We start from the raw sequence: 205,473 nt of genomic DNA on the forward strand, positions 1-205,473 counted from the left end.
AGGTTTGTTGCTAAACAAAATGTGTGTGTTTTGTTCGTGGAAACAAATTATCTGGTTGGCTATATTGCAGACTTCACAGAAATAGTCCCCTCATTTTAAAAGTACTGAACAATAAAGCACTAAAACGCATGTTTAAACTCATTTCAGATGCCATATTACATTTTCTGTGTCTTTTTAGCTCTTCTTAGTAGCTGAGCTGTGGTTTGACATTTGTCAAAGCTCATTCTCTTTGAAGATAAGAAAAAGAATGATGCACTCTGAAATGGAGAAAGGACTGATTGCTGAAACAGAAAACTAGAAGTGGCCTTTAATAGGCTATTTTAACATTATTATCGTGTACAGATAGCCAGGAGGAAGAATTTCTTAGTGTGTAAAATCCATCAGCGACAATTTCATACAGCTTGCATCCGTCATGTAGCTCAAAGCTTTTAAAGCCATTATCTCAACAGTGCAGCACACCAATTTAAGTGTTTTTGATGGGTTGCCTTTCAAAACTTGCTCAAGATTAACTTCCAGATTTTTCTGTGGTGAACATGTGCACCACCTTAATCTCTTTATTTTGTGAGAGAGATTTGATACACTTGGTTAAGGTTTTTACTGTGTGTAAATAGCTGAAATTCTCCCTTGTGAATAAAAACTGAGGTCAATGAATGTAAATGAATTTCGCAGATGTCTGTTCCTGAGAAGAAAAACCTCCCTGCTTAACTTCTGATAATGGAAGACAAGATTGTATTTTACTTTAGAGAAAGATAGGAGATCCCTCTTTGTGTCCATACCATTACTATATAGAGTTAGATAGATGGACAAAACTGCAGTCGACTTCTGCAGTGCATAATCCAGACCGTTATCAGTTGGATTAGTGCTTTAAATAAATCTGTCTGGGTCTGTCATCAAGCCGAATTCATTACCTCCTGCCATGCTGGATAAAGCAGGTTTGGGGTGGTTTGAACAAAACCAGAACACAATCCACCTCTTTGCTGCTGATACACTGATTATACAAGTGAAACCATTCATATGGAAACCCATAAATCATTTAGTTTAAAGACAGCGGGTAATATTATATAATAAAACTGATGGTTAATTTATTTCTCTATGCTTACCAAATATCCACTCCATCACTGTCCCATACCCAGTTTCAACATTTATTTTATTTAGAAACACTAAGGATGTGGCTAACTCAGAAATTTACACATTTTTTACAAGTGAACATTACGACAAATAGATTTTAAAGCCTTAGCTACTTCACAGTTAAGCCTCCCATAACAACTCTTTCTGAATTCAGCAAGCAACTTAATTCAAACCATGTGTCTTTCATCGTCTATACAATTTCATAAAGCTCTACACAGTTTCCAACACTGGTATGTCATCATCTGTACTAATATAAAGCAACGGATGTAACATAAAAGTATGACAGATCTATTAATGGAGAATTGAAACCTGCAATGTTGTAACTTTGGATTCAGATCTATGAAGTCAGCAGTGTCTAGTGTCAGTTAATGTATGGCAAAACATGGACTGCAGACAAATAAACCTGAAACTGTAGACAGTGATGTTGACTTTGCAGAGAACTCCGTCAACACTCCCATATAGTTTTCATGCGGTGGCTTTGTAAATGTTAAACACCTTGGTGTCAGATTTATTAAAGTGCAGCATTTTGTGAAATAAGAAGAAACCTGTTGTTGCATAACTAGTAACAAGAAACTCAGATGGTTTATATAGGACCTAATTGATTTTACTGTCAGAAAACTACGAGCAAAAACCTGTTCTGTTTACGATACAGTTTTAGAAGGCAGTGTTGACTCTCATACCCAGTCAATTTACAGACAAAAGCTATGACAAACACTTTAATATACTGTAATGAACAATAAAATTAGTGCATCAATACTGCCAAAAAAAATGGGATCAGGCTAAAGGGAAAGGGAGATTTGTCTCATGACATTCAGCCACACTTTGAAAAACACTAATGCCCCATCAACATAAAATTGAAACTTTTAGTGCCTGCAGATTACCAACCACAATTCTTCTATAAAGATAAACATGTACACAAAAAGACTACTTTATTTTGTCTGCCTGTAACTGTGCTATAGTTTATTAATTTCTAAACAAAGGTTTACTTTCTTTTTTTTTTTTTTAACCATTGTCCAATATACTTGACATGACATTGCTATTAAATAGGTATGGGAACATACCCAGGGCAGTAAAGCGTTAAACCCTGCAGTAGTGCTGTTATAATTGTATCATTAAAACTTTGGTTGAAAAAGCCAGCATAGCTTGTCAGTTGCCCAAGACACCCATAGTATAAAAACTATAACACTATACTGTGACATCCTAAAACATTAAACATATCTTGTTATTACCTCAGTGAAGACAAGAAGAGTTCAGTTCTCTTTGGTCAACCTTGACCTTTCACCTCTGAAACTAGCATATTAAATATTAAGTAGCAACAATTACTTGTAGTCCCCCAACCCTCCACTCAATTTCAGGGGGAAATGTGTCAAGGGACTGTTTTCCTGTGGGTATTTTCCCTCTGTCAATGTTGAGATAATGTGAACTTAAACCCCTGTTATTTTTAATCTCAGTATCTCATAGCTCTCTTACCAAATAATCTCTAATGGTTTTGTATTAGAGGACAACTGCAGCTACTACAATTGTATTAGCAGTTGATAGAATGGTACTAAAGTGCCATTTTTTGACATTCCAATACGCACTGGTTATCCATTACCATACCATGATATTATATCAGTTCCCCTGTGCTGCCGCATCAGGACAATAATTCAATTTGTTCAAAATCTATTGATGGTAATGCTGTAGTCTGCTAAGGTTTCTTCCAGAGAATAAGCTTGTGTTATAATGGTGTCCCAATGACAGTCTGTAAGTCGTACAGAGGCTGACAGCATGCAAAACGTATTCCAATACTCCACAACAAGAATAAGGAATCCACACTGTATAGATCATATTCAATCAAATGTTTCCAGTAATTCCTGAAACAATCAAATATTGGAGCAGTACACAGCGCTCTCTCAAGTCAGCAATAATTAATTACAGAATGTAAACAGCCGTGCTAAATGTTTAATCTGACAAAGTGTGAGCTGAGATGTATCCCGCCACCAAGGGAAATTAATATCTGACTGTCAGCCATCTGGGTGCTAGCTGTGCACACTGCACATTGATACGAAGGGTACCATCTGAACTCTGTGCCATGGCTCACTCTTTCCTCATGAATCATTCTTAAAACGCTAACATGGATTAGTAAGACTGGCATTCCGTTAGTTAACTTAAACCATTCAACAGTCTTATCAGCAGTCACTTTATGAAGGTCTGCATGCAGCCATACCAAAGAAGAGACGCTTAAACCTGGGAAGATTGTATACCCGTTCCAGTCTATATATGGGTGTCAATCACATAAGGTTTTCCACTTTCATTTCATAGGCCACTACTGCCATCTAGTGGTAAAACAGTGGGACATGTTATATAAGCTTCTTGCATTACATCATACTGTAAGGTGATTCAATGAATACAGAACATGCAGCGAATGAAAGATCAGTACCACAGCCTCATGTAGGCTGTATCAGGAAGATAAGGTTGCACCTGCTGCTGAATTCATAATACATAACCATTTTATTTTAGTCTTGATTAACCTTTGTCAAGTTAAAATTACCAGTACATATACAGTACATATTTATAATTATAAGAAGCATGCCTCTGCATTTCACACAATACAGTTTGATACTATATATATATATATATATATATATATATATATATATATATATATATATATATATAGAGAGAGAGAGAGAGAGAGAGAGAGAGAATTAATTTTTAATTTACTTAATTAAAAGAAAGATGTAGTCCAGGCCTACTTAAATCTTTCTATGAACCCTTATGCATTTATTGTACCAGTACTAAAACTAAAACCCAATTATCTTACTCTCTGGATACATTTTCAGAAACATACTGTAAATGATCACATATTGATTTTAAAATGTATTATTCTAAAATAACTATCCTTTAAATTTGCCCAGCTATCTTCTCATTTACAGTTATTTTTGGGTCACACAGGCTAATAGTGTGATTATTCTTGCTTGCTAATAAACATACAGTACATGCCAAAGGTCCCTATATGGTTGGGACAGTCCCGATTTCCTAGCAAATGTCCCGCGTCCCGATGAACAGGAAGAAAATCCCGATAGTTACTCATAGAAAAAATATATATTCTTCACAGCAGAGTTAATGAAAAGCACACGCTGTGCTCTTCGTGTGGCTGACACATCTGCTGATAACTAACTTATACAAAGGTAAGAACGCTTCATTATGTCTATTTTTATTGTCATGATGGTCGTGTTGAGTTGGGGGAAGGATATGTATTATTTTATTATTATATTAGATAGGATTGCCTTCTTCTGGCTTCCTTCAGACCTTTCAGATTGCATCTGGACATTATGCAATCTTGACTTTCATACAAAGTTTACAAATATTTACAATGAGGACTCACCATATGTGCATGCACTGGTTTGAACTGGGTAGACCTTATTCAGCTTGAAATATACAGTACCAACTTCTAGAAGCCTAGCAGTAGGAATAACTATAATTCAAAAGTATCCTACATTAAATAACTTCTATTTTATTTAGCATATCTGTCATTAGTATGAATTCCTTTAATTCTGTATCAATCCCAAGGTGTTCTCCCACAGAAGAGTTATTCACCTTCTTATTGACGTTACTAAATGCAATAAGAAATATACAGTGGAAAAAAGTTTGCTCTAGCGGGTTTATGAGTTTAAAGGCTGTTACTAAGATCTGCTTAGATATTTTAAATATTCCCCATTATCTATTTATTTAATGTAATAATTCAGACGTTTCGTTTAACTTTTAAAAGGTCAGTAGAAGTCTGCTTTTAATAATTAAGCTCCCTGCTTCAGTCAGATAAGGTGTAGCAATGCCCTGCTTGCCCTTTTTTAATGAAACGTCCTGTATGTGACAGAAACACCAGGTTTTAAACACCGAATGATATCACTGGTTAAATCCTGTTAAAAACGAGTGCAGTGCAAAACATTTTATACAGTCATGCTTTGTAAGGTTTCTAATATTCAGGATAAGATTTATGCTAAGTTACAGGATAATGGAATTTAAATGTTGTCCAATAAATATAATAATCAGCAAATGTATTTTCTTTCTTCTGCAGACAGTATCTCACAATGCAAAACAAAAATATTGTCCAAGTTTCAGAAACGCAGCCTGTGGAGCTGAGCAAGGGATAAGTGCTCCTCAGCTTTATTAAACAAGCAAATGAGAATGTTTAGGACTAAAACTGAGTAGAAATATTTGCCTCCAATAACATATTTCAGGCTTTCCACAATTGCAGATGTTTTTTGTGTATTTAAAATGTCTACATATTGAAATCTTGGTTGGCACAGACAATACATTTTACAATGCCACTATCAGCTAACATTACAAAATAATTCACTTTAAAAATATATATGTTTTTTAAAACCACTCTAAAACTATTACATTGAAAATGATAGCACTGTAAATAAAATGTGCATTTTTTTTGTTACTACATACTGGTTGACGGTATTGTAATTTCTTCTGGTTTTTACTCTTTGATATTCTTATTTATAAGATGTTTATACAGTATACAATACAAAGGTAAACTTACCATTTAACCAGAAGCACACACCTAAATATAACTGTCATTAATTTTTCTAATGCTGATTTCTATAAATATCTGGATTATCCAAACACATTTTATATCACCCTATATCAGTAAAATAACGCATATACAATGTAATATATCATATAAAGACATCTTGTTGATTTTTTTTAGTACTATTATATATTTTATACGATTGAGTGTCTTAAAGTTGTGGATGAACCTGCATTACCACAAGATCCACTCAATACAAAAAGAAACATATACAATATTTAATTCATCCTTGATTATCTGCAACACTAAATTATAAAAAAAAATATATATATAAAATGTGTGTTAACAAAGTGTTACCGTAGATGCAACTGGAGTGTTTTATTATTATTATTATTATTATTATTATTATTATTATTATTATAGATTATGATCTGGCTAAATGGGGTATGTTTAAACATATGCCCAAATAAAAACATTACAAATACAAGAGAGTCAGAGATTGTATGCTTTAGTATCTTGTTTCAGCTGAAGCCAAGCACAACTTAAAACAAGAATACAGAGGAACAATCACAGATACATTCTAAAGAACACAATGATCCCTTACCATTGTCAGGGGGGATGTTTGAAGCGATTTCATCTTTATTCTGTTTCACTTTTACCGGTTTCCCATGATGAACAGCATCATTCGTTGCTGACAACTGCTCCTCCTTCCCTTTCATCTTCGGGAGTTGAGGCTGAGGAGAAGCCAGTGGATCCCCTGTATCGCTCGAACCACCAGTGGATTTGCTCTGACGATCTCCCACCTGGTAATGTTAAATTGCAATGAATCAGTGGTGACCTAGCTTACTCAATCATGAGCAAGTTGTTTATTTTTGTTGGATGTAGCTGTGGAGTGTTAGACTGTACATGTTCATCCTCTTCTTATGTCCTAAATTGGACATGCATTTGTAACAATGTAGCAATAAGGCTTCCTCAAAAAAGGGTTATTACAGTTTACAGTCATCACTTACTAGATTAGAGGTAAGCTTTAAAAATGCTTACATCACATATTGATTATTGATTAAATGCACACCCTCAGACACTGCAGAACAACATTAACCATTTCTTACTGTATGCAACAAAATAATAATAATAATAACAATGAGAAAGCAAGTGCAGTGGTACCCTATAATTCTATCTATTTTAAAGTAGTGCAGAACAACTGGTGGTCTGACATGTATTGCTTTTCCAGTTCACTCAAACCCCTTCTAACTAAAACTCTGTGTATACATGGATAGATAACCGTCTCCTCTACAACTGAATACATGTGTTCTTCAATTTGGGTTTCTAGTACTACTACAAAATTGCATTCAAGGATAGAGGGTGTCAAACAATACTAATGGACATGAACAGCTACTTGTTCAAATGGACCTGACACTTTTGTAAGTGGCTGAAGTGCTGGTTTGGAGAACTTAAGGTAGCTAGATACATTCTTTGTGATTATGCAGTGTGACGGAAAGATGAGTTCTGGTGATGAATCTTCCTCCCGACCTGTGAGGGCGCTAAAGAACGAGAGGAGAAGTATCTGGAAGGGCTGGCCTGACAGTTCGTTTCCAGGTCAGGGAAGTGGGTCAGCCTGGAAAGAAGAGCGACTCTGTTGTAACACCGTATTGATTTGAAAGGTAAACGAGAGGCAGCTGCAAGTAATAAGGCAGCTGCAACCGTTTACCTAGATATCATGCGGGATTACATATAGGGGCCAGGGTAACGCTGATCTTTTCCTTCGTTTGGGTAACGTGAGGAGAGAAGGACTGAGAGAGGAGCTCTCAGAGTGTATTACGTGTTGTATGTTGTCTTTGTTTGTTTATAATTGTCTGTCTTTTTCGCACCACTAGACAGTTAACGCACACTTCCAGAGCTGTCGCCACGTAAAGCACTATCCGGAGCACCACTGCACAGAGCACCTGCACGTTTGAATATCACCCAGGACTGGTGACCGTGCCTTTGTTTGTGTGTGAGACTGTACTGTGTTCGCCATCCCCGCGCTTTACACATTGTTGTGTACGGCCGGGGATTTATTATTTGACGGTCGCCAGACCTGGAAACAGCACAAATAAACACTTGTTCACTGAATCACTGTTGTCTGTTCATCACTCCTGCATCGCATCACCGCTACACCTGTTCCCCTTACCAACCTCTTTGCCACATGCAGTTACAGTAGTTACTAGCCCATATGCTATTTGAACAGCTATACAGTAACTCGGGCAAGATCTTCAGCTAATTGCTCAGTGATTGAGCACGTTTACACTATCAAATGTGATACCCATTTCTGTTTTCAATTTAAAATGGTAATAACACAATCTGACAAAAACAAGAAAGTGTAAATTATGAAAAACAGCAAATAGGCTAATTATTGTTTTTTTTTTCTTCATCGGAAAGCTTGCAGCCTTATAAGATAACTTTGAGGTATTTGTGGCAAGTCCTAATGCTCCTTTTTGTCTGCGGTTAAATTAATCTTTCTGTGAATTTAAGCGTTAAGAGAATGTCACTTTACATATTCATATCACCTGATATAGTGGCAGTCTCACTGATCCAGAAGTGTAAGGTAAGACTTATGTCAACGGCATGCAATATCAGCGAGGTCAGTTGCCCATGAACACTGGTACAGACTACTAATTTTGACAAATAAAAACCTGGTATGTTCTGAACTGATACTTCAGAAAGGAGACATCCACCAAAGATTGATTTGACCAAATCTTTATTGTGTTTGACAGAAGGACCAAAAGAACGTAATATACTTTTTGGCCCGTGGCCTTGCACATTAAGCTGTAGAGCTGCCCGAGTGCTTGCTGACTGAGATGAATAATTATTGCTTGCTGACAGCTATTGCCAGAGAACAGGACACATGGCACTCTGGGCCACGTTCTCCTGCCCCATGTACTGGCTGATTGTGATGTAATGGTTATTGATTAATGACAGTCATGCCAGTGGCAGGACCAGTGGCACTCTGGGCCACCTTCCTCATGTGGTGCTGAAGTGTTTTGTAATGATTATTAGCAGTTATTCCCAGCGGCAGGGCAAGTGGCACTCTGGGCAATGTTACCCCCCTCTCCTGAGCTGGCTTAACTGTGATGTAATGATTTATGACAGCTATAGTGAGGGGGCAGCAAAAGGCATCCTGGACAAGGCATGCTGTAAGGTGGAGGCAGGGGGTAGGCATATGCAAAGGGTGGATCCTCCATTCAGAAACATAACATAGTTTGGAGCAAAATGCTTCAGCTGTATTACAGCAAAATTAGCAATGCCATCAGGCCTAAATTGGCATACAGTAGTAAAACACTACTGAGGTGGGATTTTTCCTTACTGCTAATGTGTTACATGAAGTACTGCTGAGCCAAGTACTGAGTGTGTAAATTATGTGCAAAACTCTAGAATATCTGGTCAGGCAACTCAAACTAACCATCTTTTATCAGCACACACATGTACAAGATATTCATGGATCAGCGATACATTAAATAACTCTTTCTACCCATGGCTGTGCCATCTTTGGCAATGCAAAAAAGACTCCACAACATTGCAGCATGACTATGACCATATTTTTGAAGGGGAAAGGTTGTAATGGAAATAATTAAAACATTTAATGTTTTTTTATGCAAAAATGTTGGGTAATGTTAGTGCCAGATCTGTTCCTTAGCTAGACTATGGGTGGGTGAATTGAGCCTTTTGTATAGCATTGCACATATACTTTTTTTTTTTGGACTGAACTTATATTAACATTTTTGTGATATACAGTGCCTATAGAAAATCTACACCCCCTTGAACTTTTTTCACATTTTGTTGTGTCATTGCCTCAGAGTTTCATGCATTTAAATGAGGATTTTTTTTTCACTTATCTACACACCATACTCCACACTGTTAAGGGGAAAAAAGTCTCCACCACCTTAAGTTAATACTTGGTGGAAGCACCTTTGGCAGCAATTACAGCTGTAAGTCTGTTGGGATAGGTCTCTACCAACTTTGCACACCTAAATTTGGCAATATTTGACTATTCTTCTTTACAAAACTGTTCAAGCTCTGTCAAGTTCCTTGGGGAGTGTTGATGGACAGCAATCTTCAAGTCATGCCACAAATTTTCGATTGGATTTAGGTCGGAGCTCTGACTGGGCCACTTAAGTACATTTACCTTTTTGTTCGTTAGCCACTCCAGTGTAGCTTTGGCTGTGTGCTTTGGGTCGCTGTCATGCTGAAAGGTGAACTTCTGCCCCAGTTTCAGCTTTCTTGCAGAGGGCAGCAGGTTTTCTTCAAGGACTTCTCTGTAATTTGTTCCATTCATTTTCCCTCCTATCATGTCAAGTGCCCCAGTCCCTGCCGATAAGAAACATCCCCATAACATGATTCTGCCAACACCATGCTTCACACTAGGGATGGTGTTCTTTGGGTGATGCACTGTGTTGGGTTTGCACTAAACATAACACTTTGCATTTAGGCCAAAAAGTTCCATTTTAGTTTTGTCAGACCACAAAACTTTTTGCCACATGGCTACAGAATCTCCTGAGTGGTTTTTTTTTTGCGTACTTAAAACGGGATTCAAGATAGGCTTTCTTGAGTAATGGCTTCCTTCTTGCCACCCTACAATACAGGACAGATTTGTGGAGTGCTTGGGATATTGTTGTCACATGCACACATTGACCAGTCTTGGCCATAAAAGCCTGTAGCTCTTCCAAAGTTGCCATTGGCCTCTTGGTAGCCTCTCTGATCAGTCTCCTTCTTGCTCGCTCATCCAATTTGGAGGGACGGCCTGACCTAGGCAGGGTCTTGGTGGTGCCATACACCTTCCACTTCTTAATAATCGTCTTGACTGTGCTCCAAGGGATATTCAAGGCCTTTGATATTTTTTTATACCCATCCCCTGATCTGTGCCTTTCAACAACTTTGTCTTAGAGTTCTTTTGAAATTGCCTTGGTGTTCATGGTTGAGTCTTTGCTTTGAAATGCACTACCCAGCAGAGGGAACCTACAGGAACTGTTGAATTTATCCTGAAATCATGTGAATCACTACAATTTAACACAGGTGGAGGCCACTTAACTTGGTGTGTGATTTTGAAGACGATTGGTTAAATGTCTTCAGCTAATTTAGGATTGCTATTACAAGGGAGGTGGACACTTATCCAACCAAGCTATTTCAGTTTTCACTTTTAATTAATTTTCTACGAATTTCTAGAATATTTTTTTCACTTGGAAGTTGTGGAGTAGGATGTGTAGATAAATGAAAAAAAAAACAATTCTAATGCATTTTAGTTCCAGGCTATAAGGCAAGAAAAGGTGAAAATTGTAAGTAGGCTGTAAGTAGGCTGAAAAAGTGTAATTATTTTTATAGTACAGCTGTACGTACTGTATTCATTATTTATTAAAAAAAAAAATTATTTTACCCTGGTTTTCTCCCCAAGTTGGAATGCCCATGTGATGAGTCAAAGGGGTTTCGGTCTGCAATTCAGCCTCCCAACAGTAGAAGGCATCAAATCAACTCGGGACTTCCCTTACCAAGGTCTTGTGACCATGACAAAAGTCATCTTTTTGAGGGGCGGCACCTTGATGAGGGGCGGAAGTACGAGTATGTAAATTCCAGCCACTGGAGTCAAGTGAAATTAAGGATACCTGTCAGTTTGGGATTGGTGATCCACTGACTACCGGGGCGGGGTTTGCATACTAAAGGGAACGTGCTACTGTGTTCGGGGTTGGTCCTAAGGAATAGAGGCGGGGGAAAAAAGGCTGGAGGGAAGTACGTGGGAGTTTGGACTGTGTCACGAACGGAGGCCTTACTAACTTGGCTCTTTTCTGTTTTTATTCCTTTTTGTTTTATTTTTGGATTTAAGCAGAGCGCGAAGAGGACTAAGAGGCTTCCGTTCCTTTATTTTTGATTACTCCAGCACTCCCTCCCTCACATCCTTCTTTATTATTTTTCTTTTTTTTTTCCGTGTAATATTAAATAAAATTTTAATTTTTACACATAAATCACTGTCTGGAAAATCCATTTTTACTCAAACGCCTCACACGTGGTGTCAGTAGTGGGATATGGATCCAGCTACAGTTTTGGCGATGTTTCGGGAGCAGGAGGAGAAGCGAGAGGAGAGGGAAGCACGGCGCCAGGAACAGCTCGCCCAGTTCTTTGGTCAGCTGGTAGAGAAAATCTCGACACCAGCGGCGGAAACAGCGGTTGCCCGGTTGTTTTCTTCACAACCAAAGCTACAGAAGATGACTCCAGAAGATGATCCTGAGGCGTTCTTGGTCACCTTTGAGAGAGTGGCAGAAGCAGCAGGGTGGCCCAAGGAACACTGGGCCATGAAATTGGCACCCTGTTTGACAGGACAAGCGCAAGCAGCGTATAGAGCCTTGATGGCCTCGGAGGCCGCGGATTATATAAAAGTAAAAGAAGCCATTCTCTCACGCCTCGGGATCACGGAAGAAACATACCGGCGCCGTTTCCGGGAATACCAGCTGTCCAAGGGGGTGCGGCCCCGGGTTGCGGGACAGTATCTCCTGGATCAGTGCACCCGGTGGCTGCAACCGGAAGAACACACACCCCAAGAACTGGTGCAGAAGATCGCTATAGAGCAGTTCGCATCCATACTACCGCCAGGAAATCGGGAGTGGGTTAAAAGGAATCAACCTACCACTCTCGAGAAGGCCATCATCCTGGCGGAGGCTTATGAGGATGCGAATGAAGGCACCGCCTCTGACCCCACTCCTGCACCTAAACTAACCAGGACCAACCCATCAGTGAAGCCCAGAGGAGGTAACCAGACCTTCAGACCATGGAGGTCGAGGTTAGCCCCATCTTGGGCGAGAGAAAAACCCCCTAACCTGTCAGTCACCGACTCACAGGACAAGCAAACCCCGTTGGTGCCTTCTACCCCAGTTTGTTACCGATGCAATGAGCCCGGACATATAGCCAGGGATTGTCCGATGATGGAGGTAGACCTGGCAAGAAGATCCTGGTCGGCAGTAACAGGTAAGAACACTGGGGAATGTTGGGAGGGCCCTTATCAATTAAGAGTACAGGTCGGGGATAAGAGTACTAATGCATTTGCAGACTCTGGGTGTGCACAAACATTGATTCGACAAGCTCTTTTGGAGGGGGTAACCTGGGAGCCACAGGGTAAAGTGGCTATCTCATGTATTCATGGAGAAACTCGGGTTTATCCCACCACTAAAGTTAGACTTACTGTTGATGGTTACTCAGCTTACGTTAAAGTGGCTGTAGCGCAATGTTTACCATACCCTGTTCTCCTGGGAAGAGACTGGCCGTTTTTTGATCGTATTTTAGGTCGGGAAATGGTCTTAGTTTCTACCAGGGGACAATCTAAGCAACGGGAGAAAACAATTGGCGAGATTTTCCCGTTACAATCCGACCTGTTTAACCCTAAAATCCGCCCGAGAAAAACAAAGAGAGAGCGCAGGGTGGAAAAATATGAGGGAACTCTGAGACGACAAGGGGAGGGGTCTGACTCAAAGGTAAACCAATCTTGTAAACGGCAGGGTAAAGGAGTAGGTGTTCAGTGTGACCGGGGCTGCGAGGTTACTGATGTGGAAGGTCACATAATAAAAGACACTCCTCTCAGCGTACCTAATCATTGGGACCGAGATATTGACCTGGGCTATGAACAACAAAATGATCCCACATTACAGTATGCTTGGAAACAGGTTAGATATGTTGAGGGGAAGGATATGCAGGAAGGACAACCAGTGGTATTTCCGCATTTTTCTGTATCTGGGCACTTATTATATAGAATAACCCGGGCTCCCGGGACGGGACAGCTCGTAAAACAGTTATTGGTTCCTAGGCCTTTTCAGTCAGAAGTCATGAGATTGGCGCATGACATTCCATTTTCAGGTCATTTAGGAACTGAAAAGACTCAGGAACGAATTCTGGCCCGGTTTTTTTGGCCAGGGGTTTATGGTCTTGTGCGGAAGTATGTATCTGAGTGTCCGGAATGTCAATTAGCTGCCCCTAAGTTAGTTCGCCCCGCACCTCTGGTCTCACTGCCAATTATTGGAGTACCGTTTGAGAGGATTGGTGTAGATTTAGTAGGCCCTCTGGAGGGAACAGAGTCAGGATATCGGTATATTTTAGTAGTAGTGGACTACGCAACACGATATCCAGAAGCTGTTCCCTTACGCTCTATGAGTGCAGAAGTAGTAGCAAATGAATTGGTTAAAATATTTTCTAGGGTGGGAATCCCGAAAGAAATTCTCACTGATCAGGGCACTAATTTTATGTCAGACTGTATTCAGCAACTATATAAATTATTGAAAATCCGTTCAATTAGAACCTCAGTTTTTCATCCTCAAACGGATGGGCTTGTTGAACGATTTAATCAGACTTTAAAAAGTATGTTGCGCCGCTTTGTAGATCAGGAGAAACGTAATTGGGCTAAACTGCTTCCCTACTTGCTCTTTGCAGTTCGTGAGGTACCACAATCCTCAACGGGGTTCTCTCCGTTTGAGCTCTTGTACGGTCGGCAGCCGCGGGGTATCTTGGATCTCATAAGAGAAGGCTGGGAAGAACAGTCAAAAGACTCTAAAAATATAGTGAAATATGTATTACAGCTACGCGATCGCTTAGAATTAGTCGGTCGATTGGCACATGACAATCTCAAAGTGGCACAGCAGAAGCAGCAGCAAAGCTACAATAAAAATGCAAGAATTAGGAACTTTCGACCTGGAGACAAAGTGTTGTTGTTGCTTCCCTCATCAGAATCTAAGTTGTTTGCTAAATGGCAGGGTCCCTTTGAGGTCATTCGAGCAATTGGAAAAGTTAATTATGAGATCCGACAGCCTGGGCGTCGGAAGGAAAATCAAATTTATCATGTTAATCTCCTCAAACCGTGGAAAGAACGGGAGGTCCATTTTATATCTCCCGAACAGGAGGGAGAGGACTATGGACCCTCAATTGAGCCAGTATCAGCAGCTGGGGTTCCGATGGGGGAACAATTAACTCCTGATCAACGCAAAGAGGTAAGCAATTTAATCAAAATGTTTGGTGATGTGTTTTCTAACGTGCCCGGAAGAACGCATTTGATTGAACATGCTATTATCACTCCGCCAGGTCTGAGAGTTAGACAGAGACCGTATCGCATTCCAGAAAGTCGGAGAGATTCTGTCCGGAGGGAGGTGGAGTGTATGTTGAAACTTGGGATAATTGAACCTTCCCGAAGTGAGTGGTGTAGCCCAATTGTACCAATAGACAAACCAGATGGGTCACTACGGTTATGTATAGACTTTAGGAGGGTGAATGCTATCTCTAAGTTTGATGCATATCCCATGCCTCGGGTAGATGAACTCTTAGACAGGCTGGGGCGAGCTCGGTTTATTTCAACTTTGGATCTGACGAAAGGATACTGGCAAATTCCATTAGCAAAAGCCTCTCGTGAGAAAACGGCATTCTCAACCCCAGATGGTCTTTTTCAATTTTGTACTATGCCGTTCGGACTTCATGGAGCTCCCGCAACTTTCCAGAGACTGATGGACAGGGTATTACAACCTCATCGAGAGTATGCAGCTGCATATATCGATGATGTAGTCATATACAGTTCTTCCTGGAAAGAACATTTGAGTAGATTAAAAGCCGTCCTACAGTCTCTGAGGAAGGCGGGACTCACAGCGAACATGGCAAAGTGCGCTATTGGAAAAGAAGAAACAAAATATTTAGGTTTCATAATGGGTAAGGGTAGAGTGAAACCGTTGGTTTCAAAAGTCCAGGCTTTGTTGGATTCACCGGTACCTACCACAAAAACCCAGGTGAGATCATTGTTGGGATTGGCTGGTTATTACCGCCGCTTTATTCCACACTTTTCCACTATAGCCGCCCCTCTCACTGATCTCACTAAAAAGAACGCTCCAAATAAAATTAAGTGGAGTGCAGAGTGTCAGACAGCCTTTGAATCTATTAAAACTAATTTGAGTCAGGCCCCAGCATTAGTAAGCCCGGATTTCAGCCGAGACTTCATCCTTCAGACTGACGCATCACAGACTGGTCTGGGTGCGGTTCTGTCCCAGGAAAAAAATGGTATAGAACACCCGATATTATATATTAGTCGGAAGTTACTGCCGAGAGAACAAAGGTACTCTGTGGTAGAGAAAGAATGCCTGGCAGTAAAATGGGCGGTGGAGTCCTTAAAATACTATCTTCTGGGACGACCCTTTGTACTCATCACAGATCATGCCCCTTTAAAGTGGTTAGACACAATGAAGGATTCAAACGCTAGGATTACGCGGTGGTACCTGGCGCTCCAACCCTTCGCCTTTCAAATAAGGCATCGTGCAGGTAAGTTACATCAAAACACTTTTTTCCTGGGAGGGAGGGGAAAAGGAGGGGTTAGAGGTTTCCGAGTGTTCCTTCGGCTCCACTCTGAGGGGTGGGATATGTGATGAGTCAAAGGGGTTTCGGTCTGCAATTCAGCCTCCCAACAGTAGAAGGCATCAAATCAACTCGGGACTTCCCTTACCAAGGTCTTGTGACCATGACAAAAGTCATCTTTTTGAGGGGCGGCACCTTGATGAGGGGCGGAAGTACGAGTATGTAAATTCCAGCCACTGGAGTCAAGTGAAATTAAGGATACCTGTCAGTTTGGGATTGGTGATCCACTGACTACCGGGGCGGGGTTTGCATACTAAAGGGAACGTGCTACTGTGTTCGGGGTTGGTCCTAAGGAATAGAGGCGGGGGAAAAAAGGCTGGAGGGAAGTACGTGGGAGTTTGGACTGTGTCACGAACGGAGGCCTTACTAACTTGGCTCTTTTCTGTTTTTATTCCTTTTTGTTTTATTTTTGGATTTAAGCAGAGCGCGAAGAGGACTAAGAGGCTTCCGTTCCTTTATTTTTGATTACTCCAGCACTCCCTCCCTCACATCCTTCTTTATTATTTTTCTTTTTTTTTCCGTGTAATATTAAATAAAATTTTAATTTTTACACATAAATCACTGTCTGGAAAATCCATTTTTGCTCACACGCCTCACAGCCCAATTATTATTTTTATCCCAGTTCACCGCTGCAACCCCCTGACGACTCGTGGAATGGAGGCTGAAACATGCGTCCTCCGAAACGTGTTCCTGCCAGTCATTTTTTGCTGCGGATCCACAGTGAAGCCACCAGATCTGTAGTGCCGGAGGACAACGCAGATCTGAATGGATCCACTGCAGACCCACAGGCGTCCTATCAGCCACAGGGGTCGCTGGTGCAATTTGAACCATGGATTGCTCTGCCAGCCTAAGCCCTCCCTACCCAGGCGGCGCTCAGCCAATTGTGCGGCGCCCCCTAGGAACCCACGGTCACGGTCGGCAATGACATAGCCTATATTCGAACCTGCGATCTCCAGGGGCCGGTTTTTCAAAACTTTTGATTTGTTTAACGTTATCTGGATTTTGTAATCCTATATTTTGTGCTCGAGATTACTTTTACCTGGATTATTTTGATCCGTTTCTTTTTTTTTCAGAAAATGTCACTACTGGATTACATTTATCCAGATAACAAATAACCACGATTACGAAATCCAGTTTTTTGAAGTATGCTGTAGTTCTTAATATTTTTTTTTAAGAGGCCTTATATGATCAAAGTAATAATGATTAATACACAACTTTATTAATTTTGTTTTATATTATTTATTTTAACAACATTTATATTAAAAAGAAATTAAAAAACTAAATCTAAATTGAATAAAAATAAAACTTTTGAAAAAGGATGTGTTTTTGATATCTTCATCGTCTTCCTCGTCAGTCATGAGTCCAGCATCTCCCAGACAAGCTTTAAGGAGGTGTGTGTGAAGGCTTATGCATATGTTTTTTTTTATTAAAGCTATACCAATAAATACGTTTTCCTTTTTGCTTGCATGGATACAAAACTGAAATAAATATGTAAATATTATAGTCTAACACTCTATTTGGACATATAGCGTGTTTTTGCTATAACAATTCAAACACACTATCAACATTCTATGATCATTTAAAAGCTAAATCCACCTCTGCTGTAGGATCATAATAATTCTGGTATTTTGGATCTAAGTAAACCTGATCTCTTTAAATTCTGAAAAACCTAATTGCAACATTTAATCGTGATTAAAAGTCTGATTGGATTACCAAAACAAAATCTAGATCACAGTAATCCAGATCGCATTTCCATGTTTTGGAAAACCCAATTGCAAAATATAATCCAGATCAAACGTGTTAATCCAATTACCAAAATTTTGAAAAACCAAGCGGAGTGCCTTTACTGGATGCGCCATTTGGGAGCCCCCATATTCATCATTTTTATGATCACTGTAGTAGTGATTTTTACTTTGCATTAGTGATATAGTAGTGATATTTGGATTAAGAAAAATATAAATACTTACACTCTCCTTATGCTTTCTAAACCTAAAAATAGGAGGTAGTGAAAACGCCTTGGACCTAGGAATTAAGAAAAACATACTTGTTTACTCTTCGGTGTGAATATTGCATAACATGCTTGATTATATTTCAGTTTGATTACGTTATACAAACCTTATCTAATTTATTTAACATAAATAAAGACACATCTCAGGAACTCTGGTCTTTTTGTGGAGTGGGGTTTCACAAGTCTTTGGTCAGACCCACATTAATGAATGCTTACATGGAGCGTCTGTATTTTATTTTATTTCTTTTGACAGAGGTACAATTTCCCAAATAAGTAGCATTGGTTGAAAGGCTTGTAGCTTAATTTTAAACACTGCAGAAAAAATGGGCCATTGTTCATTCATGGACTGTTTTTTTTTTAAGTCTGTTTTGATGAATTATACAAAGTTAGATATTAATAAAATGTTTTTTAATGATTCCAACAACAGACTTGTGTAATGATTGTATTATACAGTGGCATTGCTGTGGTCAAATTAAAACATTTAAAGGTTTAGAGCATCATAGAGTTTATTACCATGCAATCCCAGGTTGAAAATACCAACATGTTTCTGGCAAAAATACTTAAAATGGTTTAATTTAAATGGATTCCTTTACAATTAATTATACCCTCGTATTCCTGGCCGGTAGCATCAGAAAAGGGAGCTCATAAACAGGTCGTGGCTGGTTTACAATGATTTCCATCTAAAAAGCAAACATTGTTGTTCAAAACTTTTCATTTAAGAAAGAAAACAGGTCTTACCCATTGTATCTTCTTGTTGGTGCTGGTTTAGTAAAAATGAGGTCACCATAAGGAAGATTTTTAAACTTTTCTCGCCCAACTGCCACATAAAACTGTCCATTTTCAAGTTCTTTTGTGTCACTGACAAGGTTTCCATCCAAAGTGTAAAGGCTGTCAGTCAAAACAAAGGCATATTTTGGTGACATAATATGTGGACAGAAGTAAAGATAGCAATACTATCGCTCTTTGTTTGTAACATTTGTAGGTTTATGTTGTCCGTGTCTGATAAGGTAAGGTATATTTATGGTAGCAGTCTTGTTGGAAATAGAAATATAAGTTGTGATACAGGTCTCAAGACAGCACATGTTACAGATGTTTTCTGAAGGGATTGGTGCAGGTATTGAGCAATGATCTTCCAGTCAAATTGAGTCAGTGCACTCCTGGCCTCCTGTGGAGGCCATACCCTCTACTGACAGCGTCATGTTCTTCCACATGTAAATACACACTTTATAACACAATCACTCCATTTGGTGGGTTATATGAGGCCTTTATTTTATAGTGACAGATATCAGGCTTTAGTACAGATTTTTTCCAAGGTGAAGCAAAAATAAATGTTGCCAGGATTACATACAACATTGTTGACACAAGAGGGCGCTAAATTATTGATGTTTTTAAATGCTTGTACTTGTATGATCAATTAATAGTTAAGTGCATATTCTTATGAAAATATTAGGCATTCTGCTATATTCTTTATAATGTGACTTAAATAAGATTTGACCTCTGATAAATGTTTTGGACATCTCTATGTCAACACCTTTACGACTGAATTAAGACAAAAATGTATTATAGATTTTTTTTTTTATTTCTTCAATTAAATATTTCAGTAAAGGGTTTATACATAATACAAGAAAGTCTGATAATTACATACACTTTTTATACGTAATATATGAAAGTGTGATAATTACATACACTTCCCATTTCATGAAAACATTGCTGGTGTGTCTTATTTCTAACAGTAGTGTCAAGAATATCTTGTTTGACTGCTCTTGAAACCTCACAATTATTGCTGTCACCACCTCCAGAGCAACTTAACTAACAACAGAGTCAATATAGCAAAGATTTATGTGAAGAAACATGATTATCCTAACCCTTTATTGTTATGACAAACGAGTGTCTTGTAAACTAAGCTTTGTTCCTTAAATCATTTCTTTATCCTCTTATAAATGTTTAGCACAGTAAATCTGCATGGTAATTTTGCAGTTTTCCCATGCTTTTACCATAGTGGTTATACCATACCATGGTATGCCACTTGTTTTAATTTGCTTTACCATGTTTCTCTGTGCTTTACCATGTTTCTCTGTGCTTTACAATGCTTTCCTATGCTTTACAGAGCTTTCACTATTTTTATTACATTTGTTATGCTTTTACTATGGGAAACTTTTATAAGGGTTTAGCCCTAAAAGACTAAGGAAGACTGTCACACATACTTGCAATGAGAAGAACAACTGCAGAAGAGCCAGTATAATTGCATTATAATTCCAGCACATTGCCCAGAAGAAATAGTTCACATTATTAGCAGCCGTGGAATACTACGCATTTGGATAAATGTTTCGCAATGGCCCGGAATCCCCCAATGAATTACTAGTGTGCTTGTGATACCACTAGTATGTTAAAATATAAAAATGATACCACTATGGTACTATTCTAACAAAACCTAATCCCACTGCAGCTGTTTTAATGTCTCTTACTGTCGAACAAATTCATTGCCACTGTCATGGCTCAGTAATGTAACTGAAGACCATTTGGTAAGGGGAAGCCCATCCCTACCTTCGTACAGCACCTAGAATTCTGAAGCGCATTTTCTCAGTAATCATTTCCAGGACAGGATCCCATTGTGAAAGAATTCTCCTTGGTATTAACAGCCGGACTGCTGGATTTAAGATGTCTCCATTTACAATCACACTGTAAAAAAAAGATAAATAAATAATAATAATAATAATAATAATAATAATAATAATAATAATACACTATGTAACACAATTTTTGTTCCTGGGTAGTAAGTGTTATTTCCTAACTGCTTATGCCTCAAAAGTATAGAAAATGGCTATTATTCCCCACAAACTTTGCTTTTGTGACCAGGACAGTGATATTTTGAAATTTACCTACTTCCAATGAGAAAACGGTCTTTTCGTTCAAATAAAGTCAGAAAAAAACAACATATGAACCCAAATTAACATGTATTTATACTAAAGTAATACAAAAATGACTACAAAAGATTTAGAAGTGAGTAGTTTTTCGGGATTTACGATTATACTGTAAATCACTTTCACGAATCAGCCCCCAAATGTAGTCTCCCATCATGTTCTCGTTATACTGTCCTTGGTAGCGGTGTTCAAAGTCCAGTATATCCTGGTAGAAGCGCTCGCCTTGCTCCTCCGAGTACGCTCCCATGTTCTCCTTGAATTTATCAAGATGAGCATCAAGGATATGGACTTTGAGGGACATCCTACAGCCCATTGTGCCGTAGTTCTTCACCAGAGTCTCAACCAGCTCCACATAGTTTTCGGCCTTGTGATTGCCCAGGAAGCCCCGAACCACTGCGACAAAGCTGTTCCAAGCCGCTTTCTCCTTACTAGTGAGCTTCTTGGGGAATTCATTGCACTCCAGTATCTTCTTTATCTGTGGTCCTACGAAGACACCGGCTTTGACCTTTGCCTCAGACAGCTTAGGGAAGAAGTCTTGAAGGTACTTGAAGGCTGCCGACTCCTTATCTCGAGCTCTGACAAATTGTTTCATAAGGCCCAATTTGATGTGCAGTGGTGGCATCAGCACCTTCTGGGGGACCACCAGTGGCTCTCACTTGATGTTGTTCCTCCCCACAGAGAACTCGGTCTGCTGTGGCCAGTCCTGCCTGTGGTAGTGCGCATTGGTGTAGCTGCTGTCCCAAAGGCAAAGATAGCAGGGAAACTTGGTAAAACCGCCTTGGAGACCCATCAGGAATGCCACCATTGCAGCCTCTTGATGCCATCTCAGAAAAATGCAGACATGTATCCACTTAGGCAGCTGGAACTAAACTGAACTGGTGGGCTTAAGGCCCCTGTATTTATACTACTATTTATATTACTGGAAAGTTCTAGAAGTTACTCCAAGTTTACTCAGCACTGAATCTATCTGGAATGTTCTAGAAAATAGTAAATTTCAAAATATCACTGTCCTGGTCACAAAAGCAAAGTTTGTGGGGAATAATAGCCATTTTCTATACTTTTGAGGCATAAGCAATTAGGAAATAACACTTACTACCCAGGAACCAAAAAATAAAAAAAAAGTTGTTGCATGGTGTAATAATAATAATAATAATAATAATAATAATAATAATAATAATAATAATAATAATAATAATAAATAAATAAAAGAAGAGAAAAGTAACAACTTGTTTATATTTTCTTTTTACTTTCTCTATTTTTCAAACTTAATACTTGTAACAGTATGTAACATGTAAACTTACAAAATAGCACATGGCTCTTGAATCGGTCTCAGAAATCTTGCAGATACAACTATCCTACTGTGGGCCACTGGCTTTATCTGTGGAAATATAAACAAGTCAACTGTAAACTCAAAGCTGTAACCAATATTAATTGATATCGAGATAGTGATATTCAGGGTACAGTAAACAACTTCAACAAGATGTTTTGCTGTCATTACTGGTATTATGGTCATTATGTGCTTGCTAGAAACTGCTTTGTAAAACTTTGTATATTGATGAGACTTATTTTTGTTAGAGTTGTCTGATGGCTGTTGTTTTGCCAGGACCCCACTGTAAATGGGATGTTGATGTTGAACAAATGTGGTGAGATCATTTTCAAGTATATCCTTATGTAAGGTTTTTGCCAGAGTAATAGTGTAGGAAAGATTCCTTAAGTGAATACACACAAGTCCAGACTTAACCCATCCTCACAATCAGGTACACAAACCACAGATAGCCAATATATGAATATTATCGTAAGAATTCCCATATCCCTGCACAACTATTAACTGCCATGCTGTGCTTGGTCAACTCTCTCCATCATACACACACACCCACACTGTATCTCCTACATCAGTCTCTCAAGAGCTCCAAACCTTAAAGGTACAATGCTAGTATTAATATATAAGGGATCATTACACTTAGCGTTTGATGTTAAATAAAGAGCAACACAAGATCATTTTTTTCTGGTTAAAACTAAAAACATATACATACTGTACTATAATTTCTGTAATTACTAAATTTTAATCTAATGTGACTCAGATAAGGCCAAAATAGTATAACTGTATCACAGCATATAGTTTTGAAGTGGGAAACAGCAGGGTAGAATATAATGCCTTTCCAGAACAGTGCTCTTGGGGCAAGACCCAGAATATAGTGGAGTGGCACAGCGTATGTTGCCCTACAATTTATTTTAATGAACCAGCCTGTTACTGTATAGATACTTCATAGTATCACTTTCTCAACGCAGCTATTATATCCTAGCAACCATTATGAACACTTGAATTTATGCAGTCATCGTGCCCAGAGGTTACAGTTAGGGCACCTATATTTTCTCAGCCAACACTTCAAGAGCAACTCTAATTGAAACAATTAGCAGGATGGTGCCCAAGGAGTACAGCAACACTCGTAAATAGTTTGCTTATTAAATTGTCCTTGGCAACCCTTACATCTGTGCCATATTGCCCAGGAAACAGTCCTCTGCAGTGGTGATTACACATATTTTGAATTGGACCCAGAGCTTGCATACGCCGCCATGCCTTACTAAATTAGGGAAACATGATGGTTTGAGCCCTTGGCATTAGCTCAGCTTATCTTGCCTCAGCTACACTGATATAAATTGACACTGCATTTAATTATCTGTTTCAGTTCAAGCTGCATTGTTTGATACACTCAACCTTAACAGATGTGTCTGTCACTGGTTTGTTTTGTTATACAAATATCACTCAGACCTACGGCGTAAGAACTCATTTTCAGAGTTACAAACAGTAATTACACTCTTAAAAGTCAGAAAACACCACTGGTCACCTCTATTGTTTTACTGTCTTTGCAATCATCCTGTGTGGTTCTCCCACTCCCACATTGAGTAATCTTTGTTTTCTATGCTTTATTATGATTTTCTAGAAAAACCATATACTGTAAACGCAGATTTAGAGAAAAAAAAAGGGAGAATTAATTATTAGACCAACACTGTAAATTCCACAGACCATTGCAGAACTGTACAAATATGCTGAATTATTCAGTTATGTAAGAAATAACCCACGACAGGGTGTGCGGTAAGACAGGAAATGCGGTAAGAATTGTCTTGGAAATAATTAAACAAACTGGCTTTTTTAAGGAAAAAATAAGAAATATATTATGTATCCTTCCACTGAGAAAAAATAGTCCCTGAAGACTGTTTGATTGTAACATATATTTTGTACTTTTTTTATTTGCCATAAACATTACATTGAACATTGCAATTTATAGTAAATTTTTTGGAGATGAAATGACATTTGTGAATTGAAAGCAGACTGATTTCCCTCTTCTGAGGGAGGATTCAAGGAGCAGCCCAACACCGCACTGCATTGGCACTCGAGGGAGGGGCTTCCGAGTGGTTTTTTGGGGGTTTTTTTTGTAAGAAATGATCCTATTCAGGCTTTGCAGTCTTCAACAGAAGCTGACGAATAATTTATGAGGCTTTCGCACCGATGCCAGTAACCGGCATAATTTCCCTAGATTGTAAACCAGCATTAGATGATATGTGGACTAAATGACTTCCGTGTCAGTTTGTGCAGTGCTGCAGTCCTCGGCGAACACAACAGAATTCTATACTGAACCCGACCTTGTTTAAAAGCCCAACGGCTGTGCAAGCAGAGAGCAGGAGAGATTTTAATTTTGTTTTAAATGTTTCTGAAATCGGAGGGTAGTGATGAGATGTATATGTTGTTTCGAGTCTAAATATTGCATACTCGCTAGTCAATTTTATAAGGCGCTATTTAGTTTAATAAGTAGATGCAGGTGCTGCATATACAGTACATGCTGAGTGAGACTTGCATGGTGATTTCTCAGATGATTTTGGAATAATGTTACTGCTACTGCTTGCCTCAGTTTTCTTTGTTCTGTTCTTTGACTAAAATCACACCACAGTATATTTGCCAATTTTTCTGTAATTCTTAGTAACAGAGATGAAAAAAACACAGATTGTTGAGTGATTTAAATGCTGTTTCAATTGTATGTTGACATTTTGACCTACAGAAACACTGTTTAGATAATTGTTACTATTAAGGCGTAGTAATATTAATAGATCAGGTAAGTAAGTTGGTCTATTATGTCATAGCCGTGCGGTAAGACAATTGTCATGTGATCTTGTTCAGCCAATCACAGTACTTAATTTATCCACAATGTATGTATTAAATTGTTAATATTTTTTATATTAATTGTTAATATTTTTAATATTAATTGTTAATATTTTAGTCATAGCCCCAACATTTAAAATAGGTATGGTAATACAGTAGTCTCAGTTTTGTGGTGAAACTGATTTATCCCATTGTAAATGCTCCGGCTAAAGGGACAGGAACTTCGATTAAAAGAACACCTTCTTGGCATCGATAGTGATTTGTTCACAACAGATACAGTGCTGTTTTTTTAACCTGATAACTCATCATCAACAAACTTAAATGAAAATGGTTTATTCCATCTTTTCAAAAGCAACTTCTCATTGCAATAGTGTCTTGAGGCACACTGATTGGTTTATTAAATCTTTCCAGAACCACCCTGTGATGGGGTAAACCCCCACCCTGTGTGTATTTCTGTTATTTTGTATGTATTCTATTATTATTTTAAATGTATTTAGTTATTATTTATTGATGTTTTGTTTGGCAGGGAAGGAGTTAAATACCTTCCCTAGCAGAAAATACTTAGAATGTAGAATGTGGCTGTCTTCAAATTGGCTAATTGATTGTCAGTTTGAGGACAGCCACAACAATAGAAAAACCTGCAGCTTTTGGCTGATCGAGGAGACTGTGTTCAGAGGTGGAACGAGATGTGAGTGAAGGAGAAACTAAAAACTTAAACTTAACAATTGCTACGCGTGCTCGTTATACACCAACTCAATACTTGTTTTGTTTCGTTTCGTGTCTGTTTTCTTTGTCTATTTGTTTTGGCCACCATGCCTTTTTGTTTCTGTGAAGTGTTTTGTTTTGTTCAACTGTTTTATTAGCTTATTTATTCATTTTGTATCCTGATTTCCATGATCATCGCTACAAAATGGCATGTAAACAAATCCGCGCTGGTTTTTCTTTGTGACAAGAAGTTGGAAATTGTTCGAGCTCTTGTGAAAAGCCTGAATCAGACACAAGTCGGCAAACAATTAGCAACAATAATTTTAAATAATGTGCATGTCTTAAATAAGGTAATATGCATAAATTAGTACTATATTTACATATTGTCCGGCAGATTGATTTGGAACAGTGAGTAAACATAGTTTGAAAGATAACATTCACGATCTTTTACCAAAGATTAGGGACCTTATCTTTACCAGATTAAAGAAAATCTTAACTTTCTATTACATAATTAGGCTCTTGAGAATTTCAGCATAATTCTATTTCAAGTTAGTTACTTTTTTAACTTCCATGACTAGAAGTTGTATTTCATATAGTAAATAGTACCAGTTGGAATTTTCTTTCACAAAAAATGTGTTTATGATGTGAAGACATAATTACTGGAAAGTAACATAATTAATACAATAGAGTCCACCTGTGTGCAATTAATGTGTTTCACATGATTTCAGATTAAATACACCTGTCTCTGGGAGGTTCCACAGTTGGTTAGTATTTCCTAACAAAAACTACATCATGAAGGCGAAGGAACATTCAAAGCAAATCCGGAATAAGGTTCTTCAAACGCACCAGTCATGGGTAGGATATAAGAACATTTCCAAGGCATTGAATATCCCCTGGAGCACAGTAAAGTCCATTTACAAATCACTCAATTCATGCAACTGCAGTACAAATCATTTCTAGTGTTGTTACTACCAAACATGAATTCACTTTTAATTAACAAAGTACTAATCTCACGAAATTCAGCAATGCTTTTCAGTCAACTCACTTAATCACATGAGTGTTTCAGACATTCTATTTTAAATCACAGAGAATTATTTTGATAAAACCTTTTTTTTTTTTTTAAAGTTAAACATTGTGAAGGAGTTAACTTTCCCAAAATATTACAATAATGGTTTAGAATAGCATTTATAATAGATGACCTGTGGGGTGTTAACCCTTTGCAGTCCATTTATCAGCGCTTGTCAGGCATGTCAGGTCCAATTTATTTTCACAAGCACTGTTTATTTTACATGCACTGTTTAAAAGTTGTTGTTTTTTTCACAGTAACAGGTTTAAAAGGCACTGCATAACAGTAAAACAGGTTTAAAAGGCACTGCATATCAACTGGGCACTAGTACTGCATCTCCAGACCCGCCCCACCCCTTCTTCACTGCATTTATCACATACCTCTTCATAGTCGTCATCTCCTGATTACTCGTTTTATCACCAAACTCCTCAATAATGCGACCCAGGTCATTATTTTATTACTATAACATCTCAAAAATCTCTGCAAATGTCTGTGATATTCTTTGAGCACTGGATGTGGCAGCAGCTATCTTCTTTGTTTATGTCTGTGTTATCTCTGTAGTAAAGAGGCTATATGTATTGCACAGACATGCCCTTTTTTTCATTGAAAGGTTTTCTCTGCTTTTTCCGGAGAAAAAACGACTAGAGACCTGTGCTTGATGTCTTTCTGATGATGTCGGACAGGGTCCGACATCGGACTGGAAAGTAAAAATTGTAATGTCGGACCTTCAGGCTTCCGGCCCAACCGTCCCTTTAGGTCTTTCTCCGCCGGACCTCCACATCGTTAATTAACGCTTAATTTTACCCCTGACATTCTAAAAAAAATTTTTTATGCATTTATGCTTTTACACACCATTGACAATGAAAAAATCTGTAAACTAAAATCTGTAATTCTGAAAGGGAACAAGCAAATGCTGTAAATCTGTGAAGCACATGTGTGGGTTCCATTAAAAATCCCCCCCCCCCCCCCCCCCCCCAAACAACCATCATGAAATGGTTTAGTCAAGAATCAACTGCCACAATCCCTAAATAATGCATGTAGTCCTACAGGTGCTGTATCATGGTGAGACGATTTATTAAAAGCAAAAGTACAGCAGGAGGAACTTGAATCAGTAGCATAAAAAGATTAAATGTCTTTCACCTTGTTCATTCAGATTGTAGATATTTAATTTTTTGCTTTTCTATTTCAATTTTGTAATATTTTCTAAAAATACCAGTGTTTTTTTGTTGCTGTTTTTTAACACTGGCATTAGGTGTGGTGTTGCTTGCATGGGATGACATCTGTACTGAAGATAAGATGTACTGGAATTTTGGCAAATACTGTTATTGGTTGTTTACTGACATGCGATTTATAATACTTATTACAGATACTTGTTTACACTAGTTACTCTACATATCTCATTTGCTTACCCTTTACTTCATAGTTTGTGTAGTTCTAGCTAGCATAATTTAAAAAGCAAAATCAATGTCATTGGACTTGCCTTTGAGTAGCTGAGGCCCTTCAGCCAGCTATTACCTCTTCTTAAGAAAAAGTTCAAAACATTTTTAAACCTGTAACACTGTAAATAAACTTCATCTAAATTGTTATTTTTTCATTTGAATCTTATTTTTTCTTCATTGTTGCTTTTTGTTATTAGATATGTAAAAAATGCATAGAATGTCGGAACCCCTACTCTAGAGCGTACTCTATATATTACTGCAAAAAATGTCATTTAAGAGGTTTAATAAATATTTATTTTATGTTTTCACCAAGCTGAACTTATTGGTAAAACAGAACCATTTATTAATTGCAAACACCATGGCCCCAGTGATGAAGGCTAACAATGTCATTATTAGATATCCACCATTTGTTTTGATCTTATCTTTGGCTTGTTTTGTGCTCTGTCTATGATTACACATATGACATCAATCAAATCCAAATATAATATTCAAAGTATGGTGTATCCTGGAGACACTAGTTGCATATTTTACTGGAGGATGCATCATGTGTACTGAGATACCCGTCTCCCTTGCTTGTATAATTATTGCAATATGAATGCCTTTGTGCATATTCTGTCAGAGTACATTATCTCCTCATGCATTCAAGGCACACTTTAGTAATTACTTAAATACCAGTATCTGTTGGGAATATTTTCAAAATATTTACTCCAGTCTTTAATGAACACATTTCTTTGGAAGGAGAACATTCAACAAGTAACAAAATGAGAACTAAACAACTTGCAAGCACTTAAAAGATCTTCAATTAAAATACTTGCATTATGCTTTTTTCTAATGTTGTAAAATTAACAGGAGTTATTCACCTTTCAAAAAAATGCCAAAAATGCTGTATCCCAGTGTTCTTGAAAAGATCTGCATTTCCCTTGTTTTTCTTTTGTATTTGTTTTGCTCTCATTAGTATCTATAGTAGATACAGCATCCATCGGTACTGGCAGATTCTACTGTATTTGCTGAAGCGGTTTTCTCCCACTGCTAATTAAAAGAAAAATAGCCACCTAGCTATCAATTTCATCCAGAGGGATACTAAATTTATATGTTTATTTTTTAGCAAAATAAAATCTAAGCCTATTTTTTAGGGACCCCAACTGTTGTTGTTGATTCCAACCTAGGTGCTTCACATAAGGACTAGTAAGTTTACATCAGGACTAGCAAGTTTCTAAAGGTACTAGTAGCACAATATTGTTACTTTCTAACCCTGTATAGTGACAACTTTTGCATTAAATTAGTCTAACAACTTAATATTCATGTTATTTCAATGACCTTAATTAATAATAGTGCAAATTTGCTGAACTGCATTCGAGTGTTTGTGTGGAATGGTACCATCCTCTTCTTAATTAAAAGGGTTTCCAAATCTTGTATCACTTCCGATCAAACATTGGGTTTTTAAAATCTTATTTTTTCGATTTTTTTATTTTATTTTCGTACATAGGGTTATTTTTAAATAACTGCTTTTTGTTTGTTTATATTATAATTGAATTATTAACTTTGCTATTCATAGTCCAGCAGACAGTGAAATACTGGTACGTTTATGAACAGATCACATACGGAATATGAATGTTCTAAGTATTACAAATTCTTTATCTATGAAACATGATAACCGTAACTTTTCATTAAGGTGTCAAACTGTTAAAAGACGGCTTTCAATACTGAGCTTAAACTTCTTTGTTGATTTTTGCAACAATTATTAGGGTATTTACCCTCAGTTAAAAAATGTAAATGTTTTCTAAAACCAGTTTTTCCATTTTCATGCACTGATTCAAAATGAAAGGTGACAATTTTTGGCAAAGATTGTTAAAGGTGACAATGTCTGGCACAACACCTTGTCAATCCTGGACAGGTGGCAACCCTACATTTAAGGTGAAAGCATATACATACTAAAATGTCTTAATGATCTGTTGCATAAGAGTGATGTTTAATACATAAACACTTGTTTACAGTGTGTTTTTTTTAGCTTTTCAAAACTAAGGAAGGCCTATATCTCAGAAATCTAATGTCATCACAATAACCAGTAAAAGTTTCAGTGTTAAGTATACCTAAACTGAAATTAAAAATGTAAATGGTGATGAAATTTTACCTGCAAAGTGTTATTCTGAGTGGGTTTTTTCTTCTTTGCTCCTATCTGCAGGTAACTAGGAAAAACAGAATATGAAAACTGTATTATTATTTATATAATTCAGCAAATAATTTACATAAAAAACTTTGACAGCATCGGTATGATAATATTCTAGATCTAAAAAGCCATTCATGTTTGGAAATAATGTACCCATTAACAACACATAGTTTTAAAAGTGTGTTAATCTCTCGCGCTAATAATATTGTTTTTATTATTATCATGGTTGAATGTTTCATATTTGCTTTAACTGAGGCATTGCTTGTCTATATACCGTATATTGTTCACTTTTGATTGTTTACTACTGCACATTGCTACAAGTACACTAGCACTAAAATAATGAAATTACACTTTCACATGTACTAGTACTTACTCAATTTTTTTAAATTTCTCTCTGCCCGCCGCTACATACTGTTCTCCGCTCTGCAAATCGTCCAGCGAGCCCACACGATGCCCGGCTCTTGGTGTGTAAATGTTTCTGACAGCCCCGAAAGGAGCGTGAACCCCACCAGTCACTTCTTTCAAGAAAGATTCAAAACTGGGTACCCTTTTCTCATTTACAACCAGTCGTCGCCCTTCGAAAAACGGGTCACCGTTCCGATATACCAGCACATTCTTTACAACAGGTTGGGAGAGGAAGTTTGCTCTGTCCCCGCTCATTTTGCAAAAAAAAAGTAATAATGCTATCTTCAAATAGTTTAAAAAAAATATGCAAATTGTTGAGTAGATTGTCTGAGATAGTACGCGTGTTGAATTCTAAAAATCAAGAGTTTCAGGACGGTTCTTACACCATTATCCATAAAAAATTAAATAAAATAGAATATTGTTATTTCTTATATATATATCCATGTGAGTGAACAAAATGGTGTAAATTTGATTATATTAAAGCATATCCAGACGAATTGTAAAAGATAATAAAATATAACGAAATTATTCATATGTATATAATAATGTAATTCAAAATATACATTTTTTAAAAATCTCTACATATCTGTTTAAAACAGCAAAATGATGAGCGCGGAGTATTAAACACATTCAAACATTATTCCAGTGAACGTTGTGTTACACGTAATACAATAAAGCAGAACTGTACTTTCTATTTAAAAACAAAAAAAAACAAAACAAAAACAAAAACAAAAAAACGACCTCGGAATTAAAAGCTCCACAACTAATGCTAATGCATCTGGACCGGGCTCCTGCTCAGGTCGATGTTGAGTGTAGACCTAAGGTACCCTGGGAAACGTTTGTGTTATTTGGAACCGTTTCTATAGAAACCGACCACTCAAGGGGCTCCTGGAAAACATGTTGTGAAATAAGTGCCCACGGGGCTCTATAAAAATGTACGTTATCTTTGTTTGTGTGACTTGGAAAGGACGCAGTTAAAATATGTGTCACTTTACGTTAAGCACAAGCCGAGGCCATTGCTCATTTATTGTTTTTGAGAAACTTTTTAAAAGTGTGCTTACATTACAATTATCAATTATTTTGCAATCAATTAGCTGAGGACCAAATCCATTCACTTTCTTTAATCGACCTGCTGTCAATCTGATAAACATGCATCACCAGGGAACCTTGCCATTACTGTATATTTTGTATTGCTGTAAAATGTAACTTTGTTACTAAAAAAAAAAGTAAATTTAAAAACACTAACTAAAATTGTAGTACTGAAACAATTACCAAAAATGAAAAACAAACCTACAGTGGCTTGCGAAAGTATTGACCCCCCCTTGGCATTTTTCCTATTTTGTTGCCTTACAACCTGGAATTAAAATGGATTTTTATTTGGATTTCATGTAATGGACATACACAAAACAGTCCAAATTGGTGAAGTGAAGTGAAAAAAATAACTTGTTTAAAAAAATTCTAAAAAATAAATAACGGAAAAGTGGTGCGTGCATATGTATTCACCCCCTTTGCTATTAAGCCTCTAAATAAGATCTGGTGCAACCAATTACCTTCAAAAGTCACATAATTAGTTAAATAAAGTCCACCTGTGTGCAATCTAAGTGTCACATGATCTGTCACATGATCTCAGTATATATACACCTGTTCTGAAAGGCCCCAGAGTCTGCAACAGCACTAAGCAAGGGGCACCACCAAGCAAGCGGCACCAAGGAGCTCTCCAAACAGGTCAGGGACAAAGTTGTGGAGAAGTACAGATCAGGGTTGGGTTATAAAAAAATATCAGAAACTCTGAACATCCCACAGAGCACCATTAAAGCCATCATTAAAAAATGGAAAGAATATGGCACCACAACAAACCTGGCAAGAGAGGGCCGCCAACCAAAACTCACGGACCAGGCTAGGAGGGCATTAATCAGAGAGGCAACAAAGAGACCAAAGATAACCCTGAAGGAGCTGCAAAGCTCCACAGCAGAGATTGGAGTATCTGTCCATAGGACAACTTAAAGCCATACACTCCACAGAGCTGGGCTTTACGGAAGAGTGGCCAGAAAAAAGCCATTGCTTAAAGAAAAAAATAAGCAAACACGTTTGGTGTTCGCCAAAAGACATGGGGGAGACTTCCCAAACATATGGAAGAAGGTACTCTGGTCAGATGAGACTACAATTGAGCTTTTTGGCCATCAAGGAAAACGCTATGTCTGGCGCAAACCAAACACCTCTCATCACCCCGAGAACACCATCCCCACAGTGAAGCATGGTGGTGGCAGCATCATGCTTTGGAGACGTTTTTCATCGGCAGGGACTGGAAAACTGGTCAGAATTGAAAGAATGATGGATGGCGCTAAATACTGGGAAATTCTTGAGGGAAACCTGTTTCAGTCTTCCAGAGATTTGAGACTAGGACGGAGGTTCACCTTCCATCAGGACAATGACCCTAAGCATACTGCTAAAGCAACACTCGAGTGGTTTAAGGGGAAACATTTAAATGTCTTGGAATGGCCTAGTCAAAGCCCAGACCTCAATCCAATTGAGAATCTGTGGTATGACTTAAAGATTGCTGTACACCAGCGGAACCCATCCAACTTGAAGGAGCTGGAGCAGTTTTGCCTTAAAGAATGGGCAAAAATCATAGTGGCTAGATGTGCCAAGCTTATAGATACATACCCCAAGAGACTTTCAGCTGTAATTGCTGCAAAAGGTGGCTCTACAAAGTATTGACTTTGGGGGGGGTGGGGGTGAATACTTATGCACACTCAAGTTTTCTGTTTTTTTGTCTTATTTCTTGTTTGTTTCACAATAAAAAATATTTTGCTTCTTCAAAGTGGTAGGCATGTTGTGTGAATCAAATGATACAAACCCCCCAAAAAATCAATTTTAATTCCAGGTTGTAAGGCAACAAAATAGGAAAAATGCCAAGGGGAGTCAATACTTTCGCAAGCCACTGTATATGAATATAATGTAGATATTCTCTGTAACATCGTGTAATCAAAGAAAGTACCAAATATTCCGAGAGCCATACTAATAGCAGTACAGCATTTCATGTTAGATTTCGAAATGTCATTTTATTCCGGTTTTTGTCAGTTTTTAATTACATGGGAAACTAGTGGTATGTAATTCAATATGTTAACTTGACATTATTCAGGTGGTTTCATTCGACTTTATGAAGCAAAATTAGTTAATTCTATAGAGTGATGCAAAACATTTGTCCTTAGCTGTACATTAGGCACTGGGATTATATAGTTTGAAGTTGGGCCCACAGTACGGTTTACTTGATATAATTATTACGCTGTCAGTAAATGCAGGTTTTTCACATTTTTGTAAATCCATTGGCATGTTTCAGGTGTGTCATCTTAAGTCTGGAACATTTAATGAATACACCACAAATCAAGAGAATAATACAGATCAGAAAGTGACGGTATCATTTTGATTTAAACTACACCAGGATAAACACGGTGTATTTATTAGTCAGTTCCAGCCTTCTGAATGATGGTGCCACCTGGTGTGCATTTTCAGAATAACAAAGAGGTTCAATTGGTTTCCCAAAAACATATAAAAAATGTTAATGCAGTTAATACAGTGTAAGGACACTGCTTTTAGCTTGATTTATAACACTGTGTTTTGAACAACTTCCTACAACAGTTGATTTCTAGACTTTCTGCATTTAAAAATTCTGCCTCCAGAAGCAACAAGACTCAATTTTCAGTTCACCTTTACTGACCCCTAAATAACATAAAAATAAACCGCGGAGGCACAATACACATGAATACTATTCAGTATTAACAATTCATTACAAGCAATACAATAACTCAACCATAATCCTTTAACCTTTTCATCTTTCATACAGGTTTTTAAAAAGTTGGGGGTGGGGATTAAATGCTGAGCTAAACGCAACTTTGAAAAACATCCGGTTATAGAGGGGGAGGCAAGAGTGCCTTGTAGATTTAAGCTGTATACCGGTAACGCTTAAGTGGTGTTAAAAAGACCGTGCTTGTTGTAATTATCAACAATAACAATCTGATAAGGAACAAACTGGATTACAGAAAATACATTTGTTGACAGACCGGCGAAAGCGTGGCTTTGGTTACTTTCTTCAGATTCGCAACAGGAAGCAGTCTGATACACAGAAACGTGGTGGCCAATGAATGATTACGAAATCATTAACTGAGCAAAGCCGGGCTCGTGCATGTGGTTTACGATTTATTTAGTTTTTTTTTTTTTTTTTTTTAGGTTTGTTTTTAAAGGCCTGGTGTTCTTATTTGCCTCGGTAATTACTGGATGATTTGCCCGAAGAAGGTCGCTGTGTCCTGGAGGACACATTCCCCGTCAGCTGTGTGTTTTTTTTTTTTTTTTAAATGCGCAAGTTGTCAGAACATCACTGTATAAGAATTATACAGTTGTACTAAATTACCGTCTTTAAGTGGTCATTTTTGCATAGTTACATAATGGAGGGTTCTTTTAGAATAATAAGGACCCTCTATGGGACATTGGAGAATAAAGCCGGCAGTTTCGCTGCACTACAGTTTTCACGTTGTGTGAAATGTGGAGATGTTCCTGGTTTTTCGTACTACCCCTTCAATAAAGCAAGAACTTTAACTTCACAACCTATGAGGGTGGGAAGCCATTGCCAAACACTGCTACAGGTGGATTCAAGTAATCGCCGTAGGTATTTTACTTCGTTAACATGCATCAGTCAAGTCAAACATTGTTTTCACCTGCTGTAGCTAAAAAGTATATCCGTGTTGTTGCCGCTGTCATTGAGAGTGGACACGTTTTATGTTGGTAACTTCATTTTCTTAATACAGTATTCAGGAAAAATACAGTTTTAGGATGGATGCTGCGGTCATTAAGTGAATCTATTATTATTTTTAATAACGTCTAAAATGGAACACGGGTAATATACTATGGCTGCATCAAACATTCTACACAAGTACTTTCTATGTTCTAATATCAGTAAAAAGTTTAACTTAATAATTATGCTGTCCTTCACATAAATACTGCAAGGGGTATTTATAACATCACATTGTTGTGTTCTTTCTTATGAAAACGTAATTATCTGTTGATTTTTGTATGTTCAATTTAGTGTTCCATATCCTGTATGATGTGCAGTAAGTAACGCACCATTTTTGTGTGCAACTAAGTATTGCAAAGAAATGCCTTAATTGTATTCTGTAATGTATAAAATCTCCCCTGGCAAAATTTGATAGATGGCTGCCGCTTCTTGGCTGGTAGGTGCTGCCCTGTCCTAGTCAGCACACATGACTGTTATTTCGTGACGGACCGTCTCAAAATAGATGATTTCAGGGGACAGTCTAAGGAATGGACTGGGCTGGACTGTAGATTTTCACTCCAATTCCCCAAACTGATTATAGGCAGTAATTGCTGGTGGTGTTCCAGAACAATTTAAATACCATGTACAATAAGTACTCTTGACACATTGAACTAGTGACTCCCTGGTTTATGGTGCACTTCAACCCTGTTGACAGTGTTATGTGTTTCTATTGTTGTTGAAGCTGACACCCTGGGATCCTTCAAGAAGCTGCTTGATGAGATTCTGGGATCAATAAGCTACTAACAACCAAACGAGCAAGATGGGCCGAATGGCCTCCTCTCGTTTGTAAACTTTCTTATGTTCTTATGTATTGTGCAATTGTGAAACTGTTGTCTTGCAGGAATTTTTTGTCAACGGATAGTGACGGATACTTCACAGACTTCTCTAGCCAGTGTGGTTCCAGTATTTGCTGTGGTAAGAATCAGTTCACAGATTCCTGCTTGTATTTATTTTAATTTAATGTACATCCTTTATAAATACATTTTGTTCCTCTCTCTCAGTATGTGTGTGTGTGTGTGTGTGTGTGTGTGTGTGTATATATATATATATATATATATATATATATATATATATATTAGTGCCTATAGAAAGTCTACACCCCCTTTCAAAATTTTCACCTTTTGTTGCCTTATAGCCTGGAATTAAAATGCATTAAAATAGTTTTTTTTTCATTTATCTACACATCCTACCCCACAACTTCCAAGTGAAAAAAAATTCTAGAAATTTGTAGAGAGAATAGGTTTATACTAGAAAGTCAAAAGATAAAAATTATATTTAAAAAATATTATTTTTGAAAGGAGAATTTTTCCTCTTTAAAATTACGTTTACTGCATGAGACTCGAGACACTGACCACATACTTCTTTCAAGTTCCCCAAACGGGGGAAAGATATCTTGGATTAATATAGAACCTAATATATATATATATATATATATATTATATATTATATAGACCTATATATATTCTAAGGAACGAGAGAGTGTCACAGTAACGGCCCCTTTTTTTTTTTTATAGCACTGACGCGCACTTTTAATAACACGAACAAAAATTAAACAAAACAAACAAACACCTAGCTCCTTCTTGGAGCACTGACTAACACAAGCAGTTGTCTACCTTACACAGGACGGCTAAGCAGTTTACCTGTCACCAAAACACACACACACACACAGTCTTCACACACTCTACCGTGTACTACGATTGTGCACACCAACAATCGGGCTCCTCACACACCAGCAGGCCTGAACAGACTGGCTGCTCTCTATAAATCCCCTGCACCTGGCTCTAATTTACAATTAACACCAGGTGCAGGGGATAACTAATAATTAAAGAATTAAACCCAGATGTGCATTTTCACATGTTTTCTGCAGGGAAGGATTTTAACCCCCTCCCTGCCATCTTACAATATATATATATATAATTTTTTTGTAGATATACCAACCATAACTTGATTAACTTGATATACCAACCATAACATAATTTTAAAGAATGTTACTGCACTGGTGAATCACACTGGATTGCATCAACTACCTATCCATTGTTGATACAATCATATGGATTGCCAGCCATTGTAAAATGTTCTATAGTTTACTGATAAAGATACTAGCTGAATTGTCTGTCAGCATGACTTTAAAAATAATTTACAACATTTGCAGAATTAGACATCAGACAGCTGTAAGGATTTACCCTAAAGACTACAAACTCTTTTCTTCAGTCCCTCTCTTTATAAGGCAACTGCATCATATTAGAAATGCAACTTGTTTCTTTTTTTTAACAGATGAAATTTGACAAAGAGGGGAATGTGACCTCATTTGGTAAGTCAAAAAAAAAAAAACTTTTTTTTTTTTTTTTTTACCTTTATTTATACATTGTTAATAACGCCAGTAAAATATTGATTCAACCTTTGTTATCCAAATAGCCCCTGGTAACCTGTCATGTTGTGTGGAATACTTTACCTGTTGTCATAATAACGTTTCCAGTTTCCTGTCCTCTATTTCTGATTGTATATGTACATATGTAATGTACAGAGGTTGCATTGCACCTTAAAACCTGTATTTACACCCACCTAAACTAAGCCATCATCTGTGCTGACCAGTTCAAACCAGAACAGATTTACTTTTGCAAATTCAAGTGAGTGTAGAGACACAAGTTGTCATATTGTTGGCCGGTAAATTCAGGTTTCATTGTTTAGCAGTGATTTAGGAATGTTGTGTTGACCATTTTACAATAATACTTTTATCTCAACAAATTCATTTTTATGAACACTCCCTGGTCTCAGTTTGGATGCTAGTGGTTTCAGTGTACCTACAATTTTGAAATAAAGACTGCAAGACTTTGTATTATAACAAAAGCATAATTGTTTAATTTTATTCCCCTGAAAGAGCGAAAGAAGACTGAATTGTACCAAGAACTGAGCCTCCAAGCTCGGGATTTACGATTCCAGCATTTAACAAGTATAACCACCAGAAATAATAAGATCATTCTGAGGATGGAGGTAAGGCAACAGTAAAATGATCAGTTGCTGAGCCTTGAAGCTACGGGATCCTCAGTTGTCAATTTTTCCCTAAATATTTTAATCCATTGGTGTTTTATTTATTTAAATCGTTTAATGTATATGTCACTATGGGTTGCCCCTTTTTCAGAGAGCTAGCCTTGTTTAAATTTCCTGTCATACATATAAACATACCATACTTTCTCTTCTTTTCTTAAGACTGTTTAGCATTTCCTTTTTCCTCTTCGTAGTATTTGTCAGACTCTTGCTCATTGAATATTTGTTTTCTAAAAGGTGGTTTTAGCAGTAGGGACACAGTTTTGGGACACATCACCAGGCAAAAAAGTACCAAACAACAAAAAACTACAAATATGAAAGATAGCTGATCATGTTTTAAGTTGTCTACAGTATTACATAATTGCACACAGTTATAATAGTTTTTTTTTATTCTGTCATTTTTAAAAGATGCTCTACTGGTAGCAATGTCATAATTCATATTTAAGGTTATCCTTAAGATCGGGAACCAAAACAGAAAATGGACAATTACTTTTAAGTTTTATGCTGATTTATTATACTGACTTTTAAAGAAACAATATTGTTTGTCACATTAGTATCACAATTCTTGGCATAGCACTACAATCTTAAATTTTTCCTTTACAGTTTCTAAAGGCTGTTATTTCCCCGGATTACCTTTTGATCCTGGATTATCGAAACCTGAACCTGGAGCGCTGGCTCTTCAGAGACCTGGCTTCCCAGATTGCTGGAGATGGGCAGCTTGTCACTTATTCCTTACCGTTTGAGTTTAGAGCCATAGAAGCTATACTTCAACACAGGGTAAATGAAAGCACCTTTTTGTCGTAGCCCTTAAACTAGGATTGCTATGTTGTCTTTTCAAATCCAGTATCAATGACCATACAGCCCTTGATGCAGCTGCCATAGCTCGCTTGATGTGGTCGTGCTTTTTGTGGGAAAGTTAAATTTTAAGAATTCAGTACAGTTGGTGTCCAAATACAAAATATGAATTGGAATAGCAGCTCCAGAGCAAACGTGCAAATTATCTTTTTGTCCTTGAAGCCCAGGATAGAGCCCTCAATACTGTATTTAGACCAGGTTATTTTGTGTGTAACAGATTGTCCTCTCTTAATCTAGATCGATACCCTTCAAGCTCGGCTACAGGAGCTACAGCCACAGATACTTGAAACCCTGGAATCACTTGTGGATCCCAAAATGTTATCAGTTGATAGGAGCAAACTGCATGTTTTACTACAGAACAGTAAGAAGTAAGTAATAAAGTAGTCGTAGTATTAAAAGCTTTGGATTTCAAGGTAATTATAATGCAATAGAAGAGCTTGGGGAGTGTTCATTTGGGTCATGCAAGGAGGTCAGTGTCAGGATCCTGATTTATTGTACAGCACTGTACACATGGGTCACTTTAAAACATAGAAACCTGTCAGAAAAGCAGTCCACAATGTATTTTAACATGTTTAATAGAATATATAATAGGTGTTGTATGATACGAGAGAGCAACTGTGTCACAAGGTGTTGTCCTTTCTACATGGGGGAAAAAAAAAATCAGCACTAAATTGGATGTGCCCTATATATTTTTGCAAAGATGATACCCTGCATTACAGATTTATTTCTTTAAAATCTTCTCAACAAGATGAGCTCTTCAGGTTTTAACACTATGTATACAGGGACAGTTGGTGTTTGCCTTTGTCTTTGAAACTGGGAGTGCATGCAGTGCCATAGACACAAGAGGGCGCTGTAGTGTTTTTTTTTATTTTGAACATTTGTTGATTTTTGGCATGGAATATCCCTTTGATACTAGATGTTCTAGGGATTTTGTATTTATGACTGGACAATTGGTTGGTTCATTACTTTGGATTTTTAGTTGTCACAGAATAATTGTTTGGGATGATATATAATAAACACAAAAAAACTATGTTTTACTCGACGGTAAGAGCTGGCAATTCCAAAAAAGACAGGAAATTGTCAGGTTAGGCCACCACTCCGCCCTTGCCTGACCTATGTTCTGACAAGGCTTTCCAGGACACACTGCTTAACTGGTACAGCAGGTGGGTTCACTTCAGACAGCATGTGTAGTCACCACTGGGCAGGTCAGGTAAGGTCTAAACCAGAACAAACATGGTTGTTTTCATGTTGTCATAGAATTACGTGTGAATTGGAAAAGCTAATTAGAATAGTTGGAATATTAACACATCTGGAGTGAAGTTATGTATTGTGCACTTTTCCCAAGTGTACACATATTTACAACTATCATAACTACTTAAGCTTTTTTTCTTTCTTTTTTGTGGATTTTGGTTTTGTTCATGAAGGACACAAAAACATTTGTTTGATACGGTGGAAAATAAATTGGATGAGAGGCATAGTAATGTACAGAACCACTAAAGGTACATGGTTTAAAAATGAAAATAGGAGGCTACTATCTCTTATCTTAAAGCATGTTTTTGGTTTGATATTTATTTTTTTATTTGTGGTGCAATTCTTTGTTTTATATAAGAAAAAATCTCTGTTGTAACAAACATTCCCAAGCAGGATCATATTTTAGGTACATATACATATATACACTGCTGTGCAAAAGTCTTAGACATGTTGCATTTTTCTACTCTGTTGAACTGACAGCAGAATTGGCAGAAGGCACAGGTATCGTTGTCCGTCCATCAACAGTCCAAAACACCTTTGTCCATTGTTCCATAGTCCAATTTCTGTGTTCTTGTGCATATTTTAGCCTTTTAGTCTTGTTACCCTTTCTTAACAGAAGTATTCTTACTGCAACACATCCTTTAAGTCCTAATTTCAAGAGTGATCTTCGTACTGTTGATATGATGGACAACGACACCTGTGCCTTCTGCCAGTTCTGTTGTCAATTCAACGCTTGTCCTCGTTCTATTCCTTAAGGATATTATCTTCAAGTATTGCTCATCCTTGTTAGACAGCTTTCTGGGTCTTCCAGTCCTGGGTTTGTTTCAATTACAGATGATGTTTCTCTGTACTTGTTGATTATGCTTCAGATACCACACCTTGAAAATCGAGTGATGCGAGCTATTTCACTCAATGTTTTTCCTTTTTTGTGCAAGTCAAGGTTGTTATAATAGTATAAAGCACAAGTGGAGGCTTTGCGTAAAGTGTTGATCCTCATAATGCATCAGAGTAGAAAAATGCAACATGTCTAAGCCTTTTGCACAGCAGTGTACATAGACTTCTAATTCATAAAACAAGCTGTTATCATTAGGCGCTTACATTTTTAACAATTTTTTAAAACAGTTATGTTTATATTAGGCTAGTTATCTGATTTATTAATAACAACATGAATATATTGATAAATATATGTATACCTTGTTTAAAAATGTACATTGATTTTTATGTTCGGAAATAAACCCTCAAACATTTGGTAATATTAATTATTATGCACAGTATATTGTTTGTAATACATTATCGTACACAATATATTAGTATTACAAATATTATATATTAACAAATAAAAAAAAAAGAGCGTAAAAAATGAATAAAATAAAAAATGGATAAAGTCACGATCCACAAGCCATAAGTGACCTAATTCAAATTAAATTATTAAACTACCCACAGGGAATTATTAAACTGATGAATACCCACTAACTTAATGTTGGTAGTGGACTCCGCATGCGTAACTTTTGAGCTAGCAAAAATAAACCGTGTTTGTGCGAAGAAAAAATAATAATTCGCTAAATACACTCCTAGTCAATGGGTTCTATCCGCCTGCCAGATATGGTGTTTAAACGTGCAGCCGTTATTTTAGCACAAAAAAACTCGGACTAATTTGTCATGCAGTACAGTGATTCTGAAACTTAAACTACCGCACGGATTTAAATTCTCCGTCACACAAGCGCGGAGCGTATGAAATGCCGTCCCGATTCGTTTTGAAACAGCCGAGAAAAACGTACCCCTCCAAATCAGGTTTAAACAAGGCTCTGCCAGCCGCTCTTATTGTAGCAGGTTTTCAATAATGGAAGATTAATATTACTGCACAGTTGCTATGAGGTAAACAGAAATACAAATGTATGCCATTCCACAAAACAATATGTGGCCTTTTATGGACTGAGAAAAGCCTTCCTTATTTTATAGTCAGCAGGCTGTTTTAATGAATTTTCACAACTGGCTGTACTATAACTGAATGTTCCCACAGCCTATCTGAGCTGGAGACTGATATCAAAGTGTTTAAGGAGTCCCTGTTGGAGATTCTGGATGAAGAGGAGTTAATAGAAGAACTGTGTCTCACAAAGTGGACTGATCCTCAAGTTTTGTAAGTGCAATGTATAAAGCACACCTGCAGTCAATTACAGTTATATTTGTGCAATTTGTAATTGATTGCTATTACAATGTAATTGTGTTGAACCTTGGCACATCTGCGTAATTGTAATTATACCATTATCACTGATCGATTACAGTTCAATTATGCATTTATTTGTCATTTGTTACTTATCCTTGTATTTTCAACCACATTTGTTTGAACAAAAATTAAAATGTATATAGTATGTTTCTGTATTTGTACCTGTGATTTGCTGGGTTATAGAATAAATAAGAGTAATCATATCAGTGTGTAGTAGTTTGTTACGTTTTAGTGTAATTTTAATTACTGCAGTATAATTGGAATTGACAAAATAGCAAAATAAATTTTGCTGTAATTGTAAGTGAATTATTTTTGTTAGCTACACAGGCCGATTGCAGGATGACTGATTTGAAGGGTTGCTGTGAAAATTCAACAAGCAATGTTATGTGTAATATATGATAGATCCTAATATACAGTAGATATCTGCTCAGCCCATTGGACCCCCTGGATCCAAACTGTAGACACCCTTTTATTCAGAATTTTAAATTTGGCTAATGCTCTGGCTCCAATTTGTCTAGTGACAATATGTTCTATTGGAATATCTGGATTATGGCCTTATTTAAGTGCAAAGACAAAAGGTACATTTCTGAAAAGAATAAAACTGTGTACAAGCAAGATTGCAGGTTACCGAGAATGCTGCCATGGTCTACATGCTAAATCACCACTTTGTCCTCTTGTGTGTGCTTTGGTGCCAGTGAGGAGAGCAGCTTGGGAGTAGACCAAGCAGAGGAAATGGAGCTGCTTCTGGAGAATTATTACAGACAGGCCGAGGATCTAGCAAATACAGCCCGAGAACTGAAAGGGCTGATCGATGACTCTGAAAGTGTCATCTTTATTAATCTGGACAGGTTGGTACTTCAGCAGCAAAAACAGAGACTGGTTGAGCTAAGATTCAAAGACAGGATTTCTTTCAGCACTGCAGACCTCTATACATGTAGTATAGGAAATGTAACTCTGCTCAAAACAGCACACCAGTAAACTGACTGTTATACATCCATGTCTGTTTTTTAAATATTGTTCAAAATAAGTCACTGAAATACTCCATTGGTTAGACTATAGTCTTGTAAGAGATAAGCAGTTGCTGTGCCAAATGGGTTCCTATAAATTTTATAAATACAAACGGCTTTAAAATAGTACAAATAACTTTGATGCATTACCATCCTGTGATCTTGTGTTACACTGTTAATATCATTTAAATAGGTAAAACCTGTAATGTAGCTATCCTATCATGTTCGCTAAAATGTTATTCATTGTGGTCTGTTTACTGAATCTTTCCCATATAAGAAAGGATGCTTTTGTTTACAAGCAAAACATGTTGCAGGTTATTAATAGCATCTTCATCAAAACCGAAAAAGTGTGTAACTTTTTTTCATGCATCTTTCAAGAAACGCATATATATATAAAATGTGTATGTGTCCTTGGAATTTGAATGAACTGGAACAGTTATGTGTTGAATGGTCAAAAATCACTAAAGAATCGCCAAAAGCTCATTGACAAATATTCTAATTATTTATTTCTTCTATTTCTTGGAACTTTTTTTCCTCGTCCACAAAAGCAAAACTTTTGCTACAAAAGATTTTTCCTATAATAATTTGTTTTCAAGAAATTTTTAGAAATTATAAATTTATAAAATTATAAACTTTTGACTACAACTGTGTATGTATATACACCAGTCACCATTTAAAAAAAAAAAAAAAAAAAAACATTGCCAAGTGCTACTGTGATTTACAGAATGTCTGGTAGGGCAAGTACAGGTCTAGAGTCTAACAACTGAGTGTTTTTTACAGCCACCGCAATGTTATGATGAGACTTAATCTTCAGCTGACAATGGGAACCTTTTCCATTTCCCTGTTTGGACTGATGGGAGTTGCATTTGGTATGAATCTGGAGTCCTCCTTTGAAGAGGTAAGGCATTGCCAATCATTTAAACACTGGTATGCTGTTTTATAATTGAGGCATGCTGCCACTTTCTGCAGTCAACTTAAACCTGATATTTTGGGAGATGTCATTTAAAGGCCAGTTGTGATCCCTGAGTATTTTAAAAAATGTTTACTTTTAAAAATCGGGAGTGAGGTGTTTCCAAGCCAGTACAGAATACATCACCATAGGTACTAAATTTTACTGCACATACCAGAAGATGCACACATACACTTTTAAGATATTATGGTATTTATCTTGAGAACCAATCATCCACATATATGAAACATGGTATTGAAAAGTTCCAAAATCATATTTTTTGGTTAATTAAATTACAATTACAAAAAATCATTGTTATGTAATTATTTTCTTTAACTGTCTTTATTAAATTTAGGATCCAAAGGTCTTCTGGCTGGTCACAGGATTAATGTTTTTAGGAAGTGGGCTTATCTGGAGACGCCTTCTTTCCTTCTTAGGACGACACCTTGAGCCTGCCTCCCCACCCCCGGTTTGTCATGTTTCCTTTTTAAGAATATTGGTGATTGTGAATTTACTGGTCATGAAAGCTGATGGACAATGGCTGTTGGTATTGATAATGAACTAATGTCCACGAGGTATAGTTTGAAAACACCACCAAACTTTCATTTGTGACCTTATCCAGTGTTCAGCACAGGCCTCCAGTGGTGAAAGGCTGGTACATTCACATGCTGCACCTTTGAGACTATAAAAACATTATAAAACTGCATAATACATTATGCATGTCCTCGATTATATTGCATAAACTTTGTATACAGTTCATAAAATATGTCTTGTAATTTAACAAGTTCTGTGCAATATGCAAATGATTATACCTGTTTTAAAAATGTTTAAAGTACCTCTAAAGGAGAACCTCACCAGTGTATTTCAACCGCTGTATTTACCTTGCATGTAAACTCTTTGCACTATAATGTTAACTAAGCTGCTGTTTATGCTTGGTATTGACTGTGCTATGGTGCTTTTTCTATCCCTTTTTAGAGAAATTCCGGTCAACAAAATTAGACTCTATTTCATGAGTAAACACATAATAATGGAAGCATTTTGTGGTTTTTCTTTTTATTATTATGTCTTCACATTAGATGCCTCCCATATGGAAGAAGGGTCACCTAAGCAGCTTGAGAGAATCGGACACAAAAACTGGACTGAGAACAGAATATTTTCCTTCCAGCAAGAATCCTCTTGTGAATCACAAATAGTAACTTAGTACACGATGATCCTATTCTGAGAACATCCATTGTTACTCGGTATTGGTGAATTTTAAGTGTAGTGTCTTTCCTGTGTTGGCAAAGCAAAAATGTGCTGAGAGTAGTTGTAATTATTACAATAATCAGAGTGAACAGCTTGTTTGCTATTGTTACAAAATTCAAATCAATGCTGTTTTTTATTTTATTTTATTTTAATCATGACACCAATTTACAGGTCAGCAGAAAGTGCATAGAATGTATTTTCACACTGCAACCAATTTAAAGCACACTAACAGGAGTTGTAGACTCTGCTAAAACAATTCAACTTTAATTTGCCCACAGCTAAATGGATTAAAAGTGTTCCTCCACCAAAACTGCCTTTTTTGATGTAAAGTATATTTTCATAGGAGTTATAAATTGTGGCCACCAGATACTTTTTTATTTAAACACAGTATTTACGGTGTTCTGCTACAGTTATTTCAAATGGTGACATTTTATTATTTTATTGTTAGGTCTTTCACATGTGTTCTCCCATGTTTTTATACAGTACGTCAAACTGAGTAAATTTCAATTAGGTACCCTCATTTTTATTGTATTTTATTTCAATTTTATACTTTCCTTTTTATAAATTGCATATGGGAAATCAACCAGTCATTCAGGATTTGTCATGGATACAGAGGTCATCTGAGGCACAGAACATTTGACACAATTCTAAAAGTTTTTTTTTTTTCTTCAGTAGTTCCTGTGTACAAGATCCATTATGTAATTAATGACCTGTTAATAAGTCATGTGTAGGGTGTAAGAGACCAAAGTTTGCACAGTTGGAGCAGCCTTATACACAGGGGCTGATGTAAAGATAGGCATAGTGTAAACAGTTATGGCTGCAAAATACAAATTGCCTAGCGGTCAGGCAATTATTTTGCGCTGCAGCCTATGTAAGCTTAAGAGCAATGCAAATTACTCAACACACACAAATAATGAGCTGCGATCATGATAATGAGGGTCGCAATGAGCGCTGCCTGTGCATCTGGCTATTTAGCAGCCACACTTACAGCCCAGAGCTAGCCAACGCAAAAGATTCAGGCATCCGTAACAAGCATAACACTGTAAATAGCAATGTTTTCTTGTGTATATAAATGAATATGAAAAATACAGATCATGAGGAATATGATATTTTCATTCATGATACTGAAATAATTATAATAATAAAATATAGTTATTGTTTAATGCATTTAAAATCTTGTAGCCCATCTTCACTTTCCCGACTACCCGAAAATGTTGACCTTTCTGTCTTTTTTTGAGGTTGAGTTTGGGTAGGGAGCCAATATTTGCATATTCCAAATTATATAGTATAAAAACCGAAAGGTCTTTAACAGTAAAAGAGGAGAGTGTGTAGGTAGTATCTGGTCTTATTTGAAAGGTTTATTGCATTAGTTATTTACAGAATACTTTTAATTAAATAGTTTAGATTCATGAAACTCATGTATTCTGTCAGTAAAGAAGAAAACAGACACCTAAAACCATTTATAAAATGGTTTGGATAAATTAAATGTTGTGATTGGCTTAATAGTCACATGACGTGTAGTAAGAATTGTCTTATCACACAGCTATGACATGACAGACCAACTTACTTACCTGATCTATTAATATTATTACAACTTAATAGTAACACTTATCTAAACAGTGTTTCTGTAAGTAAAAATGTTGACATACAACTGAAACAGCATTTAAATCATCCAACAATCTGTTTTTTTTTTTTTTTAATCTGTCACTAAGAATTACAGAAAAAATGGCAAATGTATACTGTGGTATTTATTTAGTCAGAGAACAGAACAAAGAAAACTCTGAGGCAAGTAATAGCAGTAACACTCTATTCAAAACCATCTGAGAAATTACCACACGTGTCTCACTCAGCATATATATACACACACACTATTAAACTATCGCCTTGTAAAACTGACTAGTGAGTATGCAATGTTTAAATTAGACACAACAGATGCATCTCACCACTACTATCTGATTTCAGATATTTAAAACAAAATTAAAATCTCTCCTGCTCTCTGCTGACACAACCATTGGGCTTTTAAACAAGGACGGGAAAGACTGCGCAAACTGGCACAGAAGTCATTTTGTCCACATATTATCTAATGCTGGTTTACAACCCATGGAAATTATGCCTGTTACTGGCCATCGATGTGAAAACAGCCTCTGAAATTATTGGTCATCTCCTCCCTTAATGTCAAGTGCCAGTGCAGTGTTTGGCTGTTCTGTGATTTCTCCCTCAGATAATGGGAAATCAGTCTGCTTTCACAAATGCCATTTTATATCGAAAATGTTGCTATAAATAGGAATGTTCTATGTAATGTTTGTGGCAAAGTACTCTCTCTCTCTCTCTCTCTCTCTCTCTCTCATTTCCCCAGTTGAGTTGTAATTATTTTCAAAGAGAAATGTAGCAATCTTTTAAGTAAGAAATAACCCACTCCAGAGTGTGCTGTAAGACAATTCTTGTGGATTATCTCTTACTTCATCAATATAAAACTTGATTTATCAAGACATTAAAAACAGCCTCTTAATAACTGAATATGGCCCATTTGCACAAACAAAAAAAACATTGGCATGTATTTTCATACATTAAACTGTAGCACTTTAATATATTATTCTCTGATATTGGTGAACATTAAAAAATGGTTACTGACTTCTCAAGAGTTTTAAATAGGATTGGCAATTTGTTTTAATGAATAAATTACCAGTAGTGCATTTTTCAAATAAATTAATCAACTGCTATTTTTCCTAAATGTGTGTGATTTACAAAAGTGGTACTTTGTTGCTGTTTTCTGAACATCTAGAAAATCAGCAATGAAATGGTTTTACTCTATCAACACCAACGACTTGGTCTAAGGTATATGCGCGGTTATGATCTCCAGTCCATTCCCCCCCCCCCCCCCCCCCCCCCCCCCCCCCCCCCCCCATAATACTGTTATTCCAATAATGGTACAATGGTATGTTGTCTTTTAAATAAACGGTAAAGCTGTGGGTCCAATTCTTGGATGTACACTACTGTTCTTCAATATAATAAACAAATATTGGGCCCAAGAGTCAGGATTACTTTGACCTGGCAGTAATGCAATGTTTGACTACTGTGTTCTTGCACTAAATAGATAGAATATACTATTTTTAAAGCTGTGAAAGCACATTTTTTAACACCAGTCTCAACACCAGTATTTATCTTTTAGATAAAGGGAGGTGGCCAAAGTTACCTTGAAATGAAAAGTGACCTTTGGCCATCCATAAAGTAGTAGGTGTACATCAAAAAAAATATAAAATGTTCCATGCAGATGACACCTCCCTCAGGCTTCACTCCACTTCACGATAATGTGCTGAATAATAATTTTAGAATATTGGATGAATATCCAACTACAAGAGAACATGGTAATTTCAGCTAAAACAGATATGATGAGGAGTAACTGAGGACAATTAAAAAAAAAAACTGTAATTTGATAGGGAGTCATAGTGACATGTTATTTTATTATTCTTGCGGCATTAAAAATGGAAGAGACTTGGCTTAACTCAGTTTCAAGTCCAAAAAGTATTTGTTTTATCTGATCGGAGAAAACACTTTGAGGTTAAAGGTGTTAAGACTAAAGCCTCTTTTTTCTTGCCTCCAGTTTGCAGAACGTTCTCAAGTCTCATTTTTATTTTTATTTTTTTACTGTTGATGATTTTGTATTCTAAATGTTATTTTTCACTTTGACTCAGATTAAGCCAGTTGTTGCTATGTTAAATCTAAGTCAGGCACCAAAATACAACAAAACCTCGACATTCGTTTTAGTTTATAGATAGCTTGTTTCATAGGTTATAATACAGTGTAGGTGTTGTAATTAAACTTTGTAAGGATATTCATTTGGACAAGCTTGGGTGTATAGAGGTTGTCTGTTCACGTTGCAGAGTTTTAAAGCAAATTTTAAGAATCCTAATAAAAGAATACATGATTAAAATAACATACCATGTGCTACACAAACCTAATTTCAATTGGGAAGATGTTTCCATTGTATGAGACCACAATAGAGGATATCATTCAGCGTCAGGAATCCTATACTGGAAAATCTTACCTACTATTAGTGCATGATTTTAAACTCATGTCCATTAGGTGGCAGTAGGAAAACAGTATTATGAACTTGCACATTCATGTTTTAAAGCTTCACGGTAAACATTAATGATATTATTAACACATTCTAAAGTATTCTGAAACTTATTTGTTCGAAGTTGAACTTCTATGGCATCGATTCACAACAAAACGTTTGAACTGACTCTGAATTCATGTGCATTGTGTACAGCACTTTAATTACTCGCTGCGCACCAGAACAACGTTTCTGCGCATGTTTATGGAAACACTTCCATATGAAGGTTGAAAGGTTGTTTTTATCTTGTTTTGGTTGGAGAGAACTGAAAATGGAGGTATGTGTGTAATACGAAAACTATTTCTCTTTCAATAGCATTATGTTTTCTATAAACATGTCATCTGATGGTTAAACTAAAAGGAAGAGAAAACGAAATGTAAGTTTCCTGTATGATGATATACCGTATGTAAACATGTGGTATTTTGTGTTATTGGCAGATAGCTGTAGAATGCCTAATGGTATGTAATGACTGTCATGTGACATTTAGAAATATCCGTAGACCGCGGGAGGGATTGCTTAAAAATTTAGTTTTTATTAATGAAATGCCATTTAATAAACTATGAATATTTTCAATAACTGAAAGTTTGCATAAAATCTATTGCTTTTGCTTGGCTACAGTGGAGATGCATTGCTAGTCTTACATTTTGTAGGGCACCAACAACAATAATTCCCGAGTTTCTGTGTAAGATTAAGCAGCATGAAGAATGCTGAAATTCAGATCGACTTTTTTGTTTATATGTTGATAAAAGCAGTATTGAAAGCCAGTGTTGGAACTTGCTGTCATTTTTCTAGTACACCAAACTACTGAAAACATCAAATTCTTACTGGTATCAATAAAACATATTATAATAATTAGGCTTTAATTTACCAGACAGAATAAAAGAAACATGTTGGAAGGTTTGTAAGTGCTATCAAATAAATTGATCAATACATACGTAAATAAACATAAGTAGGGATAACTCTCTGATGGATTCAATTTGAAGAGAAACTTGACAATGACGGACAGTAAATCACATGACCTCAGAGCCCAAGAAAACAGAGTGATGGCAGTTGATGAATGGCTGGATCGATGGAAAGAGGGCAAGACTGGATTCCATCAAGACCAAGTACATAAGTAAGCAAAACTCAATGCATAGTAGCAACATACAGCGCAGGAAACAATGCGGAAACAATTATTATAATAAATGAGTTATTTTTTAATACATTTAAAAGCTTTCTTGACTACCTCGAAACGTCAACCATTTTTTGAGGTTGAGTTTAGGTTTGCAGCCACAAAAGATATTTAACAGTAAAAGGGGAGACACCAGTGACAGTATGTTCAGCGCTAATAAGGGGTAAGAAATGTAACTTTGGTTTGCACTCCTTTTATATAAAATGTGTAAGGCTTTCAGTAATCTGAAAAAAAAAAAAAATGGACTATGCAGCATTTTTAAAATGCGTTATATTATTTTGATAAGTCATTCACATGTACTTGTTTGTGGTGCTGGGAATCAGAGTATTGTTTGCCAGTTACCTTACTCAGTTTTTGCTCCATTTTTTCCCTTTAGGCTGTTGAAGAAACATCTTGATACAGTTCTTGATGGAAGGAAGGAAATCCGTTGGTTTTTCCCACTGTGTGGAAAAGCTGTTGATATGAAATGGTACTTACTTCCAGGTGTATAGCTTGGAATAACGGTGAAAGGGACTGACAATATGCATCGCTAATGTCATAGCATGGGGACCAAAGTGACCCAAGTCGTGCTTATTTATTTATTTATTTATTAAAATTAATTAATTTCCAAATTGCATTTTCCCTTTGTTTCATGATGTACTCTGTGTGTGTGTATATATTATATATATATATATATATATATATATATATATAATTAGATGTAGTATTAGTATTCCCCAGGTAGGTCTTCTTTTATGGTCAGTAGATGTCCTGTTGGGACAAGAGTGCAAAAACAGAACTGCTACTATTGCTGCTGCAGAATTACAGATGCTGTTCTATCCTCCAAAATTGTAAAAACCTGTAGAAGTGATGGATTCCATTCAGCAAAACAAATTCCGCTTTTGCCTTCAGTGGCAGGGCGAAAGTCCTAAAATGTAAATAGCGTGTGTGTGGGAATGTAAGGTTGGCAGGGATGGGGTTAAATCTGTCACTGCCAACAATCACATGCATTGTCATTCTCCAGTTAGGTAATTGAGTGCTAACGGGGGGGGGGGGGGGGGGGGGGGGGGGGCCCATAAAATGGGGTGAAATCCTTTGTCTAAAAAGAGGGAGTTAGGTGAGTGTAACTGTGAAACTGCATTTTGTTTGTGTCTGACAGCAGTGTTTGAGTGTGTTTGTGTATTTTGTTTTAACCTTTTGTTTTGGCCTTCATGCTGTGTTTATTTTGTTCCTGTTCTTGTGTTTGTTAAATACATTTGTGCAGCAGCACTTCACTGCAGCTTGTGTCTCTGAGTCTCAAATTTGTGAAAGTAACATCAAGGGCCTCAGCGCTATCCTGTCACATGTGGTGCCAGAGTGAGAGCCCCCTAGAGACTCAGAGCAGCACTGCAGTTGAAAAAAAAAAAGAAAATGGAAGACTGGCATGACCAGCAGTGGCAGTTGGAGAAAGAAGGGGCTCCGTGGTAAGGAGCTTTTGGGGAGTTTGGGCAACAAGACGTGTGCTCCTACAAGGACCTGCAATTTATGGCTGCAAACCACAGAGACGAGGTGGAGTCCGAGGAATGGCTCCACTGGAAGGTCTAACACCAACCGCCCGCCCAACAGCGTGAGACGGGCCCCTCTGTCTTCAAAGCCCCATAGGATTAGACGCTCTTCTTGGCTGCCTAGAGGGCAAAGGTTGGTGCCTTGCGTGCGGGGAGTTTGGGCACAAGGTGGTAGGCTGCCTGCTTTTGCCTGCCCGAAGGCAGGAGAAATCGGAACTGCTTTCCCCAAAACAAAAGTAGAGGAGGAGCAGCCATTGTCAGAGGCGAGCAAAGGAGCCGGTGCCATCTCCAGTGCTAGAGAGAGAGGTGCTGCCTGCCCGAGTGCCAGAGAGGGAGGGGTTGGCTGCCCCAGTTCAAGAGAGGGAGGAGCCACTGCCCTCTGCAGAGCCGAAAGGGGAGGAGCTTCCATCAGCTCCAGTCAGCAGTGCAACCGGTGGGCCAACCTCAACAGCCGTTACACCTGCTGCTCAGGGGAGCACGGCGAAATCCAACTGCACATCCGGAGGGATCACCGTCTACTCATCTGCGTCAAGAGTGCCCCACAATGCTGGCAACGTAGTCACTGCCGGACTGCCCTGTGCCACTGCCAGCGTCGCCACTGCTGGAGTTCCCTGCGCTGCTACCTGCATCACCACTGCTGGAGTTCCCTGCGCTGCTGCCTGCATCGCCACTGCTGGAGTTCCCTGCGCTGCTGCCTGCATCGCCACTGCTGGAGTTCCCTGCGCTGCTGCCTGCATCAGCGCTGCAGGAGTTCCCTGCGCTGCTGCCTGCATCACCGCTGCTGGAGTTCCCTGCGCTGCTGCCTGCATCAGCGCTGCAGGAGTTCCCTGCGCTGCTGCCTGCATCAGCGCTGCAGGAGTTCCCTGCGCTGCTGCCTGCATCAGCGCTGCAGGAGTTCCCTGCGCTGCTGCCTGCATCGCCACTGCTGGAGTTCCCTGCGCTGCTACCTGCATCACCACTGCTGGAGTTCCCTACGCCGCTGCCTGCATCGCCACTGCTGGAGTTCCCTGCGCCGCTGCCTGCATCGCCACTGCTGGAGTTCCCTGCGCTGCTGCCTGCATTGCCACTGCTAGAGTGCCGAGTGTCGCCACTGCTGGTCACAAGAGGCTTTAAACGGGCACCCCTGACAGAAGACCCAGGACCACCATGGAGGAAGGCGAGGGGACCACCTCCACCACAACCCTGACCGGCTTGTCCGCCAGTTATATACAGTCTAGACCAGTTTTATGCATATCAAATCTAATTTACTTCTCTTCTTTTTAAATTTATTTCTAAGGTTAGCAGACATGGGTCACACTATAGTGGGTGTAGATGTGAGTGAGATTGCAATTAAAGAGTTCTTCACTGACCAAAACCTTCCCTACACTGAGGAGCCAGTGCCTGCAATAGCAGGAGCCAAGGCCTTTAAGGTACTGTATAATAATCCATACTCAAACACTTTTGTTTTTTAACATTTGAAATTGAAAAAGTCAGTTGTTGACATATTTGTCTACCACTAAGTTAATTTTTTGGTGTTTAAAATATGGTACAGTTTGATTGTGTATTGTTGTTTCTGCTTAGATTAGTATTTTCCATGCTTACTAAAAATGCTTCTAGAAAACGTCTCGTTCTCAGAAGCAAACTGTGCAGATATTTAATTTATGGACTTGGAAGTTCTGTTTTATTTGTTTTACAATTAGAGTGTTATCCTTTCAGAAAATATTTTGCGATATTTATAATGTAAAAATCTTTAACAATCTGGCCAAGCCTGTCCTCTGCAACATGTTTCTGCTTTGTGGGAGGGTTAACTAAATCATGTCACATCAAATTTACTGCGTACAGTAGCAGGGATTTTGACTGGGTCATTTGCATCTTGTCTTATTTCAAGAGGGTCTCCACTTCAGCAAACGAAAACACTATTTATATTACTTTTTGTTTTTTCAGAGTTCTGATGGAAAAATATCCTTGTACAAGTGCAATTTGTATGACTTCTGTAGGTACGAACTGCAATTTTTCATTAAAAAAATTCTTACATCTCATTATCAGATCAACAGTCTCAAACAATCCCTTTTTAGAAAACAAAATTAGCTCTGGGTCAACAGTAGTCAAAGAAGCAGTGTCCGATTTTAAGTTCATTTTCGGGACATTTAAAAATAAAACCTTTACTTTATGTCAGGCACTGGTGGGAGACTTTTTTCTTTAACACAGAAAGCTAAAATAACATGGGAAAGCAAAAAAACAACAAGGCGACTTTTGAGACATTTGATATGCTAACGTAGGGCAAGAAAATGGGTTTTAATTTCTTGGTTACCTCTCCTTAACATATGAATATTTAAATATATTTTGATACATTTATTAAAGTTTAATTTGACATGAGTGAAATTGAAGCTACGAACCCCATATAGGAGTTATAAAAAATATACTTACAGTTTTGTCATATTTACTTAATACATGGCAACAGACACAGGCACATTTAAATTTGCTAATCTAATGTGGGCCTAACAGAACTTCATGAATTTTCATTGGCAATGACAATGGCAAGAACTGAAGGTTTGCCTACTTATTAGCTACAGTATGTTGTAGGTACTGAACAGTAATAAGACTGTCAGATGTGTAATAACCAGGCTTAACAAATATTTCCAAAGCTATAGTTTTCCTTTTAAACTCCCATGCAGAAAAATAGTATGCATTTCATTAACTGCATACTATCTTCTTTATTTGTAGCTCAATTGCTGGCAAATTTGATGGCATCTGGGACAGAGGTTCCTTAGTAGCAATTAACCCTTCTGATAGGCAACGGTGAGTCAAAAAAGGTATTCCTCTACATTGTAAACAGAGATAGGTGCATTACAGTTACACCTCTAATGTAAATGCATTCTCACAATTAACTCCCACGCCAAAAAGTAACTACATTAATTACACTAAGTATGTGTTGTTTAAAATTATATTTATATGTATATCCAGGCAGATTGTGGTGCCAATGTAACCTATTCATTTACTAATAGTAGTCTTGGTTGGATTTCAGCTCATTAGTGAATATATGAGTTAATTGCAGGAAGTAGTACATTTTTCCATTAATGTTCATGCGTAGCACATAATATAAGGAAAGGTTCAATAGGTTAGACTCAATGAGAATTAGCAAGCTCGAGATAAAAGCGAATCAATTCATTTTTACAAAAAAAAACCTACAATAGAAATAATTGTTTTGAACCAAGAGTTGTTATGGTTAATTAAAGCTAATTTAGCTTTTTTTCCATGTAAGCTATGCCACATTGATCGTCTCTTTGATGACCAAAGACTGTCGCTACCTTTTGGACACCTTGCTGTACAACCCAAGTTTATATAAGGGTAAGTCAAATCTGCATTTCGTCCTGCTAAATATGAGAGAAGAGAAGATACATTTGTTCATTGGCTCTTGAGCACAGGCTTTTAGAGTCTGTGCTAGATATTTTTATATATTTCAGTTTATGTTTGTATTTGTTTGAAGATTCAACACCTTAGAGGAGTAGCACCCTCTGTGAGAGATAATCACTCCAGCAGAGAGCTGGTGGTCTCTGGTAACTGCAAAAATAAATATAAAGAGAGAGAGAGAGAGAGAGAGAGAGAGGGAGAGGATCTCATAACTGCTTGTTATATGTATCATCATACTTTAGATGGTTGTAGTTAAAATAAAGTTGAGGGGTCATGTATTTATACCAGAATTTACTTCTTTTTTATAACAGTCGAACATTAATACTTTATTTCCCCCCTAAAAATGGATTTCTGTAAGGTTACTGCAAGAGATGGTGTGGTATTGAATGTCGTTATTGCAGAAATCTGTTTTCTGGTTTAAAATTAAGAACTAATATCACATCCAGGAATCAGAACTATTATAGATCAATGTGTGTGATTTGTAAAAGTCTGAATAAAGAGCTGTCTTTAAGGAGTGCTAACCAATGATTTAGAAATCATTTTCTTAGTTTTTATCAGTATAATAACATTATTTCTAGCCTCCATTCCTTTGGGCCACATTTTATCTACAGCATCTTTAAAATATCTGCATATTTCAAGATAAAGTAGAAAATGTATGAAAAAAGCTCTATTAATATTGGCTGTGCGAAATGGATTCATCACATCAAGTATTTCTCTTGTGTTGTGTTAATTGCAGTAAATATGTAGATAGATACATTTTAAATAGGTTGTTTTGTTCTTTTATCAATACAAATGTATTTAACTTTATAATGAAATCTATTTTCTGCTATGAAGATAATAGAGCACACTTGCTGTATCTGCACAGGTCCTCCGTTTTATGTACCAGATGATGCAGTTGCAAATTTATTTGGTAAGTCTCAACTTTTTGTGGTATTTTGGAAGTCTAAGACAGGACTCACTGGGCACTGAAGAGCGATGAGGTGAAATATCCCTAGGTGATTTTCCTCCCTAATTGCCAATGACATGCACAGTGTGTCATAGTGTGTCATACTTTAGAGTTTCACATCTGGAGAACCCCTTAACTAGCTGTGATATTCCTTAGCACAAGTAATTAAAAGTATCACTAACTGTATTATTTTTGTTATAAATATGGATGTACATGGAATAACTGTGGAGTATTTAACATGTGTTTATTTTTATTTTAGGTCAAATGTGCAACATTCAGATGTTGGAGTCTGTTGATGCACTAACAGAAAGACAGAAGGCCTGGGGAATAGATTATTTCACTGAGAAAGTACATCTTCTGACCCTGACTTCATGATCAAATTGGATTTTGATGCTTTTGTGGCCCAAAAAATTGTTGCATATTATGTATTTTTCCCAAATGTAGTTGTTTTGAGAGAGAGAGAGAGAGAAATTATTAAAAAGGAAGAAATAAAAACTAACCAAAGGATCAGAGTTGTTAATATGTTCCAGTAATATGTGTGATCTGACCAGTGTCTTTTCTTACAACTTTTTTTCCCAGTGAGGCTAACATTAAAGAGTAAGTAGTGGAATTCAAAAAAATAGTGTTCTACATCCCCAACTGTTGCTAAAACTGTTTAAATAATGTACCTGTAATTTTTATTTTCATTGTTAACATCCTGATAATGTTTTACACTGATAACTTTAAAGTCTGTTTCAAAACTCTTTTCAAAATGGCCACTCTAGTGCACTGGGGTTTGAGATCTGTTCTCTAAATCAGCGTTTCTCAAACTGGGGGGTCCCGACCTAAAGGAAGTAATATGAAGCCAGACCTCCCGTCGTGTTTACTAAGTGTCCAGAAGCTTGTTTGTTTGTGTATATAGTTGTGTATAAAGTGCTAGCGCCAGTAAAAAAAAAAAAAAAAAAAAAAAAAAAAAGCTTTTTAAAATGTTCAGGTTTTTTTTTTTCGTGTTTCACACTGTTTCTCAATATGCCACAGTCCTTGGACAATGTTATGATTATTGCCACAGTATTACTTCCAGCTCCCAGAGCCACATCCTGTTGTCTGCGAAAGGTAAGACAAATTTTTTCAGACAGCAACACACAAACCTGTCAACTCACCCTTATTTGCCAGGACTCTGCTTTTTTTTTTTTTTTTTTTTTTTTTTTTTTTTTTTTTTTTTAAAACACCTCCCGGGACAGATTTTCTCCAGTATTTTGCTCAAAACTCTATAGTTACTAAACTCTCTATAGTTAAACACCTTTATGTCATGGGTATTGCAGTACCCTACGGTCTGGGGTTACTGCAATCTCCATCTGTACTTAGCAGGGTTTAGGATCCAGGAGAGCCCTGTGGCAGGCATGCATTCACAGTGCACGAGGCAAGCATTAAAGCAAAACGGTCGCACTGTTAAAATATTGGCAACACATTGTAACAACAGGTAAATGGTAGGTAAAAAAAAAAAAAAAAAAAAAGCATTAAGTAATAGGGGCATAATGACTTAACTAAAATCATTGAATGTATGCCCCAATAATTATTTAAGTACAATTGCTTGTCAGCAAAATAAGCCGACAGTCTTCACAAACTGATTGTGCATTATTGTACCATATCTGTATCCGATTTATGGAAAAATAATATATGTAAAGGACAAGCCCTAATTAAATCCCAATCCATTTTGACAATACTTTTTTTTTTTTTTTTTTTTTTTTTTTTAAACTGCCCTTTTTCTACCTTCCAAGTACCTTCCTAGTACCGCTGGAAGGCATGTGGAGTTTTATTGGCCAGACTGACATGTGTTTGAAATGCTGGCTGAGTTATGTTGTAGCCAAACCATATATTACATAGAAATTAATTGGTGGTTATTTTATAATTACTGCAATACATCGAGGATTGTCCAGAAATCTTACTCTGTGTCTACATTACCAGAAATGACAAAGGACAATTAATCTGAAATAAATCCCCTGCAGACAAGCGGGAGATGGGATTTTGTACAGTATTTTCTGGTTTTCTTAATGTTGACAGGTTTACAGTAGAATATTTGAAGGTACAGTAGATGACAATAAGGGGACTGACAGGGATATTTTTCTTAAATTAGCTTAACCAGTTCAAAAAACTACTAAACTACCAATTGACCACGAGTGCTGGTGATTGTTGAAATTGCCAACATGGTAATAGAGCTGTCAAGTGTACTGATATGGTATCATGGTAATATTGGGAAAAATTACCGTAATATCATTTTTATCCACCACTGGGGATGCATATTGTGGCGTAACACTTCTAAGTTTACATATATCTAGAGAACCGCTTCTCCAATTGTCATGAAACTTGCTAATGCCCTTCTTGAGTAAGCTATGTAACGCATATTAATCTTGAGGAATATGGAGGCAGTTTATTTGTCCATTCAACTGTCTTTCTGTAGGTAACTTTAATTTTGCATATATCTAGGGAATCACTTTTCAAATTGTGACAATATTTTCTAAGGACTTTCTTTAGCACAAATTATTGAATGCATGGTCTTGGGTATGTTAAGTTTGGTTTCCAAGGTGAAATGTAAATGCACAAAAATAAGCTTGAATACCATGTTTTTGACAGAAGTGAACTGTATCTTACTACATACTGAAACCTTAGCAATATCAGTACTTCCTACCTCCATTATCATGTTTCTATGGCTGCCCCAGTTGTGTAACCTGTTGGGTGGAGATTCAGGGTTTATCCAGTAGAGGTGGGTTGTCAGGAATGTGTTGTGCACTCCACAACACAGATTTTCATTGATATTGGATTCAGTGGACAGGAATTGCAATGTATAGTGAAGACTATGTGAGTAGGCAGAGAGACACAGGAGTTGGCTCTTGGTTGAGGAGGAAAGGCCCACTGCGGGACCTCAAAAGAGATGTGATGGATGAAATTAAGTAAATTAAAAGGAATAGATGGCTAAGGCAAGTGATGCAGCAAGTTAACATTAATAAAAAGGGATGGATGGCTAAGGTAAGTAAAGTTGGCTGGATTAGGTTGGGTGAAGGTTGTCAAGCCTTCCTGAGGTGTCGTCGTCTAGTCGATGAAACACAGAAAACAGGAGGTGCCCACCTGTTCACCCCTGTGAAGTGCCCCAACCAGCCCATTCCAGACGGTTGCCATGCTGAGGTGCTACGGGACACGCACTTTGGTTGATCCCTTGAGCTAACATCATCGCTGTCATGTATGCTAATGCACCAGGGAGGCCGCAAATAGGCTGATCCCTGGAGCCAGCATTACACTTCCGCCATTAACACCAGGCCCATAGGAAATCCACGTTACCTGGCGGAGTGAGCACTGAAGGCTCATATATTACAGCAAAGCTAAGTCTTGGTTGGTCCCCACCACTACGATCTCATTTTATCTTGGCAAAAGCCAATGCAATATTTGCATGAAGTAAATAACAGCTACTCTCACCTAATGAAAATAAACTGTCTCAGACTTCTGAAAATACTAATTAGGTTACTTTAGTCACTTAATTTACAAATAGGATTGAAACAATGATGCAATGAAAAGACACACTTTTTTAAACTTGGAAACAGGTGAATTGAATTTTTTCAGCGACAATGCTACAGTTTCACTTCCTGTCTTAACACGCACAATTCCTTATGTGCAGCACAGAAGGTGATTGTCAAGCTCAGGTTTTACTGGATCTGTAACACATTGTGCAGTACAAAAACTGGCTTAATCAGATTCATAGTGAAAATAAATAGATCCACAGCAAAACAACAAGGGTTATCTGAGAATGTTGTTATGACATAATAATCATACTATGTACTGTAAGCCTCGGTTATCGTTCCTTTAAAATTATTTTGTAAACCCAATGCAGAAAACTCCCACGTGACTCACAGCTATGCAGAACAACACCACTTGATGATTTACGTTCAAAGATGGAAATAAAGATGCGAATTGAGTGTTTCTTTCAATCGACTACAACACGACCAAAAATAGTTCTTACATACTGCAAGGCATTTGCTGTCTTATAAATTCAGCGCTGAAAACTGATCCTGTAAAATGTTAGTGTAACTAAAACCCTCATTTAGAAAGTGAGGCAATCCACTTTTGTAATATTTTTATCGTGGAATTTGCAGTTTAGAGATGTATCCAGGATATTAATCTATTCATAGCTCTGAACGCATATTTTATTGAAGCGGAATTACCGAAGAGGAATACATTTCAAAAAGGTTAGGTTAGAGTGGGCTTAGACATGTACTGTGTATAACCCCTTACTGCTATAAGTAGTAACAGAAACCGTCCCTATTTGTCCCCTAATTTCGGAAACCGGTTTTAGGAGAGGTGGAAGCCCGTATCCCATATTGCCTTTGGAGAAAGTAAATTAGTAAAAAAATGAAAGAATTATATGCGAATGTAAAATTGAACACGATTATGGGACTAACCTAACATTTCTGTCAACATAAACTTGATCTTCCTATATTAAATATATATGTTAAATGAATATTGAACTCTGTTCTATAATGCTTCATAGTCATAATTTCCTCTCGGGTGTATTCTGCAAGTCAGGAAGCCGTAAATTGTAAGCTTTTCAAACAATAGAAAGACATTTTGCGTATTCCCATGATAAGGTACAAATGGCATCTGTTTTTATCACTTAAGTTTCAATTAACGAAAATATAGCAAATAATTTAGAGATGCTGAAGGAAAGAGTGCCTAATGAAATATTATCTAGCAGGTGACGGTACCCACCAATCATACATTTTTTTATTCAAGATACTAAACTTGGGATCTTGACTCATCCTCATATATATATATATATATATATATATATATATATATATATATATATATATATATATATATATATATATATATATACACACACACACACACACACACACACACACACACACACACACACACACACACACACACACACAAATACTGTGGGCGTTTAGGTGCACACAGAAGCAGACAATAGTTTCCAACACAAATTAATTTTATTTGGGTCCTCGAACCAGCAATTAAAGGCTCGCTGTAAACAGAAATAACAATCCTGTTCGCAAGACTTTGACAAAAGAAAATACACGACAGGATTCATTAAAAAAAGGAATAAAAGATGATGCAAACAAACTGGAAGGGAAGAAGCTTTTTAGCCTGGTTCTCTACCTGGCCGATAGCAGCACCAGAACGTCATGTAGGAAAAGTAAGTTTAAATACCGTAGTGCAAGGGGAGAAAACAAACAGAGGCCGTCCCCACCCTAACGGAAATCCAAGCCCGTAGCTGGTTGCATGATGCCGAAGGGCAGCCGACCTCCGCTCACAAGCTGCAGTCCTACAGGTGAATATCCACCGGCTCGGTACGGGGCAAGGAAGGTCGTTCCACCAGCACCGGCCAAGGGGGAGGTCATGCACATAAGCAGGACCCTCAGTTTGGGTTTTATATAATGCCTTAGGGTTTAATCTCAGTTATGGGAGGTTCTCAGGTCAGAAGACAGAGAGCGACTAGCTGCAGTGGTGCTCTTTTTAAAGGAGAGATGATTGTCCAGGAAATGGGCCATTACAGACTACAGGTGTGGACCAATTGAGCCTAACGAGTCCTAACGAGGTGACAATACTGAGTCCCCTACCTGACCACGCCTGCAGCCTGTTAACTTCACAAGGGGCATGACAGCAGGTTCCTGTGCAACTTGCTTGTCCCTCAACACAGTGGCTACATTGACCAATATATCAATAAAGACAGTTTTTCGGGTGTTCCTAGAATGGCAAGGCTACAGTGGCCCACATCACAGAAACCTTCAACACTGGACAGGACAATCAAACAATTCACAGTGGTTTACATGGTCCAACCCACTACTGAGGACACTTTATGGCCAGTCAGATTAGTAAACAGATAACAGTAAAATGTAAAATATAACACGATTGTGGCACATTTCACCTTTAGATAGCTGTCAAACTTTAAACGAATAAAGTCCAGCTATTCATACAGCATTGAAGATTTGCATTGACTAAAAATACATAAATAAATAAAATAAAAATAAAAAATAACATGATTAGAAAATCATGTTTATATTCCAGTTTGATTCCAGGTGTATTTGCTAACTTTACTATCTGCAGTCTTAATAATTATTTAAGCACTGCTGGTGTAATGGTGACTGTCAAAAATTTGAAACACACACTTGCTGGTTTCTTCTAGGATATTAAGCTGGTTCATAAAAACCCAGCCCAGGTTTCCGGCAATATATTGCTTGACGACTGTAGTCAACAATCAACTGATTAGAATGCTAATGTAAAACGATGTTACATTTGGTTTCCTGGTGTTCATACCAGACTACTGTATGTCAGGCATTATACAGTGAAGTATTGTCTTTTACATATTCAGTGGAAAGCAATGCAGATTGAAATAGACCATTCTCTGTCAGGTTGGAGTGAAAACCCGGACTGGATGTCTCTAATGTGGTGTGATTTGCTAAATCATGCTTTGTATTTATTCTCAGCACATTTAAATCAGGTTCTACCCACGAAACTGCTGAGGTTTTTTATTATTATTATTATTATTATTATTATTATTATTATTATTATTATTATTATTATTATTATTATTATTATTATTTAACACTCCTTCAAATATGTTTTTGTTTACCTGTTGAGCCGCTTTTTTCCCCATCAATGGCTCTGGCAGTCATAAACAAATGTAAATCCCGTTTCCTTGTGGAAGAGCCAGACTTAAAATTTCCCAAACGGGGTTAAAACATAAACTGTACTATTTCCTACATAATGGCTATGATACTGTTCACCAAATTTACAGTCCAAAAACCTTTTATTTGTTGAGCCATGATGCCACTATTCCATATACTGTATTTAATTTGCTGGTAATATATATAAGAAATAGTCAGCAAGGTACAAACATTTTATACAAACATAAACTACTCTGATATATACCCTTAACTCATATATCCTTAACTTATTATTCTACCCAACCACGTTAAAACGATGCATAATGTGCATAACACAATACCAGATTATTTGCAATGTATTCTACTGTTCAGTCTTTTGCTAGGCATATGGATCATTATCCAATTCAGTGGTTTCTTTCTTTCTGTGGCAGTTTTATGTGCCATGGGGGCTTACTATAGATATGGGTTTTATAGCAGTTCGTTATGATGACGACAGGTGCTAGAGGCTGGGGTTTGTTCCACTTCAGGGAAGTACTATATATTCTGTGCAAAGTATATTCATTTGGGGGAGTGACATTGCATTTTCTGCCATATATGCTTACTCGCTCAATGCTGTTTTTGTAATTCTCTATTGTTTAACGTAAGTGCACTTTCTGCCATTTCCCATTATTTTCAAAAACCCTGTACATACCCGTGTGTTTTGGATTAACTCCAATTTGTTCGTAAATTTCCAGATATTTACGATCACCAGATCTTTCCAAGTTCCGTCCGTGTATCTCCAAGTCCGTCTTTTCTATCTCCCTGTCTCCCCGTGGTGCGAACTACCCTCAGTCTCAGTGGAAGATGGCGGTTAGGATGGAGAAAAACACGGGAGAAAAGCTGAGGCATATTTAGCTCGCATAAACTGAAAATATTGATTATTTTTACTTTATGCTGCTCGTGATGGACGTGGAGATTGTATTTGTGAATTTGCATCTGATAACTCACCGGGAGTCACATCACTTTGGGAATTCAAATATATTATATTTTTTCTAAAACTAGTGGGAGAATCGTCCTGGAAAAACTGGATAAAAATGTCGGATAGTAAGGTAAAAGTTGCAGTTAGAGTCCGGCCGATGAACCGGAGAGGTAAGTGTGTAATGCATGTTAAGTTTAACATTTTTGAAACATTTAATGAAGTGTTTAAAATATTTATTGGTACTGCACAGATTTCAAACATGCAGAATTTTAAGTAATGTTGCAGCATCTCTTACTAGCTTCCTCCTTGTAACTGTGCTACAATAATTCTGAGGTATTAGTGGTTTCATATGGACAAACAGATCAAAGTCCTTCCAGTGAGAAACCATGTTCCTGTATAACGACGCGTCAGTGTTGTAATGTTTCTAATTAGTTTGTGAACTTTTTGTAACACTGTCTCTATGAATTCTTGCTGCAGAAATTGAACTGAATACAAAATGTGTTGTGGACATGGAGGAAAATCAAACTGTTCTGCGCCCCCCTCCTTCAAACTCAAAGGGTGAAAACAGGTAAGCTAATTAAGATTATCTTTCTTATATATTAATTATTTTGTTTATTATAATTATATGTTTATTATAAGTTTTGGTATTCGGTTAACTGATCTTGTGTTGTTGGAAGCTGTGCTTATGACGTTGTTGATTCATTGGTTAAGACAGTCGGGGTGTTTAGGTGATAAACAGTCTTTCTGTGCGGTTGTTTTTTTTGTTGTTTTTTTTTTTTTTCTTTAAATTGACAGTTTGGCCCCAGCTGAGCGCTGCTAATGCTTTTTTTCAGCGACATTCAGTTTACCCATCTGGTTACCAGCTATGGGTGTTTGTTGTAAAGTTGTGATTAACACTTAAATGTTAGGTTTTATAGTGCTAACGGTCATTTCTGTTGAGTCCAAACCCTAGTCTGCGGCACTTTTAACAAGGTGTAGGCAGATCTATGTTGTATTTTGTACTGCTCACTGAACTGTATTTATTTATTTATTTATTAGGTTTCCAACCCAGAATGCCTAGGGAAGCCTATAGTTATTGTAAAGATTATGATTATTGTTGTTGTTGTTATTTATTTTATTCCCAAAACTTCAAATTGCTCCTGCTGGAAATCAGTGTAACTAAATAACATAAAACTTAGGAGGAATCATCCCGTGTTAACCTGTTAAACCCCCAGCCCCACACTTTCTCACCTTCTGGCACCTCACATGCTTTACATTTCCACATGTTAGATTTTGTAATCCTCATTTTACTTTTTTTGTCCATTATTTCATTCAAAAGGTGGCCTTTTTGGAGAGCTTTGGGGTGCCTGAAATATATCCATGATGAGAATGCATGACAAATACTCTGTTCATATGCCACAACTGTCAGGCTCATTGCTGTCACATAACTGTGTTTGTGCAGGAGAATGTTGCTGCTGAGATTTTTTTGTAGCTCTGAATTTTCAGTACCTGACTGTATTTTTGTTACTCACTTGCTTGAAAGTATGTAAATGTCAAGAAGCAAAATAATTACCTTTTTTTTTCAAAATAATGTTTACTTCAAATATTTTCCTTTTCAACGTATTGACATTTAGTTTTTATTTACAAATTTTACGATTTTAAAAATGATCATAAAATGGAAAGAAACCTTGATCTGGGGTGCTGCGCTCTCTCTTGCAAAAACTTGCATTCCTGCATCAAACAAGAATGCGACCTGATTGTTTTTTTTTTTAAAACCTTTCAAAATCATCTTGAACTGGTGAAGTGATTGATCTGAAACTAGGCAAAAGCAGAAGTTGCTGCTGTAAATTTTAATATCAAAATGGCAGCCACCCAATTCGCCAAAACGCACGCCAAACATTAACATCTGTCTAAAAACCGTTTAACCAACTAACTCTGAACGTGGTAGGCATCATCCTGGGAACAATGGAATTCAAATAGGGCAAAATTTTAAACTGCTTCAGTTGAAAAAATGGTTTATTTGATGAACTCCAAATTTTCAAGCATCATCCGTGTGTCAATACAATTGACTTTTTCAAAAAAGGTTTACGCACAGAGACCAATCTGCCCGCCTGCCGCGTTTCTTTAAAAACCTTTCAAAATGATTGGTCAAATGTAAAACTAGATTATAACTGCTTAAAAAGTGTATATAGGTTAATGGTTACTATGGAACACAGATAGGAACCCATATATGCTCCATCCAAAAATCACCTTGCCTGTGACATTTGACCTCTAAGGTCAAATGTCAAACTAGCTTGTAACTCCTTACAGTGCACATAGGGTTATGGTTACTATATAACACATTTAGGAACCCGTATATTCTCTCTTCAAAAAGTTATCTTTATCCTGACCTTTGACCTCTCCTTAAGGTTAAATGTAAAACTAAATTATGACTCCTTACAGTGTGTAGATAGGATCATGGTTACTATAGTGTTTAAAGTATCGTGAGATAATGAACTAATGCAATATTTTTAATTGAAACTGCTCCATAAAACTGATCTGTTGTTGACACTCGTGCTGCAATGCTACAGCTTGCCAAAATTTCCAACTGGTAGTGAGTTTGGAAGCTGTAAAACTGCCTGGCAGTTCTAGTTATTATGCCTTCAGTCTATCGGACTATTGAATCAAGTTTTTAGTTCACTGATGCCATTATGATGTATGTAAGTTCTGTTGCAAAAATATTTGTTATTGTGTCAAACACTAAATACATGATACATAATGAATATTATTTTAATAATAACCAAGTCTGGCATATCTTTGCAACGCCCAGGTAAACACGGAAAGGTAAACTGTAATGCTTTAAGTTCACACGCCTGGATAACCCTGAGTGTAAGCTACTGACTAGTTCTGAGTATTGTGATGTAATATTGTCTGGCCTATAGAATAGGACTGTGGAAGGAAAGCGTCTGGCATGCATCCAAAATTCCTATGCAACAGACTGTAAAAATAGATGGGAACAGAGAATGAGAAGACAACTAGTGATTAGTGAGTGTTCCTTCTCATCTGGTGAAATAGGAGAGCTGGAATTGAAAGCCTGGTCGTTGATGGGGACTACTAAATAATTATAAAGAAATGAATATCACTAGTTTAGATTGAAAAAGATCAGCATTTTTCTGTAAAGGGGAAATTTTAGCTTGATAAAAACACTGTATGTAGGCAGCATACTGTAGCTTGTATTACTGACCTTTTATGAGGCATCCTTGTCTTGCTGTCCTTTATGATTTAGATGTGTCATTTGTTTTCTTTAGTGTTTACATAACTAGTTGTTTACTAAAAGCCATACATTTTTATACTAACATGCATTTATTTACAATTGAGATTGAAGAATTACTACAGCAGCAGGACATATGCTGTCCTGCCTGTCTGCAGGTGGATTTTGGGATGTATGTAGGTTAATGGCATTCTTCACAAAGTGGATGAATATCCACAGATATTGATGGGATAAGATGGTACAAATAATGTGCCTGACCTGTCAAAGTGGTGCATCAGCTATTGTGCAATAAAAACAAAATCAACAGTGGTTTGTCAAAACTGGTACTTGTACTGATAATGCCAGTTCAATAACTTATGCTGACACAATGAGCAATGAGGAAAGTCCCTTTAATATAATAGTGTCAAGTCAAGAGATTGTTGTCTCCACTTGATTAAAACCTAATTGCTGTGCAGAAGTAAGAACCGGTAAATGTGTAATTCTTTTCCTCTTGGCTTGTCCTCAATTGTATTAGACAGTATACATTCGTATTGGAAAACATTTTCATACCTTTATTTTAAACCTTATTCACCTGAAAGGTTGTGGTTGCATGTACTCTAGAACCTAAAAAGTCTTTAATTTCAAACATAATTACAATCGAAATGCTGCCGCTTTAATATAAATCTTTTGGGTAAGATTCTGGGTTGTCCTGTGATTTACAAGGTGAAGTTCACTGTGATTTTAAGGTATTTTAGTTTATTATGATGGCTTTAGGTAACTTAAAAATAACTTTTGGTTATCTCTCCTATCAACCTGACCGGTGTCTGCTCCATACAAGCACTGTCACAGCTGATGCTAATTGTATTTCACTGTCTGAGGTCATGAATTGAACGTTTATGAAGACCATTCTTTCTTTCTTTCTTTTTAGCCCCTTAACTTGGATTTTGTATTTTAATGTGTACCTGCTTAGTTGAAACAGTAAGAGGACTATGGCTTCAGCCTCTGGTGCTGTCACTCTTTTTGAACACCCAGCTATGTGCTTAAAATTTGTAAAGAAATGGTGAAAAATGTAATTATACTACACAGTGCCAATAGAAAGTCTACACCCCCTTGAACATTATTCATATTTTGTGTCAGTGCCTCAGTTTTATGCATTTAAATGTGGATTTTTTTTTTCCCACTTATCTACAAACCATACTCCACACTGTTAAGGGGAGAAAAGTTATATATTAAAAATACAAAACTGAAAGCTCATAATTGGATAGGTCTCCACCCCCTTGAGTTAATACTTGGTGGAAGCACCTTTGGCAGCAATTACAGCTGTGAGTCTGTTGGGATCGGTCTCTGCCAACTTTGCACACCTAGATTTGGCAATATTTTACCATTCTTGTTTACAAAACTGTTCAAGCTTTGTCAAGTTGGATAGATATTTAACAGCATGTGGCAGTCAGGCAAATTCAAAATGGATGAATGCAGATATGCAGTGTAAACATAGTCAGTGAAGGCATTTGCCAAAGCTAATGAGTTTATGAATTCTACAGTTAGACACAGTACATGGTGTAGGTTTGTAACCTGCAAGCATACGTTATGTTTACATTATAAAAATGTATGGCAGGAAGTTGATTATTTGTGTATTTGCAGTCCGTCATTTAGTGCTAACAAAGGTAATATTTAACCTAATTTTACAGCTGCAATTTAACTCCTAGTAGAAATATTCTAATGGTAAATGCAATAAATCCCTCCTTTTCATAACCTTGATGTACAATTCCTGAAATGAAATTATGGTGAACTGAAATCATTAACTAAAATGTGATAACAATGGTGACCAGATTCAAGTTTGTATTTTTTTTTTATTTTTTTATTTTTATCTTCATAAATAACACATCGATTCCTCCAGAGCAGTCTCATTGCATCTGGTCTATTTTTTGAAAACAGCTGACCTCTGACTTCACTTCAACCCAAAAAAACAAGCCACCCATATAACAATCAACACTACACCTGAAGTGGTAGTCATCAACCTAATAACCAAACACAATAAAGGGACTCTCCCAGGGTGGGGTGATGTGTTCCACCACTATTCAGGTTTGGGAACCTACTTTCCAGTTGTGAACTGGCTACAGCCACGCTGCTAAGATTTACACCTGACAGGCTATGATATATGCATTGACCATTACTTCAAACTGTATTTAGCCTGGATGACACTGTAGGCCCTGTTTTGAAGCAAAACGTTTTTCGAGAGGAATAAAACCATTCTAATGCATAAAATTACTATTTAGCCAGAGTATGAACATGTATATAATAATATTTGAACAGGAGGTTTGGGAAAAAATATAATTCGGCTTGAAAGCGTAGTGTGTATTTTTAAGTCTAAATATAACAGTTATGGAAAATCAGTTAGCTGGAAGAATCTAGAAAAATAAAAGCAGATAGACTTGCTTTTGTTATGCTTTTTCAAAGTAAGAAAAAATGCTGCCAAGAAAGGCAGTGCCAAAACCCCATGATGGATGCCACTGACTTACTGTACCCTTTTGTCATTGTCTGACCAGGCATGTGCCAACGATGCATACTGCTAAAAACTCTTTCTAATGGTACCTTAGTCATCATAACAATTTCATTTTAGGGTGGGGTGGAGGAACTTCCCTTTTTATTTCACCATGGTATCCCCGTCTCTGTTTCTGTCTGTCTGTCTCTCTCTCTCTCTCTCTCTCTCTCTCTCAACTGTGCCAGACAGACACCTCCCACATACTTTTCAAGGGATTTTCTATTGACGAATTACAGTTCCAAAAATGTTCAGCACTGCTGTAAACTTTTTTGCTGCGTTTGTGCCAAACAATTAAATACAGTACTTTTCAGAGATTGTGGTTTTTCCTATATTTAATTTCCAATTATAAAGCACTGCAAAAAAACAAAACAAAAAAAAAAACTGTTGAAGTGTCCATTACATTTGACAAAATACTATGCTGTGTTTGTAATCAAGGTGTCTCATTAGGGATAAATACTTCTTGATATATATGAATTTTAAGAAATCTGAAATCTGTTTATTGCCCAAAATAAGTTGTCTACTAATCCTATCTTGCGTCCTGTTTCTGTTAACCAGTAACCCTGCTCTCTGTTTGTAGTGCGATGGTGATGTTCTGCCGAGGTGAGGCTATCTATTGTATAGGCTCCTGAAAAGCAAAGGATCAGAGCTCAAGAAGCCTGGGAAATCCCATACTAGCTGTTCGGTCGTTGGCTGTTTTTTTTTTTTTAATACACCCCTTGTTATATCGCCCCTCGCTATGCTGCGGATTCAGATATGTCGTGGTCCTGGAGTTGGCTCCCCATTTTTATAGTCTCACTGCACATGCCTTGGCTGCAGTATACATAGGCAAATTCACTTAGAATTACTGTTGTTTTATTACTGCACATCAAACAAATATACAAAATAATTAAAAATGAAGCATTAATATTATACTGTTATCATATCACACACATTGCACAATAACACAAAGCAAATTTAAATGTCTGCTTGCTGACCCAGTTTTTGTTTTAGCCAACAAGGGGTTCACTTTGTGGCAGCAATGAACTAGCAAAAGTCACAGGGCAGTGACGTCAGCTCCCTAGCAACAAGAGGTTTGTGTCCCTCATAGGGCACCACCCACATTGTTACCATATAGAATGACCCAGTTTGTTTGTTCCCCAGGATTGCCAAACTCATATGTTTACAAAAGGCTAAGTTCCCACTAGCTGCTCACCATGTTGCCACAAGAGAAAGTTTTTTTCTGTTTGGCTAAACTAATTTTCACCTTGTTCGCCATGATTTCTATTAATTACGCGTGCAGCCAGATCAAGGAATGGCAACTTTTTATTTTTATTTATTTATTTATTTTTAAACTTCGCTTGGTCATGTAACATAACCATAGCAACACTGTACGAGAGGTGTGTAAATAACTTTATCATGGCGCTGAAACAGTGAAAATTACAGAAATGTTTTTAAAACAGAAAATAAAGCAGACAGCTTCATGAAACACACGGCTTATTTTTTTCTGTTAGATAAAGTAGAACGCTATCTCTGGTGTTTAATCAGAGGGGGGGTGACTATGCAACAGTTGTTTTTTTCGCACAGTAGTAAATTCAGCATTTCAAGTAATAATAGCATTCAGACAGCCTACTGCAAATGTGTTGGTAGAGTGTGGTCTGCCATTAAACTATCTAGCATGGTTACATATTTAAAATAAAATACACATTTTGTCTTGCTGAAATAAACTTACTAAAGCCTATTCATATTTAAGTATGAACATTTGATACTGTAGAAACAAATGCCTTTGCAATTCCTGTAGTACAATTGTTATTGTTTTAGCCCTGAGAACTTATAAAGTGCAGACAAGTACAGTACCTATTCTACCAGTGACGTTGTTTTATGTTTGTTGTGTGTGTGTCATTAGGGTTGCATTGGAAACTGAAAAGGGATGGAAAGCAATGGAAAGAGCAGTTGTTTGGTTGTTAGGAGGTTATTAATATTTGAAATCGTTATACTTTTTGTATTGTGTAGGCCTACAATAAAATACTTTTTATAGTTATTTATCACCTTTGGCGTGGCTTAAATTTTTCCAGTGTGGCCAAAAATGTTGATTTGTTTTAGCCACTAGCTAAAATACCTAGAGGGAACGTAGAAAAGGGGGGCTTTCATATTCCTGTGGATGTTGTAAAACAGTTTGTGTTTCGATAGTACTGTGCTTGTGCATCAGAGGGGAAATAAATCAGGCTTGTACAGTTCCTGTGCTTGAAGTGGAGTAGTTGAAGTGACCCGGTTAGCAACTCAGCACTAGCATGCAAGGAAGGAGATGTTTTGATAGCTGCCACAACAGCATCAACATTGACAGTGAAGTGTTAGTGTTACACAATTTAGCAGTCTAGTTTCATATATTGAACTTCATTTAACTCATCATGACTTGTGAATAATGCACTGTACTATAACAAATGTAAACATTCAAGTTAAATAGAAGTTAAAATATTTCTTTACAATTCAGTTGACATCATATAAAACTAATATGTAATTATACCTGCCCTATAAAGGGCCTCTTGTTTATTTCTCACAGGTATTTGTTTCTTTTAAAGACATGACCTGTTTGGGCTGAGAACTGGAAGGCAGGTGGTCTTAGTTTCCATAGTTACTTGGCAACCTTATGCCATTAAAGAAAACAGTTGCATTCAGTAATAGGCATTGTATAAAGCATTTCTGAAGAAAATAAAAAGGCAGTTCTGTAAGGCTGGAGAGACACAATCAATTTTTATTATCAATTCTAGAAAAACTAAAAAATTGACAAGTGAATTGTGATTGCTAAGTGGTGGTTTCAGCAGTTGCTGTAGTAATTGGAATAATTTTGAAAAGACATAGAAAAACGTATGGACCAGCGGTGGTAAAAGAAAACTGAATAACCTCTAAACTCACAATTTTGCTGGGAGAAGGAAAATATCTTCAGTTTCTTTTACCTCCGCTGGCGAGTTCTCCTAATATTTGTTAATTCCTTATTAGCTCTTTTATATTACTGTCTTTATATTCCGCATACCAAATATCCCATAAACATTTTTTACCCTGAAAAAAATCGATCAGTTGCAGAGTTTCCATATGCATCCACTTGTCTGTAGCCATATTTCCTATTTAGCAAAATGGAAAGTTAAATCAGGTGATTCTGCAATATCATTAGCTGGACAGAAACAGTGTCAAGTGAATTTGGATCATCAATTAGGACACACAGACAATTTCTATTGTCAGTTTGAGTTGCCAAGAAAAACTGCTGAAAAAAGTGCTTGTGTATCTATGACCTAAAGACGGTGCTTGATAATCAATGTTAGTGGTGTTGAAAATTGATACTAAAATTGCCTGGGTTTAGCTGTGGTTTAGATGCTTTGGCATAATACCCTGCTCCAGTACATGGCAGCACCGCCATATAGAGTTGCTACATATAATGATTTGGTAATGGGTTTTAGTACAGTAACTTTTGTTTAAGGAATAGGCAGATCAAAAGATAAGATTTTGCATGCAAGTAACATTTAATGTGTGATTGATTTAAATTCAACGCTTTTCACAATATATCTGAGCATCTTCTTGGCCTTTTTTATAGCTTCCCCACATTGTTTAGATGAAGACATTTCTGAGTCAACATAAACTCCTAGGTGTTTTTCATAGATTCCTTCTTCAATTTAAGTATCTCCTGTATGATGTTCATAATGCACATTTTTATTGCCTGTGTGCAGTACCTTACACTATTCATTATTAAATGTCATTTGCCATGTGTCTGCCCAGTTCTGAATCTTGTCTAGATCATTTTGAATGACCTTTGCTGCTACAACAGTGTTTGCCACTCCTCCTATTTTTGTCATCTGCAAATTTAACAAGTTTCCTTACTATACCAGAATCTAAGTCATTAATGTAGATTAGGAATAGCAGAGGACCTAATACTGATCCCTGTGGTATACCACTGGTTACCTTGCTCCATTTTGAGATTTATTGTCTAATCGGTACTTTCTGTTTTGTACATGTTAACCACTCTCTAATCCATGTGCATGCATTATTGAGTGCTGGTGAAAATATTATTCTAGCTTGTAATAAACTAGTTTAAACTAGAGAGTTCTGAAGAAATGTTGTGTAAATGACACAAGCAAAACCATTTGTGTAGTAGTTTAAAAGCTACTTTCCACACTTGCCTATTAAACTTTGACCTCTAATGTTGCAACCAGACACACATTACTGGCAGAAGAGGGGAGCATTGTTGCATCATTACTATTGGCTGGTTTTATAGCAGTACCAAGAATTACATGGCAAGTGGCCAAAGAACAGTTTGCACATCCTTATATCCTTTCATTACATTAGAATGCCTAACCTGTGTTTAATTTTTGCTCTGGGATAATGCGTTATTGCTTATTCAAGGTGCGTCTCTCATGTACTTTTACTCAGATGGCTGCTTTAGTATTAAGACTCTTGACAAAGATAATAAGGATTTAGTTTCAAGAGGTTTTTGTTGTCCGCATGATAAAACACACTGCATTAACATTGCTAGGCTCCTAATATTTCTTACAAGGCTAATGTTAGACTTCTCTTTTGTACTATAGCACTAAAATTACACTTATTTTTTTGCGGGTACTGTGCTTGACTAAAAGACAAGTTTAGGTACTTTTTGAGCTTTTATTTTGGTACAGTAACACTGGTACAATAAAACATTACACAGTAGTTTTTTGCCAGGTGTCTGCCCATTTCTGGTATAATCTAAAAGTAGGTAAGACATAACAAGTTAATTACCAGGGCTAGCAGGATTTTCTAATTACATATTCTTACCTGAACTGATTTATATCTGTGAATACTTGGCAAAGAAAATCTAGCCTGTAAGTAGAAGCTTAGGAAACCGGTATGTTTTGCTCCTTTGGGTTTAAATAGTACATTATTTGATAGGCACAGTGTAATGGGACTCCATTATATTTGATTGTCCTGGCATTAGGAATTGCCTCAGGGGCTCTCCTGTCACTGAGTGGTATAAACATTATTTAGCATATGTTATTGACAATAGTGGAGTCTGGGTGTATATGTAGGGGTGTCTATCGGTCTGTACGTTTGTCCATTTGTATGTCACACGTATGCATATATCTGGTAGACTGCTTATTAAACTGAGATGTAACTTGGTATTAACAATATCATACCCCATGGAGAGTTTTAAACAAAGGGAAATTGGAGGTTGTGTTTGGTGTAGACCTCTCCTTACTCGCTGAGACAATCAAACGTATACAATTTAAAGTCCATTTAACTGTGAACACCACAGGTAACGTAGACCAAAAAATGACTACATGACATTTAACCTTGCAGTAACAAATGTTAACTTACACTAACAATCATTCTGCTTCAGTGCCACAAGAATAATGGATGTTGCATTCCTTCATAGTAATGCTCAAAATGATAGAAACCCACACACTTAACATTGCTTGTACTTTGTATTCAGAAAATCGCCCCTCTAACACCTACCTCTGTTACTTCACAATCAAGAAGCTACCCTGTCAATAATTAAGAAAGGTACTTAAAATACTAAAAAATAACATTTACACAGTAAAAGTGACATTAAACAGATTCAGTGTGACATTAAAAATCTCTTTGGGGCTGTGGCAGGAAATGGTGTTATGGTGACGTCAGACCAGAAGGAGGAACTGAACACGCAAAGGTATCTGCAGTTTCAACAAGACGTGGCGTGCGCCGTTTTTACAAAAATAAATAAAATGTTTAAACAAAAATAAACACTTGCTCACAGAGCATAATAATAAATAATCAAACAAAACAAATCTCTTATTCATTTTTAAATATCTCTCTCCTCTCTCTCCAGAGGTCTAAGTAATGCATCATTCTTGAAACAGCAGCATTGCTTGCGGTGTACGCGATGCTGCATAATGACAAGCCAAGGCATTAAGTAAATCCCTTTGATTTGTTAGGAGGAGTTAGAATTGCAACCCTACATAAGTGGCCAATGAAAGCTGTTTTTTTTGTGTAAGGGAAAATACTGAAACCACAGGTTGGAAATCTAGTGTAGAGACCCTCACAGGAAGATTCTAATCCACCACAGAAATAAACCCAGACTGACCTTAAAGATGGTTTTGCACAACCTGCCTGTTGAAGTCTGAGTAAGAAGCGAGAACTATTGAAAGCTTTTAAATAAGTTGTGGTACAGGGGACTGGTGGTTCAGTTTGATCCTCTGCCAGGGCTGAAACCTTGAGGCAAGTGTCCTCTCCACACCTCCAGGTTTGTCAAGGAATCCAATCCACCTAACCAGTAATTTTAAGACCCCAGAGATGTCTGGAAAGGAAAGGTCTGCTGTATTGATTTCGGCAGGCCTTTTTCACTCAATGCTGATCATAACTGTGGTGACGTTTTGACCTGTATTAGATATATTGTTTTCAATTAATCACTGACCAAATATGAGCCATTTTATACCAAGTTTATAATAAGCTTTCAAGAAAAACTGCTTTAATGGCAGCTGTAGTAAGAGATTGCATCCTGCTGGTTTGTAACCAGATTATTGGATGTGTTGGTCTGAATTTTGATTGAATGAAATGCTTTATTATTCAACTTTGTGAATTTGTGAACACATTTGTCAAAATGTATGTCAACCTTTTTACTTTTGCTAAGCAGGAATGTCACTTTTTAAACAAAGTGTTTTTACTATAGCTTGTTGCTCATGCAACTGGTTGCTTTAAATCATAAGACAGTGACTTTGAAAATGTATCCTAGCTTAGCAGCCATTCAAAGGAAGAAACAAAGGCTGCATGTTGATCCTGTGATCGTGATTCCTACTTGAATCCAGGCAGCCACAAACACCAGCTTAATTCCTCACAGCAAATTGGCCAGTACTGAAATCCCAGTGTTAACAACTAAAATCAACACTAACGGTTACATTTTCAAATTTGACACTATGCTGTGTTTCATATCAAACCAAAGTATATTTCACAGAGTAAAATAAAGTACAGCAGTCCAGAGTAATAATATCAACATCCAGGAGTGGGTGGATGTGTGAGTGTGTGTGAGTGAAAACACAGTGTAACAATTTTTTTTTTTTTTTTTTTTTTTTGTTCCTGGGTAGTAAGTGTTATTTCCTAATTGCTTATGCCTCAAAAGTATAGAAAATGGCTATTATTCCTCACAAACTTTGCTTTTATGACCAGGACAGTGATATTTCAAAATATCAGCATTTCCAATGGAAAAACGGGCAAATGTGTGTCTTTTCGTTCACATAAAGTCAGAAAAAAACAACATATGAATCCAAATTAACATGTATTTATACTAAAATAATACAAAAATGACTACAAAAGATTTAGAAGTGAGTAGTTTTTCGAGATTTACAATTATACTGTATTTAACTCCCCAGTGAGTAGTTTTTCGATTTACGATTATACTGTATTTACAGTATAATCGTAAATCTCGAAAAACTACTCGCTTTTAAATCTTTTGTAGTCATTTTTGTATTACTTTAGTATAAATACATGTTAATTTGGATTCATATGTTGTTTTTTTCTGACTTTGTGAACGAAAAGACACACATTTGCCTGTTTTCCCATTGGAAATAGTGATATTTTGAAATATCACTGTCCTGGTCACAAAAGCAAAGTTTGTGGGGAATAATAGCCATTTTCTATACTTTTGAGGCATAAGCAAATAGGAAATAACACTTACTACCCAGGAACAAAAATTGTGTTACATAGTGAAATCAGTGTATGGACTTGTTGACTTGGTGTTGGCTTTGTATCTGTGATCCTTGGTGTGTGTCTCCCCTATCATTCCTGTGCTCGCAACAATATTTTCTTTCGAGGCAATGAAGCAATGTTTAACAAACTATGAAGATATAAGTTTACATAGTTTATATACAGAGAGTACAGGTGTGTACTCATGAGTTAAATTGACACTACAGCAGTGTTATTTCTGAGCATGTTAATTTTACAGTAAAGGGGTGCTAGTTATACTCTGAAAGAGATGTAAATTTAACTCCCCATAGTGTTAAATGTTTTTGCACTATGAAAGTGTTACCTTTTTTTTACTTTTCAAAAGTGTATCTTTTACACTGGAGTGTGGAGCCATATGCACACTGGATCAGTGTTAGATTGGACTCCTACAGAGTTGCTTTAACACTGTCCAATTTGCTGTGATTTATGAGCTTTTAAGTCATTTTAACAGCAGGTTTGTTTTCTCCGTATTCAGTATAATATATATATATATATATATATATATATATATAATATAATTTGACTGCTATAGAGATTGAACAGCTTCAGAACTGGTGTTTTCCTTGTATTGTTGGTTCGTTTTATTTATTTTGAAGCATGAGGCTGTGCAGGGAACGTTTTGATACCAATATGAGTCATGTCTTGGAAGGATTACCTCCTGGTTTTAACAGATGAGGATTGTGATGTATAATTATCACTTGATTTTCATGAAGTTAAGTATGCTGCTGCTTTAAAAAACGTGGGTGTACATCAGATGTTTTAAAGTAAATACTTTCAGATGTGAAAGTTAAATTTAGTTGTGTTTATTGTTTGTTGTGCACATTTTGACCTTTTTCTGGCGTAAATCTTGAGTCCTACTTGCTTTTTGAACATTTAAAATCACTTGTATCCAAACACCCCAGTTTTTTTTACTATGCATAGCAGCTTTGCAGTAAACTGCTTTTTTTCCCCCCTCGGGTGTAATTTCCTGTTGCACCAAAAAACGTCCCCTAAAAAAGTTTTTCTGACAAAAAAATTAAATATATAAATAACCAGTGTTAAAGCAGGTTGCCTAGCCAAGTTATGTACAAAACTACAGAGAAGAGCTGTACACACACATAGGATGACAATTGCCAGCTGTCAAGTGACATACACATTTTTTGGAAAACGAAATATTTTTTACAAGCCAGCCATGGGCCAAAAAAACCTTATTGACGGTCATCCTTTAACATGGAATGACCCCTGTTTTATCATTTTCATAGTCATAACAACTGCAGGGCTTCCAGTTGTTTCATGTGGTGATTTTTAACAACCATATGCTTATCTTGGGGAAATATAGGTGCTCATTTGAAGTGTCAGTGGGTTTACAGTAGAAGAATCTCATTTTCCCCATACTGGGTTGAGTCATACAGTTGGTTGTCTGCCATATACATCATGTCCATCTGTTGTCTGTTTCCAGTTATTTATTTATTTATTTATTTTATTTATTTATTTATTTTAACAGATTGTGGTAATTAGGACAAAGCCAATATAAGGTAGACAGAAGTACTTGCCTTGTTGCAGGTTTAAATACTGCACATAGGTGAATCTGTTCAGTTTACCAGCTTTACATAGTGTGTTGGGCAGGTGTTGGTTTTCAGTTTAGCCAAAGTATCACTTGCGTGCAGGTTGACAACTCTTTTATGCAAGCTCAGTATACCACCCTATATCCTCCTTTTGGGGTTTCCTTGTGAATAAATGAAAATAAAACCTACAATGTAAACATTGGCATACACTTTAAAGCTATTTCCATAGCTAGTTAACAAAAGTAAAAAATAACCCCTTGTTTAAGACGATGTATGTGTTGGATGTAGCATGCAGTGTCTAATTGCATTCTAAATGGAGTAAGAGTCTGCTTACAGAAAGGTGAATGGTGAGTCCCTTGCACTGAGCTGTTAATGGGATGGGGATGGACACAGAGACAACTGTGCAAGACTGTGATAGTGTATTGTTATAAAATGAGTGTAGGCAAAGCATTTTGAGGGCACTGTTTCTTTTAACTCTTTGATGCCTAAACAGAATGTTTGTTTGTGTTTTAGCGCTTGTAATTTGGCAACCTTAAATTATAAATTAAAACCCAATATGCCTATAGAAAGGCAGCTGTTTCCAGTGATATCATGTATTTTGTTGTGGAATGTGTTATATTTTTTTTCTTAAGCCACACCGCCCAAAAAAATAGAGAAATGTATAATAAATTGTTAACTGCCACTTGCGACCCTGTTTGTGATAAGTTTATTTTTGTTTGAGTACTATAGAGGTCACAAAAATAAAGAAATGCCACACAAGATGTTGTGTAATTCCATTTAAAAAAAAAAAAAAGTCTTCAACAAAACTGATAGCAAGGTTTTTATTTTCAAAAATACAGTAAGTCGCACACAAAGTAAACTAATAATAATAATAATAATAATAATAAACTATATCTCAAAATTAAATAACAATAACAATGACTGCAGCTAAATAATGACTCTCCACCCTTTTACACACACACACACACACACACACACACACAGAAACAAAGAAGACCCAGATAAAGTAAACTAGTAATAATAAAAAATGACCCAACAGCTAGTTAGGCATCAGATGCAGGTATTTATTTTTGCCTCCGTCCATCTCCTGAGGACAAACATTTTTGTAAAAAGGAAAAAAAAATAACACGCGCACACAAAACAGAATTCCAAAAGTTGTTGTTGTTGTTGTTGTGGTTAAGTAAGCACAAAGCCAGATTTTCAGGAGGAATAACATTATTTTAAAGGTTTACAACTCTGAAATTAAATTTAACTGCACCCTCCAAGTTGTTTTATTCTGCTGTTTACTTCCTCTGAGAATGTGCCTTGAAAAAAAAAAAAAAAAAAAACCCTATGTGTTTATGTGGAAAATTTTTTAGCACCTCCCACAACAAGGTGAGAATTTGTTTAAGTGGGGTCTGGGCTGATACAAAGTGTCAGATGGCTTTGGGTGGGGGTGGGGGGTTTCAGCTGCCCTTATAATAATGCCCTCCCGTGAACTGTGTCTGCAAAATTACTCAGATGAAATGTGCAGTATCTTGTGTATTTTAGCCTCCATATTTAATTTTGTACTTTTGTATGTTCTTTTCAAATCACTGCTGTGCACAGTGGTGAAAAAATGTATCCACAAAGCAAACACAGTAAATATACATTTGCTGAATGTTGTTCTGCATCAGTATTTTTATATCTGGTTCCTTCCCCTTGGTATACTGGTTCAGAAATGATATGGATCCATAATTCCATTGCCATAACAAACCTCACAAGAATATGTCTTAGAAGGGCGTTGAGCCAACACTTGCCATGCAATGCAATGTAGAACAGCAGCTCTCATGAGCTACATTCAGTGCAGTAGCAATCTGAAAACAGTCTCTTAAGGACCCTTATATAGCTTGTTTACTTGAACGGTTTCTTTTAGTATTTATGTATTTGAATACAAAACTTGATTGGTTATTTGAACCTCGCCATGTATAATGCAAATTATCCATGTTTTTTAATTGATAAAGTTCCATTCCATTCTTGGGTTTCATAAGTACATTCAGGTGATGAATACATGTACCCTTTCACATGACTTGGCTATGAGGCCGTCAAACTGCATGGTCTGTACTGTTCAAAAATGAGATTAGGAGAGTTTAACAGGCTAATGTAAATAACACCAGAAGCTGAACTACAAAATTGCTTTTTCTTTCTAACGTGTACTTTCATTTCAGTTGAAATGCATTGGTCTCAAGCTTGTGTTTATCTTTTCAAGGCAATTTCTATGATGTGAATTTAATTTGCTTTGGATGAGTATTTTTGTACTGAGCCATGCATTGCACTAGGGTTGCGGTGATACACAGGTTATATTGTGATACAGAAATTGATTTGACAAAAGATACAAATAACAATTCCTGCATTATTACAGGATAATGGTGCAGATACTGTTAGTAAGTCAGAGATATGTAGCGTCATAGCAATGTGCAATTGGAAACGTTCCCTCCTTGTCAGTTAAACAATGTGAAAGGCTTACGGTTGAATGTGGTTTCCATCAGAGGGAAGGACCTGTGTGTCATGTGATGTGTAGGACGCACCTCAGTGACAAACTCGTTACAAGGTAGGCCTGAGTAATATAAAAAATACAAAAAGACACACATTTAGAATTAAAACATGCAAGTAGCCTAGATGTAATTAAGAGCATTTTTCTGTGTAGCGAAGTTTGATTTCTCTCCAGAAAACCCTAGGCTTATTATAAAAATGAAAACGTGTTTGGTGTGCTTTGTATTGAAAATAAGCAAAGTGTTTCATAAAACTATTCCAACTTCTGAGCTGAATATATTTGTGTATGATCAGAATGAAAATAGTTGTAATGCTCCCCACTACGATTCCACCTGATGCTGCATTTCTGACCTAAAGCATATTTTTACAAATCCAGTCAAACACTTTTTTCCCCCCTATTTTTAAAATAGTTTTATACCAATATAAGAGGTGTGTGTGTGTGTGTGTGTGTGTGTGTGTGTGTGTGTGTGTGTGTGTGTGTGTGTGCATAAAGGGAAAAATAACTATTCAATCCAATTAACTATTTATTGGCTTAATTATTCTTTTTTGTTTTCAGCTTTTAAACAGTTGGAGATTTCAAGTTCACTATACAATTTTATAAGCAACTTGAAATCGGCAACTTTTTAGGAGCTGAGAACAATTAAAAAAAAAAAAAAAAAATATAATTAAGTGTGTTATTAGTTCAATTAAGGTCTGATTAAGTAGCTGAGAACTTGGTTGGAATGAAAACCAGCAGACATTTTGATGTAACAGTAGTACATGAAACAGGTGCAGTGCTAGTGCTATTGTCTAACCCTGCTTCAGTTAGTTCATATTTCAATGAAATATGAAAACTAATCCTTTATGCTTTTATGAGTTATCAACATTAATACAAATGTATTACTGAGATAGGTTTCCAGTAAAGCATTCTGTATCTGTATTTGTCTGCTGTCCATATGTTCTCTTTGTTTTCTTTCTTAATTTAACATCATTCAATGATATTGGTATATTTAGCGTTGTAGTCTGTTTACTGTCTGGACATGTGCTATTGTACTACTTTTGTAAGTTTAAAAGAATAAAATTCAATGAAATATATATATATTCTTTAAAATGATCTAAAGAAAAAAATATCAGATCTAGATCCAGATCATTTATCATATCATCGTCATTTTCTGTTCAGCTTGTATTGTGATGTGCAAAATCTTGTATGGCTGCAACCCTACATTGTGCTGCCTGGGTATCGATTTATTCCTTTGAGAATTTAAAGAACATGTCAAGTGTGACGGTGCATTTTTAAGTGCGGGTCTCTGGCCGTGGTAATGAAGACAATGTTAAGACAAGCTTTGCATTTCTTAACTGACAGGATATCAAGGTTTTATAGAAAACAATAAGACACAGCAGCAAGTACACCTAGAGAAACTACAGAGAAGACAATAACTGCATTGTTTCAGGATTTCTTGCAAGTACAATAGGGTGTTTTTATTGCCGGCATTGCTCCGTTTTCTACATTTGCCTCATTAACATCACATTAACATCAATGAGAAGCAACAGCTGAGCAGTTCTGTGTGTGCAGAAAACATCAAGAAGATATCTTAAATATTTTGAAAGCTATGACCTCTCAAACATGGCCCCCTTTCAGTGCTCATTTTGGTGGGGACCATTGGTCCAATTTATGTGAATGACCCCACAGTGATCCTTGTATTCTAGAACATTAATAAGCAACACGGTTATATTCCAGAATGTATTTACTTAACCAGTGAACCTGTCCTCCTGAAGGACAGCTCAAATACACAAGTCTTTTTAGCCACAAGTCAAATGTTTCTAAAACCTTATAGATGTTGCCAATAAGAGAAGAAAATAGGTCTGACCGTGAGCATCATAAGCAGTATGCTAGTTCAGTGATACAGTGCAGGCACGCTAAATAGGTGCTTGTTTGTGCATGGATGCCATCCATGAAAGTGTTAATGTTTAATCATTAATGAGTTGTATTGTTTTTTGGGTTCCATGTGCTGCTAACAAACAGAGCATTGTCACTCTACAAAAAACATTATAGGGTTACCTAAAATTACTCCACCAGTACAAAATACAGAGAACAGGAGACTAGATGATAGTTGGTTCATTTACACTGTTAAAAAATATTAATGAGAAGCTGAAGTTTTTAGTTTGAGTATTTATTTGTTATACATTTTATTATGAGAAAAAAATCATGTAGCGTGAAACCAGTTTAAAAAACAAACATGCAAACAAAAAAACATACATCCACAAAATCATTATCGTCTGACTACCGTCTGGATTTGGCAGTTAGTCTTAACTGACTGAGAGGGTTTACCTGACAAACCCAGATAATTTGGGTGTTAGTGCTGGGATGCATCACTATATCATAACCTTTGTTAGATGGGCAGAGTTCTGCTTCCAGCAAGGGAAGGATTATAGATTTAAACTGTGGGAAACTGATTCAGAGCACTACACCCTTTGGTGTTGCCCGAGTGATCATTTCTTTAAGTACAATACCGATTTCAAATCTGTTGAATACCTATTTATGAGTTGTTACATGAGTTCCCTTAAATTACATCTCTCGAATAACAACGCAGTGTTTTTATATCTGGTTGAATGTTCTTTTAAACTGGAATTCCTAATTTGCCAGTTCAAAAAACACATTTCAACAGTTTTTCGAAAACAAAAAAAAAATTATGATAGAAATGTTTTTTAGATGTTTTTTAATTTTTTTAATTTTACTGTTTTTATAAGGGCTTTTTAACTGTTTTCTTTTAGCCACTATAAGCTTCATTGTAAATAAGTCCTTCTCTTCCACTACTTGTTAAAATAGAGAGAACAATTGTTCTGTGTGCTTGGACAATGATAATTGGCTTTGTGGCTTGCATATTTTTGGTTAAAATCTAAAGCTATGGAAATGACTGTGGGGAAAAGGAAATTTCAAACAGCCAGAGGAATGGAGCAGGCATGGATTTATTTTCCCTGAGACGTGATTTTAATCTTGACTAATGAAAGGCGGCTTAATTGCAATTGATGAAGAGGATCATTTAATGGTTGTCCAGGACACACCCTGAGAGGCTTCAAACCAAAATTTGATTTGGTCTGTTAAATGAATAAAAGGTGGAGTTTTAGAGGTTTTGAAGAAATATGAAGGACTTCTTTATTATACTGAATCAACTGCTAAAAAATCTTGGAAACTGTTCAGCGGGGTGCTAATCGTATATATTATGATATAATAGACGTATCCCCCAATTCAATACCACACGACCATCATGACAGTAAAAATGGGCAATGAAGTGTCCTTACCCTTTGTATAAGTTGGTGATCAGCAGATGTCAGCCGCATGAAGAGCACAGCGTGTGGTTTTCACAAACTACTAGAATATGCATTTTTTCCTATGGGTAAATATTGGGACTTTCTTCCATGCTTTGGGATGCAAGACATTTGATAGGAAATCGGGACTCTCCCGACCATATAAGGGCTGGTGGCATGTTTGTACAATATCAAAAACTACTTGCATTACAGCAACTAAAATTAATATTAAAACACACTTGTAACAAGAACCTGCATTGTTGCAGATAACGTCATTAATAACTACAAAGTGTAACAACAATAAATTGAACATAATACAACATACATATTTTAACAGCCTAATCTGCAGGAATTAATTATTGTTAATCTTAGCCTTTTTTCCATTTAATGTCCTGTCTTAATTTCTTTTTTCTTTAGTAATAGTATGCATTTCTGATGATGATAAAAAATAACAGTTTGAAATACAGCAACTGAATGACGTTGACTTAGTTGATTCTCACTGGGCAGTTCACCTTGCTATGGTGCGTACAGCACTACTGTTGGATGACAATGACGGGCCTGATCCACTTAATACAGCCAGACTTCATGATCTGGCTCCAGTGAATCTAAACTCCATTCCTTCTTACAAGGTACATGCGTGCACACAGACTGGCGATTTCAACCACAATAACAAAAAGGTTAAAAGGAAGTGTCTTTGGTTAAAGTAGAGCCAGTTTTCCTACAGTGTTTATATAGGGCACTTCAGTCTGGGAACTCAGAAGCAACTGAACAAAAATTCTCAGTCTTTTGATTTATTTATTTTTTTCCCCTTAAGCATTCCAAGCTTCTTCTGAAAGACAAGAATGAACTTGCAGATGAGTTTTAGATGGTTTATTCATAAAACATTTTTTCTAAATAGAAAGTTGAAGACCTAAACAAGCGATTTGACTCGTACAGCCATGGGCTGTTTATTTTTCATTTTGTATGATTGGTTTATTCTCCCATTTGTTGCTGTGGAAATTAGTTTTGAGTGATACAGTAATGAATGAGATACTACTACATACTGTATTTCAAAAACTATTAACAGTACATGTTTCAGACCTACTACTTCCCTGTACAACCACTGTTTGTTTTTCAACTTTATCCATTTACCATTTTCAGGTGCCAATCCCCCACACGGTCCTGGGAGTTTTTCTGTTCTGTGTACATTTTAGAGCTTCATTGTAATGTAAAAGTTTCTACTTTTTACATATTTTTTAGGGTATACAAGTACTGTAATTCCATACCATACAGGTCTTAGCAATGTGATTTGATTATTCACAACCTCAGATTTTTTAAATACAAATGGTGAGCGAATCTCTTTCAACACTGTGCATATGTATAAGGTACTTGGTTGTGTGTAATTGATGTATAATCTCCATTTGTAATCATTTTATTTAATTAGTTATCCTAGCCTAGTCTTTAATTCAACAGAACTCGGCAGAAGTTCAAGTTCATCAACCTTGTACAATACATGAACAAAATATATCTGGTAAAAAATATCAGTTTGCAGCAGCAAGAAACATATTGGTTGCTTTTAATATATTCACAAATTAATAGATGAAAAGAAATTGTCTGTGTCTAATAATATCCGGTCAAAGCTAATTGATTTGCCTTTCCGACTAATATGTTCTGCACTATAACCCAGCATGTACGTTGTGCAGAAGAATCTATAACCCAGCATATACATTGTGCAGATGAATCTATAACCTAGCATGCACATGGTGCAGGTGAATCTATAACCCAGCGTGTACATTGTGCAGAAGAATCTATAACCCAGCGTGTCCATTGTGCAGAAGAATCTATAACCCAGCATGTACATTGTGCAGATGAATCTATAACCCAGCGTGTACATAGTGCAGATGAATCCAGCACGTGCTGCCTTGAAGGAACTGTAGCATTAAACAGTCCCAGCTAGGGGGTAGAATAGAAGTGCTAGCATGGAAGATTTACAGTAACTTATCATCTGTGTCGCCATCAGTCCCAATAGAGGAACAAGAGACCACTTTACAAGGTGTGGATGTTTTGAATTGGAAGTAAATGGATACCACTGCACTTCTGGGATGGATTGCTCATTAAAAATATTTTGCATGAATTTGATCGATATAATAATCTATTCTGAGATGCCAACATACACAAGGATGGGGTCTAAGTGGGGTAAAGCAGGCAACAGATGCCCAGAACCCAGTTGTTTTTCATTTATTTGTCTGTCCCAGTATTTGTTGCAGGATAATATTTTTTTGAAAGCCTATTTTAGTTTTGTAATAAGATAATACAATATGTGACGTGGCATTAAGAAACCGAGGATCTTTCAGATGAGTTTTAGGTCTGTTTTTTCAACATGATGAAAACCTAAAATGATTTTATGGCATGAACTACTGCAGTTCTCCCAGAACCACTAGTGTGACCATGAGATATGTACAGTATGTACAGAACAGTATAAAATTAGTCATTTAATGTTTAATCAGTTTACTCAGCAGTGTCTGGTGGATTGAACGTACACAGAGTCCCCATATCCGCAGAATCTGATATTCTCAGTTTAGAAAAACAAATGTGTACTTTGCACTGTAGATTAATTAACTATATATCACAGTGCACACTTTACATGACATTTATCGCATTTACAGTCCTCAAATTGGCTATACTTTGATTTTGTTAAAGTTGTGCAGTGTCTTATTACTTTTTCCATTTGGGGAAGCAAGCAAGTTTCTGTAAGGTTTTTATTTGGCACTAAGCAGTTGTCTTGCACTTCTGGTTATTGTACATGTCCTTTAATGTGGAGAAGTCTTTGTTGAGGCATCCACATTAAGAGGATGTAATATGCAATGATACACAAAAAAACAACTTTAAATGATGTCTGCAGTTTCATTTGTTTTGACTGATCTGTAATGTTTGTGTGTTCAGCACAAGCACCAGATAAATAAATACAAAACACACACCACTAAATAGCCTTGAACCAGAGAGAGTTTAAAAGCTGGGTTATTCTTATCCCCTCTTCCCAGTGTGCTTATATAATTACAGTGATCCAAACAACGAACAGGATATTCAGAGATTCGTATATTAAGCATGCATGTATACAGCACGTCGATTACCTTTGTCATGCCTCGATAGGACTTTGTTGCTCAAACACCATACTGATGGATATTTGAGCAGTTATGGAGTTGGACTAGCATTGACAGTAATGTTGAATATTTGCAGATTACCATCATCTCACCAATGCCAGTTTTGCATTAAAATGACTCAAGTGGGATGCATTATTTCCATACAGATTTGGTGATTTCTATGCTTTATACACTTCTCTGGGGGGTCCCTTGAATGGCTCCCCTGGTAAAAGCACAGATGCATGGTGAGCAGGGAGAGTCATAGTCATGGGAGTGCAGGTTCTCAAAGTCAGCAGTCTTGTCTGGGGATTCCGAAGGGAGCATCGCATTGGCTCTGGTGCTCTCCTGGGTTAGGGAGGCATAACTGTCAGGGACTGTTTCTCCTCATCACGCTACAGCAGACCCTGCTGGCCAGGTGGCCAGGTGCCCAGGTGCTCAGACAGACACCTGCAGGACTGGCGTTTGTTCTCCAGAGGCCGGTAGTTCACTGACATCCGTTCTTGATGAGTTCTTGGGTGTAAAAGCTGGCTCGGTCGTGGGATTGGAGGACGCCCACTGAACCTTCAGTTCTCCTGAGCTGTTTGCGGTATTGCTGTGGTGCGGGAACACAGATGACCATTCTAAATTGAGAAGAATATCCGAGGTAAAATAGTGGGCACTCCTAAATTTAATTTAATTATAATAATCAAATATACACATCTCCCTAATAGCCGTAATTGTTTGCAGCAGTGTATTTCTATTTCATGACTCTGTTTAAAAAGAAAACCAATGCCACTTGACAAAAGTGGAAAAGAAAGTTTTTTTTTTTTTTTTCAGGATGACATGCATTCGTCCATAGTTCACCCTTCTGGGCACCTAACTTTGTCAGAAACCAATCCCTTGTTAGTTTACAAATCCTCGGCTTGTTTCAACCACAGTTACTATACTTTTATATAACTTCTTCCATATTTGATGCTTTCTTGCTGTTTTTCTAAATGGAATTTTTATACCAGTATCTTTCAGAGGAATTGCGTATACATTTTTAAAAGGTGGCTTTCTTAAATACAGTACAGTATGGTGAGCAAAATGTATTATTTATTTTTTTATAAATGGACCATATTGCAGTTTGCCCCCAAAACAGCCTTCAGGCTTGCTGGCTGCTGCTTGGCCAGGAGAGTCTCCTTGCTTGTACACCCAGGCATAATGGTGTTAGCTTTGACAAAGGAAGTTACTTCCCTAATGAGCCGACAGGTTTTGTGAAGCCCGCAGATTCTTTGTCCTTGCACTCGCTGGGGTGCCTGTATCCTGGTTAAATTTTTTTTTAAATCCATTTTATGTAATGTACGGGACAAAAAACAGCTAATGAAAACTGCATCTTGACTTTTTTTGGTGCATGCGACTGTACAAATGATTGAGATCTGGCCATTGTTTCTGACTTTAACTTCTTTGTTGGAATTAGAGGAATGGTCACGCTGTCCTCTACAACAATTTAAACACCCTTTAGGTATGACTCTGTGATGCACATAAACACCTGTCTGGCAATACAGGTAAAATGGACAGCAAAAGAAATAATGATTCAATATAGAACACACATTGTTTTTGGACATCCCATGAATGCAAAGAATATACCTTAATCAATCATTGATATTGCCCATCAAGCCATGTTTTACTTTACTTTCCCTGTATTTAATCCCATTGTGATTTGAGTATTAGGAGAAGAATACATGTTGCCATAGCTGTACCTTAGCTCAGGAGGCAAAACCACTAATTTTATTTTTTTCAAATGCAATGTATTTCGAAGGGGGCTTATTTAAAGCAAGTTCGGGATTTGTTTTTTTAAAGAATATTAAAGTGAACCTCAGGGTCGTCTGTGATTGTTTTGTCACATCCATTTTGTAAGAGTTCAACTGAGACCTCATTAGTGCTCTAAACAGAATTCCATCTAAATGAATACCAATGGTGAATTTTTACACTCTCTGATAAACCTTAATTGAATGTGACAGACTAGGCTAGACGGTTCTTGGTATTTGCTGATATTTAGGCCTTCAGCTAAGAAAAAGCTCTGGTTACACTAGATTTCTGTACACTGTAGATTTAAAGAATCTCTGGGGGTCCTCCCTTTGTGTTACAGTTTTCATGTCAGTTTTCTGGAGATGCCTTGTCTAGGCTATCATTATTTGAAGTGTGGTATGTCAGACAGTTCATTTTCGGTGGACACCATGCTGTGTGTCATGTTAAGCAAATTTGCCTATACAGCCTTCAGGTGTCTATTATTTAAAGCAACTTAGCATTGAGCTAGCAATCTAGGCAATGCACATGTCTTTTGTAGTTCTAGAATAACTTTGTTTACTGCAAAGATTATTTGACATGGACAGTAGTCAGTCTACAGTATGTCGATAATAATAATTTACCAACTGTCTGACTCCCTAGTAAGTCTTGCTGCACACTACCATTATAAATTAGATGTGGAATATTTGAGTCTGTCAGTGGATCACATTTCAATTTGACACAATTAAATTGTTGTAGAAAAAAGTTGACACTACTAAAATAATAAAATAGAAACTAGATTTTGGTACCTTATTGCCATGTGCTACCAGTCTCAAGTTTCCATGTTACTGGAACTACCCCTAATTTTACTGACCTGAATGTATGAGGCTCTGGAAATTAATTTTACTGAGCCTCTGCGCATCAGTCAGTGTTAGTTGTGAAGGTCTTTCCCTCAGAACAGTCTGGGAGATAGCAGCAACATGAAATGTCATGTACTTTAAGAAAAATATAGTTTTAACACTAATAAAGATGCAGAAATTACAAGAACCACATCAGCTGCTTTTAATTTGGGTACATTTGTCTCAAAGAATGATTGTATTGCCTTAAGAAATTGCAAAATTCAACACATCCACTGGGAAACACAAAACCACGACCATTTTTTGAGAACATTGACCAGCTAAATAAAAAGGTGTTGACTTCCTGTCTGTGTCACTGATTTCCACACTGCCAAGTTTTGCCAAGATTCTGTAAACATATATTGCATTACCCAAGCCTAACTGGGTAATTATCCGGGAGTTTAACTTAATTTTCTTGGAAATTAAGAAGTTTGTCAGTACTGCCATTCCCCAACCCTTAGCTTTCAAATGAAAGTTGCTGTATGTGACCAGAAAACATTAAATATTAACAGTGCTGGCTCTGAGTGTCTGATGTCAAGGAAATAAACGGTGTCAGCTGTCTGCCATCACTTCTGCACATGGTTAAAGTTGGAAAGGCATCCGCTAGCTGCCTCATGACAGCATTGCTTTAACTGTCTCCTGTTGCACTTCCCACATAGTGTGAATGAAGATATAAAAAGGTCATTTGCAAGATACACTATTACAGAGACCACTCTGTCGATCTGTTGCTGCCATGTTAAATTTAAAGGGAAATAATTTTAAACTGATATTACCTATAGTCGAATAGTAGCCACTTCAAACAAAAAGCATCCTTGTTATGGTAATATACAGTGCCTGTAGAAAGTCTACACCCCTTGAACTTTTTTCACATTTTGTTGTGTCAGTGCCTCAGAGTTTCATGCATTTAAATGAGGAGTTTTTTCCACATTTCTACACACCATACTCCACACTGATAAGGGGAAAGTTTTTATTGAGAAAATAAATATATATTAAAAATACAAAACCTAAATGATAATTGGATAAGTCTCCACCTCCCTGCGTTAATACTTGGTGGAAGCACCTTTGGCAGCAAGTACAGTCTGTTGGGATAGGTCTCTACCAACTTTGCACAAGTACGTTTGGCAATATTTGACCATTCTTTTTTACAAAACTGTTCAAACTCTATGATGTTCCTTGGGGAGCGCTGATGGATAGCAATCTTCAAGTCATGGCACAAATTTTTGATTACATTTAGGTCAGGGCTCTGGCTGGGCCACCCAAGGACATATACCTTTTTGTTCCTTAGCCACTCCAGTGTAGCTTTGGCTGTGTGCTTTGGGTCGTTGTCATGCTGAAAGGTGAACTTCCGTCCCAGTTTCAGCTTTCTGGCAGAGGGCAGCAGGTTTTCCTCAAGGACTTCTCTGTACAGGTGACCCTCAACTTACGACTCTTCAATTTACGACGCAAGGCACTTACGACTCTTTTGCATTATTACCCTGCTTCAAATTTATGATATCGATACAGCATTTACGACATGGCGAGACCCGAGCCATGCATCATGTACGTATGCACGGTGTCTGAACCACAGTACCTGTCATGGTCGCCCTGACTCAGTCTAGGTGTTTTTTTTGTTTTTTTTTAATGATGTGTGTAACTTTTGTACCTTACACTTCTTAATAATTGACTGTGCTCCAAGAGATATTCAAGGCCTTTGATATAATTTTTTTTATACCTATCCCCTGATCTTTGTTCCAGAGTTCTTTTGAAAGCACCCTGGTGCTCATGGTTGAGTCTTTGCTTTGAAATGCACTACCCAGCAGAGGGAACCTAAAGGAACTGCTGAATTTATGCTGAAATCATGTGAATCACTACAATTTAACACAGGTGGGAGCCACTTAACTTGGTGTGTGATTTTGAAGGTGATTGGTTATACGTGAGCTAATTTAGGATTGCTATTACAAAGGAGATGGACACTTATCCAACCAAGCTATTTCAGTTTTTATTTTTAATAAATTTTCTACAAATTTCTAGACTATTGTTGTCACTTGGAATTTGTGGGGTAGGATGTGTAGATAAATGAAAAAAAAAAAAACTATTTAAATTCCAGGCTGTAAGGCAACAGAAGGTGAACATTTTGAAACTGGGTGTAGACTTTCTATAGGCACTGTAGCCTTATTTAATGTATCCAATCAGATGATAATTTAAAAAAATTCAAGGTGAAAATGTTAATCTCATTACAAGATTCTAATTTCTTCTAATGGAGGCAGTGTAGTCCAGTGGTTAAAGTCCTGGGCTTGTAACCAGAAGGTCACTGGTTCAAATCTCTCCTCTGCCACTGGCTGACTCACTGTGTGGCCCTGAGCAAGTTACTTCACCTCCTTGTCCTCCGTCCTGCAGATGAGATGTTAAATCAATGTCCTGTTGGAAGTGCCTCTGCAAATATAATGCACAGTTCACAGCCTGCCTCTGTAAAGCGCTTTGTGATGGTGGTCCACTATGAAAGGCAATATGTAAAAAAAAATTATTATCTGTCTCTAGAACTCCTAAACCTAGGTACAGTATTCCTTGTTGGTTCAGTAAATAAGTGGATAAATGAAACATCTACTTGGTTAGACAAGCCTAGCATAAATGGTTATTGTATGCTATACAGTACAGTAACTTGCATATCCTTAAATTTGTTTTTCATTTCATGCATGATTTTGATCAGCCTAAATCCAGCCAGGATAAACCAAAGCTGGATTTTATTTATTTATTTTTTTAAAGAATTTCACAGTACAATGTATTCCACCTGGATTGTATCTACTTATTCTGAGGTTAACCCTGGGATAACGATGGATGGATGGCTGGTGAAATTGAATGCAATTCCACAGTGCTGAAGTATTTTGCAGTAAAATCCAGTTATGGTCCTAACAGTGTTTGGTTATGGGTACACGGTAGCAGAAAGTGAAATGCGCGAAGGGTTTTGTGATGGACTGTCGTTTTCCTGTTGTGTCCCACAGAGACGCTTGTTATAAGCTCTATAACCGCTCTTGCAAGTGATCCTTACTTTGTAGTACAGTGGTTAAGAAGCTCACTTTGGGACTGTGTACAGTGTTCCCCAGTTTGCACTCAGCCGCTGTCTCGTAATGGTGGATCCTCTTCATCATTTTAATGATTTCAGTTGGGATAGATTCCTTCTCCATATTTGTGGGTCAAAATGCATGAATACGTGTATCATTCAGAAAGCTTAATTTTGAATGTTATGTAATCTGTTGAGGGTTAGGGCAGCTAATAGGTGCGTATTTTGGAGCCGTCTGAATACTAACAAAACAAGTAATCATTTCAGTGGTAATGAATAATATTTGTTTACCATTGAATAAAAGTGACTCGCAGAATAGAGCAGACATTTCTGCAAATGCCTGTGAAATGAATCTGCAAACAAGTGAAATACCCTATTCATGTATCTCTTCTCTTCTCTTTTCCATGGTGGCGATGTTTGTGATTTATTCTTCCCTTCTCGTAATTGCCATGGTGGATGGTGGTCCTTGTTTCTCCTTCAAGAAAACAAACCAAGGTATGTATACTGTTATTGTGTACATAGACAGCACACTATGTCAAAATTTGCAGGAGTAGTGAGACTTAATATGAAGAGTAGTGCTTCTGTTACCCTTTAGGGATTAGGTTGGCCTTTACCTTATTTGATAGTGATTCAGGATTACAGGGAATACAGTTCACAAAATGGATTACAGTTTATGTTTCCAAAAACAATTTATGTTAAATGTGCTCTGTGTGTTCGTTATTCAAGCTTGAATCTGCTTGGAAAGTTTTAAGAGTTTCATTTATTTTTTGTCTATTATGTCTGCCCCCCCAACACACACACACATCACTCAAAGCCTTAAAGCATTTGCAAATAACCGTTGACACTTGTAATTCTCAGCATTTCTTATTGTGACCTACTGTGTACCGTGTACTGTCTATATTAAATAGTCAGTTGTTTTTTTTTTATATTTGCATATACCATTAATCAACTGAGACCTCATATCTAAGAACACCTTCATTTTGTCTTCTGAACTTTGTAGCAATATGTAGTGCACAAGAACAGACAGTTTTAGGATTGGCAGAGTGACAAGTCCTGTTTCTTTGTGAAACACTTTATTGGCCTCCCTGAGGTAGCAGGTTTCTTTTAAAGAAGTGTCTCATTACCTTCCATTAAGACGAATTGTGAGCTCTTCTTACTAACTGTGAAGCACTGCGGTGTTGGCAGCGACTGACCTGGTTAACAGAAAGCATTTAAGTGTTCTTTTGTTCACACACGGATGGCCAGAACCAAGTAAAATATATGCAAAGCTCAAGAATAAAGCAAACTAAACTGCCTCATATAATGACAATAACTTTTAACTGGAATAATGGCTCACTTAAGAGTGTACAGTGTTGCTTTGGAAACAGTGTATATATCCTGAGAGAGAGAAATACTTTATTTTTGTAACCAGTGGACTGCGCTCTTTGAAATCAGTTCACAATAGAGCAGCCCACAAGCTACCAGATGGTAAAATACAGTGGTCCTAATTTACTTTTTTTTGAGGGCCAGGAGGTATCAGCACAGGAACCCAGACAGCAGTTTCGTAACACTCTCAAAATACACTGCTCTTTTGTTTTTGTTACTTTTTAGATGCTGGATATAGGTCCATTTAATATGAATAAGCAATTGACACTATAACTACATGTCAAAAGCAGGGTTGTAATCTGATGGACAAATGACTTTTTCACAAGTACAATTGTTTTTTTTTTTTGTTTTTTTTTCCTTACTAGCATTAAAACTCCTATTAATGAATATATTTTTGCTTCTTTTGGATATAGAATTATTGTAATTAATGAAAGTAATAAGTAATTGATAACACTATGTAACACAATTTTTGTTCCTGGGTAGTAAGTGTTATTTCCTAATTGCTTATGCCTCAAAAGTATAGAAAATGGCTATTATTCCTCACAAACTTTGCTTTTATGACCAGGACAGTGATATTTCAAAATATCATTATTTCCAATGGGAAAACGGGCAAATGTGTGTCTTTTCATTCACATAGTCAGAAAAAAACAACATATGAATCCAAATTAACATGTATTTATACTAAAGTAATACAAAAATGACTACAGAAGATTTAGAAGTGAGTAGTTTTTCGAGATTTACGATTATACTGTAAATACATTAACTGATGGCCTAATAAGTAATAAAAAAAGAAAATTAACATTTTAACTACAATGTTGATAGTGCAATAACAAACTTGAGGGTGTGCAATCGTTAATATACCACTTCTCTGGTGTGTAAAAGGCTCTTGGATTCACGAATATTAAATGACAACTGCACACAGGATAAGCGCTTAATATCTGCCATTTAATTTACAGGATACTTCTAATTTTAAAACCTTGCATTCTTTTTCTCAACACAAACTGTGGAAAGTTAATTTTGTTATGGTCATGCACTCTTGTTTCTGTGAAAATGGCAAACGTGATTGATTTTCAATGTACAAGCATAGTAGGGCATTTAGCTGCGGTTTAGTAGGTTGCGAAATGGATAGAGCTAAAGATTTATCAGAGGTTCAAAGGGGCAACGGTGCTGTGTAGGTGTCGGAGCAGCTGTATACCAGACTTGCAACTGCAAGAAATCCAGGACTACTGAGTTATGTTTCTTTTAACCCTGTCCATAAGAGAGGTTGAGAAGTGCAAAGAATACATATGAATCAGTCTCGTCCATCTTCTTACATGATATTCTAGCTGCACTTTACAAGTATATCTCTGTATTAAAAAAAAGCTCAAACAATGAAAAAAAAAAACAATATGAAACATACTATATATTTATGAAACATATATTATTTTCATATATATATATATATATATAATATATTATATAATTTATGGATAGAATATATATATATATTATATAGAATCTTAGACCTTACATGTCTCAATACATAGGATGTTTTATAAATTTAGTGTCAAACCTATTTCTAAAGTTTAAAATATTGCATAGATCCCTCTTGAGTGAGATATATTTCTCTCTGTTGGGGTTGTCAAGTGATTTAAAAATAAATAAATAAATAAAATGAATGGAGATGCCCAATAATGCTAACAGGACTTTAGAATCTTTAAACTAGATTTTAAACAGCAGCATAATTTTCAACCAGCCTATGGCTTGGGACACCCATCTGTTGCTGTGATCAATTATCTAGCAGCATTGGACAATGCTTATAAAGTTACCCAAACACTGGGTGCTGGCATTTTAAAGTCTGTCCAAAATCCCCATCCACCAGCTTTTGAGTACACATGCAATATCATTTCAAATTAAAGGTCATTTCTTGCATTATTTTAGGATGTGCCAAGCTGATTCATGGTTGAGCCTTATTGATGTAAATTTGCCCAGGACTCTACCGGCCCAAAATCTGGAAGATAAGGGACAAATCATCTCCGCTTACATGAAATCTGTCTGACTCCAGGATCCGCCTGAACATTAGACTTAGGTTTTAGGTTAGCTCTGTAAATTGTTCATTTAACTTGTGGTTGTGGGAGACCATGCAAAATCCATTTTGAATACATGCAGCTTAACATGCACTTGTGGGGAGCTGGTATGAATTTCTGAATCTGCTGCCACCACTACAGCTGCTGTCTTGTAAACTCATGACCAGTTTGCAGCTTCGTATTTATAATGTAATGGAAATGCAATGGCACATGTGACTTTTTGCTTTCTGGGTGATACTCGATAGACAGCAGTATTCTACTTTTCTCTCAATCAAGTTAAATCGTTGGTATCCCTTCTGCCACAAGGTCAGTATCCTCTTGGAAACCATTTGAGGCGTTGATTTCATAGTTGCAGAGTTTGGTGTATTGGTGACCATGAAATTAACCTCTGACCTAATATGGCTGCCACATTTGAGGTCATGTAGCTTGTTTCTGCTCTATAGATATGTTACAGGCAGTGTTGTGTGATCAGTGTTCCCTCCAAGGCTAAAATGCGCGCATTTTTAGCAGTAACTGGCAACAACCTTCGCACTCAGTTTACTAACTTTTGCAAGTTATCATTAATATCAACCTCAATCGAGATACCAACCTTTTGAGGTAAACGTATTATTTTTAGACCATTCTTACAAAGCATTAACATAAGCATATTTGTGTCTGTCTTGCAGCTGATTCTCTGATTTCCCTCTGTAAAAATGCACGTAACATTAGTGCAGAGCTATGCATTCTATGCTGAAAAACTAAGACCTAAGTAAGGTACTGCACTCAAGGCGGAGCTTTCCCAAAGTAAGCTAACTTAATTGCGCATTTCATTATTGTTTAGTTTATTTCTTTCCACACTATCTGCTGTTAGTGAAGCTATATTTAGCAGTTTTAAACCACCCCCATTTCTTAATTGAATTGTATTTTCTGTCGACGAAGAAATGAGCTCAAAACTATTTTTCTAGCTATACAATCCTTAAAGGAAATTGATCACTTTACTATGTAAAGGATGTAGTCACTACACTACACACCATTGGTTTCATAAAGACATTCTGTCTGGAGACACGCATCTTTTTAAATCTTGCAAATAACACTGCAGAATTAGGAAAGAAACAATTGAGAGGATTAATTATGCGTTTGCATTAAAAGGGACCCTATTTAAATTACAATCGGATAATACACAGCTGTGAACCTGTTTTAGAGCAATGAGTCAATCAACACACATTTATCAGTGTTTCATATTTTATCCTGGTTATTGTAATGCCAGTAAAATGCTAAACTTAATTTGTGGAGTACTGTACATGGGATTACTCTCACATGACATTGCTGGACTGTTACTAAACTGTTTCATATTTTTTTTATTGTTCTTGTAAATGCCAGCAATAAGCTGAACAGGTGTTTTCAAAACGCATGTATTTGTACACTGAACTACTGTGTTAGTGGAAGACTATAAATATGGTTCTCACAACTTTGCTGGACATTTGATTTTCTGAATTGTTGTAGTATAATTCTTAGGTTTTCCTGCTTGTTTTAATACCAGCAATGAGTCAAGTAATGTCTATAAACATTGACAGGTTTGAAGTGTCTTCAGGTGGTTTACTTACTATTACAGCAACATGAGTTTGATTGGGGGAAAAAAAAAGTGGTAATATTTATTAAATTTACTTATTATAATTAGCAACATTATATTTATGTTCAAATGCCATATTTAAGTATTACATTGATAAAAAGTGGGAACCAATGGAATTGGCCATTTTTTTGAAAAACTGAATTTGGTATTCCCAAGAATGGAACCATTAGTAGCCCTAAAGATGGTTACAGTTGAAGGCAGTGCAGACGCCAGTGTTTTATGCAGTAGTATAAAGCAATTTTATTCAGGCCACCAATTAAGCATGCAGTCTGTATCTATGATAACAACCGACTGTTGTAAAATCAGAGGCAGAGCCAAAATAAATGTCTTGTTTCAATTTAAAGTAAATTGTAAAAACTAAATTGTAAAATTGTTGAGATACTTGTGTTGGAATATTGTTTTAAAATTGTATAATGCAACAAAAACATTTTAAAAGGGTTAATGCGTGGCCAAAGGTTTCTCACTGGTAATTGACCCTTTTTCAGTCAAAATGGCAAGTTTCTGAGTATCTAAAAAGCTTAGAGGGAAAGCTGTGTGTAATACACTGCGTTACAGATCGGTGAGATGAGGTTAAAAGCTCTAAAACAACAAATGCAGATGAATGTGTTGTGTTTAAGACATACCGCAGGGTCGTCTGTTTGCGCCTAGTCTCAGCCATGTTATATACTTTCAATTATTGTCTTACTGTTTGGTATCCTTGTGTCCTTTTAAGTGGCACGTTGTATATTTGGAATTCCGTTTGAAGAGACCACATCCTCTCTTTCAGCTGATGTCAACATTTTTCAATCTCTTTGTTTTTTTGTTTATTTTACATAGTAATGCAAAAATTGTTGCATTAAAAAAAAACATCTTTCAGTCTTCAATCTAATGAGTAAATTGGAAGGTTAATTTTTAAACTGATTTTATTTATTTACTTTTGTGATTCCAGGGAAACCTGGTTTTACTAAATGTCAATAAGCCTAGTACACTCCATATGTAAACTTTATCCAGTTTTGAAGTGAATTATTCACATGGTTTGTAAAAGTGTAATACCAAAAACTTCAGCTAGTGAAAACAAATTTATAAAATTATACAAATTAAATTTTTATTGTCAAGTGTAAATTGTCAGAAAATATTGAGCTAGAGACTATATTGAGATCATTGTTTGGTATTGTAATAGAATGCCTAGCTAGCAGGGTTGAAATGCGGTAATTGGCAGTGGGGGTTGGAAAGAGGTTTCTGGCCTGCTGGGCCCTTGTTGGAATAATTCTGAGGGACTGTTGTTTCCTACTTAGAGCTCTACATTGTAGGCCTAAGCTGCACACAATGCTTTTCCTGGGGCTAGTGGCATCACATCACTAGCCTCAATATTAAGGTTGATCGCATTGTAAAGTTAAAAAAAAAAAAAAAAAAACACTGTAGTTGCTAAATCCAGGTCTTAGTTTGCAGATGTAATTTTGAAGTTAATTATAGTTATCTAGTTTAATAAAATGTAAGCATGGAGTGTACCAAGTTGCCATTTCCTCAGATCTAAACCAAACAGATTGTTGTAGTTTGTGGTCTGCATGTCCCTGCTACAGCAATATATTTGGGGGTTCAAGTCAGTCACTCTTACTTCTAGTTTAAGGTATACAGATGAACCTGCTTTTATATCATGGTTGCTGTGCAGGCATAATTTGTGATATAAAGGTGGTCATGATATTGTAGCGTTTTAACAGGAGGCAGAAAACGAGACACGTTTTTCTTTTTCACAGGTCTTTTTTGAGCATACCTTTCTGTGTCAGAGGTCCACAGCTCTGTCAGCTTCTCTGGTTACACACTTCATTCAATAACAACCCAAAATGGCATCGCAGTGCCTTCTTATAACCTTTGCCCTGCCCCTTTATGTAAATCGGGCACATCAGGGTTACATTATACATGGGAAAACACACAAAAAGTAAACTAAGCAGTGGCAGAAAACAGCTGGGAGGGAATAAACACATATAGACAGCGGGGATTACAGAAAACGAACGGTGAATTAAAGAGCAGTGTTTTAATACTGTATATTTAGTTCTTTACATTTTTAAAACAAATGTATATAGTTTACTACAGTACAAATGCATTAACTGGAATGAAACGTTTGTGTAATTATCTAAAAAAAAAAAAAAAAAAGGCATGAATTGTTGACTGATGAGAGCTATCAATTAGGTGTTACACTTGATGTTTTTTGTGTACATTTGTATAAGATTGACTGTTAGAAGGAAAATTTGGTGATGTTGGTATTTTGTAACTTAATCCCGTTAAGACTGCCCATGCAGCATTTGACTTGCATCACGATGTGACAATAAGAGGGTTTGTGAGATGATATTAAGACGTAATTTCTCAAAGAACCTATGGTACATGGCAAGTGGCTTTTTTGAACAATCATGATAATAAACGGGGTATGATATTAAGCAAGGTTATATAAAACAGGTTAATCTGTATTTAAAACTTGGTATTCATGTAATAGAACTATTAAAATCAAAAGCATTCTCTTCCCCAGAGTTTTCCTCCATAAAAACCCCCATACTCAAGTCAGGTTATCCAAATTTCTCCTGCTTGTGCTTGGGTAAAGACTAACATGCATTTCGCTTTATTATTTTTGTTCAGGGGGAAAAAAATATATAGGGTTAGGATTTTAGGATCTCTTCCTCCATTATCGTAGACATTTGCAGAGCTTTTTGAGATGTTATAGTAATAAAATAATGATTTGTAAAGCATTTCAAGATGAGACAGTGTAACAGCACATTCCTATCAGGAGTTTTTCGGGCACATGGCAGCATCAGTCTTCCTAGTAAGAGACGCAGCGTTACATATGAGACGCATGCAAAGGTGTCTCCTTTCCTCTTGGAACCACACCCTGCCACCGCATGAGGGGCAGCCACAGAAGCAAGACGGTGGCGACTTTCACCTCAGGTATGTATGGGGAGGCCTCTATCCCCACATCCTCCTACTCTCTGTCTCTATAGAGACGCCTCCCTGTTGGGGTTAGGAGCACACCTATTGGACGCTCAGGTCCAGGGCATGTGGTCACCCAGACAGAAATCTGGCCACATAAATTATTTGGAGCTCACAGCAATCTCCCTGGCACTAAAGCACTTCACCACAATATTGAAACAAAAAACAGTACTGATCCTCACAGACAACACCACAGCAGTAAAGTACGTAAACCATCAGGGAGGCACAAGATCATGAGACCTCTGCACTCTAGCCATGAACATCTGGAACTGGTGCAGAGCACAGGACATCTCTATAAAAGCAACTTATTTACCAGGACTCGACAACAGCGTTGCAAACCTACTCAGCAGAGTAATGTCACCCCACGAATGGAGGATTCTGACAGACATCCTAGACTGGGTATTCAACTAACTAGGTCACCCAAAAATAGACCTATTTGCAACAGCAGAAAATTCCCAGTTACCACTCTTTTGCTCCCTTGTTCACCAGGGTACAGTCAATCAACCTAATGTACGCATACTTGCCCTTACTTCTAATCCCAAAGGTACTCAGGAAGGTAAGAAGAGACAGGGCCAGTCTCATATAGTAGCTCCCTACTGGCCCAAGAGGTTTTGGTTCTCGGAGATTCTGCAACTAACCGAGGTAGGACCCATGCATTTACTGATGAACCATGACCTGTTATCTCAGCTTTTTGCTTGGAGATTTGGACAGTAACAATTGAGGGATGGGGGGCTATCTATGACATCTGCAAGAAGGTTAAGCAAGCTCCAAGCACTGGTTATTGACGCGCCATATCTTCAGTCTTTTAAGGACAGGATTGTTTGCAGAACTAATCCCCAATTCTTACCAAAAGTGGTAACTGAATTCCATCTAAACCATAACATTTCCAGATTTCTACCCAAAACCTCACAAATCAAAAGAAGCTAGACTTCCTCTAATAAATGTCAGAAGAGCTCCAACTTCTACATCCACAGGACCATCGGTAGCAGACCATCAGGGCAGCATTTTATCTCCTTCAACTCACCAGACAACAGGGAAACCTGTCTCTAAACAGACAATTTCTCAGTGGTTAACATTATGCATTGAGTTCTGTTGCAGTCTTGACAGCAAAACAGTTCCAAGACCCATCAAAGCCCACTCAGTAAAGGGAGTGGCCACTACTTGGGCAAAATTTTAAATCTGTTTAGATTCAGGACATCTGCAGTACCGCCACTTGGGCAGATTTTGACACTTCTCAGACACTATAACTGCAATGTATCTTGCTGTCAGCCTAACTTTGCTCATTCGGTTTTATCTGTGGTTTCCTCTACTAACATCTAACCTATCACCCTTCAGTCTACATACTTTGGTATAGTTCATGTTGTGTGGAGTTCATCATACAAGGTAAGAAGACAAAGACTACCTGTAATATGGTTTCTTCTTTGGATGATGAATGTCCCACCCTCCTGTACCCGGTCTGTTTTCATTCCTATTTTTCTTGTTTTTTGGTTTGGTTTGTTTTGGTGAAATTTGGGCAACCTGATGTGGGTACAGGGGGGGGAGGGTTACACGTGGAGGAGGAGCATGTATTTGGTGTCAGTGAAGATTATTACAGTGATCTCTGGGAAAGAGATCTGCTTCTTTCTCCTGACCCAAGTAACATGGAGACTGGGAGATCACATTGTGTGAAGTTCATCATACCACCCATATTGAAACTTTGCATGAACATTTGTAAAGTTATTTAACATGTAAATGTTGTTCAAACCACTGTGTTTATTATAGTTTTTATCTACGTAGGGTATATTATGTTTTATGTAACACACCATTCATGTAGATCACACAATATCAAAAATGTTCAGTATCACATTGTTGAAGGGAGGTTTTTATTTCTAGTAAATTGTTTAATTACTGTATTGAGCATGATAAACATTATTTCCTTTTTAGTGTCTTTACTGTTTTCTTTTAATCATGCTGTTTTAACTGTTCATTTAATGTGAAGTAATCTTCATAAAAGTACTGTTGATGTTCAATTCAAATTGGGTGTTTCTTCATTATTCTGATGCATCAAATTGCCAAACCTGGATACAATCGGCACCACTTACACTGTACGGGGTTATTTCGGGGAGCCGTTTTATATCAGACAAATAGCATTTGCCATTTGCCATTCCCATTGATTTCAATAAGAAAGGCATAATTTATATTGTGTTAAGCACGCTGTATATTTCAAGCAAACTCAGCTGTTTGGATCTCGTTACGTGCCATTGTGAACAGGATGGCTTTGCAGGGATGCCGTCAGATGAGAAATACAGACTCCAAACAGTGAGGAATGGCGGTGAACCTGTTACGCGTACTCGGTAAAAGTGTTTGTGAACTGTGTTATTCTTCTCTGTCACAAGCATTAATACCCTGTATCTTTCTAAACCAGGGATTTAGGGGAGCTCCCTAATAAAAGCTGAATCACAAAACAATAATGCAGTAATTGTTACAGCCATGTATAATGGTATTTAAAACAGGATTCATTTATCCACCTTTTTACTTATCATTTTATTTACTCTGGTCCCTTTGTAGTCAGATATGCGATGGATTACTGTACTTTTTATTACATTCATAGGTTTTAATACATCTCTTTTATTGGTGTAACGAGTGCCTTAATAAAGATTGATTTAAAGATTTAACCGCATACACGTTTTTATAATTTTTTAGAATGCACTTACCTGGAGATATGTCCTCAGAATTATAAGTTTTTAATGTCTTTTGATAAAATACAAGTTTGTCGATCCTGACTGGATATGGGGTGAAAAACTAAAAAGAAAACGCTACTTTTGACTTTCTTTGGTTTTCTACAATATTTTTTGGTTCTTAATGCCCTTATAACTGTCTTGCAAACCATGAGTACTGATCAAAGCACACATTGTTGCACACACTTACAGTAAAAGTAGTGGTGTGTGATGTTTTGTTGTTTAGAGCCTTGATAGTAATAGAAATGGTACAATAGACTACAATCCCAGGGAGACACAGTGATAAACACTCGTGGGAGTTGGACCTTGCCCTAAAAAAAAAAAAAAATACTGGTTTTGTATCGGATGAGAGCTAACAAAATGTTTATTTTAACCATTTTAAAACAAAATTGGTCGCACTGTAGAGCCCTGATTTTAAGTCATTTTAAGTACCCAACTGCTCTTTGTATGAATCATTTTATGAACAGATTATTAGTAACATAGCCTAAAGACATTAGACATACATGCCACTTACATGTTGGCTATGCATCCTGAGTTCCAACACTTGTGCACCGACTATAGCATTACTTTCCAACAAATGTGCATTTGGGTGATGGGTCACACATAATTTTATAAATTATTATTTATTTCTTAACAGATGCCCTTATCCGGGTTTCTTTGAATTACAGAAAAGGGACTAGTTAACTGCTCCTGACAGAGTGCTACCAATGTTTTGTTTTTATTTGTTGCTTCTAAAAGCTGGGGTATATCTTCCAACATGTTTATTTGCCTTTCTTTACACCGAGTGGGGTGTGTTCTGTCTGCCCTGTTCATTTAGAGGCTGACCTGTTGTCACGGTTGGAAACTTACTCCCAAGAGATGCTACTCCATCTCCTCCTATTGTTTTGAAAACTTGCGTACATTTCAATATTGCATGCCAAAACAAACAAGTTTGAATGTTGATGTGTAGCACTTTATGTATTACAGAGGAGCTTGATACCAACTCCTATACACTGAAGGTGTTTTTGGAATAACCCGGCCTTTTGTAACTTGTATTAACTATTTTAATTTCAACAGACAGTGGCACAATAAGTAAATAAATAAATAGACTAAGACTGGGGCGAACCCTAAATTTGCACCATTGATATATAGTTTTCCAAAAAAGCAGATTCATCGATGTTATGAAAGGGTAAAAAAATGACCACAGTTATACAAGTGGAGCTATATATTACTGTACAACCTTGCTAGAAATTTTTTTAAAAACTATTATAATGATTTAAATGGCATCAGTTTGTGCATATAGCATAATAAAACAACAACAAAAAAAGATCAAATAATTCTTATCTATGTTGATTTGTGCCAGTTGGAGTCCAAAGCAAAAAATCAATTGATTTTTATATTTAAAAAAAAAAAAAAAAAGTAGTTAAATCCATAACAAGTGGTTTAACAACCAATCCAGAGAACATCAGAACTAATTTACACAGCAGTTCAATAACAGTATTGTCCCTGGCTGCTTTTTTTGATAGCGTCTGCATTTTTTGCTTTCAGCGATGACCGGAGCTTGCTTACAATCTGCCCAGCCTTGCTAAATACACGCTGGCAAGGGACTGGCATTGCCGGGATGCTTCAAGCCAAGCGTGCAACTTTTGGAAATCGATCTTGATTGTTTTTCCACCACAGAAGCAAATCTTTATCAGTGATTTTATTATGGACTACAACTTGATATTTTAACTTTTAACTAAAACTTGGCATGGAACTGATGACAGTGCGTCTTTGAGTGAGGCTTCTCCTCCAAAGTATTCTTTTGTTTTCCAGAATGCACGCACTACTGGTCGGGGTGGGGACTTGCCTCTATCTTCCGCACTGAATTTAAAACCAAAGAGGACATTTTCAAAGGGATATTCATCTTTTGAATTGCTAATGCTAGCTGTAAATAAAAAATGATCTGTTCTTATTGCAATTATGTATCACCCACCCAAGTCTAATTTGCTCTTTATGACTTTAGTGATCTTTTATCTTGATTGTGTAGTAACTGACAGGATTCTTTTTTGGGGTGATTTTTAATGTTCATGTTGAAACTGACACTGATTCTAATTGTTCAGAAATCTTGAGGTTACTGGATTCCCTAAAATATATCCAGCAGGTTAAAGGTTCTACTCTTAATCGTGGCCATACTTTAGATTTTAGTAATTTTCCATAGCCTGTTTGTTCAAAATATTATTTACTGCTCAGTTGTCATGTCTAAGGTAGTCGCATCTGATCTTTTTGTCACTTTCTGGGTTTGACAAAGCAGATACAAGGGGCCACTTCAAGTCCAAAAGTCACTCAACATGTAGTGTTCAGTGTTCCATCCTATTATTCTATCATTAAAAATGTTTTCTTTTTAAATTGAATTACATTTTCCTTATACTGTTAATGTTGTGCTGTGTTGAGCTGGATCCACAGGTGCCAATTTAGTGTGAGGTGAGATGAAGCATCACTTGTGAAATGAAGACTCAAGATTAGGCTTCCTCAGCTTTGTTTCCTTGGTGAATACCAGTCTATTTGTAAAAGCCGTTGTTTTACGTGAGATCTGTTCTAGTAAGGCCAGAAAGAAATGCAGAGGTGGAAGTAATTGGGTTGAGCCTGCTGAGATCCCACCACACTTTTCTGAGGCTTTTGAAAACCTGAAAGCTTTGTGTCAGATGTGTGAGGATGTCAAAAAAATCTGTTGTAACACTACTTCAGATTGCTTTCAACACCACATGCAGAGTGTCTGCTCCTTAGGAAACAGAGACTGCAGGGAGTTTGCTAGACTACCAAGAGACCTAATTTATTAATCCGTTAGACTCCTTTCTGACTTGTGGCATCCCAAGGTGTAGAGCAGTTAAACACACAAATATTATTAATTAGGTGTTCTTTTTAACTGCTTTCTTCAATTGATCAGACTTTGAGAATGTGTGACATATCTAATTAGTTCATTCTAAAATAATTCTTAGTGTGTCTGCCCTGGTTTTTAAGATAATCACCTTTTTAAAATTCTGTACACGCTGGTTGTTATTTATGAAGTCAACAAAGGTTGAAAAGTCACCTCAAAATTAAGTATGTGCACAAAAAAGGGTGGGGTGGGGTTCGTAGGGATATTCTTTTGTAACCGAAAAAGATGTTCAAATTAGATTTTTTTTTTTTTTTTTTTTATACTTCATATTTTGGAAATAATGGGTGGTTGTGACCTGTGGGCTTATTTTTCTCCATGAACCCACTCAAAAAATGGCACCCTGGTTTGATTTCATATTGAATGGCTCTAACTCAAACCCAAACATTGACTGTTGTATAATTTGTCTTTTTTTAAAATGTGCTAATGAAATAATATTATCAGAAGCACTAAAATATGAAATCACAGGCAACTGCTCAGATTGAAACTGACCTGTTTTAACCTGTAATAAAAAAGAAAAAAACACATTCAGCTTGAAAAAAACAAAACATTCAGCTTGGATTTTGAAACGGAAGCCGTTATCCAAAATGTGTTCTTTGTTCTATAGTATATAACCGTGTTCATCTGAGGCAGGTGTTGATCTGGACCCCATATCTCTTGCTTGTGTAAATATGTATATCATGTTCCCTAGTTACATGGACATTTAACATCAGAGTAATGTGTTAATTTACATATAAAAGACTAATTTTGTGACAGCTGAAACGTTTCTGCATTTTATTTTGAGTGATCTCGTTATCCGTAATCTTTGGATGATGGCAGTAATAATTTTGCTGTCTTTTAAACACTGAGAAATTCTCTTTTATAGGTTCCTTTCTCTTTAGACAGGAGCAGAAACAGGCTTCTATGTCCTGAATAGGATTGTGTTACCTTATGTTTAATTCCATTTCCATGGTGAAAAGTGTGATCAAATCATTCAGCCTAAGTGACGGTTTTAAAACTTGAGTTCCCTAACCATAAGATCACAGTAAAGTGCCAGCTAGTGACATACTGTAGGCTTGAAATGAAAAACTGTTTTTGTGGTGAAGAGAGTGTGAATTGAGTCTTCAATAAGATATGTAGAAGACAGGCTGATGACAGGCCAAAAAATCTAGGATGGTGTTCTTTGTTAGAATGTCTTACAAAGATTGATGTTGGTGACTCCAGATCGTATTTGAACCATCCCTGGCTTAAAATGACTGTTGAACGTGTCATCCCAATCCTCCTATCATCCACTGTAACACCTGGTAAAGGAAGATCAAATGGAATTATTTTCTGCTGGTGTGTGTGTTTTAGTTTTTTTTTTCCTTATTAATTTGTGTGGTGAATTATTCACAGATGGCTAAATGTGTCCCAACTAGCAGCAATGATGAGTTATTTGGGAGGGGTTGCTGGAGGCTTACCGGCACATTCTTTCATCGATGTTCATGTGATTGTGTCCTTTTTTTATTTCTTTTCCAAACAGGTGTTTGCCTTCGACTATTGCTTCTGGTCCATGGATGAATCAAATGTTACAAAATATGCAGGTGAGTCACTCATGTACTTTGCACGAAATGACAGATTGTTTCATAATGTCACTGGAATTAAACGCTTCCTGTCCGTGCACTTTCATTCGCTGTATAGTTCACAATATGCAGTGGTGAAAGGAACGCATTTTATAATATAATCTTGTATCATGGCACTACAGTAAGTTAAAGTTCAGTTTGTTTGCCTTGCCTTCCTGGAAATCTGGTACTGATTTCACCTCAACAGTGTCTTCACGGTCAAATCATCTTGCTAGCTGCAAAGCTTGTTGGTCATTAGGGGAAGGAAGCAGAATGGTTACTGACAGGAATGAAAGCCCTGAAGAGGTGGGGACACTTTCACCCTCTAGATGAATTTACTGACTTGCAAGGCCTACAAACAGATTCATTTGAATGTTTAGTCCAAGGAAGAAAAAAAAAAAGTTTATTTCAAAACTACACATTTGTGACCTATGCATGTCCATGGTGTGGAAAACTTCTTTTCTTAGACTCCAGTGTTTGGTTTTCATAATACTGAGTGAGTAGAAGATATACTGGTAGTTCTGACTCCTCCATCCTGGGAAAGCACTACAAAGAAGGTAGTTGCTTCCTGGATTGGGGAAGTTAACTCCATTCTTGTCAAAGTCTAGGCAGAACTGAGGTTGTTCAAAATATCATATCCATGTTTTGATAAGAAACTACTTAAAAGGTTTTATAGTGCCAGCATATGTACACACATACACAGTGCTGCCCCACAGTGATCATACCGTGCTATAACAGATTCCGCACTATAACAGGTTGCGTTATAATGGCTCCCATTTCCACCATAGTCCCCCAACGTTCCAGATAGTGTTCTGCGATACCTCATTTAGGGAGTATAGATATGATACCATGCACAGGATCATGATGTTCGATACTATCGCTGTACTTTTGGATCTTATGTCCACTACATGTTAAGTGGCTGCCAAATTAGTGCAAAGTGCATAAGAGGCTAATACACAATTTAAAACTTGCTGTTGTAAAACTGGTAAGAAAGAGCTTAGTGTAAAAGATTTTCTTTATTTCTTGCATATAAAGAGAAATCTGGTGTCTTGGCCAGCTTCAGATACTCCAGTTACAAGGAATCTCTTAATTCGTATATATAACAAAATAACACAGAATACTTTCCTTGAAGCATGCTTTTTATGATAGGCCAGATCTTTTACATACAGGGGTAGCTTAGAAGTACTGTAAAAATGTGAGCAAGGAATGAAAAAATGAAACACTTGTGGAAGCTGATTTACACAGGTACTTCAAGAAACTACATGATGAGGTTCTTGCTTGGATCAATAAACAACCAAATGAGCAAGATGGGCCAAATGGACCTCCTCTTGTTTGTAACATTTCTTATGTTCTACGACATAACACCTCCATGAACCTGTACTGTTCAAATCTTTTAGAAAATAAAACAAGTAAACAGAGTATAATGCTAAACTAGACTAGCCCGATTGATTCATCTACACTGTAAAACTTTTTTTTAAAACGAACACAGTAATGTGTTACATTAGGGAATACACACAAACGTTTACAGTGTTAGATATTTTGAAAATCACCACTTCCAACAGAATTCTGTTTAAGTGTATTCAAGCCAAATGTCTGTCAAAACAACGTCCCAGTGCACATTAAATAAGATCATAAGACATTTTCTGTCCATGCACTTTCAATCGCTATATAGTTCACAATAAAAAGGAGGCCCGTCATACTTGTTTGGTTGTTAAAAATCTTGCAAAGAAAGTAAATTAGACAAAAGACAACAACTCTGGCTACTAGTAATAAACTGTAATTGCTTGATTGCTTTCATGCTGAACCTGTAGGCATCTGCATTGGTGGAATTTTGCAGTGTGACTCGTTAGCTTTATAGGTCCTGTGCTTTTCTCTGCAGGTGAAGCGTTACATTGATCCTGTTAGGGAAACTGATATGCTGGTAGTGAAGTCTGTATTCATTCTGGTCTTTTCCACCGCTCATGCATGCAAATAAAAAAACAGGATTTTCACAGCTGTCACATTACATGCACATAATACGGATTAATCCAAAGAATATAAAAACATCACTAACGTTTTTGACATGCGGTAAAGTTTTAATGACACATGTTGGCAAATTATATTTTTGCAGCTTCTATCAAATGCACTGTAATGACGAAATAAACAAGCATCAATGCACTTCCTTTTGATCAATAAATTGGTGGCATTTTCACCTTTTTGTTTTTCACTTCTTTAAAACACTTTCGACATTTTGACTGTCTGCTTTCAGCCAGATTGTCGTTGTCATCTGGCTGAATTCCAAAATAGCTCCATCCCAAGCTTCTTCCTCTGGCATTCACCATTACTGTTGCTGTAATTAAACTTCCCCAGAACGCGCAGGGTAATTGGTCACTTCCGCTAGGAAGAAATGAGTAAACTTAGTTCATTTTTTTTTTTTTTTTTTTTTAAGTTTTGTTTTAAAAGCTAAAAAAACAAACCCGGTATTGATTAACCACGATACTTTGATATTTTTATTTTACCTCGATATTCAGTATTGTAGTTTAGTTCTACAGATCCCACAGCCCATGCGGTGGCACCAAGGAAGAAGTAACCCAGAGCTCTATGCAATAGACTCAGGGTCTTTACCATCTTACTTTTAAAGTGAAAAATAATGGCAAGATAACCTAGCAAAAATATTGGAATCAATGTTGTTTTTTTTCAGTGTAAGCTCTCAGTTGACTAATTTTGTTGACCTTAACATTTTTAGTTTTTGTTTGGTAAATACAGTGACTGTCAGTTCTTCAGCCTTAGCCCAAGCCTTGCTGCAGTGGAAATAAATCTGTCATTGGAGCTGACAGATAGATATATAGCTGTTAGGCAAGTACTGACTTTCCAGTGTGTAATTGTTTGACCAGTCATAGCCAAGCAATTATCTTAGATCCTGGGTTTCCTGGAAAGAATGTTACATGACAGGACATGACATTACATCTATATCTGTTTCAAAACTAGAGAAAGGCTCAACGTATGACATAAAAAAAGTCCAACAGAACATTGTCTATAGGACTATTATGGTCAAACAGAGTAGAGGTGGCTGCATTGCTATTAGGACTTCCAACTTTGCAAACTGTTAAGTATCTGCACTATTTACACTGATTTGTTATTGATTTTGCCAAAATCTCAAAGAAGCGTAACCAACTCCCATAATAAATTGATACATTACATTTAAAGTTCACACCATTAGAGAAAGTTATCGGAACAATATGAGAGAGATTTTCAAGCACTGACTTCCTGAGTGCATTTTTTAAAATATATATTTCTCCAGAAAAAAAATAAAAATTTAAATGCTTGCCATTTAGTTTTCTTTGAAAGAACTCACACTCCCACAGTCTAGTCTCATTGGCTTGCATTAGCGTACCAACCACAGTTTTTCTTGCTGAAGTGTTTTTCAATGGTGACGTAATTCCTTCACACGACTTTCGGAAGTTGACTGAAAATACAACAGTGAGGTATCTGCAGTGAGCATTCCATAAATATTGTTTTGCAAGAGCTTCAAACATTACCATTTAAAAAAAATAAAATAATAAAATAATCACTTTTACTGTATTGTGTGTTTTTTATATAGGAAAATCTGAAACTAATTATTTTATTATCACCATGTACTTCAAGTGTTCTAAAAAGAGCTAAAACCAGCCTTGCTCACTCCAAACTCCCACCTTTAGTACCATTACATTTTGGTCTCAAATGTAGACTGTCTTGCTTTACCAACCCAGGATATCAGAAAAAGAGCAGTGTGGAGGAAAGTGTGTTAAATTTATGTTCATTATAGTAAATTAAACGAAAGTCAGTTTGTTGCTGATTTAAATATATAAAATGTGTTTCCTGACAGTGTATACAGTAATTAGAGAATCTAAGACAGATATGCATTTTCAGTCTTCTGAAGGAGCTCTTGATTTGCTGGAAAAATGCTAATGAGGTTTGACACCTTGGGAAGACTTGCATTGGTTCCTTCCCAGCAATTTTGGAATATTAATGTTGTAATAAATTGTAACTGTGCAAAAGCTGTCAGTGTCACTGGCTTGGAACGCTTAGAACTGTATTGTGACCAAAGCAAAGTTCTCTGGTAAAACTTATCAGAATGAAATAAATGTTTTGTCTAGTTCTTCAGTGTTCTGACTGTATGTTGTGTGCAGGTGTTATACCTGTCTGAACTGTCCCAGAACCCCCTGGATATCAACATTATCTGACCACATACAGATGAAGATACCTATACCGTGGCTACATGTTGGCTCTGTTCAGCTGTGTGGAGTAGGAGAGCATTTTTTAAACCCTGTTTAAGCCAGTTGCTTGAAGACTGAGAGGTGGTTGGTTCTTGCCAGCCACAGCTGGTAAACCTCAGTGGTTATGTTCCCAGTACAAGTGAGTCTGTGTCTGTGAGTAAACAGCTACAGCACCTTTCTTATGCAGAATCATTGACTGGTTAATCCACATTTCACACCAGTTCTGTTTATATGTTTGTATTGCGTGTGTAGATATAATCCCTAGTAGATGCCCTTGGAATGTTTGTAACCACATTACAAAAACAAATCAAACAATATCACTCCACCAGATTTTATTTGTAACAAAATGTCATTTAAAGGACATTTCAACCTTTTTTAACTGAAGAATGGTTGTCAAAACTTCCTGTAAAATAGAAAGAGCTCCTCTGACTTGTCTGCCGACCGCTGTAAAAGTAGTACAGAGAGGACTACTGTCGGACAAACTGAAAAACCTACTACAGTCATGTAGCAGGGTGATTGCCCTGCACATGGGGAAATTAGTGTTGGTGTAATTTTATATGTGGAAAGGAGTTTGTTTTCTATTCTTTTTGGAGTTGTTTGATTAAATTATTGTTTACAGACAGGCGCTCAATAGAGACTTGCTGCCTGTTAGGTTTGGGTGAGAGGAAGGGCAGCGAGTGATTGGCTGTGCTGGTCCTCGACCAGCAGGTGGGTGGGTCTCGACCTGAGTGTCCATCAACATAAAACATCGGGTGGGGATCGTTCTGGGCAACTGCACCGCCATGCTACACAGAGAGGCGCTGCATACATTCAGCAGGAGAGCTTCCACTCTGCAGAAACTACAGCTATGCAACCCTTAAACTGCAACACAGTGCTTGTGAAGGCAATGCCCAGCTAAGGCCGTATGAAGCAGCAGGAATCGTTGTAAGATTACCGGTTCATAAGTAGGTTAGTTTAGGGGATATTGATCCCAAGTAATGTATAGCGAGGGTTACGTAGTGTAGCTGGTTCCTGGAGCGGGACGCCTTGTTTAGTAAGGCTAGCGCTCACCATATGTGGTACCTTTTATTTGTAGTTTTTGTACTGTCTCCTGTATGTGTCCAACTCCCATGTGTCTCTGTCTTGCATATCAGCGGTTACCCGCACAAGTGATATGAGTACCCTGTCACAAGTCAGCACTCGCATATCTGACCCTATACAATTTGGACTTCAGTGATGATTAAGAGTGTGATGCATAACTGATTATTTCGTTTTGGCCCGTTCCAACCCTTGTTTGTTTTTCAGGATACACAAAAGAAAAGATAAAATATAAAAAATACATAGCTGAAAGGACTGTTTTAAAATAAATAGGCTTCCATTTAGATGTACTGTACTGGTTTTGTTGGTACACTATGTTGTCAACTGAATACGTAAATTCAGAACGACATGATTCTGAAAATATCCCTTGCTAAAAATAGAGAAGACACATTCACTACATAAAGTACATATTTTGGTTACAATTACAATCCAGTACGTATTGTAGCAGTATGTAGAATTTCCCATTAATGACCCAACAGCAAAATTTCCAGAATTAACAGTAACAAAAGTCCACAACACAACAAAAAAGTTTCCATAATTAACAGTAACCAAAGTTCGTATTAAAAAATGCAGAATATAGTGCTTGATAAGGCCTTAATGTCACAATTCAGTTGCAATTGAAAATGCACAAAAGCAACAAAAGATCACAGTATCTAGAACTGTTTAATGATTGCATTACCCTCTCTTGTCTCGTTAACTTTGTCTTGACTGCATTCTGGTCAGCTGTGTAACTGCACAATATAAGACAGACTCATTTGGCATTAGAGATTATTTTTTTTTTTATATATATATAAAACGCAGGCTGTGACATTGAAGAGATGGGCTTTGTAGAGTCAGAAATTGTGTGTAACGGGTAACTGCATTAATTTGATTTAATACAAGGGCGGTAAAACGCGACTGGTGTAGCTTGATAACGGATAATCGAGTCCTGACTGTACTGCTAGCAGGGTGGTTAAACTTATTTTTACATATGAACAAAACCAAAAAAATCTCAATTGATTTTATTAATTAGTTTTAACAAAACCTAATATCCTGAAAACAAAAAACATAAAGCCTTTTAATGCGTAAAAATCAGGTGGTTATTTAATCGAAAGACCATCTTGGATGTACTGTTTTAATAGTTAAAAGAAAAATGCTTATTACTAAAATAACCATTCAAATAAAAAAGCTAAGTGTGCTGATTTGTTTTGTTAAAGAAGCAAATTGCTATTGGTTTTGAGTATAATATGTTCTTAACATTGAGACCATGGCAGGTTTTTGCCTCCAAGTCCGAAATGCCTTTGCTTTGTACTCCGATGGCTGTTCTCAAAGGTGTCGGAGGTTTATGCGAAGTTCCACCTTGTAAGCTTGCCTTGACCTTCTGAAAAGTTCCTAGCTATTTGCCTGTCATTGACATCCCATTAGTGAAAAGTTGCTTTACCTTTTTTGTTTTTTTGGGTTTTTTTTTTCCTGTGTAAATTGCAGGGAAATCATATCAATATTTTGCCTTTAAAAAAAATAAATAAATAAATAAAAAATGTTATTTTATAACCATCTGAAACATGCAAGTATGCCTAATATTGCAGAATCTGCACTAGACTGTCTGGTGCTTCCATATCCAAGACTTGCCTACACCCAATTAAGTAATGTATTCAGACCCTTGTGCATCTCCCCTTCTTGCATTCTGTCCTATGAATTGTTTCCTCACTTGTAAATCAGGCATCTCCATCTATCAAACCAGTTCTGATTCTTCTTCAGGCTGTCTGTCATGTGCTAACCTCTGAACTCATGAACACTTGCATCAAAGAAAGCCTCCATGCTGTGAAAAGCACTAAAGGGAACAGAGTTAAAACAAACTTCAAGGTTTGACGCAGAGAAATTCTGCATGACATACAGTACAGCAGATTCCTGCCAAAAACGAATCTGCCCAGTACCTTGTATTTGCTCTAGCTCACATCAGTGACCCATGTGTTCTCAAATGAATACCAGAATGGTGTAGTGTGCTTTCAAAAAGGAAGGTCAGAGAAAATGCAGAATCGAAATACAACTCCTTCATGCAATAAGCACTAAAGGTCATGGCAGCCAGTCTCAATTGCAGGATTGTCGGTAGATAATTAACTTCAGTATCTTTCACTGCCCCAAAATTAGAGAAAAATCATTATTGGAGAAATAGACTACTCTGAATGAATAATTGTGAACACCAAAAATAGTAAAAGAAATATAAAAAAAGAAATGAAAATGACATCTGAAGCTATTTACTCTGTGATGTAGTTTACCGAAACCAGATGCAGGTCATTTTATTTTCCACTGACCCCTGCATATCCTTCAGTCATAGCTTTCACTGTCAAAACCAAGTGTTGGTTTTAATTCAGTTGGTAAAGAAGTACTTGAGCATAATCAGCTGAACATAATATATATTGTTGTGTAACCTGTGTCCCACACAGTGAGAAAGTGTCTGAAACTTGAACTTTGACCTTTTTTTTCTGCTTGGGGTTATGACCTAGACCAATAACATTGGTATTATTTAAAAGGTGTGTTTCAAGGGCTTTCCACCAAAGCAGTGTATTGACACAGGCCACTGACAAAAGGGAGCAAGCAACCTCCCCTTGGTGCCTTTCAGACGAATGACCTGATTAGCGTAGTGTTGCACAAAACAGTCGCATGCATTCCATACTGTTGTGTAATGATGTCAGTGTGTAAAATGATACCTTGAATAACTTTGTAATCTCATAACCTTCTTTTTCTGTGACTTTTTGTGAACAAAGTAAACAAAATAAAGCTATGGATTTGCTTATTTTTTATTTGAAACACATTTTCTTTGTCATAGGAAGTAAAACAATCAAACTAAAGAGGTGGGAGCAGTTCCATTTTCAAGTACGAAATGTAACCATTACCATATGGGTATTTACCTCTTAAAGACCCAAAACTTGAATAAGACATGTCGAAGCTGCTCACAGAACCTGTGACACAGTCCTGGCCTGCCCCCGAGGGCATAAAAGTATGTGTGTCCTCTGTGGTTAAACTCTGTGGGCAGAGTTTCTACCGCTGATCGAAGGCCATTGCAATTTTTCAAGTGTCCTGGCCTAGAGCTCCTGCTGTTTCCTGGTCGAGGGACACCCTCTATAGGGTACATGATACAGAGAAGCTGGGCCTGGTCCATTTTCCACCAGTGGAGGCTTCAACTGCCACCTTGGTACAGGCGCCTAATTTAGACCTGTTGTCCAAGGACACTGCCTGTCCCAACCAGCAGTGCTAGGTCTTAGTGGACCTCAAGCATGCCTATTCAGCCAGTGCGTTCGGCAATTATAATAGTATTCTGGTTGCCCACCAGTACTGTTTGCTAAGGTCCCTTTCTGACAGTCACAGGCCCTTACCACAACAGCTTGATGAGCTGCGCCTGGTAAATAAGAACATGCTCCGTGTGTCAAAACTCAACGGGCAGGCTGTAGGCAGGTACCTGGCTGCGCTGGTAGCTGCACCTGCAGTTGGATGTCCCTATTACACCAAGGCGTATATTTGGTCCCGTGGTGGACGAGCTTCAGCACTGCTGACCACACGCGGGAATCCACGAAGGAGCTGATTCGACTGCTTCCCAAGTGACCATCTCCAGTGCGCAAACCAGTGTTAAACTGGTGCCCTAGGCCCCAGCAGCCTTAACCCTTTGATGCCTAGGTATAATGACCATATTTTGGCTTGAATATGACCACTCTGTGTTCATCGCTTGTAGTTTGGCAACCTTACATCAGAAATTCAAACCCAATATATCTACAGAAAGCCCTTTTAGTAGCTGTTTTCAATGATAGTGTATTTTATTGTGGAATGTATTATATGTTTTTTATATAAACTGCACAGCCCAAAAAAATTGTTAAATGTATAATAAATAATATTTTTTAATTTTGACCCCTTTCTAAGTTAGGTATAAAAAAAATTATCTGCATATGACAGGTGCTAAATGTAATGAGGATTTCAAATAAAAAATCAGTTTTCAAATATCTTCTACTATTGAGGAGCTACAAGATTTTGTCCTATGGTCTTTATGCTCAAAATTCTCAAAAACTGCCGCTTTTTCAAAACTGTCTATTTCATGTAAAGTAAGTATGACCACTTTGTGTTTACTTCTAGTTGTGTTTAGCACTTTTAGTAACTGTTTCCAATGGTATCATGTATTTAATTGTTAAATGTATTTTTTTTATATATAAGCCACACCTCAATTTCTTTTTTTTTTTTTTTTGGAGGGGGGGAGGAATAAATGTATCATAATATTTTTAAACTGTCAATTTTGACCACTTTCCAAGTTAGATAGAAAAAAGCTTAGGGCATATAGGATCTGCACAATTTTCCAAGGATTTCAAATCAGAAATCAGATTTGAAATATTTTGTATAGTCGCAGAGCTCCACACGGTTTTATAATGGATGGTATTTTACGAAAAGCAGCCTCCGAAATGGTAAATGCAGATCACACTGAGAATAGAAACATTATTACCCTGTTTGTGATAAAAGTATATATATTTATTTATGAGTGTAGCAGTCACAAAAATAAATAAATACCACACAAGATGTTTTTTAAATTTTATTCAAAAACAGGCAACTTAGAACTAGCATTGGTACAAATAGATGTGCACACTAAGTACATAAAAATACAAAAAACACTTGGTCATGACCAAAACTTTTGATAGCAAGACTTTTATTTTCAAAACTAGAATAAATCGGGCTGCAAATGTCAGGTTTTACTGCAAACCCGTTATATGTTGTAACACAAGGTAATGATCAGTAAACTATTAACAGAAACAATGCCTATGTAGTGAGTATGATGTCAGGAGGGTAGAAAGAAAAAGGAGGTCATTTAATAATGACCTTCCACCCTTTTACACACACACACAGAAACTAAGAAAACATAGAAAAACATTGCAAAAAATAAAAAAGATTGATGATTGGACAGCCGAGAGATGACTATTTTAGAGCGCTCCGGCAGCTAAGGGATAAAAAATTCAATATATGCGCTGGTAAACGTCTCGTCACTGTCCAAAGGCATTCTCTTGGTGGAAATGGTCTGCCCATCTAGGCCTCGGTGTAGCACTGGGCAGTGTCACCAGAAGGTCATCACCACGGATGCGTCCAGGCTGGGCTTGGGTGCTGTGTGGAATGGCAGGGTCTCCACATAAATGTTTTGGCGCTGCAGGCCTTGCAGAATTTTTTGCAGGAGGCTCAAGGGAGACATGTGCTTTCAACAACCACCAGGGTGTCCTCCGGTCACCCAGTCTCCATCGCGTGGCCCCCAAGTTTTTGCTCTGGACTGCGGACCTCCTCTCAAGAATGGAGGCTACACCCATGAGGTAGTGAGCTTCGTTTGGGAGAGCAGAGATAGATCTCTTTGCCTCCAAGGAATCAACCCACTGCCCCCTCTGGTTCTCCATAATAGGTCTGCTGGCACTAGATGTCTGGAGAAAATCAGGCAGAACCGTGCCAAGGTGCTCCTAGTAGTATACACAATGGCCAGTGGAACTTTGGGTTTATATCTCTTTTGTGAATCTGGACATCCCAAATAAGGTTATTTTTAATTGTGAATATGTTTTTATTTTTTTAATGTTTTTGCAGGTCAAGAAGTCGTCTTTAAGTGCCTTGGAGAAGGGATACTTGAAAATGCATTTCAAGGATATAACGCCTGCATTTTTGCCTACGGACAGACAGGTAAGAGATTACCATTGTCATTTCTTTTTGTCGTGTGTTTGGCATTAGGCAAACAGCTGGGAGATGTTTAAATACGCTCCATGTAAATCAATCAATGGCTAAATAATCTGGGTTGATACTCCTGGGTTATTATTGCTAAATTCAATGTCTAGGCTCAGTCTAAACAGACATAGTCAATTCTCGTTAATACGAATTTCAAAGCACCAGCAAAGAAAATTGCATTATCAGGAATTGAAGACAAATGCATACTGTCAGTTTTTATTATCAGATTTAAAGAACAACTAAAAGTATTATAAAAAAAGTACTGTGCATTGTGTTAAACATAGTTGTAACTGAAGTTTTAAAAAGTATACATTGCAAATGAACTGCATGTCCCTTTCGGATCACAGTATTTTTAAACCACAAAGCAAGGCTGCGTCCTGTATTTTATCCCAGTTTTTCAGATTGGTTGACAAAATGTTTCCGAGAATGTTGACATCTAAAGCAATGTCTTTCTCTTTCTTGTACAGTGCTGCATTATCCACTGCTTTCAAAGCATGGAAATGGCATCGATTAGTCGGCATTATGGCATTTTGAAATGCATCGTAGGATCAGTTGTCCCAAAACAACACTAAAATACAGCACAGAGGTGCTAATTTGGATACAAGTCAACACATTTCTCAATATCCTTTACACTCAGCTGTTCAAACCAGGATGATTTGTTTAAATCAAATTGTTCTTCCCTGGGGTGGGGGCACCAAAATAATTAGTACTAACAGAAAATTAGTTTGAAGTGAATTTGTATTTTAAAGTATTTTTCAATAAGCGACTGCTAAATTTGACAGAGAACATGTAGACAATGTCTAGTATCAGGACATTAATCCGAGCTTGTTTTAACGAGAATTGACTGATATTGTTTGTAGGACTCAATTACAGATGAGCAGTTTTTTCATTCAGATTCTGTGTGCATTTCAGGCCCTATATATGTAAATACAGTAGGTTACATATATTTCCTTGTTTTAATGATTTACTAACTATTTATATTGGTAGCAAACAAAGTGGGGAATAATGTTTGAGGGAGTGGGCTAGGATAATACTGTAATAACATCCCAATTCCTTCTGCCCAAAGCCAGTTGCATCCCTGTTTGTTCGAAACCATTCTTGCATCCCACAGGAGTTCAAACTAGAGCTATGGCATAGCAGTAATCTGTTGTCTTTTACAAGAACTAGTGAGAGTAGTTGAGTTGTAGCATGCAAGTGGATTCGATCGTATTAAGAGAATAGAGATGCTCTGTCAGAGGGCTGTGCTGTTGGAAACATTACCTTTTCCCCTGCCCTTTCCTTACAGCAGTTCTTGATATTTAACACTGTAGTTAGATGATGGCAAGATTATTTTCAGAGATTGTAAAAAGTATTCCTGCTACTCTCACTGTAAACATGTTCTTTAAAAAATGTGTTTCTTCAGGTTCGGGCAAGTCTTTCTCAATGATGGGCAATGCAGATCAGCCAGGCCTCATCCCTCGCCTCTGTGGTGCTTTGTTTGAACGGGTTTCTAAAGAAGGAAATGAATCGCACTCTTTTAAAGTTGAGGTTTCCTACATGGAGATCTATAATGAAAAGGTCAGGGACCTGCTGGATCCTAAAGGGTGAGTTTTGGGTCAACAGTAGGCCCTAAATGAAAAGCCCCTTACAGTGTTGCAATAGGCTATTTTGACAGTTACTGTACATTTTAGTTTCCATGGTCTTTGTCTAACAGGTAGGTTCAGTTGTGTGTAATATAATTCCCACAAATGCTACGCAACTTAACTCCTAAAGATTTAATAATAAATTAATTTTAAATAGAAGAAAAACATGTATTGGAGAAACCTTAAATTAATTTAAGGTTTATATGGCATACCTACAATAAAACAGTATTAAAAAACACTTTGAGCTAATTAAGCTAATTACAGGTAGTGTAATTTCTGTAATCTGCCTTTAAACAACAAGTTATGAGACTCAATAATAAAATAACCTTTTCTTAACCTTAACTGTTGTCCATAGCTGGCCTTTGCCTTCATTAAAATAAAAAAAAAACGAATGACTGGGCAAGATAAAGCCGTGTTGTAAAACAAATGCACGTCATTACACTGTGTAAGAAAAGGCATTCCCAGAATTCACAAGGTTAATTTAGGTACAAACAAACTTTCTTTTGTATGCACTGTACTTGTTAACTAAACAGAACACTGTTTGTATTTCTCTCACTCACAGACAACCTGTTCATCAGGCTTATCAACAGACTTCAGAATTTCCAGACACTTTAAGCCAGATCACGTTTTTTGAACTATAGCCTCTAACTCAAATTTAATTGAACATGTAACATGAGTGTAAATTGCTTGAGCCGTTGCTAAAGGAATGGAATTGTTTTGCTAACTATTACTAAAACCCCTGTCTGGGGGCGAGAGTTAATTCCTGTGAGGATTGATTCCATCAATCAGACCTATACAGCGTGCTGATTTGCTGTATTTGTCTGATTTGGGCGGGACTGTGTGAAGCAGAAATAAGTATTACATTAATAGAAGCTTAACCCCAAGGTTAAACGAGAAAGAATGCGGATGAGAGCATAATTGCACTATTTTGATACATGTTGTTTACCATATAACATTTCAAGCAATATGATTTTAATACATGTTCTGGTGCTCTCTGGATAGAATCGCCTCCGCAATTAAACAATTGAGCGCATTTATTGAAGCCGCTCACGCAATTCACTCCCACTTGTTGATTTAACATAAATTCTTTGTGGTTTTAAAACCTGACCCGCCTTAAAATGTCTCCAGATTCTGGAGCCAGCTGGCAACCCTGCTGTTTACCCACCTTTGGGTGCTGCTGTTTTGATGTGCCATCCTCATTTGTGTAATAATCCCTGTAGTACATGACCATTCATGTATTCTCTACAGGCACGTTTTAGGTGTGATGCATCAAGAAACACTTTTTTAGTTTATTTTTTCTTCCTCCAGAGGCCCCCAAAATATTTTTGCTCTTGTAACACATTATGGTACCATACAATTAGCTAAGTACAGGATTTCCCCCCAAGAAACTAGTGTCCATACTATGGGGGCTAAAATCAGTCACCTAGTGGTCTACCCATTACCTTACCCAGAGCCACTACACCGATAGAATCCCAAAAGGAAAACTTATTATTGTCTCACATATTATCATCATACTGGCCAAAGCAAAAAGTTCAACATGTATTTAAATTAATTAATATATTAGTTTTACACACATTCTTACTTTTGAAGATGCTTGGTTACTTTCTTGCTTTGTAGTCTGGCTTTAAAACTGTTTACGTTCTCCGTCATTTTGTCTTATTTTATTCAGGAAAGTTGCTTGCTTGCCAGTGTAGTCTGTGTGTAAATATCTCTGAGACATGGGTTTTAGTTGCTTTCAGAATTGTTGTTGACTGGCTTGAGGTCAATAAGTTCTAAGCCTGTACCCTTTTCCTGCTAATAGGTTTCTGTTAACAGACTGGATTTGTTGGTATAAAGGGGCCTGACAGAAAAAGGATGTGTTTTGGGGTTGTATTTTGGTGTATTTATATACCAAGCCTTTTGGCTTGGGCTTTACACTAAACAAATGTGTGATTTTAATAACAGATATAGTTAAATATTATAAAGGTAGTTTAAAAAAAAAAAAAAAAATCATGGATTGGATTATATTTGATCTGCTAAAATATTTTTCTTAAAGTACATTGTTGTTTGAATTTAGTTTGCTTTAAAACAATAAACAGCTTTGCATTTAGGATTTCCAAAGATGACTTCGCAATTATTTGAGTGTAAAACATGTAAATGTAATGCCGAGCATTGCTCTTCTTTTAAAACCAAGGCATATTTGGTGACTGTTTTTATTTATTTAGTTATTTATTTATGTATTTGTTTTTTGTTGGACTAGCAGACCAAAAATAAACTTAAACATGCAGAGCAGCTGTTCACACATTTGGGTAATGGAGGAGGGCCTGAAAATTCTTCTTGCTTTGCAGATTTATCAGAAATGTTGACTTATGGGAGTGTTCAGGCAAACAGATGTTTGTTTTCAAGCATTTGTCAGCTAATTTATTTTAAATAAGGACACAGATTCAATCTGTAACAGCTGCTGTGATAATACATGGGAGAAACTCTGTGAATCATGTCAAACTGTTTTAATAGTACATACTGTATCTCACACTTCACATTAACTGTATATCTGGTGAGCCACTTACCGCATTGCCATGAAACTCTGTATTAGCATTTATTTTTTTTATCTTAAGGTAATGATTCTAGGGATATATGGAAGTGACTGTACTTACCATTCTGTTTGTATGCGTCATAGTCTTCAACTTTTTCATCATACTGATGGCTTCAATTTTGAATTTACAGCAATGGTTGGGGGGTGGACGTTAGTTGCATTTGTTTAAACTAGTCTTCCAATTTTACTGTTGGAAATTAAAGTTAAATGAAAGAATGACATGGTGCCTTGCTAGGGCAATCCTGAGTAGAATCATACTTCGCAGAGTACGTCTAGGCCTGTTCTGTGTGTTGCTCCGTCCTCATATTCCGTTACATAAATCAGAGATTTCAGGTACAGCAACCCACTGTGTAGCGTCTGCTGTTAAATACAATCTGGTATTTTAATATGCATGCCTGTATTTCAAAGTTATATTTATTTCTCATATTATAGTGGTTTAACCAAGCATTGAAGTTCCTCACAGCAATTGTGTTTTTTTTTTGTTTGATCGTTCTTTGTAAAACGAAAATAAGTTACTTTAAAAATGTATTAGAAATAAGTTGTTAAAAATGTTTGTTTCTTCACGGGTAACTTAAAAATAATCCATTTGTGAAAAAGACAAACTTGGAATGTATTTCCTGCTGTTGGGAGCTTAGTGTCCAAAAGACCTAAACCTTAAGTGCTGCAGAGCTTGGATTAATTACAATGCCAACATGGAAAAGTGAACCCAAACCATTAATTATGATTTCAGATCTCCATTAAGCTATATTATAAAGTAATACAATATCCATAAACCTAGGTAAAGAATCTGACTTTACAAAACAGCTTTTTTTGCTGCAGCGATCACACCAGCCAGGAACAGTTTCTTAAAGGGAAGGGGAAGTTGAAAACAAGAGACCTTGCCCAAGGACACTGGGGACACCAGTCCAAGCAAGGTAGACAGAGTAAAAGCAACCTTGGACCGGAAATTAGCTATGACTGGTCACGTGTAAGTTAGTGCCTGTTTGCTCTTGAGACTGGCATTAAATGCATGTGGGGGTCTACAATGTATTATAATATAGCATTAGCCTCTAAATGATTCAGCTGGGGTTTTTTTGTTTTGTTTTCAAGGGAATAAGCTGTTCCGACTCGGGTGGACAAAGTTAGCCTAATCTTTTTCCAGATCAAAATGTCCCTATTTGGGACTCTAAGAGTGTTCTGTCAATTGATCCGACAGATGGTATTGCAGCTCGGTCATATGGTTGTTTACAAATTTAATATATAAAGTCACTTAATGAAAAAAAAAAAACCTTGAAGGCAGCTGCTGTTTATTAACGACATCACTTCTCACAGTTTGGAATGCATTTAAGCCCAGCATTTGAACTGCAAATAACTGGCATTTGCACTTAAATCTGTATTTCTGAATGATGATCAGCTTCAGAGGTCCTGCCTGTATGCATGCAGCTTCCATGTGCAATGTAATCTTTTGTCTTAAAGCAACACTGTAATCCCATTGACACCTGGGCAGTTGATGTACAGAGAAATTCTTCACCTTAATTCCTTTAACCACAAAACAATGTTACCTAAAAACGACTGAACCTGTTAAGTTTAAGTAGAAACAGATTAAGAGATACCATTGATGTTAAAAAATGCCCCATTGTCTTTGGCATCTGAAGTAGGTATATAGTACATACTGTATAGCTTATCACGGTTGCACAATGGTCAACCACCACAGGAAATGAATCGTGTGGGCTGCACTGTAGATCGCTTTAAAACTGCAGGTTGATTCGTTGCATGCAAGAAATTGTGGGTTGGTCAACTGCTGACAAAGTCAAATGTCCCTTTATGGAAGGAAAAAAGATCAAAACTTGCAGCCTTGTGTGGTGTTTTAAATAAAAAAAAAAAAAAAAATTGTTACCTGGTGTGTTCCAAATACCATATTGTATATTCTGCATGCTACATCTGTGGGTTTGCCAAGCGCATGCCACATCTGCACACTGCCATGTGTGATGTTACAGCTAAGACACTGTTGTACATTGACAATTATAATCCTCTAATCAAGAAGGAACCTACTGCACAGTTAATTCTTTAGTACTGGCCAGTGTCCCTTTTGAACTGGCCGTAGTATGGGAATACAGTGTACACTGGCACCAAATCGGCTTGCTAATGCTGGAGACCCTTCATTGCAGAAAAGCTGAAGTATAAACATTTGGTTATTGCTGGTTGTGTCACTGTTGCATTAGGCTTTTTACTGCTGAATGTTGAGTTGTACTGTGGCCTTGGTGTGAACGAGTAGAGCAATGGGTCACACTCTTTCTGCTTAACTGTATGACCTGGCTTGACCCTAAGCCTTTAACCTGTTACATTCCAACAGCTTGTCCACAAGTTCCGGAAAAACTTTAAGAGTTGATCAAAATTAATTCAAACACCAAAATAAGAAACTTATTTGCAAAAATACCTTAACTCAACATCTGTTTCTTAATTTTAAGCAAACGTTCATTTCAGAAATAAGAGAGAACAGAAAAGCAGGACTTTCTCATGTAAACAATGTTTCTAACCAATCGAAATAAACATCTGGGTCAAGGTTACACTGACCTTGATGAAACTAAATTAAAAAAAAAAGATACATTTGATAATATATTGTATTATCAAGTTTTACAGCTTGCTGCCCTTAGAGGGGTGTGTTTCTTAAAGGCTTGTTTTTCTTGGCTCTACCAAGACGTTGCACTCAGGAGCAGCACTGGGGCTTTGGTTATGTCACTTGCCAAAATGTGGGCTGTTGTGTAGGTGGAAAGCAAAAGTACTGCTTTGTATTGATTTATTTATAGGCCTTGTGCCCTGCATGAAGCCAGCAGTTTGAGTTGCTTCTTCCATGGGATCAAGCAACATCACTCGGCTTACTTGTGCTCTCTCTCTCACAGGCCACATAGCTCTGGCTGGAGTTAAATTAAAATTCTTGTTTTTAAGCTGAGATGTTTATTTTTCTGAACTTTAATTGTGTTATTACTGTTTTTCTGTGTGTGTTTTACAGAAATGTGTGCACAGCTGCTGCGCTCAGCAGTGCTACGCTGGACCGAGATAAGCACTTTGGATTGAGCTTGCTTGCAGTCTCATTCCACAGTATCTCACTGTCATTTTAGTGACTGCTTTGCATCACTATTATGAGGGCAGTTTGTACCTCCTAACAAGCAGTCTCATGTGGGTACTGACTGTGTGGTTTTGCCAGTGGGCATCCCTGTACAATGCTACACACTGTAACGCCGAACTGGTGGGCCCATACATACCGGTACCGAGGTCACCACACAGGTACCGTACCGACCCGATGCTAAGGTCTCCGAACCAACCTGCTACCGACTGGTGCTTGCATACCCGGTCGGGTGCCAAGCGTGTCTTGACCATCCCTGATGCTGTCTTTATGCAGACTTGAGGCAGCACTTGTACATTGCTTAATGTACACTGCATTGATACTTGCATCTGCCAGGGTTTTATCCCTGCAAGACATGCATGGCCAGTCTGCCTGTTGAGGACAAGCACAGCAGATGCTTTTCCTGCCTGGGGCCAGAGCACACTAAGGAGGCACTGACAAACCGCAGTTTCTCCACTGTCGTCGTCATCCTCCTCCCCCAAGTAAGAACAAGAGTCATCGTTCCAAGCAATCAGCGGACTCAGAGAAGATGGAAAAGCTCTGGGCAGCAGTTTCCCACCAAGGAGTTTCTCCAATAGGATTATTGACACCCTACAAAATGTCAGAGCAGTGTCTACACATTCCCAGTAGAGGTACAAGTGGGGCATCTTTCAAACGTGGTGTCTGCCTCATGGGTTCGACCCCACGACTTGTCTCATGGCAGTTGTACTAAAAAATTTTGCAGGACCTGTTTGACAAAGGGAAATCTCTTTCTACTTTTTAAAGGTCTATCTGGCAACTATTTCAGCTTGCCATGTCAAGATTGACTCGGTCTCCCCAGGAGCTCACTTCCTGGCGGGGCAATTTTGAAAGGACCTTGGAGGCTTTGACCATCTATTGTTCCTCGCTGGAGGCTAAACATGGTGCTTGATGCACTCATGGAGCCTGAAATAATAGTGCACAATAAATCAGATTAACTGCTTATCAAGCGTTGGGTTTTTGGGTGGTGTGAATGTTGGGTCCTAATATAATACATGTCTTTCATTACTGTAGCTGCATTGTCACCAGCGTCTACAGGGGGACTAAGATGGGCTGTTGCAAATAATTCATGCTCTTGTAGAACCTGAGGAATACAAGTGGCTACCTCCAGCAAGTGAATTAAATCATGGTGTCAGTCTTTAAAAACCCATGTCTAGGTTTAATCCAGCAATGCCCTACAGAAGACCACAAAGTGTAAGCTTCTGAAGAAAACTAGTTAATACCCTTGTGTCGAGGCACTACAGCCTCTTTCCATTGCCTGTTGAAAATGATTATACTGCGCGATGGCATCAATTCTTTCTTTTTACATGCAACTATGTAGTACAGACAAAAAAATACACGATAGTTCTATTCTGTATTTATTACAAACGATAAATTAATTATAGAACAAAAAAAAAATGCACTGATGGGATCTGATGGTGAAATATGGCCAAAAATATTGTCATCCCTTAAATGAGAACTGTGTTTTGAATGCACTCTGCCATTTTATATACTGTATTATTTAGTGTAAAAACCAGTAAGGAAAATTTGTTGTAGGAAATTATGTACTGTATAAGCAGCATGCAACTTTGTTATCAGCTTCAGTAATTATCTTATTGTGTGCCAAACATGATTCATCAAACAAGCCTGTTTGTTCCCGATTTGTAAATTTTTTTTCAATATTTTCAAGAGCTTTCAGTAGTGTGTGATGTATCGGAAATTCATATCATCAAAGGAATCGGGTGTTTCTTTTTTATTAGCAAGATTTCGCATACAGTAGTCTCCAGCTAAGAGAACACCCCTGGAGAAGCAAAAGTGTTATTTTAGCCACAAGACACGATATGAATCAATCAATAAATAAATCAATAAATAATTTCTTACTTGTCATGACGCACGTGCATCAACATATGAAATGAACTGAATAAGTAAAAGAAAAGCAATAAAGGCAAGTGTATGTGAATAAACTGTAATAATAAAGTAACAGACAAACGAACGTTAATAAACTGTCAAACAAAATTAACACTACACCCCTACACACGTTAAAAAATGCAGAAGCAGTACACAAGACACGCACGTTATTTAACTGAATGGTGAAGCAACTGGCCAGAACGGGTAACACAAAATTGTTCAAGAGCTCGAACAATTTCCAAATCTTTGTATCAAGAGAAACTGGGCGCATTTTGCCGGTTGGTTTGTGAGCCATTTTGTAGCGAAGATGGAAATCAGAATACTGAACCAGTCAATGCTGTGACAGTGGTTCTGGAAAGATTTTTTTAGCCAATCAGTGTGCCTCAAGATGACGCTTTTGAAAAGACTAAATAAACCATTTAAATTTATTTGATGATGAGTTATCAGGTTACAAAACGGTTCTGTGTCCGTTGTGAACAAATCGCTATCGGTGCCAAGAAGTTGCTCTTTTAAGTGAAGTTCCTGTTCCTTTAGCTGGAGAATTCACCACAATGGTGTTCCCTTAGGCAAAGTGCTCTCATAGGAGATGCTCCTATACGCAGAGACTACTGTACTAAATTGTATCCCAACAGTTGTGTCTCCTACTATGCCTGCACAAACTAAATCCTGCCTTCCTTAAAATATATTAAATGAAAGACTGTTAGCCCTGTCCTTTGGGAATTTAACCAAAATAAAAGCACCTGGGAGATGTATAATTTAATGAGAGAATAGAGAATGCTTTAGTCACTGAGGATTTAAAACAAAACAAAGAAGTCTATTTGCTTGTATTTAATACAACAAGTTAATTTAAATCATTGCCAGCTTTTAAACTAGAGGTACAAAATGTGGTTATGTGTTGCTTAAAATGATTTGTTGGCTAACATGTGTCAGAAGGTACCCCCTTTACGTGGGCATAGAAATATTTTTAAAAAAATAAATGAAAAAAGATAATCAAGTAAAAGGGCAATTTTCCAAATATACATGGTTGAAATCAGAGATGTCGTCTGGTTTTTTCCCCCCAATAATGTCGAATATATATTTGCATGGCAGCTGAATTTCCTTTTTTTATTTGTTTCTTTCTTAACCCAGGAATCGTATCTCCCTGAAGGTTCGGGAGCACAAGGTGTTGGGGCCGTACGTGGATGGTTTGTCTCAGCTTGCGGTCACCTGCTTTGAGGTAGGGTTAAATTTCCAGATTGTGGGGAAACGTTGAAATCTTTCTTTATTTATTTTACGCAGAGAGGTGAAAGTTTAATTTCTTACCGGTACTGTATTATTATTCAGTCGTCCCCGTCCGCACCATGGTAAATGTTTCTGTAAGCTACAAGGAACTACTAATTTGTTTGGACCAAAGCTAAATGGAGAGGGAAAGGCATTTTATTTTAAATAATAATAATACAAATTATTAATTTATTTTTATTTATTTATTTATTTATTTATTTATTTATTTGTAGCGCCTTTAATAGGACCATCACAAAGCACTTTACAAGATACGAGACTAGGGCCTGTAAACTATGCATGAACCTTTAAATATACAGATTAATACTAAAGTTACAACAACACTTAATAGAAAAAAATAATATTTGATTTAAGGTTGATTTGAAAAACTAGCTAAAGTTTGATTCCATTCCAATATAGTACCATTGATTTGGCTGCATTAACAATGGGAACGTTTCAAACGGACTCGGTCTGGTTAGTTTCATTTAAAACAATATACCAATTTGCTAGCTGTTCATGCTTCTCCATGCAAAGGGTCTGAGTTCATTTGAATGAGAGCTAAAGTCCTTTTTCAAAAAAATGTTCATGAGTGAGTACTTTGTGTTCACAATGCAGTTCGCAAGTGCACTGGTTTTTTATTTATATATATATATATATATATATATATATATATATATATATATATATATATATATTATATATATATATATATTGTAATGAAGTGTGGGGCATTGTGGTCGAGGGCCGATATTTTGGGCCACGGATTATGCACAGTCTGTACCCATTTTAAGGAAATGTAGTCCTGCTGATCTGGCGCAGCAGGACTTCAATTCCCAGGAGGCCATGTTAGATGGCATAATTAGACAAGGTGATTGTGTAATTGATTGAACAGCTGAGTGAGAGAGTGCGACTGGGAGGCTGGAAAAGAGTCCTGGTATTTGGAGCCGGTAAGCAGCTTAGCTGCCCAGACAGTTAGTTAGGGAATCTTTCTGTTATAGTTAGTACTCTATTAAGGAGTTAGGCTTTTGTTTGTTTATTTTGAGTGTTTTGAAGTATTGTAAATAATAAACACACAGGTACCATCCTGTTTAACTTGCATTCCTGGAAGTTTGACTTTCTTTTGTGCTAGAGGACAGTGTAAAAGGTCTGGAGAAGTGACAAACACACCAAACCTTTCCAGAGTTGTCACTATATATATATATATATATATATATATATATATATATATATATATATATATATATATATATATATATATATATATATATATATATATATATATATATATATATATATTACACACACACAATGAAAGGTGGAGTCTCTACGGCAATGCAAGCATTCAAATTTCTTTCACCCAAACTATATTTAAATGGCTTGCCAAACGAAATTCATCATTTTACTTCAGGTTTGTGTCTTGCACACGTGCCATTAACAAAATGCCCTGAAAACGTAACGTAATTAATTAAGGGCCGTGATGCAGCAAAAAGAGCAAGAATTAAACAGTCTAATCATATTGTGACTCCTCTTAAACCTCCCCTTTCAAGTCTTCAACTTAAAAACAAATAACACAGTTAGATGCACACATAGCACCACCTGACCTGACCTGACCTGAAACAAACCCTTTTATGTGTTTGATTGTTCAGCAATTAGACACAGTGTTAAATGACATGCAGATGTTGTATACTTTGCATCCCAGTGCTGAAAATCTATGTTGGGAGAAGCACACTTTTTTTGCTAACAGTGACACTGAATATTGTTTCTTGTTGTTTTTTTCTTATAGGACATAGAGTTGTTAATGTCGGAAGGTAACAAATCCAGAACAGTGGCAGCTACCAACATGAATGAAGAAAGCAGTCGCTCACATGCAGTTTTCAGTATCATAGTAACCCAGACACTTTACGATCTACAGTCAGGAGTAAGTGCATTTTTTGTGTAGAACATTAAAATGCATATTTTGGATTTTAATGTTTTCACACTAAACTCAATGTGTACATATAACTACGGTAAACATATTCATGTATAGATGAGTGCAAATATGCTTATATAAAATACACCTTGGTTGTATAATGCTGGCTGCAGTGACCGGCCACTAGAACATTAATCTTAAATAACTAGGCAACAGTCACCCATCATTGAACAGCTGGGATTATAATGTAGAAAGTAATGCTGGCCCTCTGGAGCTTCAGCAATGCATTAGACCGTATTGTAGCCATGTCAATCAGTGCGGTCTGGTCTGCATTAACATACTAAATCGTACAGTGCAGAACCTGAGCTGTGTTTTGAAATTATGGGTAACAGGCACAGTGTGCTATACAGGTAGGTTAAAGACCACTTAGGTAGACATGGGAAATCCACTTCCTACCTTTTGAAAAATCTATTTGTATTATTTACCATTACATTTAATACACTTGAGTGGAAAAATGAATATGTATTTTGATAAATCATTTTTTTCTCATTTTGAAATACTTTACATCAGGAGTAGTCAGCAAGGTAAAGGTCCAGAGCACATGTTAACTCTGACCCCTAGTTCCATACCCACAAACAAACACATAACTAACTACACACATATGATTATTACACATGTTGGTCCTTTACTTGCTTTATAGGAGTTTTTTGCTTTTTGGTATCAAAACAACTACCTTTTTAACGAGTCTCCCTTTTTTTGCTGACTTGTTTCTACAGGAGTTCTTTCCCTGCTAAAACTACAGAATTGTGTATAACTGCTGTATTCTTTTATGTGTCTGTGTTAGCAGTGCCAAACATTTGGTTTCACTGTTGCAAAAACAAAGCTTATTGCAGCAAATAAAAGTGAAGCACAAAACGAAAAAAATGACAGATTTCTCTTTCAAGTGAATTAAAATAAAAATATAAAAACCTTTAGAAATAATAAAAAGATATAGCACTTTTACATTCAGTGGAATCGGCTAATACTCACAGTAACTTAAGTGGAAGAACTGGTAGGACTTTTAAGAGGCTTGAGATACAGGTGAGCTCAATAAGAGTAGAGGTGCAAAGAATTACCAGTCAAAACAGAACACTAACAGTAGTATTGTTACGATCTCGGTTCCTCTTGTACAGTATCGGTGCTGTGCTTCAGAGCGGGAGGTCCCGGGTTACAAGCCTGTTAATTTAACCACTGGACCACACAGCCTGATATCACAAATGTTTTATTACAGTGTTCTTGAGGCCCCTTGAATTCAAGATATTTGTCTGCAAGCCGTACTTTCAGATTATGTTGCAATTTCTTGGTCGTTTTTACCGGGAGGGTAGAATTTTCCCACACCTGTTCATCAGCTTCTATACAGTCGTTAATCAATCCCCTGTTGACTGACATGCTTTCAGACAGTTCTGTGGTGCGTATATTATTATTGGCCCATAATGTATGTTTATTTTAAACCTGTATATTTGTGTAGCTGTTGGAATTATAGAACAGGTGAGATTTAATGTCATTATCTTGGTAGCTGCTGTCACTTTAATGAAAAGGTGAATGAGAAAATTGTTTTAAAAAATATGTTGCCTTTTTGTTTTATTTAGAACTCTGGAGAGAAGGTGAGCAAAGTTAGTTTGGTGGACTTGGCCGGGAGTGAAAGGGTGTCGAAAACAGGAGCTGCGGGGGAGCGACTGAAGGAAGGAAGCAATATAAACAAGTGAGGACTGATATCCAGTGGTGAACATATGTAGTGACACGTATTTAAGATTATTTCCGGTTTAGCAGCACTCACAAAAAAACAATTGAAGAGGCCGCTTGTCGGAAAGTGTGTCAACAATGCTAACAGGTTTCTTCCGCTTTGTTTTGGCTGAAGCATGCAATAAATGTTGCTTTTGATTAAATATTTTGAAACGGGAGTGAAAATATCAAGGTCATTGGTCCATAGCCCAGTCAGTTTCCAGTGTGAATCCTTGTAAGCATTGCTGGAGTTGAAGACGTAGGTAAAAAGAAGACAGCCATCAAATGCTGAGCTGTTGAAACAGATATGTTTAAAACGGTATCAAAAGCTGCCACTCAGGAAGATGATCATGCCATGATGAAAAATCTATTCAAGAAGGTGTATAGTACTGTATGTGTAACTGTGACATCATTCCACCCCAGTTCCTCATCTTATGATTTGAGAAGCCTTTTCAAAAGCATTTTTTGTAGAGTAGTTAATGGTAATTCATCTAGAGAGAAGCACACAGAATATATTCTTGTAGGATAAATAAGTAAAAAAAAAAAAAAAAAAAAACAGGGATATATGTTTTAATCCAAGGCTGTCAATGTAGCATGGTCAGGTCCTGTTGTAGGTGAGTCATAAGAACATAAGAAAGTTTACAAACGAGAGGAGGCCATTCGGCCCATCTTGCTCGTTTGGTTGTTAGTAGCTTATTGATCCCAAAATCTCATCAAGCAACTTCTTGAAGGATCCCAGGGTGTCAGCTTCAACAACATTACTGGGGAGTTGATTCCAGACCCTCACAATTCTCTGTGTAAAAAAGTGTCTCCTATTTTCTGTTCTGAATGCCCCTTTTTCTAAACTCCATTTGTGACCCCTGGTCCTTGTTTCTTTTTTCAGGCTGAAAAAGTCCCTTGGGTCGACACTGTCAATACCTTTTAGAATTTTGAATGCTTGAATTAGGTCGCCACGTAGTCTTCTTTGTTCAAGACTGAACAGATTCAATTCTTTTAGCCTGTCTGCATATGACATGCCTTTTAAGCCCGGAATAATTCTGGTCGCTCTTCTTTGCACTCTTTCTAGAGCAGCAATATCTTTTTTATAGCGAGGTGACCAGAACTGCACACAATATTCAAGATGAGGTCTTACTAGTGCATTGTACAGTTTTAACATTACTTCCCTTGATTTAAATTCAACACTTTTCATAATGTATCCGAGCATCTTGTTAGCCTTTTTTATAGCTTCCCCACATTGTCTAGATGAAGACATTTCTGAGTCAACAAAAACTCCTAGGTCTTTTTCATAGATTCCTTCTCCAATTTCAATATCTCCCATATGATATTTATAATGTACATTTTTATTTCCTGCGTGCAGTACCTTACACTTTTCTCTATTAAATGTCATTTGCCATGTGTCTGCCCAGTTCTGAATCTTGTCTAGATCATTTTGAATGACCTTTGCTGCTGCAACAGTGTTTGCCACTCCTCCTACTTTTGTGTCGTCTGCAAATTTAACAAGTTTGCTTACTATACCAGAATCTAAATCATTAATGTAGATTAGGAATAGCAGAGGACCTAATACTGATCCCTGTGGTACACCGCTGGTTACCACACTCCATTCTGAGGTTTTTCCTCTAATCAGTACTTTCTGTTTTCTACATGTTAACCACTCCCTAATCCATGTACATGTGTTTCCTTGAAAACACACGCGGCTGTTTGACTTTGAGCTGCTGCTGTGTTTCCCCAATGTCCTGTGTTTTCTGATTAAAGCAATTCAAGATGCAATTTCTCCTTTCTGCTTCGAAACTGCTCTGTACTTTTCCACGCCTGTACTTCTCCCACTCGCTGTCGCTTCCACTCGCTGTCGCTGGGAAGACTGCCTCGTTTAACTGCGTTGTTCTGCTGTGCTGTTGGCTCCTCCCCTCGCCCGTGTCTCAAAACGGCGCTGAATTTGAATCAGCTGCTCCGAGTTGGTCCCAGGGTCTGGAAAGTATGGAGAGGATTTCAGAGAGTACTATGCAGATTAAAATGCCCAAGTCTAGGTTCACATCCTGGCTGTGCGAAGTAACCAGTCTTAGCTGAGGATTCCGAAGACAGCCGTGCATTGGCTCTGGCGATCCTGTTGGTTAGAGAAGCAAAACCGGAAGAGACTGTTTCTCCTCATTTGTGCTACAGTGAGTGAGCTCAAAAGGCTAGGCCTTTGTCCTTCAGAAGTCGGTCGCGTGCTGACATCTGCTCTCGAGTTCCTGGGTGTAAAAATAGGAAGCTGGCTCAGTGGTGGGATCGGAGGATGCCCACCGAATCTTCAGTTCTCCTGAGTCATTGGGGGAGATTGCTGCAGTGAGGGGAAAAAAAATATTGGACATTTCAAATTGGGAAGAAAATCAGGTGTACAATAATTGGGCACATAAATTTTTTTTTGTTAAATGGCCGTCAAGTACATCATTTTAAGAGTAGTATTTTCAGCACCTATTGTGCATTGTTTGACATTTTTGTGTAATTTTCATTTTTTATAACATCACACCTTTATTTTAGGATATCATGATACAAAACTCCCTCTCTACAGCAGTTAGTGTAATTCCTTTATGCTTAGCATTTGAGGTTTAACTTAAGTGTTTTATTACAGTACATGACTAAGTGATATACGCAGAGGGTACAAAGGTTTCAGTATTTTCAGCTTCTTTGTGTGGTGAATTGGTTTGGTTATTTAAGGCTTATTTTGTATTAGATGTATTGATATCTGTACATTTTATAAGTATGTATTCATTGGCACCAAATTGTCTCATTTTTGTTTTATGTTTACGTGTAAAGAAAAAGAAAACTGAACCAAGTCTGCTGCACCCAGCAGTGCATACGAGTACCTGCACTTTTTTCTTGAATTTCCCCCCGCTTGCCTGTACATGCTAGACAATTTGTCAAGTAAATTAGGGGGACACCTCCATGCCTCAGACACACAAAACAAAACTCTGTCTAAGAGTTTAACAGTATATCTTTTAAAACTGCTCCACTGCACTCCCTCTGTCTTTTTGTAACTGTTCATCTTGAGTAAATACTTGATTTAGTTTTATTGTACAAGAATTATTTTGAAGTTTTAAACAACATTGGTGATAAAACCCCTCGGCAATGAGTGTTTTCTTTTTAGTTGTGTCCATTCCACAATTAATCCTGAATCTATTACAAAGAACTCCTCTGACTGCTTTGCAAAAGATGGCGGTGTTGTGGTCGATTTGTTTGGGCTGTAGTTTGGTTTTGATGTACTGATGCTACTGCATACTTGCAAAGATCAACAGGTATAAAAATAACTTGATTAATACATAGCTTGCAAAGTAATTAAGGTACTGTATATAATATGGACAAACTTTATTTTGAAAATAATTCACTATTTTTTTTTATATCTATGTTATTGATTTATTTTATTTTTATATTCCATTGTACTTTATGGTTCATTTCTGTATCACTAGGTCCCTCACCACATTGGGGTTGGTTATTTCTGCACTAGCTGACCAGTCAGCGGGGAAGGGAAAAACCAAGTTTGTACCTTACAGAGACTCTGTTCTAACTTGGCTGCTCAAGGTAGGACAACAATTATTATGTGAATAGTTAACATTGATCATGGAACAGGAAGCTGGTTTCTAGTATCTGTGATGCATTTGTAACTTCATACCATTTACATTAAGAAAAACTTTATTTACAAAAAATGAAATGAGTGCAATATTTTCTTTTTAGCCAACGTAAGGTACAAATTAAAGGTCATATGCACTGCATGATGTGCTTTTTGGGTACTGTACATAATGCAGTAAGTATTTTTTTTCACTTTTTTTTTTTTTTTTTTTTTTTTTACTGTGATTGTATATTTCTGTAATCATTTCTGTTAAAATTAAAAAAAAAAAAAAAAAAACTTTTCCATTAATTTTAATTTTTCTCCTGCTTTCATAAGTTTAGTATCTTTTTAGCACCTTTTTCTCTCACTTCTATGCAAACTGATTTTGGCACATTTAATACATCTCAACTTTGCTTAATCAGGTCTGTTTGTTAATGTACTTTAAACCCTTGATAAAAACTTTTTTGAGGTAATAGTCTTAGAGGTTACATTCACTCATTTAAAATAGGATAACTTGGGAGGAAACAGCAAGACTGCCATGATAGCTACAGTGAGCCCGGCCGCTGACAACTATGAGGAAACGCTCTCCACTTTGAGATACGCAGACAGGGCCAAGAGGATAGTCAACCATGCCGTGGTGAACGAGGACCCCAACGCCAGGATCATCAGAGAGCTGAGGGAAGAAGTGGAGAAGCTGAGGGAGCAACTATCACAAGCTGAGGTAAAATAAATGCATGTGTGTGAAAGAATTTGAATCTGCCAATTCACTGAACATAAAAAGAAAAATCAAAATAATGTAATGTATTCAATGTTTCATGTAAACTTGAAGCTATATATATATATATATATATATATATATATATTATATATAATATATATAAATATCTATAGCGAATGACACTTGGACCTGAAAAGCTTAATAAATCTAGCCAAATGTTTTAACTCATAATTTTAAGAATTCTCTACACATGAATTTTATATTTTAAACAAATTTGAAATGTATTGTAAATAGATTTGTGCGTCAATGTTCGATTTTTATTTATTTTTTTATTGGCACACTGTGACAAAAATACACAAAGTATCTCAAAGGAATCATTATTTTTTGCTGTGCGTATGTGTACCACTATACCAATTCAGTAAGAAAGCCATTCTGTTTTGGTGTTTTAGTCAATGAAGGCACCAGAACTGAAAGAAAAACTTGAGGAGTCTGAGAAACTTATCCAAGAAATGACCGTAACCTGGGAGGAGAAACTTCGAAAAACTGAAGAAATTGCACAGGTGCAATATTCACTGTCTACCACCAAAGTTCAGTTCCATCTAGTTTGTGCATTTGGAGTTTGCCTAACTATTTTCTGTACAGTTCTGAATTTAAAAAAAAAAAAAATGCATACGTAAAAAAATCACAGAGGTTTAAGAAAGAGAAGTTTCAACAGAGCAATCCAGTTATTCAGACTGACAGAGCCTTGTTATAGCATCCCATGCAAGTTTGCCTTGCTAATAGAACTACAATTGCGTAGGGAAGATTTCCTGCACCATCTTGATAATTATTTTGGACACCCGTGTTTCATTTCTGCAGGAGAGGCAGAAACAGCTTGAGAGTATGGGAATTTCTCTTGAGTCCTCTGGTATCAAGGTTGGAGAGGATAAATGTTTTCTAGTCAACTTGAATGCCGATCCTGCCCTTAATGAGCTTCTAGTCTACTATTTAAAGGTAAGAAATGGTCTCTCTTGTTTTACCGGTGACCGGCAGTGTCACTTGAAAATGGTTATTGCTTGTGGCACTTTCTTCCGAGTTGTTTGAAGATGGAAGATATTTTTTATAGGCTAACATGCATGTTTACAAAGAGGCCCTGTCTGCTTGCACTTTATTTTATTTTGTGTGTGGGAATGGCAACACTTATACACGTATTTATAAGTAGGCTTGCTACTATTTTTTTTTTTTGCCAAATCAACGATTTAATATCGATTTGTTTATTTTAGATAGAATTTACCGGGTTTTTTTCGATCTTTATTTTTCAGTTCAAGCAGAGAATTGGTGAAATCGACCTTTTATGCTTAAAAAAAAAAAAAAAAAAAAACACTTTTTATGCCATTTGAGAAATGTCTCATTTAGCAAAACCCCTTTTATCATATTCAGCATGCAACAAAACCATGGTTGCCAACATTCTAATTGAAATAATGTTTGGTCACAGTGGAGCTATACCTTGTGAAGATAAAGATCCTGCACATTTAATAATTGTCTCAAATAAACCATAGAAAACGAAGCATATAAAGGTGTTTTACACAGATTTTTACAGCATAAATTTACGAGTAAAAATAATATGCACAGAACAAAGCATTAGATAGTTGAACAGAACTGACTTGTACTTATTCGGAGTCCGAGCTCCCCCTCTCCTGCTTCAGCACAGATGGACTCAGAGTTACTGGAAAGTCAGTTATACGGGCCTGCGTCATCCTGTCGCGATGACTTCAGCTGTCGGTCAGGGGATTGTGCACAATATTCCTTCAGGGTTTTCCTCTTCACTCCATTTTCAGATCAAACTAGAAATTGTCACTGTATATTTTTATAGCAAAAGCTTATCTGCATACACCTTAACCCGCTAATTTCAAAGTAGGCGCTGTAGTTGGCAAATGAAAGTGCACTGTGGTGCAGGTCTTAATGACAGTCATTTAAACAAATGAGAGCATTCTAGTACTGCTTCAGCCAATGAGATCTGTCGGAACAGGATGAAACTACAGGTCTAACGGACCGCTGAGTTCACTGACAGCGACCCCCAGCCATTCAGAGCGGAACGGAGACGGGATAGACAGCAAGTATAAAAACTACACAAACTAGAGATGATTTCTAAGTTATTATTTTTGGTAAGAAAATAGAAAAGAGAATGGTTTTACCGACTTATCGTATATAAATTTATTTCAGTTGAACTCATATTTTTTGAGAATTCGACATTTAACGAGCTTTACCGATTTAATATCGAAAAGTAGCAAGTCTGTTTATAAGTTATTGTTTGTACTGTAGACTGTATTGAATGAAAAGAGATGGCAATATTGCAGTCGCATTGTAATAAGTGTTTTCATTCATTTTTTATGGTAAGCTCTTAATAAATAATTCCTTATTATCACACAGTGCAGCTGAGCGAGAGTTAGAAACTTGGGCACTGTTAATGTTGTACACCATATGGTAATTATTGGTCTTGTATGTAAAGGGTTAATTTCTAAAGTAATTCAGTTATCCGCCTCTCCCCTATAGCTGTGTCTGCAGTGGGTCTGCATGCAGGTGGCAGTTGACAGAAATGGACGTTAATAGATATTCATGATTATCCTGCTGCAGGCATAAAAGAGAAAATCCCCTGTCCCGATACAAAGGCAGAGAGTAGAGTGGAACAAGCAGCAGCTGCTATTTGTGCTTGCTTTATGCCAGCAAAGGCTTGAACTGGATACTCTGTGTTGAGAGTAGGACCCCAGAAATTGTGCTTTATTGGTAGTACAGTATCTGCTGTGGGTTTGTTTGTTTGTTTTTTTAATGGTAACCTTTTCTTTTGTTCTTAGTATTAACAGTGCTTTTGTTTATCAGTTTTCCTAAGTTTCAGTTTATCAGCTTATAATTGGTGAACCAGCTTTAAAATTATTTGGTTGCTGTCTATCCTTTCCAACCATCAAAAATGTTTGTAGATCTATAAAGGGTTTGACTGTATTTAACTGTGTGATTGTTGTTGAAGTCAGACTTTATTCCCAACCCCTCTCTACAGGTCTACAGGACATTCTCACAAGCATTTTACCTTTTAATTTGTGTTGAGATTACACAGCAACAGGGTGGGATAGGCCTTCCTGTATATCACTGTTTTTCCTAAAAGAAATTTAACATGATATAGTTTGACACTCTTGAGAGATATTACAAGTGCAGTAGTTGGTAACCGTACAGTGTTTCATGGTAATGTGGTGTTATTTCCGACGTTGGTATAATAGGAATATAGGAATAGTTTGCTTTGATTTCTTACCAATAATGATAAAGTGAACTTTTATCTCGGGGGTGTCCATGATAGGGTTATAATAGAGAGTGAGTGGTGGTTGTTACTGTGTGATTTCTAGGTCAGTTGTTTCTGTTATCCTAAAACAAAGAGCTACATAGTAAGGGGGAGGAGTACAGTAAAACAAATAGTTCCGAACTGTAATTACTTAACTGTGGTTATTATAAACAGTCCTCATGCTGATGTGCATTTCTTAAAGGATATTGATCTGATTTAAAACAAGTAATCTCAGTTGTGTGTATTTTCCCTGTAAGACAATAATAAAAGTCATGTTTTGGGTTTCTTGTATTTACATGGACAACAGTAGAAACACGGGTCATAATAATGACAGCAGGGTGAAGGGCAGTGAGGACCACACTGTTCTACGGTCACATTCTGCATGAGTTTTTAGCATGGATGGGAATTTTAACCCCAAATAAACAAAATACACACAGGGGTCACACACCCTTACAGTTTGCCCATAGTAAATGTCTGATCATGTGAGTGATGGCCCATTTAAACTAAAATAGATTTTTTTTTTGTCAAACTCTTCTATGCCTTAGCAATGCTGATGCATACATACATACATACATACGTACATACATACATAATTATTATATTTTGGTTTAATGTTCATTTTATTTTATCAGGAACACAACCGAATAGGTGCGGACACGTCTCAGGATATCCAGTTATTTGGGATTGGAATTCAGCTGGAGCACTGCATTCTTGAGATTGCTACAGACGGAGATGTAACTCTCACTCCAATAGAGAATGCCAGGTAATGCCCCATTAAATTAACTTTAGTTGAACACTGGAAAAAAAAAAAAGAAAAACATTTAGAAATACAGTCCTGTTGTTTTAATCTAATAGGACTAAAGCAGGGTGTGCTTATTAAAAATATAGCAAATGCGCAGAGTCTGGAAAGTGTAACAGTGACCGTTGATTTTATTAAAGCAGCAGTGACCTGCAATGGTACTGCAGGTACTGTAAGCTTAGTCACCATTGCTACAGTTAAGGTTAATGTCAGACAAAGCCAGTTATCTAGACTCCCTGATGGAAGTGTACTAATGCTCTCAGGAATCATTGTCTTGTGTATGAAGACTTTTCAGTGTGCGAGTTTTTGTAATGGGTCATAATGGGATGATTATAACAAAGACATTGTTACTGTAAAAAATGGGGTGGGATACTGAGCTACCGAAGGAGTCTCGTTTACAGAGGTACTAAAAACCTAGACATTGATGATAACAAAAATGACTTTGAAAGGCTATTAACTATGTCTAGGGTTGCCCTATTTCTGCATCTGTTTAAGAAGTGCATAAGCTTAATTTATCATGAATTCCAGAACCAGAGCACATCGCCCCCCTAAAAAGCTTTTAAATTGTTGTTTTTTTGCAGACTCGGAAGCAGAACGATATTCTTATCCTGAATGGAATTTTAACTTGTCCAATCATATCATGTGTGTGGAGTGCAGATTTTAAAGGGCATAGATAGTGGAACGTTCACATTCTATTTTTCTTCTTTGAACAGAACCTGTGTAAATGGAACGGTGATCTGCTCTTTAGCCCACCTGTGGCATGGGGATCGGATACTGTGGGGAAACAACCACTTCTTTCGGTAATGTGTTATATAAGTTATTATCCCCAAACAGGTTTTAGTGGAGGTATTTGCAGCAATATTAAAAAATATTATTTTTTATATATTTATATATTTTACAGTTACATTTTTATATTACAATAAACTTGTTCCAAGTTGACGCTGACATTTATTAGCACTAATTAGATCCTGAAAAGTATGTCTCTTGGCTCAAGGTTCTCGTGACCTAGGCAAATGACCTAGCTTAGGCAAATGAAGGCAAACCTCCCTTGGACATTATCACAGTTATTCAACACACTTCCTCATGTAGATCATGCAGTAGGAGAAAGACATTTAAATCTTGCATGGTCTCCATGGGAAGTATGTTGAACAACTGTGATAATGCCCATGTGAGGTTTGAGAACATTTAGGAAAACTGTTCCTATTTTGCTTACATATATAGTCTTATGTAATGTTGATGAAATAATGGAAAGGGTTTCCTTCCTCAGCTCTTTTTGTGCTCTTTGCTGTAGAATCAATTTGCCCAAGCGGAAGAGAAGGGACAGATTAAAAGAGGTCGAAAGAGAGCTGATCAAAGAAGGATTCTCAGACCACGACGTGGAGTCAGGGAGCGAGGCTTCATCTGAACAAGACTACAGCTATGAGTTTGCTCAAATGGAAGTTATGATGAAAACCCTGAATAACAATGGTAAGAGTTTGCTAAAAATGAATGCTGCATCTTCATTTTATCTGAAAGTCTTTCTGAAGTATTAGATAGAAATTCCTTATTACAGAGTGGGTAATAACTCGGTTTGCGTGTTCAGTCTGATGCCACTCGGAACACATTATTATTATTAAACCCATCTTGAAAATATTAACTCTGCATTTTAATTAGTAAAAGTACCATTTGAAAAAAAAGGTGATTATCTTTTTACCTCCAAGCCAAACAAGCATTGGAGTATTGTTTTGAACTGCTGTAAAAAAAATAAAATACAGAAAAACCCACAGATGTGTGTAGAGGTGAATTTATCAAACTCATTAGTGGCAGTCACTTTGAAAAACGCTTTGCTCTGTTTTATTGCTAGCTGTTCAATCATTATTTAATTAAATAATGAATGTGACATTTTTCCAGCATTGCCTTTCTTGGTTGAGCAGTGAGGTGGATCTATCTGCACTAATTGGTGCACCTTAAGTATTATTCTTAAACCCAATGAATGATGTTTAATGTCTTTTATAGTAAACTAGGCCAACACATTCATGTCTTAAAGCTGCAGTACCCAACCCTCACAATCAAGTTCATTTGTAAACAATATAATTCCTGGGTAACTGTTCACTGCACTCTTCGTAGTTACCCCTCTGTGCAGTGTATTTTATCAGAAACTAGTTGGCTACATTTTCAGCTGTCTCCCTCTTTGCGTAACTTAGCAACTTTCTGAACTAAAAACAGACCTGCTCATGCTACTGCTGTAGCTCAGGGAAACCAAACTAGGGAATCTTCTGTTTGTTTTAATGGTAACATCTTTATTGGAAACACCTATAGAGTTCATATTTGGCCTGTTTAATGTGTACAAAAAAAATAAAAACTTGTAGAGGCCCTACACATGTACAAGTGGGGGCTCATAAATTAAATCTGGAAATAATATTTGAAAATCTAAGGTTTGAATGCCTAGTTTTTCTCTGTGAATTATTTATTGACTCCCTGTGACTTCAAACCTTCTATATTCAAATGTACTGTTAACTTTGTTAACTAAGTTTTAACAGGCAGTGTTGTGTGGGCATACTGCTTCACCCTGGAAAATAAATGTCCCCTAGTGTACTTCCTCGTTGCTTGTATAAAGACTGGGCTTTGTGCACACCGCAGATCCCATTCAGAATGTGGTGCAGGTCCTGGAGAAGCAGTACTTGGAGGAGAAGAAGAGTGCCCTGGAGGAGCAGCGCATGATGTATGAGCGCGAGCTGGAACAGCTCCGGCAGCAGCTCTCCCCAGAGCGACAGCACCACAGCAACAGCAATGACAGACTCTCCTTCACCTCCCAGACCGACCAGCAAAAGGTCAAGCTCTGGTCTGAAGAAAGGTAGTGGTTTGTTTGTTTTGTTTTTTTTTAATATATAATTTAAAACAAGGTAGACCTGATTTTGTAAAGATTTTGCCCGGGTGCCTCATTTATTTTTATTATTCTTATTTTTATAACTACTGTTAGAAAATGAATTTAAAAAAAAGAAACGGCTTGATACAGAAATTGTCTGTTTTTCACCACTTTTTCTCTGTTACGGACCACTTTTTGGTGGTCCCTTGGGTAGTTGTAATGAACTGGTTTGGCTACTGTAAATCATCCTCTTTTAGGCCTCATTCAGTCAACGGAGGTAAATGACCAGAATTATTGACTTATTACGAAAGATATGTTGTATATCATGGGGTGGTGACAGCACTACATGGGTGCAATCAATAGTTCCCAGTACATTTGGAAAGCCAGACACTTCGTAAAAGGCCGCTTTTATATCATGGAGAGCATCTGTCTATCTTGGGTAATAGATATAATTCCTGGTGCGTTTCAACAGAGCATTCAGCATCTGCTGTAAACACAAGGAAAACGTGGGTTGGGATATCCCACCAATTGCTGACAATTGTCTGAAACGACCCAGATGCCAAACAATGCCGTGTGCACAGCAATTTCACTAGACCTGGCACTGCATGACACCTAGCTGTAGTGGCTCTAGAACAGATTTGATCTCCTCATAGAAGGCTAGTATGATCTCTGTGCTCAATCTGTATCTAGTTATTAACTCCTCCTCACACAGCCCTAGTAATGTCTGCCTGGTCTGAAATCCTCTCTTCCTGACTCTTCTTCTCACTCTCGCGTGCAGCTCTTCTGTTCTTATTTGTGCTCCTGGTTCTTCTTCTGTGACACCACCTAGTATGCTGTTTTATAATGTAATATGCATACTTTTCTACCCATTTAACATTATTACTTATATTTAAATAACTCGAACACAGTACTGATTTGCCTGCCACTGGTTCGTAAATACAGCAGGTGTACAAAGCACACAGTTTAGTGAATCTTGTTCATTTCTGTATATTATTACAACAGATACATGTGTGCATTGGATATGAACAAATACTGCACATATATATCTTTTTTTTGTGTGTGTGTGTGTATATATATATATATATATATATATATATATATATATATATATATATATATATATATATAGATAGAAAAGAACAGTCTTGTTTTTATGGTGACCAGGTTTAATAAATGTGGCAAAGTGGCTGTGTGAACTGGGGACGGATTGCGTGGTGATGCGGTGCCCCCCGGTGCAGGAGTGAAAGGCAGACAATTGTAATCCTTTTGGAAAGTGCTTTTATTTGTATTCCAGGTCTGGAGACCGTTTAAATAATAAATCCCCGGCAATACACAACTATGTGTAAAGCATGGGGATAACAAAACAGGGCACAGTACCAAACAGAAAACAAACACACGGTCACCAGTCTTGGGTGAGTGCAGACGTGCTTGTGGTGCGTGAAGACACAGGTATTTCGTGATGGTTTTGTGCAGTGGTGATCCGGATTGTGCTGACCCTTGGCGACAGCTCTGGATTTGTGAGTTAGCTGTCTGGTGGTGCAAAACACAGACAGTTACTGGACAGACAAAACACAACACACAACACGTTTTTCTTTCTCAATGAGAGCTCCTCTCTCGGTCCTTCTCTCTACTGAGCTTTTACCCACACGAAGGAAAAGATCAGCGATACCTTGGCCCCTATATGCAATCCTGCATGACATCTTGGTAAACAGTTGCAGCTGCCTTATTGCTTGCAGCTGCCCCTCGTTTACCTTTCAGGTCAATACGGTCTTACAACAGAGTCTCACTTCTTTCCAGGCTGTCCGACTTCCCGGCCCCGGAAACGAACTGTCAGGCCAGCCCTTCCAGATACTTCTCCTCCCGTTCTTTAGCGCCCTCACAGGTCGGGAGGGAGATTTACCACCAGAACTCATTGTCTTTCTGTCACAATAACCCAGACCTTTTTTTAATTTGTATCGGTACAAAATAAACTGAATAATTGTTTTCCAAAATGTTTTTTCCCATTTATTTTCTAGAGACGAGCTGTTCAGGCAGAGTTTATCCAAGCTGCGTGAGCAAGTAGTCCGAGCCAATGCACTTGTTAGAGAAGCCAACTTCTTAGCGGAGGAAATGAATAAGAACACAGACTACCAGGTGACACTCCAGATTCCAGCTGCCAACCTCAGCACTAACAGAAAGGTGATTTATTTTTTTTTTGTCTGAAATATTTAATTGTCCAGTATAATTAACTATAATTTGCTGACAGTTGCTTCAGCTTTTGTTTCTGATGGTAAAAACAAGTGAGCATTATGAAATTAAAAAATATTGAAATTTTTTTTTTTTTTTTTTCAAGCTTCACACTTTTTGAATAAATGGAAATCGTACTTATTCATATAAAAAGAGTAACTACATAGATGGCGTTCCATGGCTCAGGGTACTAAAAGTTACGCTATTTTTACAGCAAGGTTCATTTTTCTCAGTAAAATATCCAAGTTTTTTATTGAAAACAAATAAGGCAAAGGGTATATTTGAGTGAGAACAGAATCTAAATATGTCAGTGTTGTCCAGGGATATTGCAGTTTATAGCTTAATTTTGCTAAGCTATAGTAGAATGCAGAATGAATGCTTGTTGTGACTGGGCAGTTTTTATTTTTCATCCCATTTTATATTGTGCGTTTGCTTTTCCAGCGAGGAGTTATCGTGAGCGAGCCCGCTATCCAGGTACGGAGGAAAAGGAAAGGCACCCAGGTGTGGACCATTGAGAAGCTGGAGAACAAACTGGTGGATATGAGAGATCACTACCGCGACTGGAAAGAGGACACAGCGGAGAGCGTAAGTACTGGAACCTACCTACCTCTGGACCGCTTGTTGTACTTGGTTTAAAAATTCAGAACTAAGGTGTTTGAACCCTATCGGTCCCAGAGTTAAAGATAATCCCTTATAAGAAAATGTCACTTAGTGTCTTAATCCAATCAAATCTTATATTAGTTCAAACCCAAGACTGGTTTATTGATAGAATCTCCATTTGTATATATTTCCCTTGGGGAAATTTCTTCACATATAACAGATCAACCAATCGTAGTTTGCAATTGATGAAAATTGAGTTAGATTTGATCATGTGCACGGGTATAATTCTGTGCATAGAACAAACAACACAATTCTGAGGAAAACCATCTCCATGTTTTATTGTTTTAATAGTTGTTGAGTGGTCTGTTTTTGTGAAAAAATAAAGTGCAGGAGAGGATCATGGCCTCAAGCAGTGCTGCAACCTTATATCCTACAGAGCATCTCAGGAATACTTGATAATTGCAGAATGCATGCACAACACTTTCTAAAAAGGGCTAGTGATTTTTGTAGCCAAAACAGTATTTAGAGCCCAATACCTCAAACCTACAACAAACTACTTTGCCTTGTTTTTTCATGTTTTAAATATAATCCGGTGTTTGCAATTTGACGTAACCCACTTCTAAGAACTGTCTCCTTTGTATTTTTTTTTTTTTTTAGCAAAGCAAGTTCAGTGACAAACAGGGTGACCCTTTCTATGAGGCCCAGGAAAACCATAACCTCATTGGTGTAGCAAATGTTTTCTTGGAGTGCCTTTTCCATGACGTCAAACTTCAGTATGCAGTTCCCATCATCAGCCAGCAGGGGGAGGTAAGAGCAAAGGAAAAACAAGGCAACACTCATCTGTTAACCTTTCTGAGGTGCTATTTTAAGTACATGCATGGTAGCTAATGTCAGAATAGCTTCCACATGATTTTCAATCACATGTAGCTGAGTGTAAAGTGCAGTATCCTTCAAGAATGTTGTTTTGAGAGAGTTGTACTTTTATTTGAAGATGAAGAATAAAGAAACACCTGCTAAAAGGCAAGGATTCCTAAAAGCCCTTACACTTTCATGTAATTTTACAATGCTATTGTCACCACAGTGTCAAAGCCTCATGTGTCAGACAGTTATAAAATCCTTGCATGATAAATGTATTGGTGACCTTGACCTTAACCTCTGACCTTATGCGGCTGTCATATTGAAGTTGACACTTTGAATGGATGTTTGCTGCAAGGTGTTATTCTGTATTCTATGAATGTAGTTCACATGGCTGAGATTTCCTTGCTGGCGGAGTTTTTGAGGGCCATGTTTTGGTAACTTCTTTACCTTGTCATGTTGCTTGTGGCTCTTTTTGGTTAATGTAGCTTAGTTTTTATAGATAAAGTTCCACATATTTCATCCTGGCCGTAAACTAAGCTTAAACACCTCCAGGCAACGTCATGATGCGCTTTCTTTGTAGCTAGTTTGTCTACATTGACTATGAGATACAAAACCTGACCAGATTGGTTGGGCGACCAGTGAAAACAGCCAGTTTTGTTGCCGTGGGCACCTGCAGCCAGGAGCGGCAGGCATCAGAAGCGGGGCATTATTTACGTTGTTGTGTTAGGGAAGGCAAGATGATGGAACAGGCTGTGGTTTGCTCTGTAGGTTGCAGGTAGACTACACGTGGAGCTGATGCGGGTCAGTGGAGCTGTTCCTGAGCGTCTGGCAGGAGGAGACGACTCTTCTGAGAACTCCAGTGAGAGCGGCAGCTATGAGGTGATGGACAACAATGGAGAAATCGTCCACATTGCAAAGAAACTATCATGCAGAGTAGGTGCAATTACCATACATAGCAAATTGGAAAATAACTTTTATTGAGATGGGAATTAGAATTGATTCCTGTTCACATTCCATCTGAAAAGTGACAAACAAGGCTTTAAAATCATTTTTTTCCAGTTGGCTTCAGCAACATTTTCACTGGTTCTCCTGCACTGAATCTTTTTTTTTTTTTATTTTTTTTTTTAAATCACATTGTTTACACTGCTTCCTGGTACCCAACACTGGTGGCAGTCTGTTTAATAGTCTGGCCTCACTTCCATAGACCTGTGTCGTACAGCTGTGGTAGATCATATGTGTGAGTCTGACACAGGAAGACTTTCAAAAGCTATAGCATGGTATATCTGCTATTAAAGTAAAAATACAACTAAAGAACGTCGTTCTAGAGCTCCAAGATAATGTCATGAGATCAGATGGACCATCCTCAGAGCTTTAAAGAATGTTTTGAATGTCTGAAAGTATGTTTTCTGTCATACTTTATTTCTAGACTACAGTCAACAGCAGTCTTGGAACAGCTTCATGAATATACCACTTTATTTAATCTGTCAAACTTTTAAAATATATAATTCTTTAAATGACTCAAGTTAAACCTCCCTGAATAGGTCTCATCGCTTTTAATCTAATAAAAGGTTAGACAATGGATTATAAAGCCTTGGTTATCACTCCAGACTAAGGAATGAAAAGTTGGCCATTTTAAATATGTTTGGTGTAAGGCATAATATAGTACGTTTTATACCAACATTGATTACAAATGTGCTATGGGCTGTGTCCTTTTGGGGTATTTAACAAATTCCCTTACCTTCTTCCAGGTGAAAATCAAAGAAGCCACAGGTCTACCCCTGAACCTTTCCAACTTTGTCTTCAGCCAGTATACCTTCTGGGATCAGTCTGAGGCCACTGTTGCACCGCCTATGGTCAACCCTGACATGCCGTCTGTAAAGAACAAGGATGCACGGTTCACAGTGAAATTTGAGCACTGCAAGGTAAAAAAAATAAAAAATAAATAATGCAGCTGGTGTTTCCAGTGTTAAATAAATCTACACTGGTTACAAATGTCAACATCTACCATAATGACTGTATTTTCGGCATTTTACACCAATTGTACTTGGTCACTAATAACAGATACAGGAGTTCCTAGTGCAAAGCTATTGGAAATTACTTTTACTGGCTTCAAAACTACCACTGCTACCAAAGTAGTAGCAAAGTAAGCTTTAAAATGTGTTTCTTATTATTGCCATTTTCTAAATGTATTATTGACATTATCAACGTTGCCTTTCTCGTATTATCTTGATTTGAATTTAGATGTCACAGTTTTGTGCACAAGCAATATGAAAATAAATATAATTTTAAGAATAAAATACAAATATGACATAGTTGTAATTACAGAAAGTGTAATTTTTTTTTGTTTAAAATAAAATGTCATGTCTTAGCATTATAGCACAGTGCAAAATAGAGACTTGTTACCAATGCACATTGTGCCAAATTAGAGCCACGTGTTTTTCACAAATATGAAATAAGATTAAGTGAACATACTTTTAAATAAATACTTGCAATCATAGTTGTCAAGACTCAGCTGTTACCATATATGCGGTCTGAAGGGAAACGGAAGCTCTGACTAGCACTTGCAAAGTATAATTTGGAGCGAGTCATTCAATGAAAGTTGTGATGGGAGAAAATAGACGTTTGTTTCTAAAATGCCTAAGCCATGCAAAACAATTAAACAACGCTGTAGAGAATTTGAGCATGAGAGGATGTATGCAGCTGAAAATGACAAAATAATAATGTGCAGATTTTGCAGCTGTTGGCTGAAATGGGAGTCGAAATATACCATCGTTGAGCATTACCTGCTTATTCTTTTTGGAGAAAGTTAAGGCTTGTTTGCTTGTGTTTTGTATTGGTATGATAATTCTTTGTTTTCTTTCAAGTGGTGGTGACTTTGCACAGGAGCAAATGCCGTTTTGGTTTTGAATGAATTTGAATGAATGAATCTGCTTTGCTTTAAATACTGTGATTCTCCAAGCTTGTTGTAAACTGGAGCTGTGCTAAAATGCAATGGGATTGAAATACAATTCCTGTTGTTTTTTTAATGGGTAGATTGCTGTATGCACAGTTTATTATGACAGCCCCACAATAGCAGGGCAGTGTAAATATATATTTATTTTATCTTTCTGTATTCAATGTAAATGTAAATAGACAATTAATTAAAAATAGTGGGGGACTGAATGTTGCCGTTACTGCCGCTAATGAGAAATTATGGTAACTAAATTATTTTTCTGGGCTTGGTCTGTTTTTCAATGTTTAAAAAAAAAAAAAAAAAAGATAATGTTTAATAAAAAATATCTATAGAGTTAAAACATGTTTTTATTTATATGCATCTTTTTGAGTTATTTTATTAATCCTTATCCGTAATAAAACGAAGTAAAACAGCATTGTTAGATAAAATGAAATTTGTGAAAAATAAAATGAAAAATTATTTTAAGAAAAAAATAAATAAATAAATAAATAAATAAAATCACAGGGCACTATGCCAAATATATTTGTTCTGTCTTTTAAAAAAAAAAAAAGAGTTTTACTGAAGTCGTTGCTGCTGTCTTATGGTATCCCTGTGCTCTTTGCTGAAGACAGAGCATTGCCTTTTTAAGTTCACACTTTTAATGTTGATGTCTCTTGCCTTCTTTCCAGGACTACGTGGTTCACGTGACAGAGGAATTCCTGGAATTCATTTCGGATGGTGCCTTGGCTATCGAGGTGTGGGGTCACCGATGTGCAGGAAATGGCAGGTCACTTTGGGAGTTAGACGCAATGGAGGCAAAAACACGAACACTCAGAGACAGGTACATATGACAGTATAGCCTTCCTGCATTGCAACCTTAGATTTCTTTCTTCAGATGTGTACAAAAATAACATTCATTGCTAACCATAAAGGTGCTTTCTATTTAATTATTTATTTATTAATCATGTTTTACTGGGGGAGGGTGGTTGGACAGCACCATTGCAATACACAGAGACAAAACAATATATTGATGGGGATTCTGCAGGGAGCGTCGCATTGGCACTGATACTCCCGCAAGTTAGGGAGGCATAACCAGAAGGGACTGTTTCTCCTCATCACGCTACACCAGCAGTGCTGACCTTTGTCCTCCCAGAGGCCGATAGCTCGCTGACATGCGCTCTCGAGTTATTGGTTGGAGAAGAGGAAGCTGGCTTGGTTGTGGAATCGGAGGTCATCCACTGAACCTACAGACCTCCTGAGCTGTGTGTGGAATTGCTGCAGTGAGAGGAAAATTTAATTGGATATTCTAAATTGGGGAGAGCATCTCTTAAGTGAAATGCGGATATTTCAGTATAATAAAGGTCTCTGTAGCTAACAAATCACTGTACTGCTTGTTGAAGTACCAATTCCTTTTTGTTTTTCCCCCCACTAGATGGAGTGAAGTGTCTCGGAGAATTGAAATGTGGATTTCCATTCAGGAGCTCAATGAGATGGGGGAGTACACGGCTGTGGAGCTGCACCAGGCTAAAGACGTCAACACTGGTGGGGTCTTTCAGCTCCGGCAGGTACGGGAGAATCGCTGAGTGATGGAGCAGGATTTTCTATACTGCGATTCGACCATTATTATCAAATTTGAAATGACTCTGTCGGTCTTTCGTCGATTAGACACTAGAGCAGGGGTGTCAGACTCATCTGCCAGCAAGGGCCATTTTAAGTTAAGACTTCACTTGGTGGGCCGCACCATAAAAAAAAGTTACATATAGTAAATAAATAAATAATAAAATAAAAGATGTTAGCGTATATAATGTTAAGTCTCAATATTTAACTTTATTTCCAAAATATAAAGTTTTTAACACCACTGGAAAAAAAAATACTGGCAGGCTGTGAAAATGTGGTTTAGTAAACGGTATCACTATGAAATTGCCCTTTTTTTATGACTTCTGTCCAGACACTTGGCATTTCTTTTCTGGCACCAGTGTCTTGATATCTGTCTGTATATCCTTAGCTGTGGCCACTCGCAACACAGCAGCCAAGTGTTCATCTGTTAACCGTGATCTGTGTGTTATTTTTATTTGCTAGTTGTTCACTGCAGCGTTTGTCGTCTTCATCATCAAACGAATCTTTGCTTAACTCTTGAATCTGTCAGCACGCAGTGGAGTGAACAAAATTTTGGTTTGACACATGTTGCTGCCCCAAATTCAGCTTTGCTTTGAAAGCACCTCTTCATTCATTAATGTTACGATCTGCTTTAGCCCTTGCTTTTGTGTTTCAAATGTTCATTTGCTCGGTGAGGTCAACAAGAAACGCAAGATCTAGTAGCCATAAGAACCACAAGATGTTTTCCTCGTTCCGACATGAGTCCTGTGTTATTTGACGCAAGTAAAAGAACTGTTTCAGCACTGCCCCACGACTCAGCCAACTTACGGAGGTAAAATACAGTAAAACATCATACTGTGATTCCAACTCATTTAACAAGGCATGGAACTGTCGATGTTGCAACCCCCTGCTGCTGATGACATTCACACACTTGATAACGATGCTCATTATGTGTTTTAATTCTGCAACTTTTCAGTATAATGCCAGTTGGTGCAGAATGCAGTATAAGAAACTTGGTACTTCCGCATTTATTTCTTTAATTTTTTTCCAGCACTCTGCCAGCTAGTCCACTCTTTTGCCCAGTCATAGATGGTGCACCATCTGTTGTAGTCCCAGTTATTTTCTTCCAAGGTAATTCTGTATTTTCCATGGAAGTTTAAATAAAATGCCTTTTCTGTGGTTAATGCTTGATAAGCTTAAAAGCTCTTCATTAACATTAAAGTCTTGGGTTATTCCTCTTGCAGAAATTGCAAGCTGTGCAGTGTCAACGACATCTGTGCTCTCCTTCATGGTTCCTGAAAATGCACAGAAGTCCCTTGGTTTTACTTTAAGCTGCAGTTTTTAATATTACCTGCCATTTTGGTAATTCGCTCAGCAACTGTGTTTCGAGACAGCTTGATTTTAGAAACGTTTTCTCTTTTTTCAGGGCATACAACATCGAGCATGCACCTTTTAACAAATTCGCCATCTGAAAAAGGTTGCAGTCGCTTTCTTAACAATAACTTTTTTTAACCATAGCTTTTTTCATCTTTGTCAGCACAAGCCTTTCCAGTAAACCTCAGAATACGCTGCTTTGTGCAGCATGTCATAGTGCCTATGTTATAATCTTTCAGAACTTCAACCGTTGCACTGCAAATCAGACACATTGCCTTGCCGTCAAATTCAGCGAAAAAAGAATCTGTCCAACGATTTTGGAATCTTCCACTTTTCGCTTCCATGACATCACCAGCTACTTTTTGACAACAGATTTACAAGTTTTACACAAAGTAAAATAAATAGTTTAAACAAGCCTTTGCTTCACTATCCTAATCAAAATTGTATGTGCTGTGCTGTTACACGTGTGTGTGAGGAAACAAATCCTGTGCACCATTTGATTTTCTATTTTTACTTGTTGAATGCACGTGTTCTATTAAAGAGGTGGGTTGTTTTAAAGAAGAATTCCAAAATAAGACAATACATTAATGCAGTTTTAGAAATGAATGGGCGGGCAGCCAAAAATTGCCCCATGGGCCAGATGTTTGACACCCTTGCACTAGAGGATAACCAGGCATCCACTGAGGGAAGATTTGTTCACCTTAACCAGTTAACATGACTTTGGGTGGGTTTTTCAGCAGGACTGCAAAATTCCTGCAGAAGTAGCTGACTCAAGTATTTGATACCAAAGGCAGATATTTATTAACATGTCTGATATGTACTCATTAGGTTTTTACCTGAATTTTAAAGCCTGATTTCTAGACTGGACTAATGGAGTCTTGTGGTCTTTTTGTATGTGTGCAATGATGGTATGGTTGTGTCCTGCACAGGGTCACTCTCGCAGGATCCACGTCACAGTGAAGCCTGTCCAACAGTCCGGCACGCTGCCTCTCATGGTGGAGGCCATTCTCTCAGTTTCTATTGGCTGTGTTTCTGCTCGATCAACTAAACTGCAACGGGCCTTGGACAGCTACCAGGTAACACAAGTTCATAGCGCAGGAAAGAAACTATTATCTATATTGACATTTTACTAGGAAAACCCTTGAAGACTCATTAGACCCTTTTCATAAAGTGTAATTTACTGCTATTTTTTGAAAGGTAATAAAACACCTCATAAGAATCTAATTACAGTAATGAAGCCAAAATGTTTGTCCTCCTGGCTTATAGTTTATTAGACTTGAAGTTGGGAGGTTTACTACTCAAGCTTCCACACATACTGTACATAGAGGCTGTCAGTGAGACAAGTTGCACTGTTATCAGATTATGTTGTTTTTTTAAAGATAAAAATGAAAGCATCTGTGATTTCAGATTATTTGTGTATATTGACATACCATGGTGTAGCCCTTCTTTTAAACATGTATTTAATGAATTGATTCCAACATATAATTTCTTGTACATAAACCTTCATATCTGCATTTCCATTAACCATACCATCCTAATACTATTTGCGTACCTTTATGTCAGGCAGAAATAGACAAGTAGTTTTTAGGTAGCACATTGTCCAGCCTTACCTTCTCAAATGTACTGGTCATACAGACACGTTAGTGTGTCCCATATAGCTGTGGTGTCTTATTGATCTAAAACCGCCGATATGAGATCAGATGTGGCTGTCATTCTGTCTCCTACATGACTCATTTCAGACATTATTTATTCTTATAATATTAACCCTCTTTGTTATAGCCTTTGACAAGAGTGAGACTATAGTCATTGCACTAAAAAAATATGTATAATAAACAGTGCTGAAAAATCGGAAAATAACCACTTGCAGAGTGAACAGATTTGGAGTGGTTACAAGTAATTTAAAGTAATAATTAGTAATTTTAAATATTAAGTAATTAAATTACTTAGGATAGTGTTTTTTACTTTAAGGTTTTAGGTAATCTTTGTAAATTTCTTTACTTGATATTCGTGTTTACATTTTACTCAATACAAAAATGTGTTCACCTTATACCTTACGATACAATTCTATTTAATGTGTTTTTTTATATATACATATATTGCATGCTGTTGTGTTTTACTGAGTTTATTTTCTTCTACCAGAAAGAGGATGTTGGTGATGATATGGATAGTTACCAGGTATTATGACTACTGTTGCTGTTGCTATGGATACTATGGCATGAGGCACAGCGCTGCTAATGGCAAGCTATCCATACATGGGACAGACAATAATCAAAATAACTGGGGCTACAATCATGATCATTAATACATTAATACAGTACATTTTTAAACAATGTAATGCACATTGAACTGCCTCATTAAGGGACATCCAGGGACAGATTTGCTAAGCTTTTGCTCATTAAGATTTCTTTGGGACGTGTCAGATCACACCCTGCAAGTGTTTTGACAGATTCTTTGCCCCAGTAGTTCTGCATTTATTTTTCACTCCAATTTCTTGTTGTAGTGTAGTCAGTGGTATAGCATATGTGGCAATGTAGCTATCACACTACCAGGAAGTTAAAGTAGTCAGTACAAAAGGAGTTGGTTAGTTGGTGAGGAGGGTAAAGAACCCCAAAAGATAACTTTTACATCTACACCCTACTGACTAGATTGACAGGACTCCAGTCCCACCTACTGGACATTTAAACAGCACTTCATATTCACAAGTAGGATGAATTCCCCCCACCCCCACCCAAAAAAAAATAAAAAATACAGCAATCCTGGCAGGATGTAATGGACATGCATGTTGACCCAATCCCAACAAAATATTTACACCTCGGGGTGGGGGAGGATATGCCTGGGATTTTATTAAATTATTATTGAGAAGTTTCATAAATCTAAAACACTGTTTCTTTTGCACTTTTGGTTAAACGTTGATACATGGGTTTTATTAAAACCAAAGCAATGTTAAACTAGCCGTCATTCCAGGGTTTTTAAAGAAGAGATGAATGGGTACCAGATGTTGAAGTTGGTAAAGGTATTAGTCAACCCATTAGCTTTTGAGGTGTCTAAAATGGTGGTCTTTCAACAGTTAGGTGTATATTCAGGTGATCGTTAGAAAAAAGGTTATTGCAGGGTAATCATAATTCTAAAAGAAAAGCGTTTTACGCATAGATTTAAAGGAAGCGTAGACAATGAATATCTCAGATGTCCCAGTGAGTAATCTTGATGGCAGATGCATTTACTAACTCCAGCTGGCTGTATCTTTACTTCTTGCCACTGCTACATTTGTTGAGAATTAAAGGAAACATGTTTTCCTGTTTCTGAAGCATGGCTGCATGATTTATTTGCATGAGAAAATCATTGTAAATCTGTCACAGGGGAACCTAATCTGAAACATTTAACAATTGCCTTTCTTCGCAAGCACCTACATGCGCTGACCTGGTTAATTAATGAACATGAAATAATTACACTTTGATTTGACTGGCGACGTGTAGGTAAATGGTTTTGTTCCATATTGTGTTAAGTGTTATTAAAATACAGTGCCCCCTATTAATAAAGGTACCTTTTTAATATCATGAAAAGTATTATGGCGCCAGTTTCCCCCATAGTAACATTTCACTTAAACGTGCATGGATTTGCAGTGGAAGATGTGTACATTAGTGCAATCTTTTCACTACAGTGGTATTAAGAGGAAACACTATTTCTAATGGCTTCTAATTGAATACAAATATGGACTGTATGTGCATACTTGCAGAGGTGTAGGTAGTATTCTGTATTTGTGACAAAAGGAACAAAACTGTTTACAGTGCACTTCTCTATATTAAAAATGTATGTTTTTAAAACAATGTAGGGGAGGGCAACCTGTGCTTTTATGGGTTATTTTATTCATTTTAAAACAGGACTTTGTCTTCCTAAAAACATGTAATTCTGCCCAGATATTTTAGTAACATTCTAATTGCAGTTAATGTCCAATTTGCGCTCCGATCCAGATCAAACAGAAGTATACAAATTATCAAAGCTAAAGCAATACAGAAAATTGTGTATTTTTTCAGAACATTTACATTCTTGTGGAGTCTACTGAATTTATCTTTGTCGTTTCATCTAAAATAATAGTATTTGTCACTTGAGGGATGAACGCAATATATGAAAACTTTGGTAGGCTTTACAATTTCTGAACTAATCTTCTCCGTTCAGTAGTACACTAACATTGCTGAAGAGATTGATCATGGCGTATAAACAGTTAGGGTGGATCTGTGATGTGCACCGCGACAGATTACTGTATTATGTAGCTTTATAGCACAGGCAGTGCTGCTAATGAGCTGCCTTCGCAAGCCGGTTTTGTTTTAAATCCTCAAAGAAATTGCCCCTTTTTTTGTTTGCCCTCCCCTAAAAGTCTTGCAATAAGATATAGCAGGAGAGTGTGAACAAGTCTTCGTCCCCTTGTTTGCTCTTGTAATTCAACAGGAGGAAGATTTAAACTGTGTGAGAGATAAGTGGTCTGAAGCATTAATAAAGCGCAAAGAATACCTGGATGAGCAAATCAAAAAAATCATCAATAAACAAGGTTTGTGAAGAAATGCATGTCTGTTTGTGATAACGTTTCTCCATTAGTTTAAATACCGAAACTAAGAAATAGTAGTAGTAAAAAGATGTTTATATAAAATTCTTCCATAGCCATTTCAAACAACGTCTGTTTATAGCACTTGAATCGTGTCTTGTACTATGCATAATCATTGGGAAATTTTTATCATACAGTTTAGAAGCTCACGGTAGTCCTCAATCCATCCTGTCTTTCAGAATTCCCCATGTTTAGGTATACTATTGAAATTACCAGGTGCCAGGAATTTGAGTAATCGGACCCCTGCTAAATTATCACCAGTATCAATAAGTCTTACCAGAGTCTGTATGTTTACTATTAGGACCTGTTCATGTACAGTAGCTATAGGGGAGAAACAATCAGTAGCCTTATTGCTCAAACTCCTGGTTCTGAAACCTAGGATGGGTGAAGGACTAGTATCTAACCCTGATCGTATTTGGTCTTTTTACCCGCAGAGAAAACGGATGACGACATGGAGCGGGAGGCCCGTCTTGTGGAGCAGTGGGTGGGACTGACGGAGGAGAGGAACGCAGTCCTGGTGCCAGCGCCGGGCAGTGGCATCCCAGGAGCACCTGCACACTGGTGAGTGTCGTCAGCAGAGACCCTGATCCACTGCCCAGAGGCTCTGAAACAAGAGGGCTGCAAGAGCCCTACAGTATTTTACATGAAGCTGAACCCCCTCAGTCATTTTCAGAGACTTTTCATTGGGATGGCATCAGCAAAGCCTCCATGTTGTTAAAGATAATCCAATGGGGGTAGTTTTGAGAGATTTCAACCCATTGCACATACAAGAGTTAAAATAGCTTTTGTTAACGGTCAGAAACAGATGTGAAAAAGTATTTTTGCAAAACAAAAAAATGAATAGCTGTCACAGGCCCAAGAGATGGAGTCTCGAACTGGTCTCTGTTTCAAGGCCACATTTTAAGGTCTTGGTCTGGGTCTCGGCACGTCAGGTCTTGGTCTTGATAGCAGTCAGCACGCAGATCGGTCTCGTTCATAAAAATTCTCAAGATTTATTTTACTTCCTTGATGATCAGATATCCTTTTTTATCCTTTAAAATTCACACACAGTTTTATACACTGACAGTTATTAAATACAAGATAATGTAGCCATTATACTCTCGGTTTGGTACGTTTGGTCTCGGTACGTTCAGTATCAGTCTTGGTCTCAGTACATTTTGTTTGGTTTCGGTACGTTTGGGCTCGGGCTCTGTCTCGGTAAGTTTTGGTCTTGACTGCATCTTTGGTACAGATATGGCCAAAAGTTTTGCCTAGAATTTTAGGATTGAGACATAATTTTAAAAAAATAACAATAATAATAAATAAATATATGAACATACTTTAGATATTTTATTTAGCATTGTGTAATCAATAAAACTACAAAGTTAAATCGCAAAAGTCTACCAGAAGCCATAATAGTAATTCATGTTCACATTAGCAGTTCATGTTAGATTTAGAAATGTCACATTTTTAAATTTGTCAGTTTTTCGTCAAGGATAAAAAAAAAAAAAAAAAACTGTATATATCAATGTGTTAACATAATATTATTCAGCAGGTTTCATTCGACTTTGTGAAGCAAAATTTGTCAAGTCTATAGGATAATGCAAAACTTCTGACCACACCTGTAAATCTATCTTTTATTGGCCTGTATGGATTTTTGGCATACGTACATACTTCAGTTTTTCAGAATTGATACATCATGAGACGCATTCTCCTTAATTTGATCAGATTTTGTATGGGCATTTGCTGCAAATAAGATTCCAATAATAATGTTAATTACAACACATGGTTCTCCTAGCAACGATATTAAGTATTTAAAGTCATTTTTATGTCTTGTTCAGATTCATTATTGAGGATGTTTATTGCAAAAAATAAGTGACCTCCTGTAATACAACAAAAAATATGAATTAAAAATATAAATATCATGGTTTTGTTTCAGGGCTCCCTCCCCTGGAATGGAGGCTCATATTCCAGTCCTCTTCCTGGATTTAAACGGTAAGATATGTACTGTTTTGAACTCTGTTTAGAGGGATCCCCAAGTGGCTCGCCAGGTAAAGGGATGACCGTGTGGTGGCTTTATCCCTTTATCCCTTTAGGATATATTCTGCAGTCAGGGGAGCCCATGTCTATGACCCTTATTGTACAGGGTTGGCCATGGTAGTGTGCAAGCATCCACTATCATTCTCCTGGGTGTAATAAAGCAATTAGTTTGGTGTTTCTCCTGAGCTGTTGTGGGGGGTTGCTGCTGTGAGGGAACATAATTAGACATTCTAAAATAGGGAAAAATACCAGAGGAAAATATCTGGACACACCAAATGATCATTAATAATGGACTCTCTGGTTGAAAGGGCAGTATTTTATAGTACAAACCTATAAATCCCATTTAATATTTATTCAAAGGCCATTTTGGTACTATAAAAAGATGTGTAGTGCTTTTGGTTTTCAGTGTTTTGATTTAAACACTGTGAATATTGTTTGCTCCCTTTTCTCTTAAACAGCTGATGACCTCACAGTGAATGAACAGCTAACAGGACCTCATGCGGCAGGAGTCAACTCGATTCTGCCGAAAGAACACGGGAGCCAGTTCTTCTATTTGCCTGTCATCGGGCACAGTGATGATGAGGTACTACAGACCCATTAATGTGTGAATCAAAAGTGTTCATATTTTTAGCTATAGTACTTAGGGTTCTATAAGGCCTCAGTGGTAATCTGTCTGAAGGACACTTAACAGTGTTTTAAATAACACAGGTTTTAGCTAGTAGAATTAATCATTTTAAATATTGTTTTTTGTACATATATCTTTTTTTCAGTTATACTGAACAGTTAGCTTTTTTCTGCCAGGTGTTAGCTGTTGCTTCTTGGGACTCTTCAATCCATGACTCTGTGCACTTAAACAGAATAACACCTCAAAATGAGCGGATCTATTTAATCGTCAAGGCTACAGTTCAACTTAGCCATCCTGCTGCTATGGAGTTGGTGATAAGAAAGAGGATTGCAGTCAATGTTTACAACAAGCAGGTAAGAACAGTCTGGTTATAGAAAAAGGTGAGGCTTTAACAAACTGCTCTATACTAGAAGTTCAAGGTTGAATCCTGTCAAAACAAAAACGTACACTGAGCTAGTGCTGCTGTCTGAGAAAAGAAGAGAAAGCTAGAGTGGATATATGAGCTAGTAAACCTTTTTGTAATTAAAAAAAATAAATAATAATAATTAACGACAAAGCTGTTTAGGCACCAAATGCCATGTGTAATGTAAAATTACTGCACATGGGTTCAAATATAACAGATCTTAACTGGTTACTTGATTTAAATGATTACTTTTAAACAATATATAGTGCTGTCTTACTTAGTTATAAAGAGGTGACTAAGAGACTACCATTTGTGTTCTGCATTATAATGACAATTATGTTTTCAAGTGGAATGGAATAAAAGCCATAATCATATCATCTTCGAACCTGTTCTGTACTGTAGAGGGGGATGTTATTACAGGGTGGGGTCATTTCTTTTAAGAAACTTTAATTCATTTTTTTTTTTTTGTAGGAAGTTGAGCTTGTGCTTTTAAAATTACAATGTTTGCTCATTTGTGGTTTTGTTTGTTTGCTTTGCAAGACATTTGAGTTTTGAAAATATATATTATACTAAAGTTATATTCCTTGTGTCTGCCATGTTTTTTCAGAGTTTTACACAGAGTCTGAAGAGAAGAATGTCCATGAAAAACATGCTGTATTCCTGTGGCGTCACTTACGAAATAGTGTCGAATATACCAAAGGCAAGGAAATGAAAAAAATATCTGCATGAACTGCTTTGTTGTTCATTATTTTCATAAACAAGAAATGTCACTTTTTTATTCACGTGTAGTATAACCAATAGTTTCTGAATCATTATTATGTGTATAGACAGAAGAAAGAAAACAATAAACCATGGGGCCTAGGTGGCACATCATGCTAACAGTAGTTTCTTTTGCCTTTGAAGCTGGCTTAGGTCACCAAATTAGTGCCCTTAGTGAACATTAGCCTGCTTCACAAAATCACTGCACAATTTGGCACAATTTTCCATCTCTGCTTGAAAGAGGCCCAGGACTGAAGTAGGGGTTGTTCAAGTCAGGATTAAGGAGTAGCCCTAAATCTGGGAGGGGAAGCTCTCATACTGCCTGCTGGCACCATGCTTGTCTGCAGCCAGTCATCACCGGTGACCTTGTGTTCACAGCTAAAATCACATTTAAGGGGATGGTTAGCAGGCTTTCAGGCCATAATTGTTGGTCCTTTCTTTACAAAAGGCAGTAGATTGTGGTTTGGGAAGTTGATGTTTACTTTAATTCTGCTTCTTTGAAAACGCAGGCATCAGAGGAGACTGAGGACAGAGAGACGTTGGCGCTCATGGCAGCGAGAGGAGAGAATGAAGGTTCGGCTGACGGAGAGACCTACATTGAGAAGTATACTCGAGGAGTGCTGGAGGTGGAGAATATCCTGAGCTTGGAGCGGCTGAGACAGGTACAGCGAGACCGAAAGCAATGTTACCTAGGCGTCCAGTGCTAGTGAAATTGTGCAGTAAAAGAACATCCCTTCTAGCCTGAATATCAAATAGAAGTCTGCAACCACTTCTGCAATGGTCAAAGATCATCTGTTGAAATAAAGAAGGTGGTTATTAAAGTGGTCCATGGTTGCTTATTTCAGAACACTAGGTTTAAAAGGGATTTTTGCCTTTTTTTTTTTTAAGAAGCAGTTGAAAATGCAGCATTGTGAAGCTGCTTTTATTTATTTATTTTTTGGTTAAGTATGCCCAGTATTCAAAACTGAGCTGTTAGTTTAACACTAGAATGATCGCGTTTTATAGGCATACCTAGAACAATAATGACCGTTCAATTTGACCGGCATATTAAAAACAACATAAATATTATAATGGATGGACAAACAATTGAATGTAAGTCGTAGTTTTATTCAGTAACATCATATAAAGCATGTGCACAACCAAAACATTGTAAATAAACAGACATATGAACAGAAATGTGTTTATATATATACATTGCATAATGCATTCTCAAAAAATGATTTAAAAAAAAATGAAATAAACAATTATTTGAAAATAAATGTGTGTATATACAAGTATATCATATACATACAAAACTGTACAACTGAAACTATGTAATTAAGTATACATTTTTTTAAGTTAATAGGTTTATATTGCTTACATAACGCACATATACGCAACTGAAGCTATGTGTTTATATACAGACATAATATAATCGAAATGACGTGAATAAATAAACATTTGAACACAACAGGCTTAATTAACAATTGTTTACAAAGTCTTAAGTGCTGGCACAAATCACACAGATACTGCTTTTCAAAATATGCGGTGCATTTACCGCATTGTCTGTCTTTGCTGCATCAGAATCTTGTTTGGTAAAATTTACAGTAATTCCACTCTCTTCTGTCCTGCTAATTCAGCGATCCATTTGCGATGTGTATTGGGGTAACACTGAATTGCTTAGAAAAATATGTCATTTATAGTAACCATTGCAGAGACAGCCTGGCACACCGTGAGCTGTCAAGGCTGATTGATGGGCTATCAGAGGCTCATTGAAACAATAACAATGTCAACAGACAGCTCACTTGAGGAGTGCAGGCTGATAGAGACTCAATACGGCTGCAAGTCACGACTGCTAAACACAAATGGTACCACAATATTTCTGTTTTATATGTATCGGTCAATTTGACCACGCCTGGTTGGAACAGGTATGACCAGTATTTTGTCTCACTAATTTTAGAAACTACGCGATTCTTTATTTGTCAGGGGAATTAGTACATATATTTAGGAAAGCACAGCTCCTTATCTTAAATGCACGCACCACAATTTTAATTTAAATTCCAAAAACGGTTAAAATGACCGCCTTGGTCGTTCTAGTGTTAAAAACTTATGAAATGTGAGAGATTCAGAATTCTCCTTTTGTCTGTTTTTCTACTTTAAGTATATGAGGTCATTGCTGTGCCTTACAGTATAGTAAATGCTTTTTCTTTACTATTATTGAAAGCATATAAATCTTCTGCCTCCTTTTAATTTTCCAGGCTGTCACAGTTAAAGAAGCACTTTCTGCAAAAGGAAAGCATATAAGGAGAAGCATCAGCACGCCTAATGTCCAACACGTAAGAACAAAACCTGTATATACAAAATTGATATAAATATACCAGATAAAGGAAAAGTTATGTTAAGTACATTTAAATAAACTACAAATGTTTACCCTAAACATGTCCTCCTTCTTGTATTCAGGTGTCCTGTAGCAGATTAGACCTCTCTGGAGGTGATGAAGATGATTTCAAGGTAGGGTTTGTCCGATAAGCTAGTGTACAATCAAAATAAGACATTTAAGAAAAGTCCTTCAATACTTTGTTATAACCAGCAGGGAGCTTATCCAATGTGATGACACAGGGTAAATTTAACCATCAGAATCGAGGCACATATGAAGACAACTGTCTCTCTTTTCTATCACACTTATTGATAGATCTCACTTTGCAAATGATCATCATGAATATGTAGGAGTGATAGAACTGGACAAGCTGACAAAACAAATCATCTTGGTTGTCCATGGTGGACAAACCGCACAAGTTCTGCTGTTTTTCTCCAAGAACCAATATTAAAGCCAGGACAATAAAACATGTATAGTCGATTCCAGTCTAAAGTGGATTTTAATGAGAGTTTAGACTGTTATACTGAAGCTTCATTCATTTGGGATGATGGTAAAATTATAGTAGGTCAGACGGTTATGACTGCCAAACTTTCTTAAGTTGTGCCTGGAGAAGAATTTCAATTTGGTTCCCTTTTACTGAATACTCTACTGCCTTTCTTCACAGGGTCGTTCAGGAAGCCAACTCGACATATCTGACTGTTCTTCCAACTGTCAGGACATATCATTGTATGGCACACTGCCCAAGGACTCTCCACGCAAGAGTAAGAAAAACACTGGCAAAAATAAATACAAAAATACATCACTTGATACTAGGGCTGCTCCGATTTAAGCTTTTCTTAGCCAATACCGTCAACCAATATCAATTTAGATACCGATAATAAATAGTGCAGGTAAGTTATTGTTAACTACTAGAACAAGACATCTTTAAACCTGTTTTATAATTCTAGAGGTTAAAAAAATTAGCAGATGTCGTTTACTTGTTGTATTTGACAAAAATGAACAGGTATTGTTTACTTGTTGCATTTTTCAGAAAATGAATACAATGAATATTTTGTGCGCAATTTATTTTGTGTAAGTTTGTTTTACAACAGTCACACAAAAATAACATTTTGCATTTGTACTAGTAAAAACACTTCAGTACAGGAGTGAATTGTTCCTGTTCAATTCAGACCTCAAAATTCTCTGTTCATAATTTCCCTTTCAAAGTTGTGACCAAAGTTAAATATTTGGGTGTTCTAATTACTTGCTCTATTGACAGCTGATTTAAATCTAATCTGTCACCTTTGCTAGAACACACGAGAAAGGATTTTTTGCGATGGTGTAATTTGCAATTGACTCTTGTTGGCCGGATAAACTCTATAAAAATTAATATCCTTTCAAAAATTTTATCTCTCTTTCAGTGTATCCCAATCTTTAGAACCGAATCTTTCTTTAACACCTTAGATAGATTAATATCTTCCTTTATCTGGAACAGCAAAACACCACACGTTCGCAAAGATTTCCTTCAAAGGCCTAAATCATTGGGAGGTATGATCTTGCCCAATTTTTGGCTGTATTACTGGGCTGCTAACATTCACACCCTGTCTTTCTGGCCACACTCCCACCTTCAAAAAGATCTCCCAGCTTGGTTACATGTTGAAACCATCTTCCTGTGCACCATACTCAGTTCATGCGTTTCTTTACTCCTCCCTTCCTCTGTCCACCTCTCGCTTTACTAAACCTGTCATTCGTCGTTCTCTACGGACTTGGTCTCAGTTTAGAAATCATTTTGGTCTGCAGTTGTGTTCAGTCGTAGCTCCTGTTGATGCTAACCATTTATTCCCACCTTCATTATCGAACATGGCATTTCGGACTTGGCACCATAATGGTATTACAGTTGAATGATTTATATATTCACAGAATCTGTGCCTCCTTTGAACAGCTCTCCCAAAAATTTGGTCTGCCAAGAAAATACTTTTTTCTATACCTTTATGTGCAACACTTTGTAAAATGACAGTTACTTTTCCGACAATCCCTCCTAAATCCCCTCTAGATTATATTATAGTGTCAAGTCCTAATTCTAAAGGAAGTATGTCGCAGATTTATGGTAATATTTTCACATTGAACTCTACCTCTCCTATCTAAGTTTAGGACGCTGTGGGAGGAGGACCTTGGACTGGTGTTCTCAGATGAGGAGTGGGACTCTGTTCTTGCTGAAGTGCACTCCTCATCTATCTGTGCAAGATACGGCCTAATACAGTTTAAGATTCTTCATAGGCTTTATGTGTCTAAATCCAAATTGGTTAAAATCTAGCCTAAGATAGATCCAACTTGTGATCGATGCCACCAGGCTCCTGACTCCCTGGTCCACATGTTTTGGACATGTCCACGATTACATACTTTCTTGAGTTCTATTTTTCTTAATTCCTACAACAACCCTTTACCCGTTGCTGTCCTACGTCGGACCAGGTCCGACATTACAATTTTTGCTTTCCGGTCCGAAGTTATCAAAAAGACGTTAAGCAGAGGTCTCTAGTCGTTTTTTTCTCCGGAAAAAGCTGAGAAAACCTTTCAATGGCCAAGAGACCAAGAGGAGCCAAGAGAAGCCAAAAAAAAAAAGTGGCTGATCTGAGCAATACACATAACACAGACATAAGCAAAGATAGCTGCTTCCACATCCGGCGCTCAAAGAATATCACAGACATTTGCAGAGCTTTTTCAGATGTTATAGTATTAAAATAATGACTTGGATTGCATTATTGAGCAATTTCATGATAAAAACGAGTTATCAGGAGATCATTTATCAGTATGCACAACTATGAAGAGGTATGCAATAACTACAAGGGGTGGGGTGGGGCTTTAGATGCAGCACTGAGTGTCCTGTTGTATGCAGTGCCTTTTAAACCTGTTTTACTGTGCGCTTGAAAATAAATTGGACCTAATGCGCCTGACAGGCGCTGAATAAATGGACCGCAAAGGGTTAAAAACCCTCTCCCGAGATCTCTTTGGTATTTTACCTCAAGATGTAACCGTGTCCAAATTCCAATCTGGTACCCTTTTTGCGAATGTTCTTGTGATAAAGAGCAACTGCTCCAAAAACTTGTTTGTGTTGGTCCTTTGTGTGCTGCTGTGTCTTCACCGTAGACAATGAGTGTCTTTGCCCTCCTGAGCGCTCCAGATCTCTGCATTAATAGTGAGGTTTGGAAGCTAACCCTTTGGTGCAAGCGTGGAGTTGATAATGGGAAAGCTGATTTATAGTAAAAAATCAGAACTGCCTTTGAGTATGATTGGTAGACCTGCTTGGAATATACCGTAGCTTGTCAAGTCATAGCTGAGTACTGGGTCTGAGGGAAGATGAATTCTAAGGTATGAGGTCCTCCTAAGTGGTTTGGGGCACAGTCAGAATGATCATACATTCTGCTTTCTAACTGCAGATTCTACGGGTAATGTTGGCAATGTATACGCTTTCTGGATTTCTTGTGTCTAGAACATTCATTTTAATGTGACTTTTTTTTGTTGTTCTTTTTCCTGGATACCACTAGAACAATAGCTAGTACTACTATCTTCAGTAGCTCAACATAGTCAGGAGGGTGCACTGTATGTGTTTCTCTATGTTTCACTACATGTGCAAATGCAGTTTGCATTGTAAGCTAAATAGTATCACTGCCACCTTTTATAACATATTCTCGTGCAGTTAATGTCACATTTTGTGGGATAAAGCTGGAGTAGTAATTTTAAATGTGTTTCAAAGTTTGGTCATCCACAGCCAATGTGGACCCGTGACATTCCAGACAAAAATTACTGTCCCAAAGTGGTCATTTATTTTGGCAATTAGAAGCCAAATACTGTATAGATTTAAAAAGACAGCAGCAAATGCTGTAGAGTCTTCTTAAATCTGTGTTTGAATGTTCTCTTTATTTCTCAGGTGCTCTGCAAGAAGGCCCCCTTTTCTTTAACGCAAGTCCATTTAAAGCATTATCACCTCAGCCCCCAAAGTTCCTAAAGTCGTTAATGCCCGTTAAAGAAGAGCACAAAGTAAAGAACCCTTTGGAGTCCAGACCTCTCCTCGGACAGGTAACAATCCCATTATACAAATGAAATGTTAATGTGTCCGGGAGAGCAAATTAACAAATCCTGTATACGCAGTGCCCTTTCCTTTGATTTTGAGTTTAAGGTCAAACCTTTGTCGTGGATTTATATCTTTCTATAGGGCAAAACTAAACTAATCGGTTTGCTTCCTCAGTAGGTTTTTGAGACATGATTATGATATAAAGTTAAGAAGAAAATAGTCATTCACTTGCCATATGTCAAGTTTGGGAAATTAACCACTTTTAGCATAATTTGGCATTCATAAAAATGAAAAAGTGTAAGACAGTTTAGTTTTGGTAATACAAATAAAAAATATATATGTCGTTCGCTGCATACAATTTATATAATATGTCTAAACAAGCCTCACCCTTGTTTTAGAACTGCATTTTTTACGTTTAAAGAAACATTAGGCCATCCTTTTAAGTGGTAGGTTTGTTACCAGGCAAGTGTAGGCAGGTGATTGTTTATAATATTTCTGCTTAACCATGTACAAATTAAATAGTTTTCTGTTATGAAGATTTTCTTTCTATGCAATTAAAAGCTATGTATACAGGTTGTTGTACTATGATAGGGAAATAAATGTATAACATTAAAAAAAAAAAAAAAAAAAATGTTTAGGGGTAGGACAGGCTACAGCAAACGAACATATTTTTTAGTGTGACTTTCTGAAACAGAGATGCTTCATAAATATGCAGTAACGATAAACATGTTTTAATCTGTGATACGTTACAGAAAGCCTGGGCCCTATTGTTACTAGGTTACGAATTTGTCATTATGGCTAGGCACAGACAAATCCCCTCTCACTTTTAGAACTCGGTAAGAAGAATAACGATAAAGGTTTGACCTCAAATGCATCCTCTGTGTAGTAAAGTCCCATCCGTCGCTGACACAAGCAAAAAAAATAATACAAAAATGAGGCAGGTTCTGCCCAATATAAATAGATGCATAATTATAACCATTGTGTTTTTGCTAGTTAACGTATTTCTTGAATTTGTTGCCGCCAAACCATTACCACAAATAATCTCAAAGCTCAAAATAATCTCTTATATGAAATATAAAGCTGCTTTTGCTAAAGTTGCATTTACAAATAGTCTTTTTTGAAAGCTTGTTGTTGCTGATGAAGGCCTACCCGATGACTTGAAACCGCATGAACTTTGTGCACGAGTGTCTACCCTTGTATAGTTTTCAGTGTTGAGACAAATATTTGAATAATCAAAAACACATTTGAAAACAAGAATGACCCTTTTAAGTGTATGAAACATTTATGTGCTTTAGTATACCAAAAAGATATCACCAAATGCATGCCTCCTCCTTTGTAATTCACGGAAGGCTGACATAAATCCAAGCCATTCTACCACACAGGAGAGTGACTATGGTAATTAATTTGGGTACAGGGTGTATTTTACTCCCAAGAAATGCTTTTGATGGAGCTCTACATCTACATTCATGTTTGTCAGCTAATTAAAAATGAAAGAATATTTTAATATTGAAAGAATATTCAAAACAGGAACAAGAACTGTTCGTCTCAGCACTGCTTTCTTTGAACTGCTCATTTGTGTTTGCCATTCACCTCTTAATGCACGTTTGACTGTTTTGAATTAACCTGCCATTTGCCCCATTAGTTTGATGTTGTGCTGTTGTGTGTCTTAACCATTGCAGAGCATGCCTCCACCTCAGGATAGTACTAGGCTGGCACACAATGCTGACAGGGTTGTGCCCTCAGGAAGTAATGCCAGCAGCATTCCAGTAGAAAACAGTAACACACACGGAGATAAGACTGTAAGTGCTCCATCAGTTTCTGTCATACCTGGTGGTGGGTATCCCCAGCCCTTTCACGAGGGATAATGCAGAAACGTGTCTAAAATGTTTTAAAGTAATCATACAGGGTAAATTAATATAATCATGCAGGGTAATTTACAGGTTAGTTGGCCACTTTGACCCACTGTTCACTGAACACCTACCACCATAAAGGCCCTGTAGTTTACACCAATAAGAGTTGCTGCATAATGTGGACACCATCTGTATGAACAAACTAATTCCAAACATAAACAATAGACTATTCTTGGAGATTGATGTTACAGTGCCCTCTGAAAGTCTTGGTCATCTACAATCTTACTTGATAAGGTAGGCATGAAGACTGACCTGCTCCCTGACCCCCTAAAGATTGAACATAACTGTTGAACAAAAAAATATAGAGAGAACAGTATCACATATAAATATGTTGTAGATTCCAGTTAGGCATGGCAAGCAATTTGATTTTCTACTCCTACTCTTCAATGTATAGCTAATTACAATTGCTTGTTGAAATTCTTAATTAAAATAACAAATAAATAAAACCTGTTAAGAGCACAATAGGATTCAGTTTCTTCACTTCATGTCAGCAGTAAAATAGTTTTTAATTAAGAATCCCATTTGGCCACCCATATAATTACAAGGCAATACAAAATAATATTTTTTGTCAAGGTAAGTATTCAGACAAGATGCTAGTCAGTTATGTTTATTGGCTGTTTGTGGCCACTAAATGAAATAATGTATACCAATGTATTATACAATGCACAATCATACCAATGTATTATACAATGTATTATTATTTTCCTGGTACCCCCCCCCCCCCCCCCCCCACTGTCATAGTCGGTTGTACGTTGTTGAAATTGCAAATTGAAATAACGACTACTTAATCAACATGTTGATTTATGTCAGCAAAAAGCTAAAAGTAGAACCCAAGTCCGCAGAACCCCCACCCCCCCAAAAAAAATACAAAACCACATGCAAAGTTCTCATTTAGTATGCTGGTTTATTATAAATCTTTACCATAATACATATGACTCTTTGCCCAGTTTACTGCTTATTCTAGTTTCATAATGGTTCAGGACCTCAACTAACATTTTATTTTCTTTCAATAATTTTGTATTTGGTTGTGTTAGTCAGTCTAACATCATTTATTTTTTTATCGGTGTATGCAGAGTGATTTAACAGATGCGTCAAACTTGTTTTTTTTAAACAAAAACTTCTAGTATCAGCTTTTCACTTTTTATGATGCAGTTTTAAGGGTTTAGGCTGAGAGTTTGTGTATGGCTTTAAGTATCTGCAGTATTAGGGTTACCAGCAGCTTTCATTAAAAAGTCAATTAAAAACAGGGAAAGAAAACCGACATGTTAACACCCAGCCTAAGTATGAAGCTGCGGTTATTCCTACTGAGGGCAGTCAGGTAAGTCTTGTCATAACTTTTCATTATGCTACCATAGTAAAAGTATTAAGGGATGTTAATATAAACTGTACATGCAGCAAAGTGGTGTGATGAGCTTCTGAAAGTGCCACTGGCTTAGTGCCGAGTGTTTCGGTTCAGTTTTATCATATGTCAATATCGTTCGGTTTATAATTTTATGCAAATATTGGTTTCGGTCTGGAAGAAGCATAACCGCTGCATCCCTAATTCAGACATATGTTTGTGGTTCATGGAAGCCCTTGTAATCTGCCCCAAGAATATTTCATAAATTGTTATAATTTGTAAAATATATATTTTCTATATATTCATTTATAGGGTCTGTTGAAAATGTAACATCCCAGTAGAGTATACAAAGGTATTTGAGGTATATACTTGTAATATTTCCAATAATCTTTGTTTAATCTTTAAAAAAAAAAAAAAAAAAAAATTAAATATTGGTCATTGAATAACCTGCAAATTTCAGAAATAGTATTGATTGTTCTGATATTGTTAATCTTAAAAAAATGCAATTATTTTTTGTTTAATCAGTTTTTTTTTTTTTTTTTTAATTAGTGATTTAATAGAAGCTTGATTGCCTTTTAAAAAAAATGTTATTGGCAATCTGTGAAAAAAAAACTGTCTTCGTCTTGCTGAGAATATAAATCTATAAATCAAATTGGAGCTAATCAATGTATCATAATCCAACATTTAAAACAATAAATAATAAATACAATTATGCCTGCTGCCAAAAACCTTACAGCACTAAATCATGAAACAAACCTTTAGGTACACTTTAATACTGGATCACCATTAGTTTTTGTGAAAGGCACAAATGTATTTTGAACCCATTTTACCTGTAGCAAGTTTACTATTCCAAATTGTATATTGATATGTTGCATTCTTTCTTATTTACATACCATTTCAAATTTTCTCCTGACCAACTTGATCTAAAAACATTTACTGATCTAAACTGTAATACAAACAGTTAACTCTTGTTGTCCATTGTTTATGGAATAATTTTCAAAAGCTTATAATCTACTGTTTGCAGTGTATATTAGACCTCCCATATTTTTTTTTTAATTTTAATTATGGCTTCTAAGCCATCTATTGACATTTGTCTGCTTAACAAACCAAACATTTTCTCCTATTTTGATCTCTTAGGATTCTGAGGATGACGATAATGATGTAGATGTTCTGAGCAAACAAAGTATGAGCTCCCAGGATTTTCATAGTTTCCAGCCTTACATCCCCGAAGATTTTGCCGACTTTGAAGTTTACAACGCTAGCTTGGACAACAGGGACATCAAGCTGGATTTCATGAGCTCGCGTCTCTTGGAGAAGGAAGTCTCCCGCAGCCCCACGGCTAGCAGCATGACCAGTGGCTACTTCTCCCATAGTGCCTCAAACGCAACTCTTTCTGACGTGATGTTTACTGGGAGTGACAGCAATGACCAACTGGCCAATCAGGCAAGAGAAGTGGAGCACCACGCCCTCTCTAGGTCAACACCACTAGAGAGAAAACTGTCCTATCAGGAACCTTTGGAACAAGTGGGACAGCCAGCGAAGTACATAGGTAAAAACTCACCAGTAAACAAAAGTGCCTTAGAGAAAGAGTCCTCCACACGCACTCAAATCCAGCCAGAAAATCCTTCCAGAACTATATTGTGTTCCTCACCAAGAACACCAAATTGTAAAGATGAAATAACAGTTTCAAAAGAACAAGCTTCAGATAAGATAGAGGACTATTTTTCTCAAGAAAATGTTACAAACATAAGTCAAGAGTTTACAGACTTTAAAGGTGCAGAAGATGGGAAGGATCTGGGATTGTTTGAGAGTCAGTTTCAGGTTGAAGAAACTGAGAATGTAAACAGACATGTATTAAGTTACAGCAATGTTTCACCCAAGAACAGCACTCTGGTTGAGCAAAACTCCAACCAAATGCGAAACTGGAGAGAATCGCATCTCGTCCATTCTGAGCAGACACAAACTCAGCATAATCTCGATCATCGGTTGTCGAGTGAATTTGAGAGCCATTTGAAAATGTTAGGACAACAGATCCCTGGTGCTTTGATGGAATCCTGTGTGAACATTACCTGTCCAGGTATAGATACTTCTGCAAGTCATTTGGATTCCTCAAGCAGTGATGACAGTACATCTGTAGGACAGTCACCGGTGTTGCCTGCCTGGATGGTGGTGGGGGAACATGTGTGTATAGGAAATAAGACTGGAACTATTCATTATGTGGGTTTGGTTGATTTCTCGGAAGGAATGTGGGTTGGAGTTGAGCTCGACCTTCCAGCTGGTACGTAGCAAAAACAACTGTGATTATACTACCAGGGATGGACCGAGCATTGGAAGCATCTGCCATATATATTCTGTGATATATATAAAAACATCATATCCCTGTTGCAATGGGGTCTAGCCCAGTGGGGAAAGTAGCTTAACTTCCCTGTGCTTAAATCTTAACTTGGTATTTCTAGCTAGTTTGTTTTTCATTGGTTATTTGGTTGCCTTTTTCCAAAGATCCTTGGTGTGATGTAATTGCTTTGCACATGTACAGTGAATCCACAGGGGTGTAGTAAGTGAATTGAAATGTCAGCTTTACCATGTAGTGGCACAATGCTGGGATAATCCACTGCACATGAACAAAGAAAATATATCATTAAATAACATCATCTATAAAATGCTCAAAGAAGTACAGCTGTGGTTTAGGTTGGTCAAGTCAACGCTTTAGTTTCTATATCCGGTATCTGAGTGTTTGTTATATACAAAATGTTGTTCTCAACTGATTACAATATGAAAGGACAAATAAATCAAATGTTATATTCTTGGTCAATAAATGACATTCACCTGGTTTAATTGATTCAGTTTGTTTCACAGGGAAACACGACGGCACTGTTCAAGGAAAAGAATACTTCCACTGTGCCTCTGGTCACGGTGTGTTCGTGAAGCCAAGCCGGCTTTCAAGAGCCCTCAACAAGGTGACGCAGCGCAGCAGCACTTCGAGGTCACAAGTGCCAGCCAATCGGGAGAAAAGGAAAAGTGGAGTACTCAATCCAGGGTCATCGTCAAAGACAGAGGGGGCCGTCTCAGCAACGGTACTGCAGCGAGCGGGGGATACAGTCTCTTCCAAGAAACAGGACAACAGAAAATCCTGGGTCAGCTGAGCTGCACCTTTTGCACTTAATATACACCCTGCTGTGTAGATACCATTGACCTGGGATATATATATATATATAGTATATATATATATATATATATATATATATATATGTTGAAAAACACTTTTGTGAAAAACTTACAGACTAGATCAAAATTCTGACTCCTGTCCCTTTTAATTTTAATTTTTTTATTATTAGATATATGCAAATAGCATAAAGTGACTGTACACTAAAATGAAATGTATCCAAGACCGATGTAGATAGTGTAAGGTACCATGTTGCTTGCACTATTAACAAGGATGATGTGTTTTAGTCAAGAAATGTAATATTTTATTGGAAAGCAAAAATATTGTGAAATATTGATTTGAATAATTTAATGTTGTTAATTGCCAAAGAACTTCATATTATATCCCTACACCCTTCTTTTGTAACTGTTTGTGTACATTTTGTTTCTTTTTATTGTGACGCTTAGTGCCATATTGACTTTGGTTACTAGGTAAGATGCTGCCTTGTATTTCTCCGGTGTTAATAAGCACATTGACTCTCTTCATGGATTGCATGTCTTCCTGGGGGCTTGCTGTTGTGCTGCAGAGGCTATGAGTATTTAATTCTCAAACATGCTTGTATGACAGTTTTGATTCTGAAACAGTATTACTACAACAAAAGCAGGCATTGTTTCTTTTTTTTGTTTGTCTTTGTATTGGTTTACAAACGCAGTATATGTGGGTGGGGGGGGGGGGCAGTTTTGCAACGTTTCTACACAGGCAGTTGGTTGGAAGCATGTCATGAATTTCTGTACTGAATGACTGGGTCTTCTGTACTCCTGCTTGGTTTAAGTATTGCAAAAACAGCAGCAACTAAACAGCAGTTCATTATGAAGTTATGTGTTTCGTCAAGTACAGGTTGAAGAATGGTTACAACAATAAAACGGCCTGCTGTCATGTTCGCATTTCAAGAAACTTGGGACCTTATGGTTTTAAAAGCTGCTGCTGGTCTTGAATTAGTGGTGTATATAGTTCCCAATCAAATCATAGTGTTTACTATGTTATGTACAGAATTTTAATTTATATTGTATTTCAGCATACTGTATTTAATTGGTACAGAAGTGTTTTAGAATACAGAATGTTTACAATCTAAGACTGCTCTGATTTTCTTATTTCAATATGCAGTGTTATATGTTCAAGACTCTTCTCGTCTCTAAAGCTTTATTTCTAGTTGAGTAGTTCCCATTCAATTCATGACTGTCAGGGCCCATTACAGTCATTATAACAAAGTTAAGCAACAATTTATCAGTTTTAAAAGAACACGATCTTGGGTGCCTGACAATATTTAGGAACAATTGTATCCCAGACTGCAACTGAAAAATATCTACAACGTTAAGTATAACTCTTAAAACAAAAAAAAATCAAAAATGACATGGCCAGCAGTATGGAAGTAAGAACTGGAAAATTGCTTATTATGAAGAAAAATAAAATTATGAAACTTTAACCAATATCACTTAATGTATAAAAGTTTAAGAGATTGTTTTCAGAATTAAAATGACACTAAGGTAATATGCTCTTGCACATGTAATCTAAATCTAAATACAGTTTGTTACCTCACTACATAAAAATATTACAGTGCACTATGTTTATAAGAATCACAGATATAAAAATCAAACACATATAGTGATCAAAACCACTGGGAACAAAGGATTCTGCAGCCTTGAGTAAACATAATCATGATCATATAACAAGTTGCTTACCCATGAGGACTTGTTTTGATGTATTATCTTCAATGAGTACCATTGACATTTGTGTACTGTATTTAAAATGCTGATCCGCGGACGCTTTTGCTAATTGTAATGTGGTGTGGCCGAGGGCAGTGTAAATGATCAGGCTGGATTCTTGATTCACAGTTTAAAACTGGTGTTGGTTGTATTTTTCTTAGTGTGGTTGGGGAACAACCGCTAATAAAACAAAACAGACAAAATCAACCTAACTCTCAGTTGGAGCACTAACTAAACAATACTTTTTGTGGTCCCTGTCTAACGTCAGGGTGGATAAAACGTTTACCCAACTACACAAATACAAATCAAAATCAAAACAGTTCATACATCCCGTCGTCTTCTCCACCCAAACCCCGGAACCACACAAATACTGTGACTACTTATTTGCACTGGCACAAACAGATCTCTTTCTTGCTCTTTGGTTTTGATTTCTTTCTCTTCTGCTTCTGCAATGCACACACGCACTCCACTTCCTTACTCATCGATACTCCTATCACAAAGCTATCCGCTAAGCCCTTTTTATTGAGGTGTCGTTAACTTTAACAAGCAGTTAACCAATTGATCATTATCCTTAATTCTTTAACATCTTCAACTCCAGATGCAAAAATGAATGTGCACTCCAGGTACCAGATTTTGAAATTATTGTACTTGGTATTTTTACCCCTGAAAAATTGTATAAAATTATATTTGGAAGAAATCTATACACTTAACATTTGCATTAACACTTTAGGCTCCTGTGTTCTTGACAGTCATATTCAATAAAGCAAAACAGACAACTTGTATATTTTATATGCAGTAAACTAAATGTTTTATATACATAACAGAAATATTCACTTTTTATGTAAAATGTACAAAATTATGCATACGCAATATATAAAAGGAATACATAAAACTTTTTTTTTTTTTTAAATAAAATGAAATACTATGTATATAGTTTAGATAGTTGATTGTTTCCTGTGTTATCTCCAACTCTCAATGTCTTCACAGAAAGATATGGATTTTTTTCATGGAACTAATTGTATTATTGTACACTGAAGGTATGGTTGGGACCTAATGATTTGAGCTAGGAGAATAGGTTAAAATAATGTAAAATTGCCTTTTGTTACAAATGTATAATAAATATAAATGGCTTGGTTTGTGTTGCCGGTTGTTCAAGCTTTAAGAGCATTGATTGGAATGAGCCACATGATGACCTTTTGAATATCCTAATTCCTGAAGGCAAGCCTTTTGATTATGGGGGTTCTATATATAGCGTTACCATATTTCTAGAGTAAAAAACAGGACACTTTTTTTTTTTTTTTAATTTAGTTGGCTCCAACTTTTTTTCCCTGGTTTTCTCCCCAATTTATTATTTGTATCCTTGGTTCACTACTTGCAGCCCCCCAGCCAACTCGGGGAACGGAGGCTGGAGCTCGCATCCTTCAAAATGTGCTCCTGCCAATCTGTCATTTTTTGCACTGTGTATCCACAGTGAGGCCACCAGACCTATAGCACTGGAGGACAACTCAGATCTGGTGGCTCAACTGCAGAACCACAGGCGCCCAATTGGCCACAGGGGTTGCTGATGCGTGGTGATCTGTGGATTCCCCTGCCGACCTCTTGCTCGTTTGGTTGTTAGTAGCTTATTGATCCCAGAATCTCATCAAACAGCTTATTGAAGGATCCCAGGGTGTCAGCTTCAACAACATTACTGGGGAGTTGATTCCAGACCCTCACAATTCTCTGTGTAAAAAAGTGCCTCTTATTTTCTGTTCTGAATGCCCCTTTATCTAATCTCCATTTGTGACCCCTGGTCCTTGTTTCTTTTTTCAGGCTGAAAAAGTCCCTTGGGTCAACACTGTCAATACCTTTTAGAATTTTGAATGCACGTAGCCTTCTTTATTCAAGACTAAACAGATTCAATTCTTTTAGCCTGTCTGCATATGACATGCCTTTTAAGCCGGAATAATTCTGGTCGCTCTTCTTTGCACTCTTTCTAGACCAGCAATATCTTTTTTATAGCGAGGTGACCAGAATTGCACACATATTCAAGATGAGGTCTTACTAGTGCATTGTACAGTTTTAACTTTACTTCCCTTGATTTAAATTCAACACTTTTCACAATGTATCCAAGCATCTTGTTAGCCTTTTTTATAGCTTCCCCACATTGTCTAGATGAAGACATTTCTGAGTCAACAGATTCCTTCTCCATTTTCAGTATCTCCCATATGATATTTATAATGTACATTTTTATTTCCTGCGTGCAGTACCTTCTACTTTTCTCTATTAAATGTCATTTGCCATGTGTCTGCCCAGTTCTGAATCTTGTCTAGATCATTTTGAATGACCTTTGCTGCTATAACAGTGTTTGCCACTCCTCCTACTTTTGTGTCGTCTACAAATTTAACAAGTTTGCTTACTATACCAGAATCTAAATCATTAATGTAGATTAGGAATAGCAGAGGACCTAATACTGATCCCTGTGGTACACCACTGGTTACCACACTCCATTCTGAGGTTTTTCCTCTAATCAGTACTTTCTGTTTTCTACATGTTAACCACTCCCTAATCCATGTACATGTGTTTCCTTGAATCCCAACTGCGTTCAGTTTGAGAATTAATCTTTTGTGCGGGACTTTGTCAAAAGCTTTCTGGAAATCTAAATAAACCATGTCATATGCTTTGCAATTATCCATTATCGATGTTGCATCCTCAAAAAAAATCAAGCAAGTTAGTTAGACATGATCTCCCTTTCCTAAAACCATGTTGACTGTCTCCCAGTACCCTGTTACCATATAGGTAATTTTCCATTTTGGATCTTATTATAGTTTCCATAAGTTTGCATATAATAGAAGTCAGGCTTACTGGTCTGTAGTTACCTGGTTCAGTTTTGTTTCCCTTTTTGTGGATCGGTATTACGTTTGCAATTTTCCAGTCTGTCGGTACCACCCCTGTGTCAAGAGACTGCTGCATGATCTTGGTTAGCGGTCTGTAAATTACTTCTTTCATTTCTTTGAATACTACTGGGAGGATCTCATCCGGCCCAGGGGATTTGTTTATTTTAAGAGCTCCTAGTCCCTTTAACACTTCTGCCTCAGTTGTGCTAAAGTTATTTAAAACTGGATAGGAACTGGATGACATGTGGGGCATGTTGTCAGTATCTTCCTTTGTAAAAACTTGTGAAAAGTAATCATTTAATATATTTGCTATTTTTTTTTCTTCATCTACGATTTTGCCATTTGTATCTCTTAAACATTTAATCTCCTCTTTGAATGTTCGCTTGCTGTTGTAATATTGGAAAAACATTTTGGAATTGGTTTTAGCTCCTTTAGCAATGTTCATTTCTATTTCTCTCTTGGCCTTTCTGACATCCTTTTTGACTTGTGTTTGCAGTTCTGTGTACTCTTTCTGCGTACTTTCTTTTTGGTCCTTTTGTAAAGTGCCTTTTTTCGCTGAATATTTTTTTTAATTGATCTATTAAACCATTTTGGCAATTTAGTTTTACATTTAGATTTGTCTACTTTAGGGATGTAATTGTTTTGCGCCTCTAGTACTACATTTTTGAAAAACAACCATCCTTCTTCTGTGGGTGTTTTCTCTATTTTACTCCAATCTACTTCTGTTAGTCTCTGTTTCATACCTTCATAGTTTGCTTTTCTAAAATTGTAAACCTTAGCTTTAGTCATTACTTTTGGGGTTTTAAAAAACACTTCAAATGAGACCATGTTGTGGTCTGAGTTTGCCAGTGGTTCTCTGACCTCTGTTTTAGTTATTCTATCTTCGTTATTTGAAAAGACTAAATCAAGGCATGCCTCCCCTCTAGTGGGTGCCTTCACAAATTGTGTTAGGAAGCAGTCATTTGTCATTTCCACCATTTCTATTTCATCCTTCGTGCTACCCACCGGGTTTTCCCATTTTATTTGGGGGAAGTTGAAATCCCCCATTAGTATGGCTTCTCCTTTGCTACACGCATTTCTAATGTCATTGTATAACAGATTATTTTGCTCACCGTCTGAATCTGGCGGTCTATAGCATGCTCCTATTATTATGCCCTTTGAATTTTTGTCCGTTATTCTGACCCATATTGATTCGGTTTTATTTTCTTTGTCCAGGTTTAACCCCTGGGCTTCAAGACTGTTTCTTATGTATAGCGCTACCCCTCCTCCTCTTCTGTCCTGCCTGTCTTTCCTATACAGTGTATACCCACAAATATTATATTCGTCCCCATCACTCTCAGACAACCAAGTTTCTGTAACACCTATCACATCATAGTTACCTGTTAGTGCAGTAGCTTCAAGTTCTAGAATTTTGTTTCTGATACTTCTAGCATTTAGATAAATACATTTAATGGTTGTCTTACCTGAGTTGTTGTTCTTGTTTTGATGCGGTCTCCCTTCTGTTTTTTTGTTGATTTCTCCCCCCTTCCTTTCTAGTTTAAATGCTTCTGAACCTGCTTGAGGATCTTTTCTCCAAGTAGACTGGTTCCCTTGTTATTTAAGTGCAGTCCGTCCCGTCTATACAGATAGTCCTCGTTGTAGAATGTGGTCCAATGATCAAGATAGGTGAAGCCTTCCCGTGTGCACCACATCTTCAGCCATGCGTTTTGATTAATTATTTCCAGCTGTCCATATGGTCCTTTGCAAGGTGCCGGTAGTATACCAGAAAATACCACAGTTTTGGTTTTCTCTTTTAATTTCCTTCCTAGCTCTCTGAATTTGTTTTGCAGGGATTTTGGTCTGTCTCTTCCAATGTTGTTTGTACCGATGTGGACGACTACTACCGGGTCGTCTCCTGTTCGTTCTAGGAGCCTGTCCACGTTCTCAGTGATGTGCTTGACCGAGGCTCCCGGAAGGCAGCACACTGTTGTAGTAAGGGGGTCCAAACTGCGAATTGAACTTGCTGTGTTTCTCAATATGGAGTCCCCAACAATCATGACCTCCCTTCTTTTTGCTGTCTGGTCACCACTGTCAATGGGATCCTGGATGTTGTTCCTTTCATTCTCTTGTTGTTGGTTCTGCTCATCAAAATTCTGAAGTGACTCAAATTTGTTGGTTGTTTTGATTTCTGGTGGTTGTGTTTGACGAAGTTTCTTTTTTTCCCTGCTTCTGCCTACCTGAACCCAGCTGTTCTGACCTTCTATCTCCCTGGTGGCTTTCAGTCTGTTAGGGGTGATGCAGACTTCCATGAATTGTGGGTGTGCCAGTTCCTCAAGATCCTGTTGCTGTCTCACTTCTTCCAGCTCCATTTCTAGCATACTTACTAGTTTATGCAAGTCCTGGATCGCGCGGCACTTTACGCACACTTGGTTTAGCTCCGCTGGGTTTTCTCGGATTTCCCACATCAAGCAGGTGTCACAGATTACTGGCTTGAAGACCATGTTGAAGGGTTTTTTTTTTTTTTTTTTTTTTGAAGTTTAGTTTCTTCTGCAGCTGTCAACCTGCTTTCAAACTGCTTCTAAACTGCTCTGCACTTTTCCACGCCTGTACTTCTCCCACTCGCTGTCGCTGGGAAGACTGCCTCGTTTAACTGCGTTGTTCTGCTGTGCTGTTGGCTCCTCCCCTCGCCCGTGTCTCAGAACGGCGCTGAATTTGAATCAGCTGCTCCGAGTTTCAGCTTGTTTGTTATCAGAAAAACACACGCGGCTGTTTGACTTTGAGCTGCTGCTGTGTTTCCCCAATGTCCTGTGTTTTCTGATTAAAGCAATTAAAGATGCAATTTCTCCTTACTGCTTCTAAACTGCTCTGCACTTTTCCACGCCTGTACTTCTCCCACTCGCTGTCGCTTCCACTCGCTGTCGCTGGGAAGACTGCCTCGTTTAACTGCGTTGTTCTGCTGTGCTGTTGGCTCCTCCCCTCGCCCGTGTCTCAGAACGGCGCTGAATTTGAATCAGCTGCTCCGAGTTTCAGCTTGTTTGTTATCAGAAAAACACACGCAGCTGTTTGACTTTGAGCTGCTGCTGTGTTTCCCCAATGTCCTGTGTTTTCTGATTAAAGCAATTAGAGATGCAATTTATCCTTACTGCTTCTAAACTGCTCTGTACTTTTCCACGCCTGTACTTCTCCCACTCGCTGTCGCTTCCACTTGAACTGATTGGCACAAAAGCAATGAAATGTGGCATTACGGTTTTTAACTTTAACTCCCCATTCTCACCCCCACACAAGCAGTCGCAGACTGTCATCATCAAGGTAAGACATAGTAAGACAACGTGCAACTCTTTTCAGATGACACAGGAGAGATCCATCATCATGGTCCACTGGTCTGTTACCTGTTTGACTTGGCTTCAATAAATCTGGCATTTAAAAAACGCAATTCTACTTGATGTGTGTCTCTTTCTCACTGCTGCTGCTTGTGTCTCAAGTTGTAAACTGCATTATCTGCACTATTTCCACGCCAGGATGCCTTATGGTACTTCTCCCAAACTCGCTTTATACTAAAGTAACGTTAAAACTTCCAGGTTAGGAAAGTGTTGTAGCAATATATGTATATGTACACTTGAATACATACACACCCACTTCAGGCTGCAGAACTGCATCAATTGTTTCAACTGCCTAAAAACCTGCAGGATTCTTATATGATCTTTCTAGAGAGAGGACAGAGCCATACAACATGAAGAATAACTGCCCTCAGCACTACTGTGCAAATTTGTCCCCTCCTCCAATCTCAGGGACAGCCATTGCTGTCCCCACCTCTCCAGCCTCTTTTTCACCTTTGATCTGGCTTCAATAAATCTGGTTCTAAAAAAAACTTTACATACTTGGTGCATGTATCTTTCTTTTGTGCTATTCAGTGCCTCAAGTTGTGTTTTAACCACTGCATTGTGGCATATGTGGTTGTTTGATTTTCCAGGATGCCTTATGCAAAATAATGGAAATTCAATGGCAAAAACGTTAAAGTAACGTTAAGGTTTGGTTGCAAAAGTCCAAAAGGTTAGGAAATTGCAAGTTAAGATAGCCATGCAACCTTAACTCTGCACCCTTATGTGTATGTTTCCCATCACACTTGACATCACTAAGCACATGACTAATTCTCCCCAAAGATTGGCCATATGGACATAACACTGGAAAATCACAGTCCTTGTGATTGGTAACATGTTCAGTAACTGCATTAGCATTACCACAATGTTTGCTGTCAAGCTAATTATTTCATCAATGTTCTAAGTAAAAACAGTAAACTCAGAATTAATTAGGGACTTTCCATGTATTACTGGAACTAATGTTAAAAAGGTCGTATTTTTCCAAACGCTATCGGCAATATTCATACAAACAATATTTGCTGTATCTGAAATCTGCAACATTGGCTTTCTTGTATTAACTGCATGGTTTCACCTGGCAAAAGGAGTCGCTGCATTTTCTGCAGTATTTGTATGCTTGCATTGTGATTGACCATTCTTTCAAACTTTACAGGTGACTGAATGCTTGCTAACATACTGTTATTCTGGAAGCCAATTAAGACATTAAAATGTTTAGGTACAATTGCAGTTTTCTGCAGTTCACCATTGTGAAAATTGAACGGTACTCAATGAAGTATATAAACAAAGAGGTGGATTGTAATGTGTGGATGTTATGCTTACATAAGGGATAACTAGTGTTCTGCGTTTCCGGTTTATTCCAAATTTTACCAAAAAATGAATCACAAAAAAATGTTTTTTTGTGATTCATACCTGATTTCTGTCTATTATTCAGTATTATCCCGGTACTATTTTCTAGAAAATACACAATTATTTGATTAAAATGCTGTTTTATTTCGACTCAAGTTGTAACAAGTAGCCCTATACTGTATCCTTGGGCCTAGACTACAGCAGATGTTGAGACGTCAGAGGATCAAATAACGTTCAACTGTGGTTCTCTGTCACTTAACAAACACACTCACCTGCCTCACCATTAATGTAGAAACTTTTATCTACTACTTTACCTTTAATTATAGAGATGATCCTTGATTTTGTGGGCTTGAATTGCATTTGTGCCCATTCAGTGTTATTGGTTAATTTGCCCAAAAACCGATTAGTGCAGGCTATTGTTGTAATCACTGTTGTCATGTCATCCATGTATGCTCGAATTGGTGGTAGTCACATTCCAGAAGCCAAGCGCTCTCCTCCCACTACCCATTTTGAAGCCCTATAATTACTTCCATTGCCATGGTAAAAGCCAGTGGAGAAATTGTACATCCTGCCATTATTCCAACTTCTAGGCATTGAATTCTGAAGTTGAAAAAATAACTTACAAATCTCCAAAGTAGGCTTTCACTAAATTTGTTATTGTCATCGGTACCATGAAAAAATCAAATGCTGCCCAAAGACGTTCATGTGGCACTGAACCATATGCATTAGCCAAATCCAGGAATGTCACATGGAGCTCCTTCCTCTCCTTTTTTGCTGATTGAATTTGTTGCCAGATTACGCGGATGTGTTCTAAGCATTCTGGGAGACCTAGAATGCCTGCTTTTTGTACTGAAGTGTCAATGAAGCAGTTCTTTAATAGGTAGGTTGACAATCTCGGAGCAATAATCCTGAAGAAAATCTTGCCTTCTACATTTAATAGGGATATAGGACGAAACTGACCGATGCTTATAGAATCCTTTTCTTTTCGTATAAAGACTCCACCTGCTTGGCGCCATGCTCTTGGTACAACCTGTTTTTCCCATGCCACTTTCATCAATTTCCACAGGATTCGTAGAACTCCAGAAGCACTCTTGTACACTCTGTATGGAACTCCATTAGGCCCTGGAGATGGTGATGCCCTTGCTTTTTTCACAGCTTGCTCTACTTTTTTCCACTTAGGTGCACAGTCCTCCACTTGGTATTCGGGTGGACTGATAGGTGGAATATCTGAAGGAATTGACATAGGCTCCTGCCTTTTTAAATCTGTATGTGTTTCCTCCAAATATCTCTCTAGCTCAAACTTAGATGATTTTAGTGTGCCATTTTTCCAGCTGGTGAATATCTTCTTTACAAATTTGAATGGATCTTTATAAAAGTTAGTTCTCGCACACTCTCTTTTTGTAGCGTTTCCATAGGCGCTCAGCTCTGTGCAATGTTGCAAGCTTATCTTTTATGACCCTTTGTAACAGATTGAGTCCCTCCTGACTTAGTTCTGCTTTTCTCCATTGCTTCTTCAACTGCCTCCTTTCTCTAACTAAAGAGTTCAATCTCCTGCTGCCATCTGAGACTTTCCAGGAATAGTTTGTACGTTTTCCCTCCTTTTTTCAATTCCAAACCTCTCGCTTCCATATGCGTAGATGATGTCCCCAAATTTATCCAGCTTCTTTTCAACTGTTCCATTTAACCTTTCCAAAGTAAAACAGAGATCCGTGTTTACTGTGTCCCACGCAGTTTTCTCACAAGTTCTTGGCCATTTAACTCCAGGCTTGTGCCCGTTGGGGTTCTTTTCTCTCTTACACTGGTTCGTCTGACCGTGTTCGCAAGGATCATTAGGTTCATCACTAATTGTATCCAAGCAAGTCCTCCTCACATCTCACGTTGAAATATATAAACAGAATCTCCTGTCCATGCATGAAGAACAGTTCTTATTTGACAAAAGTCTTCACAATGGCTCATAAACAATTACAGCATTTATGGGGTTTTTTTTAAAAAAAATTTATGGATAGTGACTGCTGGGAAACTGCATTTCCGCATCCTCCGTTTGGACAGATAACTCTTATGCAGGAGACACACAATTGTATTTTAAGACTACACCTGATACAAATGTGGCCGTTTCAGCTCTTGATAATTGTCTGAGATTAAAACTTGGATGCGGCAAAACTTCCTACAATTAAATAGTGATAAAACCGAAGTAATGCAACTCTTAGTAGTGATGGATGGGCTTGAAGTTAAATCTAGCTCTGCAGTTCGAGATCTTGGTGTGGTCTTTGACCCTAGCCTTACTTTCGAGTCATATGTCCACAATATCACCAAGCAATTGTCTGGGCCTGATGTATAAAGGATAGTTCATGCCTTTGTTTCTTCCCGGCTCGATTATTGCAGAGTGTTGTTTGCAGGTATCTCCAAGACTGCTATCAGCAGGCTACAATATATTCAGAACTCTGCTGCTTTCATTTTAACTGGCACTAAACTGGATGCTCATATTACACCGGTTCTTGCTTCTTTGCACTGGTTGCCGGTTGACAGAAGGATTGATTTTAAAATACTGTTGTTAACCTATAAGGCTCTGAACGGTTTAGCTCATTACATTGCTGAATTGCTTACAAGTTACGCACCTGTACGTAATCTAAATTTTTCATCCTCGCGTTTATTGGCAATTACCCTACTGTAAATACAGTATAATCGTAAATCTCGAAAAACTACTCACTTCTAAATCTTTTGTAGTCGTTTTTGTATTACTTTAGTATAAATACATGTTAATTTGGATTCATATGTTGTTTTTTTTCTGACTTTATGTGAACGAAAAGACACACATTTGCCCGTTTTCCCATTGGAAATAGTGATATTTCAAAATATCACTGTCCTGGTCACAAAAGCAAAGTTTGTGGGGAATAATAGCCATTTTCTATAATTTTGAGGCATACGCAATTAGGTATATCAGTTTTATATAGAGGATATTCCATGACAAAATTATAAATACATAAATATATACAGAGATAAATAAATACATCTAGAAATAAATACATACATATATAATTATAGAAATAAATACATACATGTTGAAGTAAATAAATACGTGGACATTTATTTATTTATTCCTGTATGTATTTATTTTTAATTTTGGCATGGAATATCGTCCATAGTTTTACTAGTCTTGTTTGAAATTTAAACGCAAAAGCATAATTGTACCGGCATTTGCAATTCACAATACAATACTTGTAATTCATGCAAGCTCTTTTTCTGTGTTATTCACACCCCCATTCTAGGTGGCGCTATCACGATCACTATTCTTGCATGTGGTTCTCTACGCCCTTTTGTACTGGTGGCGCTCTTCCATTGTTTTGAAGACGGGTCTGCTCCAGCGCAGCACTTTTTAGAATCTGTAGGGTATGCGCAGACTCTGATTCCAGAGGATGCGTGACCTGGCTTGTTAGATCCGGCTGCGGTCACGCAGATTGCCGAACATGGACAGGGTATGCGTGCAGACCAGTGTCATTTGACGTAGGACCTGCGCAGACTCTCAAAAGACTGCGCGACATGTACGCAGCCACTCTTTTGTCTGCTGCAGGCGCCTGTTCTGAAAATGGGTGCGTGCGTGCGTTGTTAAATTCCCCAGGAGTTGATCAACGAACTGTTAAATTAACCGGTGCGTCACCGCTGAAGGAGGGGATTCATCAGAGTTGAGAGTCGGTGAACTGCAGCAAAACCAAAATGGCCGATCCCACTGTGGAAGTTTGTCTTTTACGGATATACTATTATCAATGTAATTGTAGATTCAGAGACGCCAATTTTTTGAAAATGGGTATGGAGTTGTGTATTTTTAATAAATATGTAATCGCGCTGATAGACATGATGATAAACAATTTCACAATTGCCATTTAAAAGAGTAGCTGACTGAGCTGGTGACGTACAATAATTGGATACGAGAGAGAATAGTTTTTTTTTTTTTTTTTTTTTTTTTTTTTTTTTTTTTATCGTGCATGTTGTTTGTTTTTTCATACTTCAGACAAATATGTTACAAAGTGGTGAAAACTGGGCGCCGGTATGTGAAAGTGTACCCATTAATATTCATATTTATAAATATTTACAGTTGCACTGCAGCTAGCTGCTTTCTACATTTTAATGTAACAAGCTAGCTCCTAATTCGGTTAAATTAAAGACAACTAAACTGTCCCAATAAGCTTTCAGCTCGCACAGGTCAACCACACCCTTGCATGCCTCAGTTGCAACCTTCCTGTTATTATGATTATCAGCTATGTTGAGTCACCAAACTGTTGCTAAATTCCCAGCACCAAGTGATGTCACTTCTGACTCAGCAATGCAGAGTACTGATGAATTTAACTACGCACACTATTTGCATTTCGCCAAACGTATCAAAGAGCAATTTGGGATATAAGAGGATGCAAAAAAAATGTAGTTTGGTATTACAGCGTCCACACTTCTTGCAAACCGGACTGATGCGATCTAATTTCTTACCGGACTCGTGACTACCCCCTGAGGTTCTCTCTTTCCCTAACTCTGTTGCAATTGACCCACCAAGTGGACTAAATTTGATACGCTGCAATTGATCCCATCGTTACTGTGTAACAAAAAAAAATAATAATAAATGTTTTTGTTCCTGGATAGTAAGTGTTATTTCCTAATTGCTTATGCCTCAAAAGTATAGAAAATGGTTATTATTCCCCACAAACTTTGCTTTTGTGACCAGGACAGTGATATTTTGAAATATCACTATTTCCAATGGGAAAACGGGCACATGTGTGTCTTTTCGTTCACATAAAGTCAGAAAAAAACAAGATATGAATCCAAATTAACATGTATTTATACTAAAGTAATACAAAAATGACTACAAAAGATTTAGAAGTGAGTAGTTTTTCTGCTAGTTTTTTTTTTTTTTTTGGATTCATATGTTGTTTTTTTCTGACTTTATGTGAACGAAAAGACACACATTTGCCCGTTTTCCCATTGGAAATAGTGATATTTTGAAATATTACTGTTCTGGTCACAAAAGCAAAGTTTGTGGGGAATAATAGCCATGTTCTATACTTTTGAGGCATAAGCAATTAGGAAATAACACTTACTACCCAGGAACAAAAATTGTGTTACACAGTGTTAGGCAACATCGAGATATTTTGATACCCACACAGTCACATCACTAAGCTAAACTGCTGTTGGCAGTTTGTGTATTAGGTGACGCTGGCTACGCCGTGCAAATGAAAAATCATACCTGCAAAACATCCTCAGCTATATATTTTCCTTATACGCTCAAACTGTTTGTCAAGGCAAGTAGACATTGTTAAAAGTGAATTGTACCATTTATGTAATTTTAAATGAACGACTAATAAAATATTTTCAAACACAAACTATTAAGTTTAAGTTAAGCGTTTCACATATTTTTCTCTCTTTTTTTCCTGAACAATACTGCACTTCCCAGAACACACCGGTGTATAATGTCCCGCTGAAGTTTAGTGCAACCCCAACGTGGTGCCTGACGGTATATCGGCGGGTAGAGTTGGTTGGAGGACCGAAGGAAAAAATTCATCCGGCGCTGGAGAAAACGAGCAGATCAGTAAACTAGTAACGCACCATGGCGGACGCGGGAGGAGGGAAAATTAGAACCAGGAGGTATCATATCGCTTCCAAACCCTACATCAAAGGCAAACAGGTAACCCCGATTTCTAAGTTTTACGAATAAGAAACTACACAGGGGTATTGTTAGTTTTCAACGTGCTGTCTGCGGTGTGTTTTTAGAGATGAACGGTGCGGCCTAGCTTCCCCCGCCAAGCTGCGTTCTATGTTGAAGGGGATGGCGCGGCCTGCAGCTACTCAAACAAGCTGTGGAAGACCGGGGAGTCGGGGATACTATCGCTAGATAGATTTTGAGACAGTTGCAGGGATACGGAGGGGTGTGCAGATATGAATACTTGTGTGAAGAACTGGTAGAATTGTGTTTTTCCTAATTTTGTAATGTGCTATTTTGCTCTTTCTTACACTGACAATGTACGGTAACATCACATCGTGAGTGTCTGTGCTGGACCGACTCCAGGCCCCTCGCTCTCGCTTCAGATTGAGGAGTCGCATACACGTTCCTGTTAGAAATCCGACAGGTCTAGCTGTATTTCATTGGCGGGGATTGTTTAAAGTACAGAATTGAATTGGTCTGGTGCTGTGATCGGAAGATTGATGTGTTTTTAGTCCCATTTTGTGATGTGTACAGAACTCGTGCTGTAGCATGTGGATACAGTAATTGTAGGCAACGTGATTACATGGGTCTGTGTATGTGTAAATTGTTTTATTGGTAATTTAGAACTTTGTGTTGTATTTATTGGCTTATGTATATTTTTCAATAAGCCCAAAAATAAATAAATTGATTCAAATTGTTGTTGGTAACATATTTAAATACCAGTGTATAGGTTTGAATTGTTTTATTTGCTTGCATTTTGCAGTTTTTTTTAAATGTATTTAAACATTTTAGTAGAACAGAAGTGTTTTCTGCAGTAGGATAAGAAACAACTTTTTTTAATTCTCAACTTCATAATCTTCTTAATCAGCTCAATCTTCTTGACACGCTATTGTTGTTGAGTCTAACCTTATGTAAATATCTCAGGAAATGCTTGGGGCTGCTATTCTCTAGAATATAGCCTACATACGTATTTTCCAGAATTGTCAACGAACTATACATAGACCTTCATTCAAAATTATTCTAGAGTACTGTACAGGGTTGTCGAAAAATCAATCAGATTTATTTGATTCAAATCATATTTAAATCGATTTTTTGGATTATATTTAATTGTTTTTTTTTTTTGTAGTAGTTGTAGCTCTACAGTACCTCCAAACTGTAAATTTAAGAATGTAAATGTAACTAAATTACTCAATCCTTAAATGAATACGTAAGTAAAGCAAATTATTTATCATTGTGGCATCCTCCTATGTGTGAACTATAAATTTAGCGATGGAGTATGCCAGAGAAAATATCCCTCACTCATCCTAGTTGTTCTTTTCTTTTATTTTTCTTTCTTTTTATTTCCTCTGTGTCAGTCCAAATACACACAGTTGTTACTTAGGACTGCTTTGCTTTTTAAAGTGTGTTCAATTGTTAAGTTCCTGATTGCACCACTAAATAAACCTAGTTTCACAGCTAGTCTTAACACAGTGCTAAATTTCTATTTGGACCCCACTGTTTTCAAAACATACTATTCATGTCTTTTCCTTGAGAAACTATATAACATAGGTAGTAAATGAAAGAAAAAAAAATCGGTGATTTAAATTGACTTGATTTAAATCAGCCAACCCTGATACTGTATTCTAAATCCTTGAATTTGACGATTACAAATGTGTTTTTGGAAAGATATATATATATATATATATATATATATATATATATATATATATATATATATATATATATATATATAGTTGTCAGCAATTCATTAAGTTATAGAAATGTTAAATGTATTTTTCTTGTTGCCGTTTTGAGTGACTGGGGACAGCTATATTGGATGCTAGCTATATTTTATGCTCCTTTCATATTTTGAGCTTGTAACAATTTAACTGTTATTAATGTCCTCTGCTGTAAAGCAGTTTGCAGATTTTTAAAGGGTGTGTGTACTAAAACGCAAACAGTGATAATCCCCCTTTAAAGCTCCAAGCTGTGTATTCTAGGTTCCAAGCTTAACTAGAGTACTGTTAAAAACATACACATTTTAATTAAGATAACATAGGCTAATAAAATGGGAACTAAGGAAGGAAGACTAATGCTTTCCCTTAAATGTCTCATATGTGGTGGCAAGTAATGTGGTAATCAATTGCTGATTACAAAAAAAAACAGAACTATAAGTTAATGAGAATCTATTGCACAAAAATGAAAACCGAAATCGATAAACTTCTGAAGTTTGCATTTTATTCACTATTGTGTTATCTTTCTGCGGCAAAGAGGTTTGTAGTGCACAGGTGTAGAGGTTGCTGTGCATATTTATGTTGATTATCTAGGGTTTATGTCACAACGGTGTCTTCGCCAATTACCATTAAAGAAAATACCCATTATAGCTCATAATGTAAACTATAATAAACACAATACCTCAATAAGAACTAGCAATTCTGGCTTAATTATCCCTAGATTCATGATGAAGAGCTTAACAATTAATATTATGTATGTTTAAGTATTTCAGATCAATCATATATATGTATTTGTTATAAGACAAAAATAAAGTTAGCAATCCAAATTATTATTACATTTATTCATATTCTCAAAGGAAGAAGAATAAAGGTTAGGCTTCATAGTTAAAAACATATGTATAAAGAAACAAACAAAAAAAACATTCAAGGAAAAGTAATGCATTGTTAAATGTTCATAATGAATCCTTGATGTGCTCTCTGGTCATAGAGTTCTGCATTAGTGAAGCAGTCTTTATAGTTCATCATGCATTGTTCAGTTCAGTCACGCATTATGTATACATGCGCCAAGTGCACATGTACAATATTCCAGCATCTAGTTGAATAGACGCACATTACATATTGTGACAATATCAATATCGTGGCTTTAGTTCAGTTACTTGTAAACAAACAATAAGTTATAAATATCTTCTCTAGGACAGCTTTTGAAGATTACATCATTGCGTCTTTGTTAAAGAACTTCAGAGTTTGAGATGTTTTGAAGAAAGAGCGAATCCAGCAAGTGAATCCAAAGAGCGCAAATCCAGAGAAAAAAGTCCAGAGAGAAGAGAGAGTAAAAATCCTTGTTTTGAGTTTAAATAACACAATGTATAGGTGTTCCCTTTTACTGTAAACAGATCCTTGTTGGCCCTTCCACTGGTTCACAGTATTTGATAGACAGTTGCTTGTCACACAAAAAGGGTGTGTTAGAAATGGAATGTATCTGCCTATTTTGTTATCAGAGGAGTTTACATTTGTCATTTAAACCTATTCAATATAACGTTAGTTACATTTATTGGCTAAGCATACAAATTTCAGTTTCATTCTCTACACAATTATGATTACAAGCATATTAAACAATACAATCAAAGAATAATATTTAAAAATAGTTATTAGTTTATAATATTCATTTAAAACACAGTAAACACTTCAGATTTATTGGGAAACTTAAAATAACTATTAAACTCTACAAGTTATGTAATTAAAAATTATTCTTAAAGCATTTTAATTAACTTTTAACACAATGGAACAACTGAATGTCACTATAGCTTGCTTGGTAAGTTTTATGACACCTTAGACGACAATCGGATAGCATATTGGATGGCGAGCTTCAAAGAGTTAACACTGTTTGTGGCCTGTGCCTTATCATAGTAAGAACCCATCCTCCACAGCATGACACACAGACGAGTCTGAATTAAATGTCTGGAAAATGCTTATATTAAAATGAATTTTAAATGTCTGGAAAATGCTTATATTAAAATGAATTTCCTTGACAAGGTGATGCAGTGCTTACACACTATACTTACACTATACACAGCAATGTGTAAAGCCAGTCAAAACCACGGTGCTCGGTCCCAAAATAATAACACGCACTATACACAGACACAGGGACGAATACCAACAGTGAGTGCTCCTTGTGTAAGTGGGGAAGTGTTGCTTTGGGTCTGCCAGACCTCTTCCTGTCCGTTTCCAAATGCCTTTTGATGGTGTAGGAAACTGTACTCGCTGACACCTTGGCTTTCTTTGCAATTTCTGTAAAGGAAAGACCTACACTTGAGGGTTATAATGGTCTGTCTGTCTTCCTTTGTTAATTGCCTCTTTCTCGCCATTATGAAAGCAGTATACTAATTCCTGCAGTAGAGTACTGTCCAAATAATGCTTAAGAGGATGTAGTAACACAGTCTGTTCCAACACTGCTTTTATACAGACAGAGGGTTTGTAAGTAATCAACAGAAGTTGGTTTACTACTGTATAACTAAGTGTCAGATCTGTTGAAAAATGCTGAATACGAATCAGCCAGCATTACCGACTTAGCAATTTTATTGGCATATGTACGTTTTGAACATGAGGGCGATTTTACTGAAGAATTGCTATGTGCGCTTGAACTCCACAACCAAACTACAAGTGCTGAAGTGTTTAAGGCTCTCAATTAATAATATGTGGCTCCCCAGCAATGACTGGACGTCATTCTGGTGTTGTGTCTAAAGTTGCCCCAGAATGTGAGTCAATGCACTGTTTCATTCACTGGAAAATGTTGGTGACAAAAAAGTCAGGAGAATTGCACAATGTTCTCAGTGCAGTTGTGAAGGTGGTTACTTCTTTGAGACAAGAAGTAGCTGGTCCTCAGTGGGGAAAAAGGTTGGGACCCACTGCCCTAGATGCCGTTTAACTTTGCAACGGTGTCATACCTACCTTAACTTCTTTTCTTTCCTTTGTGTTTGTTGCTGTTAACATGCAGTCCACAAAAAAAAAACTATTTGCAGGCATTTAAGTTTTGCACTCTGCTGAGCAGCGTTCCCTCTAAGGCTAAAATGTGCACATTTTTCGCAATAACAGGCAACACCCTACGTTCTCGGTTTACCAACTTTCGCAAGTTATTATAAGTATCAACCTCAATCGAGACTCCAGCCTCTCGAGGTAAACCTAGTATTTTGAGGCCATTCTTACAAAGCATTAACAAACATTTGTGTCTGTGTTGCAGCTGATTCTCTGATATCCTGCTGTAAACTCGGATAAGTAATGAGACTAGCAAAGGTCCCCCTTTTCCTTCCTTGTTCCTCTTTCCAGGCTGCTGCTTAATGTACTAAAAAGGGCTGACATGAATCAGCAATACCTCTGCGGAGGGGATAGCTGGGAGCTCCCTGTTCGCGCTGTCTTGGCTCAGATCCCTCACCTCGCGCTCGTCTCCCTGTCGTGCCTGCACAGGTTCAGAAGTTCAGCTGAGTTCAGCCCCATTACTCCATGTGTGAGAGATAGTGTTACCTCTGTATAGGAGTGAGGAGATTGGCCTGCTACTATTGTGCTGATAGCAGTTCCCCACATGAACTTGTGCAAGAGTTTATGATGCAAGAAAAAATCATAAAAACAGATGCATGCAAAAATGCTTTACTGGTAGTATGTGAACGAAAGACTATTTAAAAAAAAAAAAAAAATTCTTGTAGCTTTTTAACCTGACCAGTACATGTTGACTCACACTACCCTACTTATTTATAACTTAAGGAAAAAGAAGTCAGCTTCTAGTAGGGCTGTAATGAAGGGTAGATTTTGACCTTCAAAGGTTTGGAGGATATTACTGAAAGAAGGTTCGAACCTTCGATGGTACTAATTTGCGTAATTTACTGGTGACGTCACCATAGCTACTTGTTTGGATTGGATTGAAAATCCTATTGTACAGATAATCTAAATGGAATAAAACATTCACATGTAGTTTAAAAATACACTGTATTGAACAGTGTTTTTATAATTTAAATTAAAAAAGCACATTGTATATTTACACGTAATTGATGCTGCATGCGAGTAAGTTTTCATTGCAGCAGCACTAACTACAGCGGATTTAGGCAAAACAAACTTAATTTAACACTTACCGTTCCAAGCAGGTTATCAGTCAGTCAGTCAGGCTACTACTATAATAATAATAATATGAACTTACGCTTGTCAAGTGACCCCGGAGATCGGTTGTGCCTCCATGATACATCAACAGTCGCTTAAAAAGTTTGTATTCAACTTTATTTTTTGGTTGTCTGGGCATTTAACAAAAAAATCCCAAACAGCAGGGGTGTTTTGAGACATTTCTTTCAATACAGCTTACGCTACAACGCTTTGCTGTCAAGACTGCGAATGAAGAAGTTAAAGGGTTGCCTCTGGATAACGAGTTGGAGGGGAGAGGGGCGGACGGTGCTCAGTTTGTTTTAAATTGAAATTATTAGTTTAAGTGTATGTTTGTTTTTTGTATTCTTCAAACATATACTACCATAGCACTTCTCTTGCATTGTCTTTTACAGTAGGTATTCAGTACATATTTTACTGAAGCACTACAACCGCTATAGGTACCAACCCATATAGTGCTTTGGATAATATACCCTGCTCCATACACGGCAGCAGTGTCATGTAGAGTTGCTACGATCTGCTAGTGGATTTTAATAAAACAACTTTTGTTTAAGTAATATGCATTATACAAATCAAAAGATCAAATTTTAGATGCTAGTGACATTTAATATGTGATTTATAGTATTCACACATTGTCAAATGGTTTCTGTTAACAGAGGGTGGTGGGAAAGAAAAAACACAGTGTGTGTGGTGCCTGACGAAGCTTTCGAACTTTCTAACACAGCCCTAACATCTAGTATTAATTTCGTAAAAGCTTTTGAAAGGACGTTTAAAACAAGAGATGCATTTTTAAACCATGCAGCATGTTTCTCAAACATTAAGTATTAATTTAAAACCATTTTGTATGTTTACACCTGTGTGTGTGTGTGTGTGTGTTTCGGATATTTGTTCACAATTTAGGTATTCGTTTGGATATTCTTTTTCGTAACAGTTCCAAAGCCATTATATGTAACATTGTATTAGTTGAACAATATCCCAGAAGAAAGAAAGGCCTTACTATAGCTTTGTGAATTACCTACAAAGCAAAGAAAGCAATACAGTAGTTGTGTGTATTTCAAGTAAAAACAATGTAGACAACGCATTTTATTTTAACCCTTTGCAGTCCATTTATTCATCGCAGGTCAGGTGCTTCCAGTCCAATTTATTTTCACACGCGCTGTTTATTTTACACATTGCTGTTTTAAAAATTTTTTTTTCATTGTTAAACAGGTTTAAAAGGCATTGGATCACAAAAGGACACTGAGTACTGTATCTCCAGCCAAGCCCCACCCCTTTATTTTTCACATCCCTCTTTATAGACGTTCATACTGATAAATCCTCTCTATCCTCAAACTCCTCAATAATGCAATCTAAGTCATCGTTTTATTACTATAATATCTCAAAAAGCTCTGCAAATGTCCATGATGTTCTGTGAGCCCTGGATGCAGAAACACTATCTCCTTTGTTATGTCTGTGTTATCTCTGTAATGCTATGAGATACTCCCTTTTTTTTTGGTTTCATTCGGCCATTTAAGAGGTTTTCTTGTCTTTTTCCAGAGGAAAAACGACTCTCTTTGATGATGTCGGGCAGGAAAGGGAATATTGTAATGTCGGGCCTGGTCTGACTTAGGACCACAGAGGGTTAAAGAATCCCTGCCATTCTTGTGTCGTTGGAATAAGCAAAGTTGCCGTATCTATGTTTTCATAAAGTAATAACATTCTTTTTAACTTTGAATAAACAGTTCAAATAAAATAAATGTGAAAAGGGGTGAGAACGGGACACATTTACTCTGTTTTTTTTTTCTTTTTTTTTGCATACCACTTAAAAACTAGGATTGCATCATAAGAGAATTAAAATGTCATACCAGAATTGGTATGGTATTGTGATGCAAATTTCTGGTATCGCCCAGTAGTAGCCTATCGCAATGCAAGACTCCCTACACTGCCCCGGAATGCATTTCGGTGTGTCAGATTGACCAATCATTCACTTCAGGCTGCTTTTATTATTACTAATTATTATAAAGGTTGTCCTGAGGCCAATCGTGTGCTTTTATTTTGTTTCCACATTCAGCAGCAAGGCATTATTGGCAGAGTGACCGACACAGTGAAGAATATAGTTCCTGGCTGGTTACAGAAATACTTCAAGAATGATGAGCCAGCAGGAGCAGAGGAAGAGGAGGTTGGGGAAGCAGCAGATGGACAGGAGAATCATGACGGCCAGATTCAAAACAACCAGGGTCACACAGACGAGGAGGTGCTGCCTTTTTCCGATAGAACGCGCTCCCCTGAACCATCAACCAGTAATGCAGGTGAGATGAAAACATTGCAAACTCAGCTGGTTCAAGAGCCTTATTGCTAGTTGATCAGATGGTTTAAAGAAAATATACATTTTTGTCAAAAGCTATTAAAAGGGGATCTTAGAAGCTGTTCGTGTCCATCTGTCTCTGTCTGTCTGTCTGTCTGTCTGTCTGTCTATCTGTTTGCTTGCTTGTTACATTCTCCAGTCTTGGTTTTTGCATCAGTATTCAGCAAACTTTTATCATACACTCCTAGCCTCCTATATAAGAGAGGTGAAAGTAACAAAAAGTAATTATAATGCAAACGCCTAACAAATACTAATCTAACAACAAAACAGTATACCTAAAATAGAAATTCAATTCTTTATTTGAGCTGTGGAAAAAAAAAAAAAAAAGCTTCCCTTAAATGAAAATTAAATTTATGCAAAGGGCAGAGATGCCAACTGCTACTATTTGGCTGAAGCAGCTACTGTTTTGGATGTTCTGCTACAGCGCTACGTAAAAGAGGTGTAATACTACAATTTTTATTAATGATGGATTTTATTATGATGGATACTCACTGGACGTTTATGAAATATTATTTCAATACCATGTGTGTGTTCCTGCTTAATTTTTTTAAATTAATGGTTCTTAAATAATACTGTGTTTCACTAACAATTTATTGAGGCATTTTAACTGACATACTAAAAGCTGTGCGCCGGGTTGCTTAGTAACCAGTTTAGGGGTCCTTCAGCAACAGCTGCGCAAATGTCGCCTTGCTTGCTTTTTAGTCTCGGATTAAGGCTCGGTGGTCACGGGTTCCGTGATTTTAGTAGAGAACATTGAACTTTACCAACACAACTTGAAATTCCACCTTAACCAAAAAAAAAAAAAAGCTTTTTTCATGGTTTAGGTAATGATTTTGAACTAGCTCGGTTGCTTTACTTTGCAATGTAGTCGTTCACACTTTGAATTTCGGTGCTATGAATTTATTTAAACACTCATGCAGGTGCAACTCTACTGCCTGATTTATCAACCTGCAGCTGCATTTTTCAATGCCTGTCGGGTATTTGACTCACATCAAGGTATAGCTGAGAAATAAGTGTTTAAGGCCATTCTACTGCTGGAAGACAACTGTGCAGCACAGCTTGAATATCATGTTTAGTACAAAATTGTCAGTGAAATGTGATGTTTACCAGTTCTGGACAAACATGGAAACGAGATTCCCAACTCTTGCTGTAATCATTCTCTACTACACAAGTGTACTTCAGGATGACCGGTACTCCAGAAAGGCATGAAATGTACAACATGCTGTATCAGAATAATAACAAACAAAGCAAAACGTAAAAAAAACGTAAAAAAACTGCACTACAGCAGAAGCAACAGATGCACACAGAGACAGCCTTTTTGAACTTCAAGCGTTATTTTGTAAAGGTATGTAAAACCTAGTTTTTGTTTGCTGTTTTGTAGAAACCCCACCAAAATTTATGTAAAATGAACATTTTTGTTTATAGTTGTGTACGCGGTGAAGCTTAACGATTTTTACAGGATTAAACCTTGACCCTGATGTGTGAATCATAATAAATAAATATTTAGATTTGTTTCCTGTTTTTCCTTTCCTTTTTTTTCCTAAAAAAAAAATTGCGATTTTGAGCATTTACAAATTATCAAAGAATGAAATAAAAGGTTATTTTGGTCTTTGAGCAGATTATTTTGTTGAAACAGAAAATATCAAACAACCAAAGAACGAAACAGAAAAGAGACTGCTTCTTTGGTCATTGAGTAAAGTGATATACTCAAATTGTGAAATGTGCTTTGAGCAAACACAGAGTCCCCGAGCAGATTTTAAAGATGCTGATCAATCTGCATTTTTACATGTCTCTGCTGCCTCTTTACTGTTTTGTTCTTTGCTTGTTTGATATTTTCCATTTCACAATTTGAGCAAAATAATTCATAATAAATGCTTTGATTTTCATACAAAATAGCACTTAATAGTACTGTACATGCCATTATACACTCTGTTCTCAAGACAATTGCTTAACCTTCCATCACACCCAGCTTGAGGTGACAAAGTCCTCACAATGTGTGCTAATATGCAGGAAAAGAAGGGTGTGTGTATTTCACAGCATAGCCTGTGAATGCCTATTTATGCCACTGTGCAGTCTGCTTTGTTGAAGAGAAATGCTCAAGCTTTAAAATGATACCCTGCTTGAGGTGGCACATCCGGACTATGTGTGATTCATCCTTTAGAACATGAGCTAATATTCAATATGTAATTGTGCAGATAAGTAATTAACTTCAGCCTTGAGTTGAGAATGAGTAACTAACTTCAGCCCGTTCCTTCTGTATAGCTCGGAGCCCCCATCCAGAACTCGTCGCCTGAGTGTCACTTTTGGGTTCCAACTAAAGTTAGCTATGATTGGCAGAATATGTCGGTAGACAGCAAGAGCAAGCCCTGATTTCCTCGACAGGCATTCTTAAAAGTGCAGGGCAATTTTGAGAAGAAGCATTTGAAGACAAACATTACCCTGGCAAAAAAAAAAAAAAATGTAAAGCTTTATTTATTTCAGATAAGTTTGGATACTACTGCTTTGTATAAACTACGCAGTGTTACTACTGGGGAAAATATAGAAAACCTCAATTTATTGGAACCCTTGCATCACTCTGAATCAATACAAATTCAACATCACATTAGTATTCTTAACCCGGCGTTTTATTTACAATACTTCCTAGCCCCGGCGCCTATTGGAGACTCACGATTTATTGGAATTTTTACGGTAGGCTAGTAGTTTGTTTTTATTTTCTAATGTCATGTAGTCCAGACACAACATGCCTTGAAACGAAAGCTTTAAAAAAAAAAAAAAAAAAAAAAAAAAAAATTTTAATAGATTAAAAAAAAAAAAAGGTACGCCTTCATATTTAAATCTAGAAAACGTGACTTCTTCTGATTTGGCTTGTCCAACACTAATAGAGGCCTAAAGTGTGTATCCTAGCAATGCTCTAATCTGCCGTACTAGCACTAAAAGAAGCGCATACACACACTCAAGGTTTTAATGCAAACGGGCAACAGGAGACTTCAAATTGGGTTCTAATTTTATGCATCAATTCACCAATATGTAAAATCGAAGATCGGGAAATTTAAAGGCCACATGATCAATAAACAATAAATTGATTAATTGTTGCACCCGTACAAATAAGCTTACTTCACTTGAAAAATGTCTTAAACTATGCAAGCAAATTCCTACTTGGTTTGAATTAAAAGGAGTAATACAACAAGCTTCAATATGAAAGTTGAAAATGTATTTCAATAAAGTTATTTTGAAATACCACTGGTTTAAATTATTACTAGTGCTTAATAACGCTAGTGTTAAGCTAAAATTAATAATAAAATTGCCTCTGTGCTCAGCAGTTAGTCCTTCAGTTTGCCCCCCCCCCTACTTTTTAACAAATTTAGGTGCCTACGATTGAGACACAGTTCTTGCACTATTGCTTCTGACATTGATTAAAACACTGAATTGTTGTACTGCTTTAAGAATGAACCCTTCACCAACAGGTACCAAAACTAAGTCCCTGTTACTGTATAAGAACTTTTACTAGTCCAGAGGTTAGATTTTTGTTATTACTCAAATAAACTGCTAATGCAAAAGCTTTATTTTTACAATTATCAAAATGGTCCTTGAAAAGTCCTTGAAATTTGTACCAGAAAAACTGCATGAACCTTGTTTTAAAAACATCTGATTGCGTTAAGCAGCGATTACATGTGAATTTTGCAGCTGAGTTTTTAAAAAATTTATATTGTGAATTACGCATACATGTTAAAGGTTTGAGTAACATTTCAAAAATGGCAAGTGGTAAATAATTTATTTACTACAAAGTCAAATTCAAATTTGCTTATGAAAATGTTCCAGAACTGCTCAGAATGCATCTGAGATCATGTACAACCCCAGAGCTTCAGGGGAGGCATAAGTGGCCTCCAGACCCCTGGCCAAAAGATTGCTTTTGCCCCAGGAGTTTGTTAAAATAATCATTGGTCACTTCTACCCATGGAGATATAAATTCAAGATTATGCTCTGCAGAAAAGCATGTCTTCAAATATAAAACAGAACAAAGCAAGGGCAGTTAATACTGTGTTAACAAAATCAGCTGATAACTAATTGGAATTGTGCTCCGATATTTATAGGACTTTTTCTCTTCCTTTGTGCGTCAGAAGGCTTAAGTTAAAGCTAAACATGTGGATTCTAGATAGCCTTTACAGCTAAAATTAATATACTTTTTGGTACCAGGCTATCTCCCATTTTTCTAAGATAAGGATGTATGAGGTTTTTCTCTAAAACTAATAATATACATTTCCTGTACCATGGAGTTCCTCTCACCTTAAGATACAAAATTCAAAAAGCGGGGGGCCCCTGAGTTGGAGCACCTGGTCTGTCAGTGAGTTTTGCCTCAGTAGTAAAACATATTTTTCTGGTACCATAAGAATCCCCCTAGTATTCGCACAAGATGAGAATAAAAAGCGAGAGGCTGTCCTGTTCTTACTACTGATAAGAAACTCGGCTATATGCGCATTCCAAGAGATCCCATCACGGTTGTTAAATTAGGTCAGTGTTTTATGGTTTTACTAAGTCTGAGCGTTGCAAGTGTATGTAACAGTCTCAAATACCTGAACTCTGTTAGCTGGTTTCCACCAGGCTTTTAAGTTCCTGTTAAACCAGCAAGATATACTTCTTTAAACTTCTCAATGCATTATGTGTTAGTCAAATGAGAAATGTTTCAACCCTCTAAACAATATTTTTTTCAGAGCCATCTACAAGCCAGTCTTCATTGAATTTCAGTATCCTGCCAAGACCACCGCTCAATCGAAGTCATCTTAACTTCTCCGCACTGAATTCCCCTGCGCTTCACTGTCAACCTTCTACGTCTGCAGCATTTCCCATTGGCAGTTCAGGCTTTTCCCTGATAAAGGAAGTCAAAGACTCTACCTCTCAGCACGAAGATGACAACATCTCAACCACCAGCGGCTTCTCCTCTAGAGCATCTGATAAAGGTACTTTTTTTAAGCATGCCAAGAGATCGTATTTCAGCTTTAAATATCTCGTAGTGATTTAAAAAAAAAAAATGTTATGGCACTGTGATCTGTGACTTGTGTTTTCAGATGATGAATACGCAACGCAGATGCTGGCTTTATACTCTGGACATAAACCAAGTCTTGTATTTTTTTTTTTTTTTTTTTTAATATTCCTGGCTTTAAAATCAGTTTCTTATTTCTATTTCTATTCCTACCAAGATGTGACCACTTCAAAAAATATGTGTGTG

General features: G+C 37.1%; 5 protein-coding genes across 19 annotated transcripts in view; 4 read left to right on the top strand and 1 right to left on the bottom strand.

Moving 5' to 3' along the window:
* Nucleotides 1-5,225: 5,225 nt before the first annotated feature.
* Nucleotides 5,226-31,333, bottom strand: LOC121313966 (doublecortin domain-containing protein 2-like). Its single transcript, XM_041246738.1, has 8 exons — nt 30,878-31,333; nt 30,469-30,523; nt 22,273-22,349; nt 20,595-20,729; nt 18,789-18,938; nt 18,010-18,064; nt 6,252-6,450; nt 5,226-5,272 (listed from the first exon to the last, which is right to left on the bottom strand). Exons 1-8 carry the CDS (start codon nt 31,162-31,164, stop codon nt 5,226-5,228), a joined length of 1,005 nt encoding a protein of 334 aa, XP_041102672.1. The 5' UTR covers nt 31,165-31,333.
* A 3,463-nt stretch (nt 31,334-34,796) lies between these two features.
* Nucleotides 34,797-46,833, top strand: LOC121314815 (magnesium transporter MRS2 homolog, mitochondrial-like). Its single transcript, XM_041248502.1, has 11 exons — nt 34,797-35,568; nt 36,579-36,652; nt 38,012-38,048; nt 38,616-38,728; nt 39,386-39,559; nt 39,875-40,005; nt 42,909-43,025; nt 43,808-43,960; nt 44,900-45,017; nt 45,424-45,537; nt 46,145-46,833. Exons 1-11 carry the CDS (start codon nt 35,352-35,354, stop codon nt 46,259-46,261), a joined length of 1,365 nt encoding a protein of 454 aa, XP_041104436.1. The 5' UTR covers nt 34,797-35,351; the 3' UTR covers nt 46,262-46,833.
* Nucleotides 46,834-50,542: 3,709 nt separating this feature from the next.
* LOC121314816 (probable thiopurine S-methyltransferase) lies at nt 50,543-58,168 on the top strand. Of its 6 annotated transcripts, none has more exons than XM_041248503.1 (9): nt 50,548-50,704; nt 51,411-51,541; nt 51,975-52,067; nt 54,398-54,530; nt 55,045-55,097; nt 55,825-55,899; nt 56,363-56,448; nt 57,377-57,421; nt 57,717-58,168. In XM_041248503.1, the coding sequence occupies exons 1-9, from the start codon at nt 50,567-50,569 to the stop codon at nt 57,830-57,832; spliced, it is 870 nt and encodes a 289-aa protein (XP_041104437.1). In that variant the 5' UTR covers nt 50,548-50,566; the 3' UTR covers nt 57,833-58,168. The 6 variants fall into 6 exon arrangements, with proteins under 6 accessions (XP_041104438.1, XP_041104437.1, XP_041104442.1 ...); XM_041248508.1 differs by having other exon boundaries at nt 50,555-50,704; nt 51,452-51,541; XM_041248505.1 differs by lacking the exon at nt 50,548-50,704 and adding an exon at nt 50,711-50,803 and having other exon boundaries at nt 51,452-51,541.
* A 6,511-nt stretch (nt 58,169-64,679) lies between these two features.
* LOC121314818 (kinesin-like protein KIF13A) lies at nt 64,680-177,084 on the top strand. Of its 10 annotated transcripts, XM_041248510.1 has the most exons (41): nt 64,694-64,759; nt 65,161-65,247; nt 65,555-65,645; nt 95,140-95,152; nt 109,764-109,824; nt 120,729-120,821; nt 122,266-122,446; nt 131,194-131,281; nt 133,106-133,240; nt 134,860-134,972; nt 138,436-138,547; nt 139,084-139,296; nt 139,743-139,853; nt 140,152-140,286; nt 143,233-143,363; nt 144,113-144,199; nt 144,691-144,866; nt 146,019-146,232; nt 148,260-148,422; nt 148,912-149,055; nt 149,728-149,877; nt 150,697-150,861; nt 151,677-151,850; nt 153,550-153,701; nt 154,293-154,425; nt 156,760-156,906; nt 157,970-158,005; nt 160,274-160,373; nt 160,862-160,988; nt 162,346-162,401; nt 162,905-163,029; nt 163,248-163,424; nt 164,082-164,174; nt 164,743-164,895; nt 166,471-166,548; nt 166,673-166,723; nt 167,254-167,350; nt 170,494-170,642; nt 172,317-172,436; nt 175,024-176,164; nt 176,731-177,084. In XM_041248510.1, the coding sequence occupies exons 2-41, from the start codon at nt 65,193-65,195 to the stop codon at nt 177,027-177,029; spliced, it is 6,039 nt and encodes a 2,012-aa protein (XP_041104444.1). In that variant the 5' UTR covers nt 64,694-64,759; nt 65,161-65,192; the 3' UTR covers nt 177,030-177,084. The 10 variants fall into 10 exon arrangements, with proteins under 10 accessions (XP_041104453.1, XP_041104451.1, XP_041104452.1 ...); XM_041248517.1 differs by lacking the exon at nt 176,731-177,084 and adding an exon at nt 174,199-174,247 and having other exon boundaries at nt 64,681-65,247; nt 175,024-175,110; XM_041248518.1 differs by lacking the exon at nt 176,731-177,084 and adding an exon at nt 174,199-174,238 and having other exon boundaries at nt 64,681-65,247; nt 175,024-175,110.
* A 12,855-nt stretch (nt 177,085-189,939) lies between these two features.
* nup153 (nucleoporin 153) overlaps nt 189,940-205,473 on the top strand; it is a 46,571-nt gene continuing 31,037 nt past the window's right edge. The window contains exons 1-4 of the mRNA XM_041248520.1: nt 189,940-190,169; nt 191,802-192,032; nt 199,956-200,193; nt 204,959-205,204. Of these exons, the coding sequence (XP_041104454.1) occupies nt 191,955-192,032; nt 199,956-200,193; nt 204,959-205,204 (562 nt within the window). The 5' untranslated portion in view covers nt 189,940-190,169; nt 191,802-191,954. The remainder of the gene's footprint in view (nt 190,170-191,801; nt 192,033-199,955; nt 200,194-204,958; nt 205,205-205,473) is intronic.

The sequence above is a fragment of the Polyodon spathula genome, chromosome 4 (assembly GCF_017654505.1).
Source record: "Polyodon spathula isolate WHYD16114869_AA chromosome 4, ASM1765450v1, whole genome shotgun sequence".
Lineage (NCBI taxonomy): Eukaryota > Metazoa > Chordata > Actinopteri > Acipenseriformes > Polyodontidae > Polyodon > Polyodon spathula.

Excerpts from the sequence above, each read along its gene's own strand:
- LOC121314818 (XM_041248509.1), top strand. The coding sequence starts at position 65,193 with ATGTCGGATAGTAAGGTAAAAGTTGCAGTTAGAGTCCGGCCGATGAAC. Across the intron at positions 150,862-151,676 it reads CAAAGAAACTATCATGCAGA|GTGAAAATCAAAGAAGCCAC; the intron begins GTAGGTGCAATT and ends ACCTTCTTCCAG. Across the intron at positions 163,030-163,247 it reads TCGGGCACAGTGATGATGAG|GTGTTAGCTGTTGCTTCTTG; the intron begins GTACTACAGACC and ends TTTTTCTGCCAG.
- LOC121314815 (XM_041248502.1), top strand. The coding sequence starts at position 35,352 with ATGGAGGGTTCTTTTAGAATAATAAGGACCCTCTATGGGACATTGGAG. Across the intron at positions 36,653-38,011 it reads TGGTTCCAGTATTTGCTGTG|ATGAAATTTGACAAAGAGGG; the intron begins GTAAGAATCAGT and ends TTTTTTTAACAG. Across the intron at positions 40,006-42,908 it reads TTACTACAGAACAGTAAGAA|CCTATCTGAGCTGGAGACTG; the intron begins GTAAGTAATAAA and ends ATGTTCCCACAG.
- LOC121314816 (XM_041248503.1), top strand. The coding sequence starts at position 50,567 with ATGTGCATTGTGTACAGCACTTTAATTACTCGCTGCGCACCAGAACAA. Across the intron at positions 54,531-55,044 it reads CAGGAGCCAAGGCCTTTAAG|AGTTCTGATGGAAAAATATC; the intron begins GTACTGTATAAT and ends TTGTTTTTTCAG. Across the intron at positions 57,422-57,716 it reads TGCAGTTGCAAATTTATTTG|GTCAAATGTGCAACATTCAG; the intron begins GTAAGTCTCAAC and ends TTTTTATTTTAG.
- LOC121313966 (XM_041246738.1), bottom strand. The coding sequence starts at position 31,164 with ATGAGCGGGGACAGAGCAAACTTCCTCTCCCAACCTGTTGTAAAGAAT. Across the intron at positions 20,730-22,272 it reads CAAGAGCCATGTGCTATTTT|TGTGATTGTAAATGGAGACA; the intron begins GTAAGTTTACAT and ends TTTTTTTTACAG. Across the intron at positions 18,939-20,594 it reads ATTCTAGGTGCTGTACGAAG|CCTTTACACTTTGGATGGAA; the intron begins GTAGGGATGGGC and ends TTTGACTGACAG.